The sequence below is a fragment of the Jaculus jaculus genome, chromosome 17 (assembly GCF_020740685.1).
Source record: "Jaculus jaculus isolate mJacJac1 chromosome 17, mJacJac1.mat.Y.cur, whole genome shotgun sequence".
Classification (NCBI taxonomy): domain Eukaryota; kingdom Metazoa; phylum Chordata; class Mammalia; order Rodentia; family Dipodidae; genus Jaculus; species Jaculus jaculus.
Window position 1 is genome coordinate 46,068,738 of NC_059118.1, and position 288,358 is coordinate 46,357,095.

Sequence of the window (288,358 nt, forward strand, 5' to 3'; positions counted from 1 at the left end):
AATAAGTTTAATATGACTTAAACCAAACTAAATACACTCAAGCATATACACACATGCATGCTTCCCTGTATTATGTTCTCTCTTCATGATTTTATGAGTGTACCAATGTTCTATTATTCTCATTAATAATATTGTGATACTGATGATAGAAAATGAAGGAACAAGCAGAGAAGGAGGAAATAGTGTTTATGGAGAGCTAATACTTTGATAAACACTCCACAAAACACTGTATTGCCTTCTGCATTTAATAAAAAAGTCTATAACAGAAAGTACTGTTATTATACTTTCTGAAATAATTTGTTCCATCTTCATGCCTAGTAAGAATGAGAGCCTGGGTTTCATGGAACTCAAGCCTTCTCTCTTAGTTTTATTTCACAATATTCCCAGCACCTTATATGGCTACTATCCATTTTGGCCTGATAACCTTTAAATGTTTCCATTGCAATACCCATGGATTCTTGTCTAGTCTTCTCATGATTATTAGACACCTGAAAAACATTGACATTTTAAATAAATAAATATTTTGAAAAGTAAGCATTTTAAATTAAGGGTGAGTTTTATGTTTGATGCTGGCAGTAAGCTCGGACTATGGGTCTTACTTTGAGATTTTCGCCAATGGTGTTATTAAAGGCAACACTACATCATTTTTCTTCACCTGTATATGCCCACTAACAGACTGCTGTGTGAGAAGCAAGGGACAGGGAAACATGTAGAGCAAAGAAAGCAAGTTTTTAAGTGTCATGCAGTCTCTACTCTGTCTCTGTTCTAACACCCTAAAATATAAGAAAAGTCACAAATGAGGATTGTAGTGAGCAAGATGACTCAGTGTGAGAATTATTTGGGCTATGCTTTTAAAACTGGTGACATCTATCTTTTTGAGCACTTATTCAGTCCCAGAAAATTTTGCTTTCTCAAAGACAAGCAAAGCAATAAAATATGGACGACCTCATTGCATAGAAAGAAAGAGAAATTTCAGACAGAAATACAATGTCATCAACTGTAGACATCATTGAATAAAGAAGCTATTTAAATAAGCTACTATTTTGATCACTTATGTCAGTAGCTGAAAATTTAAATTTCTACAACGTCCATCATTTCAAATAAATATATTATATACACATAGACATGAAAATTGATGTTTCAGTTCAGCCTTCATGAACAAAACCAAATATAACTAAGCCTGCTGTATTTCACTTATTTTAATATAATTGCTATATGTGATTGCTTAGCCGGAAATACTTCTGAAGCTGATACTCAGCATGCTGTATGCCTGGAATGACCCTCTGTACCAACTGGTGACTGAGGTGGGGGGTATGCAAGAAGCCCCTGATGCCATGCTATCAAGAGCCAAAGAGATTGAGATACAAAACAGACGACTCCTAGAGGGAATTGAGAAGATAGTGGGCCAGGTGAGCAGCCTGAAGCATCTTTGCCTTCTTCATCATGGTAGAGGTGATCTCTGCAATCAGACATGAATCTTGAAATACCTTGCTTTACAAAAACAAAATGTAAGCATTCTTTCATGTACACTGCTCTTAAGCAAAGCAAGAGCTAAGTCCTTCATAGCACTGAATTCTCATGCACGTAAGTCTTGGCACTCAACTGCCATCTGAAATCGCGTGCATGTGGACAGTATCCATAATGGTTTTCCCATCTTGGACACTGGCTGCTCAGTCTCCAAAGAAAGGAAACCAGCATATAGAATCTGTAAGAGTCAAGCTTTCTTTAGAATACTCTAGGACACATGCATTAAAGATCTGGTCAGATATTTTTCTTAGAATGTAAGGAGATAGAGAAAACAAAAAGAACAGCAATGTTCATTTAGAAGGTGCCCCACCTTTGCAGTTACTCCAAGGAAATTAAAAAGATGAGGATGTAGGGCAGGAGAGATGGTTTAGCACTTGAGAAGCTTGCCCGTGAAGCCTAATGTTCAATTCACCAGGTCCCACGTAAGCAAGACACACAAGGTGAAGCAAGCAAGCAAAGCTGCACATGCTTACAAGGTGGCACACACTTCGCAAGTTGGATTGTGGTAGCTGGAGTTCCTGACGTGTCAATTCTCTATCTTTCTCTTTGTCTCTCTTTCTCATAAAAAAGTTATAAAAGAAAAGGTGAGAATGTAGCCTTAGTACTTAGACAACCCTACATTTTAGAGATTTGCCAAAAGGAATATCCATTTTCTGGAAGTTTCTTACTTTATAATGTATAGGGAGTTAGTTCATGAAGTGTTGTTTTGCTTTGGCTTTCTACACCAAAACACTTAACTTTGTACTTAATCTTCCCACACAAATTGTCATACTGAGATTGAAGTAGCATTTTCAATGCATATCTCCCATCAGGTAAATTCAGCATTGTGAGATATCAGCTTAGCAGAATTCTGAGTTTTTTAGAAATAATGTATCATCTAAAGAAAAATATACTTTTACATAAATAATAACATTTTATATTTCTCTTTTTGTGTACAGTGTATGTGTTATCATGTGTCATTTCTTGTCATTATCATGGGACAAGTACATAAATCTGAGCAAAATCATGGTGTAAAATTAAGACCATATTAGGCCAGTAACATATACCATAAACTTATTGATTTCAAGTTTATTTCTGTGAGCACATGTGCAATGTCAGGAATTTGTGCATAAAAAAGTACCAGGTGTGATTTCTCTTCATTCCACGGGTTTTTGGATTTTTGTGGATACATGCAGCTCAACGCATGAAAATGATAAATACTATCACAAGCAATAAAGTGTACATTCCAGGCCTGGAACAAGAATGATGATGTGTAGGAGCCCATTAAGTAAGAGGATAGTGCTCATTCTTCCAATTGTCACCAGGTCAAAACCCATGGTCTATATTAAAGTATTACTTGGTCTTCATCTGTGAACTCCTGCAATAACATACTTTATGTGTGATCTTTGTTCTGGTACAAGTTTTTAAATGGCAGATTTGTTGTAATCTGTTTAGAACCTCATGTCTTTGGCTGATGTTTTACAGTCCCGTCTCATCCAAAAACTTTAATACAGTAATTAAAATCTATGAAAATACTAACAATAAGAACTGTGACTATCTTTTCTGTGATTAGGTCCATCCTGGAGTCAAAGAAAATGATGTCTTCTCTGTCTGGTCGCAACTTCCATCCCTGCAGGCAGCTGATGAAGATTCTCGCCTTTTTGCTTTCTACAACCTGCTCCACTGCCTGCGCAGGGATTCACACAAAGTTGACAATTATCTCAAACTCCTGAAGTGCCGGATCATCTACGACAACAACTGCTGAGCCCACAACCACCCCGTCTGCTGAGATGCTCCTTACTGACTTATCCCATCCTTTAGTTTTAAGGTCTTTCAGTGCATGCTTGGGTACAGTGGGTCTCTTCTTAAAAAATAAAAATTTACTCTTCAAAAAGTTTTCTTTGTTCATTTAATAGAAGATCCATCACTATGTTTTCCCATCAATTTTATATTCATTTAATATAATATAATAATGTAATAATAAGGTAGGCTCACAAAAATATAATTCATAGTATAGATAGTTAATATGTGTCACATAATTAGAATCAAAGAGTGAGATTACTATTAATTAGTCTATCTATACTATCAAGAAGATAGAAATTTGGGGATTCTGAAAGCAGACACTCTCTCTGGTGAAATGGCAGATAATACAAGTGTTATGCAACTCTAGTATCTCTAACTAGGAAAACAGTGCTAAACAATCTGAAAGGGTTAGTATACAAACATGAAATTACTCTTAATATTGGTAGTAGCTGTCTGCAACTGTGCTTCTCTGAATTCTTATTTTAGCATTTTCATGGACACAACTCCATTGCAAATCTATCAAAGATCTCAGTTTAAGACATGAAATATTGTTAGAGGAAAACACTTCAAAGGAACTTTAATCTGATGGGAAATTAATACCTAGATCTATAAAAATCTCCAAAAATTAAACACCAAAGAATTTCCCCTAAATTAATCAATGGGGAAATTAGTAGAACACATAGTCCTCAAAAAAGAAACTCAACAAATCAACAAAACACAAATAGCCAATAACTTTTGTTTGTTCCAGCTATCAAACTCCTAGACATACATACAAAGGATTCTAAGTCCATATAACACAGATGTATTTACATATCCAAATTTATACCTGAATTATTCTTAGTCACTAAGATATGGAGCAAGCTCACATGACTATTATAAGATGAATGGATAAAGGAAATGGAGTATATAAACACAACAAAATTTATTCAGCCAAAACCAAAAATGCAATTATGCCATTTCAGAAAAAAGGATGGAGTGAAGGTCATCATGTTAATTAAAACTAAGGTACATTCAAAAAAACTAGATATAACTGTTCTCATATGAGGAATTTATAGTTAAATAGATATGTACTTATAGGGATGACATCAAAACATGATAGGTAATATGACTAGGAAAGAGGAGGCCTTGGAGAAGAAAGAAGACAAGATAATAGGGAAGTATTAATGACAAATACTACTTGTTTTCTCTCATATATAGTCTCTACACACACACAAACACGCACACACACACACACGCACGCACACACACACACGTACGCCTTAAAATAAGAACCAAGACTTTTTTTCTTAAGATTACATAGGGAGCAGAAGAGTAACAGTTAAATGGAGAAAATGGTTGAGGAGAAGTGGGTACAGTGTGCCATAATACAAATGAATATTGTGTAGACTAATTTGAAAATTAATTTAAAAAATGGGACTGGAGGTATAGCTTAGTGGTGGGGGCATTTACCTGCAAAGCCAAAGGACCCAGGTTTGATTCCCCAGGATCCATGTAAGCCAGATTCATAAGGTGGCACATGAATCTGAAGTTTGCTTTCAGTGGCTGGAGGCCCTGATGTGCTCATTCTCTCTTTCTCTGACTCTCTCTCTTTTTTTTTTTTTTTTTTTTTGGTGTTTTGATGTAGGGTCTTACTCTGGCCCAGGCTGACCTGGAATTCACTATGTAGTTTCAGGCTGGCCTTGAACTCATGGATTCCTACCTCTGCCTATCGAGTGCTGGGATTAAAGATATTCACCACTACACATAGGGAGCAGGCTCAAGGTCTGGGGTACAACAGCTATTAAGACCTCTGGAGTCTTGGAGGACTCTGAGGGAAAAGTATGTGTCAGTTGTCATTGGGAACACTGATACTGTTGCCATTAAATCTTGTATTTTGATTTAGTAGCAGGAACTGGTTCATGATTACTATCCTTGAAAATATGTATGGCAATACAAAATAAGAATTATAGTAAAATAAAGCCAGGAGGGACTTCTCTGTACAAGATTAGTCAGCAGGAGTGAGTGTAACAAATTCTATTGTGAGGAGGAAAGCATAGGACATTCCTGCAGTTAGAGGAAGGGGATTGTACTCCACAAAAAAAAAAAAAAAAAAAACAAAAAACCACAGATATTCCTGTGGAAGGAACATGATATAATACAAGGCAATAGTAAAGAGCCATATCTGTTCTGTGGTGAAATACACAAATCCCTTGGAGCCAAAGTTGCTCTATGGACCTATGGACCTCATGAGGTTATCCAACCAGCTGACTGGTCCAACAAATGAATGAGTTAGGATTCTTACCATGTGTCTGATTATTCCTGACTCATAGAGTTTAATAGGACACATGTTGCTATAAGAAACAGATAACTTTTAGCCAGGCTTAGCAAACACCAATAGGATTTATGGAAATCATGCTTATTTGTTTGTTTGTTTATTTATTTATTTATTTATTTATTTATTTATTTATGTATTTTGTAGGAGGGATCTCATGTTGAATTCCTCAGGTTTCTGTCATATGTGGACCAGTTAGCTTTCAGGATTGGAGCAGGGCCACAGTCTGTTTGACAGGCTCTGGTGTGATGAGTTTACATCTCTTGGTTCATGGGTATGGGCCCAACTTTTCAAGGGCATCTGGGTCTCCTTGTGTTACAAATTTTCAGAAATCAGAATCAATGGCAGAAGAATCTGGCATACCTATATTAGTCTAAGCAAAGTGATACCATCAAACAACCAGCACCATCAACATTAGCAAGTAAAAACAGAACTCTAAATTGTTTTTAAGTTATGGCTGGGCTCAAATTTGCCCCACATGCACCTTAGGGCTGGGATCTGAGATCTTTCCATAGCGATATACCTTATTTTAGTAAGACATATTATGGATAGATTGGACTAATATGAATCAATAACTATCAAGTAAACATAATCAATGAGGACAATTTGGGGGGGGTTGATTTAAAGGTAAACAGTGGCTAACTAATCAGAGCCAGGCAGAGGCAGAAGGCATGAGTTAATGTTAGAACTTAGTACCTTAAGCCAATATCAAGCAGGTGAGTCTATTAGTCTGAACCTTTGTTTTTATTGTAATATATTGTAGCTATGTTCTCTTACTGGGTATTTAAGGCCATGTAGGCAGCCAAAATTTACTATCTATTATATTTTAGATGTAATGTATGGCTCTGTAGGAAAGACTTTTAGGGACCTGTGAGAAATTCTATGATTATCAGCATCAACATCTACTAGGATAAGTCAAGGCCCTGCTAACCAATAGTTCCCCACCCCCCCTATTTTGGAAACCCGGAGGACTGATTTTTCTCTGATATGACTCTACTGTTGCAGATACTGACTTGGAGTTCATCCTTGGTTTACCATGTCCTCACTGATCAAGAAGACAGGTAATTTACTATAGGCTAGAAATTAGCAAGTGTCCCATTGTCTCCTGTGGCCTTCTGACCTGAGAGCAAGAACCAAAATATTAGTTATCCTTTAACTCCAATATTCCCAATAGCCTTTGGCTTGTACATATGATTATTAATCACTGAGAGATTGTGCACATCTGATTAGTAAAACAGATTTAGATAAAGAGGTGCAGAAAAAGAGGGTTAGCAAAGCAGATCCAGTTACAGAATGACACAATGATTTCAAGTCATTCTGATTAGCATTTAAGTTTAGTTGTCAGGTGACAGTGTAATCTATATCTGGAACATAGAAAACATACACATTTTATCTTTTACATATCTATCACTTACATGATGTTGATGTTCACAGTGATGAAAACAATATTTTGCCCACAACTTTAAATAAATTGAATTTATTTAGAAATTATGTATCAAGAAAAATAAGACAGTATAAAAAACTTGGTATATATGTTCAAAAACAACTTTTGCTGGGCTGGAGAGATGGCTTAGTGGTTAAGCGCTTGCCTGTGAAGCCTAAGGACCCCGGTTCGAGGCTTGGTTCCCCAGGTCCCACGTTAGCCAGATGCACAAGGGGGCGCACGTGTCTGGGGTTCGTTTGCAGTGGTTGGAGGCCCTGGTGTGCCCATTCTCTCTCTCGCCCTCTATCTGTCTTTCTCTCTATGTCTGTCGCTCTCAAATAAATAAATAAATAATGAACAATTTTTTTTTTTTATAAAAACAACTTTGGCTAACCTTTATACCTAGGTAGGTATGAACTAATCCCCAAGCTGGAAGCAGAACAAGAGTTTAAGGTCATTTTTTTTAGAGCAGGGACTATGTCTTAAGTATCAATAATAATCAATAAGCAATAAACTTAAGATACCAGAAGTATGACAATTATATAAGCAAAACCTTGACTAAGACTGATTGTAGACAACTTAAGAATACAGCCAAACTTGGTCATTATTGAGCTAAAATATTAGCCTGATTTTAACATACATTAAAAAATATTATGACAGTTATAAAATTATTTCTTAATCAAGTTCCTTTAACCATTGAACTTTTTAAAGCTTAACATAAATCAATATTTATGACTGATAGATTATATAAAGCTTAGACAAATTATATTGACATTGTTTGTATATAGCAGGTTTTCCTAGGACATGAGGAGCTTCCTCAGTTTTTCTAAGGAAAAATTCACAAGACTAAATCACCTGCTATGAAACTTAGATAATAATAGTAAAACAGCATGAAAAAGACATAAATTATCTTAAGTTCACAGTGCTTTTTATATATAACAACCACATAAGAGAACTAAATAATAAAAGGTTGACAAATAGAAGAATATAGCTAACTTGGTTGAGGACATTAAAGCCAGTCTTTTACAACCTTACAGCTATTATCATGACCAGATTAACATCAGTAAGTTAAAGTTTTGAATTTACAACCTGAATATCATAGCATCCTGCAACCAGCTAGGGCCATCCTTTGTTAGTCTGATATAAGCTCTAAACTAATAGTAATATTATATCTCAAGTAGTCTATATTCTTAGCAAGCACATTCATACTTAATTAGCTTTGTTTTTAAGCCGACTGATTTTTCTCATCCCTTCATATGCATACTTTATCTTACAATCTGTGTAACCATTCTATAACAATCTTTTTTATCAAGGTTGAACATCAATCATCTAAAGTTTCTTCTTCAGTTTATCCTTTTAAGTAACTTATTTCATTATAACTACCAGCAAAAATTGTCCTTCTTATAAGACCTTTTAATATGACAATTTAAGTTTTTTTCTCTCTATTGTCCTCAAACGGCTCTTTGAAATAACCTTTTACAAAAGAGTAGACCAGACTTGATTTATACTATTTATCAATAATATACATATATATTTTATCATTTGTTCATGTTTGGAACATCTTTTTTATCAGCTTTCTGAGACACATATTATAAAAATATGAAAGATTAGAACATTGTTAGATATTTTAGAAATAAACTCAGTATTGAGTCCTTCTGAATCTAAACACAAACCTTTATGCTGTTGTCTGTTATCATTTCCATAGAAGCATAGAGAGATAAAGTAAATTTAAATTATTTACAAATTTCTAATAAGAAGTCCCCATCTATCCCCAGCAATTTTGGATCATGTTGGGACCAGGACCTATGATTCCCTGTGCCTGTAGATTCCATTGGCTCTGCAAGGAAGGGAAGCAAGAAAGCGGAGCCATCAGGGAATTCCCTGGGAGCAGCTCAAAGCCTAAAAGGGGCTTATGACTTGTCTCCCTGCCCAACAATCATACATGTGTGCCAGGCTATCCCTCCTATTCTAGGGCCACCTGGCCGTTATGCAGATCAAGCCCTGCAGGGGGAGCACTAAGTAACACATTGCAATTGCAGGTACCTGCTCATGTGCAGTTCCCCATTTTGTCCTTGCTTTGGAGAGTTGCCCCAGCCACAGCTAGTGAAAGCAACACAGACAAGTTTTCCTAGGTTTTGAGCATTTGCCTGGGACTGGCCCCCAAATTTGATTGATCTTTTGCCCCTGAGGAACACAGCAGTTCAACATACCCTTTGGGTGCAAGCCTGGAGGGGTTCTCCCTTCTTTTCTGGTAGGTATTTGTTTGGGTTTAGGGCTTGAGTGGATTTCACTCACATTCATTTAACTCAGAGGCCTTGGTAAAACCTTGGAGTAATAATTTTATCTTGGTTTGTTTTTTCCTCAGTGTCAGGTCCTGGAGTGCTAGAATTCCCCAGTAGCTCAGTACCCACCTTTCTGTGGCCTTGGGTTTAGCCAATTTTAAGTTCTATTAGCCAGTACCTCATTACTGGAGAGTGTGTTAGGAGGCAATTACGTGTGGGGGTGATCTTTAGCCCTTAAGCTCTGATCTGACTATAGCTATGCTACATACATAGATAGTTAGATAGATAGATACATAGATGATTGATAGATAGATAGATAGATAGATAGATAGATAGATAGATAGATAGATTGATTGATTGATTTCGGGGAGTGTTTTGGATTTCTCTCAGGGCTACAAGGCAGCTTCCTAGTTTTGCCATTTTATAAGTTTTAAGAGTAGTAAATCATGTATTTTTTCCTGTCTATAATCTTAGCTACTTTTGGTGTTTCAGCATTGAAAGCTGGCCATCCTAATTTACAGAGGCCTGTAACTTTCTGGAAATCATCTTAGTATAATTATCTCCTGAACATTCCCCTTTGAAGGATGGTTTATTTTTTTTAATATGCACTCTAGGACAGTGGGCTTGGTGATAAATATGCCCTACAGTGAACTTCCCACTGTGTTGTGGTGGCAGAACAGACACAAAGACAAAGCTTTCTTCAGTGTGCACTGCTCAGGACAGAAATTACTCTGTAGCCCTAGGGCCAGGAGCCACACACATTGATATCAACTGCACTTTTCATACAGACTGCAGTTGGCCATCTCCCCCTAACACATTCATTCATTCATTGAGTTTAAATATTATTTTTCCTATCTAATCCTACTCATAATCCTGATCTAGCTAGTTACTGAGACCAGAACAACTTCAATCCTGATCTAGCTAGTTATTGAGAGTGGGACAACATCAGCCCTTATCAGAACAACCTCTGTCCTTACAAAAGAAGGGACATCACCTTGGAATTACCACAATATTTAAAACTTCTGCAAGGATCAATCTGTGCAAGTTCCTCCAGATCCTGAAATCACTTCAGGTATAATTCAAATATGTCTAGTTACAATCCCAATTTTAAATTCTAATTTGCAATTTCCTCAAGGAGTTCTTACCTGGTCCAGATGTCTGGTTCAGTCTTGTCTCCATCCACTCAAGAACTCCAGTCCTGGGATTCACAGTGTCCTTGGGCCACGTGCAAGGGAACCCAGCTATCATGTTGGGGGTGTGCACTCCTCAGTCCCAGGGGCCACTGGTAGGCTGGGAGCCCCAGTACCAGTAGCTCTTTCTGACCAATGGGAGCCATGGCAAAGGAAAATATTACTGAGATTTTTCACAGATGTTGCAGAAATTCTCTGGAATGGTCACTCCAACACTAGTATGAGTAAAAGTAGAGAACTTTATTTACACAAGGACCAAAGAGTTTGAGATAGCTCTCCAAAGAAGCTCTGACCCAGAGCTGAGATTTTATTATCATTTTATAGTTTTCATAGCTAAGAGGAGGGGTAATTGTACAAATAAGATGTGGCAACTTGAGTATCGATCATTTCTGTAGTCAGGTCACCCTAAAAATGAACTCCATTTTACCTTGTTTTAGCCTAAATTGTCTTTCCTTCTTATCATCCCTCTGGGCTCTTTCTGAAAAGTTCTCTTTGGGATTTTGCTGTCTGATGACAAAGGTAGGTTTAGCTCCTCAGCAATTAACTCTTAGAGTAACTCAGTGAATCAGTTCAAATTTTAGCTTCTTTTCTACCACAATTCAAATTTTAGCTTCTTTTCTACTACACAGGGAACCTTTACATAGAAAAATATAATAGACTGAATGTTCATCCTCTTTCAAGTCAATTAATATAGAAAGACCTTAATGTGCAGAATGAACATCTGTCTAATGTACAGAATGATACATAAAAAGTTGTTAAATCATATGCATTCTTCAATCTTAAAGTGACTTGTCACAGAATTCCTTCAGGAGCCACTAAAAAGTCTAGACTTCATGCTTACAAACATAGCAATAGAGATCTTTAAAAAAATTATTTAAATGAAAATAAGCATAAATTGTTCCTAGGAATCTTAACACTCTGGATTTTGATCCAGTAATAGCAGTAATTCAATAATGCAATAAAGACAGTTGCCACAAAAATTCAAGCTTCAGAAAGGAGAGATAGCTTATTATATTTTGTGGGGGGCGTAAGGGCCTCATCTTCTTTGAGCTGACAAAGGGCTTTGTTGGTAGGTTCATTCCTTTGATGGGTAGAGAAAGTAAGACTCAGAACATTTCTTGAGGTCAGTTTCTCCTCTCTAATATTGATTTTTGTCAATGAAAAAGAGGACAGTCTTTTACCAGGAGCTCCCCAAAATTATGAAATTTGAATAGCCAGAGTCCTCATTCCAAAATAAGACTAGGTCAAAATCAAAACTCACTTTATTTTCCAGCTTCTATAAACATGAATTTATATTTTAAAAAACTAACAAACAAATGAGCATTAAAAAATCCAACCCAAAGCTTGTAGGGAGATCTTCATAATACAATCATGGCTGTTGTCAGAGAAGTTTGATGTACATGAGTATTAAAACAGTCAAGATAGGCTGAGAAAAGGAAAAAGCAGAAAAAAGTTGTGACCAGATAGCAAATGCGGCAAGATTTGTGCTAGGATCAAATAGGTGATCATAAGGAAAACAGTGATAAAATCACATGTACTATGTCCATAAGCCTGTGGAAATGAATACCAGTTCTCTAAAAGGTCCTAAAGGTGCCAGTGATTTCCACTGATCCTGCTACTGGCGATATGATGCAGAAACTACCCCAAGCAATTAATTAAGTGGGTGGCCAATGTTGCCAGTAAGAGCCATGCTAAGTTATTGTAGACTCAATAGGTGAACTAAAGACTTGCCATTCCCCTACAGATGTGCAGAAAGGTTGAGCTCTGCTGAATGCTGTGGCTCAGTATTTCCAAATCATAGCTACACTCAAAACAGCAGGAGTATGGGCAAAAGTAGCAGGTCCTAGTGCAATGTGTGCATCATTGTAAAATACGTTCATTTCTGCCCTGTCAGTAAAAATGCTAAAGGATTATGTACTTAGGAAACACTTACCACAGACACATTTGGAAAAGTCTGATTGAGGGTATGAACTTGTGCTGTTGTGGGTTGGGAAATATGAGTCTATGGAGGTAGAAATTGATCTCCCAACCCTGGACACAATGTTGTGAACAAACAGCCCATAGCTGCATAGCCAATTCAGAGACTGTCAGAATTGGGAAGACAGCTCCAGACAGAGTGGGTTTGGCAGGCAAGCATTAAAAAAGCTCCTCCTACACCACTGGCAAGGCCAAGCAGCACCCCACCTAATTTTACTTAGAAAAATTGACAGTCCTGTGCAATGTACCTAAGGAAACTGCAAGTCTCATGGAGACTGGAAGAACTTCCAGTCAAAATAGTATCTCCCACTTAAGGTATTCTACCCAATGTTGCTCTGGGGATAAAAGAGTTCATAAAAGCTTGAGACTTTTCAGATTGTATTAACACTTAAGGTGTTCTACCAAATGCTTCTCTCAGGACAAAAGAGTTCATAAGAGCTTGGGAGTTTTCAGGTTGTATTAAACCTTACTAACAGTTTTTAGTAACCCTTTAGATATTGAATCCATGTTTCGACTTGTACTTTCTTGAAGTGTGACAAGGAGGTTTCACACAGATCCACCAACATGTTGTGTAGACATGTGTAGGGTACAGTTTTAGGTCATTGATATTAACTTTTAAATCAAGTATAGTTATAAAAAGAAAGTAAATAATTGAACCTTATATAAAGGGGAAATTCCATAATGGCAGAAGTTGGAGCCCTATTACAGGACCAAGCCGAGAGAGAGAAAAGCCAAAAGCAACCACTACTAGCACAAACAAGTATCATTAGGAACTCCAAGCAGATCTAGGCCCTTAGGATTGTTATTATTTTTGACAATAGCAGCTCCAATGATGTACAATCAGTCTCTGTCAGTGAATTTTAAACCTGTTTGAATTTTTCCAATTTTAAAACTTTTATGTCTCAGTCTTTAGCCAAGCAAACCAATTCATTACAAACTTAACTTTTGTCAAACTCTCTGGGCATGAGCAGCAGATCATAGCCAGTCTTTGTGCCAGTATCTCAGTTCTAACAAAGTCCTCTATGGTCTTTTCTTCCCTAGAAAGCTCATAAGCCAATCCCTCCAAATACAATTTTCTTTGCACTTAGCATTTTCAAACTTTCATCAAAATAGTCCATAATACTTGGCTTACCACTCCAGGTATATGCAGTTACAAGTACCAACTTTCCCATTCCTCAAGCATACAAGTTCCAAAAGACCAAAATTCACATGGTCAAATTCACCTCAGTAACTCTACCCAACTCCTGGTACCAATTCTGTAGCAGATAGTTTCAGATCGTTGAAATGAACTTCCAAACCAGGATGTTATAGAAGGAAGGGAATTTATTGGATTTTACAGATACAGTAGAAGGTCCATAACAACAGAAAATGTTGACCTCCTGTCACAGGACCAAGGAGAGAGAGAGAGAGAGAGAGAGAGGCCAAAAGCAACCACTACTAAAACAGACAAGCACACTTCAGGAACTCCAGGCAGAACTGAGACGTTTTTGTTTTTGTTTTTTTGAGTTATGGTCTCACTCTAGCCCAGGCTGACCTGGAATACACTATGGAGTCTCAGAGTAGCCTCGAACTCACAACAATCCTCCTACCTCTACCTCCTGAGTGCTAGGATTAAAGGTGTGTGCCACCACACCAGGCAGTAGAACTGAGACATTTTGTGTATCTCAGGCTAGAACTCGAGTCTGTCCCAGTGACATCTCCTTGTGCCAGGTAGCTTGAGATTTAATACTTTACTAAAACTTAATACATTGGAGGACATCCATTTAAACCACCACGCTCTGTAAAAATTTCATTATGCACTGTTAATCTCTCTATGGCTGATTTATTTGGCAAAGCATCCAGAAGAGCACTAAAGACAGAAATAAAAGAATTTTATGAAGTTACCTGGCATGGCTAATAGCCATAAAGTTGTTGAATAAAATTCCTGATCCTGGAAGGGATTTCTCCCATAGAGTTTTTAGAAAGTGAGACCCTTGAGGACATAAACATATCATGTCTATTGAGGCTATTGCCACTGTTTAGAGTTTCACAGCAGGATTAAGTTGAAAGATTTATTATTTATTGCTGAATGCACCACATGTTTTTGTCCACAACATGGTGAAATCAGATTTGTATTAATTTTCAAGCTCTCTCCATGCTGGATGTCCCTTATAGCCCAAAGCCACTATGTAGGCTGCTTGTACATCACTGTTACCAACGTTACTACTTGACCTCTTATTAAGAGAACCAGAAATCCTAGAAAGTACAGTTCAATAGTACAATAGTGGCACAAGTCTTATGGGTGAAATCAAAACATTTCTACTTAGATTTAAGGTCAGCCACACAGGAGAAAACCCAGATTTTGTTTTGTAAGACAGTCTAAAAACAGGAACTTGGGGAAGTCTTAGAGTCCAGTAAGGAGGCTACTGCTCTCCTTTTATTAAACAGACATGATGTACCTATCAAGCTCTTTTCCAACCACAGGAAAGCATAAGAAAATGATTTAGCAACCTGGGACACCATTTGGTTTGGGCTCATTTCTTAACAAACTGTTAGCAACCTAGAGTCTCCACTTGCATCAAGCTGCACCTACATATATTTAAAACAATGGATATAAGTTAATCTTGGTCATTGCTTGGTCAAGTGTTGCTTCTATTTAAACATACTCCAGAATTTTTCTGAGGTCAGGTGACAAGAGGTCATCTGGGCCTCAACTGGTTTTAAATGCATACATTTTAAGGCAAACTGTATCCACTAAGTGAATTTTAGGGAGATTACCTGATTTACCATCTTATAACTGTTTATTATTTGGCATACAAATGACTAATATCAGATACACCACGAGAAGAGACTTCAGCAGTTAAAAAAGAGAAGGTTATATAACTCTAACCTGCAAATCAAAGCAGAACCACTATATTAGCTCCTCCTCCTAAAATCTTATAATGAGAAATCCCAGGTAACTACTCAGTGTTCTTGAGTACTTTCTCACTCATGTGGCCTTTTGAGCCATTGATGCTTTACATGGGATGAACAGGCATTTCTCTATGTCTCCTCAGTACAATACTCCAACATAGGGCTCAGTGAATTTGGTAATCATTGCTCTAGAAAGCAATTGCACAAGGGCCCAGCCATTCTCTAACATAGACATCTTCCTCTTAGGGACAAATAGTTGTGTTGAAACATGTACCACTTTCAAAATTCAAGTGAGGGCAGGAAGGGAACAGTGTTACTGGTTCTATTAACTATCCACTCATACTTAAGGCAGCATCCAGAACAAAGAATAAATAATATATTTTAAAAAATCTAATTTGCTAAGAATTAAAAATTGGATTTTTCTTGAGAACACAAGATTAAATGTGTCCAAACTGTTTTAACTCCAGAAAAAGAGAATAAAGCAATTTTGGGTTCCTTAATTCCATATATTAATTTTCTCACATGAGTCAACCTGAAGAGGTTTCACTTTTGAAGCTTAATGTTTTTATTTACAAGCAGATTTATATTTTGAATTGCTTTGTCAATTTATTATACCCCAGATGACACTGCAGAAGAAAAAAACAGGGCTCTACTAACATCACATTTTTGGAGGTCATATTAACAAAAAATGAATTAGTAACAACCACAAAGTTTATTTTATGAAATGAAAAACAATGTATGACTTCAAGACAAGATGGCAACCATCTAAGCATGCCACACATCCTCAGGAAAGAAAGGCAAGTCATTAAGGGTTCACTGGGTCTATTAAGGGAGCACAATCTCTAATAGATTGCCAGTGGGCGGGCACAGAGGGGAAAAACAAGGAATACCTGATTCCCACACTCACAGGTAGCCCACCAGTCCTCCAACTCCCCCCCACCCCCACCGAGTAGCCACTGTACCCATAATCCCAGATTCAGGACACCCCTGCACTAGCAGTTGGAAAGGGGACCAAGGCCAACATAGTTCCACTTGCCTCACTGCACTGGAGCTCAGGATACATTGGTCCATTTGCCTGCCACACTCACACTACTGATCCCTGCTTGTGCAAGCTTTGCCTGCTCTGCTCACTTGTCCACTTACTACTCCAGCTGCCACCCATTCAGGCGCGAGCTCAGGCCCATTCCAACTGCCCATGAGAGCTCAGGTTCACTCTGCCTGTCCACCTGTGCCAGCTCAAGTGCAACTCCTGCAAGCGCACTGGCTGGCCACCAGTGTCCTGCTGCTGGTGAGCTCAGACTGCTCCTGTATTCCAGTGTTCTGCCACGTGCAAGTCTAGGCTGCTTTGGCGCTTGGTGCTTCAGAGTCCCTCTGAGCATCAGTGCAGGCAGCTTGGCACAACACCACATGAAAGCTCAGGCAACTTTGGTGCCCCTGCCACACAGGAGCTCAGGCTGCTTTGGCATTGTGCCAAGTGAGAGTTATGGCCTTAGGCTACTTCAGCTTACCAATGTGCTTGAGCTCAGGCTGATCCACCCACCCACATGTTAGCTCAAGACCACACAGCCCATCTTCTTCCCTGATGGCTAGCCCAGTCCAGCTGCCCCAAGATGCACCAATTCCCCCACCCATTGAGACCACAGTCCTATTCTCCCTGCCCATGCACTGTGATGGGCAGACCACAGTGCAAAAGAAATAACATGAAAAACCAAATGTAAGTAAATCCAGTTATATCACCCAGTCCTACAATGAACATCTCTAGTCAAAATGTAGAAGAGACATTAGGATAAGAACACCAAAATGAAGCTATGAGCAATGCAACACTGATCAAGCTACTGGTAGAACTTGAAGGAAAGCAATAAAGGACCAATAATCATGTGGATGCTACCATCACTAGACTAGACCTAATAGAAAAGAAAATGGAAGGAGTTCAAAGACAGTTAAGAGATATGAAGGAGAGTGGAAGAAAAGAGGACCTCAAAAGTCAGCTGGCGATCATAAATGAAGATATAAAAAATACATGGATGAATTCCAAGAAACATCAAGAAAATCAGAAAATGATGTGAAAAGAGAACTTGACAGAAGGATACATAGATACATAGAAAAGTAGTAGAAAATGCAAACTTAGTTGAAAAAGTCAAAAACTCTCTAGAAGCTCTCAAGAATAGAGTCAGCCATGTGGAGGATAGAAATTCAGATCTGGAAGACAAGATGGAAGAAATAGTTCAAGAGTTCAAAAGTTTCAATAAGTTCAAAACTTTCTATGAACAGAACATAAGGGAATTGTGGAATACCCTTAAATGTCCTAATATCTGTATCTTTAGAATACCAGAATGAAAAGAAATTCAGACAAAAGGCATGGAGAGATTATTCAACAAAACAATTGAAGGAAACTTCCCCACTCTCTCAAAGGAAAGGCCCATCAAGTTACAAGAAGCTAACAGAACTCCAAAGAGGATAGACCAAAGAAGACACCAACAAGAAAATCCTAAAAGCAGCTAGGGACAAACAGAACATCACTTTTAAAGGTAACCCCATCGGAATTACTATAGCTTTCTCAATGGAAACCCTGAAAGCCATAAGGGCCTGGAATGAAACATTGCAAAGTCTAAGAACCTATGGCTTCCAACCCAAACTATTTTACCTAGCAAAAGTATCCTTCACAATAGATGGTGAAAGAAAAACTTTCCATGACAAAACTCAGCTTTACAATCATATGAACACAATACCAAACCTATAGAGAGTATTTCAGGAAATTCTCCACATAGAAATATCAAATGATCAACCTCAAATGCCTACAAAAAGTAGATCGCAATAACGAAACTCAGAGAAGGCACAAAAAACATGAAAGTCCATGAAAACACCAAACCACATATACCAACACAATATAGAAGGGATCAAATAAAATCTCACAGTTATTACCCTAACTATTAATTGCCTTAATTCACCAATCAAGAGACAAAAGCTAACAGGATGGATCACAAAATTAGGCCCCTCAATTTGTTGTCTTCAAGAAACCCATCTCACCACTAAAGACAGACACCTCCTCAGGGTAAAAGAGTGAAAAATAATATTCCAAGAAAATGGGATTAAGAAACAAGCAGGTGTAGCTATATTAATATCAGATAAAATAGACTTCAAACCAAAAATAATCAATAAAGACAAAGAAGGGCACTTCCTACTTATTAAGGGAACAATCCACCAGGAGGATATGACAATCATAAAATTGTATGCACCAAACACAGGCACACCACAGTCTATAAAGCAAAACCCACTTGGCAATAAAACAGAAATAACCACCAATACCAACATAGCTGGGGACTTCAATACACTGTTATCAGTATTAGACAGATCATACAAACAGAAACACAACAGGGAAGTAAGAGAGCTCAACAAAACCATAGATCACTTATACCTAATGGAAATCTATGGAACATTCCATCCCAAATCCACAGATTACACATTCTTCTCAGCAGCCCATGGAACATTCTCTAAAATAGATCCTATAATGGGTCCCAAAGCCTGCCTCCCTATATTTAGGAAGATTGACATAATTCCCTACATGATATCAGATCACAATGCTATATTGCTACAAATTATAAGCAAAAGACCCACCAAGAATCCCAATGACACCTGGAAACTGAACAGCACACTTTTAAACAATAAATGGATAGTGGACAAAATAAAAAATGAAATTGCAAAATTTCTAGAAATGAATGATGATGAGAACACATCATACCAAAACTTATGGGACACAATGAAGGCACTCCTCAGAGGAAAATTCATACCACTAAGTGCTTTCATAACAAAGACAGAGAGATCCCAAATCTATAAAGTAAACATCCACCTAAAGGCACAGGAAAAGCAAGAAAAATCCAACCCAAAAAGCTCCAAAAGGAAAGAAATGATTAAGATCAGACAAGAAGTTAATAAATTGGAAACTAAGAAAACAATTAAGAAAATTGACAAAACAAAGAACTGGGTCTTTGAAAAACTAAACAAGATTGACAAACCCCAGGCCAATTTGATATAGAAAAGAGAGAGAGAGAGAGAGAGAGAGAGAGAGACTCCAAATTAAGAAAATTTGAAATGAAAAAGGAAAGATCACAACAGACATAAGTGAAATTGGGAGAATCATCAGGACTTGTTTCAAAAACCTCTACTCCACAAAACTAGATAATGTGGAGGAGATGGATAAATTCCTGGACACACACCATCTATCAAAGCTAACCTCAGAGCAGATTAATCTGCTAAACAAACCTATCACACTCACTGAGATTGAAAAAGTAATAAAAAAAAAAACACCCCCCCAAAAAGAGTCCTGGACCAGATGGCTTCTTAGCTGAATTCTATCAAACCTTCATGGAAGAACTGAAACCAATCATTTTCAAACTGTGCCACACAATTGGAGAATAGGGAAAACTACCAACTCCTTCTATGAAGCTAGTATTACTCTAATTCTGAAACCAGGCAGAAATACCACAAGAAAAACAACAAACAAACAAACAAAAAAACTACTGGCCTATTTCCCTGAATAACTTAGATACAAAGATCCTGAACAAAATCATTGCAAACCAAATTCAACAATGCATCAAAAGCACAATCCACCTAGATCAAGTGGGATTCATCCCAGGAATGCAGGGGTGGTTTAACATACGGAAATCTGTCAATGTAATACACCACATAAACAAGGTTAAATACAAAAAACACATGTTCTTTTCGATAGATGCAGAAAAGGCCTTTGTCAAAATACAATATCACTTCATGATCAAAACATTGGAGAAAACAGGCATGATTGGTTCATATCTTAATATAATAAAGGCAATATACAAAGCTCCTAAGGCCCAAATAATTAATGGAGAGAGACTGGAGGAATACCCACAGAGATCAGGAACAAGACAGGGTTGTCCACTCTTTTCTCTTCAATATAGTGTTGAAAGTCCTAGCTCAAGCAATAAGACAGGAGAAAAAAATAAAAGGAATACAATTTGGAAAGGAAGAAGTTAAGTTAGCTCTATTCACTGATGACTTGATTGTATACACAAGAGACCTGAGAGATTCCATCCCAAAACACTTGAAGGTGATTAACTCCTATAGCAAAGTAGCAGGATACAAAATCAATGCACCAAAATCAGTTGATTTTAATTATGCAGATGAACAATATACAGAGAAAGAAATAAGGGACATTGTCCCATTTTCAATAGCAACAAAAATAAATAAATAAAATACCTTGGAATAACGTGAACCAAGAAAGTGAAACATCTATAAAACAAAAATATATAAACACTCAAAAAAATTGAGGTGGGCATGAGAAAATGGAAAGACCTTCCATGCTCTTGGATAAATTAACATTGTGAAGATGGCAATTTTATCAAAGGCAATATACAGATTTAATGCAATTCCAATAACATCCCAACATCATTCTTCACAGAGATAGAAAAATGATCTCAAAGTTCATATGGAATGGCAGAAGGCCTCAGATCACCAAGAATATCCTCAACAAAAGAAATACCTCTGGAAGTATCACCATACCTGATCTAAAGCTATATTACAAAGCCATAGTAATAAAAACAGCATGGTACTGGCATAAAAACAGACAGGAGTATAGACCAATGGAATAGAACTGAGGACCTGGACTTTGGGTCAAGCAAGTACAGCTACTTGATATTTGACAAAGTCCCTTGCAATATAGGCTGGAACAAAGACAGCATCTTCAACAAATTGTGCTGGACAAATTATACAACCATATCCAGGAAATTAACACTTGATCCACACATCTCACCATGCACTACACTCACATCCAAATGGATCAAAGACCTCAATATAAGACCAGAAACTCAGCTACTACAGGAAGAATATATAGGAAGAACTTAACATGGTATAGGAATGGAAAAGGACTTTCTGAACAAAACCCCAGTAGCTAACAATATTAAACAGTTACTCAACCAATGGGATCACATGAACCTGATGAGTTTCTTTACAGATAAGCATACAATAAGCAAAGCCAGTAGATTACCCACAGAATGGGAGAAAATATTTGCTGAATGTTCAACTGACAGAGGCCTTATCTCTGCAATGTACACAGAACTCAAAAACCTAAACAATAAAAACTCAAACAACCCACTCATAAAATGGGGCAAAGAGCTGGACAGGCAGTTCACAGAGGAAGAAATACAAATGGCAAGCACACACTCAACAAAATGTTCATTATCCCTAATCATCAGGGAAATGCAAATTAAAACAACTATGAGATTCCACCTTACCCTCATAAGGATAGCAAACATAAAAAAAATCAAATGAAATAAATGCTGGCAAGGATGTGGGGAATTAGGAACCATCATCCCTTGCTGGTGGAAATGTAAGATGGTACAACCACTTTGGAAAGCAATATGGAGACTCCTGAAAAAGCTGACTATAGAGATACCAATAGACCCAGTTATTCCGTTCCTGGGCATCTACCCCAAATCCTTCAAACCACAGGCCAGAGAGATTTTCTCAACCATGTTTGTAGCAGCTCAATTCATAATAGCTAAGAGCTTGAATCAATCCAAATGTCCATCACTAGAAGAATGGATAACTATGATGTGGTATATCTGCACAATGGAATTCTACACAGCAGTAAGAAAAAATGACATAAATAAACTTGAGGAAAAATGGGTGAATCTGGAACAGATCACTCTCAGTGAACTTACCCAATCACAGAAAAAAACATTGCCACATAGTCTCACTCATTGACAGCACCTAACCTGAATCTACCCAAGATGCTGATATATACAGCAAGCATATAGAGTACTAGACAATAGGATGGGTGGGGAAGGAGGGAAGGTTAAATGGAGGGAGTAGGAGACAAAAATCTAGACCCAAACAGCAATGATACTATAAAATTATACATGCTAAAAGGCAGACCAAATAGTTGAACCTTCACCAGGCCCTTAGAGTGAACAACTGAGCCATAAGGAACTGGAGAGGGTATGATGAAGATCAACCTTAATCTTCTACAGCTTCTTTCCCCCTCTCTCTAACTCTTTTATATTAGTTATCTTTTTCTCCTTCTCTTAGTGGGCACTGACCTGTAACTCCCAGTACCAGCATGTGGCTATCATCCACAGTGAGTTTTTGATCATAATGATCTACAAACTTTCCTAAAAGAAAGACTGATTTCTGTCAGAGTACTTGATGACCCACTAAAGTTTAATGGTAATACCTTACTGCTGACGACTACATATGCAGTTGACACGTAAAATGGAATGACATTGCTGGAAACTAGAAGGGAGTCAGTCCCCAGACAGTCAGCACATCTAGTGCCAGAAGGTGCTACATGGGAGACTGGGGGAAAATGATCAATATCTGTCCAAGCAACTCATGGTCTAACCTACTTAGCAGCAAATAACCTGTCTTTACGCTCACACAAGTTCAATAGTGGCACACAGCCATGTGGGAAACCAACTGCTCTTGATTTGGCTAACTGATCCTCAATGGATCAGGACCCATAGCTAGACCTGGGAAACAAGTCAGAAACATATCCAAACATGAACCAGCTCTCCATTATCAAGCTACCACCAATCGTGGGCTACAAGAAGGCCTACACCTATTAAGTTCTCTATAAAAAATAAGGGTTATCCCATTTATTTGGTGCTAACTTTACTCTCAATTGGCGAATCTGCTTCTCTTTTTCAGATGCAGGCAGATCTTAAGGAGAGAATCACCCCTTCATACTTCAAAAGGACCCAGGCTGAAACTTAGAATGATTCGTGAAACAAGCAAGGGTGCTGCTTTCTTGTTGAACTGGGTACCAGCAGAAGGGTGAAGGAGATAGACACAGAGAACAATCAACTCCTACCAAATCAGATGCCCAGAGACACAGAGGCTCCCAACACCTCATAACTGAAGCAGACTCAAAATGAACCCAACATGGCTCAGGGAAATTTTGGTGAAGAGGGGGCGGAAAGAATGTCAGGGACACACGTTGGGTCATGATATGCAGAGACATTTCTCCTACCCATAACTGTGGGCTAACTCCAGAATGCATGACCCATATACCCCAACAAGGAGGAGCCAGGGAGAGGGGTAGGATATGAATGATCCTAAAACTGGTACCAACTTGACTATATTCACTGAGTACAAAACTAATTAATAAAAAATTAATAAATTAAAAAAAGAAAGAAAAAAATATATATAATTCTGTTTTAGACTGTAAAATCCCTTTAGTTAATAAAGAGGAATAAATAGTCATACATATACATATTTAAATGCGTATTATTATATGTACGAAAGTTTTGGAAATATTATATCTCTGGAAAATAAATTTTTTCATATTATTTTTAATTTTGTAGCTAAAAGATCATTTAGTTACATGTATATTACACAAGATTTTGGTATATTTGAAACTTGAGGTTTGTGGATTTAGGTATTTTTTTCAGGCTTTAGTCATTAATATTTGTTCAGATATATATTGCGCATGTCCTATACATATACAGAAAGATCTGCATTATTTGTGCTCATGGAAATACACTTCTCTATTTTTCAGAAACTGTTATAGAGTAGTATTACTAAAATTGAAAGGAATTTAACTGGATATCTAGATGTTGTTTCTTTCTTCCTGCAAGTGGAAATTATTGATATTTTGAAGTTTGTCTCTATTCTTCTGCTGAAACAGTATAGTTTGATGACAACTATGAAGGCCCCATCTACTACAGGATTTTTGTGAAGCTCAGAGTCAGAGAAAAAAAATTTACAACTTTTGAACCCTGAAAAACACTATTGTACAGCACTGTTACCATGAGCTGGCAAATGCAGAAAAGCAGTCTTGATGTCAGGAATGCCCTCATACTCAGCACCAGTCATAACACCATGCACGTTGTTATTAGGTCAGCCCTGTTGCCCTTGTCACATCTATAGCCCAAAAGCAAATGTCAAAACTTGAGTTAAGGGCTGGAGAGATGGCTTAGTGGTTAAGCGCTTGCCTGTGAAGCCTAAGGACCCCGGTTCGAGGCTCGGTTCCCCAGGTCCCACGTTAGCCAGATGCACAAGGGGGCGCACGCGTCTGGAGTTCGTTTGCAGAGGCTGGAAGCCCTGGCGCGCCCATTCTCTCTCTCTCCCTCTGTCTTTCTCTCTGTGTCTGTCGCTCTCAAATAAATAAATTTTAAAAAAAGAAAAACAAAAAAAAACCTTGAGTTAAAAGTTACAAATTCATAATGAGTCTGGCCACTGAAAATAAGTATAAATTCCAAAGACTAATGTCTATCTGAAGAGAATGACTTGTAAATGCTTGCTCAAGGTTGATAGAAGCTTCATATGTTTGCAACTTCAAAAGCACTTCTGGGAGCAGTAAAAACTTGGAAGTATTCCACTTTTCAAACTGTCTAAATATGGAAACATAGTTAGAACCATGTTTTCCCCGTGGAACTAGTTTACTGCCCCCCTTGCTACACAGAAGCACACCGTGGAGCAGAGGGCCCTGGGGAGCAGACAGACTTCACTTTTGGGAATTCCAAACTTTTGTAAACTCAGGTGGATAGTTCATCCTTGAGTGGCTCTGTTTCTACTCACCAGGCACACTTCTGCTGCTCCTGGCATCAAACTTGCTCCTGTGGGAAGTTCTTTGCCACAGGACCCTTGAGGACATGTCTGATCATGCCATAATCCTGTCTCAGAACATGAAGAACCTCTCTACAGAAATTTTAAATGATTTTTTAAAATTTTTATTTATTTATTTGAGAACGACAGACACAGAGAGAAAGACAGATAGAGGGCGAGAGAGAGAATGGGTGTGCCAGGGCTTCCAACCTCTGCAAACGAACTCCAGACGCGTGTGCCCCCTTGTGCATCTGGCTAACGTGGGAACTGGGGAACCGAGCCTCAAACGGGGGTCCTTAGGCTTCACAGGCAAGCGCTTAACCGCTAAGCCATCTCTCCAGCTCTTAAATGAATTTTTAAGTACCACTTACTTTGGCTTCTTCCCCAATGAACCTTCATGCTCATGTCATGGCTGCTCCACAGCTTAAGTGAGAAAGCATCCTGAAACAAACATTAAGTAATATTCCTTCATAGGAAAAACAACCAGTGTTACAAAGCAGTACAAGAATGAGACAGTTTTAAGAAATCTCAAAAATTTGTAGAGAATGCAATAATTTATGTTTTTTGGAATTATAAATTTTAGAAAACTTAATGAAAACTGGAGATATGGCTTAGTGTTTAAGACATTTGCCTGTGAAGCCTAAGCACCCAGGTTTGATTCCCTAGTGTTTATGTAAGACAGACGCACATGGTGGTGCTTGTGTCTGGAGTTTGTTTGCAGTGGCTAGAAACCCTGGTACACCCATTCTCTCTCTGACTCTCTGTCTCTTTCTTTACCTCTTTGTTTCTGCAACTGTCTCTTAAATAAAATAAATTAATTATAAAAACTTAATGAAAATTATTATGCTTGCAAAATAAAATCCTAAATGTGAGAGTGAAGAAGAGCTCTGATTTCCTACTCTTGTATGCAGGGGATAGTCTCTACTGGTATCCTTTCAGCTTACTGCAGACATCCAAAATTGCAATGAATTACATAAATTGAAATGAACAGGACCCTTTAGTGTTAAGCTTCTTATATTATGCTTTGATGAATTTTGATCTCAGATTCTATAGCTTCTCTGGCTACCACAGAAAGCAGCATTTACATTCATTCCACAACTTCCCCCACACTGTTCCCTGTACCCTGTCGAATCTGATACAGATGACTTTTCCAGTGCTAAGCAGTGTGCTTTCTCTTCTTACAATCTTGTTGAATCTCTTGGGTCTCCCCAGTATTCACTGTCATCTGCCGAAATAGCTTCATTAACCAAAAGTGACAAGGCATTAATTGAAGGGCATATAAACATACATATTTAGAATTCTGTTTATAATTATTTATTTGAAATCAAAGAGAGATAAAAGAAAGGCAGAAAGAATGGGCATGCCAGCACCTATATCCACTGCAAAAGAATTCCAGACACATGTGACACTTTGTGCATCTGGCTTTATGTGTGTGCTGGGGAACTGAACCACATCATTAGGCTTTGCAGGCAAGTGCCTTAACAGTTGAGGCATCTCTCCAGCCCTGGGAAATACTTTTAATGAGCATAATGTCACCATTAAGCCAAAGAACAGTGAAAACTTTCCTCTAGGCTGTATGACCTTCTGCATAGCTTCTCAGTAACAAACATGAATTCCCTCCCTCTTGAGTGGGCTTCATATCCAACCATAGGGCAGTGGATTTTCCTCATAACTTATGCATCATTATTGAATCTTTGGGTAAATCTTGCATTGAGGGTTGATTTTTAGCTCAGAGGATACATTGCTTTTTCACACTGTTGATGACCTCTCTCCCCAAGTACCTTGCATAGAACTTCCCAGCACTATTGCAGATATCAGATAAACAGCTTCTATTTTAGCTCCAACTTGACTTCTCAATGTCCTATGATAGCAATAAGCTCTTACCATCCTGTTTTGGTTGGTAACCATGCTTTGGTAATGCCCTGCATTGTTTTGAGGGCCTGAAGGGCCTCCATGACCAACAGGTCACTGTGGGGGGGGGGGTGACCTTTTTCAGGCACTGGGATGTACCTACAGCAGCTTATAGCTTCATGGTAAAAGTTTTTTCACCCCAGAAGGATACTTCTGCCCAAACTGGGAGAGCAGCAGGGTGGGAAGAGCACCATGGTGCATTGTCCTCCAGATGTGAATCAAGTGGCACATTCATTACCTGACAGTTGTTGTCTGTACCCTCACAAGGTCAGCAGTGTTCTGAACTGATCTACATTATTATGTGAAGGATGAACAAGGACAAATGGAATGAGACAATACAATAGAAGAGGAGTGCCTAAAGGATCCTTACTATTATGGAGATGGGAGCAAGAGATAAAGGGGGAGAACAGGATGAGAATAATACAATCTAAGTGTAGTATGCTTACATATTAAATTATATATGCTTACATATTAAATTATGTATTAAACACAAAACTGAACAGAAACCATGTCATTATGGCACAACAAAAATATTAGATTTTTAGAAACCCTCAAATATGAAGAACCATATTTGAAGATTTCCAGTGCCTGAGTTTATAGACTAGAAGGGCTGCATTTGAAAAGGAGGTAGGTTCTCTTTTCCTGATGCTACGTATCATTTATAAAGGTTCGCCAATGACAAGGACAAAATTGTCCATGTTTGAGTGCAGCAATAGTCATAAAGGAATGTGCCTCTACATTTGCAAAAAAAATAAATAGGTGTATTTGTTTTTGCCTCTTTCTCAAATTAGTTTTCCTTCATCCCCCATTCTTGACTGCTGGACTTTCCACTATTAATCCATTAAACTAGCTAATTTACCATTGCTACTAAGCCATTCAACTTTCACAGATGTTTGAACTAGTAGATATTAGACATAATAAATGCATTTAATAAAATATAATTATATACATGCATATATATATATATATCAGTTAACATGTAGACATTAATGTTTTTGCAAGTTAATTTTAACATTTTTTGTATTATGTTAAAGTTGTTCTGATTTTTATGACTTATCTCTTTATTACCAGCACAAATACAGCCTTAATTTTTAATGAACTATACATTGTTAAGGTATATAGATTTCACAATAATTGAAAGAAAAATTATAATTTATAATGTTTACTTGAAGACAACCAGTTAATTTGGGCTAATGGGAAGCAAAATATTGATTAATGTGAAAAAAATTATACTATGACATTGAGTTCTAATTATGAGAAAGAGGATTCTAGGGCTGGAGAGATGGCTTAGCGGTTAAGCGCTTGCCTGTGAATCCTAAGGACCCTGGTTCGAGGCTCAGTTCCCCAGGTCCCACATTAGCCAGATGCACAAGGGGGTGCACGCGTCTGGAGTTCATTTGCAGAGGCTGGAAGCCCTGGCGTGCCCATTCTCTCTCTCTCCCTCTATCTGTCTTTCTCTCTATGTCTGTTGCTCTCAAATAAATAAATAAATAAAAAGTTAAGAGGATTCTAAATGCATGTAATGCTTTTTTGTTAATTTTAGTGCTTGCTTTTCAAATAGTAACTTTCAGGGAAATTATGAAGAGGTTGGGATATTAATAGATGAATTCAAGGTCAGCCTGAGAATATATAATGAGATCCAGATTAGTTGGGTAGAGCGAGACGCTACCTCAAAAAAAGAAAAAGAAAAATAGTAAATCTATCTAATGCACTAATATCCTGGTAACTGATTCATTTACTCACTTCACAACTCCAACTAACTTTTTCATCAGTTGCAGGACATACAATATAGACTAGGAAGTGGTTCCCTGAGAAAGCCTCAATGGCTGCCGCACTTCTTCCCTTGCTACTCCAGGAGGAACCATGGAGGAAGCCACGCAGATGCATGTGAGTCAGTGCTCATTCCAGGCTTTTCACCCAAACACAGGAACAGTGTACTGGCTTTGCTAGGTTGTAGGTTATCACAGCCATTAAAATTGGTGTAGTAATCCCATATGCCGAAACATAGAGGAAGAGTGAGGATTCAGAGAAAAATCACATCATATGACTGATAAATTATAAGTAAAAGGAAATGCTGCATAGTGTTGTAGTAGATGTGTACTGTGTCCATGCAGAGCATCTCTTTACCAATGTCTTTCCAAGAGATGGATGATTAATTATGTTTATTATATGTATACAACTGCTGAGTTTCATTTGTGAAGATCACTAATGGCTTCTCTGTTGGTAGCATAGGTGTCTAGACTTTCCTGGTTCTGCTCTTACTTCTTTATATTTATGTTCATTGCTCCTTGATTTCTATTTATTCCTATGTATTAACCAAAAGTACCAGAACTAGAGCTCTCCTCCTGTTAAATACTGGATTTTTCAGGACTCCAGAACATCTTCCGTTCTGATAATAAGAGACGTGTGCTTGCTCTAATTATAAATGTTCTGAACTCTTCTTCCAATTCCGTATCATAACCAATCTGGATGTGATTTAAACTATCTTTAAATACACACCTCACTCCTTTATTTATTAGGGGTACTAGTCTTTTGCACACAACTCTTCCCATTAATAATAAATACAATAATAGAAGGGAAAGTGAAGGATGAAGAGGTAGATAAAAGAAATTTGTACAGAGCTATTACAAAGCATTCTATGACTTGATATATTTAATTCTTACAAAAAATATAACTCAAAGAAAGTAATCACTACACTTCTGAGTCAAGGAAACTGTGGTTCTAAGACAATAAAGTGACATGTACAACTTGTACGCTTAGTAAGAATGGAAGTGTGGGGTCACACCCTGAAATCAAGGCCTCACTCTTAATCATAGGCCATAAGGCTGCCAGTAACATAGACAACCACTCACCATTTTGCTTGCTCCTTTCATTTATATCCTTGACATGGTTCAATTCTATAGGAACATTTTTAAGCAACCTGTGATCATGAGCCACATACATCCCAATTTATCTTTAAATGTGGCCCTATACATTTGTATATTACAATGTCATTTTACATTGTCAAAAAGTTGGATGTCTGTGTATTGGATCCTCTCTACTCTTCATTTTCATTGCCAATAGAATTGCCATGAGAAGTCAAAATGGGAAGCATTTTCAGAGGTGAATTCATACATGATCCTCGCAGTAAGCACACACTGAGGTTAAAACTCCAGTGAAATTTTCACCAATACTGATATTAAAGGCAACACTGTAGATCAGTCACTCATATTTTATATTTCTAGCATGTGTATCATGCACAGAAATGTTTTATATAAAAATGAGAACAACAATTGCATAATTTTGTTTGGATTATTGGAATAAGTAGTATATGTGGCTAACCCTGCTAAATTTTACTTATTTTATTCTGATTGTTAAATTATGGTTGCTTAGTCTACAGTTCTTCTAAAACTTGTAATCACCTATATTAGACATCTGGAAATACTCTCTGCCCTACCGAGTGACTGAAATATGTGAGATGCAAAAAGCCCCTAATGCTATCCTGTCAAGAGCCAAAGTCATGGAGACACAGAATAGAAAACTCCTGGAGGATATGGAGAGGATAGTCAATAAGGTGAGAAGAGTCTTTGTAGTTACCTATTTTCTTCTGCATGACAAAGGTGAGTTTGGTAATAAGAAAAGAATCATGGAATAACACATTTTGATAGAATAAAATTCAGGCATCTGGTCCTGTATATAGCCTCACCACTAAAGAGTTCCTGGAAATTTAAACCTTCTCTCAGGTAGGATAATCGCCACCTACCACTCTAGGAATCATAAAAATCAGTTGTTCCTGGGTGACTCCCTCAGCACGTCTTCCTGGCATCATCATCATCCCTGGATGACACATTTTAAAATATCAAGTGCTGCTTTTGTCATATCTGATGTCCAGGTGAAAACATGGAGAAATAATTTGGTTCACATGAAAATGCAATGCTAACTAAACTAAAAATGTGCAAAAAGATGCCAATTTATCTATGATGTTAACTGCTAAATCTTCCTTCCTATCTACTTCTGAGATGGTTGTTGAACCCTACTTTCAAAAGCGTCTTGTAATTTTATGTTTTGTATACATCCTTGGGAGTTATTTTTCTTAAAAAATAATAAAGTTATTTTTCTTAAAAAATAATAAAGTGAACAATATAAATGTCAAAGTCTATGTTTTTGAGGAGCAAGGTCTCAGTCTAAAGTGATTTAGAACTTTCTATAGAACAGGCTGGCATCATGTTTTTAATGTCATTCTCCTGAGTGCTGAGATTAAAAACATGAACCACAATGCCCGCTCAAGAAATGCCAGGCTTAAAAAATTTGGTAATATTTATTTTGTTCATTGAATACATAATATGTTAATAACACTGAAATGTTCCTACTAAAAATTTTTCACAAATAACAGAAACTTTATTTTCAAAATAAATGATTCACAATTTATTTTAGAATCACTGTAAGTCAGCATTTTCTTAGAAGCAAAAAATGAGATTGCTATTTAACTGACTACCCATACTATCAAGAATATGAAAATTTTGAATACTTGATAAAATCCAGCCAATCTTTATGAACCAATCATAGTATCTTGATAACCAATACAAATACTATACAACTATAGCATGCATAAGTGGCATGGCATTTTAAATAGTTCAGAACATGTTAGGATACTGATTTTAAGTTGTGGTGGTTTGATTCAGGTGTCCCCCATAAACTTAGGTGATGTGAATGCTAGCTCCCCAGCTGATGGATATTTGGGAATTAATGCCTCCTGGAGGGAGTGTATTGTTGGGGGCGGGCTTAAGGGCTTTATAGCCAGTTTCCCCATGCCAGTGTTTGGCACACCCTCCTGTTGCTGTAGTCCACCTTATGTTGGCCAGGGGGTGATGTCCACCCTCTGCTCATGCCATCGTTTTCCCCTGCCATCGTGGAGCTTCACCTCGAGCCTGTAAGCCAAAATAAATCTCTTTTTCCCAGAAGCTGCTCTTGGTTGGGTGATTTCTACCAGCAATGTGACCCGGACTGCAACAGTAAAGTGGTACCGAGGAGTGGGATTGCTGCTAGACACCTGACTATGTGGCTTCAGCCTTTTGTAGCTGATTTTCAAGAGGAATGTGGAAGGAGTTGAAACTTTGGCCTAAGAGATGCCTTACAGTGCTGTAAGTACAGCTTGATGGACTATTCTGGTCAGAGCTGAAAGACCTGAAGGCAGTAAGAACTATGGACTGTGAGGTTTGGCTTATGAGGGTGAGAAAGAGCTGTGCTTGGACTGGGCTAGCAGTTTGTGTGAGAAGCTTGCTCTTGTGCCCATGTCCTGAGAAGTTGTGCAGGGTTGCTTTGCGTAGAAATGAACTGGTGTGTGCAGAGGGATATGGCACAGAAAGAAAAATCTTTGGGTGAACTGCTGCCCGTTCAGCTGCAACTGAGAGATTACAACCTTTGAGACTGGGCTAGCTGACCTGTGCTGGGGCAACAAGAAGAATGTCGACTCTTTTGAAGGGGCCTGAGTGCTCAAGGAGTGTCCTGTTCTTCAAAGTCTGCTTTAATCCCCCTTGGATTAACAAATTGGCACCTACCTGGTATTGTGGAGTATAAAATGCTGGAAAGAGGGTCATTGAGTTTGCAACACGGTCTTGTGTTTTGGAAATGGCCATGGGCGTGTGAAGCAGGTTTGCTGGTTGCCTGCATAGAGACCCCATGGGGCCATGAGGACAAACCGTGGATTGCAGTGGAGACCCAGTGGAGATGTCGGGACCATGAGATGGCTGCCGAGGAGCTGCCGGCCCTGATGAAGTTTTCCAGGACTGTGAGTAGCCTAGCTGGAGGGGAGGAATTGGAATGCCAGAGACTTGTTGCTGGTTAGAATTATCGAACTTGAAGATTTGTCACTGGCTAGAGTTGTTGGACTTGAAGCTACAGATGTTTGCCCCGGTTGTTTTAAATCTTGTATTGGTTGAATGTTTCTTTGCTATGCCCAATGCCATCTTTTGCAGTGTGAATACTTATTCTGTGCCATTATGGGTTTTTTGAGGTTATATTTTGGTATTATGGCTCAGTTAAAAAGATCTTGAACTATGGGGATGTATGAACATCATTGGGATTGATTAAAAACTATGGGGACTTTTAAAATGAGATGAATGCATTGCACCTTACATCATGTATGATTATCAGTTTATGGGGGCCAGGGGCGGGATGTGGTGGTTTGATTCAGGTGTCCCCCATAAACTTAGGTGATGTGAATGCTAGCTCCCCAGCTGATGGATATTTGGGAATTAATGCCTCCTGGAGGGAGTGTATTGATGGGGGCGGGCATAAGGGCTTTATAGCCAGTTTCCCCATGCCAGTGTTCGGCACACCCTCCTGTTGCTGTGGTCCATCTTATGTTGGCCAGGGGGTGATGTCCACCCTCTGCTCATGCCATTGTTTTCCCCTGCCATCGTGGAGCTTCCCCTCGAGCCTGTAAGCCAAATAAACCTCTTTTTCCCAGAAGCTGCTCTTGGTTGGGTGATTTCTACCAGCAATGCGAACCGGACTGCAACAGAAGTGATTCTAGATTGCTCTAATATCTGCCTTTACTCATACTCCTCTTAATGCCTATCTCCTTACTATCCTCCTGGACATGCTCCATTCTTTATGGTCTAGCATGTCTTCTGTCCAACTTCAAATTCATCTCACATGCAAATTGCTAATGTATTCCTCTCACCCTATGAAGATTCAAGTCACACAGAGGGGAAAATATCAGTTATTAAGAGTATCTTTTCCTCCATGCCTCTGAAAACCCATTGTTGTTAGTTTGTCAGAATGAGATGGAGAACATGATGAAATGAACATCACACTTCACCAGTATATGAGGTAATATCAATAATAATTGATAACAAGAGCTCAACTTGAAGTCATTCTAAATTGCAGGTAATCTTCCTATTGGGCAATCCTTTTTTTTTTTTTTTTTTTTGTTTATCCCCTCCAAGGTACAATGCTGTTTATCAGGAGACAATCTCTGACCAGATTGTCCTATGTACTCCATAGTTCTTCCATGGGCCATATATTTTCCAGCCTCTGATCTGGCCCCCTCAACCTAAAGGCACATTGTTAGAGAAAAATGGCTCAAAGAATGCTTTATAGCAACTGACACAGAGGAGTGCTGTGCAGCATGATGACTTTATGCAAAGATGAGGCAATAACCTCAGATCAATGCTGACCCCTTTAGGGGTTTACACATTTACTTCACTTTCTGTTCATGTAAATTCATAATGGGTTAGAAAGCCAAATCCATTAGCCAATATTAACTTGTGGAATGAGATGCCTTCTGTCCTTCTTGTGAATCATTTTATTATGTTTTTTTTAATAAAGATTACTTTAGAGACAACCATGCAGTTAATCTCCATGAGGACAGAGATTGTAACAATCACCCACACGAAACATAAACACTGCTAAAGTGGCTAATATTTTGTTTACTCTGTCTGTTGAGATGTACTAATCTAAGAGGAACTCAGCTTCTCATAGGCCTCTAAGCAGCCTAAGATGTTGTCTAATCTCACTGTCATATCTCTTAAAAGCAGTGTGAATGCCAGGTTGTCTTTACAGTAAGTAATATGGATTTTGCAGCAATTTCTACATAATGGGAGATAGTACAGTCAGTATCCTAACAAGACAGAATAGAGAAAAAAAAGATAGATGTATTGTGGGACAGGGAGAATAATAATGAAAGACTACAGAGATGAAAATGAGTAAAGGCAAGGTATGGCATATAAGGTTAGAGCACTAAAGTTGGTGAAAACCTAAATCTCTGACATTTAAGTCCAATTAATACATAATGTCTTATGTTCACTTTTTATGTTTATTTCTATTTTCTCTCATTTTCCATATTTTCTTTTGTACAAGTAAAACTGTTGCCCATATTGGATTTCTATTACTGTAAGTAAAGCAGAATTTGGCCATTCTGCAAATCAAAACTTAGTTGTCTGCCACCTAAAATAAATTCCATATGCTTATAAGAATATTTTCACTCAAACCAATCACTTTCCTCATACCAAGGTATACAGGGCTATTTTCATGTTATTCATGCTGCTGCCTCTGTGGTTATCCCAAAATTTTCGACCACAACAGAACACCCTGGCTCAAATTGATCTATCAATCACTTTATGACCTCTTCAGGGCATACAGTGTCAGCTATTCTTTTGTATTTCAGTCAAAAGGCAAGAAAGTATGATGAAGTCCACAAATACTTTATATGGTAGTTGAAAGTATCTAATTCTATTCTGCTTCCCACTTAATATTCTTCCCATCAACTTATTGATACTTTTAATTCAGAGGTTACTTCTAAGGGAAAATTGACAATGATTTACAATTTGATTTTATCAAATATAAAGTCCAGAGTCCTTGTACCAAGCATAAATTTCAAATTTCTGATGAAAAAATGAAGAGGTGATGGTTAAAAAGAAGTCTCTGCTCAATGATGGCATTGGAATTCTGTAGTTTTCAGGTAAGATTGAGTACAGCCCTAGAAGTTTGTAGAGTCAGCAAGAAGTAACTCGAAAGGAAAGACTGTAAAAACAATCTGTAAACACAGTGAATCTACTTTCCTCTTTATTTTTATCAGTTTGGTTTTCAACATAACCTTGGAAGAAATGTTTACTATAATAATAGTAAAAATAATAGCAGTGGTATCAAAACAGAAACAAATCAACCCTAATTATTAATTGATTTCATAAATTAGCAAATTACGAATTTGTGAGCACACAAGCAAAAAGAGGTAAGAAAACTCTATTCTAGGACTTTCTCCTGACCTTGTGAGAGGGGTAGTTGCAGCACTAAAGTCAGTGTAATAGTGACACTAAGGGAAGAAACAAAGTGACTCCAGCAAGGAGAAAGCTGCAGGAGAGAGCAGAGACTTTTCTAGAGTTGCATGGTTAGCATGCCTTTGACATGGAGTTTTGAAAACTTAGTGGAATACTGATGGATAGAAAGAACATAAACAAATTCATATAGAATACTTTCAGCATATAGGAATATCCTATATCTTCAGAGAAAGAAGCTGAGATATGAAAATGATTAAGTGATGAATGGCCCTTCTTAAAGCACACAAATAATATCTTACATTATGTTTCTTCTGCATATAGCTGTAATAATTGCAGAAACCATGGTATGAGGTACTTTCCTATCATGGGAGGATGATTTATATCAGTGTGGAGGTTCTAATTTTATCTTATAAGAAAATGGTAGAGTAGAACTATTTAGTACAAGAAAACAATTTGGCCAGAATTAGAAAAGAAAAAAATATTAATCTGGTTTTAGTAATTTGGGAAATGTGGAGCTTCTAGAAAAAAAAAAAGGAATCAATAAAGAAGTTGTAATAACAGTTTGACACTACAGAAGAATTTTAACCAGGTCTCTGATAAAAAAAAAAAGTAAATCACAGGAGATGGGTTACATTGACATATCAGCAGTCAAGGAATCAATGGGAGAAATGTTACAGCAGAGATGTCAAACAATCTTGGGAATATAAAACTACATAGCAAAAAGTAATAATGGAAAAATTCTAAAGAAGACTTGAATGCTAAAACTCAATAATTTAAAAAAAATTAAAAACCCTCTAGATTGGCAAAATTCTAAAGAAGAAGAATGAGTATATCAGTTACTTTCTCATTGCTGGGACAAAGCACCCAACCAGAAGTGATTGATTGAAGGGAAGAGTTTATTTCTGGTTTAGAGTTTGAAGGGGAAGTTTCAGCATGGCAGGAACAGAAGGCTGGGTGTCATGCATTCTTATCAGCAGGGAGGAAGTAAAGACAGGGACCTGGATGTGTCTAGTGAGGCTGGGCTATAACACCCATAGGCCACTTCCAGTGATACAGCTTCTTCAGTAAGTCTCTACCTTCCATAGATTCAACAACTTTCCAAAACAGTACCACCAACTGGGGATTAAGTATTCAAACACATAAGGCTAAGGGAGACATTTTACATCCAAACCACCACAATGAGGTAAGTTATTTTTCCAAATTCATATGAATTTGTGTGCCTATATTTCATTGCCTTTCTATAAAAAAATCATCAAAAATGAATGTAGTCACATGACTACTAATATAAGTGATGAAATGAGAAGGAAAATAATTTTCTGCCCAGTGATAACAAATTGTATGTCTCCTGTAAATCTTAAATATGATATGCATCTCAAGTAATATTGAAAGAAATATAAAAGTAAAATGCCCAGCACTTAGGAGGCAGAGGCAGGAGGATCACTGTGAGATCGAGGCCACCCCAAGAATACATAGGGAATTCCAGGTCAGACTGAGATAGAGTGAGACCCTGCCTCAAAAAAAAAAAAAAAAGTAAAATGTAATCAATCAATATACTTTTTCACTGAGCCAAACATAAATAAAACACAAGCTTTGTACCATTTTAACTTTTACCTACCTTTTAAGTTTCTCATTCCTTTTGATATTGTTGGGATCTGGAATGCCCCTAAATGGCTCATGTATGAATGTTTGGCACCCTGCTTGTATCAGTATCATGACGTGATGGAAAGTTCATAAGGTAGCACCTGGTATAAAGAAATCAGGTTACAAGATGTATGCACCTTGAAGGAAATATTGGCAATCTCTCCCTCTCTCTCACTCTTCTTCCATTTTTCTCCCTACCACCATATGGAGAACAGCCTTCTCATAACATGTGTTCCTACCATAGTGTACCATATTGTAACAAGCACAAGCAATAGAACCAAGTGAGCATGGACTAAAATATCTGAAACTATGAGCCAAAATAAACATTTTGTCTTTCCAAGAAGATTTTCTCAAGAATCTACTTTGATTTTTTTCTCATGTGTTACTCTTAGCAGATGCTACACTAATTACTAACACGATAAATATTTTTAGACATTTATTTCTAATATAGTATTTCTATTTAATGATTGCTGATTAGAAACTTCTCTAGTCTTTTGAAAATGATATCTCATTAGAAGAATTATTAATCCACAACTGTTTGTTTTAATAGTACTGAATAATTTATTTTATGTGCAATTTAAATCTAAGCATCAGGGAATAAAATTACAAGTGAATATCTCTTTCTATTTGCATATATAATATTTTGTAAGATTAAGTAATCAACATTAGACCATTTATTTTCCTATCAACAATTCATCTACAATAAATTAGAATTAAAGTTTTATGACAGAATGTTTTTCTGCAAAAGTATAAATCCAGAGGTACTTTGAAAGTAACAAGCCAACAGACCCCTCCAAAATGAACAACTCTGGTGATGGTTATTGCTGCACTTCTCCCTTTGATTTCTGTTGTTGCTTATTCATTTGAGTTTTATTGGTGATATGATATCAGTTGTTTTAAATTCTATTTAATTTTTATAAAAGGTTATAATCTTATAACTGCTTGCCTATACCCCCCTTTTTTGAATACCCTGTTCAGTGGGGTTATTGATATTCACTATGGGTTCATTCTCTGTGTGGGGACTGTGCCTCAGGGTATTTTTCCCCACTCTGTGTTTCTTACTAAGTTTCACCCCATCTTCTGAAAAGTTATTTCAGTTTTGATATCAATAATTGTCATTGTTGATTTACATTTTTTTAAAAAAGTTATGTTGAAGTTGACATACAGAGATTTTTGGATCATTAATTCTGATATTTTCAAGAATGTTTTGTTTTTGTTCATTCTGATCCCTTATTCTATCCTAGCCCTTCTTACCCAATTCCCTTCTTTTCTCTACTATCCTCTGCACTTCTCTCTTCCTGTGACATATGTCCTTTTAACCTTCTCTCACCCCTCTTCTAATGTCTCTCATTATACTCACTTTGGGTTATGTTACTACATTCGTAAGTTTTACCCACATTTACACTCCCATACACAAAGTTAGAAATATCACAAGCTAAGATCCACTTATCAGAGAGAACATTCAGTTCTGTTTTATTTCTGAGCTTGGGTTACTTCACTTAATAATATGATTCTTTCCAGATCCTACTATCTTCCTGCAATTTTTACAATTTTATTTTTCCATACTGCTGAGAAGAATTCTGTTATGTATATGTATATTTTCATTGCCTGTTTATTTGTAAATAGAACTGTAATGAACATGGATGCATAAGTATCTTTGCAGTAAGGTATGTAGTACTTAGGGTAGATGCCTGGGAGATGCTGGATTATATGGAATTCTGGATCTAAATTTTTAATAGCCTTCTGTGCTTATTTCCATAGTGGCTGAAATATTTTACACTCCCACCAACAGTGGATCAGGGTTCCTTTGTCTCCATATCTTCACCAGCATTTGTCAATTTTCTTGAGGATAGTTATTCCAAGGCAGATAAAGTGGTATCTCAAAGTAGTTTCAATTTGCATTTCCCTAATGATTAGAGATGTTGAACACTTTTTAAAGTACTTAGTAGCCATTTGTCTTTATTCTTTGGACAATTGTCTGTTCATTTTGTTAGCCCATTTGGTGACTGGTAGATTCATTATTTTGTTGTTTGGTGTTCAATTTTGCAGTTCTTTATAAATTCTTGTTATTAGCCCCCTGCCTAAAGCATAGCTAACAAAGATTTTCTCCCACTCTATGATACTCTATGTTTGTTTTACTGCTTGTTTATTTTTCTCTGAAGAAACATGTTTCTACTCATGAAGTCCCATTTGTGAATTCTTAGGCTATTTCCTGTGCAACGGGATTATGATCAGAAGATTCTGGTCTATACCTGTATCTTAAAGCATGTTCCCTATTTCCAACCCCAGCATTTTAGTGCTTTAGGTTTAGGTGAACATATTTGATACCCTATCAATTGATATCTGTACAAGGTAAAATGTTAATCGAATTTGATTCTCTTATAAATGGATATCCAGTTTTGTTAGCATAACTTGTTGAATCAATTGTCTTTTTCTGACTGGTGTTTTTAGTTGTTTGTCAAAGATTAGGTGGCCAAAGAACTTTGTGTTGATTACTGGGTTCTTCAATCCATTCCACTGGTTTACAAATGTTTCTGTGATAGTACTATACTACTGTCTTTATCATGCCATCTTTATCACTATTGCCCTATATAATTAAAGATTGGGTATGGTGATGTCTGTAGCTGTGTTCTTTCTCCATAGGATTTCTTTGAATATCTGTGGACTATTGTGCTTCCATAGGAATTATTGGACTTTTTTTTTCCAGTTCAGTGAGGAGTGTTGATTGCATTCACTCTGTAGATTACTTTTAGCAAGATAGCCATTTCACAATGCTACTTCTGCCAATCCAGGAGTATGGATGGCCTTTCAATTGTTCGTCTTTTATTTCTTTTTGTAAGGCATCAAAATATTATCTTATGTCCTGTCAGATTGCAGTAGAATAAATGTGGCAATAAATTACAACAGCAGCTACAAATATTATACAAATACCTGGAGATCAGGCCATACAAGTATGCTATTGAATAAATCTTGGAGAAATTTAAACATTTCTAGAATCAAATAAAAACTCAAGTTCAATGCATCAGACCCTTTGGGATACACTAAAGCTAGGTCTAGGAGAACATTTGATAGCTTTCAGGGATTACATTAAAAATCCCAACAAACATTAGACACAGGAGTTTGTGCCTTAAGTCCCAGCACTCAGGAGGCACAGATAAGAGGATTGCTGTGAGTTTTAGGCTAGTCTGAAACTGCATAGTAAATTTCAGATCAGTCTGGGCTGGAATGAGATCCTACCTCAAAAACAAAACAAAATAAAAATTCCTAGAAATGTCAAATGAAGATTCTAACAATGAGACATAAATTCTCAAAAATCAAAAGCTTTTCAAACTCAAGAGGAGTAGCTGGAGCAGGCATGGTGCTGCATGCCACTTAGCACTTAGCAGACAGGATTGCTATAAGTCTGAGGCCTGCCTGGGACGATAGAATGAGTTCCAGGTCAGCTCAGGATAGAGTTAGACCTTATCTTGAACAACAACAACAAAAGAGTAGATGGAAAGAAAAAATCAATAACAGAGCAGAAATCAATAAAATATAAACTAATGAAATTATCCAAAAACTAATGAAAGAAATAAAGCAGAATTTACATAATCTTCTCAACAAATGCTAAAAAGGCTTTTCATAAAACCCAGCAAAATTTCTAGAATCAAATACAATTTCAAAAATAATGTATCTGTGTTAATAACTTTCTCATTACTGGGTCAAAATACCTGACAATTGACAGCTTATGGAAGGAAAGAGCTTATTTTGGCTTAAAATTTTGAGAAGTTTCCATTGTGCTGAGAAGGCTTGACAAGTGCACAAATACCAACAGGGAGAAAGCAGAGAAACTAATGAGGAAAAAATGAAGCTATTCCATAACACTCCAAGACATGCTGTCAGTCTCTTCCTCTTCTAGCCATGTGCTACCTCCTGAAGGCTCCACAAACTTCCCAAACAGCACCACTAAGTGGGAATCAATTAATTAAACACATAAGTCTATTGGACACATTGTGTATGTAAACCACCACAAATACTTTGATTCACTATTTTCCATCTTCATGTGTGTTATGCCATGAATTTTGCTAACATCTGTAAGACTGCCATAATACTGAACTCAGCAACATTTTGAAATGGATGATGGATATGGGCAAACCAAAAGTCATCTAATAAAAGCAAGAATTCAGTGTGATGGCAGAAAAAGAGTGAGAACATAGGTTGAAAAAAAACACATTTGGAGGGTGTTACAATAAAATTGCCTCATGTTCAAGTATGATAAATGCTAATTAGGAAAAAAATAATGCTGAGAGAGATGGCTCAATGTCAAATGTGCTTGCTGGAAAAGCTTCTTAGCTTTCATTCAATTCTACAGCACCCATGTAAAGCCAGAAGCAAAAATAATGTCATAAACATCTTGCACTTATTTGAAGCATCAAAAGTTTCTCATAACCCATACACACATATGCAAATAAATCAAAAAATGATAGAAAAATTAAAAAGGCACCTTACATAAGGGTAAAAGGGAAGTCCATTAATAGGATATAATAATCATAAATATTTATACACAAAACCAAACCAAGACACAAAATGTTTGATGTAAAAAATGTACATAACTCAGGACTTGTGGTCAAGGTGGTGGACTCCTAACCATGCTTAAGTTTTGGGGGTACTAAATAAAGAAGGTGGTCCTGAGTACAGCCCTCAATCCACATACAAAACCATGCACACTAGCTGCACATCTTGCAGGCAGCTTTGGGTATGCCCCTCAACACATGTGTGCCCTTCTCTCACCATCCAGGTTCACCAGCTGCTCTGCCTTTAGGCAGTCCTGTTTGTGTGCCTCAGCCTGTGTATGACCTTTCTTGCCACACTAGCTCACAGCCCCTCCATACCCTGTGCTGCCTGAAAGCACCCTTGTATGGCCCCTGTGTTCCCTTTCTGCCCTGGGGCCACTGTGTAACAGTCTCTCAGGGGCTTCCAGGCAACTACAGAGCAGGGGCTTGAGTGGGTGGGAGTGCAACAGATAGAAACACCTGGGAGATAGCTTCAGAGAACATCTCATTTATTTGTGAGGGGAATGGGTTTATAAGTGCTTGTGAAAGAGTGGGAAGAAGTATGGGTCATAAGGGTATTGGTTAGTACAGTGAGGCCTAATTACCATGTAGGGACTTTGGGGATGAGTGGGGAAGGGTCACATGATCTGAGAAGGATCAAAATGTTGGAGAGAATAGGCATGGGAAGTTTATATCTCAACATAATACAGGCTATATATAAAGCACCTAAATCCCAAATCATACTTTACAGGGAAAGACTCAAAGAGCTCCCACTGAGATTGGGAATAAGATAGGGGTTCCCATGCTCTTATCTTCTTTTTAACATAGTACTATAAGTCCTAGCCTAAGCAGTAAGACAGGAGAAATATATAAAAGGACTACAAATTAGAAAAGAAGAAATCAAATTACCCTATTTGCAGATGACATGATCCTGTGCATAAGTGACCCAAAAGACTCCACCTCAAAACTTCTAAAGGTAACTAACTCTTTGAACAATGTGGCAAGATATCAACACAACAAACAAATATCAGTAGCCATTCTATATGCAAAGAAAAAATATGCAGACAAAGAAATTATTGAGGTTATCCTATTTTCAATAGCTGTAATAAAATCAAATATCTTTGAATAACACTAACCAAGGAACAAAGACTTATATAATGAAAAATTAAAAATATTAAGAAAAAATTGAGGAGGGCTTGAGAGAAGTAAAGACCTCCCATGTTCTTGGATATCTAGAATTAATATTGTGGAAATGGAATTTCTACCAAAAGCAACACACAGATTTAATGCAATACCAATACAAACCAAAGTATCATTCTTCACAGAGATGGAAAAAAATGATCTCAAAACTCATAGGGAATGGTAGCAGGCCTCTGATCTTCTAACATATCCTCAGCAAAAGAAACACCTCTGGAGGTATCACCATACCTGATATAAAGCTATGCTGCAAATCCACAGTAACAAAAACAGCATGGTACTAGCATAAGACCAAACATATATACCAATGAACATATTGAAGACCTGGTCAGGTAAATACAGCTACTTGATCTTTGACAAAGGAGCCAGCAGTATATATTAGAGAAAAGGCAGCATCTTCCACAAATGGTCCTAGAAAAGTTGGTTAACCATATGTAGAAAAATGAAAAGAGACCCACTCATCTCCCCATACACAAAAATCAACTCCAGATGGATCAAGGACTTCAATATAAGACCCCAAATTCTTCAACTACTGGAAGAAAAACTAGGAGGAACTCTCCACCATATAGGAGTTGGGAAAGACTTCTTCAACAACATACCAGTAGCCTAGGAAATTAAATAATCACTTAATCAGTGGGACCTCATTCAGCTAAAAAGCTTCTGCACAGACAACTGTACCATAATCAGAGCCAATAAATTACCCACATAATGGGAGAATATCTTCACCAGCTATACCACTAGCAAAGGCCTAATATCTAGAATCTTCAATGAACTCAAAATCTAAACAATAAAGCTCAAACAATCCACTCCAAGAATGGGGCAGAGAACTGAAAAGGTAGTTCTCAGAGGTAGAAATCAAGTGGCTAATAAGCACTTAAGAAAATGTTTAGCATCCTTAACTATCAGGTAATTGCAAATTAAAACAATTATGAAATTTCAACTTATTCCAGTGAAGATGGAAATCATGAAAAAATCAAATGGCAGTAAATGTTGACGAGGATGTGAGGAAAGAGGAACCCTCACTCATTGTTGGTAGGAATGCAAACTTCTACAACCACTATGGAAATCAATATGGAGATTCCTGAAAAAGATGAAAATGGAACTACCAACAGACCCAGATATTTGCCTACTGAGTATTGACCTTAAAGATGCCTCATTTCATTGCAGAGTTACTGAATCATGTTTACAGATACTCAATTCACATTAGCTAAGAACTGGAATCAACCCAGGAGCCCATCATTGGATGAATGGATAATGAAAATATGGTACATTTGCATAATGGAATTCTACTCAGGTCTAAGAGAAAATGATACAGTGAAATTTGTAGGAACATGGGTAGGCTTGGAACAGATCATACTTAGTGAACTCACACAATCATAGAAAGACAAACACCAGATGTTTTCACTCATCTGTGGTTCCTAACCTGGAAGAGCCCTAGTTGCTGTCATACCTGATAGAAAACTCAAGGCCCAGAAAATAGGGATGGAAGGTGTTGCAGTCAGGTTCACATTGCTGGTAGATATTACCCAAATAAGTGCAGGTTCTGGGACAAAGAGTTTTGTTTTGGCTTACAGGCTTGAGGGGAAGCTCCATGATGGCAGGGGAAAATGATGACATGAGCAGAGGATGGACAACACCCCCTGGCCAACATAAGGTGGACCATAGCAACAGGAGAGTGTGCCAAACACTGGCATGGGGAAACTGGCTATAACACCAATAAGCCCACCCCCAACAATACACACCCTCCAGGAGGCATTAATTCCCAAATATCCATCAGCTGGGAACCTAGCATTCAGAACATCTAAGTTTATGGGGGACACCTGAATCAAATCACCTCATTCCACCACTGGCCCCATAAACTGATAACCATACATGAAGTAAAATGCAATGCATTCATCTAATGTTAAAAGTGCTATCGTTTTTATGAATTCCAATGATGTTCATACATCCCCATGGTCCAAGATCTTTTAACTGAGCCATAATACCAAAAAATAACCTCAAAAACCCATAATGGCACAGAATAAATATTCACACTGAAAAAGATGGCTTTGGACATAGCAAAGAAATATTCAACCAATATAAGTTTTAAAACAAGCAGGGCAAATATCAAACTCTGTAGCTTCAAGTCCAACAACTCTAGCCAGTGACAAATCTCCAAGTCCAATAATTCTAATCAGCAACAAGTCTCTGGCATTCCAATTCCACCCCTCCAGCTAGGCTACTCACAGTCCTGGAAAACTTCATCAGGGCCAGCAGCTCTCCTTGGAAGCCATGTCATGGTCCTGGCATCTCCACTGGGTCTTCACTGCAAGCTACGGTTCATCCTTATGGCCCCAGGAGGTCTCAATGCAGTCAACCAACAAAACCTGCTTCACACTGCCCATGGCCATTTCTAAAACACAAGACCATGTTGCAAACTCAATGACCCTCTCTTTTCTGTATTTCTTATACTCCACAATATCAGGTAGGGTGCCAACTTGTTAATTCTGGGAGGGGGGGGGAGTAATACAGCAGACTTTGAAGAACGGGACACTCCTTGAGCATTCAGGCCTCTTCAAAAGAATCAACATTCTTCATGTTGCCCCAATGCAGGTCAGCTAGCCCAGTCTGAAAGGTTGTAATCTCTCAATCAATTTGCAGGTGAATGGGCAGCAATTTAGGCCCAAAGATTTCATTTTTTTCTGTGCCATATCTCTCTGTTCACATGAGTTCAATTCTATGCAAAGCAACCCAGCACAACTTCTGAGGACAAATTAATTGTGCAAATCTGCTTGCAAATTAAAGTCAGCAAATTAAGATATGAAGCCCAAGAACAAGATATTGTTCAATAATTTTCTTTCTACATTTGGGACAAATATGGACCCATTTACTTTTGTGTTCACAATAAAGTCCAATTTATCCTTCTTAGAAACATTTACTTCTTTTGGGTGGTGTCATGTACATTGGAAAATATTTAAAGGAATGCACACTTTCTGCGCCTTACAAAGCAGTCACACTGTTCTCTACCTTCCATTGCTTAAATTAAGAGAATCATCTCTATGAGGAAAACCATATTTAAGAGTCACATGTTCAGGTGTCTATTGTGTCCTTCTTTACACTCATTATAGAAATTAAAATAATTAAACAACTAAGAATAATTTACTGTTGCCAGGTCATGATGACATCAATGCTCAGACAAGTGTGTGTGTGTGTGTGTGTGTGTGTGTGTGTGTGTGTGTGTGTGTGTAGGTGCCTGGTTGGGCTAACTTTGAAGCTAAAATATTGCTTATATTTTATGTTGGATATTTCTTTAGTATATGTTATTTTGAGTTGTTGAGTTTAAGTATTTTCACAGACATAAATGTTTAACACTTGCCTAAGTTTTATATTACCTTTCCAGGCACATTTTTGAACATTTTTGCAGAACTTGAGTGCCTGACAAACATATTTCTATTTCAGACATTCTTTAAGAATAGTGTCACAAAAGTTCAAAAATTATTTTAACATGGTATATGTATGTATTTCTTTTCTTTATAGCATGCAAGTGATTTGTATTTTAGTGTATTGCCCTGTCCATCTGCTGAATCAGAAACTGGTATCTGTGTTATGAAGGTTTTGGAAAATTGAGAACTTTATGAAATCCAGCTTCTCTCGATGAGCCAACAGTCATGGTGTAATGGCAGTTGATCCAATTACTTTGCAAATGCCTTATGGCTATGGCATGAATATTTTTAGAGCTCATGTCATCTTAGGACACAAAAATTTAATGACTCATAAAGGTTCTAATAAATTGTTTTATCCATTATGTTCTTAAGCCCCATCTCCCCAGCACTCTCCTAGGTATGTTTTCTAAGTTCATTTCCCTTTATGTCTAACTTCTTTGAGCTAGATTCAATGATAAGTCACATAGCAAGGAAAGAAAAAATACTCACTTCTTAGAATAGTTTTTCCTCTTTTTTTTTTTTTTTTTTTTTTTTTTTTTTGGTTTTTCGAGGTGGGGTCTCACTCTGGTCCAGGCTGACCTGGAATTAACTCTGTAGTCTCAGGGTGGCCTTGAACTCATGGCGATCCTCCTACCTCTGCCTCCCGAGTGCTGGGATTAAAGGCGTGCACCACTACGCCCGGCTTTAGTTTTTCCTCTTATGCTTCTAAATTTTCATTCCTTACAGCTTATCCAATGTAGGGGGGGGGTATAAGAAATAGAAATTCTGAGATCACTGACTTCTGAGGTGATACTAAAAAGTTATGGTTGACAAGATCTCAGCTTGAATTCCCACCAAGTGGCAGGTGCAACTCTCATGCAATGATTAGTGATTTTCCAAGTCAGCTATGGCTGGAGGCATCTCAAAATATAGAGTAGTTCACATGACATAATGTCTCACTTCCTTTTTTCTATCCACTCCACAGCTCTACCTCTGTTGACATCCTATAAGCCTATGCTACTTGTCTGCCCATCATGAAGGCAAACAATTAAATAAAAGAGGCTCAAAATATGTTTACACCAATTGATACATTGTAGTCTCCTGCATCATGAATATTCCTAGCCCTGGGGAAGCAATAGCAATGTGTCAATCCTGAGTAATTCCTGGAGTCTATTCATTCTCCCCTCTGTTCTTGCTCATGTTCATCTATAATGCATTCTTCAATCCATATGTGGAATTTCCCAGCATATATTCACCTGAAGAATGAAATTCCTTGGTTCAAGAATGAATGCCATTTTCACGATATTGATTCTTCCAATCCAGGAACAAGGGATGTTTCTCCACTTTCTAGTGTCTTCTGCAATTTCTCGCTTGAGTGTTTTAAAGTTCTCATTGTATAGATTCTTTACTTCCTTGGTTAGGTTTATTCCAAGGTATTTTTTTTTTTTTGATGCAATTGTGAATGAGAGTGATTCTCTGATTTCATCCTCTGTGTGTTTGTTATTAGCATATATGAAGGCTACTGATTTCTGTGTATTTATTTTGTATCCTGCTACATTGCTGTAGGTTTTGATCAGCTCTAACAGCTTGCTAGTAGAGTCTTTAGGGTCCTTTATGTATAGAATCATGTCATCTGCAAATAATGATAACTTGATTTCTTCCTTTCCAATTTGTATCCCTTTTATGTGTGTCTCTTGCCTTTTTGCTATGGCTAAGACTTACAAAACTATATTAAATAGAAGTGGGGACAGTGGACACCCTTGTCTTGTTCCTGATTTTAGTGGGAAAGCTTCCAGTTTTTCCCCATTTAGTAATATGTTGGCTGTAGGCTTGTCATAAATAGCCTTTATTATATTGAGATATGTCCCTTCTATTCCCAGTCTCTGGAGGACTTTTATTATGAAGGGATGGTGGATTTTGTCAAATGCTTTCTCTGCATCTAATGAGATGATCATGTGATTTTTGTCCTTCAACCCGTTTATGTAATGTATTACATTTATAGATTTGCGTATGTTGAACCATCCCTGCATCTCTGGGATAAAGCCTACTTGGTCAGGGTGAATGATCTTTTTGATATACTCTTGTATTCTGTTTGCCAATATTTTGTTGAGAATTTTTGCATCTATGTTCATGAGGGAGATTGGTCTGTAATTTTCTTTTTTTGTTCTATCTTTGCCTGGTTTTGGTATCAGGGTGATGCTGTCCTCATAGAAGGAGTTTGGTAGAATTCCTTCTTTTTCTATTTCCTGGAAAAGCTTAAGAAGCAATGGTGTTAGCTCTTCCTTAAAAGTCTGGTAAAATTCAGCAGTGAATCCATCCGGGCCTGGGCTTTTTTTAGTTGGGAGATTATTGATAACTGTTCGGATCTCCATGTTTGTTATAGGTCTATTTAAGTGATTAATCTCATTTTGATTTAATTTAGGTAGGTCATATAGATCAAGGAAATCATCCATTTCTTTCAGATTTTCATACTTTGTGGAGTATATGCTTTTATAGTATGTCCCTATGATTTTTTGAATTTCTCTGGAATCTGTTGTGATGTTACCTTGTTCATCTCTGATTTTATTAATTTGTGTCTCTTCTCTCTTTCTTTTGTTCAGATTTGCTAAGGGTTTATCAGTCTTGTTTATCCTTTCAAAGAACCAACTCTTTGTTTCATTAATTCTTTGGATTGTCCTTTTTGTTTCTTTTTCATTAATTTCTGCCCTAATCTTTATTATTTCTTCCCGTGTACTGATTTTTGGTTTGCCTTGTTCTTCTTTTTCCAAGGCTTTAAGGCGAAGCATTAGGTCGTTTACTTGCGACCTTTCTAATTTCTTAATATAGGCACTTAAGGCTATAAATTTACCTCTTAGAACTGCCTTCATTGTGTCCCAGAGATTTGGTATGTTGTGTTCTCATTATCATTTGACTCTATAAATTTTTTGATATCCTTTTTGATTTCTTCATTGAGCCACTCATCATTTAGTAGTGTATTGTTTAGTTTCCATGATTTTGTGTATGCTCTATAGCCTTTCTTGCTACTGATTTGTAGTTTAATTCCATTGTGTTCAGATAGAATGCAAGGAATTATTTCAATTTTCCTGAATTTGTTAAGATTTGCTTTGTGTCCTAATATATGGTCTATTTTAGAGAATGGTCCATGTGCTGCTGAAAAGAATGTATATTCTGCAGCCTTTGGATGAAATGTCCTGTATATATCTGTTAGGTCCATTCCTTCTATGACCTCATTTAGTCCAGATGCCTCTCTGTTTATTCTTTCCCTGGATGACCTGTCAATTGATGAGAGTGGGGTGTTAAAGTCACCCACCACCACTGTGTTTGGTGTTATCTGTGACCTTAGTTCTAATAGTGTTTGTTTGACGAATTTGGGAGCCCCCATGTTAGGTGCATATATGTTTAGGATTGTAATGTCCTCCTGTTGGAGTGTGCCCTTAATCAATATAAAGTGACCTTCCTTGTCTTTCTTGACTAACGTCGGACTAAAGTCTACCCTGTCTGATATTAGGATAGCAACCCCTGCTTGTTTTCTAGGCCCATTTGCTTGAAACACCGTCTTCCAACCTTTCACCCTAAGATAATGTCTATCCTTTGTAGAAAGGTGAGTTTCTTGGAGACAACAAATTGTAGGATCCTGCTTTTTAATCCAGTCTGCAAATCTATGTCTTTTCGTTGGGGCATTGAGATTGTTGATATTAAGAGATATTATTGAAAGGTGTGTATTTATGTTTGCCATTTTTTTTTGTGTGTGTGTTTCTGGTTCTACCTGTGCTCTCTTCTGTTACCTGGTATTTGAGTATAGCTTGTTTTTTCTAGGTTCCTTATATGTGTGCTTTTCCTTTTGTTCAGCATGGAGGATTCTATCAAGTATTTTCTGTAGAGCTGGTTTTGTCTTCAAATACTCCTTTAACCTGCTTTTGTCATGGGATGTCTTTATTTCTCCATCTATTTGAATGGATAACTTTGCAGGATAAAGTAACCTTGGTTGACAGTTGTTATCTTTCAGAACTTGGAATATATCACTCCAAGCCCTTCTGGCTTTAAAAGTTTGTGTTGAATAATCTGCTGTAATCCTGATGGGTTTGCTTTTGTAGGTAACTTGATTTTTCTCTCTAACTGCTTTCAATATTTTTTCTTTGGTGTGTGTGTTTGGAAGTTTGATTATAATATGGCGAGGAGAGGTTCTTTCTGGGTTTTGTCTGGCTGGGGTTCTAAAGGCTTCCTGTATCTGTATTGGCACCTCTTTCTCAATTTGGGGGAAATTTTCCTCTATGATTTTGTTGAAGATGCCTACTATGCCTCTGGAGTGGAGTTCTCCTTCTACTATGCCCTGAATTCTTATATTGGATCTTTTCATAGTGTCCCGAATATCTTGAAATTCCCACTCATACTTTTCTATAAGTTTGTCTTTCTCTTTGTTGGACTGCATTAGGTCTGCCACCTGGTCTTCTAGCTTAGATATTCTGTCCTCTCCCTCATCCATCCTACTGGTGAGATTTTCTACAGAGTTTTTTTTATTTCATTAACTGCGTTCTTCATTGCTAGTAATTCTGACTGGTTTTTCTTTATTATTTCTATTTCCCTATTTATGTCTTGTATTGCCTTCTTTATTTCATTAAATTGGTGTCCTGCCTCTTCTTTGATTCCTTTGATTTCCTCTTTGATTTCTTCTTTGATTGTTTTCATGTGTTCTTTGACCTCTTTGAACATATTTATAATTATTCTTTTGAACTCTTTCTCAGGCATTTCCTCTAACTCTTTCTCACTGGAGGACATTTCTGATGCATTAATACTTTTAGGTGGATTTATATCGTCTTGCTTTTTAGTGTTTCTTGTGTTATAATGTATATATTTTTGCATCTTGGATTAAGTTAATGCTTGGATTTTCTAGCTAGCTGTGTATTCTTAGCTGTATCAATTGATTTGATGTAATATATTTTCAGGGTAGGACCTCAAGGTATTAGGTTGGCTCTTAAGACTCTCAGAGTATCTACAAAGATGTTCTTAGGGGTTGAGTTTCCCTGCTATAGGAGTATTCAAGCAGGCTGAGTGGAATAAAATACAGGTAGATTCTAAAATTTAACTAAACACTGTACACATTCAATCAAAAACAGCCCCGAGTATGTATGCAAGAGTAGTTATTATAATGACCAGATCCTCTATCAACAAAGAGGTTTAGATTTCTGGTCTGTTGAGGGATCCAAGTCAGCTTGTGACCAAGTGAGACCCTTCCCTGGTGCAATCCCAGTTACCTTGGGTGATTTTGGTCTCAGTCAAGTTGCTGCCTGGGTTGTAGGGCTGGTGTTCTGATTTCTGGAGCTGGGCACTTGCTTTTCCTACGGGGCAAACTGAGCCGCTGCTGCTGCCTCTGCTGCTGCTGTAGCTGCCAATGCTGGAGCCACCACTGCTGCTGAAGCTGCTGCTGCTGTGTCCACTGCCGCTGCTCCCCCTGAAGCTGCTGCTGCGGGATCTGCCGCTGCTGCCGCTCCTGGGTCTGCTGCTGCTGGGGCCGCTGGTACCGGTGCTGGAGTCGCTGATGTTGCTCCCGAACTCTGCTCCTGCTTGGGTCCCGTTGTCAGCCCAAGTTGGCGTGGCCGGGTCCCGGGCCGCTGCTCTGTTCGCTGGAGCTGGGCTCAGGCAGTGGGGGAGGGGAGGGAGCCGCGGCTGCTCTGGTTGTCTCGCTGTTCCACGCATTCTTCTACCTCGTGGTCTGCTCCTCCATTGCTCGCTACTGCTCTCCCCTCATGTTTCCCGAGTTGCGGAGAGTGTGGTGTGAGGGGAAGCGCCCGCACCTGGCTTTTCCTGTGGCTCGAGCCGAGTCTGGTGGTTTTCTGCTGCGCCGCGGCCGCGGCGGTTGGCCAAGCTGCCGGAGCCACTTTTCCCGCCTGTGCGGGCTCTGGATGCTGTATAACTCTTCTACTTCTCCGCTGCCACTTCAATTTCCTATACACCTCACTTTTTAGTAAAAGTGTGTATTTTGCTGAGTTTTTTTGGTCTTTTTCCCCCCTAGGCTGCTTTGGCGTGGTACCTACGCCGCCATCTTAACCGGAAGTCCAAATTTTTGCTATTTTTAAAGTGGCTTACCACCTGCACTTTATGCAGATAAAGGTGGTGCTTATCAAGTTCCCAAGGGAAGGACTGGTTCATGACAGCAACCACTAAACATGCATCTACCCCATTAGAAACTTATTTTAATTTGATCTTTTGGTAGTATGTTTAGGTGTAATGAATCTCTTCTTAAAAAATAAGGAGACCCTATAAATAAGTCAAAATCTAAAAATACAATTTGTAAACATCATCTTGTTTTGTAATGCTAAATTTATCAATACAATTTAGAAGGTCCTATAAAACTCTGCCACAAATAGCACAAGTATGATTTGCCAAATCTATAATTCACAACTTACTTTAGAACAGTAAGTTAATATAAGTTTAGTTCATATAATCCAAAAGTGAGCAACTTTTATAAAAGCATCCATGCTACCAAGTGCTTGGATATATTGGGTTGTTTTATGAATCCCAATGTCTCTCCATGAGCCAACTTTCACTGTGAAATGAGAGACAATACAATTAAATTGCTATTGCCCTCAGTGTCATGTGTTTTTTTTTTTTTTTTTTTTTAGTTCATAACTTCTCAGGACTGAAGCATGAAATGACTCCATAGTTCTCAAATAAGTAGATCCAACCATGCTGCTCTGAATTCTCATCTCCTCAGCAGAATCTTTGACATGTTTATCCATTCTTTTCCTACTGGGTTTTTCATAGTTCTTTTGGGACAGTTTCCCTCATCTGACCTTGCATTCAAACAAGAATTAATGAAGATCAAAAAAAAAAAAATCATGCTGAGACTGAGGAGCTGGACTTCATTGGATCTCAACTGTAAATGGGTCCAAACTTGTTTACTTTGTTGAAGGAAGAGACAGAGGCTGCAGAGATTGCTCAGTAGTTAAGGACATTTTCTTACAAAGCCTGACAGCCTGGGTTAAATTCCCCAGGACCCAAGTAAAACCAGATGTACAAAGTGGTGCATCCATCTGGAGTTTGTTTGCAGAAGCAAGAAGCCCTGACATGCCCATTCTTTTTTCCTCTCTCTCTGCTTGAAAATAAATAAATAAAATACCCAAAACAAAAAAGAATGGAGAAACAAGTATCTTTGGTTGCTGGATGTCATATCCTCATTGACTCACTTGAATCAACTTGAAGCATCTTTAATTTCTGAGCCTTCATGTGACAGCGATGGTGACAGAAACAGCAGATGAGCACCTTAAATTGCTTTGGAATTTTATTATTTTTTGTTGCTATTGAAAATGGGACTATGTCCCTTATATCTTTCTCTGTATCTTTGTAATTTGAATAAAGAAATGCTACTGATATTTGTGCATTGATTTTGTATCCTGCTACTTTGCTATAGGAGTTAATCACCTTCAGGAGTTTTGGGATGGAGTCTTTCATGTCTCTTACATATACAATCATGTCATCAGCAAATAGAGCTAACTTAACTTCTTCTTTCCAAATTATATCCCTTTTATTTCCTTCTCCTGTCTTATTGCTTGAGCTAGGACTTCCAGTTCTATATTGAAAAGCAGAGGTGAGAGAGGATAACCCTGTCTTGTTCCTGATCTTAATGAGAATTCCTCCAGTCTCTCTCCATTAAGTATTATTTGGGCCTTCAGAGCTTTGTGTATTGCCTTTATTATGTTAAGATATGAACCAACCATGCCAATTCTCTCCAATGTTTTGATCATGAAGTGATGTTGTATCTTGTCAAAGGTCTTTTCTGCATCTATCGAAATGATCATGTGGCTTTTATGTTTCATCTTGTTTATGTGGTGTATGACATTGACAGATTTCCATATGTTCAACCACCCTTGTGTTCCTGGGATGAATCCCACTTGGTCAAGGAGGATAATGCTTTTGATGTGTTGTTGGATTCTGTTTGTGAGCATTTTGTTCAGGATCTTTGCATCTAATTTCATTAGGAAAATTGGCCAGTAGTTTTCTTTTCATGTGGCATCTCTGCCTGGTTTTGGAATTAGGGTGATACTAGTTTCATAAAAGGAGTTGGGTAGCTTTCCCTGTTCTTCAATTGTGTGGCACAGTTTTAGAAAGATTGGTTTGAGTTCTTCCATGAAGGTTTGATAGAATTCAGCTGAGAAGCCATCTAGTCCTGAACTCTTCTTTTTGGGAAGGTTTTCTTATTACTTTTTCAATCTCCATGAGAGTGATGGGTTCATTGAGGTGATTAATCTGTTATGAGTTTAGCTTTGGTAGATGGTATATATCCAGAAATTTATCCATCTCCTCCATATTATCTAGTTTTGTGGAGTAGAAGGTTTTGAAATAAGTCCTGATGATTCTCCCAATTTCACTTATGTCTGTTGTGATCTCTCCTTTTTCATTTTGAATTTTGTTAATTTGAAGTTCTCCTTTTAAATACCTTGGAATAACATTAACCAAGGAAGTGAAATATCTATATAGCGAAAACATAAAAACACCCAAAAAATAGAAATTGAGGAGGACTTGAGAAAATGGAAAGACCTCCCATGCTCCTGGATAGGCAGAATTAACATTGTGAAGATGACAATCCTACCAAAGGCAATATATAGATTTAATGCAATTCCCATTAAAATCCCTACAGTGTTCTTCACAGAGATAGAAAAAATGATCTCAAATTTCATATGGAAAGGCAGAAGGTCTTGCATATCCAAACATATCCTCAGCAAAGGAAATACCTCTGGTGGCATCACCATACCTGATCTAAAGCTATATTACAAAGCTATAGTAATAAAAGCAGCATAATACTAGCATAAAAACAGGAGTATAGGGCTGGAGAGATGGCTTAGCAGTTATGCGCTTGCCTGTGAAGCCTAAGGACCCCGGTTCGAGGCTCAGTTCCCCAGGTCCCACGTTAGCCAGATGCACAAGGGGGCGCACGCGTCTGGAGTTCGTTTGCAGAAGCTGGAAGCCCTGGCACGCCCATTCTCTCTCTCTCCCTCTATCTGTCATTCTCTCTCTGTCTGTCACTCTCAAGTAAATAAATAAATAAATGAATAAATAAATAAAAATTTAAAAAAAAACAGGAGTATAGACCAATGGAATAGACTTGACGACCCGGGCTTTGGGTCAAGCAATAATAGCTACTTGATATTCGACAAAGGCCCAAACAATATAGGCTACAAAAAAAGATAACATCTTCAACAAATGGTGCTGGATAAACTGGATAACCACATGCAGGAAACTGAAACTTGATCCACACATTGCACCAGGTACTACACTCAAATCCAAATGGATCAAAGACCTCAATATAAGAGCAGAAACTCGAATACTACTGGAAGAAAATTTAGGAAGTACTTTCCATGATATAGGAATGGAAAAAGGTTTCCTGAACAAAACCCCAGTAGCTCACAATCTTAAACAGTCATTCAACCAATGGGATCACATGAAGCTAAAGAGTTTCTTTACAGACAAGCATACAATAAGCAAAACCAATAGATTACCACAGAATGGGAGAAAATATTTTCAGGTTATTCAACTGATAGAGGTCTAATCTCTAGAATCCAAAAAGAATTCAAATCTAAACAGTAAGAAGTCAAACACCCCACTCACAGAATGGGGCAAAGAGCTGAACAGGCAGTTCACAGAGAAACACAAATAGCAAACACACACTAAAGAAAATGTTCATCATCCCTAATCATCAGAGAAATGCAAATTAAAACAACTATGAGATTCCACCTTACCCTCATAAGGATAGCAAACATCACAAAATCAAATGAAAATAAATTCTGCCAAGAATGTGGAGAAGTGGGAACACTCATCCACTGTTGGTGAGACTGTAGGATGGTACAACCACTTTGGAAAGCAATATGGAGACCCAGTTATTCCCTTACTGGGCATCCACCCTAAATCCTTCAAACCACAGGCCAGAGAGATTTGCTCAACCATGTTTGTAGCAGCTCAATTCATAATAGCTAAGAGGTAGAATCAGTCCAAATGTCCATCACTAGAAGAATGGATAACTAAGATGGTATATCTGCACAATGGAATTCTACACAGCAGTAAGAAAAAATGACACAAATAAATTTGAGGAAAAATGGGTGAATCTGGAACAGATCATTCTCAGTGAATTTACCAAATCACAGAAAAAACATTGCCACATAGTCTCACTCATTGACAGCACCTAACCTTAATCTACCCAAGATACCTTACATACCCAGCAAGCATCTCATGGACTAGACACTAGGATGCACTGGGAAGGAGGGGAGGGCATTGAAGGGGTGGGAAACACTAATCTGGACCCAAACGGCAATTGTGCCATAAAATTCTCTTTCCTAAAAGGCAGACTAAATGGCTGAACCTTCACCAGGCCCTTATAGGAAACACCTGAACCACAAGACACTGGAGAGGGTATTATCAAGTCTAACCTAAATCTTCTACTTCTTCCCTCCCTCCCTCTCCCCCTGCCTCTCTCTCTTTCCTCTCTCTAACTCTTGTATATTAGTTATTTTTCTCCTCATTTTCTTAGTGTGCACTGACCTGTAATTCCCAGTACCAGCATGGGGCTATCATCCACAATGAGCTTTTGATCAGAAAAACCTACAAGGTTTCCTAAAAGAATGACAGATTTCTGTCAGAGTACTTGATGACCCACCAAAGGTCAGTGGTAGGACCCTGTTGCTGAAGACACGTTATGCAGCTGACATGTAAAAGGGAACGGCATGGCTGGCAGCCAGGAGATAGTCACTCCCCAGTCAGTCAGTGTGTCTAGTGCCAGAAGGTGCTACATGGGCAACTGGGGGAAATGACCAATATCTCTCCAAGCAACTCATGGTCTAACCTACTTAGCAAAAAATAACCTGTTGTTATGCCCACACAAGTGCAATAGTGGCACACAGCCATGTTGGGTAACCAACTGCTGTTGAATTGGCTAACTGATCCCCTCAGTGGTACAGGACTCATAGCTGGAGCTGGGAAACAAGTCAGAATCATATCTAAACATAAGCCCACTCTCCCATATCAAGCTATAATCAATCATGGGCTACAAAGGGGCCTACACCTATTAAACTGTCTATAAAAAAAGTAAGGGTTATCTCATTTGTCTTGGTGCTAACTTACTCTCCGTTGGAGAATCTGCTTCTCTTTTTCAGATAGATGCAGATCCTAAAGAGAGAGCCACCCCATCATACCTCAAAAGGGCCCCAACTGAAACTAAGGAAAATTGGTGAAACAAGCAAGGGTGCTGTTTATTGATGAACTGGATACCAGCACAAGGGGGAAGGAGACCAGCACAGAGAAAAATCAACTCCTACCAAATCAGAGAGCCAGAGCCTCAGAGGCCCCAACACCTCATCACTGAAGGAGACCAAAAATGAACCCAACATGGCTCAGGGAAATTTTGCAGAAGAGGGGGTGGAAAGAATGTCAGAGCCAACATGTTGGGTCTTGGTATGCAGAGACATTTATCTTATCCTTACTGTGGGCTAACTCTACAACGCACGACCCATTTACATCAACAAGGAGGGGCCAATGGAGAGGTGGTAGGCCATGGATGAGCCTAATAATGGTACCAAACGGCCTGTATTTGCTGAATAGAAAACTAATAAAAAGAAAGAAAAGAATTGCTTTGCAATTTGCTATCTGCCTAAAGATACCACAGAAGGAAAAGTAGCTTGGTGAGAATGATCACCTTTTCTTTTTAATTGGTATTGACAAAAAAAAAGATTTGCAACAACTAGAATAATCTGTCTTTTTTTTAAAGTAAAGATACCTTTCTCCATTTTACTTTTTTTAGATTGTGAAAATCCCTCAAATGGTAAAGCAGGTGAGACACACACATTGCATAAAGTAAACTCTTAGAAGCATCACATTTGTGAATTATTGAAAATACAAAATATTAATTGTCTAGCAACAATCCAGTGGTATAACAAATGGTTGTTTGGGTAAGTTGTGTGCTTCACAAGTTTTTAGTGTATCTTATTTTGAGCATTTCATTTTTGTTTACTTGCTTTTATGTCTAGCATGCCTTGTTGTGTCTTTTAGACACAAGTGCTGTTTTTATAATTTACATGCCTTAGAAATACATTTGTATTTTAGACATTACTTAGGAGTAGTGTCACAAAAGTCAAAAAATAATCTTAACATAGCATCACCATATTTTTCTTTGCCATTGAGCACATAAATTTTTATTCTAGTAATGATTTTATCTCTTCATCTGCTAAATTAGCAAATGAATGAAGATGCCAGCACTGGTGGTTTTCAAATTTTTTTACGTTAGGTGTTTTATAGAGCATGGAAATTTGACAAAGTAAAGCTTCCTAGGTTTTCTGTGTTTGGACATAAAAGGCCACAGGTAATGACAATCAACATTTAACATTGAGCCTCAGGACTATAGATGTGTGTCTGCCACACTGAAGCACAGGAAAGACCCCAGTGTGTAAGACGTGATGAGGTGAGGTATGAAGTCCTAGGTTTTGGCATTCTGTCTCTCTACATGGGGACCAACAGGCTGGAAGAAATCCCTTATCCCTTTGTTAACAAGTTAGGAAAACTCACTGTACTCAGGAAGTTATTTTAAGCCTCAATTTTAAAAAGAAGTAATTTTAAGTCTCTGGCAATTGTTTCAAGTAAATTTAACTGCAGATCATTTTAAGACCAGAATCTTTTCTTCCTCAGCACCAGGTAAAAGGCAACAGATAGCGCTTTTTTTTTTATGCAAGCCCAATAGACTGGACTTTTTTACGTATAATTTTTTTTATTGACTTCTATACTTACAGACAATAAACCATGATAATTCCCTCCCCTCTCCCACTTTTCCCTTCACAACTACACTCTCCATTATATTACATTCCCTATTTCTTTACTTTAGTCTCTCTTTTATTTTGTTGTGATCATCTTTTTTTTTACTATTATAAGGGTCTTGCTAAGGTATTGCTAGGCACTATGAGGTCATGGAAATCAAGGCCTATTTCTGTCTTGACAGTTGCATTGTAAGGAGTTGTAGCCTTTCCATGGCTCTTAAATTCTTTCCACCACCTCTTCCACAATGGTCCCTGAGCCTTGGAGATGTTTCAGTGATGGACACTCTTCCATCCCTTCTCAGTACTATGGCCTTTTGTGTCATTCCAGGGTCACCACCATCTGAAAAGACAATCTTCTCTAACCAAGAGTGAGCATGGCATTAATATATGAATACGAACATTAAGTATAGTGCTTACAGGGCATAATGTATGCATTTAGCCAGACAAAAGCAGGCTCATGACCTCCCTTACCATAGGCTTTTGATTAGGTTTGCAGTACCAGGCATGAATTCCCTCCCACAGAGCAGTCCTCCAGTCCAATTAAAGGGTAGTTGGTTTCCCCCAGGGCAGACATGCCACTATTTCACCCATTCAATCATTTGGCCTATCTGGTTAACCTTGAGGCTTCCAGTGTCCAGTCCACTGTTTTCAATGCCAAGGACTTTTGTTTCTCATAGGGCTGCATGCAGTGCAGCGTTTTCTAGCTTTCAGTTATCTTGTATACAGGGAGGAAGTTTTCAGCTCTGTTCCAGCTTGATTTCTCAGTGACCTTGCTTCCTAGGCATGTAAAGTCTTCAGCAATAGAGTCTTACCATCTGTATCTCATAGGAAACCAAAAGCCCTGGGAATAGCTTGTAATGTTTTGGAGGCAACGGGGACCTCCTTGACTAACAACTCCCTGAAAGGTAATCCATCCTTGGCACTGAAAATTTTCTATTAATAAACTATGACTTCTAGATGTGCCATCATTCCAAAATGTAAACTTTCATATGTCTTATTCAGAATATTTTCAATTTTGATTGACCCTCCCCCAACAATCTTTTACTCAATCATTTCCCATGGCCTTACTTAGGCCATTCCACTCTCTGTAATCTGTTCTTCTAAATACATAAATACAATTGTATTGCAGTAAGTCCTTCCATCTTCTTCCTCCCTTATAGTCTTTTTCTACCTTACTGGCCTCTGCTACCAATTTTTGGTTGCAGCTTGCACACAAGTCTAAATATTTGTATCTAGGATCCACATATGAGAAAGAAAAAGGTGACATTTGGTTTTCTGGGCCTGGGTTAACTCAGTGTAATCCTTTCCATTTCCATTTCCCTGCAAATTCCATAATTTCATGTTTCTTTACTGCTGAATAGAACTCCATTGTGTAAATGTGCCACATCTTTATTTTCCATTCATGTGTGGAGTGACATCTAGGCTGTTTCCATTACCTAACTACTGTGAATAGAGCAGAACATGGTTGTGCAAGTATCTCTAAGTATCTCTAAGGCAGTGAAAAGATTCACTAGGATATAGTCCCAGGAGTGCGATAGCTAGTTCATATGGTAAATCTATTTTTAGCTGTCTCAAGAACCTCCACACTGATTTCCTCAATGCCTGTACCAGATTACATTTACATTATTGTCATTTGTTTTCTTGATGATAGCCATTCTGACAGGAGTGAGATAGAATCTCAAAGTAGTTTTAATTTACGTTTCCCTGATGGCCACGGCTGTAGAACACTTTTTTAGATGTTCATATGCCATCACTATTTCTTCTTTGGAGAATTCTCTATTTTGTTCCATAGTGCATTTTTTAATTGGGTTGTTTGATTTCTTGTTGTTTTGGTTTTTTGGGGTTCATTGCATATTCTGGATATTAATTATCTGTCAGATGTGTAGCTGGAAAAGATTTTCTCCCATTCTGTAGATTGCCTCTTTTCTCTATTCACAGTGTCCTTTGTTGTAAAAAAAAAAAAAGCAAAAAAAAAGCTTTGTAATTTCATGAGATCCCAGTGGTTGATTAGTGGTTTTATTTCCTGAGCAATTCAATAATATTCAGAAAGTTATTGACTATGCCAATATGTTAAAGGGTTTCCCCTACCCTTTCCTCTAGCAGTTTCAGTTATTATTATTAAGGTCGCTGATCCATTTGGATTTGATTCTTGTACATTGAGAAAGACAAGGATCCATTTTGATCATCCTACATATAGATATCCAATTTTCCCAACACCACTTGTTGAAGAGGCTATCTTTTCTCCAATGAATATTTTTGTCAAAATAAGATGGCTGTAGCTGCATGCATTAACATCTGGATCCTCTATTATCTTCCATTGATCTTCATGTTTGTCTTTGTGCCAGTACCATGCTGTTTTTGTTTCAGTGGCTTTGTAATGTAGCTTAAAATTGGGTATGGTGATACCACTAGTCTTGTTGCTCAAAATTGTTTTGGCTTGGGCTGGAGAGATGGCTTAGCGGTTAAGCGCTTGCCTGTGAAGCCTAAGGACCCCTGTTCAAGGCTCAGTTCCCCAGGTCCCACGTTAGCCAGATGCACAAGGGGGCGCACGTGTCTGGAGTTTGTTTGCAGAGGCTGGAAGCCCTGGCGCGCCCATTCTCTCTCTCTCCCTCTATCTGTCTTTCTCTCTGTGTCTGTCGCTCTCAAATAAATAAATTAAAAAAATTAAAAAAAATTGTTTTGGCTTTTTGAGTTTTTTTGTGCTTCCAAATGAATTTTACTTTTTTTTTTCTATTTTTGTGCCTAATGCCATTGGACTTTTAATGAGGATTGCATTAAATATGTAGATTGCTTTTAGTAAGATTGACATTCTCACAATATTGATTCTTCCCATCCAAGAACATGGGATGTCTTCCCATTTCCTAGTATGCTCTGCAATTTCTCACTTGAGTGTGTTAAAGTTCTCATTGTAGAGATTTTTCACTTCCTTGGTTGGGTTTATTCCAAGGTACTTTTTCATTTATTTGGAGGTAACTGTGAATGGGAGCGATTACCTGATTTCATCTTCCACATGATTTTTTGGTAGCATATAGGAAAGCTACTTATTTCTGTGTGTTTACTTTGTATCCTGCTACTGTGCGAAAAGATTTGTAAACTCTAACAGTTTGCTGGTAGAGTCTTTAGGGTCCTTGTTGTAGATAATCATCTGCAAATACTGATAATTTGATCCCTCCCTTTCCAGTTTGTATCCCTTTTATGAGTGTCTCTTGCTTTATTGCTATAGCTAAGATTTCCAGTACTATATTAAATAAAAGTGGAGATAGTGGACACCTTTTTTTTTATTCTTGAATTTAGTGGAAAAGCTTTAAGTTTTTCATCATTTTGTATTCTGTTAGCTGTACATTTGTCATAAATAGCTTTTATTATGTTGAGACATGTTCCTTCTATTACCAGTTTCTGTAGTACTTTTATCATGAAGGGATGTTGGATTTCGATAAATGTCTTTTCTGCTTATATTGAGATGATCATGTGATTTTTGTCTTCCAGTTCATTTATATAGTGTATTACATTTATTGATTAGCATATGTTGAACTATTCCTGCATCTCTGGGGTAAAGCCTATTTGGCTGGGGTGAATAATGTTTTTGATATATTTTTGTATTCTGTTTGCCAATATTTTGTTCAGAAGTTTTATATCTATGCTCATGAGGGAGATTGGTCTGTAATTTTGTTTTGTTTTGTTTTGTTGTTCTGTTTTTGTCTGGATTTGATACAAGGCTGATGCTGGCTTCATAGAAGGAGTTTGATGGAATTTATTCCTTTTCTATTTTATGGAAAAGTTTGAGAAGCAGTGGTGTTAGTTCTTCCATGAAAGTCTGGTACAATTCACTGGTGAATCCATCTTTTATAGCTGCCTGGATCTCCATAATTGTTATTGGTCTATTTAAATGGTTTATATCATTTTGATTTAATTTTGGTAGGTTATATGAATCAAGGAAATCATTCATTTCTTTCAAACTTAGAGGCACATACATTCTTATAGCATGCTATTATGATTTTCTGAATTTCTTTAGTATCTGTTGTAATGGTGCCTTTATCATCTCTAATCTCATTAACTTTTTTTCTCTTCTCTCTTTCTTCTGGTCAGATTTGTTAAGCATTTATCAATCTTGTTTAGCCTTTCAAAAAACAAACTCTTTGTTGCATTGATTCTTTGGATTGGTTTTTGGAGCTTCTATTTCATTAATTTCTGCCGTCATCTTTACTATTTATCCCCATCTACTGATGTTTTGTTCATTGTATTTACTTTTTCTAAGGCCTTAAGGTGAAACATTAAATTGTTTACTTGTGAACTCTCTAATTTCTTAATATAAGCACTTAGAGCTATAAATTTCCCTCTTAGGACTGCCTTCATTGTGCCCAAAAGGTATGTTATGTCGTATTATCATCATCTTTGATTCTATGAATTTGTTGATTTCATTTTTGTTTTTTTTCAATGACCCATTAATCATTCAATCATGTACTGTTTTGTCTCCATGAATTTCTGTATTCTCTGTAGTTTTTCTTGTTGCTTATTTGTATTTTAATCCCATTGTGGTCAGATAGAGTACAAGGGATCATTTCAATTTTCTTGTATTTTTATGATTTTCTTTGTGTTCTAATATGTGCTATATTTTGGAGAATGTTCCATGTGCTTCTGAGAAAAGTTTATATTCTGCAGCATTTGGATGGAATTTTTTCTAGGTATCTGTGAGGCCCATTTGTTCCATAACAACATTTAATTCAGATGTCTCTCAGTTTGATTTTTGGTGGGATGAGTGGGGCATTGAAGTCACCCACTACAATTGTGTTTGGTGTTATCTGTGACCTTAAGTCTAATAGTGCCTGATAAAACATGAAGCCCCCTTGTTAAGTGTATATTTAGGATTGTAATTTCCTCCTATTGGAGTGTTCCTTTAATCAGTATGAATTTACCTTCTCTATCTTTCTTCACTAATATTCATTTGAAGTATATCCTGTCAGATATTAGGATAGCAACCCCTGCTTGTTTCATAGGTACATTTGCTTTAAATACCATTTTCAATCCTTTCACTCTAAGATAGTGTCAATCTTTTATTGAGAGATAAGTTTCCTGGAGGCAAGAAACATCAAGACCCTGCCATTTAATCCAGTCTACAAGCTTGTCTTTTGGTTGGGGCATTGAGGCCATTGATATCAAGAGTTATTATTGATATTTGTGTGTTTATACTTTCCATTCTTCTTGTTCTGGTAGTGCTTCCTTCTTCCGCTTTACTGTCTTGTTTTGACTGTTATTTGAGTATGGTTTATTTTTTCCCAGTTTGCTTATGTGTGTGCTTTGCTTTCTCTTCAGCATGAAGGATTCCTTCAAGTATTTTCTATAGAGCTGCCTTACTTGTCATAAATTCCTTTGGCCTATTTTTGTTTGGGAAGTCCTTATTTCTCCTTCAATTTGGAGTGACAGCTTTGCAGGATAAAGTAATCTTGGTTGACAGTTGTCATCTTTCAGAACTTGGAATACATCATTCCAAGCCCTTCTGGCTTTTAATGTTTGTGTTGAGTAATCGGTTGTGATCCTGCTGGGCTTTCTTTTGTAGATGATTTGATTTTGCTCTCTAACTGCTTTCAATATTTTTTCTTGGGTTTGCATGTTTAGTAGTTTAATTATAACTTTCTGAGGAGAGATTTTTTTCCATGTTTTTCCTTCTAAAAGCTTCCTGTAGCTGCATTGCCATTTTCCTAATTTGGGTAAAATTTTCTTCTATGATTTTGTTGAAAATGCCTAGTATGCCTTTGGATTGAAATTCTTCTCCTTCTACTATATGCTAAATTGTTATATTTCATCTGTTCATAGTGTTCCAAATATCTTGAAATTCCTATTCACACCTTTTGATTAGCTCATCTTTCTGTTTGTTGATATTCTCTCCTTCATCTATTCTACTTTTGAGACTGTCCACAGAGGGTTTTTTATTTTATTTTACTTTTTGACTTATTTTGTTTTTCAGTGCTAGTATCTCTGCCTGGTTTTTCTTTAGTATTTCTATTTCCTTACTCATGTCTTGTAATGTATTAAAGTACTCTAGTGGGCTGGGTGGATCAATTTATAGAAAATTTAAATTTCTAAAATTCAGTAAAAACAAGCACAGAGTATTCAACTGTGGGGATTGCACGAAACATATTACCTTATAAAGCCAAAACCCCTAAGGTTGTGTGTTGATTTATACCCTTAATCCTGTTCACTGGGAGGTTGAGATTTCTGTTCTGAAATAGGTTCCAGATAAGTCTGAATCTAAATCAGATCGTGTCCCCAGTAGTGACAGAAGAAAAAGACAAAGACCCTATGAATTTGAAAGCATCAAAGGTAATAATAGTCAACCCTAAATACAGTTTAATTGAAAATCATAAAGGTATTCACAAATACGTAACTTATAACCTGCTCTGACATGGAAAGAGAGATTAGCACTTCCTGCACAGGTTTATGTACTTGCTTGTTTTGTCAGTCAGCCTCATTACCTTTTGGGGTGACGTCCAACCTCACCAATGCTGAGTTCTTACCTCTATCCCTCCATGATAAGCTGTGGAGTTGGTACTCTGATCAGCTGTGATGGATGCTCTGCCACAGGGGGGCTGGATGATTCTCCAGAGGTTCACAGGTCTGAAAGCTGGGGAAGGGAGAGTTCAGGAAGCCTGGAGTTGTACTGGAACTGCTCAGCTTGTTCCACCTCTGTCCCCTTCAGCTGTCTCTGCCATCTCCCCTTCAAGTTTCTTGACTTTGATGAGGTTTAAAAATTTCCTTGTTTTGTCTCTGTTCTTTCAGCTCTGCCAGGTGGGAATACACACTGCACACATTGGGAAGGCAAATGCCTTGGTGGGATTCTGGCCAGTTCCTTCCTTTCTGGTAGGTCTTGCTCTCTCCTGCTTCTCTGTTGTGGGTGATACAAACCTATGCACCTTCACTTATCAGAAGAAAATTACATTTTTCTAGGTTTTGTTTAAATACTCCCTAGGGTGGTTTGGAGTGACTCCTATTTTAGAGAGAGAGTGTGAGAGTAAATTGGCACAGCAGGGCCTCTAGCCAGTGCAATCCAGCTCCAGACGTGTGTGCCCCTTGTGTGCATGTGCAACATTGGGTGCTTGCAGCTCTCTTGGCACCTGGAGAATAGAACGTGAGTCCTTAGCTTCTCAGGAAAGTCACTTAATCACAAAGCCAGCTCTCCAGCCCCAGTTTTTACTCTTTTTAAAAAAAATATATTTATTTTTTTCTATTTTGTTAAATATATTTTTATGTATTTGAGAAAGAGAGAGATAAACAGTGAGAGAATGGGTGCACCAGGGCCTCCACCCACTGCAAATGAACTCCAGATGCATGCACTACCTTGTGTGTCTAGCTTAGGTGGGTCCTGGGGAATCAAACCAGGATCTGTTGGCTTTGCAGGCAAATGCCTTAACTGATAAGTCATCCCTCCAGCCTATTTATTTATTTATTTATTTTTGTTTTATTTTTTCATTTTTTATTTATTTATTTGAGAGCGACAGACATAGAGAGAAAGACAGATAGAGGGAGAGAGAAAGAATGGGCACGCCAGGGCTTCCAGCCTCTGCAAACGAACTCCAGACGCGTGCGCCCCCTTGTGCATCTGGCTAACATGGGACCTGGGGAACCGAGCCTCGAACTGGGGTCCTTAGGCTTCACAGGCAAGCGCTTAACCGCTAAGCCATCTCTCCAGCCCCTATTTATTTTTTTAAGAATGAAAATGAAGTGCACAAGTGTGCTTTTATTACAAAACATGAAATATTGGTTTAAATACAAATTCTGAGAAAGTTTGCTCACTGAAAATCAACATATACCCAACTCTGGCCTACATGAAGCAGATGGCTTAACAACCCTTATTCCAAATGAACCTAACATCCAAGCATTTGCAAAATTTTGAATCAATTCTGATAGAAATACAAAAATGTGGATAGTTACCCACTTGTCAAACCATATATTTGCACAAATGTATTTATTTACCTAAAATTTCATATTAGAGATATTTATTCACCACTGCTTCTTTGTAATACAAAATCCCACAGTGGAGGGCTCGTGGACAGAGAAAGATTCACAGCACATGATAACGGTTTTAACCTCTGACGAGTATAGCACAACCAAGTGGCTTTGGCTTCTCTTTAGTAGGGGTGCTTCTGCTCCTCTTGCTGCAAGTGTCAGGCCTGCTGCTCCGTAAGAAACATGGTTTCCATGCTCTCATGTTCCAATGGTATTGGCCACTTCCAACTGTCACTCAAGGACATTTCATTATGCCACCAATCTGTCTCAGACCATCATTGACATCTCTTTAAATAATGTATGTTGGATTTGTAAGTACCTTGTCTACTGTGGCTCCTTCCCTCAAGCAACCTCATGCCACTGACCACATTCAGTAAAGTTTGAAGCAGAAAGCATCTTGAACAAAATCCCATGAAATATGTCTTCACAGACAAAAATAAATTAGCCAAATTCAAGTAATCATTTTTAAAGATTTCCAGCCACTGAATTTACATAATAGGAAAGTTGGTTTACAAGTGGGTTCTCCATTTCTGACGATGATCTGTTCAAGGACAGCTAACTTCAAGCAGGACAAAATAGATAAGCCTTCAATATAAGTGGGCCTTCATAGAATGTGTTTGCACTGGTATAATAATGGTGTATTCTTATTGCCTTTTTATCCATTGGATTTTTTTAAATTATTTATTTATTTATTTGAGAGCAACAGACACAGAGAGAAAGACAGATAGAGGGAGAGAGAGAGAATGGGCGCGCCAGTGCTTTCAGCCTCTGCAAACGAACTCCAGACGCGTGCGCCCCCTTGTGCATCTGGCTAACGTGGGACCTGGGGAACCGAGCCTCGAACCGGGGTCCTTAGGCTTCACAGGCAAGCGCTTAACCACTAAGCCATCTCTCCAGCCCATCCATTGGATTTTCATTCATACTCCTCATACTTAGTGAGGTTTCTAATAAGTTCTCTTCAAAAATACTTCTTAACTTGGTAAGTACCTCATTTCCTCTGCTGTCATCACCTGAATGATTGACATCCACTCAAGTATAAAGTAGGAGGTATTGTGAAACAAATTCATCACAATATACCTTCCTAGATAACACAAAGAATCAGCTAACAAGAAATGAAACATGGAGAATGGACATAACTTCATGAAAGGTCAGATTTTTCAAAGAATGTGATGATTTCATATTTTTCCAATTTATTTAAAAAATATTTTTATTTGCACATGACCATTCAGAGAATGAGTTTCTATATTTTCCATAACTATACATTTCTACAGACATTTTTACTCGTGTTTTTCTTTCATTTCCTATGGTAGATTGTCAGTCTTCAACTTTCCAACACTCCTAGTAACTGATTAAACTTTTATAAGTTTGCTATTTTTTTGTCTTAAAAGCAGATCTTTACGTTATATTTAAGCAAATGCAATATTTAAATAATTACAACTTTATTAATAAGTAAATGCTAATTAATATCTTATATATAACATGTTCATTTCTCAGTATTTTGTAATTGATGACCAATTTTTATGCCTAATTTTACCATAGTCTACATAATTTCATTCCTGACTTATAATCAACTCAATATTGCACAAGTTTATATTTTCAATGGTAAGTAAAAGAAATGTATAATTTTATAATGTTTAGATAGAGAAAACATATCAGCTTGGACCTCCAGGAAGAAATATATTAATAAGTACATTTATATGTACACTATTGCATTGAGGTCAAATACAAGAAAAATATGATCTTTAAAATACTTAGTATCTTGTAGTTTTGACTTTTTTAGGCCTTTCCTTCCACATAGAAAATTTAGGACAGGTGAGAAAACAGGAAAATAGTGAAGAGGAGGCTATATTAGTGGGTTTAAAAGTTAGAACAAACATCAAATGAGATTGCAGATCTAATGGGCCATAAAGAAGGTAAAGAGAAACTTTATTAATTTCATCAGTTCACTTTTTATGTACTGTACTCATTGGTACATATCTGTTAACACTCTGGTTGTAGATTCACTAACTCAATTTCCTTTGTATTCAGCTAAGGCTTTATCAAAACAGTGTTGTAGGTTATCATGGGCACTGTCAGATGACGGTGATCACAGATGCACAGTTATAGAGGAATAGCGAAAAATCAAAGCCAAATTACTCCACACAGTTAATAAACTATACCTAAAATCAAATGCTAAAAAATATTGTAGCAAGTCTACAAATTGGCCCCACAAAGGATCCTACCTTATCAGTAATTTGCCTCTTGAATTATACTTACTGTATCTTAGAAAATTTTCAATTGAATTGCACATCCATGTTTAAATACACATTCATGGCTATGTGTAAAAGAATCCAAATACATTTGTATTAGTTTATCTTGGTAATAGCTTCTTGTTGGCAGCATTGTATGTTATTGACTTTTCAGAACCTCCTAGGGTGTCTGCTCCTCCCATCCTTGTGTTAGCCTGTGTCTTAAGGGGAAGTTCCATGAATACTATGTAATATTTCTCAGGATGTAACTCAACCCTTACCTTTGATGAGAAGGTCTTCATATCATTAGAGTCTTAATGACAACATATCTTGGAGAGTTTCTCCTTTGGTCTAATCTATTTGGAGTTCTGTTAGCTTTTTATATCTTGATGGGCCTTTCTTATTAGAGAGTAGGAAATTTTTCTTTGATTATTTTGTTAAATAAGTTTTCCATGCCTTTGGTCTGAATTTCTTCCCCTTCTGGTATTCCCATTATCCAAATATTAGGACATTTAAGGGTATCCCATAATTCCCTCATGTTCTGTTCACAGAAATTTTTGAGCTTATTCAAGCTTTTTCAGGCTTGAACTGATTTTTCTGTTTTGTCTTCTAGATCTGAGTTTCTGTACTCCACATGGTTGACTCTATTCTTGAGAGCCTCTAAGGAGTTTGGGGCTTTTTCAATTAGGTTTGCATTTTCTACTACTTTTCTATGTATGGTATCCATCCCTCTGTCAAGTTCCCTTTCCACATCATTTTCTGATTTTCTTGATGCTTCTTGGAATTCTTCTTTTCATTTCCTTATGCCTTCATTTAGCATATCCAGCTTGTTTTTTAGGTTCTCAGCTACTATTGGAAGAAAACATAGGAGGAACTTTCCATGATATAGGAATAGAAAAAAGACTTCCTGAGCAAAACCACAGTAGCACAGGATCTTAAACAATCCATTACTGGATAAATGGATAACTAAGTTGTGGTATATCTACATGATAGACTTCTACAAAGCAGTAAGAAAAAATGACACAATGAAATTTGTAAAAAGAAATGGTCTAACCAGGAACAGATCATTCCCAGTGTACTCATCCAATCACAGAAAGACAATCAATGCATAGTCTCACTCATCTATAGCACCTAACCTGAATCTACCCAAGATGCTGAAATACCCAGCAAGCATCTCAAGGTCTGGACAATAGGGTGGGTAAGGAGGGAGGAGAGGACAAGAGAGGGGATGGGGGGAAAAGGGTACAATGACGACTGACCTTAATCTTCTACTGCTTCTTTTTTTCTTCTCTCTCTCTCTCTCTTTCTCTTCATCTTCACTCTAACTCTTTTATATCACTTATCTTTTTCTTCCTTCTCTTCATGGGCACTGGCTTGTAACTCCCAGTACCAGCAGATGGCTATCATCCACAATAAACTTGTGATCAGATAGACCTATATGGTTTCCTAAAATAATGACAGATTTCTGTCATTGTACTTGATGACCCACCAAAGGTTAGTGGTAAGACCTTGCTGCTGAAGACACCATATGTGGTTGACATGTCTTATGGAGTGGCATGGCTGAAAGCTGGAAGAGTGTCAGTCCCCAGTCAGTGTGTCTAGTTCCAGAAGGTGCTACAGGGTGACTGGGGGAAAATGACCAAAATCAGTCCAAGCAACTTATGGTCTAACCATGAGTTAGCATGGCTAGCAGCAAATAACCTGCCATGATGCTCACACAACTACAATAGTGGCACACCACCATAGTGCGAAACCAACTGATCTTGGCTAACTCAGTGGAATGGAACCTATAGCTAGAGCTAGAAAACAAGTCACAACCAGATCCAAAAATGTGCCCACTCTCCACTATGAAGCTACCACCAATCATGGGCTACAAAAGAGCCTACACCTACTAAATTCTCTCTTAAAAATAATGGTTATCCCATTTATCTGGTGTTAACTTTACTCTCTGTCAGAGAATCTGCTTCTCTTTTTCAGATAGACACAGATCCTAAGGAGAGAACCACCCCATCATACTTCAAAAGGGCCCCATCTGAAACTGGGAATAATTGAAGAAACAAGCAAGGATGCTGTTTTCTTGGCGAACCTCATACCAGTACAAGAGTGAAAGAGATAGGCACAGAGAATAATCAACTCCTACCAAATCAGATATCCAGAGACACAGAGGCTCCCAAGACCTCATCAGTGAAGCAGATGAAATTTGCAAAAGAGGGACAGAAAGAATGTCAGAGCCACACGTTGGGTCATGATACACAGAAACATTTCCTTTTACCCATAACTGAGGGCTAACCCCACAATGTATGATTCATATGCACCAACAAGGAGGGTCAGGGGGAGGGTGAAGACAAGGAGGAGGCTAACAATGGTACCAACTTGACTGTATTCACTGATTACAAAACTAATTAAAATAAATGATATAAACATACAGAAGAAAAAATTAAAAAATAAGGAAGCTTAAGTTCTGAAAGGTAACAAGGAATCTGTAACACCTACATACACAGTAAGAATGAAGATTTGGGTTAAATCTGATTCAATCTTTTACTCTTGACCATATGTCACAGTACTCCTCAGAACCTATATGACCATTCTTCACTTGGCCTAGCTCCTTTCTTTCCTATCATTTACTAGTATCTGTTGCAATATCAGTTGATTACTCTTCCTTTTTATTACCACTGGAGTAGCCAACATACATCAGTGCATTTTCAATCACAGATGAGTTAATGTATAATCATGGCAGTATTCATGAGAGGGTCATAACTCTATTATGGTTTCTACCAACGTGGCTCTAAAGACAGCTTAAAGAATTTATGCAAATTACGTTGTCTGGTGGCACTTGGAATGACTGTATGCACCATTTAGTGACTGCACTGAGACGTATGGAAGGAGCCTCAGATGCTATCATATCAATAGCCAAAGAGATTGGAAAACCAACGAAACCACATTCAGAGGATAGTCACCCAGTGAGCTATCTTTTTATTCTCATTCATGAAGGAGTAGAGTGTCATAATGTGTAAAACAAATTCAATTATTTACTTTGCAAGAAAAAATTCAGACACTGTGAAATGACAAATAATATGTCATGTAACTGACCTATGACTAAGTACTATGGATCTTTTAATGGTTCCTAAAATCTTAGGACACAAGCATGAAATAACTCTATAGTTCTCTAATAACTATAATTAACCATGCTCTTCTGAATTTTCTTAGATATGTTTCACTTTTTCTTTTCCCTCTCAGACTAACAGGGCTTCTTTGGCCTAGTTTCAACTTTATCAGATATTTATATTATTTAAAACATTCCCCTCATCCTTACTGGGCTCAATTTACATAATATTAATAAAAACATAAAAATCATTGTAATGTCCAGTTTGTGTTTCTTCTAAGTGCTAAGGATATTACAGGGATTTATAGAAAATAAGAGACATTACAGTCGTCATCCTGACAGATACAAAAAATAAGACAAGTTGGAATGTAAAAAAGCAATTCTGGAGCAAGGAGTGAAGGAATAAAATGGAACGAAAGATAGTGTTTTGTAGAAGTAAGTAGAAAGATCATAGGAGTTCAAGGAATATGCAGGAGTATTATGGAATAACTATTTTCCTCCTGGCGGGTCTTGAACACCAGTCATCATGGAGCAGATGGCTTTGGTGATCTACAAAATAACTTGGGAATCAGTCATAGTGTAGAAAGAAGCCGAACAATACAGATAGTGCTTGGTTTGTGGTTATAGTCAGGATGTTAGTTAACATTCCCTGAAGGAGAATAGTCATGGGACCCTCATTTAGGTCTGTAGATATTTATTCTTCCTTCCTTTTGGTATGGATGGCCTTGAGGCAGTGTGCTCGAGTATATAGGAGGTGGAAAGTAATTGAGCACAGCACTCGGGTGCTGTTGACTTCTTTCCTGAGACAGCATTCAGGATACATTGAATCTTCTCAGAGATGCAGCTCTTCTTAAATCAACCACTCTCCTGTAAGTAGTAATCCTTATGCATGGTCCTCTAATAAAATAAACATATGTCAGATCATCAGTTGTCTTAGAAGGAATTCTGTCTTTGGAGTCATCTGTATGCTACCTAGAGAAAACAGACATAAGCTCAGATATATAGAAGATCTTTTTAATCCATTATTAGAAGATCTTTTTAATCCGTTGCTCTAGAAAGCAGTTGCATGAGGGCATGAAAGACTCCTGGAGTAGTTATCACATATGGTGGTCATTCTCACAGATACATGCAGCAATATCTAAGAACAACTTTTGTTTTAATTGAAGAGAGAGAAGAAAATGGATAGTGTAACTGGATTCCAATGTGAGGAACACAGTGGTTCTAGTAACCATGCCTCAACAGTCCAGCTAGCTCTCAGACAAGCATCAGTGCAGATCAAAATGATCTGGAGATTAAGAAGCTGGATTTTTTTTTGGGACATAGGGGTCAGTGACTCCAAAATTATCTCTAATCCAAAAGGAAAAAAAAATAACATCCTTTGGTTGCTATATGTGGTATATATTTTTTGCCCACTTGAATCAACTTGCACAATCTTTCAGTTCTGAAGCCTAATGTAAGCATAGAAAATTTAGTTCTTGTACTAGTTGCCATTATGTATCTGCCAGATGACATTACAGAAGGAAAGGCAGACTTATGTTAATGGTTGCCTATGCTTTGTAGGTGATATTGGCATTAAAAATGAAGTTTTCACAACCACAAAATTTATTTTATGAAATGAATGATGAATGCATTTCTCCACTATAACTTTAGAATGTAAAGCCCTCAAATGATAAATGATAATAAAAATACTATATTTATACATATGTGTATATATTGCATGAAATAAAGCCTTAAAATATCACATTTATGAATAAATGAAAATTCATACTATAAGTTACCTAATAACTCATTTTGTTGCTGAAGTATTGTTTGCATACATTGTATGCTATGTAAGTTTTTAGTATATTTTATTTTGAGTACTTGATTTTAGGTTTTTTTCAAGGCATAAACCATTAACACTTGCCCAGGTCTAACATGGAACATTTTCTGTTGTATTTATAAAATGCTTTGTATTCCCTAAGTGACCAAGAATATATGTATTATTTAGGAATAGTTTCATAAATTTGAAGAATATTTTTGACTTGGTATCTTCATGTTTTTCTTTCTTATTGATCATGTAAATGATATTTTAGAAATTGCCCTTTTCCATCTTATGAATCACAATATGATAAAAACAATCAACACTGATCATTGTCAAATGTTTAAAGGCAGTGTTTTATAGAGCAGGGAAAGTTGGAAAAATCAAGCTTCCTAGTACTTCTATGTTAGTGTCATAAAAGGTCACAAGTAATGGCAACCACTTCTGCTTACACTAAGCCTCTGAACTATGGATGTGTGTCTGCCACACAGATGCACAGGGAGTCTCAGGTGTGTTAGATGTGACAGGAAAAGGTATGAAGTCCTTGATGTTGGCATTGTGCCTTCCTGGTACCTATTAATAGGACCTAGGAGTTACCATTGAACTCTGTGTGCACTCTCCCATCAATATAGTTTGATAATAATCAAACAGTCACAGTCTGCATACAGGGTTATGTTCAGATTTAGAGAAAACCATTTGAAAATATTTTCCATTTGTTTTTAATGTATTAATTATGAACATACTTACTCTGGATACATCCTGAGTTGGTAGCATCCTTTCCCTCATCCCTGCCCCCTTCTACTGGAGGTCCTCCTAGCGGGGATATAGGAATTCCCCATGAGGTTGGGGGTTATGCATTTTGGGAGCAGCAGTCAGTTGTTGGGGTAAGGCAAAGCCTCTGGGCTTTATGTCTCACCATGTGGCTCTTACAATCTTTCTGCCTCCTCTTCTGCTGTGTTAGGCGTATTTTAAGTCTACTTCAGTTATGAGTTTTTGATAAAATGTCAAACATGTAAACTCATTATTCTGAGTTTTGTTGTGACTCTTTAATCAATCATGAAAATAAAGCACACAGATACAATATGCTATCCTTACTTAATATTGGACATTGGGTTAAAAACAAATATCAAAGAATCTGGCCATTGAAAGCCAGTAGTACTATAAAGGCATGCAATTATTTGAAGAAAAAAAATAAAAATTCTCCTTGGAATTCACTTCATTCCAGATACTGCAATGTTTAAAATCATTCCTGGTACCAACACAGAAATGCATAAAGTTAGCCATTTCTCATGTTATATCAGTGCAAATTTAATTATATACCTAAATTTTCAGAGTTGGATATACTTATTGGCCCCCTCCTAGCTGTATAATGCCAATTCATGAAGCCAGTTATACTATGGATAGGCAAAGATTCCCTAGGGAACATGGGTCTTGATAGCTCAGGTGACTAGTTTTTCCCTGAATGGCTTCTATTTCTATTTAGCAGGGCCTATTCTGCTGCTGCTCCTGTCTAACCTGCTCCTGTGGGGGAACGTGGCTTCAGAGCCTAAGTGTCATATTGTAGATGGCCGCTGCGAAGTCTTCCTTGAAGAACTATTTGAGCATGCCATCCACAAATCCAAAGTCATCCAAGATATGTCTTCAGGAATGTACAACCAGTTTGTAAGTACCTGAGCTATTTCCAGCTTTTTCATACCAGTGATTGGACTTGTACTTAGGACCCAACTTCTTACATAAGAGAAAGCTACTAGAAGCAGAACAGAGTCTGTCAGGCTCAAAGACTCTCAAAGATTTCAAAATCAACATTTTGTTCACAAAATATTTTCCAACTTTAGTTTATTTTTAAAGGAGTTTTAAAAAGCTCTATACTTGTGACATAAAATCTTAAAAAGTGTGTCTGGAGAAAAACTCTGATTTCCTATTTATGTTTAGAAAGGGATAGTCAATATTGGCTTTTCTAACCTAACCACTGCACACATCCAAAAACAGAATTACATGGCAATGAATGATGGCATAGAACTAACCTAACCTGAAATCATGTCAAAGAAGGAATAGAAAATATAGTAGATTTTCAAATCTGCCCCAACAATGAGAATCATTGTTTTAAGATTTCTAGAACATGAGTTGATTCAATAGGAAAGCTGGTTTAGAAGTAATTATAGGTTCTCTCTTCTGATGTCTAATGTTTGTCATCTCTGAGGGCCAGCCAACAAGAAAATGTGCCTCTATGTTTGCAATAAATATGTTTTCATAAGTCCAAACTCATGAGATTTTATTCTTTTTATTCCTCTCATCCTATCTCAGTTTACCAGTGACTTCTCTTCCAAAACGTTCCAGAACTATGTGAGTACCTCACCTCTGTCTTCATGTCAATGACTTTGTGGCACTACAGGCTAAATGAGAAAGCAACACCTTTTACTCATGACTTTTTCTTTTCACTTTTTACCAACTGATCTCTTTACTCTCTGTTTTTTCTTTCATTTTTCATGCATAACTGACAGTACCTACTTTAGTCTTTCTAACAATTCAGTATGCTTTCACAAATTCTATGAGTATTAGTTTTAAATAACAGATACTTTAAATAATTTTTTAAATACTTTGTAAAATAACTATATATTCATTAATAGATAAATATCACTTAATACTTTTTATTTTAAACTTTTTTCATTGTTTAATATTTCCTTAACAATGGTGAACTCCTTATGATTAATTTTGTCACAATCAACTAAATTGCATTCTGAACTTATGATGTACTTCCTATAGTAAAGGTGTACATACTCAGTAGTATTCAATGGTAATTTTTTTAAAAGGGTGTAACTCTATAATGTTCAGGCAAAGAAACATTAGTTTGGACCAATAATAGCAAGATATTATAATATATATGCACTATCCTATGGTTCTCAAGTACTAGAGGAAGATGACTATGGCATAAAATATTCAGTTCTTTATAACCTTGCTCTTTGTAGCACTTCCTTTCAAAGGCAACTTTGAGGAAAGGTAACAAAAAAAGATTATGGCATAGAGTGGGAGTGGGGGGGGATGCTAGAAAATTATTTGAAGGAAACTAAGATTACACGTATATTAGAAAAATTGTCACTTTCATAATGTCTCAATTTCAGTTTATATGTAGAACCTATTTTTTAAAAAATTGCAAATATCTCAAATATAATAAAATTATGGTCATGTATTGACTTACTCAGATACAAAAGAACAACTGATTTTTTTTTATTATTATATGCAGGCTACAAAGTTTGTTAAGCGTGATAACCTTATTGTCCAGGCTTTCAGCACCTGCCACACTACTTCCCTCCGTGCTCCAAGAAACAAGGGACAGGCTAACCGGGTCCAAGTAAGTCCTTAGCTCAGGTTTTGACCAAAACAGCTGGAGTGCACTGCCTAGACCATGATAGGTGCAGTGATCAACATAGGCCACTGCAATAGTGTAGTGATCACATAGGTCATCACAGGCACTATAATAGAAATGCAAAGTTAGAAATTAAAGTAAAACTGTTGATAAATTATAAGTGAAATGAAATTCTAAGTAAATGTTTAGATAGCTCACAAATGGTCCATTATGTAGGAAACACTGAACTGAGTTGCACATCCATGGTTAAGCAAATATACTTGTATATGTGTAAGAAATATAAATACTATCATAGTTATTATATGTTACTAATGACATTGTACATTACTGATCATCATTTCATCAATCTGTTTATTCTCAAACTTTAATGGTCACCTTGTTTTACATCTTCATACTTACCTGTTCATATGTCTGTGACTTTTATATGTTACCCTATGTCTTAACTGTACATATGGGGCTGGGAAATGGCTTGTGGATTAAAAGGTGCTTGCTTGTACAACCTGTCCACTGAGATACAATTTATCAGTACTCACATAAAGCAGCCACAAAAGTGGTGAATAGATAAATAGTTTGCAAACAAGAGAACCTGGCACACACACACACACACACACACACACACCCCACACACACACACACACACACATAAATAAAAATATTCTTAAAATAGAAAGTCCTAGGCTCAGGAGATGGCTTAGTGATTGCAGGCATAGTTTGATTCCCAACACCCACATAGAGCCAGATGCACAAAGTGGCACCTGTGTCTGGAGTTCATTTGCAGCAGCAAGAGGCTATGGGGTGCCTGCCTATCTATCTATCTATCTATCTATCTATCTATCTATCTATCTATCCATCTATATCTATCTATCTATCTATTTTTCTATCTATCTATTTCATTTTCTCTGTCCTTCCTCTCTTTTCTTCATCTTAAATAAATAAACATATTTTAAAAGGTCCTGCAAATAATGCTCCTCAAGATGCAACTTTGGCCTTAGTTGTGACAAGGATGTTCTACATACTATGGTAGTTCTAGTTTATAATTTTTATTATCAGTCCCTCTTGTCTCCCTGCCATAGCTTATTGTAAGGTGATTTAATTTGAACACAATGTGATATGAATAAGGGTGAGTGAAGGAAAATGTAGAAGAAAACATTTATATTTGTGGAGAGCTACATTACCAGACACTTCACAAAACATTTATTGACATCACTGAGTTTAATTCTCATAAAACTTAAACAAAAATTTATTTGAATGTCACCAAATGAAATAAGGAATCAGGGCCTATAAGAGGTTACCTATAATATTTTTCCCCACACGTGCCTAATGAGAAAGGGAGTTGGGGCCTCTTCTGACGCAAGCCCTCACTCTCACACACCGCAGTTCTCCCTGCACTCTGTAATTGTTATTCCCCATTTGGCCAGTTTCTTTCTCTCATATTCTTTGTACATTTCCATTTCAATATCCACGGATTCTTCTCTACTCCTTTTCATGATTACTAGATTGGTTAACAGTCATCAAGACAGGAAATATTCTCAATCACAGGTTTCTGGTAGTGACCACACACTAGGGGTCAGAACCTTGTTGTAGTTTCTACCAATGCTGCTGTTAAAGGCAACCCTGTGTCATTTTTCACTTGTATATACTCACAAGCAGGCTTATCTGATAGAGACAAGGACATGATCAGTTTGATCTCTCACTAGAAAAAGTAGTTATTTATATGAGCTATAATTTGTTTTATTTTAGCAAACTATAGATCAATATCTTACATTTCATATTTCTACTATAAGTGTCATCAACAAAAATGTGTCATACATATTAAAAATGTATAATTTAGTTTAGTCTTTCCTTGAAATAACTAACTGTAACAAAACATGCCACATTGCAATTATTTTAATGTGATGTATAATTATGGTTTCTTAGCCTCTAATCCTTCTAAAACTGACACTGAGTCTGGTAAGTTCCTGGAATTGGCCTCTGAACTATTTATTGATCAAACTGCCTGGTATGCAAGGATCCCCTGCAGCTCTCCTAGCAATGGTCAAAGAGATTAAAGAAAACAAGGAAGAACTTCTTGATGACATTCATAGGCTACTTAAGAAGGTGAGCAGTTATGTGCCCTCTTACCCTTGCTTTATCTTGAAACATGACATCAGTAATGAAAGTGAATTTTGAAATAACTCAGTTTGCATAACTGAATTTTAGGCATCTGATCTTGTATACTACTTCAGCCTCAAGTAGTTGGCAGTTCCAATCTTCTCAATGGTGCTGTATCTCATAATCCAGAAATAGAAATAAAAGTCACAGATGTTCCTTGTAATAAGTTAGATTTTACCTAGGCAGAGTGGAAAACTCCCAAGTACTTCAGCAGATCTTTTTATCATAATCATCCCTGAAGTAATTATCTGTATCTTAAAGCACTAAATGAAAGCCTTAGCTGTCAAAGGCTTTATTACATAAGTTATGTAGAAACATAGATTTAAATTTAAGGTACAAAAGGATAATGGTGCATACCAGAATCTGTGGATTACAACAGGACTATAGAGACAACACTGAGGACCTGTGACACTTCCTTCTGAGACAGCTGGCACCAGCTCCACAGTGCTCCTGAATCACACAAGTCTGCTCAAGCAACAACCTCCCAAGTGTTGACAGAAAAGACAGTGCTTTCACTTCAAGGAGAATAAGAGATAATTTACAGCATAATACCATCACTTGGAAACAGAGATATATGTTACACCAATTCTATGTTCCAATGTATTAACCATATAATGAAGGTTCTACAGTTACAGAACAAAAGAAAGTCATAAATCAAGGCACTTTTCAAATACATTGCCTGACCATCAGGTAGGCAGGTTATAGTAAAGCAGGGAAATCCCCACCATAGGCCTCAGGTGCTGATGACATTCTGACCCTGTGGGTTGGTGGAAGCTAGTGATCTGTTAGTACATTACCAAAAGGTTTCACCTGATAGTCACCAGGATATTAGGTCAGACACAGAGGTGGGCAATAAATGTCTGTTAAGGGGCTAAAGGTAGCCCACAGTAATTTGGCTCTGACTTTCAACATTGCATCTCTCCATGGTCACAAGAGTTCTATCATTTCACTCAGCCTTATTGGAAATAGGCGGAGCAAATGCAGCGCTTTTCTGGGAACTTTAGTTCACAGTAAAGGAACATACTTCCTGGTTCTCATCTGTCTCTTCCCATTGGAAAACATTTCCTGATTCTCATCTGTCATTTCCTATGGGAAGGTTCTTTCTAGTTCACATCTGTCTGTTCCTAAGGATGCATACTTCCTGGTTCTCAACTGTCTCTTCCTTATAGGTACATGCTTTCCGTTTCATATCTGTCGATTCCTAAGGGAACATACTTTCTGATTTTCATCTGTCTTTTCTTTTGGGAAGGCATTTCCCTTGGTTCACCACTGTCTCTTTCTATGGGAACACACTTCTTCTTTGTCATCTGCCACTTTCCATGGGTGCCTACTTCCTGGTTATCACTTGTCTTTTCCTATAGGAACACACTTCCTGGTTCTCCATTTTCCTAATAGGAACATACTTCATCTTGGATCAGTTGCTTGACAGAAAATATGTTTATGGGTCTTGCCTCTAGTTTGTAGATAAATATGATATATGAAAAATTGTATTGGCCAAAGCTTTATTTTTCTGCTTTCCCTCGAATCTATGGAGCACTTGGAAAGAAAGAAGAAGAAATGTTAACTATATAAATAATTAGAGACTGACTATCATTTTGGTCATTAGGTTTATCCTGAAGTCCAAGCAAATGAGGACTACCCTGTTTGGTCGGAGGTTGCATCCTTGCAGGCATTAGAAGAAAAGTCTCCCTTTTTGGCTCTTTTTAAACTGGTCCATTGCCTGCGCCTTGAAACATACAAGACAATGGTTTATATCAAAGTCCTGAAATGCCAAATCATTTACAACAACAACTGCCCCAGAGATAGTTCTTGAAGATCCATCCTTTCAAAGCTTCTTCTAATTTCATACCTCTTGAACATATTCTTAACTGTAATGGTCTCTTCTTGAAAAAAAAAAAAATTAAAAAAAGAAACTCTTTAATGATACCTTGATCTAAAGAGATATTTTTTCAAAACTTTTTTTGTATTTAGTAAGAAGTGTATCAATACCATTGAGATTGTTTTATTGTATTTGTCACAAATAACAGAATGTACAGTTGCAAATAAGAAAATTTACAATTTACCTCCCAGGAAAATGATGAAGGTCAAGTTGTTACAACAAAGTGTGAAATTATAGTTAGTCTATCATATGAACCAAAAGATAGATACTTTATGAAAACCAGATTATTTGAGCTAATTTCTACAGTGAAATGATAGCCAACACAATGACTGCATATGGTGATTGAAATTTTAAAAATGTCCTTCATAGGCTCATTTATTTGAACTCTTGGTTCCTAACTGGAAACACTATAAAGGTTGTGAAAACTCACTTTGCTTGATGAAGCTGGTCACTGGGGCAGAACATGATGTGTTACAGCCCAGTCCACTTGCTATTTGGCCACTGTCCTCTGATTCCCAAATCTGGTTATAAAATAACCATCTCCATTTCATGCTTCTGCTGTCATGCCTTCCCCACCATGATGGAAAGTATCCCCTCAAAACTGTAAACCACAATAAACTCTCCTTTTTTAAGTTACTTCTCACTAGGTATTTATGGGAAAGGAGATAGCAAATAATACACTATATAATTGTATTTTCCTTAAAGACCATAACAAATTTAAAGTATAAAAAGTTTTAGGATAGAAATATTTAAGGCCTGTAGATTTTTCTGTCATAAACTCTGTGCCCTTGAGTACTTTTATCTGCTAGCATAATTATAGCTACATTCTCTATGACCTAGTCCCTGTATGTCTTTGCTTGAGTTTCCCTTAATTCTCTAATAAGTTGTTAAACATCCCCCCTCTTGTGGTGGCTCATAAGCAGTTCCTATGACAACTTTCCTCTTCTAGAACAAGATAGATTAGGAGAACTGAAAAATCCAAATATTATTAAAATGTGGTGATATCAAAGCATTATTGATGACTAGGACTAATATTGTGTTACTTTGAGATTGTAGGTCCCTCTTCATGGGAAGTACTCAAGAAGGCCAGCAGTAGGAACAGCTCATGGTAAAGGGTCTTTATCAGGAGGAATTTCCTGGCCTAGAGTCCCTTATCCTCTCCACAGCTCTACTTTCTGTGACACCCCTTATAGTCTTTGTTACTGCGCCCTTTGCCCTGAAGGCACAGTGTGAAAGAGAAGTGGCAGAGAGAGCATAGAACCCTGCTAACTCCATCCTGAGGTCACTAACATTTTTTTTTCTCGTATTCATGTAGACCCAGGTTATATCAGAAAGTTGTATTCATCAATAGACATTTTCAACTCCACTGAGGAGAGCTCTTCATGGAATAGGGGCAGGGAGGAAGGAAAAGATGGTATCAACTCATGATGTATCCATACAAAGTATCTTCTTAATTAAAAATAAATGATATATCATTCTTCCCTTCACTGAATCCCATGAGTAATTTTCTCCATTATCAACAGCAAGAAAGAGAGACAGATAAAGAGAGAAAATAACAAGAATGAGCTGGGGCTGAACATCTAGTGGGCTGGACTAATCAGCTCCAGGGTCCACTTTTTGCAACACCTCTCCTGCAACAGGAATCCCACAACTCCACCAGGCTGAGCCTAAATAGGAATCTTAATCAAACATTTGAGGCTATGAGGGACATTTCACATTCGAACTACCATACTGGAGAAAAAAAGGAGAGAGCGATTCTGTTGGAAAAATGAGTGGTTGCTATATTTATATCCAATATTCATTTGGCTATTCCTTGATGACTCTATCAACACCTATAGCTGCTCTCAAATTTGTATGAAAACTTCAGAATTTAGTTAAATATCAGCATCTAGTAGAGGGCTTTTGCCATCAAGCCCTCCACCAGTGGTTCACCATAAGTCTAAAATTCATGCTTGGAATAAACACTCTACAACCTACACTTTCTAAAATTGAACTGTACTCACTGCCAGATTCCTGTCCTGTTTAATGACATCAATTCTCTTGGAAACATAAATAGACTGATGGGAAGAATGTGAAATGGGGACCAGAAAAGAATTAGAAGTTTCAACAATAAAGAACATTATGTAAAGTTTGTATGGATTCTCCAATAGCCTCCTGCCCTTTGGAATGAAAAGGCTAAAATATAACAGAAAAATTGACATGTAGCATGTATGCAAAAGGTAAATAAAGGGGTTGGTAGGTTAGTTTAATTATAGTGTTCTGTTATGTTCTGAAATATCTGGATCATCACAGTTAGCAATCAGAGGAGTATTCAGATGAATACAACATTGGCTTTGAAGGTAAAACTAGTTTGGATAGGCAATGACCGTATAAGTATTGGAAATCTTTTAAATCATAGAAAAAAAATTGTATGTATTCTCATGGGTAGAGTGTCCAAGTGCCACTTGATCTTGGAGCTCTAGATAGCCATAGATGCAGGCAAAAAATATTCAAATAAAAGGCAAATTTTCAGGAATGCAGGAAAGAAGGGAGAATGGAAGGGAGATATAGCATGATAATTTCAGCATTTAAAAATTCAGGAAGGTTTTTCTTTTTTTATCAAGGTTAGGATTCTAAGAGCATCTCACCCTTCATACCTTGTATTTTACTCATTTTATTTTTTACAGTTTTTTCTTTGCTCCTTCTCTACACAACAATATCATTTTGTTTATCCCATCTCTACCTTTTTATTTCATACCCTTTAGGACTTTGCTATTTCAGATTGTCCAGAAATTCCTGTAAAACTCATGATATTCACTATAAAGATACCACAGGAATCCTTCTAAGTGGATCTGACGCTGATATTAACCTGTATTTGAGATTGCTTTAAGGTAGTTGACAAGCTGAGAATACTTATCCAATTACTTCTCTCAAGAATGAATAAATAGGCAGGGCCTGGTGGCTCATGCCTTTAATCCCAGCACTCAGGAAGCAGAGGTAGGAGGATTGCCATGAGTTCGAGGCCACCCTGAGAATCCATAGTGAATTCCAGGTCAGCCTGGGCTAGAGTGAGGCCCTACTTCGAAAAAAAAAAAAGAATGAGTAAATAGAATATTAGATGTTTCAGCATTGTGGGGAGTGTTATTACTGGTACAGTCATAAAAATGTCTGATGCTGATATTTAACTAAATTCTGAAGTTTTCATACAAATTTGAGAGCAGCTATAGGTGTTGATAGAGTCATCAAGGAATAGCCAAATGAATATTGGATATAAATATAGCAACCACTCATTTTTCCAACAGAATCGCTCTCTCCTTTTTTTCTCCAGTATGGTAGTTCGAATGTGAAATGTCCCTCATAGCCTCAAATGTTTGATTAAGATTCCTATTTAGGCTCAGCCTGGTGGAGTTGTGGGATTCCTGTTGCAGGAGAGGTGTTGCAAAAAGTGGACCCTGGAGCTGATTAGTCCAGCCCACTAGATGTTCAGCCCCAGCTCATTCTTGTTATTTTCTCTCTTTATCTGTCTCTCTTTCTTGCTGTTGATATATGGAGATATGAGACAGTTCCTTTCTCCATCATGATGTAATTTCCACAGAAACTATAAGCTTGAAATGAATTTTTTCCTCCCATAAGCTGCTTCTGGTCAGGTAACTACTTCCTATGGATATAGACAACATGACATCAGAAGATATAATCCTACTGTAGCCAGCATACCAGCAGTGTATCAAAAAAGAAATAAATAAACCTTGGAAATGTACTGATGCAATAGTATATCATTCACAAATTATGAAACCACAAGGATTAAAGGATTAAAGGAAAAAAAAAAAAGAAAAATCTATTCTGTAGGAGGTAAGCTGAACAGTAAAGAAAGTAACTCAAAGTGCCCAAGAAAATAATTGCATGTGAGATGCAAGAAGTTGTTCTCAGAGGCTGGAGAGATGGCTTAGGGGTTAAGCACTTGCCTGTGAAGCCTAAGGATCCCAGTTTGAGGCTCGATTCCCCAGAACCCACATTAGCCAGATGCACAAGAGGCGCACACATCTGGAGTTCATTTGCAGTGGCTGGAGGGCCTGGCATGCCCATTCTCTCTGTCTCTATCTGCCTCTTTCTCTCTCTTTCTGTCACTCTCAAATAAATAAATAAAAATGAGCAAAAAATTAAAAAAAAGAAGTTGTTTTCAGTGTTGCCATGTCATTTCATGAGGGTTCGAGATGTAGTTTTATAAGATGAAATACTAATAACAATTTTAAAAGTCACCATATTTATGAATTCATCTCACTCTACTTTATAATATAGGCATAACTTTAATTACAGAAGCTGAGGTTTTGATGCATAGAACATTATGAGGACAAAGTAAGTATTCCAACTCCTTTTCTAAGCAGGATATTCAATACTTTTAATAATTTCTATCGGCTTTAATACAGGCTATAATAGGGATACTCCTGATTAATAATTGTTTTGCATTACAAAGGATTTTGATACTATTTATAGTAATGGGAGAGTATCTTGCTTTCTATGAAGCAAAATAAAGAAGCATATTTTAATAGGAGAAATAAATATGGATAGAATGGGAAAATAGAAACATTAATTTGATTTGGGGTATTGTGGGAGCAGGTACCAAAAGAAGGGAGCCAGAAACGATATGCATTATTGTTTTGATACTGTATAGGAAAATCAATGAGGGCTCTACAAAAGCCAATGTGTCAAGGATATAGGGCACATGTGGGCATCAGCAGGCCAGGACTCTGTGGGGGATTTTGCATATGGAAGTCATGAAACTTGAGACTTTAGTGAAAAATAAATGTTGGAAATCAATTTTATTTTGTCCAGATGCATATGGATTTCATTTTTCTGTTTTTCACTGAAATTGAATCAGAAATCATTAAAATATTCTTACTTGAGCAAATGAAAAAAAAAATGAGTTTAGTCAAATGGCTCTACTAACATAGGTAATATGCAAGAAAAACAAATATATACTGCTCAATGATTTCCTTCAATAATTAAATATAACATATTGTAAATAACTGTGGAAGAGCAAAAATAAAATGAATTCAATATGTTAATCAACAAAGTCATTCCAGAACAAAATATATGTCATAGACGCTGCTGTCTTTTGATTTTTGTTCAATTTTCTAAGAGTTTTCATTTATTTTGTTGTAGTTTAGATCTGGTATGTCCCCACAGTTCACAATTTAAAGTCTTGATCCCCAACCTGTGGCACCATAGGAAAGTGGTAGAAGCCATACCAGAGGAAGCGGAGGGGAAAAGGCTAAGTTGTTGGGTGTGTGACCTTCAAATTAGTCTGGGATAACGGTGCAAAGCTGTAAATCCAGCACTTAGGAAGCTGAGGCAGGAGGATCAAAAGTTCAGCTATATAGTGAGTTTGAGGCCAGGCTAGCTTGTGCTACTTGAAACCCTGTCTCAATTTTTTTTTTCCGAATTTAAATGTAATGCAAAGGATATTGGAACTTTAAACTGCTGCCCATTCTAACCATGATAATATGAATATGCTCACTTTACCATTTGCTGCCACAAAAAAGGGCTGTGCTGACAAAGGTCAAAATCATCAAATCAAAATGACCATGGATGAACATCACAGAAAATATAAGCCAAAATATAAGTTTTTCCCTTTAAAATGATTTGTCAAGAACTTTGTCACAGCAGTGGGAAGCAAACTGGCACATTAGCAGAGTATACCTCTCAGTGTCTCTTCATGTCTTACTCTTACTAGATGACCTAACTAATCACTCATTAAATAAATGATTTAGACACCTCCTACACCAGTATTGCTATTTAATGAATACTGGAATATTAAAGCTTCCTTATCTCTTGAAAACAAAACCTCAGTAGCAGACGCCATTTCACAGCTTTCTTAAATGCCCACATGGCAGCCAGCCTGACTCTTTTTGTGTGTAAACCTTTTGTGACAGTCACTGCTTGTGGCACAGAGAATGTGGATCTCTCAGTCAGGTGTTCACTCACCTCTAGTTTGCCTGTTGCTTCAGCCTTGGATTTCCAGACTCCATCAAGCCAACTATACACACATGCAATAAACAAAATGACAATACAAAGCTATATTAATTCAGAGTGCATCCTAAGGTTGAAAAATGACAATGACTAGAATTCTTATGAGGGACCACAAATAAACCAGAAATTTATCATTGCCCATTCTTATAGAAATACCAGTAGAGAGTCTCTAAGCTCATTCAAATTAACCTGACATATTGGTGCACATTTGTAAACCCAGCACTCTAGCATCTGAGTGGCTGAGGCAATAGAACCAGAAGTTCAGCTACATAGTGGGTTTGAGGCCAGACTAGCCTGTGTGACATGAAGCCCTGTTAAAGAAAATAAAAACTTCATTCAGATTCAAATGTAATTACTCAACTTTCATAGCAACCAGCCATCTGAATCTTACAGCACAGAGCATTAAATCAGAACCCAACACTACCACCCTTAACTGTGCAGGAGGATTATCTCCTACCACCAGTTCTTGAGAAGTTATACATGAGTCCAAATGGCTTTCTACCTAACATGTGGGGATAAATATTGAACCAAACTCTAAACAAACGAATGCAAAAACAGATGGTGCAGAACAGAAAATAACATGAATGCTATCGAACAAAATGTGAATGTAAATATCACATAATCAAACAAGATTCAGCAAATATCTCAGCTAAACCTTCAAATAATAGACATCTCAAATGCATCTGCTTTAAAAATTGAAAGAAGAGCACAAAATATTCCTCTTCTATACTGCAAGAGGTCACTAGATTTCCAAATCATGAAACCAAATATCTAGATCATTCTTAAAAAATAATAAAATTGGGCTGGAGAGATGGCTTAGTGGTTAAGCACTTGCCTGTGAAGCCTAAGGACCCCGGTTCGAGGCTGAATTCCCCAGGTCCCACGTTAGACAGATGCACAAGGGGGCGCACGCATCTGGAGTTCGTTTGCAGTGGCTGGAAGCCCTGGTGCGCCCATTCTCTCTCTCTGCCTCTATCTGTCTTTCTCTCTGTGTCTGTCTCTCTCAAATAAATAAAAAATGAACAAAAAAATTAAAAAAATAATAAAATTAACAATGTGAGGATCCTGAACAAAATAAAAAGTTAGTTTTGGGCTTAAGAAATGGCTCAGTGGTCAAAGATGCTTTTTTTTTTTTTTTTTTTGCAAAGCCTACAGAACTGGGTTGAATTCCCAAATACCCACATATGGCCAGATGCATAAACTGCCTTATAAATTGGAGCATGCATCTGGTGTATATCTACAGTGGCAAGAGGGCCTGGGGCACCCATTCTTCTCTCCCTCACTCTCCTTATAAAAAATAAAAATATTTTTTAAAAGTTCTATTTTACAGATTCACCACTATGAACCAACAGCCAAGGGTAAGGAAACCAAGAGGAACATTCCCAACTGCTGGGAATTTCCTCTAGTACAACCACTGAGAAAAATTAATCAAAGTTTTCAACCTGTCGACATTCAGCCCAAACTGGTCCTAATGATATAAGTCCATTAACCTATTGCCCCAGTTTCACTTTTTCTTAAAATGTTGTGAAACAAATTGGTAAAAGAAAGTAGATTGATTAAATGATGCCAAATATTTGTGTGTGTATATACATGTGTATATATATATATATATATATATATATCTTCTCCTCACAAGTGCCTGGTGGCATTTTCTAATTTACATATAGTCATAAGATATAGGTTAGATTATGAAAGGATATGATTGTGAGGAAGGTTAGGACATGAGGATTCCAGGTTATCTCTATTGTTTTTTACACATGCAATTTTTGTGGGCTTAAACTTATTTTTGGTTGCTAGATCAATTCCTTTGATAGGTAGGGAATGGAAGATTTTCAGAATTCTTTTGGAGGTAGACTTCAGTCCATAATTCATATATACCTGACATCACATTAATTTTTAAGTAAAATATAACAAGTGATAGCTTGGGAGATTAAGGAAGATATTAAGTGTTTCTTTTTGGAATACCTCCTCTTTTGCCAGGTCTTCAGCATAAGGTCCCACTTATAGTATCAGTGACTTCATTGGGTCTGAGTGACATGCTGGCATGCAAATTTGGTTTGCAAAGTACTAAAGAAATTAGGAAAGGATATAGGAGAAAAAAGTAGAAAACAGGGTCCATCAAAGCAAACCATGATAGAAATTATGCTGGACTCAAAGTAGGGTTTCTAGGAAAAGGTTCACAGGTGCCATACTCTGGGCCTCTGAAAAGGTATAATGTCTGAACAGCCGTTCCCTAATGGAAGGAGGCAGTGCTAGTTGTGGTGTCCTACTGATTTGCAGAGTATGGCAGCCTTTATTCAGATCCCCAGCCCCACTGTAGATCCAGGTAGAGCAGTAACTCAACCGTTGAAAGTAAAACAGGGATCCCTTGGGGTTGTAGGCAGCTAAATTAGTGATCTCCAAATTCTGGGAGAGTATGTTTTTCAAAAAATGAATTATTGAATGATTGAAAAAGACATGTGACATATCATCGGGTCTGCTCACCCACATGGACACCCATGCATTCACTTCTTACTCATGTGCCCGCAAACACTTTTATGCACATGCATATCAAACACACTAATAATGCAGCATGCATTGAGTTAAAAGAAATAATACATGTGAAGCAACCCAAAGTACATTAATCAGTTACTTTGGGTAGTTTAGTTTTCCCCTTACTGTACACATCAAGGCTCATCTTGGTGGCTAAGTTCACCTAAGTTAATGCTACAAAAGTTTGTTGGGTCAGAAGTGTCTGTTGTCTCACTGAAAACTTTTGCTGAGAGTGTTATTAGTGGACAGGATCTCATCTACTTCATGAATCAGGGGTCACAAACACCAAGGTATATGGTATATGTGGTATAGAGCAAGGTATAGCATGACTAATCCTATGTCCACCTCAAAAATGAGCTGGCATTGGTCTTCCAGTCCTGGGATGGGAAGGTTCTCCAGAAGGCTGCACATCATGGGACCAAATTTCCTGGCATCACCTTAGCCCCTAAATTCACCTAGAGTAAGTAGGCCAGAGAAAGCCCACACCTCTTCTTTTCAAGGCCAGATGACATTCATTGTAATGGCAATCCTCAACTTTTATGTGCATGGTGAAAATAAACTCTAAGAATGTCTTTGAGGAATTTTCTATATTAGATTCATTGAGGTAGGAAAATCAACCCTAAACATGGCTAGTGCCATTCCTGGGTATGGGAGTTCTGGAATCAAGAGAGAAATGTAGCTGAGCACTAGCATTCATCAATCTCTTCTTCTTGACTACAGATGCAATGTTACCAGTTGTCTAAACCTCCTGAAACTAAGTCTCCCTTGTCACAATGAACTATATATCTGAAACTGTCAGGCAAAATGAACCCTTCTGTCCGTAAAGTAGTTTGTCTGAGTATTTTGTAACAATGTGACCAAAAAGTGACCAATACACTGATACAGACTTATCTCTAATAGGATTGTTGGTTCTGCCATCACATTAAAAACTCATATCAAGACAACGAATAGTAGAAATGAAACTGGAATATCCCCATTCTTTTTTACAGGTGTATATTTTGTGGGATATAAGATTCTAACACATTCTGGACCTCAGACCTCTCTGATGCAAAGGTTTGATTCCTGTAGTAAGTACAAAGAGGAAGGCTGGCTTATCTTTTCTTGGATGTAAGCTTCATTCCCCAACTATTGTAAGCTTGATAAATATTCTAAATATGTAAGCACAATAATGATAATAATATGATAGGTTCATGGAGGGAGGGACTTGGATTTTTTTCCCTATGAATATTTCCTCTCCTGCTAATGTTACAACCTAGGAACAAGTTCAGAGGAAAGAATCTGGTAGATCTAAGTAACAGTGAGTGGTGTACACTCTGAGTTCATCAAAAGCTAAAGAAATCAAGGTAGGATAATAACAGGAAAAAGAGTTCACACAAAGAACAATGTGGCAATATTTGGAATGCCATCAAAGCAGAATTTCTAGCACAAGGTTGACAGAGTCATATGGGTTGCTTATGAGCCTCTGGACTATTCTTACTTATAGAGACATTTCTCTGCAGAGAGGAAGAGGTGCATTGTCTCTGTGTATGAATCAGAATTCCTGGGTTGGAAATAACTTCACACAAGTCCCTAATGGAATAGCCATGCCTGCATGTGAGAGCCACATAGGATGACTAGAGACCCATTGATAAATGGCAGATTGATAACTTATCCCCAACTGTGTGCCAAGCCTTTGGCTCTGGTTAATCCTGCAATGCAATGAACATTAATTTAAGACAATCCTGAAATGCATTGGGGACCATGAGTAGCAGTGGTTTGATATGAAGAAAGAGACACAAAGATGGAAAAGATTTAGCTTATGAGTTATATATTATATTATCGCTATTATACAGTGTGCATTTTTCACTGTAAAACCCCATGCTAGAAGCAAATATCCCATTGGTACAAATGATTTATGTCAGAGTTGGAGAGTGGTGATCAAGGACATGAAATGTTAGTTGAACTTTTATGTTTGTCTGAAACGAGAGCCTTAAGGGATAAAAATTGTTTATCCAGCCTTAAGCCCTTTTAGCAGACTGGTGTGGCTGATAAAGAATGTCATATTAGGGACAGCCTGGAGACACATACACAGGGCACTAAATGAGGAGGCATAGTTCATAAGAAGAGAATCTTTCCAGTCTACCTTGTACCTTTTGCTGGACCTTGTAGGGTGAGATGGCCTCCAACTAGCCAGCTCAGAAGCTGAGTTCCAGGGCCTCAATATGAGGAAGTCTAATGGCTCACAGAGAATGATAGTTTCATGAGTTAATTTTCCCATCACAATGATCAATGACCTGACAAAGCAATTTGGGGAAGGGAGATTATTTTTGCTTACTATCCTAGGCCATACAATTCTTCATGACAGTGTAGGGAAGATAGCTGAACACTTTGGATTTTCCACCAGGAAACAGAGAGAAAAATTAATGCTAATGCTCTACTTTATTTCTCCTTTAATTCAGTTCTGGATCCCAAATGATGCTGGCTACTTTTACAGTGAACTTCATGTATCATGACCTAGAAAGCATCTTACCCTCATGACCAGAGCATTGCCTGTAAGTGAGTATAGACCTTGTGTAGTTGAAAATCATTATTTGTCAATCCTATTTTAATCTTACCAACTGATAACACACAAATATACCTCATAAATCTATAACTTTTCATCTTTGTTTTCATAAACTCATGGCCATCTCATAATGCAAAATAAATTCATTCTATTTCTAAAATACCCATTGTTTTTAACAATTCCAACATTGTTCAAAAACCCAAAGTCTTCTCTGTCTTTCAAAGCAAACTGCAAAACCTACAAAATCCAAAACAATATTCAGTTCCTACATAATATGAGGCATTGAATAAAAATTTCCAATTGTAAATAGGAAGAATAGAGTAGGAACATAGTAAACAATGATCAGTCAGACCAGGCCAAGTCTGAAACCCAGCATGGCAAAGTCCAAATCCACAAACTCCATGTCCAGTATTTGTGGCTTATGATGAAATCTGGGTTCCAAAGGGCCATCCACACTGAGTAGGCAAACCAGTCATAAATGGGCAGAGCCTACTGTAGAAGACACTACGTGTTAGGGCTGCAATGAGGGTGATTAAGCTGTATCTGAGCTGAAAGATTCCATGGCTTTCAGAACACCAGAGGGTTTTATGATTGCTACTTGTGTTAAGTGTCCCTAGAGTCCTGCTCACCACATATTAACAGAATTACCAAGCCAATGGTCCAAGCCAAGAAAGACTTAACTGCAAATTCAACAATGGCATAGCTGATGTTGGTATACCTAATTAATTCTATGTTGGATTTAAGCCAAGCTCTATAGGATATAACCAATGATTAGTATTATCAATCTGGCTTAAAAACAGTGGATGGGACAGTCTCCAAAAGGGAGGGGTAGGTTTTGATAAATGTAGGATAAATTGTATGTTTTGATAAAATTGCCTCTAAAAATCTGTTTTTATACTCACATATTAAGCTCTAATCTGCCTGGTGTGGAAACAAATATTATACCCTATTCCATGGATTCTGAGGTAAACTCCTAAAAGCTTAACTGCTGAAAATAAGTAATGGCTGCTGTCACCTGATGGTCAAAGACTCAGAAACCAATGAAATATATGTATAATCCCATAAAAGGCTCACATTGATTGCCAAATAGGTGACAAAAATATGTAAAAGCCCAAAGAAAGTGGTAAAGCACTGGGACCAACCCATTATGCCCTGACATGAAATGTCCATCAGTGTCCATGTAGCAGAGATGGCTATGGTGGTAAAATAATAACTAGGGCTCACTAAAGGCCAGTAAATATGCAAAATAATACAGATATTAGAGCTGAAAGGTCATGACAATGAGTCTGTAAACACTCCCTGAGGCAGAGGAATCAGGGGACTATCACAGTTTCCTGATATTACTTCCTCTTGCCCCCAGCTATATGTGTGGCCTTGGGATGGTTTGCTAACGCTTATAAGAGGTGGAAAGTTAGCTGAAGGCAGGACTCAATTGATGCAGCTTTCTTGAGTGGGCACCTGAGTCGTGGTAGAACTTTTCTAAGATGAAGCTGTCTTCAACTCAACTTTACTACTGTAAGTATCACTTAACCATGCTTCTTTATTTTACTAAACTGGAATTGAACAGTATGTTTTTTGGGTGTCATAAGTACCCTTTCTGTGTACATGAGTTCATGTCTCATCCAGAGAAGGAAAGCAACATATATCTTAGAAGAAGATTTTAATCATTGTTTTAGAACATAACTGCGCAATAGACATAAAGACCAGTGATCCCAAACAGGTGATCCTCCTTTCTCTAAGAGATGTGGCAATATATGGAGACATTCTATATTTTCTTGCTAAACCTTAGGTAGAAAAGGGGACCATCACCAATACAAGTTGGATGAATCCACTGACTTGTGAACACAAATTCCACATGCACAGGACAGTTCCAGAACAATTGAATATCCCTATCAGATAGCCAATATTGTGGAAATTGGGTCTTTTAACTGGAATTAGTCTACAAGAGTGAACGGCTCCAAATTGTCTTTCTCATAACTTGTTTGTGTTCCTAGTTCTCTTCTGTGGGTTGCTTGACTGAAATGAATATGATAAAGTCTTTTATTCTTTTTTGTTTTTCGAGGTAGGGTCTCATTCTAGTCTAGGCTGAGCTGGAATTCACTGTGTACTCTCAGGGAGGCCTTGAACTCATGGCAATCCACCTACTTCTGCCTCCCTAGTGCTGGGATTAAAGGTGTGCACCACCACGCCTGGAAAATTCTTTAATTCTTGAGACCAGTATACACAAATCTAGTAGATGTGTATCTTAAACACCTCTGACAATTTGATTCAAACAAAATTTCAAAAGAATACAGGTAGTGTTAAGTACTTGTCTTTATTTGCATAGTGACATGCTTATTAGAAATAGATTAGGCAGCAAACGAAATTGGTTATATAATATGGGAATACAAACCATTAGTTCTCTCAACCTCATATTAGACTATGGAAATCCTTCAGAGGGTTAATGGGAGGAAAGCACATACACATTTTTCGTATACATTGATAACTATAGACTGCAAAAATACATTTAGGAAAGCACCATGAGTTTGGAAATTTTAAATCTTCAATATGGTTATCTTATGATACTTTATTCATTTTACAACAGAAACAGTGATAGCTAGGTGCTATCCTATGAATGTTTGAGTATATTTAGTTATTTTAAGTATATGATTTTAGGGGTCATTCTCATGTAGAAATATTTACCAATCCCAAGTGTGATATTGAGCACTTACAACTGGATTTGTCAATATTCTGTGGATCTTGATTTTCTTACATTTTTGTAGCAGAAATTCTCTTATTCTCACTAGTGTCTAAAGGCACAGCACTATGTTGCTTTCCACTTTGGAGTATGGATTCTTAATACGTTAGAAGTCTCTGTCTGTCCATCTAATGCAAAGTGAATTAATGATGAAAGTACCACTGAACACAGTCAAAAAATTTAAAGGCACGTTATTCATAGCTGAGAAAGTAGATAAAAATTAATTCAAAGGACCTCTCTTATCTTGTCATTCATAACAGAGTTGCTCTTTACAAGTAGTGCAAAAATTTCCATTACCTTAAGTCTCATTAAGAAGAGTAGTTTCTACACAGATACACAGTGAGAAAGTCATATGTAAGTGTGATGTTAAAAGTAGCAATTTGTACATTCCCCCCCCAATAGTTTGAATATACAATTCCCATCATCATCAGGATGAACAATCAAAGAAATATGTCTTTTTACTTAAAAGGCATGATAAAGGACTGAGGTGATGGCTCAGTGATTAGTGGCACTTGCTTACAAATCCTGCCAGCTCAGACTCGATTCCCTCCTACCCATGTAAGGCCAGATGGAAAATTTGGTGGCTATCTGTGTCTGGAGTTTGTTTGTAGTGGCAAGAGGCCCTGGCTGCCTACGCTTTCAGTCTCTCTCAAATAAATAATTTTTTTTTTTCTAAACCAAAGGCATAAATATAGACAGTCAAATAATTTGCACTGACCATATTTCTTCAGTGTCCAAAATGCACATATCAGATCTTGAGTAAAAATTACAAACTTGAGACTTTCACCTTAAAAACCAGCAGACACTTCCAATATTATTACACTATCTGAAGAAAATTAATTTAAACTCCTGATGTTTGCAAAATAAAAACATTCTTTTGGGATTAATCCAATGATGCCAGAAGTCACCCACATTACAAAGGGAGAAGCTAACATGTTTACTTCATCAATGGAAGTGAAAGGTACCAGTTGTGCGGTGGAGGGAACTGGAGATACATAGGCTTACTAGACAGGGGACTCTTGCAACTTCCTATGAATACAACTCAGAGTGGTTTCTGTTTCTATTGATCAGGGAAATCCCTGCTGTTGCTGGTGTCAAGCCTTCTCCTGTGGGAGAATGTGGCCTCCCAACAAATGTGTGCAATGAGGGATGGCAAATGCCAGCTGTCTCTCGGAGACCTGTTTGACCGTGCAGCCATGGTGTCTCAGTACCTTGTTATCCAAAGTACAAATGTGTTCTCTGAATTTGTAAGTACTATGCTTCCTTCTGGGTTCATCTTATAGAGCACCATCATGTCAGTGACAGGATGTTAGATAACATAAGTCAGAAAGAATTATAAACTAAATTTCAGAGCATATGCTTTCATAGATAAAGAGAATGTATCATCAGCTAAAAAGAGGAGCATGAAGAATGGAACAATTCATGATATCTGAAATATTTAACAAAAATGCAATGACTTTCACATTTCTTCACTAATTGTTTTAACTTTCATTTAACTTTGTTCTTTTAACACAATACCCTAAGAGTTGTGGCAAGGGCCTTTGAGTTTCTGTCCTTTGTTTAGGGGCCAGTCTTCCTTTGCATTTCTGCATATAAGACTGTTGGCATAAATTACAAAAGGAGAACTTCACAGTAGTTTCTTAAACTGAATAGAATTAAATTCAATGAAGCCAGGTCAAGTAGGGAAAAATAATTTGTTAATTGTCAGAATTACTCCAAAGCAAGGAATATATTTTGTAAATATTCTGGGACATGAGTTTATAGTTACAATAGGAATATCTGGTTTAGAACTGAAATAGACTCTTTGTCCTTCATGAAGGTACTTGAAAGGCAGTGTGTTATCTCTTCAAGAAGGCAACACTAGATGCAGACTTCAGTACATCTAAACATATAGGAAGATGGAGATCAAATTAACAAAGCATATAAAAAATGTACATATTTCTATTTCACATTCTACTTATTGATTTTTCAATCATTCCTTGTTATTGATAGGCTACCTGTTGTATTTCAATGACAATAATTTCAAGCTATAACAATGTTCTCCATAATTCTAACAAATATTTTAAATAATAAAGTTATTCAATTGACAAATTAGACTAAATAGTTTATATGAAATATTATTTAATCTGTAAATATTAAATATTTCTATTTTAATTGGCTCATTTCATAATCATAATATTTCTAGCTCAGATTTGTGACATACTTTGTGAAAATCAACTACATTCTGAAATCATGATGATTACATTGTGCTTTATATGGCAGTAGGGTTATTTCATTGGGAAGGTAGGACATCATAAGGCCTGATTAAAGAAACACATCAGTATTGAACAAGAGTCAAAAGAAGATGTAAATGGATAGATAAACACTAGAAAATAGAAAATAGTGGTACTTGAAACTTATATTTGTAGATTGGCTGCTTCAGTACTTGCTCACCAAATATAGACTTTCAGGAAGGGTAAGAATAATAAACAGATTAGGAGGCTGGAAGTAAGATGAACTAAAAAGGGGTTAACAGATATAATGAGGAAATGCATTTGCAAGGATCCCTCTGAATTCCATAATTCCATTTTTATAAAGGTTTATTTGTAAAACTACACATTTGTCAAGCTCATTAATATTATGGGCATGGATTTGTTTACATAATTCCAAAGGCCTACCTAATTGAATATTTATTCATTTTCAGGGCAAAGCATATTTCCAAGGATGGAGGAGGTTCCTTTACAGGGACCTCAACAGCTGCCACACTTCTAACCTCACTACACCAGAAAACAAGGAGGAGGCCAAGCAGATGCATGTGAGTCTTGATCCTTGAAGTATCACCAGAACAACTGAAATAGGACATTGGACTGTATACAGGGCTGTAGGTTATAACAGACATGTAACATGTGGCTACATGCAGAGAAGTGAGGAGAAGTAAGAAATCAGAGTGCCAGCCCCTTACATAGTAGATGAGTTATAAGCAAAATCAGATAATAAGTAATATCATAGCAGATCAATGAAGGATCTATGTAGAGGACTCTTTTTCTTGTCTTATTAATAATTAAATTCCAAATCCTCTCCATTATTTTTGTGTTGATTCCTCATCTCTCCCCACTCCATGAAATGGTTACTTCTTTCTTTCAGACCACTCCTTCATCTATTTTGATGTCTTTTTTAAAATGCTGACCCTTCTTTATCATCCATGTCTAAATTTTGAAGGCCCAAGGTTGTGCTTAGTTATTGTCAGTAGCCATAGCTGCTATAGGGTCATGAATGCATGGCCATATCATATATGAAAAACAGTGTTTCACAGAACTCCTGCCCATCATCTGGCTCTTTCATTCTTTACAACCCCTCTTCCATGATGTTCCCTGAACAATGGGAGGCATGATATAGATGATTTATTTTGTCCTGAGCACTCAGGAGTCATTTATTCTTAGGATTTGAATGAGTTCTGAGTTTCCCCATTAGTCATTGCCATCTGCCAAAGATTCTCCAAGCAAAGATGAGAGAAGCACTAACCTATGAGAGAAAGTATAAATATTTAGAGAGTGTTTTGATGGGCATAACACATCCATTTATCCAAACAATAAAAGTAGCATGCCTTTTAGGGTCTAAGACTTTCCCAGCCATAGATTTTTACTAGGTTTTCAGAACCACACATGAATTTCCTCTCATGTAGTGGCCATCAAATCCAATTAGAAAGCAATTGGTTATTCCCATAAGTCATATATTATAGCACCATTGGATGCATCTTGCGAAGATGGTTGTTTATATAGCACACATAGTGAATGCATCACTGGATAAGAAGATTGACGGCTTCTTTCCAAGCAGCCTGCATAACACTTCCCGGGAGGAGGTTTTCAGCCAAAGCTCACCTTGATTTCTCAGTGTGCTCAAACCAAAGCATGTGGTGTCTACAATAAGGACCCACCATAATATTCTGGGAGGCCTTCATGACCAACATTTCACTGGGAGGTATTCTATACCTAGAATTTTTTTTTTCTATGACAACTTATGGCTTTTGAGAGCAATATTATCTGCCCCTCTAGATACTGCTGTCAGAACTCTCTCCTCCCTTTTAATAATCTTTTTAAACTAGTTAATTTCCCCCATGATTTTTCATGACGTCTTGTATTTTGGTTCACACTCTCCCCATTCCATCCTTCTGTGTCTAACCTCCTTGACCATAGTTAAACCCTTTCATTTCCTAAATTCCAGCCCTCTATTTATAAATCTACTATCTCATGTATTTAATTCCTCCCCCTTCATCACCTAGTATGGTTCCTGTCTTGCTTACTCACCTCAGCTAATTCTTAATTCCACTTACATACAAAACTAGAAATTCAAAGTTAGACTGACACATGAGAGAGAACACGAGGCCTTTGACTTTGTGGGTCAGGGTTACCTCACTTAGTATAATATTTTATAGTTCCATCTATTCAAATTAAAATGACATTTTTTATTTTTCTATACAGCTGAATAAAACTCGATTGCATATCTGTACCACATCTTTATTATCTACTCTTCAATTGAAGGGCATCTAAGCTAATTTCACTTCACTATTAGGAATAGAGCAGCAATGAATGTGAATGAGCAAGTATCTGTCTAGTAAAGTGTAGAGAGTCCTTAGTAACTATGCTCTGGGTGGTATAGCTGAGTCATATAATAGAACAACTTTCAGCTTTTTGAAATTTATTTTTATATTGGCTGTGCCAGTTTACTCTCTACTAAAAGTGAATAATATTTCTTTTTCTCTTTATACCTTCACCAGAATTTATTGTCATTTGATTAGATAATAACTAGTTTGACTGGAATGAGATGGAATAGCATAGTAGTTTTAATTTGTATTCCCTTGATGGCTAAAAATGTTGGATATATTTAAAAATATTATTAGCCATTCATATTTTTCTTGTGAGAACATTTGTTCAGCTCCAAACCCATGTTTATTAGGTTGCTTAGGGCTGGGGAGATGGCTCAACATTTAAGGCACTTGCCTTATCAGGTTGCTTGCTTTTTTTATTGCTCAGACTTTTTTAGGGGAGGGTTCTTTGTGTATTTTAGGTACTAATTCTCTGTCAGAGGTGCAGCTAGAGGACATTTTCTCCCATTGTTTGGGCTTTGTCATGATCTGCTTGTGTTTCCTTAGCTATATTAAAGTTTTGGGCTTCATGAAGTCTCTCTCTCTCTCTCTCTCTCTCTCTTTTTTTTTTTTTTTGACATTTTTCCCAATTTTGTGGGCAACCTATATCCAGAGTTCCCTTTTAATGGTGCCTTCATCCCAAGATTATGCTGATTATTTTGTAAGAAAATTTTGAAACATATATTTTGTATCCATAGTTACATAAATTAATGTATATGTGCATCAGTTACAAAAGAATGCCTTATATACAAAAAGAAATAGTATGGAATGTTTATTTGAGACTCTGTTAACAAAAACTGTGCTCCTCTGTCCTTTCAGTAAATGACATGTTTTCATGTAACTACTTAATTTTCATTGTTTAGCCTGAAGTCCTACTGAAGGTGATAGTCAATATGTTGGCATCCTGGAACCAATCTCTGGAACATTTAGTGAAAAAAATAGAGGGAATGAAACAATGCCCTGAGTCTATCCTATCAAGAGCCAAAGACATTGATGAAAAATACAAAGTGCTCCTAGAAGGCATGAAGACAATACACAATAAGGTGTGTAGTGACTTTTCAAAATCATGTTTATTCTCCACATGCATGAAAGAGGTGATCAGTATCATTAGAAATGAAAGTTGAGGGCTGTAGGGATGGCTTAGCAGTTAAGTCATTTGTCTACAAAGCCAAAGGACCCATGTTCGATTTGCCAGGACCCACATTACCAGATGCACAAGGGGTACATGTATCTGGAGTTCTTCTGTAGTGGCTGGAGGCCCTGGTGCCCATTATTTCTCTCTCTCTCTTTCTCTCTCTCTCTGTCTTTCTTTCCCTTTCTCTGCCAAATAAATAAATAAAAATAAATATTTAAAAAATTAAAGTTGAAATATATCAATTAGGCAACCCATTTTGTCAACAGATTCACTACTACTAGATTGCTACAAGTACCAATGAACCTGTTGACATCCTAAGACTCTCAATAGAATGTAATAATTTAGACAGGACATTTCCTGTGTAGAGTTGGAATATTGCTGACTACCTCTTTCTCTTTTTTTCCTTTTTATTTTATTTATTTATTTTTAGAGAGAGAGTGAGACAGAGGAGAGAGACAGAAAGAGAAAGAGAGAATAGGCATGCCTGGGCCTCAGCCCCTGAAATTGAATTCCAGATGCTTGTGCCACATAGTTGGCACGTGAAACCTTGTGCTGGCCTCACCTTTATGAGTCTGGCTAATGTGGGATCTAGAGAATAGAACATGGGTTCTTAGGCTTCATGGGCAAGCACTTTAACCACTAAGCAATCTCTTCAGCCCCTCAGCTGATCTTTCTATCACAGTTAAACCTAAGTATCTATCTGCATCTTAGAACAAAAAGTTCATCCCTCACTGTATCTGAGATTTTGGGTACTTACATTATATAGAGATTTGATATGGCTGAAAGCAAGAAAAGGAAAATAGCGTGACATCAGAATTCACAAAATACAAAGGAAATAAAAAAAATGCTCAGGACATGGGGAAGTCTCTTATGTGACAGAAATGACACAAGCTCCTTCTTTGACCCTTGAGCAAGTCCATGCCTACAGAAAAGTAGGAGCTACCTGGTTCTTTGTCTCATATTATAAGCACACTCTTTACTGGGTATGAATTGCATGGCAGAACCAACATACATGGGCCTTCTTTCTAGATGGTTCCCGCTCTTATGTTGCCCTGGTTGCCCTGGTCCAGATACATGAAAATTTATGTTCTTAGCTAAAGGTTTTACATTCTAACTTTTCCAAATTTTAGTTCAGTATTTAGAAAAAAAGACAACAAATACATATGTATATGCGTGTGTTTTTCTTTACTGACTATTGTTTTGTGATTAGGTTTGGGCTCCAGTTGATGAAGAATTCAGCAATCCTATCCAGTGGGAAGAGAACAACTTGAATATGGACAATGAAGACGCTCAACTTTCTGCTCTTTATAACATGTTCTATTGTCTGAGCAGGGATTCAAATAAGATAAACACTTACGTCAGGCTTCTGAGGTGTCAAATGGTCTATCACAATAACTGCTAAGCCTGAAACAGTCCATTTAGCTTCTGAGGTAGTCAACCATGATTCATCCCTTCAAAGCTTCTTACAAATTTTATCCTTTTCAATGTATGCTTTGGATACTTCTTTAAGAATAAAAATATAAATATAAACTGACTCAAGAAATGCTATATCTAAGAAACCACTTTCTCAAAATTTCTTTTGTCCACATAATACAAAGTCCTCAACAGCAATTGCATAGTCCTGTGAAAAGTTGTCACAAATAATATATTTAGACTTGCACTTAACAAATTTCACAACATATTTTGGAACACAGAAGGTAATGCGAGTCAATTTTAATATGAATTAGACTTTTTGTGGAGGAGGAGCAGAAAGTTTGTTAGAGCCACAAATTGGGACGTCATTCACAGAAGCATTGCCTCTGCCCCATAACTGACTGGGACATCATGCACAGAAGCATTGCCTCTCCCCATAACTGACTGCTGCCCCCACAGCACATAACCCACAACCCCACGTGGATATTCTGCCACCCCAGTGAGGAGGTCCCCCTTCAGAAAGGGGGCAGGGATAAGGAAAAGGATGGTACCAGCAAACTAAGTATGTCCTCAATTAATAAAAATAAACAAATAAAAATGAGTTACAATTAATAGTCTATCCATGGACTCAAGCCATACAAATCTCAGGATATAAATGAAAGGCAGTGATACTGTTAAGCTAGATTTGTACTACATGACAGAGGATCATGAAACTGCCTCCTTCCTAAGAAATTTGAATCTCTGAAAAAGTCTCAAATGCATTAGACCCAAACATGAATGTCTTAGATTTCTCATCTCAACTAGTTTTTCTCTGAATTCTCATCTTCCTAGAATCATCTTAGACATGGCCCTTATGTGCATCTTTCTCAGAGGCTTCACAATAGCTACTTTTGTCTAATTTCAACTCCAACTCATGTTGTAGTTATTTAGTTTATCCTCACACATCCTCTGGTGGTTCTAGTTATTTATAAGAGATGAAGATATTAGTGCATGTAAAATCATTTCCTTTTCATCTCCTAGATTTACATTCCTTTGGATTTTTTAGGATGAGATAGAGCATGAAGAAATAGAAAAATTTTGGCATCACTGACTTATATCAAAGATTGATTGCTGTCTGTGATTCAAATAGAATTTTCTGTTGCCTCAGTTATGGTATACACTAAAAAATCTGCAAGCTAACAGTGGGTGAACTTTAGAATATGGGTTTTCATTCTGGTGCTGAGGACAGAATCCTAGGCCTAGTACTTGCTGAACTAAGTCCTCAACCATGAGATATAAGGGCTTCATCAGTAGAAATTCCCTGGCTATACTCCCATATCACTGCACAGACCTGCTATCTCTGGCCTCCTGTACAGTATCTACTTCTTGTTCCTTTACTGGAAGCAAATCTAATGAATGATCAAAGCAGTATTCTACCAAATGATTCCAGGAATCTCATACATCTTGACTACAATACAAATACACTGGTCACTGCTGACCCCTTCTTAGGATCTCTATCAAGTCTCATCTCTTCTTGTTCATCTCTATCCAGAGTGCTCTTGAGGTTCATTTGAGGACAGTCATATAGCATATGTGTTATTCTGTCAACAACCAAGGTAGAGTAAACAGATTATACATTTTCCTTATTCAGTGTAGAGAGAGATGATTGCTTGATTGTAGCTCAGCTTGTAAACTGACTCTGAGCACCTGGGACTTTGGCTCATCTGACTATAATAAGACAGTGGGATACCTTGGACATGGTCTTTGCCAGGATGTCTAGACAGTAAGAAAAAGCTCAGTCAACATCCTCATAAACATGATATGAAAACACGTGGCAGAAATAAAGAGAATGATATTGTGAGACAATGAGGGAAGGAAATAATACAAGAAAGAAAATTAGTAAAAGACTGTTTATGCTAGACAAGATGTTAGAACATTAACCTTGGTGGATGCTATAGTCTGCATTAGGTGTTGTTTAAAGTAGACAAGTGCTAACTTGAATTGATGTTTAAGAAAAATATCTTAACCATTCCTTTTCAACTAGCATGTGTTTATTTTCTTCTGGGAATAAACAAACACAATTACATTAAAATGATTAAACCATAGCAAAAATAAAACTGGTGAATATTCAAACACAAAGAAAGTATTGTAGATATTGTTTGATCTTATAGATTAGAAAATAACACAATTATTTCTATAGCAAGCACTAAATAAGAAAAAATGTAACATTCAGAAGTTTTTGCTGAACTTTCTTTTAGAAAAAGAAAATGTCTGAAGAAATTTGAGGATGACCAGAGAAGATGTAAAGGACCCCATGCTCAAGAGTGTGCAGAATTAATACCGTGGAAGTGACTATATCCAAACAACATGATCTAAGAGTCCACGTAATTCTAAATAAAATAAAAATAATATTGTTCCTTCAAAATTTACATGGAAGCATCAGACTCTGAGTAGCTAAATCAATACTGCTGAAAATCAGTAATGTTGCTGCATCAGAAACTGTATTGAACTACATTTAAAATTATACAGTAATAATAATAGTAATCACAAAACCATGGTATTTCAGAAAAGTAGACACATAGATCAATGAAATACAAGTCATAGAAACAAAATGATATGCCTACAAAATCCTGATTTTAGACAAAGTAACAAAAACATAAGACATGACAAAGGAGCCTTCTCAACAAACCATGCTGGAAAAAATCTGTATTTATGTACAAAAGAGAACTAAATTCTTACCTCATATAAATGAAACAAAATAAAGCTTTAAAGTATAGAAATGGCACATGTATTAGCTTCTCAATATAAAAATGAGTTTTATTAAAAACTGATAAAGCTAGCTTCAGAATGAAGTTGTTTAAATAATGTTGGACCTAGCAACATCACATAAGGATAAGGATAAAGATAAAGGACAGACCTTTAGGATATCATACAAAAAGAGATATCCACATACCCAAATATAGAGGCAAAATGCATAAAACAACATCATTGAAAGTACAAGCAAGGCCTGAAGAGATTTCTCAATGGTTAAAGATGTTTGCTTACAAATTCTAGCAACCTGGGTTCAATTCCCCAGTGGCACATAAAGCCAGATACACAAAATGGCACATGAATCTGGAGTTTGTTTGTTGTTGCAAGAGACTCTGGTATGGCCATTCTCTCTCTCTTTCTTTCCTGGAAAATAAATTAATAAAAATATTTTTGAAAGAAGGTGCAACAAATATGTCTATAGTTATAATCTAGGTATTAATACCTCAATCATCACCTGGTATAATTTAGTAGCAGGAAACTAAGCCATGGAATCCAATGGCTGAACCAAAAGTGACCCAAACTGCAAATATAGAAGACAAAAGCAAAGCTCATTTATCCAATATTATGTCATGATCATGAACATATGTTGTCATCTCCTCAGCTGTTCTTTGAATATAATGAAAGGAAAGCAAAAGTCAATCAACTAAAGAAAAACAGTAAAATCTCTCGGCCTATATAATTTGAACAACATACTTCTACAATATCCATAGATAATTGAAGAAATTTCAAAAGAAATAAAAATATAAGACAAAATATGAAATAAAAATTAAAATATCAAAATGTGTGGGTTGCACCTAAAGCAGTATTAAGAGAAAAATTCATAGCACTAAATGAAGCTGAGGAGAGTTCTGAAATCCACCATCAAACTTTCTATCTAAAAATATAAAGAGGGGCTGGAGAGATGGCTTAGTGGTTAAGGTACTTGCTTACAAAGCCAAAGGAACCAGGTTCAATTCTCTAGGATCCACATAAGCCAGATGCACAAGGTGGCACATGCATTTGGAGTTCATTTGCAGTGGCTGGAGGCCTTGGTGTACCCATTCTCTCTCTCTTCCTCTTTCTGTCTATCTCTGAATCTCTCTCTCTGATATAAATAAAAATAAAATATCAAAACTATGAAGAAGAAACTATAACAAAAAGAAAGAAATAACAAATATATGTAGAAATGAATTGAATAGAAAATATCAGTGAGACCATAATTTGCTTTTGAAAAATAATAAATAGATTTATAAACTTCTAGAAAGGGGAGCAAGATTCTTCAAAAGCAGTAGTAAAATAACAAAAGGTAATGACTCTTGGGAATAAATGCATATGCCTCACCCAGGATACAGTTTTGTATAGTTAGTCTCCAGCTGGTGTTCCTATTTTGGGAGTTTGGGGGCCTTTAGAGATGGAGAGTAGATAACATTACAATACATGAATTTAAGTTAGCATTGACTTAGATAATAAACATAAAAGAAAAAAATTAACACAAGGTAGTCTCTGTCTCTCATACATACACACACACACACACACACACACACATATATATATGCTTTCACATTTCATAGGGACATGTTAAGGAAAAACTTTGTGTGTAATAAGTTTAAAAACATCAAAATTATAAAGTGATATGAGTTAAATTGGTCAGTTACTTTGAAATTCCAGGAGCAATAAATTGTATTACATGCTGTGTTATATCAAAGCCCACCCTAGAAACTAAGTCAAGAGTTAATGGAAATCATGTGATTTGGGTCAGTAACAGATGTTGCTTCATGGAAATTCCTTCCTAAATGTCAACAATAAGTCAGAGATGCCCTTTTTCATGGCGCTCAGGACTTTTCAGGACTATCAAATAAGAGGCAGATCAAGTTCCAAGTGACCAACTTGTATAGAATGCCTGGAAGTACCCAGAAATTACATGTCCTCCTAATTTATTTTCCTGTGACAGCCCTCATGTCATGGAATAGAAACCTTAAAACATTGTGGTGGTTTGATTCAGGTGTTCCCCATAAATTTAGGTATTCTGAATGATAGTCTCCCCAACTGATGGCAATTGGAAATTATAGCCTCCTGGAGGCAGAGTATTCTTGGGGAGAGGCTTATGAGTTTTATCACTGATTTCTCCTTGGCAGTGTTTGGCACACTCTCCTGTTGCTATTGTCCACCTGATGTTGGCCATGGGGTGATGTCCATCCTTTGCTCATGCTATCATTTTCCCCTGCCATTGTGGAGTTTCCCCTTGAGCCTATAAGCCAAAATGAACTTCTTTTTTTCCCACAAGCTGCTCTTAGTTGGATGATTTCTACCAGCAGCGGCAACCTGACTACAACACACATTCAATGGAGATATCATATCACGTTCCCTCTAGAGGAGACTTTCATGTAGATAAACCTCTAATGCCCCTGAATCTTCAGTATCAGATTTCTACCATCAAGCTACTTAAATATACATGCTAATACACAAAATGACACAAATGTTATATTATTTCAGAGCATATACTTAAATTGAGAAGGGACAATTCAGTGAGTATTATAAGGAACCATGAAGTTGGGGTAGATTAGTGATAGATATACATAGATAAGTTATAGACAGATGAGATAGTTACATGATAGATAAAAAAAAAATTGACAGATAGGTAGATTTGGCATTATACATGGTTAGAAAAATCACAATAGAAATCCATAAATAGTAATTCAATTTTGAATGGCAGCAGGTAAGTTTCTCTGAGTCATTACTGCTCAATGAGACAAATACAGTATCCCCAGCAGTATTTGAGCTTCAGACTGTGGAGATGGATCTCCGCTATCACCTTTTATTACAAAGTCAACCAAAATGTCTTCAAAAAGCTTTTCTACAAAAATTTGGGGATAAGGATTGACCCAGCATCTGAACAAATAATGGTATTATGGGATATGGTGTCACACAAGTAAGACCATCTACTCACAGAATGTGAGGCACAGTTTTATTGGGTAAAAAAAGGAAAAAAGAAAAAGAAGAAAGTCTGGTATACCACATCTGAATCCCAGAGTCGGAATTTTAGGATGTAACCCTGAACTGTTCACAGTGTTAGTTTTGTTTGCAAATAACCACATGATGTTTATAAAAAAAAAGGAAAAAGAAAAAAAAATCAGGATGGGAGTTAAACCATAAATAAGTTATAGGAAGTGCCTGGGGAGGGGGGGGGGTGTGAGTAATACTGGGACCAGGAGTCTGCCAATGTCCCACTTATCTTCCTTAAGGATTTTGCTCAATAATGCAAGCCCAGGGAAATGCTATCTAGACAAGCAGAGCCTCCTATTTATCAACCATCCCTATCTGCTTAAACAAGTGCTTCATTCCATTCCTTTATGAGCTACTACAAGGAAATGTCCTCTATTTTGCTATAAGCTAGGTATAAGGAAATGTAGAGAAATATAACATTTTACTCTCTTTACAATGGTAAAAACAGGTGGTACAGAATGAAAAATAATGTGAGTGTCCTGTCAAAATATAAGTGTTCATGTCCTATAACCAAGCAACCTTCAGCACTTGTTCAGGAAGGCTTCAAGTGACAAGCACCTCAAGCTTGACTTCTTTACACAAGGGCATGAAGAGTAAAAATAATCCTGTGCACTGCAAGAGGTCAATGGGAAACCTGCAAATAAGATCACTAGGTCAAACAACTTCTCAACAGTAGTCAACTGAATAACATGAAGACTCTAAACAAAGTCAAAAGTTCTTTATAGAGTCATCTCTTTGTCCAGGCAGCGAATAACTGAGAGTGAGGGAACCAGGGGCACATACCCAAAGGCTAGATTCCTTCTATTCTGCCTGTTGAGAACAATTAACGAGTTTTCCTATTAGCTGCTTTCAGTCAAAACTGGTCCTGAGAACCTCCTTATGTAAACATAAGTACTTTGTGTTCTTTTCCCCTAAGGACCTGAGGGAAAATGGTAAAGGAAAGAGAATTCTTATTTTTATTTATTTATATTTTGTGGTTGTTTTTCCAGATAGGGTCTCAGCCAAGCACAGGATGTCCTGAAATTTACTATGTAGTCTCAGGGGACCTCAAACTCTCTGTGATCCTCCTCCTCTGACTCCCAAGTGCTGGGATTAAAGGTGTATGTATGCCATCATGCTCATCAAGAGAATTAGTTTAATTGAGTTTATCCAAAAATTATTAGAGGGGTGGATAGTTAACTGTTCCTTTCCTAGGGTTTAGGGGGATATAAGTGGTATATATGTTATTCTAAATCACACACGTATTTTTTGTGCACTAAAGACAGCTATTTATTCCAGACCAGGATGATTTTTGTTGCTATACTCATTTCTTTCATAAGTAGAGAGTGAAAATTTGTTTTTATTAGTTGTGGATATACTGAGTATGTAAACAGCATATGTTGGTAACATCCTTTCCCTCATCTCTGTTCATTTTCCAATGGAAGCCTCTTCTTTGGGGATGCAGGGCATTCCCATGGGCATTGTGGGTTGTACATTGTGGGGGCAGCAGTTGGTTATGAGAGATTGGCAATGTCTCTGTGCATAATGTCCCAACTTTTGACTCTCACAATCTTTCCACCCACTCTTCCACAAAATTCCCTGGGCCATGTTGTGTTTGTTTTAAGTCTATTTCAGCGATGGGCTCTTAGGAGCCTCTGGATCTCTAGTTTGGTAGGTGTTGAGTGTCCTCAGTGTCTATCTCCTTCACCCTTGTTCTGATATCAGGTTCACCAAAAAAAGCAGCACTCTTGCTCATTTCCCTAATTCCTCTGTGGTTTCAGCTGAGGCTGTTGTGGAATGGGAAGGGTCATTTCTCTCCTCTGGTCCTGCTCCTGTCTGAACAAGAGAAGCAGATTTTTCAATGGAGAGCAAAGTCAGCACAGGTTAAATGGGATAATCATTATTAGTTTAGAGAATTTAATGGGTGTAGACCCTGTTGTAGACCAAGATTAGTAGGAGCTTGATATTGGAAAGCAAAAACATTATCTGGATATGATTCTGACTTGTTTCCCAGTTCCAGATATAGATTCCTTCCCACTGAGCAAACCTGTTAGCCAATCCAAGAGCAATTGGTTACCCACTATGGCTGTGTGCCACAACTGCACCTGTGTGAGCATCATATCAGGTTGTTTGCTTCCGAGCAGCTTAGACATTGAGTTACTCAGACAGATATTGGTGTCTTTCCCCCAGTGAATATAACATGTTCTTAGTTCTAGATGGGCTGCCTGGGGACTGATTCTCTTCCAGATTCCAGCATATGGTGTCTCAGCAGTAGGGTCTTACCATTTACCTGTGGTGGGTAATCAAGTGGTCTTACAGAAGTCTGTCTTGTTTTAGGAAACCTTGTAGGTCTCTCTGATCAACAGCTCATTGTGGGTGTTAGCCTGTGGTGAGCACTAAACTCAGTAGTCAAGAGGGGGATTATGTTAATTCAGTTGCCAGACTTTACTCACTCTTCACACATGTTGATTAAGCCAAGTCCCTTTCTGCCCAATCCTCTCAACTAGCATAAACACCTGAGGCATTCACTTGCAGTGTCACTTGGCCCACAGGTGCTTTCTGGGGCCTGGAGCCTGCTCTGTCCACTCTGTGTCAGGCTACCAAGGGGTTGCTCCGGCTGCTTCTTCTTGTGGCAGGTGGCAGGTATCAACACAGAGAGGGACGTGGAGTCTGCCTCTCTGAGTTGAGTGACAATGTTATGAGCTTTTGTTGGGGTTATTGTACCCATTTTTTCTTCAGTCATCCTGGCTGCTGATGGCCACCTTAGGGTTAGCTCATTTGCATATCAGCACACAACCAGTCTCTGGTCAGTCTCTGGTAATACCCACTGGTTGCCTCAGTGATGTTGTTGTTGCTAAATGAGTGGCCCATTTTCTACTTCTAAATATTGCTCCTAACAGACCACATCTAGTACTGGGAGTTACAGGACAGCACCAAGGGAAAAGAAAGAAGAAAAAGAAAGAAAATAGTAAAAAGAAAAAAGGAACAGGAGAAACTTAAGGTTAGGCTTCATCTCACCTTTTCCAGGTCCCTTCAATTCAGGTGCTCCCCATAAGGTCCTATTGAGGGTTCAACCTTTTAGTCTTTCCCCCAGGATATAGGATTCTATGGTACCAGTTCCATTTTGTTTAATTCTGTGCGCCCACCCCTCCGATTCTCCCCTCCTCAAGCCCTACCCACCCTATTGCCCAGGTCTCCAATTGCTTACTAGATATGTCAACAACTCAGGCTGATCCAGGTTAGAAACCAAACATGAGTGAGACCATATGAAGATTTCGTTCTGTGATTGGGTGAGTTCACTGAGTATAATCTGTTCCAAGTTCAACCATTTTTCTACAAATTTCATCTTGTCATTTTTTCTTACTGCTGAGTAGAATTCCATCATGTAGATACACAACATCTTGGTTATCCATTCATGCAATGATGGGCATCTGGGTTGATTCTAGTTCTTAGCTATTATGAATTGAGCGCCTGTAATCATGGTTGAGCAAATATCTCTGAACTGAGGTGTGAAGCTTTTAGGATAAATGCCCAGTAAAGGAATAACTGGGTCTGTTGGTAACTCTATATTTAACCTTTTAAAGATTCTCCATGTTGATTTCCATAGTAGTTGCACCACCTTACATTCCCACCAGCAGTGAATGAGGATTTCTGTTTCTCCCCATTCTCACAAACATTTGTTTTCATTTGAGTTTTTAATGTTTCCTATTCTTTTTTTTTTTTTTTTTTTTTTTTTGAGGTAGGGTCTCACTCTAGCTCAGAATGACCTGGAATTCACTGTGGAGTCTCAGGGTGGCCTTGAACTCATGGCAATCCTCCTACCTCTGCTTCCTGAGTGCTGGGATTAAAGGTGTGTGCCACCACACCAGGCTTTTATGTTTCCTATTCTTACTGAGGTAAGGTGGGATTTCATAGCTGTTTTAATTTGCATTTCCCTGATAGTTAGGGATGTTGAACATGTTCTTAAGTGTGTGTTTTCCATTTATATTTCTTTCTGTGTGAACACTCTGTTCAGTTCTGTGCCCTATTTTGTGAGTGGATTGTTTGAATTTTTATTGCTTAGGTTTTTGAGTTCTTTGTATATACTAGAAATTAGGCCTCTGTCGGTTTTTAAATATTCTTTTGGAAGTAAACTTGGTCCCATAATTTTAGAATGCCTGGCAAACTAATTTTGCAAGTAAAGAAAACTAATTATCTGACAGACTTAAAAAGTACTTAAAGTAATTTTCTTTAGAACATCTCCTCTGCTGATAGGTCTCAGCCTAATATCACATTTACAGAAGTTTGGAGCATCTGAGTGACAGACTGGTATATAAATCAAGTTTTTAAAGATCTAAACAATCAAGTAGTAATTAAGAGAAATAAAAAGCAAAATGAAATAGTAAGAATGATCATGTGCTTAAGTCAGAATTTCTAGGAAAAGGCTCACAGAGACTCGGGTAGGAACTTTTAGAGAAGAAATGAATTGCATGTATAACATGAGATTCTCATGAGCTTACAGTGAGAAGCAAAAAGTATGGCTTATAATTGTATAGTATTTTCACTAGTTAACAGGCTTGGGCTATGGATTAGTAATATTGACTTTCAACTTGAATGCCATTAAAAGTGCCTAGGTGGTGACACCTCACACTGCTTGGATCAAAAAGATGGTGAATTAGATTCATCCTCCTTTTCTGAATTGTGTAAATTACCTGGTGCCTTATGCATGTAGTTCTATACTGTGGTCATTGTACTTTCATCTACCAACACTGGTACCTCCAAAATGTACATTGTCCTGCAGATGTCATGGTTGTCAGAAGGTCCATATCCATCACACCTGACACTGTCTATCTTTCCTATAATTTCTGGGTTAGGATCTTCCCAAATCTTGTCACATTCTTTTTTATAAGACCCTCATTTCTTAAAGTTACTTTTTTTTTTATCCTACCTGAATTACTTTAGCACTTCACAGCCCCATTTATATACCATCCTTGACATTCAGATCCACCAAACACTCCCTAACATCAGTAGGTTTCTAGCTTGTAATCCTGACAGAAGAAATATTGCTATTAAAAAAAACTTGAATCCCTCATTTGAACTATCATACTATCATCATTTTTTAACATTCAAAAATGCAGACTTTCATAACTACAAAGTCCATATTGAGGTAAGCGTGTGGAGGATACTTACAAAGGTTGTTTATCTGGCAATTAATTTTGCAGCAGGAACATTGAAGGTTATGTGATATTCTACAAAAGCATCTTGGATATTTAAAGTTATTGTGAGAGTTTTTGAATTTATGAATTGTTTTATGCATGCATATTTTTACCAGCCTGGTAATTTTATCTGGGACATTTACAATTAGAATTATCAAATATTCTGTGGAACTTGCATTCCTGAGACTCATATTTTAAAAGTACCAATTTTGGCAGACTAATATATACAGGTGAAAGGTTTTCAATATGATGTGTGTACATGTTGTTTTCACTTTGTAGTGTAGTTTCTTAATGTATAGAGGTCTGTGTACACCCATCTGAGAATGAGTGAATTCATGTTGAAACTACCTCTGATCTCTGTAATAATGAAATACTATATGGCAAGGGAGTAATGATGCAGAAATTAAAGACAAAACAAAATTGCAAAGTAAATACTAACAAAAGCTCATGATATGCCCACCAAGACGTGCATGGACCTTACTAATCAATGTCCTACAAATTTAAGGTCATTATACTTGTAAAAAAAACTGTTTTCTCATTATAGAAAAATGAATACTTAAAACCAATAAAATAAAGAATGGAGAAAATCCTTAATATTACGTAAATTATACAACACATTTTCATAGACACATGTTGCTATGGTGAAGACATGGTCTGAGGTGGGAATGACTCTGTCCGGACAATGAAAGACTGGCAATGATGCATCCTGCCTATCAAGCATATGACAGCTATCTAGAGACCCAATTTGAAATCATGAATTTTTCAAAACCTTTCTAATTTTCAAAATGCTTCTGTTTTGGGAGTGCTATATCAAAATGAACATTAATTGTAGGCAATTCTAAAATGCATTGGGACATTGAGCCACAGTGGATGTAGATGGAGATAAAGCCATGAAGGTGAAAAAGATTTGACTTGTTTAAGGCCTCAGTAAGTATTTCTCTACACATACTATAGCATTCATTTGTTCTATCAAGAAACTATGCTCAAAGCATCCAGGGACACCTGGCTCATACCAGAGTTGGAGAATATTATGAAATGAGAGCTGCTTGAAGGGGTGGATATTGTTCATGTAGCATAAGGAAGGCAAGTTTGGCAGATGAAAGGCAGGAACTATAGAGACTGGAAGAAAGGAATATACTTAAAGTTGCAAAGTTTGCCTTAATGTAAAATGTCCTATTCCTGTAAGACCTGATCATACTAAACATTATATTGGTCATTTGTCTAGCAAAAGTGAATTTGCAGATATCCTGGGAACAGAAGTTCAGAAAATGCCTATATGGTGTTCAAAAAGAAACTAAATTTCTGGGCTGTAGAAATGGCTTAATCATTAAGGCACTTGCCTACAAAACATAAGGACCCAGATTCATTTCCCTATTACTCATATAAGGCAGATGCACAAGGTGGCACATATGTTTGGAGTTTGTTTACAGTGCCGAGAGGCCCTAGCACACCCATGCTCTCCCTCTCTTTCTTTCTCTTTTCTAGCTTTTTCTCTCTCATTTTCTACCAAACAAATAAATAAATTCCTGTAAAATCCTATGAGAACAAAAACAGTTGACTGAAATGAAAAAGGAGATTAATATTGTGAAATAGGAAATCAATGTGATAGAAAACCTGACAAAAAGCCAGATGTAAATAGTATCAAATAGTAGCAAAATATGTAAAAGGCCAAATCCCAAACTGAAAAATCAAATAAAAATACAATAAAATTGAACAAGGTGACACATTCCAAGAAGGACAAATTAAAAACGAAGGTATGAATGGAACACTCAAAGGACTATAAAGAAACAAAAGTCAAGACTCAGTTTAAAAGTCAAAGATTTTTCATAGAATATATTTTCATAGAATATATAGAATATATTTTCAGGGGCTTCCAGTTAAGATGGTGGCATAGGTACCAAGCCAAAGCAGCCTAAGGGGGAAAAAGATTAAAAAAAAAAAAAAACTCAGCAAGATACATACTTTTACTAAAAAGTGAGGTGTATAGGAAATTGAAATGGCAGTGGAGAAGTAGAAGAGATCCAGAGCATCCAGAGCCTGCACAGGCTGGGAAAAGTGACCACAGCAGGTCCGCCAACCGCGGCAGTGGCAGAGCACCAGAAAGCCTCCAGGCTTGGTTCCAGCCGCAGGAAAAGCCAGGTGAGGGGAGCTTCCAGTCACACCAGAGCTCTTCGCGACTCAAGAAACGTGAAGGGAGAGCGGCAGTGAACAACGGAGGAGTTGATCACAAGGTAGAAGAACATGTGGAACAGCAAGAGAACTAAAGCATCATTGGCTCCCTCCCCTCCCCCACTGCCTGTGTCCAGCTCCAGCGAACAGAGCAGCGGTCCCAGGACCCAGCCATGCCAACTTAAGCCAAGAGCAGGACCCAAGCAGGAGCAGAGTCTGGCTGCAATATCAGCTGTTCTGGCACCAGCAACAGCAGCCCCAGCAGCAGCAAATCCATTAGTGGCAGCAGCAACAATCCAGCAGCAGCAGCTTCAGAGGCAGCAGCAGATCCAGCATCAGCAACTTCAGCAGCAGTGGTGATAGACCCAGCAGTGGCAGCTTTAGCAGCAATGGTGACAGATCCAGCAGCAGCAGCTTCAGCAGCAGCAGTAGTGGTTCCAGCAGCAGGGGTGCTGTTCTGCAGGGCCACAGTTACCAGGCTCAGTTTGCACTGTAGGAAAAGCCAGTGCCCAACTCCAGAAAACAGAACAGCAGCCCAATGACCAAGCCAGCAACTTGACTGAGACCAAAATCATCCAAGGTAAGTGGAATTGCACCAGGGAAGGGTCTCACTTGGTCACAAGCTGACTTGAATCCCTCAACAGACCAGAAATCTTAAGCTCTTTGTTGATAGAGGATCTGGTTGTTATAATAATTACTCTTGCATAAATACTCAGTGTTGTTTTTGATTGAATGTGTACAGTGTTTAGTTAACTTTTAGAATATACCTATATTTTATTCCACTCAGCCTAATAGAATAATCCCATAGCAGGGAAACTCAACCCCTAGGAACACCTTTGTAGATACTCTGAGAGTCTTAAAAGCCACATCTAACACCTTAAGGTCCTACCCTGAAGATATATAACATCAAATCAATTGATACAGCTAAGAATACCCAGCTAGCTAGAAAATCCAAGTATTAACTTAATCCAAGATGCAAAAATATATACATTATAACACAAGGAACACTAAAAAGCAAGACGATATAAATCCACCTAAAAGAATTAATGCATCAGAAATGACCTCCATTGAGAACGAGTTAGAGGAAATGCCTGTGAAAGACTTCAAAAGAATGATTGTAAATATGTTCAAAGAAGTCAAAGAAAAAATCAAAGGAATGAAAGAAGAAATCAAAGAGGAAATCAAAGGAATCAAAGAGGAAATCAAAGAAGATGCAATAAAATAATAAAGAAAATAATAAAAAAGAATAAAGAAGGCAATACAAGACAATAAGGAAATAGAAATAATAAAGAAAATCCAGTCAGAATTACTAGCAATAAAAAACACATCTGGGCTGGAGAGATGGCTTAGTGGTTAAGCACTTGCCTGTGAAGCCTAAGGACACCGGTTTGAGGCTCGGTTCCCCAGGTCCCACGTAAGCCAGATGCACCAGGGGGCACACGCGTCTGGAGTTCGTTTGCAGAGGCTGGAGGCCCTGGTGCACCCATTCTCTCTCTCTCCCTCTATCTGTCTTTCTCTCTGTGTCTGTCACTCTCAAATAACTAAATAAATAAAATTTAAAAAAAAACACAGCTGATGAAATTAAAAAACTCTGTAGAAAATCTCACCAGTAGAATGAATGAAGAAGAGGACAGATTATCTAAGCTAGAAAACCAGGTGAAACACCTAATATAGTCCAACAAAGAGAAAGACAAACTTACAGAAAAGTATGAGTGGGAATTACAAGATATTCAGGGCACTATGAAAGACAAAACATAAGAATTCAGGGCATAGTAGAAGGAGAAGAATTCCACTCCAAAGGCATAGTAGGCATCAATAAAATCATGGAAGAAAACATCCCTATAATTGGGAAAAAGGTGCCAATGCAGATACAGGAAGCCTTTAGAACCCCAGCCAGAAAAAAACCTCAAAGAATCTCTTTGCCATATCATAATCAGACTACAAAACACACAAACCAAAGAAAAAATACTGAAAGCAGTTAGAGAGAAAAATCAAGTTACCTACAAAGGCAAGCCCATCAGTATCACAGCAGATTATTCAACACAAACTTTAAAAGCCAGAAGGGTTTGGAGTGATATATTCCAAGTTCTGAAAGATAACAACTGTCAACCAAGGTTGCTTTATCCGGCAAAGCTAACCATTCAAATAGACAGAGAAATAAGGACATTCCATGACAAAAGCAGGTTAAAGGAGTATTTGAAGACGAAACCAGCTCTACAGAAAATACTTTAAAGAATCCTGCATGCTGAAGAAAAGGAAAAGCACATATATAAGGAACCTAGAAAAAACAAGCAGTACTCAAATACTAGTTAACACAAGGGAGCAATGGTAGAACAGGAACCACAAAAAAAAAAAAAAAAAAGAAAGAAAAAGGCAAACATAAATACACACCTTTCAATAATATATCTTAATATCAATGGCCTCAGTGGCCCAACCAAAAGACATAGGTTTGCAGACTGGGTTACAAAGCAGGATCCTACAATTTGTTGTCACCAAGAAACTCACCTTTCTACAAAGCATAGACATTATCTTAGGGGAAAGGTTGAAAATTGTGTTTCAAGCAAATGGACCTAGAAAACAAGCAGGGGTTGCTATCCTAATATTTGACAATGTAGACTTAAGTCCAACCTTAGTCAAGAAAGTTAAGGAAGGTAACTTTATATTGATTAAGGACACACTCCACCAGGAGGACATTACAATCCTAAACATATATGCACCCAACATGGGGGCTCCCAAGTTCATCAAACAATCACTATTAGAAATAAGGTCACAGATAACACCAAACACAGTGGTGGTGGGTGACATTAACACCCCACTCTCATCAATTGACAGGTCATCCCAGGAAAAAATAAACAGAGAGACATCTGTACTAAAGGAGGGCATAGAAGGAATGGACCTAACAGACATATATAGGACATGTCATCTAAAGGCTGCAGAATATACATTCCTTTCAGAATCACATAGAACATTCTCTAAAATAGACCATATATTAGGACACAAAACAAATCTTAACAAATTCAGGAAAATTCAAATAATTACTTGCATTTTATCTGACCACAAAAGAATTAAACTATGAATCAGTAGCAAGAAAGGCTATTGAGCATACACAAAATCATGGAAACTAAACAATACACTACTAAATGATGAGTGGGTCAATGAAGAAATCAAGAAGGAAATCAAAAAATTTATAGAGTCAAACGATAATGAGAACACAACATGCCAAAATCTCTGGGACACAATGAAGGCAGTTCTAAGAGGTAAATTAATCGCCTTAAGTGCCTATATTAAGAAATTAGAAAGGTTGCAAGAAAACAACCTAATGCTTCACCTTAAAGCATTGGAAAACAAAGAACAGGGCAAACCAAAAATCAGTAGATGGGAAGAAATAATAAAGATTAGGGCAGAAATTAATGAAATATAAACAACAACAACAAAAAAAAAATCCAAAAATTAATGAAACAAAGAGTTGGTTCTTTGAAAGGATAAACAAGTTTGATAAACCTTTAGCAAATCTGGCCATAAGAAAGAGAGAAGAGACACAAATTAGTAAAATCAGAGATGAAAAAGGTAACATCACAACAGATTGCAGAGAAATTCAAAAAATCATAGGGTCATACTATAAAAGCATGTACTCTACAAAGTATGAAAATCTGGAAAAAGTGGATGATTTCCTTGATTTATATGACCCACCTAAATTAAATCAATAAGAGATTAATCATTTAAATAGACCTATAACAAGCATGGAGATCCGAATAGTTATCAAAAATCTTCCAGCAAAAAAAAAGCCCAGGCCTGATGGATTCACTATTGAATTTTACCAGACCTTCAAGGAAGAGCTAACACCATTGCTTCTTAAGCTTTTCCAGGAAATAGAAAAAGTAGGAATTCTACCAAACTCCTTCTATGAAGCCAGCATCACCTTGGTACCAAAAGAAGGCCAAGATAGAATAACAACAAAAACAAAAAATTACAGACCAATCTCCCTCATGAACATAGATGGAAAAATTCTCAACAAAAGCTGGGCATGGTGCTGCAAGCCTTTAATTCCAGCATTTGGGAGGCAGAAGTAGGAGGATCACCATAAGTACAAGGCCACCCTGAGACTACAGAGTTAATTCCAGGTCAGCCTGGACCAGAATGCGACCCTACCTCGAAAAAACAAAAAAACAAACAAACAAAAAATATCTACAAAATATTGGCAAACAGAATACAAGAATATATCAAAAAGATCATTCACCTTGACCAAGTAGGCTTCATCCCAGAGATGCAGGGATGGTTCAATATATGCAAAGCTATAACTGTAATACATTATATAAATGGGTTGAAGGACAAAAAACACATGGTCATCTCATTAGATGCAGAGAAAATGTTCGACAAAATCCAACATCCCTTCATGATAAAAGTCCTACAAAGACTGGGAATAGAAGGAACATGTCTCAATATAATAAAAGCTATTTATGACAAGCCTATAGTCCACATATTACTAAATGGGGAAAAACTGGAAACTTTTCCACTAAAATCAGGAACAAGACTGTCCCCACTTTTATTTAATATTGTTCTGGAAGTCTTAGATATAGCAATAAGGCAAGAGACACACATAAAAGGGATACAAATTGGAAGGGAAGAGATCAAGTTATCAATATTTGCAGATGACATGATTCTATACATCAAGGATCCCAAGACTCTACTAGCAAACTGTTAGAGCTGATCAAAACCTACAGCCATGTAGCAGGATACAAAATAAATACACAGAAATCAGTAGCCTTCATATATGCTAACAACAAACACACAGAGGATGAAATCAGAGAATCACTCACATTCACAATTGCATCAAATATAATAATAATAAAATACCTTGGAATAAGCCTAACCAAGGAGTAAAGAATTTTTACAATGTGAACATTAAAACATTCAAGCGAGAAATTGCAGAAGACACTAGAAAGTGGAGAAATATCCCTTGTTCCTGAATTGGAAGAATCAATATTGTGAAAATTGCAATCTTACCAAAAGCAATCTATACATTTAATGCAATCCCTATCAAAATTCCAAAGGCATTCTTCATGGAAATAGCAAAAACAATCCAAAAATTCATTTGGAATCACAAAAAATCTCCAATATCTAAAAAATACTGAGCCATAAAAATAAGGCTGGTGGTATCACCATACCTGATTTTAACCTATACTACAGAGCCATAGTAACAAAAACAGAATGGTACTGGCTCAAAAATAGACATGTAGATCAGTGAAACAGAATAGAGGACCCAGATATAAGTCCAGGTAGCTATAGCTACCTGATATTCGATAAAAATGCCAAAATTACTCATTGGAGAAAAGACACCCTCTTCAGCAAATGGTGTTGGGAAAACTGGATATATATCTGCGGAAGGATGAATATAGATTCTTCTCTCTATAAATGCACAAGAATTAAGTACAAATGGATTAAATACCTTAACATCAGATCTGAAACTCTGAAACTGCTAGAGGAAAAAGTAGGAGAAACCCTTCAACATATTGGTCTTGGCAAAGACTTTCTGAATACAACCCCAATTTCTCAGGCAATAAAACCACAGATTAATTACTGGGATCTCATGAAATTACAAAGATTTTGCACTGCAAAGGACACAGTGAAAAAAGCAAACAGGCAACCTACAGAATGGAAAATAATCTTTGCCAGCTATATATCTGATAGAGGATTAATATCTAGGATATACAAAGAACTCAAAAAGTTAAATAATAAGGAATCAAACAAGCCAATCAAAAAATGGGCTATGGAGCTAAATAGAGTATTCTTAAAGGAAGAAATATGAATGGCATATAAGCATCTAAAAAAATGTTCTACGTCACTAGTCATCAGAGAAATGCAGATTAAAACTACATTGAGAATCCATCTCACTCCTGTTAGATTGGCCACCATCATGAAAACAAATGATCATAAATGTTGGCAGGGATGTGGAAAAAGAAGAACTACACTGCAGGTGGGAATGCAATCTGGTCCTGCCATTGTGGAAATCAGTGTGGAGGTTCCTAAAACAGTTAAAGATTGATCTACTATATGACCCAGCTATAGCACTTCTAGGCATATATCCGAAGGAATCATCTCATTTCCTTAGAAGTGTGTGCTCAACCATGTTGATTGCTGCTTAATTTATAATAGCTTGGAAATGGAACCAGCCTAGATGTCCCTCTACTGATGATTGGATAATGAAGATGTGACACGTTTATACAATGGAGTTCTACTCAGTAGTAAAGAAAAATGAAGTTAGGAAATTTGCAGAAAAATGTATGGATCTGGAAAGGATTATACTAAGTGAGGTAACCGTGGCCCAGAAAGCCAAGCTCCACATGTTCTCCTTCATATTTGGATCCTAGCTACAGATGATTGGGCTTCTGTGTAAGAAGGAAAATACTTAGTAACAGTGGCCAGTAAATTAAAAAGGAGATATAAAGGGATGGGAAAGGAAGGGAGGAGGGTACTTAATAGGTTGGTATTGTATATATGTAAGTATAATGATTGAGATGGGGAGGTACAAAGATGGAGAATGGAATTTCAAATGGGAAAGTGTGGGGGGAAAGGAGGGTATTACCATGGGATATGTTTTATAATCATGGAAAATATTAATAAAAAATGTGATAAGAAAAAAAAGAAAATATTTTCAATGAAGCAAGAAAATAATGAAATAAAGAAGTCATAATATTCTTAATTGAAGAAGATATAATTTTACATAGAAGAGTACTTAAAGACTCTGCAACAAAACTCTTAATACTCATAAGCATGTTCTGCATTGTGGATTATTCCAAAATTAATACATAAAAGTCTATAGTTTTCCTATGTAACAATGACAAAAAGGCTGTGGAAATGATCAGGGAAGAGAAACCACTTACAATGACCCCCATATAATAAATAAACTATGAATAATTCTAAGCAAGAAAATAAATAATCTCCACAATGAAAAAAATAATAAAAATCAAGAGAAGGCTTCTCATTAACACAGCATAATATGCCATATTAATGGAACTGCAGAAATAAAGAGGTAAGATAATGAAAACTACACATTTCTCCACCAAAATGAAGGTCTATAAGTAATTTCTAACTTAGGAGAGAACTCAGAAGTGAACAGCAGAAAGCAGAGAGTTGAAGGCAGTATGGTTTCACCTTCAGCCTTCCAGTCTCAGCAGCAATGGCCGCTGGGAAGTGCTGCAAGCAAGCATGTGCAGGTGGGGCAACCCATAGGATCCAAGAAATGTGAGAGGGTAGAAGGTAGAATGGCCAGGGCAAACTTCATAGACGTGGGTAAATGGCACCCAGCATCCAGATGCAAGAACATGTGAGGATGTGGCTGACCTCGAGAGGATGGGAAATGACTACCTGGTATGTGCAGTAGAGTTCCAACTGCAGGTATTATCATAAGGGTGCTGACATGGGCAAGACTGATGGCTCCGATGTTAAAAGTGCTTGCTTGCAGAGCACAATGGCCCTGGTTCAATTCCCCAGTACCCATATAAAGCTAAAGCTAATGGTGCATACATCTGGAGTTAATTTGCAGTAGCAAAAGTTCCTCTCTCTCTCTCTCTCTCTCTCTCTCTCTCTCTATGCAAATTTATACTTAAAAATAAAAAGTAAGAGTGGTATGAAGCTAAATCTGGCAGCCATTGGGAAGTGGTCCAATGTTCCTGGCCTGGCCATACTTTAGCCACCAACAGTAGATCTACTAGGAAGGCAGTCTTCAATTCATACCCTTTCTTCAAGACCAAAAGAGAAAAAGAAAATTAAACACTTCAAATAAAGTAGAAGCTAAGGGAAACTGGTTTACAGTCCATTCTCAAGAAGGGACTTGGAGCCAATCTCACCCCAAATTCCAAGGTAGAGAATAGCACTGGGAGAACAGGACCAAGATTGGACATTAAGCAAGTCAGGTCACCTAGACTCGCACAAAGGCAGCATACAGAATGTGAAAAATTATCCAGATTGAAGTGCGCACAGCTGAATGTAATGTATAGACTGCTATCTCACATCCTCTTCGATCAAAGTTGATGAGGGCACCCAACATAGGCTACACAAAGCTTATATTTTGGCATCCTTAGCAAGATAAGAAGACTACTTTGAGATGAGCAAACCCCAATGCAAATGAAATAATGCAAGGCACCAAGCCAAGAGATCCCCATCAAAAACTGTCTAGTCCCATAATGGAAGCCTCCAATGAAAACTTGAGGAAACCCAAGGAACAGCATCCACTTGAAATGAAATTACAGTAAGCATATTAATGAGACCACAAAGAAATGGCTGGATAAAATGGGGAAAAGTAGTCTAAACTTCTAAAACAAAAACTTAAAGAAGGGGTGATTTATGTGGAAGACAATAGAGAAACAGAGCTCAACATACAAGTCAGAGGATGGCTCAATGAAATGGAAGAAAACTTTTTTTAAAAAAGAACTGAAAGTATGGATGAAGTGAAAGGAAGAAAGCAAATAAAATCAACTCAATCTTTGGCTGAGTGAAATCAAAGAGAACCAAAAAGCAGTATTTTAGAAACAGCTCAATGAAATTTAAGACAATCAAAAATATCTCAGTAGATGGCTAAATGAAATAGAGGAAAAATAGTTAATTAACTCATAGGTAAGTGGGATAAACTGAAAGTGGACATAATCAATTGCTGGTATGAATTTCTAGAGACAATAAATATATCAAATCAAGAAACAGAAATGGAATTCAAGCTGATGAAGAAAGTACTAAATAAAAATATAATAACTCTCTTTAAAAGCTCCCAAGAAAGCCTCACAGGCAGAAGAGACTATGGACAAAACTTAAGGACAAGACAGAAAATACCTTGAAAGCCCCAAAACAATATCTAGTTCAAAAACAAAATATGAACCGAACATGAAAGAACAGTGGGACACCTTAAAAAGACCCTATATTTGGATTATAGCAAAATAAGAAGGGAAAGAAATACAGGCCAGAGGCATAAAGAATATCTACAACAAAAAATTATCCAAGAAAAATCTTTCCAACCTTATAAAACAGAGATCTACTCATGTACAGGAGGTGCATAGAACACCAAACAAACAGGATCAGACAAGAGATTCCCAACATCACATTATTTAATTAAAGACAAACAACAGAAAACAAGCAGTCCTACAACCTGAAAGAGAAAAAAAGCTCATTGCATACAAAGATATACCCATCAGAATCACCTCAGATTTTTCACTACTCTAAAACTCTAAAAGCCAGAAGAGTTTGAAATGGATTATTCTAAAAGCTAAAATAAATGGCTGCCAACCCAAACTACTATACCCAGCAAAATATCCCTCATAATAAAAAGAGAAAGAAAAAATGTTTCAGGATATAAAACAGCTTTATGAATATTTGGGGACTAAGTGAATCCTACAAAGAAAAAAATGCAAGGCCTCATACCAAAGAAATGAACAAAAGGCATGAGGCCACAGAAGAGAAATAGAGTAAAACTAGAACCTATATAAGACAAAGAAAATGCCAAATCCCACAAAGCTTTAACTTCAACAGGATTTAGCTCACATATTAAATTGATAACTGTGAACATTAATAGACTCAACTTCTCAGTCAAAATACACAAGTTAACTGGCTGAATCAGAAAGCTGGATCCATCCATTTGCTGTCTATAAGAATCTCAACTTACCATAAAAGATAGCTACCACCTTGGTGTGATAGATGGAGAAAGATATTCTAAGCAAATAGTTACTAGGAAAAAGTAGGCATGGCTCTACTGATATCTGAAAAAAAAGACTTGGAACAAAAAGGAATCAAAAGACAAAGAAGGCCAATTCTTACTCATTAAAGTAACAATTTGACAGTCATCAACTTACATGCACCAAATGCAGGGGCACTAAGCTGAATACAGCACTAATCAAAAACACCAGATATAAAGCCCAATACAAGAATAACAGGAGACTTAGTACCCTACTATAATCAATAGACAGATTAAGCAGAAATTTAACAGAGAATTAATGAAGCTACACAATTCCACAAAACAACTGGAATGAACAGACATCTAAGAAATTTCCACCCTAATTCCACAGAATATGCATTCATCTGAAAAGCTCATGGAACCACCTCTAAAATAGATCATATATAAATAGGGCATAAACCATGTCTCAACGATTCAGAAAAATTAACATACTTACTGTATCATATTTGTCCACACTACAATAATACTACAAATCAATAACAACAGTAACAACAGCAAATACCCTATCTCCTAGAGACTAAACAACCTCCTATTAAACAATTAATAGGTTATTGAAGAAGTCAAAGAGGAAATCAATAAAGTTACAGAATTGAATTGACAATAAAAACATAATGAAACAAAACATATGGAACACAATAAAGGGAGTTTTAAGAGGGGAGTTTATAATCATATATGCCTATATTACAAAAATAAAGAAAACTCAAATGAATAAGTTAAATATCCATCTGAAAGTCTTGGAAAAAAAAATTCTAATCCCAAAAGCACCAGGTGAAATGAAAATATCAAGATCAAAGAAGAAATCAACAAACTGGAAATCAAGAAAAAAAAAAAACTTCAAGTTGAAACAAAGTGCTAGTTCTCTGAAAAAATGAACAAGATTGAAAAGTCTCTGGCCAAATTTGTCAACATAAAAAAAGAAGATGTAAATTAAGAAGATAAAAATTAAAGTAGGGCTGGGCACACCTTTAATCACAGCACTAGGGAGGCAGAGGTAGGAGGATCGCTGTGAGTTCAAGGCCACTCTGAGACTATATAGTGAATTCCAGATTGGCCTTGACTAGAGTGAAACCTTATGTTGAACCCCCCCCCAAAAAAATGAAGGTAGAGATATCATATGTGATTCCAATAAAATTGGAATAATTTATAGGAAACCTATAATTTCAGAAATTTCAGAAACCTATCTTTCACAAAATTCAAAAACCTGGAAGAAATGGATAAATTCCAAATATACATCACCTACTAAAACTAAACCCAGAATAGACAAATTACCTAATTAAATGTATTACATTGAAAGAAATTGAAAAATATTAGAAACCATCCAAAATATATATCTAGACCCAGATGTATTCACTGCTAAATATTATAAATCTTCATTGAAGAGCTAAAATCACTTTTTTCAAGTTATTTCACACAATTGAAAAAGAGGGAATATTCCCAAACTCCTTTTATAAAGCAAGCATTACTCTATTACCAAACCAGACAGACACAAGGAAATTACATACCAAAATGCCTGAAATTGATAATTGTAATATACTGCATGAATAAACTTAGACCAGGAAGCAGATGATCATTTCCATACATGCAGAAAAAGCCTTTGACAAAATAACACATCTCTTCATGATTAAATCACTGGAGAGACTAGGGATGGAGGTATCGTAACTAAACATAAAGAAGGGTGATATATAAAGCACCTAAGACCCAGACCATACTACTAAATGGGGAAAAACTCAAAGCATTCCAATTAAAGTCTGGAACAAGGTAGGGTGCCCACTCTCATCACTGCTATTCAACATAGTACAAGAAGTCATAGCTTAGTGGCTCGAATATGAATGTATGTTTCCCATAGCCTCAGGGATTTCTGATTAAGGTTATGTCTATACTTAAGTCTCCAATAGCCTGCTAGAGGTGTCATTGGGAGTGAATCTTATAGCCCAGCCCTAAGGTGTATTCCAGACCAAATTAATCTCTGGATACTCATGCTTGCTGGTTGTTAGACTCCCTCCCTCCCTCCCCCCCCCCCCCTCTCTCTCTCTCTCCTGTGGATGCTAGAGTGAACCAGGTTCTTATGCCATGATGATGCTTTTGATGGATTTTGTAAGCATGAAATAAACCCTGTCATCCCATATCTTGGTTCTGGCCCAATATTTGTAGAAGCATTGAAAAGTAACTGCAGCACCTACCTCAAGCAATAAGACAAGAGAGAAATAAAAGAGATACAAACTCAAAAGGAAGAAGTCTAACTGGCCCTATTTGTAGATGACATGATTCAATCTATAAGTGATTCAACAGACACAATCAAAAAATTTCTAAAGGTAATACTTTTTTCAGCAAAGTGCTAGAAGACAAAATTTTAACCCAAAAAATCAGTAGCCTTCCTATATACCAAAGGCAAACATACAGAGAAAGAGATCAGGAAAGGTATCTCATTGTTCTTTTAATTAATTAATTTGTCTATTTATTTATTTGCAAGCATAGGGAGATAGAGAGAAGAGAAACAGAGACTGGGCACATCAGGGCCTCCAGCCACTGCAAATGAACTCTAGATGTATGTGCTAAGTTGTGAATCTGTATACATGTAGGTACTGTGGTACTCAATTGGGGTTGTTAGGTTTTGCAGGCAAGTACCTTAACTGCTTTGCTATCTCTCCAGCTCAGAGTATCATTTTTAAAAAAAATTTTTTTTTAATTTATTTATTTGAGAGCGACAGACACAGAGAGAAAGACAGGTAGAGGGAGAGAGAGAGAATGGGCGCGCCAAGGCTTCCAGCCTCTGCAAACGAACTCCAGACGCGTGCGCCCCCTTATGTACCTGGCTAACATGGGACCTGGGGAACCAAGCCTCGAACCGGGGTCTTTAGGCTTCACAGGCAAGCGCTTAACCGCTACGCCATCTCTCCAGCCCAGAGTATCATTTTTTTAATAGCTACAAAACTTAAATATCTTGGAATATTATTAAATAAAGTAGTTGTAGACCTATACAATGAAAAGATAAAAATAATGAAGAAATTGAGGACATGAGAAGATCAGAAAAGCATCCCATGCTCAAGGATTTCAAAAATTAATATTGTTGTGAAAATGAACATCCTACCAAAAGTAATATGCATATCCAATGCAATTCTAATAAAATTTCCAGCATCATTCTTCACTGAGAAAAGATAGTCTCAGACTATTAGCAAAAGAAATGCTTCTTGAGATATCAGCATGCCTGTTTTGAAAATATACTACAAAGCTTTAGTAATAAAAACAGCATGATACAGGCAAAAAACAGACACATAGATCAATGGAATAGGCCTGGGGAGATGGATTACTGGTTCAGGCACTTGCCTGCAAAGCCTAAAGACCCATGTTTGACTCTCCAGGTCCCAGGTAAGCCAGACATACAAAGGTGAAGCAAGTGCAAGGTCACACATGCTCATTAGGTGGCACAATCACCTGAACTTTCATTTAAGTGGCTGGGGCCCTGGTGCACCAATTATCTCTCTATCCCTCTGCCTCTCTCTCTCTTTCTTAAAAAAAAAATTCAATGGAATCGAATAGAAGATCCATTTGTTAGTTCAAGTAACTATCGCTACTTGATCTTTGAAAAAGTGGCCATAAACACACATGAATAAAAGGCAGCACTTTGGACATATTGTGCTGGAGGAATTGTATAATCACATGCAGAAGAATTTAGTTAGACACTCTTCTCTCACTTTGCATCAAATATCCAAATAGATTAAGGACTTCAATATAACATTACACTCTAAAACAATTAGAAGATAAAACAGGGTAAACCCTCCAGGATACAGGAATGGGAAAAGACTTTTTGAATATTACTATAGCAGCTGGGAAATTAGAAACCCGGCCAGTGAGATCTCATGAAACTAAAAAGATATTGTACAGGCCAGCAAAAACATCAACCGAAGCAAAAGACAACTACAGAATGGGAAAATATCTTATCAGCTTAATTTCCAATCAATATCTAATATCTAGAATTTACAAAGAACTAAAAGTCCTAATCAATAAAAAATTCTAAGAACCCAATAAAAATGTGGCACAGAGACCTGAGCAGAGAATTGTCAAAGGAGGAAATACCAATGCCTAAAACTCACTTAAGGAGGTACTCAACATTTTTAATCATCAAGGAAATGCAAATTAAAATGACCTTGACATTACATCTCACTCCAGCCAGGATGGTAATAATCAGAAAATTGAGTACTAATTACTGGCAATGCTGTGGGGAAAGAGGTACCCCTTATACATGGCTGTTGTGGGATCAAACCAGTATGAAAATGAGTATAGAGAATCATGAAAAAAATATGAAAATACATCTACCATCTGACCAGTTATTCCATTCTTAAGCATTTACTTTAAAGTTTCCATGCTGTGCTACAGAGATAATTGCTGAACCGTGTTTGTCTTTGCTCTCCTCACAATATCTAGGAATTAAAATTAGCCAAGAAGTCAATTGACTGATGAATGAGTAATAAAGATGTTGTACATATACAAAATGGAATTCTGCTCAGCAATAAGGAAAGATAAAATATGGATATTTTCAGGGAAAGGGATAGACTTGCAACAAATAATTCTTAGTGGGGTCACACAGGTTACGAAAGACACTAGTTGCATGTTCTCTCTCATATGCAGTGCATAACTTGTATCAGATGGAATTGAGTGTAAAGGGTAGTAAACATTTTAAATAGCAACAGACCAAGAGAAAGTAGAAAATGGAAGGGAAGAGAGGAGGGGTTAAAAAAATTATGCATATCTCCACTAAAGATATTCTTACTCTTGACTGGATAATATGTTTTATTTTACAGATAGCAAGGAATACTGGAGAGATCCAAGTATCAATATGGCCACAAAAGATACCCAACTCTCTACTAGCCAGACTTGTACCTTTACCACACCTGGCTGGGCTCAGGAGAAATTTCAGAGGAAGACAACTTGAGTATTCCTCTCATTCCTAGACTGACAACTAGTTCCAGGAAAATGGCAACAGACACTGTAGTTAATAAAAAAATAAATAAAAAATAAAAACTCTAGATATTAAACCCCTGTCAGATGACTACTTGGCAAAAATGCTCCCCACTCTGTAGGTTGTCTACTGACTCTGGTGATGGTTTGCTTACCTGTACCATAGGTTTTTAGTTTCATGAGATCCCAATGGTCTAGTGTTTGTCTAGTTCCATGGGTAATTGTTGTCTAATTCAGGAATATTTTCCCTATATCTATATCTTGGAGTATTCTACCTATTTTTTTCTTTCAGATATTTTATATTCTCAGGTCTTGAAACACCCATATAGTTAACCTAAAGAAAGCCATCTTAAGACACCCAGCCATTTTCATAATAATAAAAGAAGGCCTCACCTAAGTTAAATTCAACAAAGAGCCATAAAAACAAGAATGAGAATGTAGTCTCAGTTAAGATATCTGGTATTTGATCCACACCCTATACTAACCTCAAATTTCTGCTTATTCTGTAATCTTGACTACTTTCATTGCAAAGTAGGATTGTGGAAGGTGCTGTGGCCTTTTTAACCCATTGTAAGAAATTTTTTTTTTTCCTTACCACTGTAAAACAGTTTCATTTTTTCGCCTTATATACTCACTGATAAGTTGAAATGGGTCTGCTCCACACCTCAGCAGCTCACTGTGAGGGACAGTCACAGGCCGGCTAATAAAGCCGCCCCTTTTAAACCCTTTATTCAGGTGGTCTTGAACATGATTTCTGATTTGACACTTACTACCATCTTATCATGAGTTCATTGATCCATTTGAAATTGATTTTTGTACAAGATGCAATATTTATTCTTCCATATTAACTGTCAGGGAAATCAAATTAAAATTCTATTGAGATGTCATCTCACTTGTGTCAAAATGGCTATCATCAAGAAGATAAATGACCACAAGATACTGTTGAGGTTGTGGTGACATGCTAAATGGTACAAGCAATTAAGAAAATGAGCGTAGACATTTTTCTAAATACACAGATAGCATTACCATATGATAGAGCTATATCAACCTAGAATCTGTTTACAATATATTTGTAGTTTGTATCTTTCTTTATCATTATGAAATAAAGAAACTAAAGCACACACAGATGTAATAAATGCATATATACAATACATATATGAGAAGTAAAATAATGTGCTTACAAATGCAGTCCAGTAGATTTATACTTAAACCTTCATCAAAGCAGTCCAACAATGTCTTCCAACTTTTATCATGTAGGGGTCAGGTTTGTTTTTCTCTGCCAATTAAACAATTAAAGGCAGGAGAAATTTGAAAATGAAACTTAGCAAAAATGTCCATATAGAGCCTGAATTAAAAAAAAAAGGAAAACTTCCATACTATAGAGCATCAAGAGACAGAAGAAGGCAAAGCTCCTGCAAAACAAGAGGGGTCATGAGTGCATAATCCACCTGGTAACTCTGACCCAAGTTTTGTAATAGAAAGGGGAACTCTTTTAGAAAGAAAGAGCTCTCATGAAAGACTCTTGTTTAAGAAAAAGGAGAACTAAGGAGGGATCTAGTTGTAAGGAAGAAGTCAAGGAGGGAGCTCTTTAGGAAAAAAGAAAGAAGAAAAGCCTGATTGCTCCTGAGAGATTTAACAACATTTCTCCCCCTATAAGTTTAAGAACATTTCTTGATTTTGACCCTGTTTAGCTTACATTTGGAAATTCTGTTACCCCTAAACTGTTTCATTTCTCTGTAATGCTTCATTTGACCATAATGCCATTGGTAATTTAAGCAATGACTAATCTGACTTCTTCAAAGTGAATGGTTGTGGCATTTGGGGTACTCTCCAGTGGGTATAATTAAGAGACCCTGAAAGTGCATTGGTGCAGAAAGACAGTCCTGGATAAAGATCTTGGGGAGAAGGTATAGAAGCTGGGAGTGAGGAGGAACTGGGCACTGAGAAAATCGGGGCTTTGCAAGGTTCTCATTCTTGTAGATTTTCAGACATTTTGAAAGCAATTGAAGTTAGATGCCATAGGAACTTATGAGTGCAGACTGACTATAAATGAGAGAGGAAATAAAGTTAAAATGACACTTCATTATACAAGGTCCACTAAAATAACATCAAATGAGGATAATAACAGTTATAATTCCATCATTATGAAGATTCTAAAATCAGCTTCCAAAGCCATTCACCAAATGGCATGGTCTGAATCTGTTTTTGTCAATCTTGTAGGGCAGATGAGACATTAGCAAAGTAACCAGAAATATTTGTACAATATTCCCCTTTGATAATGGCACAAGTGTCGCCTTTAGCTGCTGTGACAAGGTCTAAAGCCATATGGTTTTGCATAATCACCAGTCTTGTCATTTTAACTTCATAATATATAGTCAGTTTCCATATTTTAAGAGACTTGTAGGGCTGGGGAAAAAGCTTTGATAGCACTATAATCCATATCTTCTGAGAACTGATATTCCCAGAAAGTGTCGCATCTTCCTCCAATAACGTTGCATGGACTCCCAGGAAAGAGCTGCATCTGCCTCACATAAGTCTCAATGGTTTGATGAAGCTCATGTTATCACAGAGAGATAGAATATTACAAGTCACAGCCAAATTAATTTGACAGAGGAAAATAGCTAGTATGATTAAATATTTTGCCATAATATAATGACATGTAGAATCATAAACAAATCTACTAACTTAATGAATTTAACCTGAATTAAATTCATATCTTATAACAAATTAAGATTACCTGTTCTCATGTTGCTAAATTATAAAGTTCCAGCTTGATGTAGCTTTAGGTAAAAATGGTTGTTGTTTGCATTTTATGTGTTTCTGTTTCACAAAGTTGGAAAAACTACTTCATAACAAGAAATAAGAGCTTCAGCTATCACAGGAAAGAGAGTAAATACATAGAGAAAATCAAAACTCAATATTTTCTATTTGTCTTTTTTGAATTTTCTTTCTCATGTAAGCAAGGAGTAATTTTGTCTCATTACATGATCTGGAGTACACGTGCTTTAAATCTGCTTAGGGTCTGAGATTAGTGGTGGAGTGCTCAACCTCTCAAAAATCCAGCGAAATACTAGTGTTAAGTAGCACATGATATTCACATTAGAGCAAGATAGGAAAACCAGAAGAAACAGACTTGAAATCTTGATATACCGACCCTAATTTAAAATCTCAGTAGCTATCCAACCCTACTTTAAAGTCTCAGTAGCTATGTGTGGCACTTTTATTTAGTTTTACAAAGCAAGTCCCTGGTGGGGGGTGGGGCTCAGGTTCATTTTCCTGGCCAGATATCAGCACTTGTGGTTCCAAGGCAGCAAAAACTGCTGGAGTAGTATAATGTTATGGTAGACTGAGAAAGCCTGCACAGACTCACTTTCTAGATGCTACTTAAGCCCAATGTAAGGTGCAGAGTAGGAACTTTATGATGAATAGCCATTACTGCCTTTGTGTAAAACAAAAGGTGATATACTGGAATGTCTCCAAAATCTCTTGTTAATTTTTCCTTAGCTGGTCCTATCAGAATTCTTTAGGTTAGTCTTTATTAATATAGTCCTATATAACCTGTACCATGAGCCCCTCAGTAGCAACCTTCAGAAGAAGCAGAGCAGATAGACTTACCCACTCCATAACTGTGTTACACTGTATTAATACCCATGTCTAGATGACTTCTTAGCCTGCCTTTTATCTGACTGACCTTCATCTTTCTGTGCAGGATCTGTGACTGATTTCTTTAAACTGTTAAACACCCATAGTACAAGTTTCTGGTATACCTTTTGGAGCATGCACATACTGTTTTACATGAGGGGGAAAAATAGAAAGTTTAATAACTGTCTCTCTCAGAAATGTATTAAATCTACTATCTACCTAGTTTTAAATGTATCCAAGTAGAGAGAGTAGAATCAGGAAATAAAACAGATCATATTTCCTACCAGTAGAGAAAGGCAGGAAGCAAAACAGCATAAAAGCACTGGTCTTCCTACTTACCCCATGAATTTTGTGGCCCACATACCAAGACATGGTATTGAATTTAGGGTGTTTTGAGAGTACTAGCTTTGCTCTCAGGTGTGTAGTAACTCAGGTACTAAGAACCTGGAATATCATAGTCACACATAGTTTACACTGAGCCAGTGGTCATTTCAAGTTCTTGTCTTATTAATTCAATGAATAAAATAAGGCTCAGAAAGATGTTGTTAAATTGTATCCTAAAAGATGAAGAATTTAGAAAGTTAGACCTTAGAGCTAAAGGAAAGAAATGAAAATTCAAGTTTTTTTTTTTTTTTTTTTTTCTTTCTATCTGGGCAGGACCAGGGCTTCTGGAAAAAGGAAAAACCCACCTAATGACCTGAAATGAGGTCTTTTATTTGTGCTTTCTGGATAGGTGACAACTAGTTAGTGAACTTCTGACTCCAGGTTTCTGGGTGGCATCAGACTCTGGGAAAGAGACTGATATATTTACTGTTCTTTCTCTTCCAAGAAAGAGGAGATAATAACAAACACTTATTCACCTCCTCTGCTGAGACTTTGGAGAAATTTTGAGAATCTAGGAGAATCTAGATTCTCCTTTTACAGGCCAAAAGACATGCCCTCATTTAGCCAAGAGTAAGCCATTTAATTGGGGGTCCTGATACCCTCAATAACTCAGTCTAGAACACTGAGCATGATTCAGAAATGCTTGGGAGATAAAACTAGAAAGAAGGTGGGAAGGTCTCTCTTGCTTATGGATTGGCAGAAATAATATTGATTTAAAAAAAAAACTCAATTCAAAAAAATAACACTCAGGTTCAATGCAATCCCCAGTAAATACCAATATCATTCTTTTTGAATTATAAAATCTATGGTTAACTGTGAATACCAAAAGTAATCCCAAGAAAACAGTGTGATTCTATATGGACCACTAAACTAAATTAAATTAAACAATACATTTATAAAAGTTCCATCGGTAGAAAAGGAACTCTTAAAGAAAATATTCTTTCAAAAATGAACAGAACAGGTAAGTACACACTATGAAAGCATATGGCAAGCTGCAAAGGCAGTAAATATAGAAAAATCTGTAGCACTACATGAAGGTGAGAAGAGGCCTGAAATCCAAATTCATAATTTCCATATGAAGAAATCAAAAGATGGAACTAGAAAAAATAGGAACTAACAAATGGAGTAGAAGGAATAAATAAAGTAAAAAATATTAGTCATACAATAAACTCATTCTTTGAAAAAAAGAATTAAGTTCTAGGAAAATAGGACAGAGAAAATAAAACAAAAAAATCAGTCATCAGTTATTAGGAACTAAATGTAAAATGACTCACACAGGGTTGTATGTTGAACATTTTATCTCCCCTGGTGGTGCTATTTTGGGAGGTTGTAGAGCACTTAGAGCATAGTTGACATTTTAACGTATAAATTTCTCTTAACAAAAACTTAGTTAAAACATAGCATAGTAAATTTTTATTTTTTAATATTTTTATTCATTTTCCATCAGAAAGGAAGAGTGAGAAAGAGAAAGAGGGAGAAAGCATAGGCATATCAGGGCCTTGCCACTGCAAATGAATTCCAGGTGCAGGTGTTACTTTCTGTGTCTGGTTTTATGTGGGTACTGGAGAATCAAACCCAAGTTGGTAGATTTTGTAAGGTATCGCCTTTAACCACTGAGCAATCTCCCCAGACCCATAACCAGTTTTGAAAGAAGTAAATAGTAAAAAGAGAGGGAAAAAGAACAAAGGAAAGTCAGGTAATTCATTAATACTATAATGTAAGTGCAAATGTCATCCTAATATTTTATGTATTTTAAAGTGGCGTGTTGATAATTTTAGCTTATGTTAAAAAAAAGCACAGAAATGAAGTGGTCGGGAGTCCACTGATCAGGTACTTTTAGGAATTCCAGTGGATGGTGGAGCTCTACTCCAAGCTGTGTTACATCAAACCTCATCCTGGTAGCTGACAGCAAGCTAGTAGGGAGAAAGTGACTCCAAATAGTGACTTGGGCTACTTCATGGAGACTTCTTCCCATATTATCAAGTGACCAGATATACTATTCATGACAAAGACTATGAGATCATATGTAGCTGTAGGTGGAAAATGACCAGCTCTTACACAGAACTCCTGAATATGTGGGAAAAATTGCTTCAAATTCAGATATCACATTCTTTTCTAATGTGACTTCCAGTGCTGCATGCCATTGAACAGACACCTAAATGTGTCCATGAAGATACTGGTAGTGTAGAGAAACCATGAGTGGGATAGAGAGAGAGAGAGAGTCTCTGCTCAGCAGTAGTCAAGGCACTTTCCTGTACCTAAGTCTCTAATGAGTCTGCATCTCCAGCCATCAGATATCCAACTCCATCAGGACATTTATACACACAAGATGAAATAGAAAATGTTATGTTAATCCAGAGTGTGTCCTTAGGTGGAAAAGGACAACTCAGCAAGAATTCTCATTAATGATTACTAAAATTATATAGATTTGCTGTATCATATGCTTACAATTACAATGAGCAATCTGAACAAAATTTAAAGTTCTGCTTCTTTAAAAATTTATTAATATGTTCAGCTAAGCAACATTTGAGGTGAGGGAATCAGGGGAAACATTTCCAAGAGCTAGAATTCCCTCTACTCCAGGAACTGGGAAAAACTCATCAAATGGTTCCTTTTGGCTGCATCCAGCCAGAAGATATCCCAAGGATCTAGGTACCTAAACCTGATGTCCCAATTTCCTTTTCTCTTAAGGAGTTGAGAAAAAAAATGGTAAAGGAAAATGGATTGATTTAATTGAGCTTAGTCAAACACATTGCAAGGCTAAAAGAAACTAATTGGTTGTTTCTTAGGGCTTAAGGAACCAATTATCTGTTGTCTCCATTCCCCACTATATGTAGTTTTTCTGGGATATTAGATTCTCAACCTGTTCCATACCAGAAAGATTTTTGTTGTTGCTAGGTCTATCCTTTTCATAGGCGAAGAGTGGAAACTTTTTCAACATTCTTTTGAAGGTGAACTGCCCACAATTCCAGCATGTCTAACAAGTGACTATGTTAGTGATAAAAAAAATTAGTTATAATCTGACAGTGATGTAAGGTACTTACGTTATTCTCTTTAAAATACTCCTTTGCCTAACAGGTATCACCATGATATCCCACTTATAATAGAAAAAGGTTGGTGCAGCTAAGTGACATACTGGTATATAATTTGAGTTTGTAAAGTTGTAAAACAATCAAGTAGTATTAAAAAATATAATATTAGGGGCTGGAGAGATGGCTTAGCGGTTAAGCGCTTGCCTGTGAAGCCTAAGGACCCCGGTTCGAGGCTCGGTTCCCCAGGTCCCACGTTAGCCAGATGCACAAGGGGGCGCACGCGTCTGGAGTTCGTTTGCAGAGGCTGGAAGCCCTGGCGCACCCATTCTCTCTCTCTCCCTCTATCTGTCTTTCTCTCTGTGTCTGTCGCTCTCAAATAATATATATATATATATATATATATATATGATATTAGGGTTGGAGAAATGTCTTAGTGAATAAGCACTTGCATGTGAAGCCTAAGGACCCTGGTTCAAGCCTTGATTCCCCAGGACTCACGTTAGCCAGATGTACACAGGGGCACACGCATTTGGAGTTGGTTTTCAGTGGCTGGAAGCCCTGGAGCACCCATTCTCTCTCTCTCTCTCTCTCTCTCTCTCTCTGTCTCTCTCTCTCTTTCTTTCTGTGTCTGTCGCTCTCAAACAAATTTAAAAAAAAGAACAAAAAAGTTTAAAAAATAATAAAATATTATGTTAGACAAAGGAAAATGTGGTAAATAATCACAGGCTGGAACCAGAATTCCTTGTAAAAGGTTACCAGATTCACAGAAAAGACTGTAAATGTGGAAGAAGTTTCAGAAATGGGAAAAAGAAGTGCAGATGGTGGTCCCCTAATAATGTGCCCACAAGTGCTGGAACAACGTGAACATTAATTCATTGCACCTTGAAAAGAATTATGGGCAATGGGTAGTAGAGAAAGGATATAGATGGAGAGGCATGGAAGGGAAATGTATGTCATGCATTACTGCCCCAGAAATCATTCTCTCCCCTGCAAGAAAATATGCTAGGGCTGATGTGCTGCTGGGATTGTTTATGTTGTAAACCAAGTTTGGACAGTTTTACCTAAGGTTTAACTTATGTGTCTAAGGGACAGGAAAGCTTTGGGCATAAAATTTTGATTCCCAGTCCTGGGACCTTTGAGCAGACAGGTCTGTCTAATAAAGAAACTGTGGCCTTAAGGATCCTACAGTCAATAAGAACCAGGGAACCTTCTGATAACACAGCATGATGGCAACCTGGATGGGTCCTATTCTCCACTGACTTCTCACCATGCTGAGTAGATGGTTTTCACATTATAAATTATAATTTATATCAGTTTTATGTCTTTATGTTTATTCTTTGAGACTATAGAAAATGAACCTATTTTTGTGCAAGAAAACTCTAGATTATAAAATAAAAATGTGTATCTTGTTTTAAGGGTTAGTAATGTGTTCCTGCTGGATATGAAGTCATCAAGAAAGACATAAACATGTCATTATAACTCTCAAAAATATCAGCCACAGTTCTGTAATGAAGAAAGAAGCAAAGGATATGAGAGCTATGGAACATGAGCTAGCCACGACATTAAAGCAGAAGTGTCCACAACAGGTATCAATATAAGACTATAAATCAATGATGGAAATACAAACAGAGTGAAAGAGGTAAATTGATTTCTTATACAAATAGAAGTACAGGCTGTTTTGCTATATTTTATTGACTTTGTACCAGAAATTATAACAAAATATATTCTTATTAAACTGGGCATGGTGACATAGGCCGTTAACCCCAGCACTTTGGTGGTTGAGGTTGTAGGATCACCATGAGTTCAAGCCTAGCTGGAACCACCTAGTGAGCTCAAGGTCACCCTGGGCTAGAGTAAGGCCCTGCCTCAAATTAAATCTTTTATTTTTATTTATTTATACTAGACACAGGATAGAGAGAGAAAGAGAGAGACAGAAAGAGAGAGAATGGGTGGGCCAGGGCCTTCAGCCACTGCTAATGAACTAGAGACACATTTGCCACTTTGTGCATAGTGCTTATGTGGGTCCAGGGAATTGAAACTGGGTCCTTTGGCTTTGCAGTCAAATGCTTTGACTGCTAAGCCATTTCTCTAGCCCTTAAATGAAACCTTATTTAAACAAATTATAAAATCAATGCAATCAAATATCTCTAATAAATTGTTGATTACACTCAAACAGAAGAATTGTCACTATCCAGTAATAACAAGCTGTAAATTACTTATCTCCTTTGATATCTAAACAAATAAAATAAAACTCAAAATAGACAGAACATTATTAGTCATATTTCATGAAATCAGAGTTATTCTGAAAATAAATATTGAGAAAGACACACAAATAATTATTAACCAATTTCTCTGATGACCATAAAATGTTATTAAAAATATACTTGCCAACTTGATTGAATATTACCATGTAGAGATCATTGAACCTGATCCAGTTAGCTTCATCCTAGGGATGTAAATATCACATAAAACTGAATCCATAATTATAGTACTAGAAATAGTCTCAGGGAAATAAGTCCTATCTCTATCTTAATAGATGCAGAAAAATACTTTAACAAATTCAACATCCTTTCATTAAAAAAAAGGGTCATACTTAATAAACCTTAAGTAAACATTACATTAGACAGTAAAATATGGTAGCACTTCCTCTAAAATCAGGGACAAAACGTTCACTCTCTTCAATCTTATTTTATATAGTGGTTAAAGACTTAGAGCAATAATGAAGAGTATGACATAAAAGATAAAATTAGGGCTGGAGAGATGGCTTAGCGGTTAAGCGCTCGCCTATGAAGCCTATGGACCCCGGTTCGAGGCTCGGTTCCCCAGGTCCCACGTTAGCCAGATGCACAAGGGGGCGCACCCGTCTGGAGTTCGTTTGCAGAGGCTGGAAGCCCTGGCGTGCCCATTCTCTCTCTCTCCCTCTATCTGTCTTTCTCTCTGTGTCTGTTGCTCTCAAATAAATAAATAAAAAATGAACAAAAAAATATTTAAAAAATAAATAAAAGATAAAATTATATTTTAAAAGAAGTCAATTTGTTCCTATTTGATATGGTTCTAAGTTAAAAAAGACCTTAAGAGACCCTAAGGATTATTACAGCTGGTAAACACTTTCAGAATGTAGCAAGATACAACAGCAACACAGGCAATTTGGTAAATTACTATATACTAATGATGAACTTTCATAGAAAATAATCAGAAAAAATGAATCTCACAATAGCATGAAATAACAACAACAAAAAACCAAATAACAATAAGTCCAAACAAAGCATTGAAATTCCTTAGCAACTATAGCTTTGAATCAGTGAAGAAATAACTTTAGAAGACATTGGAAGATAAAAAGACTCCTGAACTGACAATATTCATGTTGTAAAACATGACCTTATGTCAAAACTCATCTAGATTAAATACACTTTCCTTTGAAATATGAATGACAGGATTGGAGAGATGGCTTGGAGGTTAAGGCACTAGCCTGCAAAGCCAAAGATCCCAGTATGATTCCCCAGGACCCATGTAAGCCAGATGTACAAGGGGGCTTATGCATCTGGAGTTCGTTTGCAGTGGCTGGAGGCCCTGGTGCACCCATTTTTTCTTTCCTCTTTCTCCCTCTCTCTGCCTCTTGTTCCCTTTTTCTCTCAAATAAATAAATAAAAATTTAAAAAATTAAAATATGAATGACATATTCAGAGAAGTATAAAATATAAATAAGTCCTAAAATATCTGTGAAGGATTATCTAAATTAGATTTGTTGAGGTGGGAAGATCCAGCCTAAATGTGGACAATAACCTTCCACAGGTTAGTGTCCTATACTATACTATATAGAAAGGAGACAGTAAGCTGAGCACCAATAAGAGTTGATTTTTGCTTCTTGACTCCAGATGCTGTGTGATCTTATGCCTCATGCACCTTCTAACATGTTTTCTCTAATATGATGGACTGTATCCCAAGAATTGCAAGCCAAAATAAACATTTCCTTCCTTCAAATAATTGGCCTGCTGTTTTGTAGCAGTAATGAGAAAAGAAATAAATGCATTCATGTAGTTATATCTCCAATGGAATTGTTGCTTTAGCTAATATTGTTTATCAAGGCAATTATTAGGGGACCTGAGACCAGTATGTCTCTATCCTTTCTTAAAGATGCATTTTTCTTTTTAAGATTGTAAACTTCTCAAAAATTCCAGACCCAGGATGATTCCTTTTGTAAGTGTGTGGGTTGGGGGGAGGCTTATGCATCTTTTCTTAGAGGTAGGTTTCAAAACCAGTTGTTGAACACCTGATAAATACACTATGTTTGTAATTAGAAAATAATAATATATACTAGTTGCAAGAAGGAAATCAAGTGTTTTTGTAGGAATATCTCTTCTTCTGTCATGGTGACAATCAAGGAACACATTTACAGTAGGGAGGGTTTGGTGGATCTGAGTGACAGTGATGGTGTATGATGGGCTATAAAGTGTTAAAACAATCAAGGTAGAATGGCAAAAGTAGTATCAGGAATGAGAGGCACTCAAAGTGGCAAAATTTAGGTTGGCACCAAATCAGAAATTCTAGGAAAACATTGACAGAACCAAATGTAATCATTATGGACCTCGAGAAGACCATGATATCTAGATGACAATTCACTGAATAAAGAAGAGTTTACTTTGGTTGGTCCACTTGTTGACACTGCACCTGCTAATGTGGAGGAAGGTGATCTCCTGGAGTGGGAATCATTCTGGACAAGAAACTAATGGAATGGTCAGTGTTACCTGCATGTGAGGCCACCTGGGATGACTACAAACCTACTGTTCATGTATGTATTTTTGTAGTGATGTTCAGCAGCTCAGTACACATCAATTCATGACAACTTTAAAACACATCAGGGACAATGAGCAGCAGTGAATGACAGGAAGATAGAGACATGAAGGAAAAGGATCTGGCTTGTGCTGGAGGTAGACCATTAACCCATCATAGATGAGGGTGGACCCAGCTCCTCATTTACTCATAGTTCTACCAAGAAGTGTATTTTCTACAACTTAGGTATCATAATGACCCTCTTGAAAAGCCCCAAGTTGAGGAATACATCTTGATTGCTGATACTTAACAAATTAGTAGTTTATTTTCTCATTATAATAACCAGATATGTGACCAAAATAAATTTGGGTAAAAAGACTTTATTTTGTCTTATATTCATCTTGGCAAGGTTGGTGAGCTAGCTTGACACATTGCATGAGCAAACAGAGAACTATGAATGCTAATCTTTCATTTGTCCCAACTTGTTTGTTCAGTCTGAGACATAAATCAATGGGCAGTGACACCCATACCTATGGCCAGTATTTATACTATAATTAACCTGATCTAGAGAGTCCCTCACACACATAACCTGAGGTTTATCTTCTAACAGATTCTCAATGTTACGAAGTGGAAATGCAATATTAAAGCCTAAGCTTGTCACCTATCCACAAAATCACATCATGTAAGCCATATCTTTCCCTGCTTGTCACCATAAAGTCAAGACAATTTCATAATGTAAATTAAATATATGTGTTCTCTAACAGTCTCTATAGTCAAGTATATTACTAATAATGTTCAAAAGTCCAAAGCCTCTACTGAGACAGAAGGAAATTTCTTAATTCTTAGATCATATAAAATCAAAACAAGAAATTTATTTTGTAAACAAAAACAACTGTAACAAACCACATAATATACAAAGGAAACATTCTCATACCAAAGTGTATGGAATGCGTTTATCAACAAGAAAGGATAAGACCAAAGCAAGTCTGAGACTGAAGAGGGCATCCACCAAATCTTAAAGCTATATTTGCAATGCATATGGCTCATCACAGGATTACTAGGCTACAGAGGGCTTTGAAAGGCCCATATCTCCACTTATCCTCTAATCCACACATAGCTGCTCCCTTTCTAGATGGTCATCAGAGTCTGGGAAAGGATCTGTGGCCCACTCCAAACAGAAACAAGTTGGTATTTAACTCAGCATTTAATGGTGATTCTAAAATAAAGTTAGAAAATCCTAACACAGCATGAAAAGATCTCACTGCTTGGTGTTATAACTTCCTACAAAGAACAATGTTGACTGCAACAAGGTGCATAGAAGCACTACCTGATTTAGTCCTTGGGATTCCACTAATGTGATGGGTTATATTCATTCTCAACTGGCCATGATCTACAATTACCTAGGAAACTGTGGTCCAAGGAATGCATAGTCTATCTCAAGCTTGCTACAGAAATTGGCAGCATCATACTCATGGTGTGGCCTTTGTTGCCATAAAAGATGCCTAAGAAAAGGGCTCATTGAGATGTACCTAAAATTTTGAAAGTGTAAAATGGTAATATGTGCAGGCTCAGCTTCTCTTGAAGATGTGTTGAGTCCATGATATTAATCTGTGAAGGTGAAATCCAAGAAGTCAGTGGGCAACTCAGGACATTATAAAAGCCAGGCTTATGGATATTTTCTCTGGAAAGTTGCAAGCATGGAGATGGCTGTGATTTCTAAAGTATAAGATGGACCCTCTTAAGATTCAGTAATAGGTGAAACAATGCAGATATTTAAGTATAGCATAATTGTAATGAGGCTATAAGCATTCCCTACGGCAGGAAAGTCATGGGATTCTTACTATAGGGTATTTCTCCACACTGGTCCTAGCTATATGTTGCCTTGGGTGGTTTGCAACAGTAGGAAAGAGGTTGAAAGTTTACTGATGGCAGCAGTTCATAGGACCATCCTACCTAATTCAGCACTCAGGCTGTGGTAGGACTTTTCATACATGCAGCTTTCCTTAACTCAACTGTGCTTCTGTAAGTAGTCCCCATTATGCATTATTTAACCAAGCTGGTGTTGGATTGAATATGTTCTTTGATGTCAGAAGTATACTATCTGTGTTGAATTGTCATGTGTTAATGCCTCACACAGAGAAGGAGAGCAACATAGATCTGAGAAGACTCTAATTGCTGTATCAGAATGCAACTATACAGGAAACTCTTACGTCAGTGGTCTCCCACTAGTGAATCCTCCTTTTATTGTAGATCTGTGGCAATGTACCCATGAGAATCTTGCCACTAAAACTCAGTGAAATTTCCACATATATTTTATATCAGCTGAGGGGGACTTTACACCAAAGCTAGGAATCCATTAAAGATCCTAAAGTTTGAAAACTATAATAGCATGTCTAAGATTAATACATGCTGGAAATCACCCACACTAGAAAGGAGTAATCTAAGCAAATAATTTTTTTAAACTAATTTGGCACAGCAGATGATGATTCCTCCACTCAAGGTAAAATTTATTGAGCTGCACAATGGAGAGCACTGGAGATACATAAGGCTTCCATAAAGAGGGTGACTCCTGCAATCTCCAGTGAATACTCTCAGGATGGCACATATTTGTGTTTAGCAGAGAAAATCCTGCTGTTATTGATGTCAAATCTCCTGTGGGATGTGACCTCCTTACCCATGTATGTCAAGAGAAGGGGCAAATATATTATACCTGTCACAGACCTGTTTATCTGGGCAGATATATATATATGTATACAACATGTGGATATGGAGACACAACCATTTCAAATAAACCAAATGGTAAATATACAGAAAATCATAAGCATAAGTACTATCAAATTTTTCATAAAAGCAAGTCAATGATAGTGCTTGAATCATGTAGTATTTTGTAGATTTTCTAATTCAGTGCTTGCTTACCAAATGCAAACTTTTAAGAAGGGTGTTAAAATAAGATGAACAAAATATAAATTAACAGATACAGTGAGGAAATGTAGATAATAGGCTCCTTTTTTGAGTTCTTTAATTGCATTTTTTTATAGAAGAGTATTTGTGAAATTGTACATCTAACAAAAGCATTAATACTCTGCTGATGGATTCATTTACTCACATCTGAAAAACTCCAAGTAATTGAATCTGATATCATTTGCAGGATCAAGAGTAAACCCAGGGTCAGGGTTTCCTTCTCAGGGACTCAACAGCTGCCCCACTTCTAACCTCACTACTCCGAAAAACAAGGAACAGATGAAGCAGATGCATGTGAGTCCAAAGCCTTGGGTTTTCAACAAAACTCAGAAAGTGAGGCACAGTCTATGCCATACTCTTGGTTATCATGGGCATGTGATAGGTATGGTAATATGTAAAGAGAAGTGAAGAAGACTGAAAATTCCAAAAACAATCAAACTTAGAGTTGATGAATGACTAGGTTGGAAGCGATATAGTGTGTCAGCAGATCCTCAGAGCATCCATGCAGAAGACTCTTTTTAATTTTTTAAAATTTATTTATTTATTTATTTGAGAGCAACAGACAGAGAGAGAAAGCGGCAGAGAGAGAGAGAGCAGAGTGGGAGCGCCAGGGCTTCTAGCCACTACAAACTCCAGATGTGTATGCCCCCTTGTGCATCTGGCTAATGTGGGTCCTGGTGAATCGAGCCTCAAACTGGGGTCCTTAGGCTTCACAGGCAAGCCCTTTACCGCTAAGCCATCTCTCCAGCCCAGGACTCTTTTTAACAAGTCCTATACCCTAGAGTTCCATTTATTACTCTGTATGGAAGCTCAAACCAAATATGACACCCATGGTTAAGTATATAATAATGCATATGTGTATCATCTACAAATGAATGCTTAACATGTGCATACACATAAAAATTAAAGGGAAGTTTTATTTCAAATTTTTGAAAAAAATGTGCTGATCTAACCTTGCTTTATTTTGCTTGTTTATATGTGATGATTCTGTTGTTATTGTTTAGCCTAAAGTTCTACTGAAATTGATGGTATTTTGGGTACATGGAACCAACCTCTGCAACATCTAGTGGCTGAAATCAGTCATGTGCTAGGAGCCCCTGCTGCTATCTTACCAAAAGTCAAAGCCGTTAAGAAAATATACCAAGGCATTCTTGAGGGCATGAAGATAATACAAAGTCAGGTGAGTCATTTCCTTACACTTCTGTGTTTATCTCATGCAAGTACAATGTGACCTGTGTCATGTGACAGCAAATTTGAAATATATTCACATGAAAGAAAGAAATGTAGGCACTGTGTGAACAGCTTCATTGCTAAAGACTTCTACTGAGTCAAACTTTCTCAAGGTTGCTGTATCAGAACCTTATGCCATATGAATTTCAGTAAAGAGTAGTAACTGGAACAATGCCTTTCTTGGGCATAATACTCCAGACTGCCTCAGTGATCTTCCTGTCACAATTATCTCTGAACCATCTAGACCTTAAAATGTTATGTTCATCTAATCTAAGGTTTGTTATACACATTATGTAGACATTTGAATTGGTTGGAAGCAAGAAAAGAATAACAGTGCAATGTCAGAATCTATGAAGTACAAATGACAGGCCAGGGACAATATTGAGGACATGGAAAAGTTCCTTAAGTGACAGAACTGACACAAGCTCCTCTATTTTCTTTGTACAAATCCATGTCTACAGACAAGTAGTGATGTACTGGTTTTCCATCTGTCTCTTGTGTACCAATTCAAACCATGGCAGAAATAGTAGACATGGATATACTTCTAGTTTGTACGTGGGTCATTAATTTATGAAAACTTTGCTGAAGATACTTTAAATCTATCATTGCCATGTTAAGTTCAACATTTTGAAGGAATAAGGACAAAAAAAAAATAGCTACTGGCACCCGGAAAATTGAGATAACACTTACTTTTTTGATAGAGTTTGATAGGTATAGGCCCTCTTGTACCCCATGATTGATGGTAGCTTGATATTGGAGAGTGGGCTTGTGTTTGGGTATGGTTCTGACTTGTTTCACAGCTCCAGCTATGGGTCTCGTACCACTGAGGGGATCAGTTAGCCAAATCAAGAGCAGTTGGTTCCTCACCATGGCTGTGTGCCACTATTGCACTTGTGTGGGCATCACATCAGGTTATTTGTTGCTAATTAGGTTAGACAATGAGTTGCTTGGACAGATATTGGTCATTTCCCCCAGTCGCCCATGTAGCACCTTCTGGCACTAGAAACGCTGACTGTCTGGGGACTGACTCTCTCCTGGCTTCCAGCCATGCCATTCCATTTTACGTGTCAGCTGCATATGGTACCAAACTGCCTGTATTTGCTGAAAAGAAAACTAATAAATTAAATTTTAAAAAAGATAGTTACTGGGACAAATGGGTTTGTTCTGTTTGTTTTGTTTTACTTTTTGACTTAATATTGTTTTGGTGACCAGGTTCAGGCAAAAGCTAAAGAGAAAGAGGACAATCCTGTGTGGTTGGGGCTGGCATCATTGCCATCAGTCAAAGCAGATTATTACCATTTTGCTTTTCATAATCTGTTCCACTGCCTGCTGAGAGATTTAAATAAGATTGATACTTATGTCAAGTACCTGAAGTGCCAGATAATCTATCCCAATGACTGCTAAACTGACATCCATCCCATGTACCATGACTCATTTTCAAGATCTGATCCTTCAAAGAATACTTTTATTTTTTTAATGTTTTCAATGTATACTCATTTGTAATGCGTATCTCCTTCTTATAATAATAAAAATGGACTCACTTGAAATATCAAATCTAATTATCTAATTTCTCAAAAAATTGTTCATACAATATAAAATCACTAACACTGACATTTCTATCAGATTTTGTCAAATAACAGAACTGGTCTGGTGAGTAACACATTTCACAACTTAATTTAGAATCTCAGAATATTAACAAGGCAAGCTGTTAAAGACTGACATTATTATTAATCAGCTTATAGACCAAAAAAACACCTCACAACTGTCAGAATACATTATGAAGGCCAGTCTGTTGATGAGTCAAATTCCCAATTCCTCATAGATGATACAAGTACTATGAAACTGAAAGAGTCTAAGTGGGAAGTTTGTACAAGCCTCAGATATGTTGGGACCCAAACATGAAAGGAATCCAGATTTCTCTAGTGAGCATCCAACCAACATTTCTCTGATTCATAGTCTCCTTAGCATCTTCTTACCCACTTCCAATATGTTCTCTTTCCTCCTGCTTTGAGAGTTAAGAGTACATTAAAGGAAGACTAACAGTGGGGAAAAAAAGTTAAATATTCCATGTGTTCTCTCATGAGCAAAATATTCACTTAGAAAAGCATATACATTAGAATTGTGAAGCATAATTTCAGACTATTGAGGGACAGAAAGGCAATAAGGATATAGGAAAGATGGCAAATAATGGCAAGTTGCAATGATATAACACATGAAAATATAATGAAACCCAGTAGTTTTCTTGCAAAATATAAAGCATAAAGACATATGAGGTCAATAAAATAATAAAAAATTATGCATGTACTTTTCCAAAAATCAACCAAAAAAAAAAATTATTACTAATCAAGAGTGATGTAATGGCATTGGTTGAAGTAAAAGCATCAAATTGGAAGGAAGATGAAATAACCCTGATAATATATAACAGAATAAAAAAGTCCTAAATTATATAAAGCCATAATTTATGATATGGAATAGTGTTTCCATAATACTATTTTATAATTAAAACTCATATTTCAGATTTATAGAATTTCTAGTTGATAAGAGAATAATTATACTGAAATTAAATATACATAACAAAATATTATAGTAAATTACATTCTAATCAAGGCATATAATGTACTCACCAAGATGTTTAGCAATCTTACTCAAAAAGTGCTACAAATTTATTGTTATTAAAATCATACAAACTCTGTTTCTTTATTATAGTGAAATGGAAGCAGAAATAAATAAAATGAAGGAAAAAAAGCTGTATTGAATCTGCATTAATTGCACAACACATTTCCACATTCACATGTTACTATACATTGCCTGTGATGGAAATAGCTCCAGCTAGACCATAAAAGTTTGTCAATGTTGCCTGGATGCAAGGCACATGCTGCTATCTGGAGAACCATTGTGAAAGAATGAATTCATCAATACTTGCTCATAAAGAACACTAATTCAAGACATTCCCAAAGTGCATTGGGACACTTAACCACAGTCAATGGAGATGGAGATACAACTATGAAAGCAAAAAACACTGAGCTTGTCTGAAGGTGGGATATTCTTAAACAGAAATTTTCTATCATTCACTTATCTATACCAAGAAGTTAGAATCAAGGTGGAAATTCTACTAACAATATTGCTGAATGAGAGCCTGTGGGGGTGGGTATTTGTCACATAGTCCAAATCCATTCCAGCAGACAAGTTTTGCAGAAGAAAGGCAGAGATTGCAGGGACTGGACTGAGGGAAAATACTTAAGTTGTTACACATGACCCAAAGAAACATGTGCTGTCCTTGTTAGACTTGGTCATTTAGAGTCAATTTGAAGAAATCACTGAAACAGAAGTCACGTTATATTGATTAATGGAACAATCCAACAAAAGGTTATAACAATTCTTAACATATACACACAGAACATGGCTGTACCCAATTTCATTATATAAACGCAGCTGATATAAGGTCACTGATAATTTCAAGCACAATTGTAGTGGGTAACATCAATACCATGTTCTCACCAACTGATAGGTCAATCTTGCAGAAAACAAAAATAGAGATGCATTTAAATTAAATGATGTGAGAACAAATGGACATAATGACATCTATAGAACATTTTGTCCAAATGCTATAGAATACACATGGTAGCTCATGGAACATTCTTTAAAATGGGTCATATATTAGATCAAATCTAAACAAATACAGAAAAATTGAAATAATTTCTTGTACTCTATCTCATCACAATTAGATGAAACTATAAATGAGCAAGAAAGAATATAGAACATATACAAATTATGAAAACTAAAGAATGAGCTACTGAATAATGAATGGGTCATTGAAGAAAACAAAAAGGAGATAAAAAATTAATTGAGTCAAATGATAAGGAAAATGCAGCATAACCAAACTTATGAGATATAGTGAAGATGGTCTTAAAAGGGAAAATCTTAGCCTTAGGTGCCTATATTAAAAAATTAGAGCCAGGTGTGGTGGCACACACCTTTGATCCCAGACTTGGGAGGCAGAAGTAGGAGGATTGCCACGAATTCAAGGCCACCCTGAGACTACATAGTGAATTCCAGGTCAGCCTAGGCTAGAACAAAACCCTACCTCGAAAAACCAAAAAAAGCAAAAAGAAATTACAGGTCACAAGTTGACAGTGTAATGCTATATATTAAGGCCTTGGGAAAAGAAGAACAAGTAAAATCAAAAATCATACATGGAAAAAATACCAAAGATCAGTTTTGGAATTAATGAAAGAGAAACCAAAAATACACTACAATAAATCAGTGAAATAAAGAGTTGATTCTTTTAAGGAATAAACAGGAGTGATAAACTCTTAGCAAAATTGAACAAAAGGAAGAGACCCATATCAATCAAATTAGAGATGTAAAGGGCACCAATACAAAAGATACCAATGAAATTTAGAAAATCATAAGAGCACATTTTTAAAAACATATACTCCACAAGGTTTGAAAATCTGACGAAAACGGCTGATTTTTCTAAACATATATGATCTACCAAAATCAATGCATCATGAGCTATATCATTTAAACTGACATATACAAGCAATGAGATCAAAGCAGTTATAAAAAAATTCTCCCAAGTAAAAATTTCTAAACCCAGATGGATTAACTGGTGAATTCTACCAGACCTTCACAGAATAACACCAATGCTTCTCAAACTTTTCTATAAAAAAGAAAAGGAGGGAATACCAGCAAACTCTTTTTACAAAGCCACAATTACCCTGATACTAAAACCAGAGAAAGACACACACACACACACACACACACACACACACACAAAATACAGACCTCTCTCCATCATTGTAGTAGACAACTTCAAGTTAGCTTAGATGAACTTTCAGCCCAGTATGGAGGAAGGGAAATTTTATTAAAATGTAGAGAACCAGGGGAAGTTCTGCAATGGTAGAGGAAGTTGGCCCATCTTAAAAGGACCAGGCAGAGAGAGAAAAGAAGCTAGAAGCCAAAAGTAACTCCACCCAGCACACTTCAGGAACTCTAGGAGGAACTAAGGCACTTTGCATATCTTTTGACTGGAATTTCAAATCCACCACTGAAAGGCCCAAGAATTCAGAAGCTCAGAAATACTATCACGCTCCAAGGGGAGCTTAAGCGGGCCACCTGCATACCTCAAACTCCAGGTTTTACTCTCTGTCAGAAGCAAGTAAAGAATCCCTCTTCTCATTGTATCAGAGCCCACTCCTAATATAAAACTAGGTAAAAGGGCATGAGATAGCCCTCAAGGATGGGAAATGAGTAATGAAGTGAACCACTTATTTGGTTTCTGTAAATAGCCTGCACCATAAGCCTTAATAGCCCACACTGTAAGCCTTAGTAGCCTACACTGTAAGCCTTAGTAACTCGCACCATAGGCTGTAGCAGCCTGCCTCAGACCACCAAGGTCATAGGAGGCTGATACCATACTCTGTTACCCCCACCTAAGGAATTGCACAAGTGCTGACCTCCAAGGTCACAGGAGACTGATACCACACTCTGCTACTCCCACCCAAGGACCTGCGCAAACACTGACCACCAAGGTCATAGTCATAAGAGAGTGATTGGTCCATGAGGGGCTTGAGCAAAGTAAACTAATTGGCTTAGAAACTGTGGGGTGGCACAAACTGACTGGCTAACACCCTGCAGGGGCTCCTGATATTAAATAATGATTGGTCTAATACACAGGCTTTGTTAGAAACCCTATAAAAACTACCCCATTCCTGCATTCGGGGCTCTGCAGTCCTCTACCCCTGTGCGGTGTACGACTGTGGGCCCCAGCGCGCTTGGAATAAAATCCTCTTGCAGTTTGCATCAAGACCGCTTCTCGTGAGTGAGTGATTTGGGGTGTCGCCTTATCCGGGCAGAGCGTGGGGACCCCCTGTGGGGGTTTTTTCCTACACCACCACACCTTAGGGCTGGAACTAAGATCTTCCCAGTGATGCCTTCTCCAGCCAGGTGGCTGCAGATCTAAATTATAAACTATAATAAAATACTGAATATATTGGGGGCCATCTATTCAAACTACTATACTCATGAACAGAGATGCAAAAAAATTCTCAACAAAGTACTGGCAAACCAAATACAGGAATATAGCAGGGCATGGTGTCACACACCTTTAATTCTAGCACTTGGGAGGCAAAGATAAGAGAATCACTGTGAGTTGAAGGCTAGCCTGAGGCTACATAGTGAATTCCAAGTCAGCCTGATCTAGGACAAGGCCCTATCTCAGGAAAAAAATAAAAAAAATAAAAAATATATATATATATACGTATATAGCAATCAGAAATATACATCAAAAAGATCATTTGCCTAACAAGATGAGTTTTATACAAAGTGAAGGACAAAAAATCACAAGACAATATCAATGTATGCAATAAAGGTATTTGATAAAATTCAACATCATTTCATGATAAAAGTCCTGAAAATACTGGGGATACAAGAAATATATGTCAACATAATAAACACTATTTATGACAAAACTATAGCCAGCATTATACAAAATGGAAAAAAAAAACTCTAAATATTTCTACTGAAATCAGGAACAAGACAAATGTGCCCACTTTAATAAAGTACTGGATGTCTGAGGCACAGCAATAAGACAAGAATCACAAATAAAAGGAATACAAATTGGAAAGGAAGAGGTCAAATTAGCATTATTTGCAGATAAGATTATATAAATAAAAGATACTAAAGACTACCAGAAAACCCATTAAAGCTGATAAGCACTTTCAGCAAAGTAGCAGGTTACAAAATTAACACACAAAAATAAATAGCCTTAATATTAAAAAAAAAAAAAAAAAAAAACGAAAAGAAAAAAGAAAAACTTTGCTGAGGATAAAATCAGGGAAAGATTCCCATTCACAATTGCCACAGAAAAATAGTTCATATTAGTATGTACCTAACCAAAAAAGTGAACGAATTCTACGGTGAAAACAACATTCAAGAAGGAAATCGCAGAAGACACTAGAAAATGAAAACACATTCCATATTCTCCCATATTCATGGATTGGAAGAATCAATATTGTGAAAATGTCAATCTTACCAAAAGCAACATATACATTTAATGGAATCTCCATCAAATTCCAATGACATTCTTTACCAAAATAAATCCTAAAATTCATATGGAAAAATAGCCAAAACAATTTGGAGCAGCAAAAATAATGCTGATGATATCACCATGCCTGATTTTAAGCTATATTACAGAGCCATAGTAACAAAAACAGCACGATACTGACACAAAACAGACATGTAGATCAATATAACAGAATAAAGGCAGCTACATCCATCTGATTTTTGACAAAAAATGCCAAAAAAGGAAAAAAATTAAACTAGAAAAAACAGCCTCTTTAACAAATGGTGCAGGGAAAACTTGATTATCTATATGTAGGATGAAAATCAGTCCTTCTCTCTCCATTCACAAGATTCAAGGCCAAATGAATCAAAGACCTTAACATCAGATCTGAAACTCTAAAACTGTTAGAGGAAAAGTAGGAGAAACACTTCAATATATTAGCATAAGCAATGGCTTTCTGAATAGTACCCCAGTTTCTCAGGCAGTAAAGCCATTAATCAACCCCTGGAACCTCATGAGATTAAAAAAGCTTTTGCAGAGCCAAGGGCACTAAAAAGAACCAAGAGACAGACTACAGAATGAGGGACAATTGTTGCCAGCTCTACATCTGAGAAAGGATTAATATCTAGAATATGCAAAGAACTCAAAAAACTAAATAATAAGAAATCAAACAACCCAATCAAAAAATGGGCTAATAAACTGATTAGAGTTCCCAAAGGAAGAAATGCAGATGGCTAGGGTACATCTAAAATACATATTCTACAATCTTAGCCATCAGAGGAATTAAAATTAAAACTATTTTGAGATTCCATCTTTCATCTGTCAAAATGACTATCATCAAGAAAATAAGTGACAACAAGTGCTGGTAAGGGCATGGAAAAAGAGAAGCTCTTCTGCAGTGTTGGTACAGTCATTATGGAAATCTGTGTGAATATTTCCAAGATAGCCAAAAATAGATTTACCATATGACCCAGCTATACATTCCTTGGCCTATACTCTAAGGACAATACTAGTAACTGTAAAGATACTAGCTTATCTATGTTTTTTGCTGCTCTATTCACAATAGCTAGGAAATGAAACCAACATAAATGTCCTTCAACTGATGAATGTATAATGAAGATGTGGTTCATTTACATAATGGAGTTTTATTTATCTGTTAAGAAAACAAAAAGAAATTATGAAATGTGCAGGGAACTAGATGGATCTGGAAAGGATTAGACTAAGAGCTATAAATCCAGGCCCAGAAAATCAAATGCTGCATATTCTGTCTCTTATGTGGATTCTCTCCTAGCTACACATGTTCAGGTTTGTTTCTGAGTTGGACTAAAAGTCAATAGTAGCATTTAAGAAGTGAGAAAGTTGATATAAAAGAAGGAGAGGGGAGTGCTTGAGGGGAGGGTAATGTAGATATGCAAGTAGAGGGTCTGATCAATGGGGATACAATGGTCTAAGTGGGATCAGAGTAAGGGATGAAAAAGAGAAAAGGTGGTAGGAGGGTTAATCAAAATTTAACATGTTATGAATAAGTCATACGGAAACCTACTCCTTTGATAGCCAAAAATGCAAATGTTTTTATAAAGTGCAGAAGTATCCTATGGATGTGGATAATGGTGCACTTAGAAGCCACAGATTGTTAGAAAACTTTGTGGCCAGAAGTGGGATACCTTTCAATGAATTGTTTGCCAGGATGTTCCTGATACCTCCAAAACATTACAGGCATTGCTAAGACTCTTGTTTGCCCACCAGAACTAGATGGTAAGATCTTATTGCAAAAGACTATCCATGCCTTGGCTGCAGGTCACTGAGAAATCTCATTGAAGCTGAGCTACAAGCCTCTTCCTGCTGACTAGCTGTCAAGATGCTAGAAAGAGCTATTTAGCATGAGGCCTTTTGGGAGACAGAAGTAATCAATGGTGCTGAACAGTAGTGGATCCTGCAAACCTTATAGCTGGCCAGCCAGGCTAAATTATGCCAACTGGTTAGATAGTTTCCTATTTGTTCTGTGGTAAAACAACTGCTCTCATTGGTTAGAGGCCTGCTCCCCAGAGGGTAATGGAAACCTAGTAAAATGCCTATAGTTGGGAGAACATGAGCCCTAGAGGAGTATGGACTGCTACTGTGCTATCTTCCACACACAAAATGGCCTTCATATTTATGACCTCACCATGCCTGGCACTACTTACCAAGACCAACATAATAGGAGTAAAAAAAAAAATGATAACAACAAAATAGAAGACATGGTAATTGGAAAGAAGAAGGCATTCAGTGAAGAGTGGATTTTGACAGGGGAAAATTAGGGCAGCGGGTGGATATTAACATGGATTATTATATATACTTCTGGAAGCTGTCAATAGATAGTTTGTGTTTAAGAACACTTGAACACATTGCAGGTATACTGAAAGATGACAGTAGAAGAAGGGAATGCCTTTTATGCTCGTTTGTTAGTGAAATTAATATCTTGAAACACACTGTATCCAGAAAAAAATAATGTTTATATTCAGTGAAATCACCACTAAAACACCAATAATATTCTACATGAATTAAAAGTTTGCCAGGAAAAAAAGTTAAGGAAAAACAGAAAACTCTGATACCTAAAGAAATCCTGACCAAAAGCATGATTCTATATGATGCATAAAACCAATTTAAATTAAGTAATACCTTCTAAAATTTTACATTAAAAAAGTAAACCTCAAAGGGAATAAAAATGGGAAAAATTTGGACAAAACTACATATTCACTAGGAAACACGTGGGATTTTGTGAAAGCATTTCTAACATTGAAAAGTGAAGCATGAGACAGATGAGAAGCTTGAAATTAAGAATCGAAATTTCACCTAAACAAATTTGATTAGGAAACTAGACCAAAAATATAAAAACAATGTAGTATAAATAAATGCCATAGAGAATATTAGTGCAATAAGAAGCCAGATGTTAAAAGTAAAAATTGAGGGCTGGAGGGATAGCTTAGTGTTTAAGTACTTGCCTGCAAAGCCAAAGGACCCAGGTTCGATTCCCCAGGACCCACATAAGCCAGATGTACAAGGTGGCACATTTGTCTGGAGTTCATTTGCAGTGGCTGGAGGCCCTGATGCACCCCCAAATTTTCTCTCTCTCTCTCTTAAATAAATAAAACTAAAAATAATTTTATAAAGTATAAATTGACTACATACTCACTTAGGCATAGCAACAAGATAGACAAAATAAAATAAAACTATGTATTATTTGGAATTAGTATAAAATGACTAACATAGGGTCATGTTTGAATATCTGGTCCCTAACTGTTGGTGTTGTTCTAGGAGGTTGTATTGCATTTAGAGTTTGAACTTAGTTAATATCTAAATTTCTCTTTTGCAATGACCGAGATAAAACAGAATAACCAGGTTTTTCAATGTGTGCAAAGTAAAAGAAAAAGGAGGGACAGAAAAACAAGCTATGTTATCTAAAAATTCTTACACATTTTAAGGTGGCATATGAAAACTAATTTTAGCTTAAGTTTAAAGAATGCAGTAGTCTGAGGTAACTGGTCAGTTACTTCTAGAAATTGCATGGTAGGTTGACTTTTACTCCCTCTTGTGCTACATCAACCTATTATCAGAGGCAAGAGCTTATATACAGATCAATGATTCCTCTGAGTAACATGGCCACTTTATATGGATTTCTTTCCAAAATGTTACCAAGTAACCAGATAGGCTTCAAAGGGCTACAAATTGAACAGCTCTTATGCAGAACTCCTGGATGAATTGGAAGAATTTCTTCAAGCTTATATATGCAATGCTCTTCTTATGTGATTCCCTATGACAGTGTGGCATGCCATGCAACCAGACCCCTAAACATGCTCATGAAGATATTAATCATACAGAATTATAATACATGTGATAGCAAGAATATCTCTGCTTTGCAGAGTCAAGGGGACTCACAAGTAGATAACTCTGTAATTCATATTCTTCAATCATCAGACTTTTAGCCTCCATCAAGATCCTTATATACACATGTTAGTATACAAAATTACAAAAAAAAGTTATAGTAATTCAGAGCTTAGAATCCTCATTGATAACCACAAGTTAAAGATAAATAGATAAACAGATTTATCATTTCACTTGCTTGAAAGTTGCAATTGAGGTCTTCAAAAAAAATGGAAATTCAAATATAAGCAGACAATTTTGCAAACAAACATCCTTCTAAACCTTTATGGGATGATTCAATGAAAGAAGCACCCCATCTATTAGTCAAGCTGCAGAGTGAACAGATAGGTTATTTCCTATCACCTCTTCAAATCCAACAGAAATGCGTCCAAAAGGCTTATCTGCTAAACATGTGGGAGAAATAGTAAACTAAAATATGGATAAATGAATGCAAAAGCAAGTGACACAGATCAGAAAATAAAGTGAGTACTCTCACAAGCAAAATATGGTTGTTCATGTCACATAAATAAACATACTTCAGCAAACAGTTCAGCCAAGTCTTAAAGTGACAGGTGCTTCAAATGCACCTTTTGTACAAATGAACACAAGGAATGAAACCAAAAAACAATCCTCATCTGCTCTGGGATAAGTCACCAGGAATTCTTCACATCATGAAATGGATCAAGCACATCCTTCTGTAAAAATAACTGTACAAACTGAGAATTCTGTATATATTTCAGATTCATTCATATATACAGACCACCAACCTCAGATGGTCAGGAAACCCAGAGGAAAGTCCATGTACCCACAACAACTTCATGTGTTCTTTTTTTATAAGTACCAAAAAATTCATACTAGAAGAGTCTAAATCTTCAACCAGTAATACTAAAGATATTGTATGTCCACATAAAAGGAAAATTAGATCCATATCTCTCATCCTATTAAAAGAATAAGTGAAAATGGAGATTTGAACTTAAGACTTCAACTTGCCAAAGGAAAACATTTAAAGTCATTTATATAACCAAGGTATTTTTCAAATAGACTCCAGGATCATATTATATTATACCTGAAATGATTGAAGGTGTTTTATGAAAATAAAAATCTTCTGTACATCAAATAATCAGTCAGCCAAGGGAACAGAGTGAGTATGTAATGAGAGAAAATATTTGCTATCAATAGATTAATATGTATAATATATAAACAATTCTAAATATTAAATAACAAAAATATATAATCAATGAATGTACAAGTGAAGTGTGTAGCTATTCAAAAGAATTAGAAAATAAATATTTGAAAGCAATATTGAGAAATGAAATGCAAATTATCTCTTTTTTTGTTTTTTCTCTCACTTTTCTACAGAATAGCTACATTCATGAAAAAAATGTCATTGATGCTAATTAAAATGTGAGGAAACAATAACCCTTATAACCTGTCTGAGGGACATATAATCATATACAAAGTAAGGAAATCAATAGGAGGATCCACCCAAAACTAAAAAAAGGAACTGCCATTTGGTCCAGTTACAATTCTTTTAATAATCTAAGACAGTATATGCCAAGATAATTGCACATCCATATTTATTCCTGCTCTATTATCAACAAAATTTATAGTATTAGCATAGATGAACATCAATTTATAACTGAAAGAAAAAAAATAGTAAATAAGTACATTGGAAGTTATTATTTGATAACAAGAATATTATTTGTTATTATATCAAAATCAGTGGGTAAACATGTTGCTGTAGCTAGATTTGCATTACTAGTAGAAAATCTCCTCATCAAGAGGAGCTTGTTGGGGGGGGGGATGGTTCATTTTGGTTTATAGGTTTGAAGGAAAGTTCCATGATGGCAGGGGAAATGATGGCATGAGCAGAGGGTAGACATCACCTTCTGGGCAACATTTGATGGACAACAGCAACAGGAAAGCATGCCAAACACTTACAAGGGGAAACTGACTATAATACCCATAAACCAACCCCCAACAATGCACTGCCTCCAGAAGGTGTTAATTCCCAAATCTCCATCAGCTGGGAACCTAGAATTCAGAACACCTAAGTTTATAAAGGACACCTGAATCACACAACCACATCCTGCCCCTAGCTCCCATAAACTGACAACCATCCATGATGTAGAATGCATTCAACCCAACTTTAAAAGTCCCCTTAGTTTTTTATCAATCCTAATGATGTTCAAACATTCCCATAGTCTTAGATCTTTTAACTGAGCCATAATACCAAAAACTCCCCCCTAAACCCATAATGGCATAGAATGAATACTCACATTGTCAAAGATGGCATTGAGCACAGCAAAGAGATAGTAAACCAATACAAAATTTATACAAGGCAAACCTCAAAATCTGTAGGTCCAAACTCAGCCACTTAACTGGCTAGAGTGACAAGTCTCCAAATTTGATAATTCTAACCAGCAAAAAGTCTCTGGAGTTCCAATTCCACTCCTCCAGCTAGGCTACTCACAGTCCTTGAAAACATCACCTGGTGTTGGATGCTAAGCTCTCCTTCGCATCCATCTTGTGGGCCCAGCATCTCCACTGGGTCTCCACTGCAACCCATGGTCCATGGTCATGGTTCCATCAGGACTCCATGCAGGCATCCAGCTAATTTGCTTCACACTGCCCATGGACATTTCAAACAGAAGACCATGTTGCAAATTCAACCCTCTCTTATCTGCATTTCTTATGCTCCATAATACTAGGCAGGGTGAGAATTTGTTAATTCGGGGGAGGGGCATGGGAAATAAATCAGACTTTCAAGAACAGCTTTTATGCCTCTTCAAAAGAATGCATCTTCTTGTTGTCCCAATACTGATCAGCTGGCCCAATCTCAATGGTTGTAATCTCTCAATGGCAGCTGAATTGGCAACAATTTCACCTAAAGATTTCATGTTTTCTATGCCTTATCCCTCTGCTCACACCAGTCCATTTCTATGCAATGCAACCCTGCACAAGTTCTTAGGACATGGGCATAACAACAAGCCTCTCACATAAACTGTTTCTAGCCTAGTCCAGGCAAAGTTCTTTCACACCCTCATAAGCAAACCTCACAGTTCTTATGGCATTCAAGTCTTTCAACTCTGACCAGAATAGCCCATCAAGCTATACATACACTAATGCAAGGCATCTCTTAGGCCAAGGTTTCAAATCCTTCTACATTCCTCTTGAAAATCAGCTCCAAATGGCCAAAGCCACACAGTCAGATTTCAAGCAGCAATGACACCACTCTTAGTACCAACTTTATTGTTGCAGTTAGGTTCACATTGTTGGAAGAAAATTGCCTGACCAAGAGCAGCTTGTGGGGGAAAAAAGGATTATTTTGGCTTACAGATGGGGAAAGCTTCATGAAAGCAGGGGAAAATGATTGCATGAGCAGAGGGTGGACATCACCTTTTAGGCAACATCAGATAGACAACAGCAACAAGAGTGTATGCACAAACACTGGCAAGGGGAAACTGGCTATAAGACCCATAAGCCCACTCCCAACAATACACTGCCTCCAGGAGGTGTTAATCCCAAAATTTCCATCAGCTGGAAACCTAGTATTCAGAGCATTTAAATTTATGGGGGACACCTGAATCAAACCACCACACATGTTAAGCAAATAACCAAATTTAAAAATAAAAATATTGTCTGTTTCTTTTCTTATATGGTCTACAGCTTAAATAAAAATGCATATGTAATTATAAATGTATATAACAAGAAATTAGAAAAGGCTCTACGGGGTGGGAAAACAATCTAAAAAGCAATGGGAAGGAAGGAACAGGAAAGGATAATATGGTAGAAGGATCATGTTCACTTCTATAAGTGAAGTCTACATATTATTGTATGTATGTATAAATATTTGATACAAATATATAAGGAGAATTATTGAGGGTTATAAGGGGAACAGCGTTTGAGATGATGGCTCTTTTGATAAAATGCTTGCTTTGCAAGCGTATAGACCTGCAATTGGATCCCCAGCACCCATGTAAAACTCAAGTGCTGTAGTGAATACCTATAGTTCCAAAGCAAAAGAGTTGAAAACAGGGGATCTACAGGGATTGCTGGACAGCTAGGCAAGAAAAATTTATAAACTCAAGGTCCAAGAAGAGACTCTCAAGAGACTCTTATTGAAGAAGATACCAGACATTGATGTCTGTCCATCACATACACATACATGCATTCACACCATCCCCCACTCATGCATTCCTACATATGCACACCTGTCACACATATATCCATACCAAAATAAGGAGAAAAAGAAAACAATAGGACACCAGGTAGGCTGTGGAGAAATCACAGTGGAGGGTGGCTAAATTAAATGATGATGTAATCAGAGATATCTCAGAAAATGTATTAATGAGATCCAAAGGATTATATAATTAAAAGTTAGTCATAGATATAAGAGAGACCTCAAATAAAAGTCTAACAATCCACCTCAAGGCTCTAGTAAAATAACATCAAGTCAATGTAAACTCAAGGAGATAGAAAACAAAAAGCAATGTAAACCAAAGCAAAAAATAATGACAGACACTAAAAGAATTAGGCATAGAATAAATCAAAGGAAGATTTGGTTTGTTTAGAAAAATATAAGATTAGCTGGGTGTGGTGGTGCACACATTTAATCCCAGCACTAGGGAGGCAGAAGTAGGAAGATTGTTGTGAGTTCAAGGCTATCCTGAGACTACATAATGAATCCCAGGTGGCTGGCCTGGGCTAGAGTGAAAACGTTCCTTGAAAAAGAGAATTGATAAAATCGGCTAAACTAACAAAAAGGAGAGAAAATCCACAAATTAACAGAATGTGCACTTGGGCCCACTTCTACTCAATATTATGCTCAAAGCTTGAGCAGTTAGATAACAAGGAATTATTAAAGGAATAAAAATATGAAAGGAAGAAATCAAACTATCCCCATTTATGCGAATCTACACAGAACACACACACATACACATACACACACACACAAACACACACACACACACACACACACACATCCTAGAGTTAATAAATATCTTCAATAAATTTACAGGATACAAAAATCAATAAACACAAAACATTAGTAGCTTTAATATACATCATTAATGAACTCACAGAGAAAGAATCAAGGAAACATTTAATTCACCAGAGCTAGTAAAAACTTAAAACTTAAAATTCTAGACATTAACAAAAATATGAAAGATCTCTACAATGAAAACTTTAACATAATTTTCAAAGAAAAATAAACCAGAGGACAAGACCACTAGATGAAAAACCTTCCTTGTAGTGAGATTGACAGGACTAACATTGTAAAATTGGCTACCTTACTAAAAGTAATCAACAGATTCAATGTAATTCTGAGCAAAATTTCAATGACATTCCTCACTGAGCAAGAGAAAATAATCAAGGAATTCATAGGGGACCACATGGACAACAATAGCCAAAGTAATCTTCAGGAGAAAGAGCACAGTTGGCGGTATCACAACCCCTATCCATAAATTATACTATTAGGTAACAGTGATAAAGATAGAATGGTATTGACACTGAGAGAGGCATAGAGATTGAGGGAATAGAAGAGAGGACTCAGAAATAAAGTCACATTTCTTTGGCCACCATTGTTAAATAAGCTATTGAAAATTTTCAGTACAATAAAATAGTTTTTTCCACAAACATTTTGGAAAAACTGAATAACTACCTGCAGAAGAATGAAATGAGACCTGTATTTCTCTCCATATACAAATAACATTTCAAAGTCAATTAAAGACACCAATCTAAAACTGAAACTCTGAAAGTAATAGAGAAAAAAATAGGGTACTCTTCTGTAGGATATAGGTATAGGCAAAAACTTTCTGATCAGGCATCCAATATCATAGGAATAGTCCTCAGAATCAGCAAATGGGACTACTACATATTTAAAAAAGTCTCTGCACAGTAAAAGAAATACTCAGCAGTGCAAACAGACAACCTATAGAATGGAAGAAAATCTTTGCTACAGGGGACTCATGACAATCTACAAAGAATGGCAAAAATTACACTGAAAACTGACAATTACTAAATATGCCAATGAAATGAATAAACATTTCACAAAAGAAGAAATATAAGTGAACAATAAATGCCTTCAAAATGTTTAGTACAGAGCCATAAAGAAAGGGCATATAAAAACGAGATACTATCTTTTTATCTTTTTTTATTAACAACTCCTATACTTGCAATTAACCATGATAGTTCCCTCCCCTCCATTTTACCCTTCACAACTCTGATCTCCATCATATACCCTCCCTCTCTTTTACTTCTACTATAAGGGTCTTATGACAGTATTGCTAGGCACTAAGAGGTCATGGATATTGTGGCCAGTTTCTATCTGGGCAGTTGCATTGTAAGAGTAGTGCCCTTCCTTTGGCTCTTACACTCCCTCTGCTACCTCTTTCATAATGGACCCTAAGCCTTGGGGATGTGATAGAGATGTTTCAGTGCTAAGCATTCCTCTGTTACTTCTGCTTTGCCACTTGTTGCCTTTTGGGTCATTCTAGTAGTCATAACCAACTGAAAAGAGAAGCTTCTCTAACCAAAAGTGACAGTAGCATTAATATATGAATATTAATATTAAGGATAGTATTTTCAGGGTACTTAGGGTCCTATATCATATCATATCATATCATATCATATCATATCATATCATATCATATCATATCATATCATCTGCAAATAATGATAATTTGATTCCTCTCCAACTTTTATCCCTTTTATGAGTGTCTCTTGCCTCATTTCTATAGCTAATACTTCCAATACTGTATTACATAAAAGTGGGGGCAGTGGACACCCTTGACTTGTTCCTGATTTTAGTGGAAAACCTTCAAGTATTTTCCCATTTAGTATCATGTTGGCAGTAGGTTAGTCATAAATACCCTTTATTTTGTTGAGATCTGTTCCTTCTTTCCCAGGTTTCTATAGAACTTTTACCATGAAGGGATGTTGGATTTTGTTGATTGCCTTTTCTGCATCTATTAAGATGATCATGTAATTTTTGTCCTTCAGTACATTTATATAATGTATTACATTTATCAATTTGGGTATGGTGAACCATCTCTGCCTCTCTTGGATAAAGCCTATTGGTCAGGAAGAATAATCTTTCTGATATATTCTTATATTCTGTTTCCCTCTTAGAACTGTCTTCATTGTGTCCCAAAGGTTTTGGCACATTATATTCTCATTTGATTCTATGAATTTATTGATTACCATTTTGATTGCTTCAATGACCCATTCATCATTCCATACTGTTTTTGTCTTCATGAACTTTTGTATGCTCTGTAGTTTTTCAGACTGCTGATTTGTAGTTTATTCCCACTGTGGTCCAGTAGCATACAAGAGATTATTTCAATTTTCCTGTGTTTGTTAAGATTTGCTTTATGTCCTAATATATGATCTATTTTAGGGAATGTTCCATTTGATACTGAAAAACACATTACATGGGACATGAGAAGAATAATGCTCTTAGCAAGCAAGAAATCAAAGGACAGAAATCCATGAAGTGGCCCAAGGTACATTAGTCACTTTTGGAATCCTAGGGATAGATTTGATTTTTGTACTTGAGTATTCCTCAAAGCTCATCTTGTGGCTAAGCCCAACAGAGGTCTAGGGGAATGTGTTGGGTCAAGACTTTGTGCTTCTTCATGAAAATTTATTTCTAAAGTGTCATCAGAGGAAATGAGGGTTACATAAAGAAGAAAGTTCCAAGATTTGGGATCACGCCAAAACAGAAATTCTATGGAAAGTTTGACACAGAGCCAGGTGTGATGGTCATGGATCTCTGGAGACCTAATATCTAGAGGACAGTTTACTGAAGGGAAAATGAGGTGCAGGTGCTGGTACTGCACTGCTTGTATGGAGGAGATCTGGTTTGGGGAAATTATTGATTAAATGGATTGTGTAGCCTACATGTGAGCCTCAGAGGATGACTAGAAACCACTATGAGATTATGGATTATTTGATCAATTTATGACAACACTGAAGCATATCAAAGCCAAGGATCAGCAGTAGATGATATAAAGGCAAAGACATGAAAGTGAAGAGATCTAGCTTGGCCGGGAAGTAGACAAATACCACCCCCCCAACACACACACAGATATGCAATGCTCCTTTTCAAATGTAGCAAATTATTGTAGGAGTACATGTTCAAGTTAGAAAAATTTAATTACTCCTTCAGTGCCATTATATGTTGTAGTGCTGTTCAGATACTGTGTCTCTTCTTTAACTTAGCAAAAAGACATCTCTGTCACACCCTCCAAGGCTTAGAGTACATTGTGGAAGAGGAGACAGGAAACATGTAAGAGCTAAAGTAAGGGGAGCGCTTTGCAGTAATGTCTTCCAGACACAAAGTGGTTATGGTATTTATTACCTCACAGTGCCTGACATTACCTACACAAGAACTGCATAGTAGGAGAAAAAAAATGAGGACATCAAAATATAAAAAAGACCAGTTGGGAACAAGGGATTTAGTAGAAGGGGTATTCTGGAGGGGAAAAACAAAGGGTAGTGGGGTGGGATTGTGATCATGCTATATTGTCTAAATACATGAAAGTTGCAAATAAAATTAAAAAATAGTTATTATAAAAAGATGTACATTTATTCTTATCACTCTTCTTGATTCTCAGCCCATGCTCTTTTTATGTTTATTGACTTGCATTAACTGTTATCAAGCATAGTTTATTCATTTCTGTCATCTGAAGTATGTACTTTTCCTTCTCTTCACTACAAAAAATCTCATGAAGTGCTTTCTGAATAGCTGGCCTAGTATTCATGTATTTCTTTCACCTATTTCTATCATGGAAAGTTATTTTGGTCCTTCAGTTATGACAGATAGCTTTGATGGATATAGTAGTCTAGGTTGACATGTGTCTTTCAGAACTTGAAATACATCATTTCACACTCTTATGGATTTTAAAGTTTGTGTTGAGCAATCTGTTGTTATTTTGATGGGTTTACCTTTATAGATGACTGGGTACATCTCTCGCTTACTGATTTAAAAAATTGTCTTTGGTCTGTGTGCTTAGCAGTTTAATTATAATATGGTGAGGAAAGATTCTTTTGTGGGCTTGTCTGCTTAGTGTCCTAGTTAACTCCTGTATCTGTACTGACATTTTTTTCCCTTTTAGAGAAATTTTTCTTATAATGATTTTGCTAAAAAATATTTACTATACCTTTAGATTGAAACTCTTCTCCTTCATCTTAAGTTTGGTCTCTTCATATTGTTTGGAAAGTCCTGACATTACCATTCATTCCTAGTAGTTTGTTAAGATGCTAGAGATTTGCCACTTTGTCTTTAAGATCAACTATTCTGTCCTCTCCTTGATGTATTCTGTTGGTGAGACTTCTACAGATCACCTTTAACTTCATTTATTGTGTTTTTCATTTTCAGTATTTCACATTGGTATTTTTTCGTATTTCTAATTCTTTACTCAGACAATGAGCGAGAGCCCAATCAACATCCTTATAGTTAGGATCTAAAACAATGTAAGTAGAATAGAAAGAGATTAAATGAAATGGAGGGAAGGAAGGAAAAGCTACAGCAAAGAAAATGAATTGATGGCAGGTATGATGGACAAGACTGTGCTAGAAAACTAAATTTGATGTAGTCGAAAGTTATGTAGTTCTAGGTCATAATGACAAATGCAATCCCTCTTCTCCTTTTGTATCTTTTACTCCTTTTTTTCTCTCTTTTGATGTCCTGGAGTGTTCATGTGTATTTGAAGTATTCTATCTGCCCATGTATTAAATACTATAGCTTCTTTAGAAACAAGCAGAGCTTGACAATCTGAGTCAGTTGCAAGAAAATTTTCTACCATTAATAAATATTCTCTTTACTTAAAGTGATATTCCCCCCACAATTGAATATCCTCTATCATCTCCACAGTTGCTTTCTTCTTAATCTTGCTTAATCCTGTTCCTACCTCTAACTGTGATACTACAATTCCATAGGTCAGCAGGATACCATGCCTCAAACAAATTTATTGATCTTTCAGTTACTTCTGGAATGCATGTAATAGATCAATTTGCTTTTATAAATTTCTTATTATTCATCAAAGCCAGCATGATATGGTGAATCTGATTATAGTACACATCTCAAATACTTGCTGTGGAAAACAGCAAACTCTATTCCACTTAACACTTAATTTTCTTTCATGAATTTATGCTTTTTCCAGAGCACAGTATTAATTATGGGTGAAATTTGGCAATGTATGAAAATTTAATTAGAAGAAATACATTTATTTCATGTATGATTTTTAAATATATGACAGTCATTGATTAGTTAATGGTTAAGTGATGATTGTGACATTTAACTTAATTCTGCAGTTTTTAGATAGGAATGAATCAAACCCTAGATATGCTCTACAGGACAGATGAGACAGATCTTCTTGAATAATTGATGTCCCCACCAGAAAGGGCCTACTTTCTTTTCTTTTGTTAATTTCCAAAGAACAATACATTTAAACAATGATTCAATGATTCATCCAATAACAGAAGTAATTTTTCTAACAGAAAAATTAATTCTAGAAATAATTGTTCTATCTAACATATTAGCAAATCACATATTTTATTTACTACAAGAACTACATGAGAAATAAAAAAAACTGTGCATTTCAGGAATTTCTACAGAAATTATGAATTAGTATCACATTAAAATGCCAATTTACACAATACCATCATTATAATAGGTGTACCAACTTACATGAGTAGAAATTGGAGTGGGCTGTGTGGGCCTTCAGAGACCTAACAACCCTTTGTAACTAGTTGTGTTGTGTAATGCTAATATCTAGTATTTTACAGATTTGGGAAACTATCTAGAACAGTAAAGAGTTGTTAAGAATTTGAAAGAAGATAGCAGACATGATGGGAAAAAAAGCATAACTTTATTGAAAAGTCACAGTGTCTAAATGCTTAGCTTCCAATTCACTGTTAGGGAAGGCTGGATGGTCCTTCACAACAGAGAGTCTGTTGCCACTGATTTTAATACACAGAAGAACTGAAAGTTGCAAAACTATTTCTGAAGACAACACTTCCTTTTCTTGAAGGATATGAAGAATGGGGATAAATCTAAGTGGGAATGAAATAGGTGACCCACTGCACTGTCTAGTTTTCAAGACAGACAGCACTCTATTTAAACTTGGGAGAAGGGTGTCAAGGGATCAATTCAGCGCTAAGCTAACATCTAACACTGGCCTAATATGGCACAACTGTGTGGGAGTGGCTAACTACTCTTTAATTGAATAGAAAGCTGCAGTACAGGACAAAAGCCATGTTTGGAGCTGTAAACCTGGCTGAACATCCATGGATAGGGATATGCTAGGCTCCCATAGAAAGACTGCTGGTTAAGTGGATGTGATGTGTCTATTAAACTTACTTCTAAATATCTGTTTCTGTGTGGATTTATCACTGCTCTGATTTGTCTGGTATGTAGAGGCAAACACTTCTCAGTGTCCCAGCTTCCAGTGGATACTAATAGAGATTCATAAAGGTTAAATTACTGATAAAAAGTAATGTGCTAGGGTATAGTTTACAATACATAGAAAATATCAAATACAGGGCTGGAGAGATGGCTTAGTAGTAAAGGCGCTTGCCTACAAAGCCAAAGGACCTCAGTTAGATTCCCCAGGACTCACATAAGCCAGATGCACAAGGTGGCACATGTATCTGGAGTTCTTTGCAGTGGCTGGAAGCCCTGGCTCACCAAATCTCTCTCTCTCTCCTTCCCTTTCTCTCTCTCTTTCTTTCTTTCTCTCACTCTGCCTCTTTCCCTCTCTCAAATAAATAAATAAAAACTGAAAATCAAAATTATTAAAAAAATCAAATACAGTTATCACTGTGGCATATGGAAGAGAACATTGTAGAGGATGTGACTGAAAACTGTACTGAGTAAAGGAGTAATGTGTCATGAAAGCAATTTTCCTCTGCTATTTTATCAGCAAAGATCACTGTGGTTATCTGCCCACTAATGGCAATAAAATATGAAAAAAATGCATATATAATAAAACCCTTGAAGGTGGATGGGCATGAGACCCTCACAAGTCACTCAAGACATTTCTTCCTTTTGTAAGCCAGCTATGTGTGGCCTTGGGGGTGTTATGCTATAGTATATAAGAGATGGAAGAATTTTCGAGTAATAGCTTTCCTGGTTAGCATCCCAGCTGTTGGGTGACTTCTCAGTCACTATTCTGTAAGTAACCCTTCACTGATGTTCCTCTATGCATTATTCACAAAAGCTAAGTTTTAATAGAATGCTTTCTTTGGTGTCATCTGGGCACTTTGTGTGATGAATTGATTTTTTTAAAAATGCATCACCATATTGGTTAATTGGTTTAGACCTAGGAGTAATTGCTAAACAGCTGCACAAATGCATGAATCTTAGAATAGGTATTCTCAAACAAGGGAAATTTGATTCTTTTGGAGTCTTATGGAAATATGTAGAACAATGTTGTTTTTTCCTCCTTTGGTTTTACAAGGTAGGTTCTCACTCTAACCCAGGATGACCTGGAATTCACTATGTAGTCTCAGGTTTGCCTCAAACCTCAGCCACCTTAGTGTTGGGATTAAAAGTGAGGACCATAATGCCATGCCCTGAGAACTGTTATTTTAAACGAATTGGGATAAAAGATTGGGGGATTCTGGTGTCTCATGTGTAAAAACCAAGCATATGCCTATACAACTTCCAATGCACAGCATAGCTCCAGAAGAAAGGATGTTCCATTTCATATAATCAAACTTCATAAAGTGGAGTCATTAGAATGAAATTTGTCTGTCAAGTTTCTCTGGGGCCAATTTGACACATTCCTGAAGCATGAAACCAAGATGATCTGGTCTGCTGGTCTCTTCTATGAGATACTTGACTTAAGTGACATTTATAATTCCAAATTTTAATGTAGATATTAGCAAATGTGTGTTTTATACTGCTTTAATAATGTGGTTTTGGCCATATAACACTTCAAAACAAAAGTACAATATGGCATTTTCCTTTATTTTATTAATAATACTTGCTAGATAAGAATTAGCAATATCCATAAAATTGATCTTATAAAATTAAACCAAATAATTAGCTACTTGACCTGATCTTAGATTGAAAATACATCAGATGATGAATGGGAAAATATCATCATAAAATAGAGTTAAATTAAATGTTTGTAATAATTATGATCTGACAACAAGATCTTAGTTTTTTCAGTTAAGGGATTATGTAGACCATGCATAATATATGGTTAATGGGTATTCTTGGGTATTTGGGGTGTATGACTTTAGGTATTTTTCATAGCTTTTGTCAGATATATCCAATTGTATTTATCAAAGCTCCAGTGATACTTAGAGGTAATTTAGTAAAGTGTTTCTATGTGTGGTGTGGTGTGTGTGTGTGATCATGTGGCACTCTGTGTGTTCCTCTGTGACACTACAGTGGCCAGAGGAAAATATCAGTTGTCTCCCTCCATCACACTCCACTGCTGCAATGCCTAGTTGTATGCAGTCTGGATAGACGTCATTGTTTCAGTGCTCCATTTGTAAAGTGTGCACAAGGAAGCAACCTAGGATGGCTCATCTCTCTCCTTAAAGGACAGCGTGATTGTGAGGCTCTTTTTCCAGATGATGTCTAAGATTTTCCTGGGCTTGGTAAACAATGTGAGACACCTCAGTCAACAACCTGACCTAAATGAAATAAAATTATGGTGATGGAATAAACATAAAGGCTTTGTATAGTTGGAAGGTAAGGAAAGGCAACAGGAAAGAAGATAAGGGAAAAATTAAGGTATGAAGTCTGGTTGTTGTCAGAATACTAAGCTTAGGAAAAATCTAAATATATCTTTATTTTTAGACGCTAATTGAAACTATTATCTCATGTTCTCCCTTTACATCCATAATATCTCTTGCTTCCTAGAAATGTTTCTTTAATTGGAAGTATTCTTCACCTTTCTCCATCTATGGAATTGTACCTGTAGAGATAAGAAGACCTTACCTATACTGCAGGGCATATTAACATAATGTTACATCACATGAAGAAAAGTTCCCATGTTTATAAGAGTAATATTCAGGCAAGCCAAATTCTTCCCTCATCATTATGAATGTTTTTATCTAAATATTGCTACTTTCTCTAACAATAATGAGCTAATATCTCAGAGTTCAGCAAGAATGTCATGTCCCACATTAGTCTCTACCATTTGTTTTCCTCTTGAATACAAGCAAGATGACAGCTTTTACATATTTTACATTTTATACTTTAGAAATCAATAAAGGATACAGGAAAACTGTCTATACATTATTTTTATGTTAATGTTGAAAGCATCTACCAGATATCATGTTTCTCATGCAACTTCCATCCCAATGATTCATACATATTTCCAACAGACAGTATGGCATTTATAATGGAGGTTTAAGGCAATACATCACAACAGGTGAGATACACATTATAGAATGTATATTCCAAGCACAAATTTGACTCCTGGTAAATTACTGAGTATGTGATAGACAGTAAAAGCCTTTGCCCTTCAATGGCTGTAAAATTATGTAGTTTTCACACAAGAATGAGTAGAGCAATAAGAGTTATGTAGAGTAAATGGAATATAATGCCTTGAATGTTAAATGCACCCTCTAGCCTCATGTGTTTGTGATTAAGTCTCACAGTTAATCCCAATATTTGGAAACCAGAGCCTTACTATTGAAGGTAGGTCATTGATAGGCCTTTGGATATATAATCCAACCTCATTTGCCATAACTTGCAAGTTTACTTTTGATGTTAATACTACTTTCACTGCCAGGACGAAATGTCCTCTCAAAACTGTAAGCTGAAATAAAACCGACCCTTCTGTTAGCTGCTTCTAGCCAGGTATTTTGTCCCAGCAATCAGGTGGTAACTTCTGCATAAGGGGAGAAAAAGAACATAATAATCACTCCTTTCCCAAACAGAGTGAGACAACATTCTTATTCTGTGTATGTCTACAGAAGAATACATCTTATTCAAGTGTATCTATAATCCAACAGGACAACAAGAGCTTTGCTGTCCAGTAATAACAGTTCATAATTCCTCACTCAAGCCAGGAATACATTTATTTATTACTTTGCTGAGAAAGCCCTGCCAAAATGGAGACACAGATCACTGCCAACTTTATATCACTTTGTCAAGAAAGTTATTTTTTATTTTTATTTTTATTTTTTAGTTTGGATCTGTATTACTCCAAAAACAATCATTTTGAAGTATTTTTGCCCACCTGTGGCACTATGGGAAAGTTTGAAAACTTTAAGAGTTAAACCTAGTACCTGGTATATCAGGTTGTTTGCCTCTTCTCTCTCCCGCTCTCTATGTCAATCAAGTAACTGTGCCCTCCCTACCATGTGCTCTCACTGTAATGCAGTAGCTGCCACAAGCCCAAAGCCACAGCACTAAAAACCATGGACTGATTTCTGAAACTATGAAGCCAAAGGCAAAATGTTTCCTTTGTCCAAGTTGATAGTCTTGGGCAAAACACCAAGACCCAGCAATAAGAAATGGATTAGTTCACCTTTCACCTGGTCCTATCCCTGATTATTTCTCCATGTCTTATACATAACAGATCATTAACTAAGTAAATAGCTTTTTTAAATTACTGAAGTAATATTTTTATTTAATGGTTTCCAAAAAGTAAGAGTTTACATGTTGTTGGAATGAAAAATAAAACATTAGAAGAATGATTCCTTTATAGAAGTCTTCCAAAACGACCAGTCAGGAGGGCAAAGTACATGAAAATCTTCTTACATAATCACAGCATACTTGGACAGCAAAGCTAAGGAGAGAAAAAGGAACAATTAAGATAGTTTAGGAACCAATGCATAATAAGTTTGAAAGACAGCATACAGTTAAAACCAAGTTCCCCAAATTTCAGACCATGCCAGGGTACAGTAAGCCAAATGAGCTCCTTCCAGGGATTTTTCAATAAATGCTATGCATTGACATTGAAAGGTTATTAGACCCAACTATTTAATTAAAAAAATAAAACATGCTAGCTCATCTCAACTGCATTAACATCATAAATAAATCTTAAATTATGGATTATATAAAGCGGTTTATATAGTTTTTTTTAAAAGTTCATTCAGGCTAGCACACTGGGACTAAAATTTATCTCCAAATGGAGTTTAATTATGCTGATAAAGAAAAACATCTAAAACCCTTCTATCAATAATTGACTGAAGAACACTTAACAAAAAACACTAATAACTTAAATCTCAAAACTTTTAGATCATCCCGGGACTCTAATAATTCATTCATCTAATAATTATGTACTTGTCTCTGTACTGAGGTACTGTTATACTTATTCAATTGACACTGATCACCAGAGCATATCTGACCTCATGAAACTTAGATTCTAGCTGTGGCAAGATAAAAACACAATAATTAAATGGAAGCTTATTGTGCAGTGGGGTAGGAAGTGATGGAAGCCAAGCAGGGGAAGAAGTTTACAGAGTAGAAATGAAAAGGAGATGCTTGGAATGTAGGAGTTAGAAGTCATGAAGAGTAACAGCTATTTCTTGAGCTAAGTATACATGTCTTTACTTTCAGCCCTACATCCCATTTTTCCTGCAACAAAATGTCTTTCTCCTCTACACAATTTTAAATTTTCAACAATGTTTTAGTGTCCCTGTCTCTAACATTGCTGTGTGCTCTTACTATTCATCCAACCTGAAAGTTTTGGACATTCTACTCTTTTACAGTGGAACTAGGACATGTTATAAACACTTTTCCAGTAAACCCTTGGAAATTAAAGATTTTCTTAGAATATTTGAAGATATTCTCTTGTACAAAGCAATAAACTTAAGATAATTTATATTTGGCATTGCCTTTTGTGGGTACAAAATAAGGTACTTAAATTTTTCATGCATATACTCTTATTTCAAATAAGAATATATTTGGCATAAAAATTCACAAAAAGATAGATGGAATTTATATAGTGTATTTAAAATACATACATTTATATGCAGCCTATAAATTTTACCCAAAACCCACATGAAAAAAAAACCATAAGATTAAAAATCTGTCTGAAATTTTCTCATTAAAGGGAGAAGGACAGTCAAATCCAAAATCTGTTCACTGATTTATTCTGCATTCACACAAACATATATGCACCATCCTAGTTTAACCATCATAATAAAATAAGCTGTTATATATAAAATTTAAATCAAATGCTTTATAATGCAGCATGCAGATAAGAATAAAATTATATACAAATATCTCTCTGTATATACATTATAAAAATCTCAATGCCATGATCTAACAGTCATTGTATTATCCCATCAACAATTCATCAACCAAATTTTACTAGAATCTTTTCTGCAAGGTTTTAAATCCCAAAGCAGTCTGAAAGCAAATAATCAACATATAGCAACAAAACCCACAGGGCCTCTCTTACACATTTCCATCTGTGTAATTATTGAAGAAATACAAAATGTTTAGTTTGGGAGAAACAGAAAATATAATCATTCCGAGGTAGAGATAATTATGTGGCCTAAGGAAAATTCTTAACTTCTATGCTTTCCAAAAAATAAAAATAAAAATTTGGGAGGGTTATACAATGCCCATGTCCTTCTGCCTGCTGAGGAGATTTTTTCCCCCCTCATTTTCCTCCACACATTCTTTCATTAAAATGTCTTCCCTTGAGTTAACACAGACCCAGGACCTCAGCTCCATACAAAAAGGCAAATTGGTTGTTTCCACTATTCAGCCCAGATGTTGCAAGAGGGAAATCTAACAGCTCTGATTACTGGGACAAAGAACTAAGGTACTCCAGGCTCTAATCACTAGATAGCCAACCTGGAAAAGTGGGACTATTAGGCATAGGAAAGAATCAGATAGGACAAGAGAAACCAAGAAGGGCACAGGGTAGACAAACACAGAAAGGTACAATGGCATGCATGTGTGAAACTACCATACCGAAATCCATTATTTCATAACCTAAATTTAAAAAGTAAGGAAAATAGAAAAATAAAGTACAATGGCAGTAAAATGATGAAAAAGATGTATCGTGTGTTCACTGTGTTTTGACAAAGCACACACAAAAGTGGCTATATTAATATCTGATAAAGGGGAAAGGTCTTAGCAATAAAGAGGGACTTACAAACTTTACATAAGCAAAAGCCAATCCAGGCAGAGTCATAATAATCGGAAATATATACCTACCAAACAAGAAAATCAAATACATGAAGCAAAGATTAGCAGATTGAAATGGGAAATCGATACATGTAGTTGTTGTCTGGGCACTCATACTTTTCTTTCAATGCTGGCAGAACTAAGAGACAGTCCTGGAGCAATGACACAGTAGGCCTGAGTCAGAGTGGCAGAGACTATATCTATAGACTTGTCAAAGGAGACTACAAAGAACAGTGCACAAAGAGATAAGTCTAAAAACCCAAATATGAAATTTCTGTTGGGCTGGAGAGATGGTTTAGCTGTTAAGTGCTTGCCTGTGAAGCCTAAGGACCCCGGCTGGAGGCTCGATTCCCCAGGACCCACATTAGCCATATGGATAAGGGGGCACATGCTTCTGGAGTTCATTTGCAGTGTCTGGAGGCCCTGGCACGCCCATTCTCTTTCTTTCTCTGACTCTTTCTCTCTCTCTGTCTGTTGTTCTCAAATAAATAAATAAAAATAAACAAAAATTTTATAAAAAAAAAAAGAAATTTCTGTCATATATCCAAACAACCATTCAGCAAACTGAAATCAACCAAGACTTCAAATGACCTACATTTCTAGTGAACCTTGTCAAAGTGGCACCAAGGGCACAAGACAAAGCAGGTCTGGACCATAAAGCTTCCTGAGGTTCACACTCAAGTCATGAAGCAGAACAACCAAAAATTGACAAGGAACAGAGAACTAGCGCATGCTTTACAGATTCTTTACCATCAACATGAACTTCCTTAGGGTTGAAGCCAAGAAAAATTCCTTGCAGCTTGGACTTCTCTGCATTCTAAGTATTGTAAACAGCCATGAGTTTTCCTTCTGGAGAGTTTAAGCCAAATCTACTCCTGAACACTTAGGTTCGTAAACACACTAAGTATCCCTGTATTCCAAAATAAACAAACAAAAATGCACCAGAAATCTGGAAAATAAATGGATTATTTATTTACTCACTTATTTTTTATATCATGATACACTATTGAGATTTTTATACCTTTGTATCATGATATGTCTTTGAGATTTGAAAAGCTATATTAAAGATCAGTAAATGAAACATAAAAATTTTAAACAAGATATAGAGCATGATGGGAAAAGGTATCTGTAAAAGTGATGAGGTTATAGAAAATAGCCAAGTGGATTAATTTACATGAGTTTTGGCTAGGGAAACTTCTAATACTTTCAAGGCCACACAAACATACTACTGCTGTTGAGAGCATAAAAGAATAAATGGTAAGAGCCTATTGCTCAAGTTTCCATATAATCTGGTTGCAGGATATGAAGATGTTATGCTGCGACTGACCTGAAAACTTTCATAGTGCCAGATGGCAGTATGCTGGCTGTTGTGGTAAGAAGTTGCCAGAGTAGCTATTCGTGTGCATAGTAGTACCCTCAATAATCCAGGCAAGTTGTAGCCACTGGTCTAAAAGTGGCACAACTATGTGGATGTTGCCATCTACTCTCTGATTACATTTAATTCTTGTAATACAGGATGGAATGGATGCTTAAACTGTAATTTGGTTAAAATATTTAATGGGAAAGATTTTGTTATTTTGTTGTTAACTTGATGTGATGTGGCTATCAAATTGCCTTTTAACCTGTTTTTTTGATATGTTTAATCTATACACTATTGCAATTATTACTCTAGGTTAAAGAGGAAAATTGTTGACAGTCATTGATTGATAGTGACAGAGACTCATATCATTCCTACTTTGTGAATGAATAATTGGTGCATGGTGGCCCAGTGCTCAGCACAATAGAAAATTCATTCTCTGCCAGGGTCATGAAATTTTGTAGAAGACATGACAGAAAAGATGTACAAGCCTGAGAAGAGGAGTGAAGTATTGGTAAATAGCCATTTCCCTCTGGGTGTGACATGGCCATCAGTTATGAAGCAAAGATGGCTAAAATGAACTTCTGCATAGCTTAGATCTATTTCATGCCCCAGCATTTTAAAAAAAAATGAAACAGTGGAGATATGGTTCCTGTGTAGTAATAGCAATGATGCTGTTAACGCTCTCTGAAGGAGGAGTGTCATTGGACCCTGTCCTCATATACCAGCTGTTATTTATCCCTGCCATCCTTTTTTAGTGTTCTTGGGTGTGGTGTGCTAGAATATGTAGGAGGTGGAAAGGTAACTGAAGGCAAGACTCCACTGAAGCAGTTTTCCTGACTCAGCAACCATTGTAAAGTGGAACCTTTTAGGGATACAGCAGTTATAGTCAAACACACTCTCATAACAGCCCCAGAACAGTGCCCTTCTATGTAAGGGTAAATTATGCAGGTCTATGTCTGTGCAAATCTTGAGACATAAATTGATGATGAAACTGCCATGGATCATTGCCCAATATTTTAATGGTGTATGTTACATAGAGCAGAGAAAGTGGGAAAAATCCAAGTGAGCCTCACTCTTACATTATATTTATCTGATTTTTTATGTACCCACAACTTTTAGTATATATACCACATATTTATGATTCATTCCTAAGTTGATGAGCATCTAGGCTCATTCAATGTCCAAAGCATTGTAAATAAGGCAGCAATAAACATGAATGAGCATGTAACTCCACAGTTGAGTATAGAGTCCTTAGTTTAGCTGGTTCATATAGTAGCTCTAAGAAACACTGATTTCCATAGTGTCTGCATTAGTATACACTCCCATTGTGATAGCTAAAGTGTTGTCAACTTGATCTGTTTAGTAATACACAGAAATCCCTTTTGAGTGGGTCTCAGAGGGAGGTTGTTTCCAGGAAGGATCAACTAAAGGAGGAAGTCCTTCCCCCAGAGTGAACCCTTCCCCCTGAGCAAGCACCTGCTCAGAGGGGGACTTCACATAAAGAAGCTCTTGGTGAAAAGAGCCTCTTTCTTCCTTCCACTTGGCTGCTGGAGCTGCTCGCTGCCTTCTGACATGAATTGAAGACCAGCACAGACTGAATACCAGCATCAACTGAAGATCCACATGGATCAAAATGCAATGGCTTCTCAGGAAGCCTCCAGGCCTCCAGAGCCATCTGCAGTGCCTGATGGGGGCTTCTGAGGCATCTTGCCACTTGTACTGAGGTTCCTTGATTCTTTGGGCCTGCCTGCAACTGCTATAAGCTAATCCAATTAAATTTCCTTTTAAAAATAATTCATTCTAGCAGTTCTGTTCCTCTAGAGAACTCTGACTAATACACCCACCACTTTGAGTGAGGGTCTGTTCTTCTTTCCTCATAGCCTCAACTGGGTTTATTGTCATGATCTAACCATTATGTCCAGAATAAGATGGGATCTCAAAGAAGTTTTACTTTGCATTTCCCTGGTAGCTAGGTATGTTGAACAACAATGGTGGATGCATCTGGAGTTTGTTTGCAGTGGATGGAGCCTCTTGCATGCCCATTCTCATTCACTTTCTCTCTCCCTCCAAAATTATGGAAGTCTGACCACTGGAATCAGTAGAAACGCCAAAGACATTGAACTACATGGAGAAAAAATGAACTTAAATATCCTTGATCAGGATTAATTGAAGACCCTAATGCTAACAGTACAGAAGCACTTTAGGAAACAGATCAAACATGTATAAAGTCACCCATTCTGTAAATATAAATCTGTGCAAATATAATTATTTAAATACTACTTTACAGGAAGATGTTTATTCCTACACCTGAGATAATAATTCTGCAATGGAGGACCTTGGGGATACATAAGACTCTTATAGCTTCACATGAACAAGGCCTGCAGGCATAAAATCAGGAGTGAGAATCAAAGGACAATCCCCTTGTGGAGCTAATGAAGAATCAATGATTCATACTAAGTAACACTGTGTCTGATTCACAAATAGTTCCTCAGTCTCAATTTTGGCCATAGTCTTGCCCAGGGATTATACAAATTATTCTGCAGGAAACCTAACTAAATGGCACTTCCATGGTAACTTTAAATTCATAGCTATGTAAGAAATACAAGTATACTTAACTTTTTTCTACAGTATTGATGGTAGTTCTATTGGCAGCATTTCACATTGCTGACCACCATGCCATCTCTTCTTGATTTCTGTATTCTCCTGGGTGTACAAGTTCTTCTCTACTTAGTGCTCCTCTACTTATTGGTTCCTTCATAAATGACTTCTCTACTTTCCCCTGGATCATATGTCCAGGTCTTGTAAATACTCCAAATAGGTTGCACAGGCTGCAGCTTTGAAGATCCAAACATTTTGTAAGCTCCAATTCCCAACTGCTGCACCTTTTCCTCTGAATCTATGATGCCAAAACCAATGTTAAATATTTAAGATAAATAAGATCATGTATGTACACATGCCATATGTATTTTTGGTTTCTTTCCTCCTGGTTTTTGTTCCTGGCTTAATTAGTGAGATCTGCATTGTGTATTTCTGCTGTGCACATGCATCTTCTTAAAATAGGAAGTGGTAGTATTTGTTAAGAGTGCCTACATTGCTAGGACATTCATAAACACTATTGGTAGTGCTATATTTACTCTTAAAAATTGTATAACACAGGAAACAATTATTACACTATACATCACATGTAACTATGTATTGTAATGCTAACTTTAACATGACATTCATTTTCTTAGCCTGAAGTTTTTCTATAAAGGTTTATCAGCATACTGGGCTCCTGAAACCACCCTCTGCAACATCTTCTGACTGACATGAGTACCATGAATGAAGTTCCTGAAAATCCTCCCAAAATTCAGATGTATAAATACAAAAAACATTGGACTCCTAGAGGACATTAAGATGATTCTGAAAAAGGTAGGCAAGCTGCTTATGCATCCTCAAATTTCCCACACATGAAAGCAATAACATCTGAATTGAGAATTACACTTTGAAATCTCTGTCTTACAGAAAGATTATAGCATCAAAATATGTACAAAGCCTCACCACTAAGGAGTTGCTATCTTGTCTACATTTCTCCAAAGTATTTCACTTAGCAGCTCACACCCAGGGAAATAAATAGAAAGCAGCTGTTCCACAGGGCCTTTTGGTTGGTGCCTTTCTTGGATGGAGTGAAAGTGAGAAGTGCCTGACTCCCTAAAACACATTAGCACAGTCATTGCTGAACTATTTGCATGATGAGCAGTCCTCACCTAGTCTTAGGCTTTGCTTATACATATCCTGTGGAAAGTAGACATGATCCCATGCAAGGAAAGGAAAATAGTCTACAGACAAAGTCAGTGAAGTACAAAGGGCACATCAGGGACAATACTGAGGACATGCGAAAGTTTCTTCACATAGAAGTGACACCAATCTCCCCACTGTCCCTTGGTCAAATATAAGCCTATGTATGTTCAAGGAATGATTTTCTGGTTCCCCATCTCTCTACTCCTGTGAGAACATGCTTCATCTGGGATCAATTTAGTGTAAGAAAATATTTGCATGAGTCTTGCATCTAGTTTTTACAGAAATATGGGATTTATGTTACCCTGATGAAGATACATGGAATTCACTAAAAAAAGTAGTAAAAGAAAATGAAGCAACTGGAAATATGGGATTTATGTTACCCTGATGAAGATACATGGAATTCACTAAAAAAAGTAGTAAAAGAAAATGAAGCAAATGAAGATATTAGGAGGCAGTACATGAACAAGATGAAGTGATAACATGGGTTTAAAATGAGACTCTGGAGGCAATTTGGAGCTACAGGGCCTTGCCTTCATGGTGCCCACTGCCAAGCAGGCAGTCATGACTATCACTTCTTGCCTCCTGGCTCTCACAGGTGTGTGCCAGAGATCAGGAAACATGAGCTTGTACACAGAGTCAACCTTTCCCCCAATGGCTGATGTCTCCCAGCTTAGAAGGTAAGCAGTGAAGGTGCTGGGAATCTGGTAAAAGCACCATTGTGAAACAGGTATAGATGCTGTGTGTTAACCAGTTTGAAGGAGAGGGCAGCTGGGCAGCAGGGATAGAATTTATTTCCCTACTAGATGGTGGCTAATTTCTCATCTTCCTATCATTTTGCATGCTGGAAACACTTCATCTTAGAACTTCTAGGAAGAATACTATTCTATTTCTGGAGGGAAATACATGGGGCAGAAAGAAGAAAAGAAACAAGTAAAAATAATGAAATTAGTCTCAGAACCACTCATCTCAATATGTTATGCCAAATATGTAGTAATTTTGTTTTAAAATATTTATTTATTTATTGGGGGTGGGAATGGGTACACCAGGGCTACTTGCCTTTTGCAAAAGAACTCCAGATACATATGCCACTTTGCACATCTGGTTTTACTTGGGTACCAGGGAATCTAACCCAGCCTATCGGGTTTTTCAAGAAAGTGACTTCAACTGCTAAACCATCCCTCCTACCCAGTAATTTTGCTTCAGAAAAAAGCAACTCAATACCATTTTGTGATGGCTCCTTCAAGGTAGAACATTGGGTCAAATGTAGCTGGCTTTTATTCTGAGAAAGGCAAAAGTATGTCCTGACCTTCTTACATACACAATCTGAAGAATTACCACATCACTTTCTTTGAATTCCAAGTTTTCAGGAAATGAAATTGGTAAAGAAAAAAATGTATTTATTTAGTTGGTAATGTGACCAAACTGGAAAGAGAGAAAAAGAAGAAGTGATACCCACCAAACAATGTCTACAGCCAACTTACAGTTACCAGAAAGCCATGAGACACAGGCTAGTTCATATGTAAATAACGTGAAACAGGCTAACTGGTTTTTTTCTGGGGTTTGGGAGAACTCAGCTCTTGGTTGTCTCTTTTCTTTATTATAAATGACCTTTACATAGGATGTAAGAACCTGAGGATGTGATGAAGTGTTGGCAAACAGCCATGTTCCTCTGGACATGATATGTACATCAGTCATCACAGGGAGGAGATAGCTGAGGGGATCAGCTACATGTCTTGCACACACTAAAAACACATAAGCAGCACAATCGAAATATAGCTTAATATCTGGTGATGAGACTGTTATTTACATTGCCTAAAGGTGTAGATTCATGAGACCCTTACCAGGAATTCTAGACTGCTCCCATTGTCCTCCATCTGAATGTGACCTTGGGGTGGTGTGCTAGATTACATAAGATATGAAAAGTCATCTGGAGGAAGGGATATATTGAAGGAGATTTTCTGAGTCAGAACTCAGGCTGTGGTGGGAGTTTTCAGAGATGCATGTCCCAATGCCCAGCAGGTGTGGGAAAAGGTATTGACTGAAAGAAAAATTTCAGTGAGCCCAGTCACCATGAAAGGGCAGATTTCTCCCATTACCCCACCTGGGCCAGTCTAAAGGAGCCACATGGCAGTCTCCCAGGAGGTGGACTGCCCGCCAACTCCCAGTAGGGGAGGGCAGGGCATAAGCTGCCAGGAGTGGGGGGGCATCTATTTAAATCACCATATTTTGTCCCTGGCTCCCAATAGATTTAGAACTATCACACATTATATATAAATTGTATTTAGTTTAATTTTAAAGGTCCCCACAGTCTTGATTAATTTAAGATATTAAGATCTGTAAAATTAAACAAGTTAAACACTTCTAACATATAAACGCACAGAGTAAACATTTTTAACTGGTATAAGGCATAGCAAGGAGAGACAAAAACAATGTAAATTGAACCACCATAACCTAAAATTAGTCTCAGTGCCTGTAATTTTAATTTGCATGAGGTGTTTTTTTTTTTTTTTAGATTAAAATCTTAAATCACAGCCAGGCATGGTGGTGCACACCTTTAATCCCAGCACTTGGGAGGCAGAGGTAGGAGGATTACCATGAGTTTTAGGACACCCTGAGACTCCATAAGAGTGAAACCCTACCTCAAAAAACCAAAACCAAAAAGAAAAAAAAAATCTTAAAATCACTCAGTCCAATATCTCTAGCTAAGCAAATCAGTCTATTACAAATTTAACTTTGATTACACTCTCTGGGCCTGGGAAGCAGAATGCAGCCAGCCCTTATGCCAGTAGCCCAGTTCCAACAAAGTCCCCTGTAGCCTTTCCTTTCCCTTAGAAAGCTCATAAGCTAAGCCTTGAAGTTTAATGCTGTCTGTATTTAGCATTCTCAGACTCTCATCAGAATAGTCCATAAAATTTGGATTACCACTCCAGATGACATCTTTAGTTGTAAGCATCAAGTTCATGCTTATTTCTCCAAAACAAAGGTTCCAAAAGATCAACATCCACATGGTCAGGTTCATCTCAGTTCACTTATCAGATAGCTTCAGGTTCACTGAGATAAACTTCCAGACCAGGTACAGTTCTGGAGGAAGGGATATTTATTGAAGCTTACAGATCCAGGGGAAGTTCCATAATGGTGGAAAAAGCTGGCCTGCCTTTATAGGCACAAGGAGGGAGTTGGGGGGGGGAGAAGTACAAGCCTTTAGAAATACAAAAGCCACAGATGCAGCTTTCTAGGCCCCATTCAGAAATACAAAAGCCGCTGGCAAACCAAAAGTGAAAGGAAAGGGAAAGGGATCGAAGGGATGTTGACAAACAAGTACAGGTTATAGAAGCAAAGTTTAGCACATTAAATATAAAGACTGCCTCATAATTTATGAGGGTACGCTCACCCGCACATGTACACTGATTACCTCCTCAACACATGCCTCTCAAGGGGCACTAGTCAGCCAGGTTCCCAGAGCCCCACGTTAGGCGCCAGATGATGGTCTCTGCCAGTGGGCAGGTAGTGCTGAGGAGGGACCAGGCCAGCTGGTTCCCCCCAATGGGTTGAGGAGAAGGGTGGACATCAGACAATTCAAAAACCTCTTCTTGTCACCAGAGAAAAACCACACTGAGTCAGGAGTCTTGTGAAAGCAGGAACTTGCTTTATTGTTACAAGCAGTTGCCTATATAATGTTGGGGATGAAGGTGGGAATTTTAGGATGGGGGGAGAGGTAAGGGCCAATAGTATACTGTGACTATTGAAATGATAATTCCAATTCCTGCATGGATGTAGCAGGCAAGAAGCCATTAGGTGTCTTGCTGAGTCCTAGCTGGCCAGAGACAGGTTGCCAAACTTTAGCTATGTTCAGGAAGTTCCACTAGGGCTCACGTCTGGACCTTTCAGGGCCCAATAATACATGTCTGTATTTATGGAGGCTATCAATAAAATGTTTAAAAGTAAACAGGTTACAGAACTTAAATGGAATCTCCTTAGTGCTCTAATGTATGAACAATACTGTATATTGTGAAGAGGAAAACAGCGTGCATGTATAAATTTGAAAAGGTATTTGGCACTTTTACCCTAGTCTGACAGAATTGCTGCAACAAATACATGAGTCTCCTGACTCCAAGTTTTACAGAATATTTAATAAATCCAATAGGAGTTCATGGCCACACAGGCCTGCCTGGTCTATAGCTCATAGGAAACAAGCCAATGTTGAACTTGCATTTCTCATTTCCAATGCAACATTATGCATGTTGGCATACTTCCCAAAACTTATCTGTTGTATTGTTCTTGCTGATGGTTTTCCAAATCTTTAAGGCAGTAGATATTATCACTGTATATGGAAACCCTTTCCAGATTTTCAGAAGGATGTATAAAGGCCTCTTTTTGCCAAATCAAAACAAATTCAATTTGCTATTGAATTGTACATCTAAGGTGTATAAAAGAAAAGGTTAACAGGATGGAGGGATGGCTTAGTGGTTAAGGCATTTTCCTGCAAAGCCAAAAGATTTTGTTTTGATTCCCCAGGACCCACACAAGCCAGATGCATCTAGAGTTCATTTGCAGTGGCAGAAGGCCTTGGCATGCCCATTCTCTCTCTCTTTTCTCCCCCGCCCCCTCTGACTGTCTGCCTCTTTCCCTCTCACTCTCCCAAATACATAAATAAATAGAAATAATTTTTAAAAAGTGGTCAGCTAATTCACACAAAGCATGAAAAGATCTCACAGCTTGTTTAAATTGTATCCTACAAACAGCAATGATATATAAAACAATGTGGATATAAAGGTACTACATTATTTAATTCTTGATATTACACTATTGTGATGGATAATATTCATTCTGAACATCACACAATCTACAATCATCTAGGAGTCTATTGTATCTGTATCTCAAATTTGCTGCTGAATATGGCAGCATCATATATGTCATACTGCTTTTCATATAAGAAAGATGCCAGAGAAAATAGCTTATTATGATATACTTAGAAATTCAAGAGATATGTTGATTGGCAATGTGTGACAGGTTTAGCATCTCTTGAGTTCATTATTTTAAATTGTCAATATTCAATTTAAGATTTTGAAGAGAACTCAAGAGAGTTATTGATGCCAAGTTCCTGGGAGTTATGCTGAGGAAAGTTGCACGTATGGAGTGGAGCATCCCCAGGGAGAGGCTGCATGTGGCTTTGGCAGCAGAGCTAAAGGGAGGGGTGTACCCAAGTCCACTGGAGATCAGACGGTTCCCTCATAACTACTAATACTGGAAATGGAACTTCAGGACGTGTTACTTGTCCTGCTGTATTTCAGATTTGCTTTGGTTCTATCACTGGAATAAATATTCACACAGGAAAAAAGGAATATTAGAAAAGATTGATCTCATAGATTAGCACATCATACAATCATATGTAGGGAATTTGTGTTTTCCAAGAGTTTCTGTTGAATTTATGGGATGGGTTCATAAAACTATGCAAATTATAACTCAGGTTCTCATCCTTGCAAATCAACTACTTGACCATCTGAAACATCTCCAGAGGCCCCATAGCTCATTGTGATTATTAATGCATTAGACATTGAATACCTACGTTAATTCCATAGGCTTTCTTCTGTGACAAGTATTACAATATATAGTAATGTGAAAAAAATAGCATTGTAGTGTTTTGACTTGGAATCTTATGTGCAAATACCAAGGAGTGTCTTATGAATATAAGTTGTATTGAAGGTCTAATTTAGTTTTCTTGAGGAATGTCCATACTGATTTTCATAGAGGCTTGACATGTTCTAATTCCCACAAGTTGTGGTTCAAGGATTGTGATATGTAACAGATAGTTTGATAGTATACTAATGGATAATTTAGGAACACCACATACATCACCTATAATACTTTTGTAATTCATCTGTATCCTCCATTAATGGCAAATGAAGCTGAGATTTCTCTATACATAGCATTACAAAGAATCAGTAGTCAATATGTATGTGTGTGTGTGTGTGTGTGTGTGTGTGTGTGTGTGTGTGTGTACATCTATATATATCTTACATGCAGTGTATACAGTCATGTTGGTTCCATTGTTAGCCTCTTCCCTATCCTTTCCCCTCTACATGGACTTGTTGGGGAATTGGGGTCATGCACTGTGGGGTTAGTCATCAGTTATGGGTAAGAGGCAATTTCTCTGTGCATAATGACCCAGCATGTGGCTCTAACAATCTTTCCTCCCCTCCTTCTGTGAATTCCCCTGAGCCATGTTGGGTTAATTTTATGTCTGCTTCAGTGATGAGGTCTCGGGAGCCTCTATGTCTCTGGATATCTGGTTTGGTGGGAATTGAGTGTTCTCTGTGTTTATCTCCTTTACCCTTGTGCTGGTATCATGTCCACCAAGAAAGCAGTACTCTTGCTCATTTCCCCAGTTACTCTTAGTTTCAGTTGGGCCTTTTTAAAGCAAACAGTTGATATATCTCACTATTTTATGTTGTACTATTGTAACAATAAGGATATACTCCACATGACATTTCAGGAACAAGACACTGCTCCTTAATATCTTCAGTCTTAGGCAATGATGTTCTTGAAATCTTTAATAGAGCAATAAAGAAAGAGATGGAAAACAAAATACAAGAAAATTTCAAATTATCTCTATTTGCATATGACATGATTTTATTCTTACAAAACTACAAAAACATCCCTATGCAATTCTTACATCTAATAAATGTTTTCAGAGAGTAGCAAGATATGAAAGTAAGATATAATAATAAATAGCATAACTGTATACCTGTGATCAATTTCTTGGAATGAAACCAAAAGTAGCATTTCCTTTACAATAGCTTTTAAGAAAAAGAAAATACCTCAGAACAATGGAAAATGAACAATAGTACTGAGCCTGACCCAAATCACAGGCACCAAATACAATGAAAAATAACGTTTTATCTGATATCTTGTAATAATCAGGAAAATAGGCCATTTCCTAAAATATAAATATCAATAAATCTTTCACTCTCAAATAGATAAATGTTTTTTTTAATTACAAGAGAGATTCTCAAAAATGAATTCAAATTCCAATGTAAGTAGTCAGTATTCCCCAAAACAAGCTCTTCTGACTCTTAACTGCACAGTGCAACAGAGGCAGTCCCTAAACACTATTGAAGTCTCAACTGTACAAATTGGGTATCTCCTCTTCACTCTTACCACAAATTCAGTCCTGTGAGTTAAAATATCTTTTGTGCACAAATTATGGGGATAAAATTTAAACTTAACCCTAAACAAATAAATGCTAAATCAGGAAATAAAGAATAACCAGTATAATGTGTGCTCTGTCAAATAAAATGTCTTCATTTGGGTCACATAAACAAATAAGAGAGAAAATGTGTCAACAAAACCTCCAAATACTCCATGGCCCTCACCAGCCCAGAGTTCACAGGCTTCAAACTTGCTATAGCCCCAAACACACAGCCTTCAAACACCACCTTTACTTCTAGTCATCCTATTATTTACTTCTATATTATTATCTATATTATTTATCTATATTTATTTATATATATTTATCTATATTATTTACTTCTAGTCATCCTATTATAGCAAAGTTCTTTCCCCTTTTTTAACTAAATATAACTTCACAACTAAAGCTTTTACTTTCTTCAGTTTTATATGGATTTGGACTTTTCAAACTATCATCAGCATATCCTACCAAGTTCTGCTTAAGCACTACAAGACACTGGTAGTCCAAAGTATCAAATATTTCAATATACTGCCCACAAATATATTCCAAATGACAAAAAGCCACATGGCCAAATTAATCAAAACAGTGACCTCACTTCTCAGTACCAATTTTCTGTTGAAGTTACCTTCTCATCACTGAGACAAAATGCCTAGACAAAAGTAGCTTATAGGAGGAAAGCACTTATTTTAGGGTTATCATTTCATAAGAAAGGTTTATCACAGAAGAAACTGGCTCAATTCACCACACATTCATAGCAGAGAGAGAAAAAACTCAAGAGCTTTATCTGTCTTTGGATACATAGTAGGCCTGAACACACAATCCATCCCCAGTGTCAATGGCTCTGCCTGCTGGAGAATAAATATACAGGAAGAGTAATAAAGAATAGCAGAGGCTATGGAAGACATTTAACTTCAAACCACCACAGAGTGGAAGGTGGCTGACCTTTCAGGGAAAGTCAGTTATCTGATGGTAATATTTTTCATGCCTTCATGGTGATAGATATCATTGTCCTTATAGACTTTGTGAATGGGGCAGACACTAAGGACCTGCTAAAGAAGTTGAGTCATCTTGGTACATCCAGGGACCCGTAGCCTACAATACCCAGTAACCACCAAGAATCCTTTCAGTTATTTATGGGTATTTGAAAAATGAAAATTTATGATAGCTTGGACATTCTGATCCTAAAAACCTGGTTCCTTTTGATATAATAAGCTCTAAAAAGTTAACTTAGCCTGGAATAGTTGTGACCTTTCTCATGATACTTTTAATTTTTTTTAAAAATTTATTTATTTGAGAGCAACAGACACAGAGAGAAAGACAGATAGAGGGAGAGAGAGAGAATGGGCGTGCCAGGGCTTCCAGCCTCTGCAAACGAACTGCAAATGCGTGCGCCCCTTTGTGCATCTGGCTAACGTGGGACCTGGGGAACCGAGCCTCGAACTGGGGTCCTTAGGCTTCACAGGCAAGCACTTAATCGCTAAGCCATATCTCCAGCCCTCATGATACTTTTAAGTCTCTACTGGCTAATAAATTAAGAAGTGATTCTGCTCCTTCTCCTTCAGAAACTATATCTTTAAAAGAGCTACATAAGAGGAGATCATCTACATACTAAATCAAGTATGTCTCTGGATATATCCATTTTATGAAGTCTTGAGAAAGAACTAGGCCAAATAAAAGTGGGCTATCTCAAAACCCTGTGGGTGAATATGCTAAGTGACCTGTCCAGTCCTCCAAGTGAGATCCTTGATTGAAAACAAAGATTGCTGTGATGGTTTGAATCAGATGTCCCTCATAAACTCAGGTGATTGGACTGCTTAGTTCCCAGCTGATGGCAACTTGGAAGGTAGAGCCTTGCTAGAGGAGTTTTGTCACTGGGGGTGGACCTTGAGGTTTATCAGCATGTAGCTTGCCAGTATTAATTTGGCTAACTCTCTTGCTACTTCTTTTCCACTTGCTATGGCAGAAGTGATGCCTGGCTTCTGCTCAGATCATACTTTCCCTGCCATTATGAAGCATCCTCTTGAGTCTGTAAGCCAAAAAGAAAAAAAAAATACACTTTGTTACCATTAGCTCCTTTGAGTTGGGTGCTTTATCCCATTAATCAGACAGTAACTATAACACTTAGCTACTTGGATGGATCAGAATGCAGAAGATTGTGTGCTTAATATTTATCACTGAATTCTTGGTGACATTAAGGATATAAAGATAGGGGACTGCCACGGAGAGGTCCTTAACTGGCTTCTGTTGTTAGGTCCGTTTTTTATTCCAAAAATGGGGGCATTAACTTTCCTATTTCTTTAATTCTCTAATTAGGAGAAACAGTCCTTATTTCATTTTTATCCTCAAAGGGTATTATTTTTGATTAGGCATGTAATATAAATCTTTGAGATGCATAATGACTGGGGAGGCCATTTTGGTTCTTCCTATAGTAGCCTCTGTCTGTATTTAGGGATCTCAAAGTAGGAGAGTTCCTTATTAATGGCTGTAAGTAAGGGGGAGAATTGTGACACAGATAGAAAAGAAAGGAAGAGAACTTGTCAAATTTTGGTGACTTTACTCTTGAGATCATGTTACTTTTGGGTTACAGAAGTGGCATGAGGATGACTGAAATAGCATACAGGTCCTAAGGAAATATAAATTAGGGGAAATAGTATCAGTCTATAATTAGAGGATGATAGTGGACCAATTTGACAGTACAAAATTGTCTACCATTTATTGCTAGAGAAAATTTAGAGGAGAGAAAGAAGTTAAGAGGCACTTTTCCAATGTGACACTATGACCTCCTAGAGCATCAGTGGAGTAACCAATGGGTCAGCACATGAATGACTTATCCCTGCAGTTAGTTTCAAACAACTACCAGAAGTAGCCTTGACCAGGAATCCTCAGTCCCAGCAAGAGTGTTGGCAAACTTATGTACTCTAATGGACAAGGCCACTAGCATGTATCTCCACAGGTATAGCACTATTGCTCTCAGGAAGAAAGAAGAATCTGAGAATTTTGGGAGAAAGAGAATGGAATATGAGTCTGGGAGTTCAGCTGCTGCTAGCCATGACTATGGGTCTCCCATGGCAGAATCTGTATGGAGAGGCTGGAAGCTCATGATCACTGTTGCAGTTATCTTCTCACTGCTAACAGAAAGCACCTGACCAAAAGCAACTTGTTGGAGGAAAGGGTTTATTTTGGCTTACAGACTTGAGGGGAAGCTCCATTATGGAATTATGGAAGGGATACATGACATGAGCAGAGGCTGGGCATTACTTCCTGGCCAACATCAGGTGGACAACAGCACCAGGAAATTGTGCCAAACACTGGCAAGGGGAAGCTGGCTATAATACCCTAAAAACAACACACCTCCAACAAAGTTCCAGTTCTCAAGTTGCCATCAGCTTGGGACATAGAATTCTGAACACATAGGTGTATGGGAGATCTCTGAATCAAACCACTACACTCACTCTCCCAGCTCCTGTAACAGTATGGCCAGCTTCTACTCACCTTAAATTGGTAGTCAGTAGAGGAAGAAGATGCTCCTTTCTGATAGTAAAATTATGGGTCCTTGTTCTAGGCCAGTTAAAAATAAAAGGCAAAAATGAGTTTCAGTCACAACACATAGCCAAGGCCTAGTGAAAGTGAATGTACACACAGAGGGAAAGAGAAACAACATTCCCATAAGAGAAGGGGATTCAGAGCTGGAGTCTGATTTCTCTGTTACAGGATCTGGGTCATTATATCTTTGAAGACCAGGTGGGATATATTTGAAGTACAGTACAGAGTTCTCTCTTACTCTCTAGATTGGATGAATTGTTGAAAGGGGTGTTTTGAATAGCCATTGGGATTAGTAGAAAGCCTCCCCTACAGTCTGAGTGGTTCCTAGGGTAGTAGTAAGCTCTACCTGGAATTTAAGTGGCTTCTGGAGTGCCAAGGAGGAGACCTGCCTGGGATAGGTTTGGTTCCCAGAGATGTCCTTCTTAACAAAAGGATTGGAACCCAGAAGTCTCACCTAGATAACCCAAAAAGCTAGGAAATCACCCCACAGGAGACCTATCTTCTTAAGATCCTACCTGCAACCAATTATCTGCCTTTAATGAAAGTCTATCTGTGTAGGTCCCTCAGAATACATCTCCTTGCTTGCTACCTTCCATAGTGTGAGAAAGGGCTATGTGAATTACTGAAGATAAAAGTCACCAACACTGTGAAATAGCAGTGGCTATTTCAAGCTACAAAATCAACCAACAAGCAAGATGCATTGACCAGTGCAATTATGGAGGTAAACAATTACTTTCTGATTGGATATAGGCCCACTCAATACTGAAAAACAAGTCAGAATTACATGGCTTAGGATATCATAGGCCCTTAATGGGAGCTTCTAATACTGTTCTTTGGCTGACAGGAGATGATATACCCATTTAAAAGTCTTACAAATGAATATTTTCACCTCTTTGATAAATGCTGCTCTCACTCTTGGTAAAGAACACGCTTTTTACAGATGGTGGCGTTGCATAGAAAATTCCTATGAATTGAAATGTTCTCTCCTGGAAGGAGGAGGTACAAAGGGGTCAATCTATGTGAAAAAAATAAAACTTAAAAGGTCACAGTCCATTCCCAAAGCTATAGGGGCAGTAAACAACTGTTAAAAAGAAGTTCATGAACAATTTTGTGTAGCAATTCTCTTCTAAGGATAGGAGGGAATCAAAAGGTCAACAAGTCTGGAAAAGCTAAAACTTAAAAGGTCACAGCACAACTTCCCAAGTTGATAAGAATGATAAACAACTATTGAGGGGAAGACTCACACATGTTGTATAGCAATTTTCTTTCACTTGAAATCCTCTCCTTGGCAGAGGAGGGAGTCAATAGGTCATAAACAATGTTAAACACCTGATTGAGGAATACTCTGCAACCTGTCCAGCTGTCTGAAAGTCAAGGACTGTGCTGGTGACTATCTGACCTACAAATCCTGCATTGTGTCAGAGATTACCCAACCACCAGAAGGGCCTGCATGTGGTGTAGAGTGATCTAGAGATATGCTTTCCATGCTTGGTCACCTGTGCTATATGGACTTTTCAGTGAGCAGCTTCCTTTCTGTCTTTCATGCTCCCTGATCTATATAAGTGTGGTGTGGTGGTTTGATTCAGGTGTCCCCCATAAACTTAGGTGTTCTGAATGCTAGGTTCCCAGCTGATGGAGATTTGGGAATTAATGCCTCCTGGAGGGAGTGTATTGTTGGGGGCTGGCTTATGGGTATTAAAGCCAGTTTCCTCTTGCCAGTGTTTGGCATACCCTCCTGTTGTTGTTGTCCACCTTATGTTGGCCAGGGGTTAATGTCCACCCTCTGCTCATGCCATCATTTCCCCCTGCCATCGTGTAGCTTCCCCTTAAGCCTGTAAGCCAAAATAAATCTCTTTTTCCCAGAAGCTGCTCTCGGTTGGGTGATTTCTACCAGCAATGCGAACCGGACTGCAACAATAAGTAACCCCAATAAGTTTATTGGTTCACCCAAACTAGCTTTAATATAATTGTACTTTTGCATGTCATCTAATCCCATCTGGGATGAATAGATATTTGTTCATGTTTCTTGGGGAAGAAAAGTTTACTTTATTTTATTTTATTTTATTTTATTTTAAATTATGTATTATTAAATTTATTTAGGGAGAAGTCACAAATTGTGGGGTTTATTTTAAGGGAGATTGGGAACTAGGGAGGAAGACTGGGGCAGGTACAAACATGGGAAGTAGGAAATACATACTTAGGTGGAAGACACTGTATATAGTTCATAAGGTTCATTGAAGAGAAACTGAGGTTTTAAAGGAAAGAGTAGAGTAGAGGCACAGGCATGTAGAGGATTTATTTTGGGAGCTTATGTAGGGAGATTTAGAAGGAACACCCATCTACCCTGAGTTTCCCCATGGAAGAAAGTTAAAAAAGCAACTAATGGTGACTTAAGGAAGAATAGCACAGAGACGATATCAAAGCAGAAACCAAGAAATCCAGATGAGAAAACCTGAGGATACAGTCATACCCTTAGCTGGGCATGGTGGCACTGACCTTTAATCTCAGCACTAACAAGGTAGAGGTAGGAGGATTGCCATAAGTTCAAAGCCACCCCAAGACTACATAGTGAATTCCAGGTCAGCCTGGGCTAGAGTAAAACCCTATCTTGACAAACCAAAAACAACAACAACAACAAAAAGTTATACCCATGGTTACCCTGAGTTTAAGGAACTTAATTACATGGTAATATAGAGTGTAAGGAAAATATGCATGTGGTATATTCAGAGACCAGAGGAAAATCATATACATAACTAAAGTGAGAAGTTACCCCAAAATACATAGCAGAGATAAACAGAAAAGTTCCCTAAACCAAGATACAGTATTAAGCTCTCCCCCAGCACCTGGGTGAGGGGGAAGCCAGACTCACAGTATCCAAGCAGACATAAGAGGAACTCCAAAGAGAAAAAAGCCAGGCAGGATGATGAGAGCCTTTATATGCAAGGGGAAGAACTGATTGGTTTGTAGATTTGGAGGGCAGATCTTAGAGCCAGCCCACCTGGGCCTTCTATCTAGGTAGCATACTAGATTGTAGGCAGCAGGGGGCGCAATAGATCAATCTCTTTCAGTCATGAGTTCCATTTTTTTTTTCTTTTTAAAATTTAATTTATTAGTTTTCTTTTCAGTAAATACAAGCAGTTTGGTACCATTATTTAGGCTCATCTGTGATCTACCCCCTCCCATTAGACTCTCCTTGTTAATGAAAATGGGTCGTGCATTGTGGAGTTAGCCCCCAGTTATTGGTATGATAAATGTCTCTGCATATCATGAACCAACATGTGACTCTGACATTCTTTCCACCCCCTCTTCCGCAAAATTTCCCCGAGCCATGTTGGGTTCATTTTTGGACTGCTTCAGTGCTGAGGTGTTGGGGGCCTCTGAGGTTCTGGCTCTCTGATTTGGTAGGAGTTGATTTTTCTCTGTGTTGATCTCCATCCCCTTTGTGCTGGTATCCGGTTCACAGGAAAGCATCACCCTTGCTTATTTCGCCAGTTGTCCTTACTTTCAGTTGGGCCCCTTTTGAGGTATGTTGGGGCAGCTGTCTTCTTAGGATCTGCATCTATCTAGAAAAGAGAAGCAGATTCTCCAACAGAGAGTAAGTTAGCACCTGGAAAATTGAGATAACACTTACTTTTTTGATAGACAGTATGGTAGGTTTAGGCCCTCTTATACCCCGTGATTGATGGTAGCTTGATATTGTAGAGTGGGCTTGTGTTTGGGTATGGTTCTGACTTGTTTCCCAGCTCCAGCTATGGGTCTAGTACCACTGAGTGGATCAGTTAGCCAAATCAAGAGCAATTGATTCCTCACCATGGCTGTGTACCACTATTGCACTTGTGTGGGCATCACATCCGGTTGTTTGTTGCTAATTAGGTTAAATAATGTGTTGCTTGGACAGATCTTGGTCATTTCCCCCAGTCGCCTATGTAGCGCCTTCTGGAACTAGACATGCTGACTGTCTGGGGACTGACTCTCTCCTGGCTTCCAGCCATGTCATTCCATTTTAGGCATCAGCTGCGTATGGAGTCTTCAGCAATAGGGTCTTACCACTGGCCTTTGGTGGGTCATCAGGTACTCTGACAGAAGTCTGTCATTGTTTTGGGAAACCTTGTAGGTTTCTCTGATCAAAAGCTCATTGTGGATGGTAGGCCCAAGCTGGAAGTGGGGGTTACAGGTCAGTGTCCACTAAGAAATTGAGGAAAAAGATAACTAATATACAAGAGTTAGAGAGGAGAGAGATAGAGGGGAGAGGGGGAGAGGGAGGGAGGAAAGATGTAGGAGATTTAGGTCAGTTTTGATCCTACCCTCTCCAGTGTCTTGTGGTTCAGGTGTTTCCTGTAAGGATCTAGTGAAGGTTCAGCCATTTGGTCTGTCTTTTAGGAAGGATAATTTTATGGTACCATTGCCGTTTGGGTCCGGATTACGGTTTTCCATCCTTTGATTCCATCCCCGCCCTCCCATCCATCTTATTGTGTAGTCCATGAGGTGCTTGCTGGGTATGTAAGGCATCTTGGGCAGATTCAGGTTAGGTGTTGCAGATGAGTGAGACTATGTGTCAATTTTTTTTCTGTGATTGGGTAAGTTCGCTGAGAATGATCTGTTCCAGGTTCAACCATTTTTCCTCAAATTTCTTTATGTCGTTTTTTCTTACTGCTGTATAGAATTCCATTGTGTAGATATACCACATCTTTGTTATCCATTCTTCTAATGATGGACATCTGGGTTGATTCCAGCTTTTAGCTATTACGAATTGAGCTGCTACAAACATGGTTGAGCAAATCTCTCTGGCTTTTGGTTTGAAGGTTTTAGGGTAGATGCCCAGTAATGGTATAACTGTGTCTGTTAGTGTTTCTATAGCCAGCTTTTTCAGGAGTCTCCATATTGCTTTCCATAGTGGTTGTACCATCCTGCATTCCCACCAACAGTGAATGAGTGTCCCTGCTTCTCCACATCCTCGCCAGCATTTATTTTCATTTGACTTTTGATGTTGGCCATTCTTATTGGGGTAAGGTGGAATCTCATAGTTGTTTTAATTTGCATTTCTCTGATGATTAGGGATGATGAACATTTTCTTAGGTGTGTGTTTGCCATTTGTATCTCTTCCTCTGTGAATTGCCTGTTTAACTCTGTGCCCCATTTTGTGAGTGGGGTATTTGTCTCCTTATTGTTTAGACTTTTGAGTTCTTTGTAAATTCTAGAGATAAGGCCTCTATCAGTTGGATAACCTGCAAATATTTTCTCCCATTCTGTGGGTATTCTATTGGCTTTGCTTATTATATGCTTGTCTGTAAAGAAACTCTTCAGCTTCATATGATCCCAATGGTTGAGTGACTGTTTAAGAACTTGAGCCACTGGGGTTTTATTCAGGAAGTCTTTTTCCATTCCTATATCATGGAAAGTACTTCCTAAATTTTCTTCCAGTAGTTTTCGAGTTTCTGGTCTTATGTTGAGGTCTTTGATCCATTTGGATTTGAGTGTTGTGCATGGTGAAATGTGTGGATCAAGTTTTAGTTTCCTGCATGTGGTTATCCAGTTTGTCCAGCACCATTTGTTGAAGATGCTATCTTTTTTCCAGTCTATATTGTTTGGGCCTTTGTCGAATATCAAGTAGCTATAGTTGCTTGGCCCAAAATACGGGTCCTCAAGTCTATTCCATTGGTCTATACTCCTGTTTTTATGCCAGTACCATGCTGTTTTTATTAGTATGGCTTTGTAATATAGCTTTATATCCGGTATGGTGATGCCACCAGAGGCATTTCTTTTGCTGAGGATATGTTTGGATATGCAAGGCCTTCTGCCTTTCCATATGAAATTTGAGATCATTTTTTCTATCTCTGTGAAGAACACTGTAGGTATTTTAGTTGGAATTGCATTACATCTATATATTGCCTTTGGTAGGATTGTCATCTTCACAATGTTAATTCTGCCTATCCAGGAGCATGGGAGGTCTTTCTATCTTTTCAAGTCCTCCACAATTTCTCTTTTGATGGTTTTTATATTTTCGTTGTATAGGTCTTTTACTTCCTTGGTTAATGTTATTCCAAGGTATTTTATTTTTTTTGTTGCTATTGAAAATGGAACTATGTCCTTTATTTCTTTTTCTGTGTCTTTGTCATTTGCATACAGAAATGCTACCGATTTCTGTGCATTGATTTTGTATCCTGCTACTTTGCTATAGCAGTTAATCACCTTCAGGAGTTTTGGGATGGAGTCTCTTGGGTCTCTTACATATACAATCATGTCATCAGCGAATAGAGTTAACTTAACTTCTTCCTTTCCAAATTGTATCCCTTTTATTTCCTTCTCCTGCCTTATTGCTTGGGCTAGGACTTCCAGAACTATATTGAAAAGCAGAGGTGAGAGAGGACATCCCTGTCTTGTTCCTGAACTCAATGGGAATTCCTCCAGTCTCTCTCCACTAAGTATTATTTGGGCCTTTGTAGCTTTGTATATTGCCTTTATTATGTTAAGATGTGAACCGGCCATGCCGATTCTCTCCAATATTTTGATCTGAAGTGATGTATCCTGTCAAAGGCTTTTTCTGCATCTATCGAAATGATCATGTGGTTTTTATGTTTAAGCTTGTTTATGTGGTGTATTACATTGACAGATTTTCATATGTTGAACCACCCTTGTGTTCCTGGGATGAATCCCACTTGGTCAAGGTGGATAATGCTTTTAATGTGTTGTTGGATTCGGTCTGGGAGTATTTTGTTGAGGATCTTTGCGTCTATGTTCATTAGGGAAATAGGCTGATAGTTTTCTTTTCTTGTGGCATCTCTGCCTGGTTTTGGGATTAGGGTGATACTAGCTTCATAGAAGGAGTTGGGTAGCTTTCCCTGTTCTTCAATTGTGTCGCACAGTTTTAGGAAGATTGGTTTGAGTTCTTCCATGAAGGTTTGATAAAATTCGGCTGGGAATCCATCTGGTCCTGGACTCTTCTTTTTTGGGAGGTTTTTTAATTACTTTTTGATCTCCATGAGTGTGATGGGTTCATTGAGGTGGTTGATCTGCTCTGAGTTTAGCTTTGGTAGATGATATGCATCCAGGAATTTATCCATCTCCTCCACATTTTCCAGTTTTGTGGAGTAGAGGTTTTTGAAATAAGTCCTGATGATTCTGCTGATTTCACTGATGTCTGTTCTGATCTCTCCTTTTTCATTTTGAATTTTGTTAATTTGGAGTCTCTCCTTTTTTTGCTTGATCAAATTGGCCAGAGGTTTGTCAATCTTGTTTATTTTTTGAAAGAACCAGCTCTTTGTTTTGTCAATTGCCTTAATTGTTTCCTTGTTTTCCAATTCATTAATTTCTGCTCTGATTTTAATTATTTCTTTCCTTCTGGAGCTCTTTAGGTTGGATTTTTCTTGTTTTTCTGATGCCTTTAGATGGATGGTTAGGCTATTAATTTGGGATCTTTCTGTCTTTTTTATGAAGGCATTGAGTGCTATGAATTTTCCCCTGAGGACTGCCTTCATTGTGTCCCATAAGTTTTGGTATGATGTGTTCTCATTGTCATTCAATTCCAGGAATTTTGCCATTTCATTTTTTATTTCATCCACTATCCATTTATTGTTTAAGAGTGTGCTATTCAGTTTCCAGTTGCCATTGGGGTTCTTGTTGGTTTTTTTGTTGTTGATTTCTAGGAATATATCATTATGATCTGATATCATGCAGGGAATTATGTCAATTTTCCTAAATATGTGGAGGCTATCTTTGTGACCCAGTATATGGTCTATTTTAGAGAATGTTCCATGGGCTGCTGAGAAGAATGTGTAGTCCGTGGATTTGGAATGGAAAGTTCTGTAGATGTCTGTTAGGTCTAAGTGCTCTATGGTTTTGTTGAGCTCTCTTACTTTCCTGTTGAGCTTCTGTTTGGATGATCTGTCTATTACTGATAATGGTGTGTTAAAGTCCCCAGCTATGATAGTGTTGGTGGTTATTTCTGTTTTATTGTCAAGTAGGTTTTGTTTTATGAACTGTGATGCCCCTGTGTTTGGTGCATACAGATTTATGATTGTAATATCTTCTTGATGGATTGTTCCCTTATAAGTAGGAAGTAGCCTTCTTTGTCTTTTTTGATTGTTTTTGGTTTGAAGTCAACTTTATCTGATATTAATATAGCTACACCTGCTTGTTTCTTATTCCCATTTGCCTGGAATATTGTTTTCCACCCTTTCACCCTGAGGTTTCTGTCATTAGTGGTAAGATGTGTTTCTTGAGGCAGCAAATTGAGGGGTCTAATTTTTTGATCCACCCTGTTAGCCTGTGTCTCTTGATGGGTGAATTAAGGCCATTAATGTTTAGGGTGATGACTGTGAGATTTGATTTGATCCCTGTGATGTTGTGGTGGTAGAGGTGTGTTGGCATTTCCATGGAATTTAATTTTTTTTTTCTATCTACTCTGGATTTGGTTGCTGTGATCTGCTTCTTGTAGGCATTTGTGTTTGGTTATTTGTTTCTTCTCTGTGGAGAATTTCCTGGAGTACTTTCTGTAGGTTTGGTTTTGTGTTCATATAATTGTAAAGCTGAGTTTTGTCATGGAAAGTTTTCCTTTCACCATCTATTATAAGGGAGACTTTTGCCGGGTAGAGTAGTTTGGGTTGGAATCCATAGTTTCTTAGAGTTTGGAGAGTTTCATTCTAGGCCCTTCTAGCTTTCAGGGTTTCCATTGAGAAATCTGAAGTAATTCTGATGGGGTTTCCTTTGAAAGTGGTGTGCTGTTTTTCCCTAGCTGCTTTTAGGATTTTTTCCTTGGTGTCAATGTTTAGAGTCTTAATGATAATATTTCTTGGGTGGGCGGGGTGTGTGGGGGGGTCGCAGGGGTCGCACAGGGGGGTGCAGGTAGTGGAGGGGTGCGGGGCACTCTGAGGCACGCTGGGGCGCAGGACGCGTGGGGCGGCGGGGCGCTGGGGGGGGGCGCGAGGTGCGCGGGGTTGTGGCGCGGGGGTCGCGGGTGACGCAGGGCATGCCTGGGCATGCTGGGGTGCGCTCGGGACGCCTGGGGGTGCACAGACCGTGTGTGGTGGGGGGACGAGGGGCGCGCAGAGTGGGGGGGACGGGAAGCGCCGGGGTGGGGCGCGGGGGGGGGCAGGGGCATCGCGAGGCGCACGGGGTTTGGGGCGCATGGGGTTTGGGGCACGGGGCATGCGGTGGGGCAGCGCGCCGGCGGGTGGCTAGGACTACGGGGCACGTGGGGGGGACAGGGTGCTTGGGTGGGCGCGGGGGTCGCAGGATGCTGCGGGACACCATGGGGTGCTCTGGACTCGTGGGGGGTGGGGGGGGCGTGTCGCGTGGGGGAGGGGGTCGCGGGTCACACCGGGGGCGCGGAGCACGCTGAGGTAAGACGGGACGTGGGACACCACAGGGCGCTGCGGGGCACTCTGGATGCGGGGGGGGGAGGGACGGGGCGTGCGGGGGGGTGCTCGAGGAGCACCGAGATGGGGCACGGGCGTCTTGGGGCACACGGGTGGCACGGGGGCATGGGGCATGCCTGGGCGCCCAGGGCGCAGGACCCCGCGGGGCGCTCGGGGCTGCCTGCCACGTGTGGATAGGGAGCGTGGGGCACGCTGGTGGGTGGGGCACGGCTCGCAGGGGGAGCTCGATGTGCACGGGGGTGGGGCGCGGGGGTCTCATGGCGCACGGGGGGGTGTGGGGGCGTGGGGCACGCCTGGGCTCCTAGGGTGCGAGATGCCGTGGGGAGCTCAGGGCGTGCCTGCCACATGTGGATAGGGAGCGTGGGGCACGCGGGCGGGATGGGCGGGGGCTGCGCGTGCATGGTGCGCAGGGGTTGTGGGGCTCGCTGGGCCGCTGGGGGGCGTGGGGCTTGGTGCGCTCCTGATGCGGTGGGTCGCGGTGGGTCGCGGCAGGCGGTGTGGGTGGTTGTGGGTCGCGGGGGTGTGTGCTTTCCTCTTTTACTCCAATCTGTGCCCTGCCTGTTGCAAAAAGTTTCTAATTTTCCTTGAATATTTGCCTTTTTTTTCCTTGTTGTCTATAGTGCAGCTAGGCGGTTGCCATCTTCGAAAAGCTTACTTTAGAATGCAGCAAATACTGCATAAAAAGAGAAAGCGAGGTGCCAATCACCATATACCAGTTATCATACCTGCCAAGACCCAGGAAATATGAAAGAGGAAACAGCAGATTAAGTAAGAGTGCTGCTGCAACTGCTAGACAAAGAGCCTTCTGAAGGGAGATGGTTATAGACACAGAGGAGACTCAAAACTTTAATTAAAACCATAAATCAGAGCCTGATAAGAGTGAATCACTGAGGGAGACTTCTATTGTTTCCTCCAAGGGTCAGGTAGCATTGTGGAAGTAGGAGAAGAAAGAACGTAAGAGCAAGATGAAGGGAAAACATATTGTGAAACATTCTCTTCCCCACAGTAATCAACTGGTGCATTCATGACTCCATAGTAAGGAGGGCAGAGGAGAGAGACAAAAATTACAAGCAGACAAGAAAATGAACAATTTTCAATATATTCACCTATTAAAATTTCAATAAAATTATTTTAAAAGACTTATTCAACCTACATTAATCAAGATGTAATATACTTATAAGATATTCACAGAACTAAATCACATCATCATCATCTCTATATGTGTGGAATAAGCCTCTGACAAATTAAATATCTCTTTGTAATAAAATCCTTGAGGAAACTAGGACACTGATAACATACCTCAACATAATGAAGGCTATAAAACACAGAGCTCTAGAAAGCAATACCAAATATGTTTTCTGTTCCATCTGTGTTATGAGATTATTATAAACTAAAGCACTTTATCAATAATCAGGAATTAGATAAAGGTATCTACTCATGTCAGTCTTATGCTGTACAGCTCTTGAAATTATACCTGGAGTATAAGCAAGGAAAGATGTAGATGTGACTCAAATGTGTAAGGAAGAAGTCAATTGATTCCATGTGCTGTTGACAATGCTAATACTCTGCTTAAAAGAAGATAAAACTGTCCAAAGGGGTAGTACATCCCACTAATACTTTCAGAAAGTAAAAAGACATCAAGAGAGAAAAATCAATAGAATTTTTCAGTGAACAACCAAGAATATATAAACATGATCAGAAATATTTGGAAATGGCCCAAGAATATGGGAGACCTCTCAAGCTCATAGAATGAGAGAATTAGTATTGTGTAAGATGTATCAATAAATATGATCCACAGAGACAATGCAATCCCCAATAAAACACCAACAACATTCTTCCTGAATTAGGAGATCAATATGGAACATTCTGTGAAGTACAGGAAATGCTCAACACTTAAGGTGTCAACTATATGTACCACTAAATGAAATTTAAACTAAGAAATACACTGGAAAAACCCCCAGAGAAACAAAGAAAATCTCAAAAGAGGTAAAAATATACAAAAGAGTAACACACATTTTAATATACACTATGAAAATATGTGTCAAACAACAAAGGCAATAATTAAAGAGACATCTATAGAACTACAAAGATCTGAAAAGAGTTCTGAAATCAACAATCAAAATCTATATCTAAAGACACAAAAATATGAAACTACAATAAAAGGAACTAACAGAGTAATTAAAATATATTAAAAGGAATTCATTAGGGAAACCATAAGATGTTGGTGTGAAAAAATATAGATCATGCTTAAACATACCAAGAAAGAGTAATAATATAAATAAAAAAACAAAAATACTTAAGTTGACAATTTTGGGGGACTAAATATAAAATCATCTACCCAGGATCATGTTTGAATATTTTCCCCCCAAGTGGTGATGATATACTGAGAGGCTTGGAACATTTAGAGATGAGGTTAGTAATATTTTAATATCTAAATCAACCTTAGTGTAGTGATTTGAAATGGGTGTCCCCAATAAACTTAAGTATTTTGAGTGCTAGGACCCCAGCTGTTGACAGTTCGAATAATTGGAGCCTCCTGGAGGTGATGTATTCTTGGGGCAGGCTTATTGGTGCTATATAGCTATCTTCTCCTTGCCAGTGTTTGACAAACTCTCCTGCTCCTGTTTGCCATCTGATGTTGACCAGGAAGTGATGTCCACCTTCTGCCCATGCCATCATTTTCCCTTGCCATCATGGAGCTTACCCTCATGTCTATAACTAAAATAACACCTTTCCTCCCACAAGCTGCTTTTGGCTTGTTGCTTTTTGCCATCAAAGAGAAGTTGACTACAACAATAAAACTGGTACCAGAGGAGTGGGGATATTACTGTTAGAAACCTGACCTTGGATTATGGGGTATGTTTGAACAGCATTTGGATTGACAAAAATTATGGGGACTTTTAAAATTGTACTGGATGCACTGCATTTTATATAATGTGTCAGGAGCCATTTTGGCTGGACTTGTATCCATAGCCCTGGGCTTCTGGCCGCAGGACATTAGCAAAACTATAGCAGCCTTCCTGCAAGTAAGATTGTGTTTCTTCAGTGTCAGGAAGCCGGCTGGCAGCAAGATATTAGCATAACCATAACAGCCTACCTGTAAGCAAAATTAGGTATCTTCAGCCATTTGGCTGGTCCTTTGTACTGAGAAATGATTGAAATGCAAAAACTCTGTAACAGGAAGGTTTTTTGATAGGAACTTTGAAAGCTTATAAAATCTTTGTCCATGGAAAAACTGTTTGTAAAAAGATATAAAAAGGAATGCTGTGAAATAAATCATGTCTTCAGTCCTGGCTTGAGGCCTTGCTTCAGCCCTGGACTGGAGTCCATGCTTTCACTCTTTCCTCTGTCTTTCCTTAATCCTCACTCCCCATCAGGCTCAAACCCTTTCAGCCAGCAGGGTCTGGCAATAATGTATGGTTATTAGCTTATGGGAACCAGGACAGTTTGATTTAGATGTCCCCCATTGACTTGTGTTTTGAGTGCTAGGTCCCCAGCTGGAGGCAATTTGGGAATCAGAGTCTCCTGGAGATGATATATTTTTAGGGTGAGATCATGAGTGTTATAGCTAGCCTCCCTTTGCCAGTCTTTGGCACAGTATCATACTGCTGTTGTTCACCTGATGTTGGTCAGGAGGTAATGTCCAGTATCTACTCATATCATTTTCCAGGATCATTTTAGTTTCACCCCCTGCACATCCGATTAATTGAGGCAATACTTAGTGCAAAGGAAGTGATTATAATCAGTATTTTGGGCTGCATTATGACAACTTCTTTCCAAATTGTTTCCAAGTGACCAGACAGATCTTCCTTGATGGCTTATGGAGGCCCAACACTATGAGATTAGAGGTAGTTTCAAGTGTAAAGAATAAATTGATAAGACATTGGAAGGAGTTCAAAGAGAGGTAACAGATTGAGGGAAAGTGAAAAAAAAGAGGACCTTAAAAATCAGCTGGCCATACTAAATGAAGACATAAAGAAATGCAGGGATGAATTCCAAGAATCATCAAGAAAATCAGAAAATGATATGAAAAGGGAGCTTGACAGTGCAATGGAAATGATACATAGAAAAGTAGTAAAAAATTCAAACTTAATTGAACAAGCCCAAAACTCTCTAGAGGCCCTCAAGAACAGAGTCAGCGAAGTGGAGGATAGAAACTCTGATCTGGAAGACAAGATGGAAGAAACAGTTTGAGAGTTCAAAAACTTCAGTAAGTTCAAAAGTTCCTCTGAACAGAACATGAGGGAATTGTGGGATACACATAATATCAGAATCACTGGAATACTGGAAGGAGAATTTCAGACCAAAGGCATGGAGAACTTATTTAACAAAATAATTGTAGAAACTTCCCCAGTCTCTTAAAAGAAAGGCCCATCAAGATACAAGAAGCCAACAGAACTCCAAACAGACTCGACCAAAGGAGAAACTCTCCAAGACATATTATCAGTAAGACTTTAAACATTGACACCAAAGAGAAAATCCTAAAAGCAGCTAGGGAAAAATAGAGCACCACTTTCAAAGGTAACCCCATCAGAATTACTTCAGACTTCTCAATGGAAACCCTGAAAGCTATAAGGGTCTGGAGTGAAACTCTCCAAAGTCTAAGAATTTATGAATTCCAACCCAAACTACTCTACCTGCCAAAAGTATCTCTCATAATAGATGGTGAAAGAAAAACTTTCCATGACAAAACTCAGCTTTACAATTATATGAACACAAAAAAAAAAAACCTACAGAGAGTATTTCAGGAAATTCTCCACAAAGAAGAAACAAATAACCAAACTCAAATGCTTACAAGAAGCAGATCACAACAACCAAACCCAGAGTAGGCACAAAAAAATTCAAAGCCCATGAGAACACCAACACACATATACCACCACAATGTGGCAGGAATCAAATCAAATCTCACAGTCATTATCCTAAATATTAGTGGCCTTAATTCACCCATCAAGAGACACAAGCTAACAGGATGGATCAAAAAAATTAGACCCCTCAATCTATTGCCATCAAGAAACCCACCACACCACTAAAGACAGACACCTCCTCAGGGTAAAGGGGTGGAGGACAATATTCCAGGCAAATGGGAACAAGAAACAAGCAGTTGTATCTATATTAATATCAGATAAAATAGACTTCAAACCAAATGTAATAAAAAAAAAAGACAAAGAAGGCTATTTCCTACACATCAAGGGAACAATCCATCAGGAGGATGTTACAATCATAAATCTGAATGCACAAACACAGGGGCACCACAGTTCATAAAACAAAACCTACTTGACAATAAAACAGAAATAACCACCAACACCATCATAGCTTGGGACATCAATACACCATTATCAGTAATAAACAGATCATCCAAACAAAAACTCAACAGGGAAGTAAGAGAGCTCAACAAAACCATAGAGCACTTAGAACTAATGGACATCTACAGAACTTTCCATCCCAAATCCACAGACTACACATTCTTCTCAGCAGCCCATGGAACATTTTCTAAAATAGACCATATACTGAGTCACAAAGACTGCATCCACATATTTAGGAAAATTGACATAATTCCTTATGTTATTCTAGTGGATATGTAAAATAGAAGAGTCACTAAAGACTCTTTATAGAGAATCCTTAAAAGTGCCATAGACCTGCCATAAAATACAGTTGTACAACCCTGGGTATATATCTGAAGGAATCAACAGAGATACTTGACCATTCCATGTTTTCGGCTGCACTGACCCTCATACAAGGACATGGACACAGCAGAAATGTCCATCAACCAATGAAATAAGAAAATGAGTGGGCTGGAGATATGGCTTAGCGGTTAAGCGCTTGCCTGTGAAGCCTAAGGACCCCGGTTCGAGGCTCGGTTCCCCAGGTCCCACGTTAGCCAGATGCACCAGGGGGCACACGCGTCTGGAGTTCGTTTGCAGAGGCTGGAAACCCTGGCGTGCCCATTCTCTCTCTTTCCCTCTGTCTGTCTTTCTCTCTGTGTCTGTCGCTCTCCAATAAATAAATTAAAAAAAAGAAAAGAAAATGAAAATGAGTTATACATGCAACAGAGTTTTATTTTAGATGTAAATAAGGAAATTATGTCATTGGCCAAAAAAATGCATGGAATTTGAAATTAACATGTTCACAAAATGAGTAAATTCAGAATGAGAAAAAATAGAATGTTATTTTTTGCAAATCTTGACTTGAATAGGAATATGTATAAGTATAAATGTATACTATGTGAAATTAGAAGAGATACTATGAGGAAGGAAGAAGAGAACCAAGAGGAGTTGAAAAGGAAGAATAAGAAAGGAAAATACATGAGATCATGCCAAATTGAATTTAACTGTGCATATACAGGTATATACACATGTATATGAGCATTATAAAAGCAAAAGTGGGGATATGGAGGAAATGTAGGGAACCAGATAGACATAAGAAATATTTCAGAGGTGGCAAATAAAAGCAACTTAAAGGGGGCTGGAGAGATACCTTAGCAGTTACAGCATTTACCTGCAAAACCAAAGGATCCTGGTTCGACTATCCAGGACCCACATAAGCTAGATACACAAGGAGGCACATGCATCTAGAGTTTGTTTACAGTGGCTGGAGACCCTGTCATGCCCATTCTCTCTCTCAATCTCTCTCTCTCTCTCCTTCTTTCTCCCTCTCAAATAAGTAAATAAATAAATAAATAAATAAATTTTTAAAAAGCAAGTTATAGAGACTAAAATGTAATAATGAAATTCTGTATTTTGTAAGCTAAATAAAAAAATCAAAATTAAGAAGAAAAGATAACATAAATGAGCCATTTTAATATCTGATAGACTTCAACATGAAATTATCAGAGATGAGAGGAGCAGAAACACATGTAAATATAAACAGCCAATCAATAGGAAGACACAATCTAAAAACATGCACATAAAACAAAGGATGCAAAATGTACGAACGAGAGTGATAAATGTGCCTTTAACAGTAATTTTGAAGTCAATAGACCCTCTCAGAAAATGATAGAACTTCTGGGTGGTAAGTGAGCAATGATAGAGAAAATCTGAACCAAAGATGATGTAAATCACACACAGAAGAGAAGAGCAAACTATACTCCACCTATGTGTTCTTAGCAAAGTCACCAGCATATTCAATATCCTCAACCACAAAGCAATGTGCACAAAACAGAAAGAAAAGTTGTGATATCTTACAGAATCTGTACTCTAACTAGAATGAAATAAAAGCAGAAATCAAACAAAATACAGAACAAAAACCTTCTATAACTGGACAAACTAAACAACACACTTCCAAATTCACATGGTGTTGATAAGGTAAGGAGGAAAGAACATTCGCTGAGGAGGGAATTACCGAATAATTTCTTAACAAGATGAGCAATGTGGCCTGCTGGTGAGGGCCATGCCAGCTGACTGGAGACCTAATGTTAAATTGTGGATTATTAGCTGATGTGCTACTAATATGTAAAATGCTTCTGATTTCGTGACTGCTGAAGCCAAGTGAATATTAACTCATGGCAGTTGCAAATGCATCAAGGTCGTGAGTCTTGGTAGATGGAGATAAATATGGGGCCATAAAAGTGAAAAGAAGAGGACAATTATCCTACCACAGGTATTACACGCTGTATATTTTTCCATGTAAACAGACTATGATAGGGACAGATGTCCTGCTAGGGCACATGATTATTCCCAGAGTTAGAGGGTCTGGCCTGAGGGTATGACATCACTTTTGAGCCTGTGTGTGTTGGGTGTGTGAGGGTGAGGAATGATAGCTTTTGTGGTTGGACATTGTTCATGAAGTCCTTGGTACTTTCATTTGATGGGTTTGGCTAATAGAAAGACAGAAAGGTCCAAGATAGTCAGCTGCAGCAGCACAGTGTGGCAGACAAACATCAGCTGTGTTCCGCATTGACCCTTCCCTTACCTAGCCAGCTCCCTGCTCTACATAAGTGCTCCAGGATGAGGAAGCAACATTGCTAGTGGAAAGTGGGGATATAGTATTATATTACTAATTGCCTCCCACTTATCTGTCGTAACCAATATTTGAAAAAGATGTGTGATGCTTTACTAGCAAAATTTTACCTTTCAAAATTTCCTTAAACAATGACTTTCTGTATTAACTTAAGATGAGTAGAAGCTGGAGTGGGCAATATGAGCCTTCAGAGGCCTAACAACCGTTGATAATTAGTTACAAAATATAATGCCAACATCTAGTGTCTTATAGATTTGGGATACCATCTAGAATGACAGTATAGAGCTGTTAAGAATTTTCAGCAGATAACAGACATGATGGGAAGAAGCATAACTTGACTGAAACATCTAACTGTCTGAATGCTTAGCTTCTAATACACTGCTAGGCAGGTAATCCCTGATGGTCCTCTACAACAGAATCTGTTGCTACTGATTTGAAGACACAGAAGAACTGAAAGGTGAGAGACAGTACTTGCTTTCCTTGAAAGATATGGACAAATTAAGGTGAGAATGAGCTAGGCAACACGCTGTGCTGTCTAGTTCTCATGACACACAACACTGTTTGAACCAGGGTGAAATGTGTCAAGGTTATCAATTCAGCACTAAGACAAGCAAGATATAACACTAGTCTAATAGTGGCACAACTGTTATGGGAGTAGCAAAGAAGTTTCTCATTGAATTGAAAGCCTGTTCTACAGGACAGATGTCATGTTTGGAACAGAAGGCCTGGCTGAACATGTGTGTAAGGATATGCTAGGGTCCTGTAGGAAGGCTTTTGCTGTTGATTAAGTAGGTGTGATATGTCTGTCAAACTGACTTCTAAACATCTGTTTCTGTTCTAATTCATTACTGTTTTAATTTGTGTGGTATATAGAGGAAAATACTTCTCAGTGTTTCAATGAATACTGACAGAGACTAATCAAGGTTAAACTGCTGAGAACGATTAATATGCTAGGGTATGGTTTCCAACACACAGAATAAAAACCAAATGCAAGTATTATTCTGGCATAGGACAGACAGCATTGTAGAGATGACTGAAAACTGGACATGCCTGAGAAAAAGTGTTATATGTTAGGAAATAGCAATTGTCCTTTGGCTGTTTTATGAGAAGAGATCATTGATCTTCTCTAGTAATGGCAGTGAAATAAGCAAAACAATGCAGATACAGCATGAGGAAATGAGGCTGTTAACAAGCCCTGAAGGTGGAGAGTCATGAGACTTTCACAAGTCATTGAAGACATTTCTTCTTAGTGTCTGCAGCAGTTTGTGGCCTTGGGGTTAGTGCATTAGAGTATTTAAGGGATGAACTACCATCAGTCACATCTTCCTTGGATCAGCATCTCAGCCGTGGGGGGGGGGGGGATTTTGACTTCTTGGAGATGAAGCAGTCTTTGCCTCAGTCACCATCCTGTAAGTAACTCCCAACCTGTGTTCCTCTAAGTAGGCTCAATCTATGCATTATTGCTGCATGCTGAGTTTCAATAGAATACTTCCTTTGGTGTCATCTGTGCTCTGTTTGGGGTGAATTGTCATTGTGTGTATGTGTGTCTCTGTGTGTGTGTGTTATCACCAAGACAGGTTAGCAGTGTTAGACACAGGGCTGAGAGAATTTATATCATTGGTCTTTAGAACAACTACACAAATTAATGAATCTTAGAGCAAGGATTCTCAAAGAATGGAAATTTAATTTTCAAGGATTCATGTAGAAAATTCAAGAATGATTTTGTGTAATTTTTATTGTGCTGGGATAAAAGTGTGGAGTATCCTGATGTGATTTGCATAGAAACCAAGTATATGTCTACAAAACCTCCAATGCACAACACCAGAAGAGGGGATGTTCCAGGCTTCAGAGATGGTTTAATGGTTAATGTGGTTGTCTGTAAAGCCTAAGGACTCTGGTTTGATTCCCCAGTACCCATGAAAGCCAGGTGCACAATATGGCAGATGTGTCTGCAGTTTGTTTGCAGTGGTTAAAGGCCCTAGCATGCCAATTCCTTCTCTCTATTTGTCTCTCTCTCTCTCTCTCTCTCTCTCTCTCTCTCTCTCTCTCTAATAAATAAACAAAATATCTTTAAAAAGAAGGGATGTTCCAGTTCAAAAAAACCAAACCTTATAAAGTTGAGTCATTAGAATGGAATTTTCCCTCAAGGTTCTCTGGGGGCCAATTTGACACATTACTGATAGAATAGTACAAGATACTTTAAATCCCTGGTCTTTTCTATGAGATATTTTACTTGAATAAAATCTAATGAAATTTACGATTCCAAAATTGACAGTTTTAGCAGATGTGTGTTTTATACTGCTTGGACAATTTGGTTTGGACCAAACAGCATTTCAAATGAAAGTACTTTGCTATTATTTGCCTTTATTTTATTGGTAATATTTGCTATAAAATGAATTAGCAATACACAAGAAATTGATTTTATGTAAAGAAAATCCAAATCATGAGCTGTGAGAACTAGTTTTGATTGAAAAATCCATTAGATGATAAATGGGAAAGTATCATGCATAAAATAAATTTAAGTTAAATGTCTTAATATGTATTATCTGACAACAATGTTAATTTTTCAGTAAAAGGATTATTTAGTTACCATGCATATTGTATAATTAGTTGCAATATACTTAGTTATTTGGGTATATAAACTTAGGGATTTTTCATAGTTTTTGTCAGACATATTCAATTGCATTCATCAAATATTCTGTTTTTAGGTTTCTCAAACACATGATTTATTTACATGTTTTATATGTGGTGTGTGTGGTATATACAGGAGTATGTGTTCATGCCATGCCACACATGGTACCTCTATGGTAGTCATCAGGTCTTTTCCTCCATCACTCATGAATCTGTATCTTTCTTTTTTTTTAATATATTTTTTCTCATTTTTATTTATTTGAGAGTGACAGAGAGAGAGAGAGAGAGAGAATGGGCGCGCCAGGGCTTCCAGCCACTGCAAACAAACTCCAGACGCGTGTGCCCCCTTGTGCATCTGGCTAACATGGGTCCTGGAGAATCAAGCCTCGAACTGGGGTCCTTAGGCTTCACAGGCAAGCGCTTAACTGCTAAGCCATCTCTCCAGCCCCAATCTGTATCTTTCTTGTGACAAAGTTTCTTACTGACTCTGGAGTTTGCCATACATGTGTATTAGTGATTCTCTGGCATCAAATTCCCATGGGAGTGGTGTTACAGATATGTGTGGCCTTAACTAGCTGTGTATCTCAGTTCTCTGATATTCAAACTAAAGTGGTCTCAGCCCCCTCAAGCCCTCATGCTGGCTCAGAAAGTGTACTTAACCAGTGAGCCATCTTTCCATTGTTGAGATTTACAAATTTATATTAGACACTTTTTCAGGCTAATGTCTCTAAAATTGAATTGTGTTTTTAATTTGGTACTTATATGATCTTTATTTCCTCTTGAGAGCATATATTATTATGTAAGAAAACTGTTTTTCAATCAGATAGAAAGTAAATTGATAATGATTCCCACACTGAGCTTTCAAACATTTTGAAGGTGAGTAATACACAGAGCAGAGAAATTACATTCAAATGAAATTCCTGGGACCTCTATTATGATGTCATCAGAACAAGCTACTGTTCATTACATTATTGGTAACATCTGCAAAACAGAATCAAGGACTGCAGATATTGTCCCTGCCATGCAGAAGCACATTCAGAAGCATAACCCATTTATGTACCATGTTACAAGAGTGGTATGAAGTCCTCAGGGTGAGCATTCTGTATCCCCAAATTGCTGATAATAGATAGAGAGGGAAAGAATTTATTCTTTTCAAGCCATCTGATCCATGTACTTGGATGGTGATTATGAAAGCCCAGGCTGATCTGTCAATTGTTCAATTCCCTACTTTAGTTACTCCCCTTGCCCTGGGATTGTCGGTAATATCAGCTAGGATTATTTCCCTACTTATCAAGTGTTACTAAACTGGTATTTTTATATTTATTTTAAAATGTGGTGATGTTCCATTATGGTTGCTTATCTTCAAGCCATTCTGAAAATGATGAGTGGTAATTTGAGCAGTATATTTGAACATGTATTGATTGAAATGGATGGGATTTTAAAGCACATGATGTCAGAGATATTAAGGAAAATATATCACAGTACTTCAGAGATGTCAAAATGATACTTAGCAATGTGAGCAGTCTCTGTGAGCTCTGTAATGAGAAATCAACTGTGTGATAACTCCCTTTGCCACAGTGAAACTCAAGGTCTAACCTTGCAGATAGCCTCTCCATTAAAAGTTGACTATTAGCTCCAACCTTCTCTAAGGTCTTTTCTTGTCACTCAGTAGTTCACACCCAAGGGATCTCAAAAGCAAGCAGCTGTTCTTCACAGCAATTTGGATGACACCTTTCCTGGGCTGAATGGTATATCCTGCCACTTTAGCAGGTCTTATCACATTCACACCTGGTCTATCAGCATCTTCAAGTTCAGACTCCATCATGTTGAAAGTGTTGGGTACATACATTATATGGAGAATACATTTGGTTGAAAGGAAGAAAAGGAGTACTAACAAAATCAATAATGGATAAGGATACATTGGGAAAATTACTGAGGACATATAAAAGTTTCCCAAGTCACAAATTTGACACTAGGTTCTCTATAGGCCCTTGTTCAAACCCATGTTTATGGTCAATTATCAATTTCCTGGTTCTCTGTCTATACTGCTGTTAGAGTGTGCTTCATCTGATATCAACTGCATGACTGAAAACATATATTTCTGACCTCCTTCAAGATTTTGGGTAGCTAATTTTTTTTTTGTCATCCTAGCCTTGATACATAAAAATCTTGCCATTATCCATTTTTTCTACCAAATTTTGATAAAATAAAACTCCTTCAATAAAATAGAAGGAATATTAACCAAACTTATTAATTATAAAATACCAAAAAGTGACTATCAATTTGCTGGGTAGTTTCTCCTTAAATATGAGGAAGTGAGAACTACCCTGTCTCTTCAGGAACTGGCATACTGGCAAGCAGCCCACACGAATGTTGCCTTCTGCCTTTATATGCCATGTTTCATTGCCTTCACTGAGATTGAGATGATATTATGATAGTATCAGGATCCTGAAGTTCCTCATTTTTAAAGAAAATGGCTGCTAAACCCAACCATTCCAGTTTACATCTGAGGTGATCCTTCATTATCCACCCCTTTAAAACTTTTTAAAATTTTATAACTTTTCAATGTATGTCTTAAAGGCAATGAATCTTCTCCTAAAAACTACAAATTGATTCTTCATAAATAACAATATCTAAAACCTAATTTGTCAATTTATCATTATTAAATGGAAAATAAATCACAATTGTTGAAATCTTTCTATTAAAATTTGTGGCAGGGCTGGAGAGATGGCTTAGCGGTTAAGTGCTTGCCTGTGAAGCCTAAGGAAGGTTCGAGGCTCGGTTCCCCAGGACCCATGTTAGCCAGATGCACAAGGGGGCGCACGCGTCTGGAGTTCGTTTGCAGTGGCTGGAAGCTAGGCGTGCCCATCCTGTCTCTCTCTGTGTGTCTGCCTTTCTCTCTGTGTCTGTCGTTCTCAAATAAATAAATAAAAAATGAACAAAAAAAATTAAAAAAAATTGTGGCAAACGATATTATTTGTTTGAAAATATGACAATAGGCACCATCTTTTAGTATCATATTAAGTCACTCTCAGCCACATTAGTAGAATTCCAGAATGAGATTACTCTTCATCAGCTCATTCACAGTATGAAGAACATAAGGTGGTTATGAAGGCTGGCCACTCCCGGGCCGGGTTACTGCATGGCAAAATGCTAGGCTGCCTCTAAGCCAGGGAAACTTTCAAGCAGGCTAAAATGTGCTAGTCTACACATGTGAGTCTCTACTTTTCACTTATTAGTGTATTCAGTAATGCTTCTGTGTATTCTCGTCTCCTAGCCTCTTCATAGACAGTCCTTAAGTACTACTATTCATATTTGGCCAAGCTGTCTTTTTAGCAGGTGTCTTGGATTTTCCTGAGATTCTGAGATTGGTAAACAATGGGAGATATCCCAGTTAACAACCTGACAGGTATGAAATAAAAGTAATGTAGTGGATTAAAAAATGAAGATTTGTAAAGTTGATAGATATGGAAAGAAATTCTCTAGAAAAATGATTGACAGATGATTGCTATCACAACACTAATCTTTGGAAAATATAAATCTATCTTTATGTTTAGGTGCTAACAGCAAATATTACCCCATGTATTACCCCATTCCTACAGCAAGATTGTTCAGCCAAACCAAAACCTTCCATCATAGACATGGCTGTTTTAAGCACTGCCTCTAACTGTAATTAATATCTGAGAATTCAGCAGACTGCCATCCATGCTCCCAACTAGTCTATCTACCCTTAGCTACCCTTAGTTTTCCTCCTGAAAAAATGCAAAGTGTCAGCTCTTACATATTTCAGAGTACACCTGCCCTTCTAAATGTCCCTGGGTATGATGTGTATGTAGGATGGAGAAAGTTAACTGAAGCAGACACTACTGAAGTAGCTTTTCTGAGTCATAGACCCATGTTGAGGTGGGACTTTTCTTGAACGTAGCTGCTTTTGAATCAACCATAGTCCTGTAAAAATCCCTTATCAATGCTCCTCTAAGTGGAGGTAAAATATAGACATTATAAAAATCTGTGCCTGTGCATCTCATCACCCCACATTTTAATGGTGTGTTTTATACAGAGCAGGAAAAGTAGAAAAATAAAACAAGGAAGTACCTTTCTTTTATATTATTTTTTTTTTAGTTTTAAAATGTCCACTTTATTCCATGACGTGTACCAGATTATCATTTATATCTGAGGAAGAGATGACCTGTGTATCTACTTATGATAACGCTAAGAAATATAATCCAGTTTTACACATTTCCAGGCATCCTCAGACAAGTGTACCACAATGCAGAAGTATGGGTATCACTACTAAATTATACATAAAAGGGAAGTATCAATAAACTTCAATAAGTAGCAAATTCATCTGTTTTCTTAAAATATGGGTATGTAATTATTACAAAGCCATAGTAAGTGGTTTTATAAAATGTAATTTTATTTTATGTTACTCTGCTGTTACACTGGGCAGGAAATTTTCACAAGGCTTTTTTTAGGACTATAATCAGTTATCAGAACACATAATATAGCGGTCCAACTTCCTAAAGAACAGTCACTACACAAAGTGGTCACCCTCTCACATGTGCACAAATCTGTATCTTTTATATCCTTGCTACTATGTAATTGATGATTTCCACTACCCCAGACAGCAGAAACTGGATTGCTTCACTTATTACGTAGTGTAGGTCATATCAGTGTTGCTACAATGTAACTTATGATTTCCACTATCCCAAACACCAAAAATGGTCTAAATCTTCTAAGGAAGTGGTGAGGCTGGGATCAGCATATGGAGATAAGGCTGCTTGTTTGTCTAAGTCTAGGTTACTACACATAGCATCATCTCTTCCAGAATCATGCATTGCCCTGCAAATTTCATTGCATTTGTTTTTATAGTTGAATAAAACTCCATTATGTATGTGTTCCACATCTTTATGATTCTTTCCTCAGTTGATGAGCATCTAGGCTGATTCCATTTCCAAGCCATTGTGAATAGAGCAGCAATAAACATGGGTGAGCATGTAACTCTGTAGTAAATTGTAAAGTTGTTGGGATAAAGGAGCAAGAGTGGAATACCCGAATCCTATGGTAGATCTAATTGAAGCTTTTAAGTAAAACACACTGATTTCTACATTGGCTACATCAATTTACACTCCCACCAACATTGAATAAGGACTTGGCCTTTCACCATGTCACTCATCACCAGCACTAATTTTCCTTTATTTTCCTGACCTAGCCATTCTGTCCAGAATAAGATTGAATACAAAGTAGTTTTAATTTGCATTTCTCTGATAGTTAGGTATGTTGAGTGCTTTTAAAAAAAACTAATAACTCCTTGTATTTCTTCCTGTGCAAACTCAATTCATTTACATACTCCAATTTTTGATTAGGTTATTCATTTTCTTTATGTTTATATTTTTGAGTTGTTTATATATTCAAGATGTAGTCACATGTATAGTATCAAAGATTACTTCCCATTGTGCAGGTTTTCTTCTGACAAGTCAATAGTTCTCTTTCTGTACAGGAGCTTTTTCCTTTGATGAGGTCTCATTAGTTGATTGTTGCCTTGTTTCCTGGGCAACTGGAGTCATGTTTAGAAAATCCTTTCCTATGCCTGCATATGGGATTATACTCCTACTCCTTTAGATAGCAATCTTACACTGAAGCCCTCGAAACCAGTGGAGCTGATTTTTGTACAAGGAGAAAGACCAGAACATTGTTTTGTTTTTCAATAAGTAGATAACCAGTTTCCTTAACACCATTCATGTGAGCTTTCTCCAAGGTGTGCACATTGTCAAAATTTAGCTATAGTTAATTGGATTTATCCCTGGATAGTCTATTATATTCTACTGGCCTATGTGCCTATTTTTGCCAGTTCATGCTGTTTGCATGAGTATGACTCTGTAGTATACCTTGAAATCAGTTATGGTGATATGTCCAACATTTTTTTTGTTGTTTGGCTTGTTGAGGTAGGGTCTCGCTCTAGCCCAGGCTGACCTGGAATTCACTATGGAGTCTCAGGGTGGCCTCAAACTCATGGCAATCCTCCTACCTCTGTCTCCCAAGTGCTGGGATTAAAGGCATGCACCACCACACCTGACCAGCATTTTTTTAAACTCAGCATTTTCTTAGTTATCTTGTTTTTTGTAATGTGCCCATGCAAATTTTAATGTTGTTTTGCCATTTCAGTGCGAATAATATTATTGAAATTTTACAATGGACTTAAGCTGTAGATTGATTTTGGTATTGAGGAAAATTTCACAGTATTGATTGCTCTAATCCATGAGCATGGGAGAGCTTTCAATCTTTCTGTGCCTGCATCTTTTTTTCAACTTTTAGTTATGGTTTTTCAAAGGTATTTAGATACTTTGTGACTATTGTAAATTGGACTCTTACAAATTTCATTCTGAGTTTGTTGTACTTTGTTATACAAAAATGCTACTGATATTCGAGTGTTAATTTTTTATTCTTAAACTTTGTCATAGTGTTTATTACATTTATATTCATTACGAATGAAGATAAAGTAAAGAGGTTTCTGTACTTTACCTGGTACATCAGGTTCAAAGTACAAATATAAGATATTGTGTTTAAAATTAAAAACTGATAATTATCTTTCCACTGAAATCAGTAAAAATTCAATGGCTTTAAACTAATTTATGAAAAGAAAAACTTCAGTATCCTTGAATAGGATCAATTGAGGATCCCAATGCTAACAAAATGCATAATCACTTTAGCAAACAGAGCAAACATGTATGAAGTCACCCACTTCTCAAACTATGAATCTGTGCAAATAAAATTATTTGAATACTACTTTACACTGGGAAATGTTTATTCCTCCAGCCCACATAAATCCACATACCATCTTCTGCAGTGGAGGACCCTGCAGATAGATTAAAGCATTTGTATCAGTGTGGTTCTTGTAGCCTCACATGAATAGATAAGTCCCAGGTGATTTCTGTCCTTGTAGCAGGGTCACTTCTCCTGCTACTGATGTCAAATCTGCTATTGTGGGAAAACTCAAACGCTGCACATGTATGCAATGGGCACTGCCAGATGACACTTGGGAACCTGTTTGAAAATGCAAGCAAGTTATCTGACTACATCAATATCGTCTCTTCAGATGCATTAGATGCCTTTGTAAGTACCTCACCTCCTTCTCATTTCTTCTCAAAGTGTGCATATGCCAATGATTGTGATGCACAGGAGCTTAGTTGAGAAAGAATTCTCAACCTATTTTGAAATGATATTTTTCCTAGATAAAAGGAAACATCAATTGATAAGAAGTATAATAAGAAAATGGGACAATTTCCTGAAATTTCCCTGTTTGCAAAGAATGCAATGGTTTTTAAGCATTTGCTCTTATAATTTATTTTTAATTTTTGTCTTAATTTACATTTGAATCAAAACTACAGTGGAATGATAGCTGTTTCCCTCTTCTGATTTTTGAGAGCTGTTTTCCACTGATGTTCTTTACTTACTGTAGTTCATATAGCCAGTAATGAAAATCACATTGCATTGTGTGGTATGAACTGAAAAGAAAATAAGTGAGGGGCTGACAAGATGGCTCAGCAGGTAGAAATGCTTGCCATGAGCATGAAAGCACACTGACTAGGCTTGATTCATCCTGTATTCAGGTCCCCAGCATCCATGTAAACCGGTAGGTGATGCAGGGACATGAAGTAAGCCCAGGCCTTGGGGATAGAGCCTGGAAAATTGTGGGTGCTAGCAAGACCTATAACTGTGGGTTTAGGAAGTAATTCTGTTTCAAAGAAATAGCATAGATTAGTGTTAGGATATCTGGTGTTCTCTGGCTTATGCATAGAGATATACAGGGGTGTTCACATCTCTGTATACATCCGTATACCTCACTCTCATACCATATCACACCACACCAGAGACAGAGACAGAGAGAGAGAAAGAGAAAAAAAAAAACTGAAAGAATGTCATTATGGGAATAGAAAAAACAGTTTTTCAGAAACAAACAAAAGTAAGAATCATGGAGCAAAAAAGTTAGGAGCATGAGTTCATAATTACAAAAATGATTGGGTAGTTACAATTGGAAACCACTGTTTCTATCTTATGATGGTTCTCTGAAAGCTACAAATTATCTTCTAAGTCAGTCAAGGGAACCAGGATAGCTAAGGGCTTCAGTTCATGAATGAACAAGCTCAGTGCTTACATAAATTTGTATTCTTCCTTTTACTCAACTGATGTTTCTTTAATTCTCCAGTTTTAACTACATGTGTTTCAACAGTTTTATCCTCTTAGCAATCTTTTAAATGTTTACAAATTTTCTGACACCTAATTTTAAATATTTTAAATAATAAATTTATTCATTAATAAAATATTTAAGCAATTAAATTATTACTATTTGGGAAAAGATAAATATTTTTGTACTTTTAATTTTTATTGCATATTTATTAACATATTATATTGTTCTATGACTAACATCAACTAACTGTTAGCCAAGTTACATTTTTAATTTATGATAAACATAGTATGGTTGACATATAATGATTCAGTGTAACTAAAAAAAAAGCTATAGTTTTATAGTGGCTACTTAAAGGAAGCATAATTTTGTACCAATGCAAATATGATCTTAAAAACATGCTGGGTGTGGTGTTGCATGCCTTTAATCCCAGTACTCAGGAGGCAGAGGTAGGAGGATCGCTGAGAGTTTGAGGCCACCCTGAGATTACATAGTGAATTCCAGGTCAGCCTAGACCAGAGTGAGACCCTACCTCGACAAACCAAAAAAAAATTAATAAAATTAGTAAAATATAAATAAATAAACCCTGTACTTACACATTTGTACAGGCTCAAGCACTACAGAAAGAGGACCCTGAAAAGTATTTGGAGTTTTATATTGCTGGGTTTGCTTTGCAATTGGTAACTTTAAGGAAAGCTGTTAAAAGGAGAAAATGCTAATGAGGTGAAGAGGCTTTGCAATTGGATGAAAACAGTGAGATTATAGATCTAAGGGGAAAAGTAAAAGCATCCCTTCCTTAATTCCTTAATTGTTAATTAACTTTTTATGCAGTGTTCATTCATAAAACTACACATGTAACAAGCACTAATACTCTTGTCAGGATTAATTTACTCAGGTCATGAACTCCAACTAACTGAATTTTGTCACAATTTCAGCATCAAAAGTATGCCTCAGGAGAGGATTTCCTGAACAAGGTGCCCATGATTTGCCACAAAACCTCCTTCACTGTTCCAAAAACCATGGAGCAGGTGTACCAGATGGAAGTAAGTCTTCAACCCTGGACTTCTCCAGTTAGCTGGAGCAGTGCTCTAGCTGCATGGACTATGGGTTGTCACAAGCACTAGATAGGTTTGTAACCAATCTTGCAGACAAAAAAGCAGTAATAAGAATCAAAGAACAATCCCCTTGCAGAGCTAATGAAGTCAATTATTCATGCTAAGTAACACTATGGCAGATCCACAAATGGTTTTTGAGTCTCAGTATTGGCCACAGCTTTGCCCTGGGATTGTACAAGTCACTCTGGAGGAAAATGAACTAAAGTGGGCTTCCACGAAGAACTTTTCATTCATGGGTATAAATATACTTCTATTTGTTTTACACTACTGATGGTTATTCCCTTGAGAGCATTTCACATTCCTGATTACCACACTATTTCCCCTTGATGTCTAGATTCTCTTGGGTCTACACCTGCTTCTTTTCTTGCTGGTTTCTTCCTCCTTCACTCTGCTGCCTCTCTCTGAGTCAGTACATCTTACAGGTCTTGTCAGTATTCTAGACAAGTTATACAGAGGGTTCAGCTGTAGTCACTGTTTGATAAGAAGGTTCACCTATCTTGCTAGCTCAAATTTGTACTTGTTGCTAATTTTTCCCTCATTATTTTATTGGTAGGACTAGCATTCTGTATGTCAGTTATGCATATGAATATTGTTGAAATAAACACAAGCAGAAGTGAATGAAGAGTTGGTTTTTGGTATATGATAAGAACTCTTACATTGCTAGAACATTCACAAGCACTCTGTTGACACTGGTATACTTCTACAATGTTTTGAAAACAAAAGACAAAATTACTACATTACATATGACATGCAAATAATCATTCATTGTAGCACTAACTTTAATGTGATGTTCACTCACATTTGTTCAGTCTGAAGACCTTCTGAAAAGAATTATCAGTATTTTACGCTCCTGGAATCACTGTTTGCAACATCTAGTGAATGAAATGAGTGGCATGAAAGAAGACCCTGAAAGTATCCTAACAAAAATCAGGTATATTGATGAAAAAATCACAAGCCTTCTGGAGAACATTATAATTATACTCAGAAAGGTGAGCAGGCTGCTTATATTTCTTCAATTTTCCTGTTCAAGAAAGCAATAACCTTGTAAGAAGAATTGAAATTTGAAATATCTATCATTGCGAAAAAGAAACTTTAGCATCAAAACCTGTACACAGACCCACCACTGCAGCTCAACACTCCTCTAAAGACAGTTAACTCAGCACTCCAGGTATCTCAATAGAAAGCAGCTTTTTATCATGGTAATTTGGACAGTATCTTTCCTGGCTGGAATAAAATACTCCTGATTACTTCAGAGGATGTTATAATCATCCCTGTATATTTGCATCTTGAAGTTCCAAGTGCAGTCATCATAGTCTTAGGCTTTGCATACATCATATGAAGAGTGGACATTGTCCAAAGCAAGGAAAGGGATGTAGTATTCTAAGAAATCAATGATGTTCTATGATTGCATCAGGGCCAATACTGAGGACATGTGAAAGTTCTTTCATGATAGAAGTAGCACCCCCTCTCCATCTTTCCTTGACTAAACTCCAGTCTGTGCTCAGACAGTAACTTCCTAGCTCTGTTTCTAGCTATTCCCATTAGAACATGGTTCATTTGGTTCAATTTAATGTAACGAGATACATTTATAGGTCTTCTATCTAGGTAAGATGTTTATGTTACTCTGGCCAAGAAAGAGGAAAATTTATTGCTTTGTTTGAAGTCTTAAAGTACTACCTTTCCTTAAATTTTAATTCAGTATTTAGAAGAAATAAAGACCAATAGATAATAATAGTAACATTAATAATGCAGAAAGAATACATGACTGAGTTTTGTTTTGTTAATTAGGTTCACCCTGGAGCTTTGGAAAATGGGGAGTACCCTGTCTTGTCAAGACTGGCATCCTTGCAGGTGGCCAATGAAGACTATCGCATTTTTGCTTTTTATAGCCTATTGCGCTGTCTGCACACAGATTCAAATAAGGTTACCTTTTATGTCAAGCTTCTAAGATGCAGACTTGTCCATAAAAATAACTGCTAATCCCACATATGTTCTATCAGGCCTGGATGGTCCTGGTGATACCTGCTTTCACAGCTTCTTTTAATTAGCATGCGTCTGTACTAGGCCTCTTTTTAATAATAAAAACTGACTTTTTAGAATAATCAATGTATAAAATTCTATTTTTTCATTATTTATTTATTAATAGATATATCAAATGCATGAAGATGTTTTTAACAAACTTTTCATAAATGAAAAGCCTAGCTTGAACATAAAACAATGTATGACTGAGTTTAGAATCACAATAAATTAATGTGGCTCAAGTGATTCACTCCTGAGTGACAGTACTAAGAATTAGTCCACCTATCCTAGGAAGGCCATTAATATCTCATTTCAAGGTATTGTCTATGAGCCAGTTTTCTCAGTGTGATGACAACAATACAAGTCTTAGACAGCTCCCACTATCCTGAAGTTTTATGAAGGTTTCAAAGAACCATGAAAATCCTAGGATTTAAATAGGGAAAAGTTCTAGATTTCTCTAGTATCAAATGTTCTCCTTAGAATCATCTTAGACACATTCCATGTATTCTCCTCACTAGGGGTCTATCAAGTCTTCTTCAGTCTAGTTTCAACTTCACCTTATATTGTAATTATTTAATACCCTCCCCAGATCCCTGAAAGGCTCAAGTGATATGGAAGTTAATAGGAGAAATGAATTTTTTTTTCTATTTTTTCAAGGTAGAGTTTCAGTCTTGTCCAGGCAGACCTGGAATTCACTCTGTAATCTCTATAATCTCAGGGTGGCTTGAACTCATGTTGATCCTCCTACCCCTGCCTCCCAAGTACTGGGATTAAAGGCATGCACCACTGTGCCTGGAGAAATGAACAATTCATAATGGTTTCTTCCCCTCTGTTTCTGGATTACCCTATCTTTGAGCTTGTCAAATGAGATGGAGGATTAAAGAGAATGACTTATGAGGTGATGTCAAAGAGTTATGGTTCATGTGGCCTCAACTTGAATTTCCTTCAAGTGGCAGGCTCCTCTCCTACAACACACTAGTGATTGTCTAAAATTCCTACCATGAGGATAACTCAGGCATATTGTCTTTATCAGGAGAATCTCTGTCCTGATCCTCACACCCCTGCACAGTTCTGCCTCTCCATGTATCCTCCACAACCTCTGGTACTTGTCCTTCTACCCTGTGTCCTCATTTGTAGAGAAAAGACACTCAGTATGTTTCCATCTGGCAAGCAGGGATCTCAAAGGTGTGATCATGCCAAGCAGTGTGGTGAGGACACCAGACCACTCCTTCCTGACCCCTTGCTGGGCTTCCCACAGTCCTCCTCTCTTTGCCATCAGATCCAGAATAGAGCAGAAAGTCTGACAATCACATGAAGAATGACTAATGTCCTTCTTTTGATTCCTGTTAGCAATTTCCTCTAACACTTAACTGAATTTCATCCACACAGACACTCTCCATGAGATGCCTAAATTTTTATGACAACCACCCCACTTTTTGCACACTTAATATTTCATTTACTCACTATAAATAGGCAGATTAGGTGAGGGTAGCTCGACTTGTCAATGTCTAAGCAACCAGAGACACTGAATCATTTCATTTTCATTCTTTCAGATAGCCTTACCATTAAAATGTGCTAGCATCTCCAACTTTATTTTAATGTCTTATTACCCAGCATCTCTCATGCCAGAGATCTCAACAGAAAACAACTGCTCCTCACAGTAATTTCAATGGTACCTTTCCTGGGTTAAATGTCAAAACCTGACTACCTCAGTATGTCTGGTCACTGTAGTTTTGGGCAATTAAACATAAAGTATGAAATGTACTTTACAGGATATTTATTCCAAACACAAATTTAACATCTCATAAAATATTGATATAAAAGGCCAGAGCTTCAATAACCATAAACTTAATTATGAAAAAGTCACCTAAGCTTGAGTAGAGCCAATACAATGTTATTGTGATTAAATCTCAAGCCTTTAGGAGATTGAGCCTTGCTGGAGAAGGATTGCCACTTGGGGTTGATTTTACAATTTATAATCCAGCCCAGAAGTAGCTAATTCAATCTTGATGCTTTCTCCCAGCTGATGTGACAAGATTTGCACCCTGCCTGTCCATTTCTACCATGCTTTCTTTGCCACAAGGAAACATCTCCTTGAGACTATAAGTGGAAATAAGCCCTTCCCTTCTGTCAACTGCTTTTGACTGGGTCTTTCTTCTCAGCAGTGAGAAGGTAACTGCTACAGAAGAGGATTCTTCTCAGCAGTGAGAAGGTAATTGCTACAGAAGAGGATGGAGAGGATATTTGAAAATAATATAATATTCACTCCCTTCACAACTAGATTGAGAATATATTCATATTCTGTGGATTTCCATGTAAGACTACACCTGAAAAATATCATTCCATAGCAAGGATAGCAGCAGTAGTGAAAGAAAAAGAAAAAGAAAAGATTCCATAGTGAGTATTTCATACCTCATAGACAAAGGAATGCAGTACTATGAGTGATAATAAATGATATGCCTAGGATTGAAAGATAAACATATTAATATAGTTCAAGGTTTGTGGGAATGTGGAATTTGTAGAACAAAAGTGTCTGAAACAAGTTGAAATATCTTTTTTTTTTTTAAATACACATACATATTTAATCGTCTTGACTAATCTTTCTGGATGTCTGATTATAATATAAGGTAATTTTTATAATATTAATTATACATTCACGTAAAATTCAGATCTTAAAAGTTATTTAAATTTACATGCATTAAATATTCAAAATAACAGAAAATCTAGTGGCTTTCCATATAGCATATGTGACAGAGCACAATAAGTAGACTGAAGAAACATTCTATCGACGTCTGGTTTGGTGAACATGGTTAGTCAGACAGTTGCACAATGCAAAGCTCACCCTAACTTGCTTAATGAAATAAGAAAGCAGTATGACTGGAATTCCTTTACCTACTTGCAGGCAGCTCTCCTGAAGAATCTTTTTGCTCCCAGCAATTATTTACTGTTGCATAACCTCTGGTGTGGCCGAAGAGTCTCATTTCTTTTTTTTTTTTTAAATTTAATTTATTAGTTTTCTTTTCAGTAAATACAGGCAGTTTGGTACCATTATTTAGGCTCATCTGTGATCTACCTCTTCCCATTAGACCCTCCTTGTTAATGAAAATGGATCGTGCATTGTGGAGTTAGCCCCCAGTTATTGGTATGATAAATGTCTCGGCAAATCATGACCCAACATGTGACTCTGACATTCTTTCTGCCCCCTCTTCCGCAAAATTTCCCTGAGCCATGTTGGGTTCATTTTTGGTCTGCTTCAGTGATGAGGTGTTGGGGGCCTCTGAGGCTCTGGCTCTCTGATTTGGTAGGAGTTGATTTTTCTCTGCGTTGATAACACTCTAAAAGAAAATCAATGAGGGCTCTGCAATGAGGAAGATAGCAAAAAGAAAACATGGGATGTATGCAGATATCAGCAGGTCATGAATCTATGGAAAGAGTGAGGCAGGCAGAATAATCAAATACACCTAGGATATTGAAATTAGTTAAATGCAAAATCATATAATTATTCAAGAGAAGTGATAATGAAATAATGTTTTATGTACAAATATATATGAGCTTTGTTTAGATATTGTTCAATAACTGTTTATCAGAAATAAAAATATTACATAAGCAAATTAAAAATTGAACATAGCAAGGTGTGGTGGTGCATGCCTTTGATACCTGTGCTAGGGAGGCTGAGGTGGGAGGATCGCCATGTGTCTGAGACCAGCCTGAGACTCCATAGTGATTTCCAGACTAGTCTGGACTAGAGTGAGAACCTATCTTGAAAAACTGAAAAACAAAAGACCACATTACAATACTTCTATTAACATATGAGAATAACAGGATCAGGATCTCCAATCTTAACTCATAATGACTCAATTCACTTGTCTCTTTCCATGCTTAAACCAGACATACATTTTACAGCATAGTAGGAGAATGAAAATGAGATGAAGTCTTTTTTACTTTACTGATAGAGCCTTCCCAAAATGTTGGCAAGCTCTGCATCAATTTCAGGTCACTTCCCCATGGAATTTCTCATTTTTGTAACAGTTTGGATATGGAATACTCCCAAAGCACCCATTTTGAAGGATATGAATTTGCCTCTGACATTATTAGGAAGTTATGAAAACTTTAATAGTTAGGATCTAGTTAAGAAAATAAAGTCAAAGTATTCTCTCTCTCTCTTTCCTTTAGCAGAAGGTAAATGGGCCATCTTTGCCCTGTGTCTTACCATAATATATTAAGATGCCACAAGCCCAATGCTACAACATTAATGACCACCTATGAAATAAAAAAACAAAATTTTCTGTGTTAAAATTGTCTTGGATATTTTGTCTAAGCAATGGAATGTTGACTAATATGCCTTCAATATGTTCCCACATCTGATTGTTTATCCATGTCTTATAATTGGTGGTCAGTTAATCAATAATTAAAATAATAACTTTTTAAACCTATGAAAATAGCATTTGAAATTTAATGATTACCCAAACAGTAAAGCTTTCTACTCCTTTTGAAAGAAAAAACCACATTAGAAGAATAATTCATCCCCAGAAGTTTTCTAAAATACCCAGGCTCTGTCTAATCTGCTTGCTACATGGAAATATTTATCCATAGTCAAAGTCTATTTGGAGAGTAAAGATAAGGAAATAAAAAATAAAACAATTAGGATTGTTTACAATGCAAAGCATAAGCTAGTGGAAAAGATGAAATCAGTTTAAAGACAGTGTTGCATTCCCTTCTCCTTGCTGGGACCCAACAAAGAACAGTTGAGAAGAGGAAAGTTTTAGTTTGGCTTACAGTCTTGAGGGGAAGTTTCATAATAGCAGGGAAAACCATGGAATGAACTGGACATCACCTCTGCCACACTAGGTGGAAAATAGTAGCAAGAGAGTGAGCTAGAAAGAGGGAGCTGGTTATGACACCTATAAACCCATCCCCAGCAGCACTCCTCATCTTGCAAGGCTCCATCTCCCAAATTGCCATTAGCTGTGACCAAGAATTCAAAGAACACGAGTTTATAGAGAACTCTGACTCAGTCCACTATATTCTGTTCTTGACCCCCATAAACTGATGGGCATTCATGATGTAAAATTCAATGCATTTAGCCTAACTTTAAAAGTCTCCATAGGGGCTGAAGTGCTTAAGGCACTTGCCTACAAAGCCAAAGAACTAAGGCTCTATTCCATAGGAGCCACATAAGCCAGACACATAAGGTGGTACTTGTATCTGGAGTTCGTTTTCAGTGGCTAAAGGACCTGGAGCAACAGTTCTCTCTCTCTCTCTCTCTGTCTCTCTCTCTCTCTTTCTCTCTCCCTCCCTCTCTCTTGCTCTCCCTCTCTCTCAAACAAGTAAGTTTTCTTTAAAAGTCCCCATAGGTTTTCTCAATGCCAAAAGTGTTCAAACATCCACATAATCCAAGATCTTTTAGTTATGAGCTATAAAACCAAAACCATGGCTGGAGAGATGGCTCCATAGGCAATTGCTTACAAATCCTGGTAGTCCCAATATGATTTCCCAATTCCCACGAAAAGCCAGATGCACAAAGTAACATCATGCATCTGTTGTTCCTTTGCAGTGGCAGGAGGCCCTGTCATGCCCATTCCTTCTCTCTCTTTCTTTTCACTCTCTTCTCTTGTAAATAAACAAATAAAAATATTTTAAAACAGCCAAAAACACATACCAACACAGAGTAAGCATTCACATTGCTAAAGATGACATGGAAAGATTGAACTGATGCAAAAATCTAAAACAAGAAGTTCACACATCCAATACTACTGCTCTATGTCTACCTGGGACCCACAAGGAAGTTTTATAGTTCTAATTTTACCCTTCTATCTGGGTTACCCACAGCCCAAGCAAAACTCCATCCTGAGCCAACGGCTTTTCTTGGTAGTCATTCTGTAGACCTAGAATCTTTAAAATCTTGGGGTCTCTATTGCAATCCTAGGTTCATTCTAATGGCTCTACCAGGTATCCTTGCAGGACATCAACAGCCCTGTCTCACATCACTTAGTAGACATTTCCAAAAAAAAAAGCACTTTTGTAAATCCAATGACCTTTCCTTTCCTTCCCGTAGTACCAGGTTGACTTTGACACTAAATTGTTAAATCTGGAGGTGGGATAATGAAACAAACTTCAAAAGCAGAAAATCACTTTCAGTATTCAGGCTCCCTGCTTTCAAAACATTTAGTATTCTTCCTGATATCATACTGCAGAACATCTGTACCAGTCAGTGGTGGAAAAAACAATTATAGCTGAAGCAAGTGCTCTCTCTGTTCATATACATTTGTTCACACAGGTCAGTTTCTTCTAAATTCAATCCTGATCAAATTTTCCAGACATGGACAAAATATAACAAGCCTCTCTCACACAACGTCTCTAGCCCTGTCTGAATAAAGTTCTTTTTCTCCCCATAACCAATGTCTGTACAGTCCATAGTTCTTCCTGCAGTCAGTTCTCTCCACTGTCCAGAGCTCTACTTATAACACTACAAGCCATCACTTAGGCCAAGGTTTCAAGTCCTTCCTCACTCCTTCTGTAAATCAGTTCCAAAAAGACAAAAAACACAGAGTCAGGTTTCTAGACACAATGACCCCAACTCGATTGGTACCACTTTCTGTTGTAGTTATTTTCCTCTTGCTGGTATAAAGCAACTGACCCAAAGCAACTGATAGGAATAAAGTAGTATTTTCCTTACAATTTTAAAGGAATGTCTTATAATAGCAGGAGAAAACATGCTATCAGCAGAGGTTTGATATAACCTCTGCTGCAGCAGATAGAAAACAGCAAGAAGAGAATGAGCCAGGTTCTGGAAGGGGTGACTGTTCATAATGTTCCTTAGCCTGCCACCAACAACACACATCCTCTCGCCAGGTTCCACCACTCAAATTGCCATCAGTTGTGGGGGAAGCACTCAGGTCACATGGGTTTCTGGAGATATCCAATTTGAACCATCACAAACAGAAATCAACTCTCATACACCAGACTACTATAAGTCAAATGTGCATCCATCAATCTGTCATTGAAAGATGTAGGTAGATTACATTGAAAAGATTATAAACTCAACTATTTAATTTTATTTGACTTTAAGATAGAATCACTCATCTCATTCAATTGTACTAATTTTATTTTATTTTATTTTATTATTTTATTTTATTTTATTTTATTTTATTTTATTTTGTGGCAAGGTATAGCTTTAGCCCAGGCTGAGATAAAACTCACTCACCCAGGCTTGCATTAAACTCAAGTCAATCCTCCTTTTTCATCCTCACAAAGGCTGAGAATAAAGGTATTCAATGCCTCACCCAGCAAAACTTATATTAGAAATTAGCACAGTTAAGCTTCCTGTGGTCGCTTATGCCTTCAATGTATGTATGGTAAAGAATTAATTTTGTAAATGTTAAAGAGGTCAGTCTGATAGCTAAAGAGTAGGTCACAGGTGCTTCTCTTTACCCCCCCTCCTGCCAAGTCTTCAAAATAGAATCAGTTAGGTAAGAGTGCCTTTGGGGGCTGGAGAGATGGCTTAGCGGTTAAGCACTTGCCTGTGAAGCCTAAGGACCCCGGTTCGAGGCTCGGTTCCCCAGATTCCACGTTAGCCAGATGCACAAGGGGGCGCACGCGTCTGGAGTTCGTTTGCAGAGGCTGGAAGCCCTGGCGTGCCCATTCTCTCTCTCTCCCTCTATCTGACTTTCTCTCTGTGTCTGTCGCTCTCAAATAAATAAATAAAAATTAAAAAAAAAAAGAGTGCCTTTGGTATATCCTTACAAGCAAAAACAGTATGTAAATCTAGTTTGTTAGTGCCAAAGCAGTCAACATGGGATGAGAGAAATAAACAAGTACAAAAGGAGATGAGGGTACTATTTTTACTCCTAGGAATATGTGAAAAGATTTATGCTAAGATCAACATAAGATTCTAATAGGAAGAAAAAGGATGACAGAGTGCTAGAGGTTGTTCACACAAATCTCTGGAATGCTTTAAAGTCTGAATAGCTGTCCACTGAAAGTATAGAAATGGAAGTGTTTACTATTTCACTAGTTTCTGAGGAGGAAGGAGTTCTCATGAAGTGCAAACAACTATGTCAGGTCCATAGCAGGTTGAATAATGTTGCCTGCAAGTCATGGTCCTCCTGAAAGACTGGAGAACCAAAATTGTTCATTCTTATTCCCCTACTGATTTTCAGAATGTTGACCTTTTATACATGTTGAAGCTGAACTTATACTGATGGCTAATGCAAAGAATGTGCAATGTGCACTAATGGATGGTATTATAGTTACCTTCTCCTTTTTTAGTGAGAACATCTGACTAAAAGCAGTTTATGTGAGCAAAACTTTTATTTGGGTTTTCCATCTCAAGAGGAAGTTTCATGGAAGGGAAAAGATGTAGGAGTAGAGGCTAGACTTCATCTCCTTGCCAAAAACAGATGGAAAATAACAGAAATTAACTTAAATAGCACTAGAAAACTAGTAAGTAATAAACCTCAAGTTCTTCCTCCAATGACACACTTCCTCCAACAAGGCTCCAACTCCCAAATTGCAATAAGCTGAAGACCAAGTATTTAAAACGCATGAAATTATTCAGGATGTCTGAATCAAACCACCACAAATGTGTTAGGGGATAAAGTAGTGAAAGTAAAGAGGATTGAGTTTGTCCTAAGGGTGGGCAGTGACCCACTCCTCAGACAGTGTATTGTGTGCATTTCTTAGCTGCAAGTAGAAATAATAAAAATAACTGTGCTCATAGGGACACATGCTCCATACAACATTTGGACAGTTCGGCTTGGGGGTGGGAACTCTAAAATCTAAATTCTGTTGTTGGGGAGGGGTAAGGTTCTATAGGTGTAGTGATTGCTGTCCTTGCCCAGGGCACTTTCAGCATATAGTGATAGTTGATAACCCTCAGCACTGCAGTAATAACCTATAGCTGGTCTGGAGCAGGAAGCCAGCTGGAGGGGCAGGGGACTTTGAAGACCCGAGAGAGTCCTGCTCACTGAATGGACAGAACATCCCCTAAGTTTCCTAGCCATCTTGGCATCACTGGCAGTGCTTCAGAGTGAAGAATAGGAAGGTTCATGGAGAGTGACTGGATTCTCGACAGCTAAATGAAGTAGCTCCTCCCATCCATGCAGCCCTACCCAGTACTGCTCTGTGGAGGAGACTATTGATGTAAGCTTGGGTGTTTTTATGCTCCATTAGACTTTGCTAAGATGCTTTTAGTATCAAATGAGAAATGGAATTATCAATGTCAATTTTTCCTTTCTAAAAGCAAGTGATCACTGGTCTTGCTTTGTAATGGGTTGTCATTATCTTCTAGCTGCTGGGACTACCACCTAACTAAAAGCTGCTGATGGGATGAAATGTTTTATTTTGGCTTATAGTCTTGAGGGTATGCTTTATGATAGCAGGGGAAAACATGGCATGATCAGGACTAGACACCACCTCCTTGCCAGAGCACATAAAAAAACAGAGCTAGGACAAGGAGGAGATGTCTATAATAATCCAAACCAAACCCTGAGCAACACACCTCCTCCAGCAAAGCTCTAACTCATAAACTACCACCAAGGAACTAAACATTCATAAACATGATTTTATGGGGCATGGAGCATATCTGATTCAAACCATGACATTATGCCCCTGGTTGCCAAAGACTCATGACCATTTCAAGATATAAAATGCATTCAGCCCACATTTAAAAGTATCCACAATATTTTATCAATCCAAAAAATGTTCAAAAGTGCAAAGTGCAAGGCCTTACCTAAGACTCAACACAGTCTTTTAACTATAACCCTATAAACTCAAAACACAAGGTAAATACAGATAATGACAGAATAAATATTCACATCTGCAAAAGATAATGTTGGACACATCAAAGAAATATTTAAACAAAGAAACTTCTAAAACAACCAAGACAAACACCAAATCATATATCTCTAAATCTGGCATCCATAACCAATGGGGAAGTCTCTTGAATTCCAATTCTGACCCTTCATGTGGGCTGGAAGAGCCTAGACAAAAATCCTTCTTGAGCCGTAAGCTTTCCTTGGCTGCAGTCTCATTACCTGGCAACTCCAAAAACCCTGTGGTCTCCATCCCACACCAAGGTTTATCCTCATGCTCTATCAGGCATCCATACATGAGCTATAACAAATCTGCCTCATTTCCAAAACATGACATATCATATCCAATGACCCTTTCTTTCTTGCATTATATATATTTCTATAGTAACAGGTGGACTACCAAATTTGCTAATCACACGGACAATAAAGCCCACTTTAATTATCAGAAAAATGCCTTCCACTTGTTCTACTTCACAATGCAGAACATCTTGCTCAATGTCAATGGTTGTAATATCCCCCCAAACTGCAGCTTTAAAAAGGCAATCCCATCACCACAGTTTATAAAGAAAGACCTACTTGATAGCAAACCAGAAATAAATTTCAATACAATCATAGTAGATTTTCATTCCCCACTATCATCAATAGAAATATCATCCTAGCTGCTGAGGCAGAACTCTGAGAGATTCGGCTGAGTCTGGAAGAAATCTAGTTTCTCAATGGTTAGCCTTTATAGTGTGTAAAAATGTTACATGTGCTACTGAGGGAAAATTTCCAACACATTGTGTGCAAGCAGGGATCCTGCTGATTAAAGATACCAGCCTGACAAGATGTGCACTCCTGCATAATAGTGACACACAGTCTAAGGGGGTGATCAGTGGATGTCTGATAGGCTAAGTGGTCTACGTAGTGGAAAGGAACCCATAGGTAGAACTGGGAATTAAGTCAGAATCCTATAAAGACCAATATTAGGGACTCCAGAGAGAGGCTCCCACTAGCCTTTGGCCAAAATTGAGGCTATACCTATCAAAATCTCTCTAAATTAACAATGCATATCCCCTTTAACCTATCCTGATTTCACTCTCCACTGGACAATCTATTGTTCTTTTTCAGAAGGCCATGAAAGCTGAGGTCAACCAAAATCTATTAACAAGAAAAAAATACATGGCTGATTCCCTGTCAGTGGAAGAACCACCATTAGCACAGCAGCTAGGACTCAGGTGAAACCATAGAGGATTTGGTGAGATGAGCAAGAGTGCTGCTTCCATGGGAAGCCTGACAATCTGGGCCCAGGTGATAGAGACAGACACTGAGGATATTCAAATTATGGCAGAACAGAAACCCAGAAGATGATGAGAGATCAATACTAAAGCAGACTTAAGGCACACCCACCAAGGCTGAGGGGATTTTTAAAATTTATTTATGAGAGAGAGAGAGACAGAGAGAGAGAGAGAGAGAGAGAGAGAGAGAGAGAGAGAGAGAGAGAGAGAGAATGGGGAGAATGGGAGTGCCAGGGCCTCCAGCCACTGCAAACGAACTCCAGATGTGTGCACCCCCTTGTGCCTCTGGCTAACGTGGGTCCTGGGGAATCGAGCCTGGAACCAGGGTCCTTAGGCTTCACAGGAAAGTACTTAACAGCTAAACCATCTCTCCAGCCAGGAAGAGGGAATTTTGTGGAAGAGGGTGTGGAAAGAGTGTAAGAGCCACAGGATAGAAGAAAATATTCAGAGGCATGCCCCCTGCCATGTTTCACTGCTATTCTCACAACTTGAATCTTACAACTCTATGGTAAATACTAGCAATCCCACTAAGGCTCTTAGTGTACTTGGGGCAGAGAGGAGGGAAATGTTGGTGTTAACCTATGATGTATCCATATAAAGATTCTACTTAACAAAAAGAAGAAGAAGGAGGAGGAACAGGAGGAGGAGGAGAGAGAAGAGAAGAGAAGAGAAGAGAAGAGAAGAGAAGAGAAGAGAAGAGAAGAGAAGAGAAGACAAGACAAGACAAGACAAGACAAGACAAGACAAGACAAGACAAGAGAAAAGAGTAAAGAAAAAAAAAAAGAAAGAAAGAAGAAAAAATGCAATTTCACTGGGATGCTATCTCCTGCCCTTACCTTTCATTTCTTTCTGTTTAATAAACTTATTTTCTATGTTCCACCACTACAAATAAATTTAGCTTTGTTTAAGTTCTCAGGACATGGGGAAAACACAGCCAGCACACAAAAACACAAAACAAAACAAAAAAATGAACATTACTGAGAACTAAGTTCCTTTTCTCTTCATATGCCAAGGCTCACAGTCTACAGTTCTTCCTTATAGATCTTTCAACTCTCACAAAATTTGTCCAACAGACCTTAGTCACAGCAATGCATGGCTATAACTGAGACCAAGTTCTCAAATACTGTCGTATTTATCCTGTAAATCATTTTCAAAAGATCAAAAGATAAACAGTAAGGTTTCTAGCAGCAATGCCTCCACACATTTGATAAGAATGTCCTGTAGCCATTAACTTGTCATTGCTGGGATGGACTATCTGGCCAAAAGCAGCTAATGGGAGGAAAGTTTTATTTTGGTTTATATTCTCAAGAGGAAGCTTGATGATGGCACAAACTAAGGTGGACATAGCCTCCTTGCCACAGCTGTGGAAAACAGCAACAAGACAATAAGCCAACCTCTGGCAATGGGGGTTAGCTATAGCACCCCAAAAGGCCACTCTAAACAATACATCCCCTTTAGCAAAGTTCTGCCTCCCAAACTGCCACCAAAAGAGGAACAAACTTTTAGAATACCTGAGTTTATAAAACAAAAGGAACTGGTACCATAGGAACCTTTCTCCTTGAAGATAGGCTAAAAGATATTATAGGGGGAGTGCCCATAAAGAAGGGCCCTGGAGAGGATGGGATGAAGTGTTATGAGCATGTAAGGACCAGCATATGGTCCAGGGACAGTTTAGATAAATAAGTTTGTTTTTCTTTGTGTGTGAGAGTAAAATTGCAAAGTCAACCTTTGTAAGCAAAAATCTAAGAGTAAGCTGAGTACAATGACATAGTAAGAGATTACCAGAAGGTGTGTGTGGAACCCTAGATAAGTAGTGGAAAATACAAAAAACCCAGCTGCTCAGCAGCCGTTGTCCCAGTCCTCCCGACACTATGACTGACTGAACGGCTGCTCAGCAGTCTGGACTGAGACCTCCGCGAGACGCATCACTGATCCGAATTCATCTGCCCGACACTCTGTCCAAACAACCGAGACGACCGAGACTCACCTTGAAACACCGCGAACCGAGGAAAAAGTCGGAGCACGGACCCGCGCCACCAGGTTGTAACGTCAGAAATCTCGCAGACCGAGTCTCGTGTTGATACCATACTGCGTCCCAAGTCTCGCGATATCAGGTTGTATACATGTTAGACTCGTTAGAAATATTCTTGTGTTAGTAGTGATGAATATAATTTGGATATATATTATATTAGCTATAATATTAGTTGTGATAGTTTGGACTTGCTTGTGTGTGACTTTCATCCCAGTAAACTCCTTTGCGAGTACACCAGCGTCTGAGTATTATTGACCTTCGTGGGCAGAATCCTCTCAACCAATCATCTTTGAGATGACAGCAAAGCCTACTCTTAAATAACTTTGGCTTTGACCTATAACTCACAGTACCAGAAATAGGTGCTATACACATTGTGCTGTTGATTGGAGAGACTTTTGAGGTCCTCAAAATGAGACAGGCTCCTGTCAAAGCACTTGATTTCCCACCTGACATAAAATCTAAGTTCCTATTGATAAACACACCATATGCTGCCAACACAGAACACAGAGGGACCTGGCTGGAATCCAGGCCAGGCCCCAGACAGTTAGCCGGCTTAGTGCTGGAAAGCAGTACATGAGCTACTGAGGGAAAATGACCAAAAACGGTGTGAGCAAGCAGGGATATAAGCTACTCAGAAACAACTAGCCTGACAAGAAGTACACACCAGTGCAATGGTGGCACACAGCCTTGGTGGGTAAGCAATAGCTTTTTGATTGGCTAAGAGATCTGCCCACTGGAAAGGATCCCATATCTGGAACTGGGAACAGGTCTGAATACTATTGAGGCAAAGATTACAGTCACTGATGTCAAGATCCCACTAGTCTTTGGCTAAAAGGGGGGCTACATCCATCAAACTCTCCCCAAATTAATAATACTTATCCAATTTAACCTACAAGGACTTTACTCTCCCTTGAAGAATCTATTTTCCTTTTTCAGAAGGTAGAAAACTCAAGGCGGAAAGCCACTCCTTTCATCTCAGTCAAGGCCTAGGTGAAACCACAGAGGAAGTGGGAAGATGAGCAAGAGTGCTACTTCCATGGAGAGCCTGATAATCGGTACCAGGGTGAAGGAAACAGACACTGAGAATACCCCTACCAAAGCAGAAATCCACAGGCTCCAACCATCACTAAAGTTGGCTTAAAACACACCCACCATGGCTCAGGGAATTTTGCAGCAGAGGGGAAGAAAGACGACTGTGAGAGTCATAGGTTGGGATATCATGCCCAGAGGCACTGCTGTTCCCCAATAACTGACTGCTACTCCCACAATGCATAACCCACAACCCCATGGAGGACACCAGCAACATTACTGGGGGAAGGACAATGTGGAACAGGGGCAGGGAGGAAAGAAAATATGGTACCATTACATGATGTATCCATACAAAATATGTTCTTAATTTAAAAAAGAGAAAACATGAGTTTATGTGGGACACCTGATTCAAACCAGCACACAATGCATCCAGTATAGAATGCTAATGACCATATGTCTTATAAATTTCAAAAGGCATCTGCAAAAATGTTAAAGATCAGTTTAGGAACTTGCAAGAAGAATACATGCATCAGTGTAACAAAAACTATAAAAATCCATAAGGTTATTGAATGAGGCCCCGTGCAGGAGGCTGTGAGGTTGTCCTCCATGAGCGGTAGTACGGTGGGCCTCCGAGGCCCTTATGCCACATGGACTCTTGCCACGATTCCTGGTTTCACTTCAGAATTAATAATTAGACCATGTTTTTCAAGATATTAAGTTTTCTGGCCCACAATATGAAAAATTAGGCTGAGACAGAAGTGAAAGTATGCTGACTGGCATGCAGGGTGTCAAAAGTCATGTGAAGGCTGATCAGAGAATTTTCCTTGTGTTAATGACATCATCAAGGCAGATAAGATGTGTCTATTCATGCAATATTGGCACTCCTATTATGGATACAGCAAAGAAGTTTTTAACTCATTTAAGGCAAACTCTACAGAAGGAAACCCAAGTAAGACAGTCCAATATCACGTGGTTTGGAGGTCATTGGCTCCACTAAGGAGGCTATTGCTACTGTTGAACAGTTCAATTCTCCTATCTGCTTGTATCTATAATCTTGATATAAATGACAAATCTGCTGTGAATCCCCTCACCCTGAATAACTCATGTTAAGTAAAGTTGACTGGAAAGATGCTTTCTGTCAATGATCCACAGAAATTCATGCATCATATCTCCACAAGTAGTGGAGTAGCAACAACACTGGACCAGATCTAACACCTCCTCTAACACCTAACATTGAAAAATAAATCTTCCCAAAGTCATAGAAACATTTCTACCAAGATTTACTTCTTTCCTCAAAGCTATGGTTGTTTTCATACGAGTCCTGCTCCTGACTCAACCTATGATGAGGCCAAACTTTCAGAACACAACAAAATGTTATATTCCAATTTAATCTATCAACCCGTCCCATTCTTCCTTCTCCTGAGTGGATGTAAAATATCAGTTCTCTTCAATTTCATACTTTTACCTTTCAGAAGGGAAGAAAATTTTGAGAAATCTGTGCACATATTTTACCTAAAGAATTTATTATTTATACCATTGTATTCTATTCTGCTACCAACTTATGCTCTTCCCATTTATTTAGGCAAATTTCCAGCAATGGTTAGCAATAATCAGGAATAAAATTTGGCAATGAATATAAGTAAAAGAGTGTTACTTAAAAATCCCATACTCAGTGATAAACTGAATTCTGTCTGTAGTCTTTAAATTGAGGAAAACCATAGACAGTGTGTAGAGGAGGCAGGGAGTTGCAAGAAAGAAATTAAAAACAAAAAGATTTTAAAAATCATTTCATTCCAACCATTTATTTCTTCTTCAGTAGATTCCCACATCAGCTCACACTTGAACAAATGACTCCACCCATTGCAATAATGGTGTGAAAATAGAAATAAGCAAATCTAGAACTTACTCTGCAGCTCCAGCCTTTCCTTGAACTCACAGGGATCCTCCTACCTGCCTCCAAGTTCTGGAATTAAATGCATGAACTACCACGCCTGGCTATTATAAACCTATTTCTAAAATTTAAAAATAAGCACTATTTGTTGATTCTAAAAACTGAAAAGCTCTTGGTCACTTGAAAATTCAACTTTGGCAGGAAGGTATCCTCCCCAGAAGTTTTCCCAGCTGCTAAACGGGCCTCCTGGATCAAGATCATTTCTCCTCCTTGGAAATCTGCCACACTTGTGACATATTTTTAAAAAGCAGTAAAAGATAATAAAGCATCAAAAGACATTATCAAGTAGCACACAAATACAGTAAAAAGATGACACAATATGAAAAGCATACTGTCATATGTATGCTACACCAGCACATAGGAGGTAGGTGAGCCTGATCAACAAACTTTTACAAATACACTTGCACTGTAAATACTATTTGAGCCAATAGCTTAAATGTGACTTTTGAATTGGACACTCAAAACCACTCATCTCACTGTAGTAAATTTAAAAAGTACTATTTTAGCATTTAACAAAGCAAAACAAAGCCAACTGGAAATTTTCATTTTAGTTAGAACTTTGGATTAAAAATTTCTCTGCAAATATATATGTGCTGATAAAGGGTAAAAAAATATGTCCTAACCTCCTAGTATTATCCAAAGGACATTCTAGCAACAATCATGGATAACCACTAAATTCCAACACTTATAATTCAGCTCAAGTCTCTGCCTCTGGGCAGTTAAACAACATAGTTACTTGTCCCTTTATTCAGGCACCATTGCAGCTACATTGTTTACACTGATAAGCAACACGGAGAAAGATATCTTCTCTCAGACAGCACAGTATGAATGAGCACAGGTAAAGCAAGGAAGAATAGGGTCTATCCTGGCAACCTAGAACACCAACAATATATGACTTGGGCAACAAACACATCTTTCTCTCGTATAGTCCACTTAGCAACATTTTGACAACCTGGGACTCTCCCTCAACCCCCCCCCCCACACACACATCTGTATCAACCTGCAGGCACACTGAGCACTAAACAATGGAATAATTATGTTCTTCCCTATGAACCCATTGCTTACTCTTGTTTTTTTTTATTGTTGTTGTTGTTTTGTTTTGTTTTGTTTTTGGTCAGTTTCTAGTCAAACAAGCTTTTTTATAACTAGAGTCAACAAGAGAGGCTCTCATGTCAAAGCCTTTCATTACCCACCTGAGGTGAAAGGTCTCACCCTGTTGCTGAAGATACCACATGTTGCTGGTGCAGAACACCCAGAGATCACCCTGAATCTGGAAGGAAGCCCGACCCTAGATGGTCTGCCCATATAGTGCTAGAAATCACTACCGGAGCTGCTGGGGGAAAACCAGCTAACAGTGTTGTGAGCCAGCAGTGTCCCCTGCCATACAAAAACAAGCAGCTTGACAAAATGCGCAAAGTGGCACAGCCTGGGGAGGGGTAGCCAGTGGTTCTTTGATTGGCAGAGATCTTTCCAGTGAAAAGGAACCCATACATGGAACTAGAACCAAGTCAGAATCCTATGAAGAACAAAATTATGGACTCCACTGAGAAGCTCATACCAGCCCTTTGCCCAATGTGAGGGTAATCCCATCAAAATATCTCCACATTATCCATATTCACTACCTTTAGCCTATCCTGATCTCACTCTCTAGTGGAGAACCTTTTTCTTTTTCAAAAGCAGCTAGAAGCAAGGACAACCAAAGTCTATCAACAAGACAAGAACAAGCACAGAACAAAAGCAAGCCCATGAGTACTTGCTGACTCAGGCAGCCCACTGACCCTCTTTGCAATATATTATTTCTTTTATCACAATAAGATTTTTTTGGAGTGCATCTCTTTCATGGTATATGTTTTACATTTCTTTGAATAAGATACCATGAACCTAGAAACACCTAGAAATAGGCCACTGGTGTCATCAGTACAGTGTGAAGTATGTTAGCAGGTCATTTGTGCTTTAAGAAATAGGAGGACATGAAACAAGTTAAAGGAATGCAAGTGTAGTGAGGGAAATGCTTACATAATAGGTATTATAACTCACTGCTTTTACCTTGTGCAGCAATATTTGGGGAAAAGATAATATTTTTGGATGGACCTAGACTTTACCTAGGATTTACCTAGACTTGGACTCTTGCAGCAAACAGGTGTGACCATTAAAGAGGCAGGGCTGGCCTAGAGTCAATCACACATGCAGAACCTGATGAAGTTCAGAGCATGACAGATGAGGTCATCCACTGTCACGTGCTGAGCTGAGGACTGATGGTTGCTCACATGGCCATTGGATAAAAAGCCAAATGGCCCATGAAGAATTACAGAGGATCATCTAGAGATAGGTAGGATAGTAACTCATATCTTCCCTGTGCACCAACCATGATATTTTAAAGGACAGTTCACATGAGCAATTAGATCTTTTCCTATTTTAGTAGAACTTACAATTTTGGGGCTGGGGTGATGGCTTACTGGATAATTGTGTTTCCTACAAAGGTCTCAGTTGGGAGGAGAGAGCTGAAACAGTTACTTTTTCTGGTATTTGATCATCTCAATGAGAAGAAAACCTACTACAAAATTGGTCAGTCCTGAAGAGCCAATAATGTTCCTCCATGTAGAGCACAAAACAGAGCTATGACTTTGCTTACATTTGGAAATCACACTGCTTGCACCATTCTAGGAGTAAATAAAGAGCCAATAATGTTCCTCCATGTAGAGCACAAAACAGAGCTATGACTTTGCCTACATGGTGGAAATCACACTGTTTGCACTATTCTAGGAGTAAATGGTGAGGTGTGTCCATCATCCTCGGACCTGTGCATGTCAGCTGAAGCTCAGTGTCTGTGGTTCCAGGCTGTCCCTGAGGTCATGAGTGTTTATGAGCCATTTCTCTGCTGAAAGAGGCCCAAGACTGGGTAAGCAATATACTATGCTTAAAGCACGTACTTCAGACAAAAGCATATGCTCAATTTTCACTTCCCTCAGGTAGTATTCTAACTCTGGTATACATCCTTTGTCACAGCAAATCCTTTCATCTACCACAGTTTGTTTCACTTAAAAAGGAACACTCTGTGATGTCTGTGATATGGATAATGGTCTACCTCCAGCACAAACCAAATCCTTTTCCTTCATGTCTCTCTTTAGTTATCATTTACTGCTGCTCCTTGTCTCTAAGGTGTTTCAGGATTACCATAAACAGATATACACTGGGCTATGGGACCAAAAAAAAAAAATCAATAATATAACAGTGGGTTTACTGTTCAGCCTATGTGACCTTCACATGCAGGCAATACTGGCCATCCCATTAAGCTGCCATTTGGGGTGATTCCCACTCCAGGAGTTCCCCTTTCTCCACAGTGGCAGGGACTGTGTGAAGACTTGGACCAGACAGAAGTAATCTCTTCTTCGCTTCAGTGCTTGGTCTTCCAAAGGTCCATGACTATCACCTATAAATCTCTGCCAACATGTCCCCAGAATTTCCTATTTGGTAACATCCTGCATCTTACCACTTTTCTATGAGATTCTTATTTCTGTATTTTACTATTGATTGCCTATCACATTACAACACCAATTTATATGCCACTTACAGTCATTCATATGCACAAAACCCTTGCCTACTGTTAATATGTTGCTAGATTGTAGCCCAGGCAGGAGAAGAAATATTCCTTAAAAGTAAACACTTTGGTTCTTCCCTGCAACTATCATGCTGTTATCTTTCCCCTCATCCTCTGCTTGCTGCAGTCACATTGCAGGAAAGGCAGATATGATCATTTGCTATGATTTATTTCCATCTTTTCTGTTTTTCCATTCCTTTAATTTTGTTAGCTTGAGATAGTGAATTAGAAGAAATGGAAAAGTTTTCAATGCACAGACTTGTGACATGATATTGAAAATTTAGGACTAACTATGACTCAAGAATTTCTAAGATAGCTACCACTATAAATAGCTGTCCACATTCACTCTTTACTCCACAGGTCTGGTATTTGTGGCATGCTTTACAATCTCTGATGCTATCCTATCTTGGGAAGCAAATTGATTTAAATAAAAGTGTCTCAGGGAACAGTTGGTAACAATTGACAACAGGAATCTCACACATCATGACAACAGTGTTGTGGTGACACTGGTCACCACTGACCCCTTCTTGATTTCTCTACCAGGCCTCATCTCCTCATGTCCACTCATGCTCATTATTGTCAAGAATTCAAAATCATGAGAAGACATTTATTTGAGTTATGACATGTCAATCTAACCTTCTTTTGCACCTTAGGAGTTATTTTAACAACAAGCATGATGGAGTAAACAGAAGTGTGGACAAAGGAGATGAGTTGAGACTAGCTCAACCATTCAACTGACTCTGACATCCTAGGATACCTGCTCATTTTATTATAAGATCCACTTACAAGACAGTGGAATATCAAGCTTTCTTTAAAGCACATGGCATGGGTTTTCCAGGATTTCTAGGCAATTATAAATACCCCAGTCAACATCCTTGATGATGTGATATAAAAATGAGTGGATAGAATAAGGAGAAAATGACTGTGACAAGAGGATGAAAGGGACAGATAATGAAAATCAATAAAAGACAAGCTTTGAAAGATATGATAAAGTTAGAACACTAGATTGTGTAAATTACAATTTGTTTTAGATGTTACTTACAGTAGGCATAGGATAAATTGAACGGAGATGTAAGAGTGTGACAACTACACCCTTTACAATTAGAATACGTCCACTCTCTTCTCCTGCTGCTTTTCCTCTTCTTCCTCTTCATCCTCCTCATCCTTATTATTATTGTTTTCCTTCTCTTCTTCCTATTGCCCCTTCCTGCTCTCCTCCCCTTCTTTCTCTGCCTCTTCCTTTTCCTCTTTTCTTCTCCTTCTCTTCATTCTTCTTTGGATTAACAAATATGATTACATTTGAAGAATGGTTAAATCATAGTAAAAATAAAAGGAATGAATATCCAAACACATAAAAAGGAATTATACAATTCTATTGATCCTATAGATTAGCACATCACATAACCATGTGTAGAGCAATGAGTAAATAGGAAATAATTGTGTCTTCCAAGGCTTACTGCTCCATTTATTATGTGGGGTTAAATAACTATGCAGATCTAAACTCAGGTCCTCATACTGGCAAAGCACATACTGGTCAACTGTGCTATCTCCAGAAGCCCTTTAATACATTGAGATTATTCATGTTACTATTGATGGACACTTTGGTTAGATCTATAGTTTAGCACTGATACAAGTACTACAAATACATTGACGTAAAATACCACTGTTATTTTGACTTGGAATCTTATAGGCAAATACCCAAAAGTACCATATATAGGTTATATCAAAGGAGGAATTTTAGTTCTATAAAGAACCTCCATGCTGATTTCCATATAGGTTGGCTTGGTTTCCATCCTGCACATTACCTTATGGTTCAGGGTTCCTCTTTGTCTGCATCCTTACCAAGATTGGTTTATTGTTGTTGTTTTCTTTTTTTGGTCACACCTATTTTTAATGGGTGAAATATAATATCATTGTAGTTTATTTGAATTTTATCTGCAAGCCAGTGATGTTGAACATTGTTTTATATAATATATTGCTTTATTGAATACATTGCTTTATTGAATATATATTGACTCAAAACATTGCATGTTTATGGATTGCATTTTTCATGATATGGAAAATTCACGTTTGATGAAATACTGATAGATAATCTTTTCATAATACAGCTGTAGTCCCCATTTTCAGCAAAGCCCTGCTACTTTTGTAGGCATATTATTTCAAAGAATCAGTAATAGATTCTCATTTTCAAGCCAACGTTTAATATGTCTCATTATTTTATGCTTCATGTATTACCTTTGGTGAGAATAGAGATGCATTTTGTGTGAGGTTTAAAGAATCACACACATTTGTCTACTTTCTTCAGTCTTAGAAAATGATACTTTTGATATATCTACTAGAACAATAAGGTAATAGAAATAAAGATATGACAAGCAATATTAAAAGAAATTAAAGTGGTCCCAGTTTATAGATGGCATGAGTCTATATGCAGTAGACCACGAAGGCTTCTACATAAAGTGTTTAATCTTGATAAGGCCTTTACAGAAAGAAGCAAGATACAAAAGCCAGACAGACTAGTGATTAGCATCCATATACACCTATAAACAACTTTCCTAGAATTAAGTCAGGTGTATCTAATTCAAAAATACTTGGAAGAAAAACAAATAGCTCAGAATAAACCTAACAAAATAGGTGAACTTCCTAATGCAAGATCACAATAAATGATACTGAAAGAATTAAAAGTTGATAGAAGATGAGAAGGCCTCCCTTACTCACAAATTGGTACATATATACTGTGGAAATGGAATATCAAGAGACATGATCTAAGACTCAATGCCATCTATGACAAAATACTGAAGGCATTCTTTGAGAATTAGAAAATAAATCCTAATATTGACATGGAAGTATCAAAGATTGTGTAGCTAAAGTAATCCTGAGGAAAATCAGCAGCATTGCTGATTCAGACTTGAACAGTAAAATGCAAAAAATTCAAAAAATGGTGCTTCAGAATTTTCATTTTGGACAAGGAGATAGAAAGATAGAAGCATAACTTCAATAAATGAGCCTGTTAACCAACAATGCTGGTGAAATACTTATTTTTATACAAAGAAAAGTAGATCTATATGTGAAACATATGAAAAAATGAGGTCATAAGAAATAGTAAACTATATACCATGCACTCATTAGCTTTTTAAAATTACAGCTTGCCACGTTAATAACTGACTTAAAATAAAACTTTTAAAGAAAAATACTAGCAATTAAGATGAAAATAAAGGCATTTTGGAAGGATTAAAATATGATCTTTTAACAGTACATACATACTGACCCTTCTAAATGGATTTAAAATGCACGAAAACATTATTTGTGACATTGAAAGGAAAATATATGAAAACTGCACTTTCAGAGCATGATAAAGATATTATGCAGAAAATGAGTAATGGTATAGAATGCTAATGTACAAAAGGGAACACAGTATTAAATTAATTCAAGGTTCATTAGTATATAGAAAAAGGATAACTCAGCTAATCTCATTAGGAGCCAATTGGAAAGAAATATAAAGAAAGACAGATATGATAGATTATAGATAGATTGACTGACTTATTGTAGATGGTTGATAGACATATTTGTCATTTCTCATACTGAAAAAATTGCAATAGAGGTTCTAAAACAAAAACTGAAATGTCAGCAGTTTTCCCAACAAACCTAGCACTCCAATTCTCAACTACACAGTACAGCAGAGGCAGTTTCCAAACAGGATTAAGGCTCCAAATGTGTAGTTTATCTCTCATCACCTTTTACTGCAGTCAGTCATGTGAGTCTAAATGGCTTTTATGCTTACAATGCAGAATGAAATTAAACCAAAATATAAACTAATAAGTGCTAGAATAGACATTAAGGAACTGTATTTTAAATGAGTGCTCTATCACACAAAAATGTGAATGTATGTATCACATAAACAAACAATGCTGAAAGAATGGCTTGACCAAGCTATCAAATGACAGTCATTTCACATGCTCCTTCTTTACAAATAGGCACCAAGAGCACAAAGTTATCCTCATCAGGATTGTAAAGTTTTATTGGGAGCTTTCCAATCATAAAATCCACACCAATCTTGACAAATAATAAACTCAAAAACACAAAGACCTAGGAAGAATGCAAAGCTCAACATAGAGTCAGGCACCACCTAAGAGTGAGGGAACAGGTAGAACAAGGGTGATAGCTGGGGATTCTTTTCATCCCAACCTCAGCAAATGATTAAATTTTCCTCCTGGCTTCATTCATCCAAAACTCAGTGAGTCTTATGAGTAAACACTGAGATACAGCAAAAATTAATACTATCCCCTATTGACTCCTGACAGTTTCCTGATCCCTAGGAAGTTCCATAGGATAAGACACCAAACAGTTCACTGAAAATAAAAGTACATTATATAGGCCAAAATAAGGGGATGAACTCCATAATCCTGCTTTATTCAACATTGATTATTAGAGGAAAAGACTGAAGTAACCAGTAGGATCTGTGTCTTCTTTTGTTTGGACTTCCTAACTTATCTCATACACCTTTACATGCTCAGTTGCAATGCAAACTTGCAATGGCTTAGAGTAGGTAGGCAGAGGTCCTTAGAGATCCTGTCTATCCACATTTCATAATAAGATGCTAACCTGTTGTGCCTTATAGATGTGAAGACCCATCTACAGTAACAATAAGGAGAGTGATAAAAATTTGAAAGAGGTGAAGCAGTAGCTAAAATGATTGCCACAAAAACATGAATAAGTGAGTTCAGAATTCCAATAAGCTTTTTAAAATGACTGATGCTAGGGAAACTGTCATCTCAGACATGCTTACAAATGAGGTGGAGAATGAGTATACCTCAAAAACTAAGGTGTCAATATGCCTGGAAAAAGAAGTGGTGAATATTGGAGACCATAAATTAAAGGGTGTGGAAGGTGAGGAAAGACAAACAAATGTTGTCCCCTGACATGTGCTGTAGCACACAGTGCTCATAACTCACATGAACAAGCCCACACAGGCACAAAAAAATATTGAAAAATGACACCATATATGGGTAACAAAGGACATATTCAGAAATCACAAGGTTAGTGTAGTAACTTCAAGTTCTAGTGTAGTTACCTGTCTATTAAGGTCATTCTAGTAGCTGATACCAAAGTGCTAACATCTCTCACAGGACACCAAGGTGATAACTATGTGAGAAGAAAGACATTTTTTAAGACCAGAATGTTTGTGTTGCATGAGATGGAGTTTTGAATGATTAATAGAAGATTGATAAGAATAAGAATTTATCAACTAACCTAGACTCATTTTGTATTATTGATATATTCTATATCTACTGTAAAGGAAGTATATTAATATTTATTCCTCAACAAAAATCAGAAAAGCAATGTTCATTTTATGCAGATATGTAATATTTCTCCTTGTATTATGTGATATACATTATTCTTGGATAATCATAGGTAATACCTTGATACCAATTGTTTTACATTATAGATTATAATGTGCCTCAATTTTGAAAGCTTGTATTATTCTTACAATCAATGGAAAAGAAAACCTTTTCTGCAAGACAGATCTAGTTTATAAAATAAGAATATGAATCTTTTTGAGGGTTGAGAGAATGTACATTCAATAGAGAAGAAGTGGCATCAAAGGAATTTAAAAATTTTTTTTAAAAAAGGAATTACACCTGTCATTATGACACTCTCAAAGAAAATTGAATAGGGCTCTGGTCTCAAGAAGGCAAAAAAAAAAAAAAGCATATCAGATCCAGAGAAATGTTGGTGAGCCAAGACTTCATGAAAGGAATAAGGCAGGAAGAAGGGCCAACAATATGTATGAATATGAGACTAGAGTACAAAAAGGCTGTGGAATCCCAGTGGAGAGAACCAGGTGAATTTCCGTGTTGTCCAAATATATATGTTTTGTTTTCATATATTTGAATTATTTTAGCCAGAAATTCTCAAAATTTTAATACTAAAATGATTATCCCAAATTAATACCATCAAATGGCTCCATGTCATTTATATATTATATAAGTAATAGTAGTTTGAAAGTCACTGGTCTCCTTCCCTATTTAAATAAAGTAAATAAAATTTCAAAGAGATGAAATGCTACACAATTCATTCAATGAAACATGTATTAACAGATAAAGACACAACAAAAAAGGAAAGACCTATACAAACTAATATCCAATATTTCCATGGAGAAAAATGTGAGGAATCTAGAAATATAAGAAATCATAAGAACCACACATATTAAATCTTTAGTCAATGTCCAAAAAGAATGGAAAAATTGAAAGCATTTCTTTTAAAAACAGGAACAACACAATATTATTGTGTGTATGTGTGTGTGCATACATGAGGACATATACGCATGCATACATGCATGCGTTACTTTTATGATAAGGACATTTTAAAGTTCTTTATTGGAATCTTAATATACTTAATATAGGGACATACTGTAATTTGGTCATGCTTCCTTTACATTAACCTCTTTTTTTGTCTGCTTTTTCATCATGCTACCATGTACCCTCCTCATTCAAGGTTGTCCTTCTTCTGTTTAGTTGTCTCATCCAATTTCACCTCCTCCATTCTCTATGTCAAAATGTTTTTTGGGTAGGAGAAAATGTCTCTGCATGTCATGACTCAACATGTGGCTGGCCTTGACATTCTTTCTGCCCCCTCTTCCACAAATTTCCATGAGCCATGTTGGGTTCATATTAGGTCTGCTTCAGTGTTGAGATCTTGGGAACCTCTGTGTCTCTGGATATATGGTTCAACCCATGTACCCCAACAAGGAGGGTCTCTGTGGAGGTGGGAGGACAGGGAGGAGGCTAACAATGGTACCAACTTGATTGTATTCACTGACTACAAAATATATATATATACACACACACACACTTTCAGTTTGAAAAATGTTTTTGGAGCAGTGAAGGAGGGCCCAGAATATAATAGTGTGGATCTTCTGGGGATATTGGTGATCTCTGTTGTGTCATCATGAATAAATAAATAAATAAATAAATAAATAAAGCATTTGGCTCACTTTGGGAGGACAGTGCTTCATGGTAACACTTCCCACCATGTAACTCTTACATTCATTCTGACCCTCTTATAAAGGCATTTTAGAAGTCTCTATTACTGTTGTGCTTTAGATCGCCTCCTATTTTCTGCTGTGATGAGCTTTGAATCTCTTCAATATCTATGGCTATCTCCATACAGAAGGTTCTCTTGGTCAGAATGAGAGCAGCGTTCATATGCTATCTGCCACTTCCTCTAAAAATTCTCTGCATCTAGGAGGGAGTAAGAGAGAAGATTCACCTAGTTCTAGTCACTAGGCTTTCTGTTGTACTTGTTATTTTATAAAATTTTATTTACAACTTTCATGTATTCAGAAAATACACAATGATCATAATCCCTTCCTACTATACTCTTTCTCATCCTGAATGCTGCCTCCACTGAATACTTTCTTCTTTCCAACTAGTCTCTCTTCTATTTTGATGGCAACATTTTTTCACTCCAACTATGGAGGTCCAATTCACATTGTGTTAGCCACTTGAGATCATAAATACCAGTCTAGAAAACAGTGTGGCAAAGCATTAATCCCTTTTATTAAAAGTATCTTATACATTTTTTTGAGAGAAAGAAAGAGTCAGATTAATATATATATATATATATATATATATATATATATATATATATATATATATATATGGAGAGAGAGAGAGAGAGAGAATGAATATGGGGACACCAGGGTCTCCAGGCATTGCAAACTGAGTCACATGCATCTGGCTTACATGGGTCCCAGGGAATTGAACCTAGGTCCTTAGGCTTCGCAGGCAAGTGCCTTAACCACTAAACCATCTCAATGGCCTTCCCCTTCATTTTTGATCTTACAGTCTTTCTTCATCCTCTGCCAAAATCATCTCTGAGCCATAGAGGGTATAATGGAGATTTTGCACTTAAAACCAAATAACACCCTGTCACTTCTTCCCAACATTTGGGTGAGTTTGTAGTCAGCTCAGTAGTCACTACAATCTGAATGAAGAAGCTTCTCTAACTAAAAGTGACAGTCACATCAATATATGGGTGTAAACAAAAGTATTTACAGGTCAGTTTTATGGGCATAATATATACATTTAGCAAGAAAACAGCAGTACTTTATCCCTTCGGCTTGTGACCTCCTTAGCCATAGGCCTTTTTTTTTAAATTTAATTTATTAGTTTTCTTTTCAGCAAATACAAGCAGTTTGGTACCATTGTTTAGGCTCATCCATGATCTACCCCTCCCATTGGACTCTCCTTGTTGATGTAAATGGATCATGCATTGTGGAGTTGGCCCACAGTTATTGGTAGATAAATGTCTTTGCATATCATGATCCAACATATGACTCTGACATTCTTTCCGCCCCCTCTTCTGCAAAATTTCCTGAGCCATGTTGGGTTTATTTTTGGTCTGCTTCAGTGCTGAGGTGTTGGGGGCCTCTGAGGCTCTGGCTCTCTGATTTGGTAAGAGTTGATTTTTCTCTGTGTTGGTCTCCTTCCCCTTTGTGCTGGTATCCAGTTCATCAGGAAAACATCACCCTTGCTTGTTTCACCAATTGTCCTTAGTTTCAGTTGTGCCCCTTTAGAGGTATGTTGGGGCAGCTCTCTCCTTAGGATCTGCATCTATCTTTCTTTCCCTGGTAAATGCAGTGCAGCTAGGTGGTCGCCATCTTGGCCAGAAGTCCCAGCCATAGGCTTTTGATTAGGTTTTCAGTACAAGGCAGGAATTCACTTCCTATGGCTTCAAAACCAGAGTAGTAGGTTGTCCCCATAGCACACATGCTACCATTGTCCCAGTTGGTATATTTGGCTTGGCTAACAAGCCATAGATTTACAAGGTCCACCATTAAGACCACTGATGACTTATTTCCCCTATAGGCTCCACAGCTCTTTCCAGCATCATGACAGCTGGGCAACAGAGTAAGCCTCTGGCTGTTTACCAGCTTGATTTCTCAGTGAACTGCAGTCTAAGAGTAGAGAGTCTTTTCTCCAATTAATATTTCTGTCAAAAGTCAGAAAGTTGTACATGTCTGGGTTTAATCTGGGTCCTGTTTTCTGTCCCATTGGTCTACATTGGCTTTTTGTCAGCGCCATGCTGTTTTGTCAATATAGCTCTGTGATATATCTTAAAATCAAGGTATGGTGATAACTCTAGCCTTATTTGCTTTTGCTCAGCCTTGATTGGCTTTTTGAGGTATTTTGTTCTTCCAAATGAATTTGAGAACATTTTACAATAGATAATGCCATTAGTATTTTTATGAGATTGCATTGAATCTGTAATTTATACTTGATAAGTTAGATATTTTCACAGTATTGATTCTTACAGCCCATGAACATGGGATATATTTCCATTTCCTAGTACCTTATCTAATTTCTTTATTGTGATTTTTTAAAAGTTTTAATTATAGATTTCCTTTATTTTCTTGGTTTATTCCAATTTTTTTTGAGGCAATTGTGAATGGTAATGTGAATGTTTCCTTGATTTCTTCCTCAGCACGTTTGTTATTACTATAGAGGATGGCTGCTGATTTCTGTGTATCAATTTTGTTTCCTGCTGCTTTACTTAAAGAACATATCAGCTCTAACAGTTTTCTGATATGTAGAACTATACCATTTGCAAATAATGATAATTTGACTTATTCCATTTCTGTTTGTAAACTTTTACTGGTGTCTCTTGTCTTATTGTTGTAACTAAGACTTACAATACTCTATTAAATAAAAGTGGAATAAATGGAAACACTTGTTCTGTTTCTGATTTTAGTGGAAATGCTTTGATTTTCTCCCATTTAGCATAAAATTGCCTATGAGTTTTTCATATTTAGCCTCTATTTTGTTGAGATATGTTTCTGCTATTCCGAGTTTCTTTAGGATTTTTATCATGAAAGAATGTTCTATGTTGTCAAATGTATTTTCTCTACCTATTAAGAAGATCATGTGACTTTTGTCAGTCATTCCATGTATATGGTTTGTGTATGGCATTCAATGCTTTGTATATTTTGAAGCATCCTTGCATCTCTGGGATAAAACCCTCTTGATCAAGATGTAGGATCTTTTAGATGTATTTTGGCATTCTATTTGTCAGTATTTTGTGGATGATTTTTGCATCTGTATTCATGAGGGTAATTTTCTATAATTTTCTTTGTAATTGTGTGTCTTTATATGGTTTTGGTGTCAAGGTAATGCTGACTGTGTAAAGGAATTGGTATTATTCCTTCCTTTTTATTTTACAGAATAGTTTGAGAAGAAATGGTGTTAACATTTTTGTGAAGAGCTGGTACAATTTACCAGTGAATCCATGTGGGCCTGAACTTGTTTTAGTAGAGATATTTTTATAACTTCTATGTTTTCCTTGCCTAGTTTAGGTCTCTGCTTAAATGGTTTATTTCATCATGCTTTAATTTTAGCAGGTCATATATGTCTAGAAATTCACCCATTTCTTTTGCATTTTATTATTTAGTGAAATATGTTTTTATAAAGTAAGTTCTTATGATTTTCTAAATTTCATTGGTATCTATTGTAATGATTCCTTTATCTCTAAATGTTATAATTTAGGTCTCTTCTGTCTTTCTTTTGGTTAGTTTTACTAAAGATTTATTAATCTTATTTATCCTTTAAAGAACCAACCGTTTATTTATTAATATTGATTCTTTATGTTACTTTTTGGGTTTTGGCTTCAATTTCATTAATTTCTGCATTATCTTTCCTATAGTTTTCATGTACTGATTTTTGGTTAAGGTGTAGCATTAAGTTATTTATTCAAGATTATATGTAAAAACAGACACTGAAAGTTATATATAAATATAAAATGTAATTTATATAAGATACAAATATATATAAATTTCCCTCCTATGACTTGTTTCATTGTATTCCATAGGTTTTAGTATGTTGTGATTATTATATTTTAATTCTAATATTGTTTTTACTTCCTTCTTGATTTCAATGGCCCATCCATCAGTCAGTAGTGTATTGTCTAATTTCCATAAATTTATGTTCAGTCTTTAGTGTGTCTTGCTGATGATTTGTAGTTTTATCTCATTGTTATCAGATAAAGTACAACAAATTATTTTGATTTTCCTGTATTTGTTAAGATTTACTTTGTGGGCTAGAGAAGTGGCTTAATGGTTAAAGGCACTTGAATTCAAAGCCTGATAGCCCAGGCTCAATCCTTCAGTACCCACATAAAACAAGATGCAGAAAGTGGTGCATACAGTTTAAAGAAGCCCTATTTGGAAGATGAGGATAAACCAAGTTCATGATTTCACACGAGCTGATCCGAGTGGTGGGTGATGCCTTCACCTAGGCAAAGTAGTGATACTATAGAAGTGCCTCATGTAAAGCAACACATTTTCCACTGACTGATCCAAGAAACAGGAGATGCCAGCACCAATGCAGAGTAAAATCCCATGGAAGAGCCCCATGTCCAGCAAAACTACTAACCCACAAGCACTGCTTCAGTTTATTTTCTTATTGCAAAGATCAAATACCTGAAAAAAATATCTTGTCACACAGTCACCTTAAACCATAACTTTCTAAGTCTTCTCCCCATAAGCTCATAACAATATCTCAATGTCAAATAAATTCTGTCCATCAGGAAAATTTCTCATAGTCTTTTACATTAATACAATTGTTCAAAAATACTTTCTCTTCTGTAGCACAAGACAATCTATTGATTTTTGAGGTCCTATAAAATCAAAACAAGACTAATAACTATAATATACACAGAATATAGAGAAGAAAAGTTCACATAGCAAAGGATGTAAAGGGGTATAGCAAGCAAAGGTAGGATCAAAATCAACCTAAAACCAAGCAGAGTAATCACCAAATCTTGGCACTCTTTGTGTAACATCATGGCTCATAACGGAATTTCTTGGGCTATAGGACTTTGAAACTTTCCTGTGCTGACCTTCCATGGTCCGGGTATTTCCAATGTCCCAGATTCTCCATTTAATTTTAGATTTCTCCTTCACACCTTAACATAAAGTACTCAAAACATCTTCAAAAGAAAGTGACACCTGCCGTATATTTCCAACCTGCAACAGCTTTTTGGATCTATGAGGTACCTCTCAATGAGCCCTGTTCACTAGCATGTTTTTCTGTATGCAAAAGCAGTACTATTTTCAGCAAGCTTAGGATAGAGTGTGGATTCTTCTATCCACAGTCTCCTGTAGGGTTGTTGTTTAGAATATTAAGGGCTGGAGAGATGGCTTAGCAGTTAAGCTGTTGCGTGTGAAGCCTAAGGACCCTGGTTCAAGGCTCGATTCCCCAGGACCCACATAAGCCAGATGCACAAGGTGGCACATGCATCTGGAGTTCATTTGCAGTGGCTGGAGGCCCTGGTGTGCCCATTCTCTCTCTCTCTCTCTCTCTCTCTGTGTGTGTGTGTCACTCTCAAATAAATAAAAATGATCAAAAAATATCTAAAAAAAGAATTTCTAGAATGAATATTAACAATTACAATAGCATATTCTCAAGGATTACATAAGTTAGTGTCTCACATCTACCTTATTGTACTTAACATTTCTCTTATTAGGGAATGATTGAAATGAGCAGTGTGAAGTTTGCTATGCTTTGTTCGAATTTGCTAGATTTATTTTAGAATTTCCCTTGTATTCTGAATTCAATATCAACTTGTATATCTTTTGAGTAGACCACAGAAGCCCATCCATATCATGCTGACCATCTGGAAAGTGTTGCATTACATAGCAGTAAAAATCTAGTGCCTTATAAATTTGCAAAACCATTAGCAAGAGCAGTAGCTAAACCAGTGAAGAAGGTGATACAATTTGGAAAATAGCTACAATCACAAACCATGAGGATACTGAAAAGTCCCAAGCCCAAGTTGGTTAGTCTTTTATGAAGTATGCACAAGGAGGTTTCTGAGGCCATCAACACCATATAAGCTTTTCCATTAGTACTGCATGCAAACCAGACATAAATGAAAAGAGAACATTACAAAATCTATTATATGTTATGATTGCATAATTTGTAGACATGAAACTGGGACTGAGTTAGAACACTTAATGGCTAGCATTCATAGTGCCAGAAAGTACTGTTAGTGTTCCTAGTATTTTAAGTGTCCATCCCAATTATCTTCCTGTCCTGCTCACACTGTCAAAAATTTACCAAGTCAGGCAAGATGCAAACAGGTTCAACATTCATATAACTGTAATGCTCACAAGCAACTCCTTATTTTATTTTTTTTAATAAGAACATAATTTGTATGGTTACATCACGCATTGGTACCATCTTTTCCCTCCTCCCTGCACCCATCCCACTTGGAACACTCCTTAGCAGGGTTGCTGGTATTCACCATGGTGTTTTGGGTTACATGTTATGGGAGCAGAAGTGTAGGATTTTTTAAAATATTATATATATGGTATAAAGTAAAAGATGATACATAGATATAGATAGATAGATATAGATATAGTTTTGGACATACTAAATGTGTGAGCAGCACATGTTGTTACCATCCATACTCTCATCACTGTCCTCTCCTCTGAAGGGACCCTCCTCATCATTGGGAATGCCAGTTATCCCCATGGGGATTGTAGGTCTTGCATCGTGGGGTTAGCCATCAGTTATGGGGAAGAGGCAATGTCTCTTCATGTCCCAACTTATGGCTCTAACAATCTAACAATGACCCCTCTTCCTTGAATTTCCCTGAGCCAAGTTGGGTTCATTTTAGGTCTACTTTAGTGATGAGCTCTTGGGAGCCTCTATATCTCTGGGTCTCTGATTTGGTAGGAGTGGAGTGTCCTTTGTGTCTATCTCTTTCACCCTTGTGCTTCTAACAGGTTCACCAAGAAAGCGGCACTCTTGAAAATTTCTCCAATTACTCTATGGTTTCAGATGGGGTCCTGCTGAAGTATGTTGTGTTGATACTCTCCTCAGGTTCTGCATCTATCTGAAAAATAGAAGCAATTATCCAACAGAGAGTGAAGTCAGCACCACTTAAATGGGATAACCATTGTTGTTTTAGAGAGAATTTAACAAGTGTAGGCCCACTTGCAGTACAAGAGTGGTGGGGGTTTGATATTGGAGAGCAAACTCATTATTTGGATGTGGTTCAAAATTGTTTCCCAGTTCCAGCTATGAGTTCCTTTCTACTCAGCAGATCTATTAGCCAATCCAAGAGCAGTTGGTTACTCACCATGGCTTCATGCCACTATTGCACTTGGGTGACCATCATGTCAGGTTGTTTGCTGCTGAGTAGCTTAGACCTCTAGGTTCTTGAACAGATGTTGGCCATTTTCCTCCAGTAGCTCATGAAGCAACTTCTGGCCCTAGAAAATCTAACTGTCTGGGGACTGGCTGTCTTTCAGATTCCAGCCAGGTCTCTCCATGTTCCATATAGACAGCATATGGTGTCTTCAACAGTAGGGTCTTAACATTAACCTTTGGTGGGTAATCAAGTGATCTGACAGAAATCTGTCTTCTTCTGGGAAACCTTGTATGTCTCTCTGATCAACAGCTCATTGTGGATGTTAACCACATCCTGGTACTGGGAATCATAGGTCATCACCAAGGGAAAAGAAGGAAGAAATATAAAAGGTAATATAAAAGAGAAAGAAGAAAAAAGTGAGAGAAACAGGAGAAAATTAAGGCTAGGCTTCATCTTACCCTCTCCAGAGCCTTTCCAGCTGTTCCCGTTAAGGTCCTGATGAGGAGTCAAGCTTTTAGTCTGTCTTCCAGGATATAGGATTTATGGTACCATTTCCATTCAGGTCCAGTTTTGTGTCACCCTGTCCCCCTCCAGCTCCACCTTCCCTATTTTCCAGTTTATGAGATGCCTATTAGGTATGTCAGCATCTCTGGCTGATCCAGGTTAGGAGCCACAAAAGAGTGAGATCATGTAATATTTGCCTTTCTGTGATTGTGTGAGTTTAACTATAATGGTCTGTTCCAAGTTTGACCATTTTTCTACAAATTTCAATGTGTCATTTTTTCTAACTACTGAGTAGAATTCCATCATGTAGATACACTACATATTGGTAATCCATTTGCCCAATCATGGGCCCTTGGGTGGATTTAGCTATTATGAATTAAGCAGCTATAAACATGGTTGAGCAAATATCTCTGAACTGAGACTTGGAGTTTTTAGGGTAAATGCCCAGTAAGGGAATAACTGGGTCTGTTGGTACCTCTACAATCAATCTTTTTAGGAGCCTCCATATTGCTTTCCATAGCAGTTCTGTCATCTTACATTCCCACTAACAGTGAATGAGGACAACCAACTATTTTGTGGTTTGATTGAAGCTAAGCTCTGCAGGGTATAATTCATGAAATGTACTGTTGGCCTATATAAAAATTTCTCTTACTATCTCTCTCTTTCATAAATAAATAATAAATATAACAAAAGGGCTTGAGAGATGGCTTGGTGTTTAAGTTGTTTGCCTGTGAAGCCTAAGGGCCCAAGTTTGATTCCCAAGAACCCACATAAGCCAAACGTACATGGTGGTCCATGTGTCTAGGGTACATTTACAATGGCTAGAGACCCTGTCAAACCCATTGCCTCGCCCCTCTTTCTCAAAAATAAATGAATAAGTAAAAGCAAAACATAAAGTTTATATATATATGTCAGTGATATATATATATCACTAAGCTATAATAGATAAACCTATGAAGTTGTTCTGATAAATGGATGTGCTGTGCATATCAAACCACCTCTAAACATCTGTTTTCATACTCTTACACTACTGCTGTAACCTGTCTGGTGTGTTGAGGCAAATTCTACACAGTGTTTCAAGAATACTTTTCAAGATTCCAAAAGGAAAAGCTTCTGAGAATAAGTGACTGCTATCGTAGCCTAGTGGTATGAAGTTCCAAAAGAAAATCAGCTAATACTTCCTATTTGTTTTAATTTTGTTCTAATACATCTACAAAATTTGAATTAATGACAAACCAATTTGGTTCTATGAAATAGAAGTAGAAATAATTAGTTTCCTCAAACTGACTTCATACTGTGAAACCTTTCAGAAAACTAATGGAAGAAAAACCCATGTGCATCATAAATTATATGTAATAAATAATTACATTTAGGAAAAATATTATTATGAGTTTTAAAATCTAGAATATGATTATCTGACAATATCATATTTATTTTGCATCTGGAACATTGATGGTAATGTTGAATACTATCAAACAATAGGGGATATGTAGTTATTTTGACTATTAGAGTTTAAGGATTTTTCTATGAATAAAATTTTATCTGTCCCCTATTTTTCTGTAGGACATTTCCAATTGTATTCATCAAACATCCTGTGGAACTTTGAGCTACTGAGACTTAAATTTTTAGAGTAGCAATCCTGTCAAATTAGTGAACAGAGGCACTAACCCTTTGTTGGTTGATACATAGTGTTGATTTCTAGTTTATAGTATAGATTATTGACATTTTTATTGGCCTATATCTGTCTATCTGAGATGAATTGAATTCCTATTCAATCACACATGGTCTTTGTAAAAAAAAAAGTGTGTTTTATGCACAGAATATAGATGAAACTCCTAGGTCATCTCCTATTATGTCATCTTTGACAAAGATTAGCAAGAAATGGCAAATAGTTCTCCTATACCAGTTTCTTGGGAGCATGGAAAGGGTCCTGGACACATATACACAGTGAGAAGCCAGAAAGTTGCATGTATCCAGGACATGAAAAGCTGTAAGGCATAAACACATGATTTATGACCTCAGAGTAATAACTGATATTCCTGTGGAGGAGAGCCCTCACTAGGACAGGGTCCAGGGGAGAGGGGACAGAAGAGGACAACTATGGAAATACCTATTGGCAGTAGTATGTTCATTTATTAAAGTTCCTGGTACAATATACAAAAATAGAGAAGCTATGGCTAGAAAAAATGGTCTGTCCATTAAAAACTCCTTCTATATTTTTACCTATTTAATGTCTGCTTGGTTGTGATGGGTATCTTTGAAAATGCAAATTAAAAAAATTAACTCAGGGCTGGAGAGATGGCTTAGTGGTTAAGTGCTTGCTTGTGAAGCCTAAGGACCCCTGTTTGAGGCTCGATTCCCCAGGACCCACGTCAGTCAGATGCACAAGGGGATGCACAAATCTCTGCCTCTTTCTCTCTTTCTTTCTCTCTCTGTTACTCTCAAATAAATAAATAAAAATGAACAAAAAAAAGAAAAAAAGAAAAATATTAACTCATTAGAAATATCTTGTGATGTAATATTTGAAATTTATTTTTATATAATATATAATCTCTCAATACCTCTGAGCAGGTTCTACCAAATTTATCACAAAAACATAACTTAAAATATCATAATGTTAGCATAAAACAGGTTGCTAAAGGAAAAGATTGGTGTTACTATTAATCAGCACAACTGCAGAATAAAATAATATTATCAGGATAATTTATAATGGCCAGCCACTCCTGATGAACTAAATTCTAAACCCCTGAGAGATAACACAAGTGATTCAGATGTAAGTTTTCAAAACTCTCAGATATCTTGGGAACCACAAATAAGTGAAACCATATTCCTCCAAGTAATGTCTGTACAATACTTAATTCTTGGGTTCTCAGCATTGTCTTAGATATCTCCCACATGCTCTTCTCATGCTAAAACCTTGAGAGTCAGGAGTAGACAAAAGGAAGGTGAACAAGGGGAAAACATGAATAAGTATGTCATGTTTTACTCAGGAGCAAAATATCACTTTTTGGCATTTTCCTCGATAATTATGCATATTAGCAACATGAAAACATAATTTTGGACTACTGTGGAAAAGAAAGGGTCTAGTTTGATAACAGAAATGGAATACCATTGGCAAACAAGTGCAAGATACAGTGATCAATATGTGCCAAAAGATCTTAATGAAACCATATAATTTCAAGCAAAATAAAAAAAAATAAAAAACAAGGAAAGATAAAAGTAATGATAAAATACATCATGCACAAATTTTTAGTGAAAAAAATTGTTAATTATATTAATATATGATAAAGTAGGCCTCAAAAGAAAACTATTAATCCATGTTGAATAATGGGGATGAAAGGAAATAATAGTCAGGAAATCAGAGAGATGGAACACAAGCAGTCAGAGGGTCTGCAGGGGAACTGGGGTAAAGGAGGAAGGAGGAGGGGAAGAAAACCAAATTAATGTTAGAATGAATCAGTACCATAGAAACGTTGCTGTTAGCTAATTCAAAATTAGGATTGTCTTTTAAAAAGGGTGATCAAAAGAGAGAGAGAGAGAAGAATAGTTTCTGTGGAAGTACCTTGTAGCAGTAGAGAAAGCTTTATCATAAATCCGTAGGCTCCAACTGATAAATCCCAGGGCTGGTCTTGGGGCACCTTACACAGTGAGCTATTAGGCAGGCCCATGAGGGCCCCTAACAAAGCAGGCCATTGTGAAAGCACTTGGTTACCCACAAGAACTAAATTGTAAGAACCTATTGCTGAAGACAACACAGGCTGCAATCACAGGACACTGAAATATAATGCTAGAACTGAGATGGAAGCCAGCTCCCTGTTGGCTAGATCACATAATGATAGAAAGCGCTACGCTAGCTGCTAGGGGATAATGGTCACCAACAAGGTGAGTGAGCAGTGAATCCTGCAAGCTGCAAAATCAACTAGGGGACACCAGCAGGCCATTAGTTACCTATAGAAGGAATGAGGCAAAGGAAATCCCAATTAGACCCAGGTATATAATGGATAAATAAATGAAAGATGAGAAAATGCCACGCAAAAGTGAATGAGATAAAGTAAGTTTAAGTCCAAATATTCAAGAAGATTCAACAAACATACAATAAAAAAGTCTTGCTACAATTCATTCTACCAAGCCAACCTGACTGTGACACCAAAAACATATAACCATCCCACAAAACATAAAACTGCAAAGTTATTTGCCTGAGGAATAAAGAACCTAATATGCTCAATAACTTACTTCATACTAATAAACTAAATTCAGCAATAAAATAAAAAATAACTGGTATTGTTCAAGTCACTGTCATTGCAATGACTATTCAGCCTTTATGAACCAACGATATAATACACTTAAAAAATAGATTCAATACCAGATGTGGGGGGGGGGCACATGCCTTTAACTCCAGCACTCGGGAGGCAGAAGTAGGAGGAGCGCTGTGAGTTCAAGGCCACCCTAAGACTATACAGCGAATTCCTGGTCAGCCTGGAATAGAACAAAACTCCACCATGAAAAAAAATATATATATTCAAATACATAAATGACAAGGCCATCCCAATCTACAATACAGACAGATCAGGCCTTTGATCCAGTTTAACCTACCTACATGATAAAGGTCTTTTTGAAACTAGGGTGAAAAGAATCATATCTAAAAACAATTTATGGCAAGCTCTATCCAATTATATAGTAGATGGAAAATAAAATGAAAACATTCCTCTAAAATCAGAAACAAGACAAAGTTGTCCATTCTCTTGTCTGTGTGCATAGAACTTAAAATCTTAACTAAAGCAATAAGGCAATAAAGAAATAGAGTAATACAAATAATGAAAGGAATAAGGTAAATCATACATATTTGAAGATGATATGATTCTATGCTTAAAAGAACATAAAATACTTCCTCATGAAAATTTTATGTCTCATTAATATTTTCTGGAGGGAACAAGATAAATTCAAACTAGAATAATCAGTAGCATTAATGTATACAATAATCAATTATTCTAGAAAGAAAACAGAAAAAGTAATTTATTCACAGAAACGTTAAAGAAAATAAACTACCATGATAAAAATACAATAAAGGGGATTGAATACCTCAGCTAAGACCATTTTAAAATGATGTAGAAATAATTGGTAGATGACATTAGACTATAAGATAGCCTCTAATGCTCATGGATTGGTTGAATTAAAATTGTGGGGGGAAAAGAGGGCTGGAGGGCTTGCTTAGTGATTAATCACTTGCCTATGAAGCCTAAGAACCCCAGTTCCAAGGCTCAATTCCCCAGGACCCACATTAGCCATATGCACAAGGGGGTGCAAGCGTCTGGAGTTTGTTTGCAATGGTTGGAGGCCCTGTTGCATCCATTCTCTCTTTCTGTTTTTCTCTGTGTTTCTCTCTGTCTCTCTCTCTGTGTGTGTCTCTCTCTCTCCCTAAGTATTTTTTTAAAAATTGTGAAAAAAGATAGACCAATCTTCTGGTCAGGAGAAAATTGGCATGGTTAGTTCATATCTTAACATAATAAAGGCAATATACAAAGCTCCTAAGGCCCATATAATACTTAATGGAGAGAGACTGGAGGAATTCCCATTGAGATCAGGAACAAGACAGGGGTGTCCACTCTCACCTCTTCTCTTTAATATAGTACTGGAAGTCCTAGCTCAGGCAAAAAGACAGGAGAAAGAAATAAACGGGATACAATTTGGAAATGAAGAAGATAAGCTAGCTCTATTACTAATGGCATGATTCTATATGTAAGAGACCCAAGAAACTCCATCCCAAAGTTTTTGAAGGTCCCATGGTCCCATTTTCAATAGCAACAATGACAAAAAATTACCTTGGAATAATGTTGACCAAGGAAGTGAAAGTTCTATACAATGAAAAAATAAAAGCACTCAAAACAAGAAATTGAGGAGGACTTGAGAAAATGGAAAGACCTCCCATGCTCCTTGATAGGCAGAATTAACATTGTGAAGATGGCAATACTACCAAAGGCAATATACATATTTAATGCAATACCAACGAAAAACCCAACATTGTTCATCAATCACAGAGATGGAAAAAAATGATCTCAAAGTTCATATGGAGAGGCAGAGGGCCTCAGATATCCAAGCATATCCTCAGCAAAAGATATACCTCTGGAGGCATCACCATACCTGATCTAAAGCTATATCACAAAGCCATACTAGTTAAACAGCATGGCACTGACATATAAGCAGGAGTATAGACAAATGGAATAGAATTGAGGACCCACACTTTGGGTCAAGCAACTACAGCTACTTGACATTTGAAAAAGGCCCTAACAATATAGGTTGGGAAAAAGAAAGCATCTTCAACATTGGTTCTGGAAAAAACTGGATAATCATATGCAGGATATTGAAACTTGATCCACACATCTTGCCATGCACAACACTCAAGTCCAAATGGACCAAAGATCTCAATATAAGACCAGAAATTTGGCTACAACTGGAAGAAAATATAGGAGGAACTTTCCATGATATAGGAATGGAAAAAGACTTCCTGAACAAACCCCAGTAGCACACGATCTTAAACAGTCACTCAACCAATGGGATCACGTGAAGCTGAAGAGTTTCTTCACAGACAAGCATACAATAAGCAAAGCCAATAGATCAGCCACAGAATGGGAGAAAATATTTGTTGAATATCCATCTGACAGGGGCCTAATCTCTAGAATCTACAAAGAACACCAAAGCCTAAACATTAAAAAGTTAAACAACCCACTCACAAAATAGGGCAAAGAGCTGGACAGGCAGTTCACAAAGGAAGAAATACAAATATCAAACACACAGATAAGAAAATGTTTTGCATCCCTAATCATCAGGGAAATGCAAATTAAAACAACTATGAGATGCCACCTTACCCCAGTAAGGATAGCAAACATCAAAAAATCAAATAAAAATAAATGCTGGCAAGGATATGGAGAAATAGGAACCCTCATCCGCTGTTGGTGGGAATGTAAGATGTTACAACATCTTTGGAAAGCAATATGGAGACTCCTAAAAAAGCTGACTATAGAGTTACCTCTAGCTATTCCATTGCTGGCCATGTACCCTAAAACCTTTAAACCTCAGTCCAGAGAGATTTGCTCAACCATGTTTACAGAAGTTCAATTCATAATAGCTAAGAGCTGGAATCAACCCAGATGTCCATCACTAGAAGAATAGATAGCTAAGACATGGTATATCTACACAATAGAATTCTACACAACAGTAAGAAAAAAAAAATGACACAATGAAATTTGAGGAAAAATGGTTGAACCTGGAATAGATCATTCTCAGCGAATTTACCCAATCATAGAAAGATATTCGCTGCATAGTCTCACTCATCTACAGCACCTAACCTGAATCTCCCCAAGATGCTGACATACCCAGCATGCATCTCAAGGACTAGAAAACTGGGTGTGTGGGGAGGATAAGGGAGAGGTGGGGGACACAAAACTAGAACCAAATGGCAATGGCACCATAAAATTCTACATCCTAAAAGGCAGACCAAATGGTTGAACCTAGCACCTTCCCCAGGCCCTTAGAGGGAACACCTGAGTCACAAAGCCCTGGAGAGGGTACAATGAAGACTGACCTTAATCATCTACAGCTTCTCTGCCTCTCTCTTTCTCTCTTCTATGTAACTCTTTTATATTAGTTTTTTTTTTCTTCCTTCTCTTAATGGGCACTGATCTGTAACTCCCAGTATCAGCAGGTGGCTATCACCCCCAATGAGCTTTTGATCAGAGAGACCTACAAGGTTTCCCAAAAGATTGAAAGTTTTCTGTCAGAGTACTTGACGACCCACCAAAGGTGAGTGGTAGGACCCTACTGCTGAAAAGTAAACAGAATACTTTGTTTGGTGCCACATGTTCTCTATCTGAGGTGAGTTGGCATTCTCTTTTTCATGTCTCACTCAGAGAAGTTAATAGACAATGTGCTGAGACAGTTTCTAATCATTTGTCTTACAAACAACTACACAGAGCAGGATTCTTAGACCAGGGGTTCTAAATCATGGGAAACTTGTTTCTCCTGAAGTCATGTGAAAATGTCTAAGGATATCTTACAGAATTTTAAATCACCTTGGAAAAGTGTGGTGTTTTGGTGGTTGGTAGTATAAATACACACAACCTCCAGTGTCCAAGATGGATCCAAAATAAGGGGGGACTTCTGGTTAAGATGACAGCTTAGGTAACATGCCAAAGCAGCCTGGGGGGGGGGGGAAGACCAAAAAAACTCAGCAAAATACACACTTTTACTAAAAAGTGAGGTTTATAGGAAATTGAAATAGCAGGGGAGATGTAGAAGAGAGCCAGAGCACACACAGGCTGGCAAAAGTGGCCCCAGCAGGTCCGCTGACTGCAGCGGTGGCAGTGTACTGGAAAGCTGCCAGGCTCAGCTCCAGCCGCAGGAAAAGCCAGCTGAGGGGAGCTGCCACTGACACTGGCTCTCTCCACAACTCAAGAAACGTGAAGGGAGAGCGGCAATGAACAACAAAGGAGCAGATCACAAGGCAGAACAATATGTGGAACAGCAAGAAAACCAGAGCAGCTGCAGCTCCCTCCCCTCCCCCACTGCCTGTGCCCAGCAACAGAGCAGGACTCGGCCATGCCAACTTGAGCCGACAGAAGGACCCAAGCAGGAGCAGGGTCCTGCAGCAACATCAGCAGATCTGGCACCAGCCACAGCAGCCCCAGAAGTAGCAGATCCAGTAGCAGCAGCAGTGGCAGATCCAACAGCAGCAGCTTCAGAGGCAGCAGTCGCAGATCCAGCAGTGGCAGCTAAAGCAGCAGCAGCAGCGGTGGACCCAGCAGAGGTGACAGACACAGCAGTGGCAGCTTCAGGAGCAGCATTGGCGGTTCCAACAGCAGGGGTGCTGTTCTGCAGGACCTCAGTGGCCAGGCTTTATTTGCCCTGCAGGAAAAGCCAGGGCCCAGCTCCAAAAATCAGAACAGCAGCCCAATGACCCAGCCAGCAACTTGACTGAAACCAAAATCATCCAAAAAGGTAACTAGGATTGATTGCACCAGGGAAGGGTCTCACTTGGTCACAAGCTGACTTGGATCCCTCAACAGACCAGAAATCTTAACCTCCTTATTTCTAGAGGATCTGGTTGTTATAATAACTACTCTTGCATAAATATTTGGTGCTGTATTTTATTGAATGTGTACAGTGTTTAGTTAAATTTTAGAATTCACCTGTGTTTTATTCTACTCAGCCTACTTGAATACCCTCATAGCAGGGAAACTCAATGCCTACAAACACCTTTGTAGATACTCTGAGAGCCTTAAGAGCCACACCTAACACCTTAAGCTCCTATCCTGAAGATATATTATATCTAAATCAATTGAGAAAGCTAAGAATACCTAGCTAGCTAGAAAACCCAAGCATTAATTAATCCAATCCAAGATGCAAAAATATACACATTTTAACACTAAAAACACTAAAAAGCAAGACAATATAAATCCACTTAACAGTATTAATGCATCAGAAATGACCTCCAGTGAGAACAAGTTAGAGGAAATGCCTGAGAAAGATTCCAAAAGAATGATTGTAAATATGTTCAAAGAAGTCAGAGAACAAATCAAAGGAGTCAAACAGGAACTCAAAGAGGAAATTAAAGGAATCAAATAAGGTGCAGGACAGCAATTTCAGGAAATGAAGAAGGCACTACAAGACATAAATAAGGAAATAGAAATAATAAAGAAAAACCAGTCAGAATTACTAGCAATGAAGAACACATTTATGAAATAAAAATCTCTGTAGAAAATCTCACCAGTAGAATGGATGAACGAGAGGATAGAATATGTAAGCTAGAAGACCAGGTGGCAGATCTAATACAGGCCAAAAAAGAGAAAGACAAACTTATAGAAAAGTATGAGTGGGAATTTTAAGATATCCAGGACACTATGAAAGATCAAATATAAGAATTCAGGGCATAGTAGAAGGAGAAGAATTACACTCCAAAGGCATAGTAGGTGTCTTCAACAAAATCACAGAAGAAAATTTCCCCCAAATTGGAAAAGAGGTGCCAATGAAGATACAGGAAGCCTTTATAATCCCAGCCAGACAAAATCTGGAAAGAACCTCTCCTCATCATATTATAATCAAACTACCAAACATACAAACCAAGGAAAAAATATTGAAAGCAGTTAGAGAGAAAAATCAAGTTACCTACAAAGGCAAGCCCATCAGGATTACAGCAGATTATTCAACACAAACTTTAAAAGCCAGAAGGGCTTGGAGTGATATATTCCAAGTTCTGAAAGATAACAACTGTCAACCAAGGTTACTTTATCCTGCAAAGCTATTCATTCAAATAGACGGAGAAATAAGGACATTCCATGACAAAAGCAGGTTAAGGAGTATTTGAAGACAAAACCACCTCTACAGAAAATACTTGATAGAATCCTCCATGCTGAAGAAATGGAAAAGCACACATATAAGGAACGTGGAAAAAACAAGCAATACTCAAATACTAGTTAACACAAGAAAGCAAAGGTAGAACCAGAACCACGAAAAAAATGGCAAAAATAAATACACACCTTTCAATAATAGCTCTTAATATCAATGGCCTCAATGCCCCAACAAAAAAAAACATAGGTTTGCAGACTGGGTTAAAAAGCAGGATCCTACAATTTGTTGTCTCCAAGAAACTCAGCAAAGGATAGACATTATCTTAGGGTGAAAGGTTGGAAAACAGTGTTTCAAGCAAATGGACCTAGAAAACAAGCAGGGGTTGCTATCCTAATATCTGACAAGGTAGACTTCAGTCCAACGTTAGTCAAGAAAGATAAGGAAGGTCACTTTATATTGATTAAGGGCACACTCCAACAGGAGGACATTACAATCCTAAACATATATGCACCTAACATGGGGGCTCCCAAATTCATCAAACAAACACTATTAGAAATAAGGTCACAGATAACACCAAACAGAGTGGTGGTGGGTGACTTTAACACCCCACTCTCATCAATTGACATGTCATCCCAGGAAAAAAATTAACAGAGAGGCATCTGGACTAAATGAGGTCATAGAAGGAATGGACCTAACAGATATATACAGGACATTTCATCCAAAGGCTGCAGAATATACATTCTTTTCAGCAGCACATGGAGCATTCTCTAAAATAGACCATATATTAGGACACAAAGCAAATCTTAGCAAATTCAGGAAAATTGAAATAATTCCTTGCATTCTATCTGACCACAATGGAATTAAACTACAAATCAGTAGCAAGGAAGGCTATAGAGCATACACAAAATCATGGAAATTAAACAATACACTACTAAATGATGAATGAGTAAATGAAGAAATCAAGAAGAAATCAAAAAATTTATAGAGTCAAATGATAATGAGAACACACCATGCCAAAATTTCTGGGACACAATGAAGGCAGTTCTAAGGGGTAAATTAATCGCCTTAAGTGCCTATATTAAGAAATTAGAAAGGTCGCAATTAAACGACCTAATGCTTCACCTTAAAGCCTTGGAAAAAGAAGAACAAGGCAAACCAAAAATCAGTAGATGGGAAGAAATAAAGATTAGGGCAGAAATTAATGAAATAGAACCAAAAAAGAAAATCCAAAGATTTAATGAAACAAAGAGTTTCTTCTTTGAAAGGATAAACAAGATTGATAAACCCTTAGCAAATCTGACCAAAAGAAAGAGAGAAGAGACACAAATTAATAAAATCAGAGTTGAAAAAGGTAATATAACAACGGATTCCAGAGAAATTCAAAAAATCATAGGATCATACTATAAAAACATATATTCCACAAAGTATGAAAATCTGAAAGAAATGGATGATTTCATTGATTTATATGACCTACCTAAATTAAATCAAAATGAGATTAATCACTTAAATAGACCTATAACAAACATGGATATCCGAACAGTTATCAATAATCTCCCAACTAAAAAAAGCCCAGGCCCAGATGGATTCACTGCTGAATTTTACCAGACATTTGAGGTAGAGCTAACACCATTGCTTCTTAAGCTTTTCCAGGAAATAGAAAAAGAAGGAATTCTACCAAACTCCTTCTATGAGGCCAGCATCACCCTGATACCAAAACCAGGCAAAGATAGAACAAAAAATGAAAATTGAGGCTGGAGAGATGGCTTAGTGGTTAAGCACTTGCCTGTGAAGCCTAAGGACCCCAGTTCGAGGCTCAGTTCCTCAGGTCCCACATTAGCCAGATGCACAAGGGGGCACACGTGTCTGGAGTTCGTTTGCAGAGGCTGGAAGCCCTGGCGTGCCCATTCTCTCTCTCTCTCCCTCTATCTGTCTTTCTCTCTGTGTCTGTCGCTCTCAAATAAATAAATAAAAAAGAACAAAAAAAATTAAAAAAATAAAATTACAGACCAATGTCCCTCATGAACATAGATGCAAAAATTCTCAACAAAATATTGGCAAACAGAATGCAAGAATATATCAGAAAGATCATTCACCCTGACCAAGTAGGCTTTTATCCCAGAGATGAAGGGATGGTTCAATATACGCAAAGCTATAAATGTAATACATTATATAAATGGGTTGAAGGACAAAAATCACAGGATCATCTCATTAGATGCAGAGAAAGCATTTGACAAAATCCAACATCCCTTCATGATAAAAGTCCTACAGATACTGGGAATAGAAGGAACATATCTCAATATAATAAAAGCTATTTATGACAAACGTACAGCCAACATATTACTAAATGGCAAAAACTGGAAGCGTTTCCACTAAAATCAGGAACAAGACAAGGGTGTCCACTGTCCCCACCTTTATTTAACATAGTTTTGGAAGTCTTAGTCATAGCAATAAGGCAAGAGACCCAAAATAAGTGGTATTTTATCTCCTAAGGACAAAGTTGGTAACATTAAATTATTTGACTCGAAGAAGTGCTCAAGAGTGCATGCATCCAATTTGGTACATCCCAGAAGGAAGAATCCAAATATGAGTATCTTGACTTGAGTCAACTTACTGTAATTTTCAAAAGTGGGGACTAATTTAGATAGTGCTAGGAGATTTGTATATTATACTGCTTTGACAGTTTGGTTTAGGCCTTGCACCATTTCAGAAGGAAAACACACTACTGCTATTCATCTTTATTTTCTTGATAATTGCTACAAAAGGAATTAGAAATGTCTGTAAAATTGATCATATTAAATGGAGAATTTATTAGCTACTTAAACTAATCTTAGACTGTGAATATCATTTAGATTGTACTGTATTATACATAAAATAAATTAAGTAAACATCTGTGATTTGCATTATCTAAAGACATTTCCTTAAATTTTCAACTCAGTGATTGTGTATTTACTTTGTATAATATACAATTACTTTGGTATACATATTTATTTTGGATATTTGGTTTGGCATTTATTTAACAATTGTCTCTTTTTTATTTCCAAGTTTATTTATCAAAGTTCCTGTATTAGTTGGGTTTCTGAGATATACAATTTATTAAAATGTGTGTGTGTGTGTGTGTGTGTGTGTGTGTGTGTGTGTGTTGTAGCATTTGGGATATATGCACATGTAAATGCTGATGTGCTGCCCTGTGCACTTACCTATGCACTTTGTGGACTCCCCTATGGCAGAGAGAGAACATTGGGTATCTCTTCATTAATCTCCTGTTTGTATTTTTCTTGAGACATTGTTTCTTACTAATTCTGGAGTTTGTGCCGCTTATGCTTCTTAGTGATTTTCTAGTCTCAGCTCTCCAACAAGACTGGGGTTACAGAAGTGCATGGCCATGCCCAGCTGTATACAATGATTTTAGATATTTGAACTCAGGTCTAAGGTCTAAGGTCCCCTCAAGGCCCTCACACTTCCATAGGAAGCTCACTTTAGAACTGAACTAGCTGCAATGAATACCACTGACTGTGTATCATGAGACTAGTCATTTCTGTTACATTTTCCAGGGCCCAGGAAACATTAAAGTGGAAGTAAGACAGAGAGATTGTAGTAGACATGGAAGATATTCAAAACCCATGAATGTAGAAGATCAGAGATTGCTGACAGCTTAACTCAAAAGATAACTTATAACATAACTTCTAAGGCTTAGGTAACATTGCTGGGGAGGGGGTGGAACTATTATAAGAGCCACAGAGTGGGAAGGAGTAACCCAAGGAGTCATCCCCCATGCCCCACCAGAGACTGATACATTCATCTAGAGCCAGAGAGATGGCTTAGTGGTTCAGGCACTTGCCTGCAAAACCAAAGGGCCCAGGTTTGATTTCCTCAGTGCCTGCATAATGCCAGATGCAGAAGGTGACACATGCATCTGGAGTTCATTCGCAGTGGCTTGAGGCCCTGACTTGCCCATTCTCTCTCCCTCTCTCTCTCTCTCCCTCTCTCTCTCTCATGCCTTTCTTACAAATAAACACAACAAAATATTACATACCTACCAGCTGCATATATTCAATTCCAAAACCCCCCAAAGCTGAGTTTTTAGAAACCTTTTCTGGGTTAAACATTGTTTTAAACTGCTACACACCTTGCTTCATGATCCTAAATAGGAAGCAAGCCTTACATAGCAAAGTGAGTCCTCAATCTGAATTTCTACCATCCCCAAGACAGTGTACTGCAATGCCATGATCTAGGGTATCATGAGCACTGTATGGCATGGTAAGTACACATGTAGAGAAATGGAGCAAACCTGAGAAATCTAAAGAAAATGTCATAAAAGTTGATGAATTATTAGTAAAAGAGAAGGTAAGTATCTTTGCAGTACATCTATAAATTGTTCAAGATGTCCTTGTTTTAGGCACTATCTTGCTCTGGCATTGTATTCATTATTCTGTAGGAAACAGAATGCAACTTCCATGGTTAACTTCATATTCCTGAAATCTGTAAGAAACACAAATACAGTTGTATTTATTATGCATTATTAATGGTTTCTCTGTTGGAACTTAATTTCACACCCTGACTACTGCACTATCTCTGCATTATATTCAGAACTCTTCTGAGTCCTCTCTGTACCTGTTCTTCCTTCTGGACTTCCCCCAGGTCTGTACTAACAGGTCTTATAAATAATCAAAACAAGTTTCACACTGAGTCTCTGTAGCCTCTATTTGGTGACAAAGTCTACATATCATGCCTTCTTCAATTTGTAATTGTAATCTCTTTCTCACTCTCTCTTTCACTATCTTTCTCCCTCTCTCTCTCTCCCTACCACAAGAAACCTTAACAAGACAAGTTAAATATCATCATGCATAAAACACTCTACTCATACAATCCCTTCTCCTTTGATGATATTATCAGTAGGTTCAGCATTCTTTAGGCTTGCTATAAGCATCAATACTATCAAACACAAAAGAAGGGAGTAAAATTAGTATTTGTTGAGAACTACAATACTTTTTACAAAGCACTGTTGACTTTACTATATTTATTACTCACAAAAATTCTATAATATAAACTATGATTACTATACTCTTCAGATTACAAAATCTGCAGTTTTACACTTATTTTATTGTGATCATCCATTATAGATACTTTGCATAAATACCTTCTGAAACTGATGATCAGTAATTTAGATGCCTGGATTAACCATCTGAAACATGTATTGAACAAAACAAGTGGTATTAAGCCTCTAAAATGGGAAAGATTATGGAAAATATACAACTTCACATGGAAATTAATATGATAGTCAACAAGGTGAGCAGTTGACACCTGTTGTATTTTCCAGGCAGGAAATCCGGGAGTTCTGCCTTCAGAATGAACATATTTCTTTGCCAGAATAAAATACAAGCCTCAACTCTTGCAGACAGCCAAATAGATGCAGGATTAGGGGCTTGGAGTATGCCTATTAACTCCAACAATTGGATCCTTATCTGATTTTACCAAATAAGGAATTTATAAAATAGCCATCAAGAATAAATTGTGGGGTTTATTATAGGGGAGATTGAGATCCAGCAAGGCGGCTACCTGAAAGACTCAAACCAGAGGAGAATGCTCCTTCTTGCCTGGCTGTAAGGGGGAAGGGGAAGAAGATATACTTTCTATCATAGAGAAAAAAAGCTCTAGAGTAGGCAAATACACCCACATCTGAAAGGCCAAGTATAAGAACCAAAATATTCTCTTCACCTAAAAGACCAGGGAGGATTAAGAAATAATGAAGAATTCAGAGATCAAAGAAAATGGCATACACGTAACAAATAAGAAAGCACTTAAAACAAGACACATATAACAGGCAAGCAGGAAAATACTTAGAAGAAGGAAGTTGTCCTCCCACAGTCTGGCTGGGAAGGGGAGAGATAGACTTACACTCTGGTGTTCAGTTGAAATTACAGGAAGAAGGGAGGACTTACATTTGTGGTTAGGCTTTCATATCAATCACACATCCAATTAGAGTAAGCCTTGTTATTAGACTCAGGTTTGGTTTCTCAGAGCACATTGGATGACACATACTCTGGTCTGAATGTTGAATTCTGACTACCTCATCAGGTCTTCTTGAAGTTAACCCTGGTCTGTTTACATCTTACACTCAAGAACAGTGAAGGTGTTAGGTATATACATTATATGAAGAATATATTGTGTTGAAAGAAAAGATATGTGTAATCCCAGCAACCATACTATACCAAGGGCATATCAAGGACAATACTGAGGATGCATAAAAGTTTCCTAAATGGCAGACTTGATACTACCTTTTCCATCCATCCTTGGGAAATCCATGTGTATAATTAGCAAATTCCTGATTCTCCATTTATCCACTCCTCTAGGAGCATGCTTCATCTAGGATCATTTCCATGTCAAAAACATATACTTCTGACTATTTTCTAGGTTTAAATAACTAACATCATTTTTGGTATCATTATAGTGATACATAAATAGCCATGTCATGTCCAATGCTTTATGTTCTTATATTTCTGCCCAATTTTGAGTCAGCAAATATAAAAACTAAGGAACAACAAATATTAATCTTATAAATAACAAGATGCTATACTATCATTTTGGTGATTAGGTTCATCATATAACTTCTTTTAGTTATATAATAGAAACCATTTTTCAATGGCTGAGACCTTCTGATTAAAGTTTGTGACAAACAACATGCTTTATTTGAAAATATGACAACTACAGCTTGCTTTAGGCTCACAATAAATCATTATGAATCACATTATTAGAAGTCAAGAATGAGATTACTGTTCATCAACCAATTCACACAATGAAAAAACCTAAGACTCTTGGGATTGTTAGGAAAACTGGTCACTGCTGGACCAGCATGGTGAATGTCAGACAATATGAGTCACATAGCTGCACTCTAAGTCCATGAAATTTTCAACCGAAAAGAACCTCTAGCTTTCACTCCTAACTCTTTTCTTCAATGCTCCTGTGAATTCTCATCGCCTTAGCATGATTGTAGACACAGTCTGTAAGTACTATCCTCTGTACTCTAACAAGGAAGAACCTTGGTCAAGGCTCAAATGCATTTCATATTCAGATTATTTCATACATTTCCCTCACTATCATTGTTCAAGTCATATATCAAGGAAGGCAGATATGATCAGTTCTCACAATCTTTCTCCTTTACCTGGTTCTCCATCTCTGTCATTTTGGAGGGATGGGATAGGAGATGAGGAGAAATGAAAAGTCTCACACATCAACTCCTTATATGCTTATCAAGGAAGTAGTGGGGACAAAGGTCTACTTGGCTTCGTTGCAGATGGAAGACAAGTCTACAGGGTAAAACAGTGATTTCCCAAGACAAAAATTGCTGGTACTTCTTAGTAAATTCCCTGGCTATATTCCCCTATCTCCTTCCCAGTTCTACTAATTCTGACATCATTTACAGTGTGTAATGCTTGTTTCCTCACCCTAAAGGCATTTTATTAAAAAAGTGTCTCAAAGCAAGTTTACTTCCAAATGGCATGCAGAGAACACATGCTTAATGATAACTTCAAGCAGCAGAGTGGACTAACACAGAATAATTATGGTAAAGAATTATTGTAGTCAGCTTCATGTTGCTGGAATAAGCATCCAAATCAGATAAAGTTTATGGGAGGAATGAATTTATTTCAAGCTTACAGATCCAGGGAAAATTCCATCAAATGGTGGAAGAGCCTGGCTCCCACTCATAAATCTAAACAGAGAGACATCACCAAATAGTATTACATACAACACAGCCAGAGCTCAAAGCCTTTTGTGTAGCTTTAGACTGGAAGTAAAATCTGCCCTGAGGGTTATGCCCCCTTGTAGCAGAAGTCAGCCAAATAGGGATTGAAGCTGTAAACTCAATTTTAATAAATTGCCCGCGTCTGTGGGGAATAGACATTCAAACTACCACAGGGATCTCTACTAATTTTCGCTTCCTCTTTTTCACATAGACCCAGAATGAATCAGAAAGTCAAAATAATTAAAAGTAATTCACCTGAGTAATGAAATGTCATTCTTTTCTTTAACAATCAACTTATAGTCATTCACTCAGACATTGTCTATCAGGCCAGTAATTAAAGCACCAGTCCCCATTCCTGAAATACCCAATATTCCATTTACTTAGCTTAGACATAGCTCCATTTATAAATTCTCTGTAAACAACCTAGAATGTCAGCTCATCTCTGTATCAGATTTTCTTGTAGGTCAATTTGATGACCAGATTGTCTTTCCAGCAGGTATTTTGGGTTTTCTTGGGATTGGTAAACAATGGGAAACAACATTACAGATATGAAACAAAGAGGAGTTAGAAATGAAGGAGAGAGAATTTGTGCACTTGGATGGTAAGGAAAGAGAATAGAGAAAAGCAAACAATTGAAAGATAGAGTATAAAGGTTTATTTCTTTCAGAATACTAAACCTCTGAAAAATAAAAGTCTTCATTTTTAGATATTAATAGCAAATATCATCCCATGCTCTTTTTTATCCCAATTTTTCTTGCTTTGCATTTTTATTTCATTAGAAGTATTCTTCACTTTTTGCTATGCATTGAGTTTCAATAATTCTAGAGATAAGAGGACTTTAGCTATTCCCTGTGGTGATAAGGCATGTTTAAGATAGTTTTACTACATTAAATAAAGTTCACATATTTATAGAAATATTGTCCAGCCAAACCAAAACGTTCCCTTATTATCATGGCTGTTTTTAATCTAAGTACTGCTACTGTCTCTGACTATAATGATCCAATATCTGATAGTTCAGCACAATACCACACGCCTCTGATTTCCTTCTGACTAGATGCAAAATGTCAGCTGTCCAGATTATCCTTTAGAAGTCAGGAAAGCATCCAAGGAATTCTTCTATACAGTATTTCTACATTACTATAGAAAGTATCTAACACATGACATGTTTACCATAAACACATGGGTGTTTTCAGAAGGCAGTAAGGTATTTAGCTCCCAATACAAAGTGAACTAAACTGTTCAATAGCAATAATTCATAATTCACTTGTCTTTCTCAATGCTTACACAAGGCATACATTGTAAAGCACAGTTGAAAAATAAAACGTCATCTATCTTGTTGGACTGGAAGGGCCCTTGCCATATGAAGACAGCACTCCCTATCAACTTTCCTTCACTTTGCTGAAGAGATTTTTATTTGCTTTTGTTATTGTTCAGATTGGAAGTGACCCCAAAACACCCATTTTGAGGGTCCCTTTCTGCCTGTGGTAATAAGAAGTTATAGAAACTTTAGGAGACACAGAGTAGGAGAAGGAATTGAAATTAATTTCTGTGTACCTTGAAGGTGATTTGGGGACCAACAGTTCTCTCTCTCTACCCCCCCCCCGTTTCTTCTCCACACACCATAAGGTAACTATGCCATGTGCCTTTTAATGTAATTAATATACTACCACAAACCCAGACCCTCAACACTAAATGAACAATGGATTGTGATTTCTGAAAGTGGAACAGAAATAAATGTTTACTCCTTCTAAGTTAATTGTCTTGGGTGTTTTGTCACATTAATGGCAAGTTGACCAGCCCAGTGTTTTATGATTTTGCCCCTGACTTTCTCTCCATGTCATAAAGTGATGTTCATTGAATCATTAATTGAATAAATATTTTTAGAAATTTACTGAGATAATATTTGCATTAATGGTTGCTGAAAAAGTACAGCTTTCTACTCTCTTGGTGGGAAAAAAATAGATAAATAATGCTACCAAAATGGTATGCCAGTTGCCCAGTGAGCAGATATATCTGCCTTGTGAGATGAAATTTTCTACAGTCATTGTCTATTTGGAGAATTAAGATAAGGAAATACAAAGAAACAATGAAGATTATTTAGAAAGCAAGCCAAAGCAAGTGAAAAAGATGACATAGGCTTAAGGCCAGACTCTTTCTTTCATGCAGTATCAGGATATATGGAGCCAGGTGGGCTCCTCCAGCAATCATGCAATAAAAGTTAAAAGTAGATTATTTAGCTCAATTATTAAACAGTTTTTTAATTGAAAATTATCACTACTCATCTTACTTAATTCCACTAACTTCAGATATGAGTCTCAAATTGTGAATTAGAAAAAAAGTAAACCAGTTCACATTGTTTACAAAAGTTCATTCAGGTTAGCACATTGAGTCTAAAAATACCTCCAGATGGAGCTTGTTGATGATAAGAAAAAGAAAAGAAATATGCCCTGAATTTCTAGCAGTAGCCAAAGGATACTTAATAACAATGACTAGTAACCATTAAGTCACAAAACTTGTTGGTGATCCCAGGACTCTATTATTGCCCAATCGTCTAATAATTATGTACTGGCCTCTTGACTGAGGCATTTCTATATTCACTTGTCACTGATGAGCAGAGCAGAACAAGACACTGATCTCACAAAACTTAGATTCTAGCTGGGATTAAATGATACAATAAATGAACACAGGCATATTATGCAGTGGAATAGGAAGTAGTGGGAACAGAGCCTGGAAAAGAAGTTTACAGAGTAGAAATGAAGAGGGGATGCTTGGAAAGTTCAAGTTAGAACTCATGAGAAGAGCAACAGCTATTTCCTGGGCTAAGTGTAGTGTACAAGTCTTTTCTTTCAACCCCACATTCCATTTTCTCTGTAACTCGATTACTTTCTCTTCTACACAATTTCAAATTTTCAACAATATTTCCATGTCCCTGTCTCTGAGACTGCTGTGTACTCTTGCCATTCATCCAACCTTGAATGTTCTAAAGTTTCTACTTTTTTCACATGGAACTGAAACATTTTATGTATTATGCAGTACACTCCTGAAAATTAAGCATTTTATTAAGTAACTTATTTTTAAAAATATCTCTCTTATAAAGCACTAATCTTAAAATCATTTCTATTTATCAAAGATTTTCCTGTCCCAACATAATGCAATTTAAATTTTTCACATATATCTTTTATTATAAGTATGAATATATTTGGCCACTAAAATTCACACAAAATTATATGAAATTTATATAATATCTTTAAATACATAAAACTTGTATGTAGCATTTGAAATTTGTGTAAAACATACATAAAGTACACAAAGGTAAAAATATAGGTTGTAAAATTTTCTCCTCAAAATGATATGGATAGTCAAATTCAAGATGTGTTCACTTATGCATTCTCTAAGCACAGAGACATATGTACCAGCCTTGTTTAGCTGTCATAACAAAATAATTTATTCTATATGCAATTTATAATGCTACATGCATTGGTAATACAATTATATGCCAGTAGGTATATGCACTACAAAGTATTGAAAAGTCAATTAAGTGATCACCATCAGGCTTATGATTAATCAACAATTCATATACCTAATTTTACACTAGAGCCCTTTCATGAAAGAACTGAAATCCCAAGGCACTCTGAGTGTACATCACCAACCCACTACAATAAAACTTACTGTGTCTATCATTATATATTTCCAATTTGTATAGACCAATATTGAAGAAATATAAAATATATAAATTTGAGATATGTAACAGAAAAACAGAAATAGGACAGTTACAAAAGAAAGGGAATAGACAGATGTAGTCAAAGCATCCAAGAATGGTAATTGGGGGACAAACACAGTGTACATGTGTGTGAGTGTGCTTTTGTTAAAAAGAACCGCTATTTCATAACCTACCCAAAGTATTGAGGCAAATAGAATAAAATAAAACATAATGGCTGTAAAAGGATGTAAAGATATGTTATGCATTCATTATGTTTTGAAAAACAGAAAAATCGGCTATATTATCAACTGATAAAGTGGAAATCAAAATAAAAGGTATTAATGGTAAAGAGAGATTAACAAGCATTTTATAAGAGAACGCTAATCCAGCCAGAGTCATAATAATATGAAGTATATACATACCAAAAAAGAGACTTAAAATACATGGAGTAATGATTGATGGTATTAAAAAGGAAAATTTTTTAAAAGGTGTAGATAGACCACAATAAAATTTGAAGAAAAATGGTTGAACCTGGAACAGATGATTCTCATGAATTCACCCAATCACAGAAAGATAAATGTTGCAAAGTCTCACTCATCTATGGCTCCTAACCTGAATCTACCCAAGATGCTGACATAACTAATAAGCATCTTTAGGACCGGACAATAGGGCGGGTGGTGTGGGAGACACAAAACTGGACCCAAATGGCAATGGTTCCATAAAATTCTACATCCCAAAAGACAGATTAAATCTTTGAGCTTTCATCAGGTCCTTAGAGAAAACACCTGAATCACAAGGCCCTGGAGAGGGTATGAGAAAGCCTTAATCTTCTATTTCACTCTCTCTCGCACTCCACCCCCCCCTTCTCTCTATCTCTTTCATATTACCTATCTTTTTCTTCCTTTTTTTCTTTGGGACTGACCTGTAACTCCCAGTACCAGCATGTGGCTAACATACATAATGATCTGTTGATCAGAGTGACCTACAAGGTTTCCCAAAAGAAGACATATTTCTGTTAGAGTACTTGAAAACCCACCAAAGGTTAGTGCTAAGACCCTGCAACTGAAGTCACCATATAATGATGGTACGGAACATGGAGTAACCTGGCTGGAACTTGGAAGAGAGCCAGGTCTCAGACAGTTAACTTGTCTAGTACCACAAGGTGCTACACAAGTGACTGAGGAAAATGACCAACATCTGTCCAAGCAACTCATGGTCTAAGCTACTTAGCAGCAATCAACCTGACATGATGTTCACCCAAGCACAATAGTGGCACACAGCCATGGAAGGAAACCAACTGCTCTTGATTTAGCTAACTGATCTGCTCAGTGGATCTGGAAAACATATTAGAACCATATCCAACAATGAGCCTGCTCACCATTATCAAGCCCCCACCAAGTGCGGGCCACAAGCAGGCCTACACATATTAAATTCTCTCTTTAAAAACAAAAGTGGTTATTCCATTTATCTGGCACTAACTTCACTCTCTTTGGTGAATTTGCTTCTCCTTTTCAGATGGACTCAGATCCTAAGGAGAGAACCAGCCCATCACACCTCAAAAGGGGCCCAGCTGAAACTAAGAGTAACTGGGGAAATAAGCAAGAATGCTGCTTTCTTGGTGAACCTGGTACCAGCACAAGGGTGAAGGAGACAGACACAGAGAAAACTCAACTCCTACAAAACCAGACATCTAGAGACACAGAGGCACCCAAGACCACATCACTGAAGCAGACCTAAAATTAACCCAACATGGTTCAGTCAAATTTGCAGAAAAGGGGGCAGAAATAATGTAAGAGCCACACATTTATGCATTATGCACAGAGACATTGCCTCTTACCCATAACTGATGGCTAACCCCACAGTGCACGACCCATATTCCCCAATGAGGAGGGTCCCTGTGGAGGGGGAAGGGCAGAGATGAGTCTAACATTGGTACCCACATGACTGTATATACTATGTACATAACTAAAAAAATAAAAAGCTAAAAAAAAAAGTATAGTCATCTGGACACCCACACTCTACTTTCAAAGATGACAAAACCAAAGGCAATCCCAGACAATGAAATAAAAGCCTTGTGTCAGAGTGGCAGAAATTACATCCATAGATTGCTTAAAAAGGCTATAAACAACATTATAGACTTCAAATGATAGACATAAAATACTATAGAATATTATTTAGCCATGAAAAAGTATGAGGTTCACACACATTCTGTAACACAAATGAACCTTAAAGACCTTGTCATGGTAAGTGAAATAAGCCAGACACAAAAAATCCTACTGACATGAGGTTCCTAGAATATAAATACAAATACAATAAATACAAATACAAAAAAGCAGAAAGTAGATTGGAGGTCATTGTGACTGAAAAGCCATGGAAATTTATTCTCTACTCTTACAGAACTTTTTGTTAGGTTTATGAAAAATGCTAGCAAAAGTAATAAAGATAGCACCACATTGTAAATATGATTAATGCCACTGAATCACACACTTAAGATGGCCAAATATCAAATATTATGTTATATATTTTTTTTAAATTTTCTTTTCTATTTTTGAATTTATTTTTATTAGTAACAGGCATACTTATTATGGAAACAAAACATGTCCATACCATCCATTCTCTCATCCATGCCCCTTTTCCAAAGAGGCCCTCCTCTTGGGGGTGCAGGTCATCCCCAGGAGGATTGTGGGTCATGCATTGTGGGGGCAACAGACAATGATGAAGAGACAATGCTTCTGTGCATAATGTCTCAATGTGTGCCTCTAACAGGCTTCCTACCCCTCTTATGCAAAAGTCCCTGATCCATGTTGGGTGTTTTAAGTCTACTTCAGTGATGGGCTCTTAGGAGTCTCTGATTTCATAGGTGTTGCATATCCTCAATGTCTAGCTCCTTCACCCTTGTGCTGATTATCATTTTCTCTGAGAAAGTAGCACTATTACTCATTTCCCCAAGTCCTCTGTGGTTTCAGCTGGGGCCCAGCTGAAGTGTGGTGGGTCATTCATCTCCTCAGGTCCTTCTCCCTTATGGAAAAGAGAAACAGATCTCCAATGTCGAGTGAAGTCAGCACAGGTTAAATGGGATAAGTATTATTAATTTAGAGAGAACATAATGGGTGTAGTCACTCTTATAGCCCAATGTTTAGTGGGAGCTTGATATTAGAGAGCAAAATTATTATCTGGTTATGATTCTGACTTGTTTCAGTTTTCCTCAATCAATGCATATGGTGTCTTTAGCCATAGGACTTAGCACCTTGTTATGGTACAAATGAATAGCATTGGCAATAGTCTGTTTGGGAAGTCATAGGGATCTTTCTGACCAAATATTCTCTGGTATGTTTCCTATTCCTGGCTGTGAGATTTTTCTGTGTCAATATAAGTTTATTGGATGTAGTGTTCTCTATGTTCATAGAACTTCTGCCCAACCTCTCTCTCTTTGTGTAAATTATATTTTAATTAGATAACAAGAAAGTAAGGTTCCATATAGCTGATTTGTATTGTCAGTAACTGTGGTTAAACTTCTTCCCATTATTTTCTTTCTTCCATCCCATTCCTTGGACCTTGGACCCTCCTAAGACCCTTCTTCCATATTATTTTGTCCCTCTACATATATATTATGCTGTTCCTTCAAGTTCCCCCACACTGGCCCATAGCTAGCTTCCTAGTATACATTTCTGATTACTACTGCAAATTACATACAATTCTAATGATTCAATGCTAGGACCTACATATAAGAGAGAATATGTGGAATTGTCTTTCTGAACTTGGCTCACCTTAACGAGTACAATATATTCCATGACTATCCCAGTGTTCACTAGACCTTTACAGGAAACACCTGAACCACAAGACACTGGAGAGGGTAGGATCAAGATTAACTTAAATCTTCTACATCTTCCTTCCCTCCCTCTCCCCCTCTCCCCCTCTCCCCTATATCTCTCTCCTCTCTAACTCTTGTATATTAGTTATGTTTTTCCTCAATTTATTAGTGGGCACTGACCTGTAACCCCCACTTCCAGCTTGGGCCTACCATCCACAATGAGCTTTTGATCAGAGAAACCTACAAGGTTTCCCAAAACAATGACAGACTTCTGTCAGAGTACTTGATGACCCACCAAAGGCCAGTGGTAAGACCCTATTGCTGAAGACTCCATATGCAGCTGATACGCAAAATCGAATGGCATGGCTGGAAGCCAGGAGAGAGTCAGTCCCCAGACAGTCAGCGTGTCTAATGCCAGAAGGCGCTACATGGGCGACTGGGGGAAACGAAAAATATCTGTCCAAGCAATTCATTGTATAACCTAATAAGCAACAAATAATCTGATGTGATGCACACACAAGTGCAATAGTGGCACACAGCCATGGTGAGGAACCAACTACTCTTGATTTGGCTAACTGATTCACTCAGTGGTACTAGACCCATAGCTGGAGCTGGGAAACAAGTCAGAACCATAACCAAACACAAGCCCACTCTACAATATCAAGCTATCATCAGTCATGGGGTACAAGAGGGCCTACACCTATCAATCTGTCTATTAAAAAAGTAAGTGTTATTTCAATTTTCTGGGTGCTAACTTACTCTCCGTTGGAGAATCTGCTTCTCTTTTTTAGATAGATGCAGATCCTATGGAGAAAGCTGCCCCAACATACCTCAAAAGGGGCCCAACTGAAACTAAGGACAATTGGTGAAACAAGCAAGGGTGATATTTTCCTGTGAATCGGATACCAGCACATAGGGGAAGGAGAACAATGCAGAGAAAAACCAACTCCCACCAAATCAGAGAGCCAGAGCCTCAGAGGCCCCCAACACCTCAGCACTGAAGCAGACCAAAAATGAACCCAACATAGCTCAGGGAAATTTTGCGGAAGAGGGGGTGGAAAGAATGTCAGAGTCACATGATGGATCATGATTTGCAGAGACATTTAGCATACCAATAACTGGGGTCTAACTCCACAATGCACGACCCATTTACATCAGCAAGGAGGGTCTAATGGGAGGGGGTAGATCATAGATGAGCCTAAACAATGGTACCAAACTGCCTGTATTTGATGAAAAGAAAACTAATAAATCAAATTTAAAAAAAAGATAAAAGAAAAAGAAAGAAAAGAAACAAGAGAATTTTATGATTAAGCTTCATCTCACAGTATCCAGGGCCCTTTTTATTTCAAGTGAACCTCCAAAGTTCCTGTTGAGGGGTCAACCTTTTAATCTATATTTCAGAATATAAGTTTCTATGGTACCAGTTCAATTTGGGTTCACTTTTGTATTTCTTCCTGCTACCCTTTCTTCCCCTTCCTCTTGTCCAGGCCTTGAGATACCTGTCAGACATATCAGCAACTCAGGATAATCCAGGATAGAAACTTAATATAAATGAGATCATGTGACAAATGTCTTTCTGTGATTGTGTGAGCTTGCTGAGTGTGATCTATTCCATATTCAACCATTTTTCTACAAAGTTAATTGTGTCATTTTTTTTTTTCTTTTTGCTGAGTAGAAATCTATCATGTAGATATACCTTATTTTGGTTATCCAGTCATCTAATAATGGACATCTGGGTTGATTCCAGTTCTTAGCTATTATTAATTGAGAAGCTATAAACATAATTGAACAAATATCTCTGTATTGAGGTCTGGATCTAGTAAGGGAATAACTAGATCTTTTGCTAACTTTATATTTATCCTTTTCATGAGTCACCACATTGATTTCCAAAGTTTTTGTACTAGCTCACATCCCCATCAACAGTGAATGAGGGTTCCTATTTCTTCACATCCTTGCCAGCATTTCTTTTCATTTGATTTTAATGTTTGCTATCCTTTCTGGGGTAAGGTGGAATTTCATAGTTATTTTAATTTGCATTTTCCTGATGGTTAGAGATGTGGAATGTATTCTTAACTTTGTGTTTTCTATTTGTATTTATTCCTCTCATATCTCCCTATTCAATGGTCTGCCCAATTTTTGAGTGGGTTGTTTATTTTTATTGTTTAGATTTTTGAGTTCTTTGTAGATTCTAGAGATTAGACTCCTTTCAGTTGTTTAACCAGCAAAAATTTTCTCCCATTCTGAGGTAACCTATTGGCTCTGCTCATGGTATGCTTGTCTGTGCAAAAACTTTTGAGCTTCATGAGATCCCATTGGTTGACAGACTGTTTAAGTTCCTGAACCACTGGGGTTTTGTTCAGGAAGTCTACCCCCATTTCTATATCATGGAGAGTTCCTCCTATTTTTCTTCCAGTAATAGGAGAGTTTCAGGTCTTATATTGAGGTCTTTAATCCATTTGGACTTCATTTTTGTGCATGGTGAGATGTTTGGGTCTAGTTTCATTTTTATGTATATGGTTATCCAGTTTGTCCAGCATCTTTTTGTAAAGATGCTGTCTTTTCTCCAGTCTATGTTATTGGGACCTTTGTTAAAGGTCATGTAGCTGTAGTTACTTGACTTAAAGTCAGGGTCTTCAATTCTGTTCCATTGGTCTATATTTCTGTGGTTGATAAACCCCTAGTTAATTTGATCAAGTGAAAAATAGAGAAGCTTCAAGTTAAGAAATTTAAAAACAAAAAAGAAGAGGTCACAACAAACAATAGGGGAAATTGGAAGAATCATAAGTACTTAATTCTGAAATCTCTACTCCTCAAAGTTGGATAATTTGGAAGAACTGGATGAATTCCTAGACACATACCACTTACCAAAACTAAACTCAGAGCACATTAATCTCCTAAATAAACCTATTACACCCATCAATATTTAAAAAGGTAATCTAAACCTTCCCAAAAAGAGGTCAGGTTCAAATGGCTTTTCAGTCAAATTCTATCAAACCTTCATGGAAGAGCTAAAAGCAATTTTCCTCAAACTCTTCCAAATAATCAAAGAACAGAAAAATCTCCACAACTCCTGGTATCACCCTAATACCAAACCAGACAAGAAAAAGAAAATTATAGGCCTTTGTCCCTGATGAACTTAGACGCAAAGATCCTGAAGAAAATACTCACAAAACAGGACTTCACAAACAGGAACATAAGGATGTTTCAACATATGAAAAACTGTCAACATAATACTCCAAATAAATAAACTTAACCACAAAAAATGCATGATTATTTTAAAAGATTCAGAGAAGGTCTTTGACAAAATACAATATCACTTCATGATCAAAACAACATTGGGGAGAATAACCATGGAAAGTTCATATTTCAACATAATAAATACTATATACAAAGCACATAAAGCCCAAATAATACTTAGTGAGGAAAGACTCAAGGAATTCCCATTGAGATAAGGAACAAGACAAGGGTGTCCACTCTCACCTCTGCTCTTCAGTGTAGTACTAGAAGTCCTAGCCCAAGCAATATGGCAGGAGAAAGAAATAAAAGGGATACATATTGGAAAGGAAGAAGTCAAGTTAGCCCTATTTTCAGATGAGAAAAATCCTATACATAAGTGACCTCAAAGGTTCCATCTCAAAACTCCTAAAGATGATTAATCCCTTCAGCAATTTAGCAGGATACAAAAACATCATGCAAAATATCAGTAGCCTTTCTAAATGCAAAGGACAAAGATACAGAGAAAGAATTAGGGATACTGTCCCATGTTCAATAGCATCAACAACAAAAAAGTAAAATACCTTGGATAACACAAACCATTGGTGTGAAAGGCATATGTAATGAAAACATAAAGCCACTCAAGAAGTAAATTGAGGAGGACTTGAGGAGATGGAAAGACCTTCCATGCTCCTGGACTAGAATAATTAACATTGTGAAAATGGCAATCCTCTTATCTTTTCTTGCAGGTAGGCTTATGCTCCCAAGTTGTGCATGTGTGATAAGCAGATTAATCTTTTAAGTAATAAAAAAAGATATCCTGGTAGCTAAACAGTAGGTCTTAAGTGTTTGTATTTTCCTTCCCTTTGCCTGTCCTTCATCATATAATCAATTATAGAAAAAGAGGTTTTGAAAAGTGTGAGTGACTAAGACCAGCACATAAATGTGATTTGTAAAGAGCTAAAGGAGTCAAGATGGTATAAGAAAAATGAAAAGCCATAAAAGTTGTAGAGGGATATTTTTATCACTCATAAGTAAATGGGGCATAGGATGTGCTAAAATGAAGCCACATTTCTAATAGAAAAAATAAGTTGACAAAGAGCTATGTGGAGATATTGCTTAGTGGTTAAGGCACTTGCCTGTGAAGCCTAAAGACCCATGTTTGACGCTCAAGTTCCCACATAAGCCAGATGCACAAAGGTGAGACAAGCATAAGGTGGTGCATGCCCACTCGGTGATGAAAGTGTCTGGAATTTGATTGCAGTAGCTGAGGCCCTGGTGTGCCAGTGTCTCTTTCTCTCTCTCTAAAAATAATAAAATAAACTATTTTTAAATGATGCCAAGTAAACTGGATAACTATGTATAGAAAAGTGAATCTAGATCTTTATATTTTGCAGTGCTTCAAACAAAAAACAATTCCAAATGGATCAAGAACATCAATGTAAGACCTGAACCCCTAACATAACTAGAGAAAAGTAGTGAAAGTATGCCAAGATATGGGCATAGGGAAGAACTTTCTGAATAGGACCATGTTAACTTAGGAAATAAGGTACATAATCAACATGTGGGATCTCATGAAATCAAGAAGGTATTCATAGCTAAGGAAACTAACAACTGAGTCAAGAGATAACCTACAAACATTGGAAGAGTATCTATACCAGCTATTTATCTGACTGGGGATTAATATCTAGAAAGTACAAGTAACTCAAAAAAGTCTTAATTTTGGCGAAGACATGGGGAAAGAGAAACCCTCGTTCATTGTGAGTGGGAGTGTGAACTTGTACAACCACCATGGAAATCAATATGAAGACTTCTGAAAAAGATGAAAATAGAGATACCAACTGAACCAACATATCTCTCCTGGGTATCTACCCTAAATGTTCCTTGTTTCACTGCAGAGATATTTGCTCAAACATGTTTACAGCTGATCATTTCACAATAGCTAAGGACTGGGAATCAACCCAAATGCCCATCATTTGATGAATGGATAATGAAAACATGGTACATTTACACAATGGAATTATAGTAAGCATTAAGGAAAATGATATAAAGATAGTTGTAGGAAAATGGGCTGACTGATTAAGCAAACTCACACGAGGACAATAAGAAAAATGCTGCATGTTTGCCACCATATGTGGTTTCTAACATGGAGCAGCTTAAGTTGCAGGCATATCTAAAAGACAACTAGAAAGACAGATAATAAGGATGGAAGGGTTTATGAGGAGGAGAATGTGAAGAGATATGCACAAAGCAATACAAAATGAATTGGTACCAAAACCTTTCTTATGGGTAGTAAACTAAGAGATAGATCCCTCAATAGAAGTATGGTGAGATCATCTAGGTAAGAAGAGCCCTGGCGAGGATGGAGTGAAGCCTAACCTTAAAACATTTGATTTGTCCTGAAACTCCCAGTTACAACACACATTGAGCTGTTGATTGGAGAGATCTACAC

At 37.4% G+C, this 288,358-nt stretch overlaps 4 protein-coding genes across 5 annotated transcripts in view; all 4 read left to right on the plus strand.

The window, feature by feature from the left end:
* Positions 1 to 3,271, plus strand: part of LOC101615673 (prolactin-like) — a 12,259-nt gene extending 8,988 nt beyond the window's left edge. For both annotated transcript variants that reach the window (XM_004668382.2, XM_004668383.2), the window contains exons 4-5: positions 1,230 to 1,409; positions 3,080 to 3,271. In XM_004668382.2, the coding sequence (XP_004668439.2) occupies positions 1,230 to 1,409; positions 3,080 to 3,271 (372 nt within the window). The remainder of the gene's footprint in view (positions 1 to 1,229; positions 1,410 to 3,079) is intronic.
* Positions 3,272 to 30,328: 27,057 nt separating this feature from the next.
* On the plus strand, positions 30,329 to 81,650 carry LOC123455527 (prolactin-like). The gene is made up of 5 exons (XM_045136356.1): positions 30,329 to 30,470; positions 75,809 to 75,984; positions 77,564 to 77,671; positions 79,604 to 79,783; positions 81,444 to 81,650. The coding sequence occupies exons 1-5, from the start codon at positions 30,329 to 30,331 to the stop codon at positions 81,648 to 81,650; spliced, it is 813 nt and encodes a 270-aa protein (XP_044992291.1).
* Positions 81,651 to 96,427: 14,777 nt separating this feature from the next.
* LOC101611627 (prolactin-like) lies at positions 96,428 to 147,914 on the plus strand. The gene is made up of 6 exons (XM_045136357.1): positions 96,428 to 96,494; positions 96,605 to 96,780; positions 98,217 to 98,327; positions 101,018 to 101,197; positions 102,500 to 102,646; positions 147,723 to 147,914. The coding sequence occupies exons 1-6, from the start codon at positions 96,428 to 96,430 to the stop codon at positions 147,912 to 147,914; spliced, it is 873 nt and encodes a 290-aa protein (XP_044992292.1).
* A 53,325-nt stretch (positions 147,915 to 201,239) lies between these two features.
* Positions 201,240 to 222,707, plus strand: LOC101611922 (prolactin-like). The gene is made up of 6 exons (XM_045136358.1): positions 201,240 to 201,360; positions 201,461 to 201,535; positions 218,341 to 218,540; positions 220,548 to 220,655; positions 221,537 to 221,716; positions 222,516 to 222,707. Exons 1-6 carry the CDS (start codon positions 201,240 to 201,242, stop codon positions 222,705 to 222,707), a joined length of 876 nt encoding a protein of 291 aa, XP_044992293.1.
* The last annotated feature ends 65,651 nt before the right edge of the window (positions 222,708 to 288,358 follow it).

What these genes read in the sequence shown, in the direction of transcription:
- LOC101611922 (XM_045136358.1), top strand. Translation starts at nt 201,240, where the DNA reads ATGGTGCGCAGGGGTTGTGGGGCTCGCTGGGCCGCTGGGGGGCGTGGG. An exon ending in CAGATGCATTAGATGCCTTT is followed by an intron (nt 218,541 to 220,547) that starts GTAAGTACCTCA and finishes TCACAATTTCAG; the next exon opens with CATCAAAAGTATGCCTCAGG. An exon ending in AGCAGGTGTACCAGATGGAA is followed by an intron (nt 220,656 to 221,536) that starts GTAAGTCTTCAA and finishes ACATTTGTTCAG; the next exon opens with TCTGAAGACCTTCTGAAAAG.
- LOC101611627 (XM_045136357.1), top strand. Translation starts at nt 96,428, where the DNA reads ATGCCAGAAGTCACCCACATTACAAAGGGAGAAGCTAACATGTTTACT. An exon ending in TTCATCAATGGAAGTGAAAG is followed by an intron (nt 96,495 to 96,604) that starts GTACCAGTTGTG and finishes TCTATTGATCAG; the next exon opens with GGAAATCCCTGCTGTTGCTG. An exon ending in CAAATGTGTTCTCTGAATTT is followed by an intron (nt 96,781 to 98,216) that starts GTAAGTACTATG and finishes ATTCATTTTCAG; the next exon opens with GGCAAAGCATATTTCCAAGG.
- LOC123455527 (XM_045136356.1), top strand. Translation starts at nt 30,329, where the DNA reads ATGCAAAAAGCCCCTAATGCTATCCTGTCAAGAGCCAAAGTCATGGAG. An exon ending in TTTTCTTCTGCATGACAAAG is followed by an intron (nt 30,471 to 75,808) that starts GTGAGTTTGGTA and finishes TCTATTTAGCAG; the next exon opens with GGCCTATTCTGCTGCTGCTC. An exon ending in CAGGAATGTACAACCAGTTT is followed by an intron (nt 75,985 to 77,563) that starts GTAAGTACCTGA and finishes TATTATATGCAG; the next exon opens with GCTACAAAGTTTGTTAAGCG.